Source organism: Bubalus kerabau, chromosome 15 (genome assembly GCF_029407905.1).
Source record: "Bubalus kerabau isolate K-KA32 ecotype Philippines breed swamp buffalo chromosome 15, PCC_UOA_SB_1v2, whole genome shotgun sequence".
NCBI classification, from domain to species: Eukaryota; Metazoa; Chordata; class Mammalia; order Artiodactyla; family Bovidae; genus Bubalus; species Bubalus kerabau.
In genome coordinates, this window is record NC_073638.1 from 6,461,728 (window position 1) to 6,735,541 (window position 273,814).

Consider the following 273,814-nt stretch of genomic DNA (forward strand, 5'->3'; position numbering starts at 1 on the left):
AGCTTGTGTTTCTTCCAGTCCAGCATTTCTCATGATGTACTCTGCATAGAAGTTAAATAAACAGGGTGACAATATGCAGCCCTGACATACTCCTTTTCCTATTTGGAACCAGTCAGTTGTTCCATGTCCAGTTCTAACTGTTGCTTCCTGACCTGCATAGAGGTTTCTCAAGAGGCAGGTCAGGTGGTCTGGTATTCCCATCTCTTTCAGAATTTTCCACAGTTTATTTTGATCCACACAGTCAAAGGCTTTGGCATAGTCAAGAAAGCAGAAATAGATGTTTTTCTGAACTCTCTTGCTTTTTCCATGATCCAGCGGATGTTGGCAATTTGATCCCTGGTTCCTCTGTCTTTTCAAAAACCAGCTTGCACATCTGGAAGTTCATGGTTCACATATTGCTGAAGCCTGGCTTGGAGAATTTTGAGCATTACTTACTAGCATGTGAGATGAGTGCAATTGTGCAGTAGTTTGAGCATTCTTTGGCCTTGCCTTTCTTTGGGATTGGAATGAAAACTGACCTTTTCCAGTCCTGTGACCACTGCTGAGTTTTCCAAATTTGCTGGCATATTGAGTGCAGCACTCTCACAGCATCATCTTTTAGGATTTGAAATGGCTCAACTGGAATTCCATCACCTCCACTAGCTTTGTTCATAGTGATGCTTTCTAAGGCCCACTTGACTTTGTATTCCAGGATGTCTGGCTCTAGATGAGTAATCACACCATCGTGATTATCTGGGTCGTGAAGATCTTTTTTGTACAGTTCTTCTGTGTATTCTTGCCACCTCTTCTTAATATCTTCTGCTTCTGTTAGGTCCATACCATTTCTGTCCTTTATCGAGCCCATCTTTGCATGAAATGTTCCCTTGGTATCTCTAATTTTCTTGAAGAGATCTCTAGTTTTTCCATTCTGTTGTTTTCCCTATTTCTTTGTATTGATCGCTGAGGAAGGCTTTCTTATCTCTTCTTGCTAGTCTGTAGAACTCTGCATTCAGATGCTTATATCTTTCCTTTTCTCCTTTGCTTTTCGCTTCTCTTCTTTTCACAGCTATTTGTAAGGCCTCCCCAGACAGCCATTTTGCTTTTTTGTGTTTCTTTTCCATGAGATGGTCTTGATCCCTGTCTCCTGTACAATGTCATGAACCTCCGTCCATAGTTCATCAGGCACTCTATCAGGTCTAGTCCCTTAAATCTATTTCTCACTTCTACTGTATAATCATAAGGAATTTGATTTAGGTCATACCTGAATGGTCTAGTGGTTTTCCCTACTTTCTTTTATTTAAGTCTGAATTTGGCAACAAGGAGTTCATGATCTGAGCCACAGTCAGCTCTCAGTCTTGTTTTTACTGACTGTGTAGAGCTTCTCTATCTTTAGCTGCAAAGAATATAATCAATCTGATTTTGGTGTTGACCATCTGGTGATGTCCATGTATAAAGTCTTCTCTTGTGTTGTTGGAAGAGTGTGTTTGCTATGACCAGTGCGTTTTCTTGGCAAAACTCTATTAGCTTTGCCCTACTTCATTCTGTATTCCAAGGCCAAATTCGCCTGTTATTCCAGGTGTTTCTTGACTTCCTACTTTTGCATTCCAGTCCCCTATAATGAAAAGGACATTTTTTTTGGGGGGGGGAGTTAGTTCTAAAAGGTCTTGGAGGTCTTCATAGAACTGTTCAACTTCAGCTTCTTCAGCGTTACTGGTTGGGGCATAGACTTGGATTACTGTGATAGTGAATGATTTGTCTTGGAAACAAATAGAGATCATTCTGTCATTGTTGAGATTGCATCCAAGTACTGCATTTCGGACTCTTTTGTTGACCATGATGGCTAGTCCATTTCTTCTAAGGGAGTCCTGCCCACAGTAGTAGATATAATGGTCATCTGAGTTAAATTCACCCATTCCAGTCCATTTTAGTTCACTGACTCCTAGAATGTCAACATTCACTCTTGCCATCTCCTGTTTGACCACTTCCACTTTGCCTTGATTCATGGACCTGACATTCCAGGTTCCTATGCAATATTGCTCTTTAGAGCATCGGACCTTGCTTCTATCATGAGTCACATTCACAACTGGGTATTGCCGCCCCTCCTCTATGTTGGGAAGGGTTAAATCATACTAAAAATGATCAACCTGGAAATTATGAGACAAGGCTGGGTGCTTTATGAACTATGTCTATTAGTACCCTTAGAAAGAGTGATTGGTATGTAACTCAGTGGATTTTTGGCACTAATTTATGGCCTTCACATCTACAGGGATGGATACGAAGGTGTAGCCTGGGATTCCCATGAATTTAAAGTCATACTTGTTAACAAATTAGAGGTAACCACAACCAATCTACAGTTGGTGTGATCCCAGTGGGTCAAGGATCTGTGTTCTACTGGTATGATCACGCGCGCGCGCGCGCGCGTGTGTGTGTGTGTTTGCACACGCACACCTTCAGTGGGTTCAGAGAATATAATAGGCCATATCGAAGGCTTACCAACTTTCATAAGCTTTAAATGATAGTAACTGGGCCGTTAGCCTATTGAATTCTGAGATCTCTATGATGAGAAAGGCAGTGCTACACAACTGCAAGGCCCTTGACACCTCACAGCACCTCAGGAGATTTCTGTGCTATAATTCAAAGTGAACGCTATATTTTCATACCTGATAAATCCTTTAATGTAACACATTTGATGAACTACATGAAAAATCAGATTTCTGCTTTAAGTGACCCATTGCCTAGTCTTGATGATCTTTAAAAAACAAACAAACAAACAAACAAAAAAACAAAACTGGTTTTGTGTGGGAGGCTCATGGCTAAAATATTTACTTTTAATTCCAATAATGTTATTAACTATACCATTTATATTTTGCTTGTTTCACAAGATTATTATTTCTTGTATTACCAAGTGTATGACTGAGCCTCCAATGAAAATGATGATTAGATTTGAAGCAGTTGATCAAATGCATAGTTCGATATATAATCAATGATTGTAATAGTGTAACTCTAGATATCAGAAGATACAACAAAAGGAAATACTTTCCTGGACCATAACTAGAAGACAGGTGTCCAGAGATCTTTGACTATTAAGACCTAGTCCAGTAATAGCACACTGAGTGCCCCAACAACAAAAACCTTTTCATAACTGGGAACAAGCCTTCCCAGCAATGTTGGACAAAATGGTCATGAAGTGCCCCCCAAAGTATGGTCGGATTTATGACTACAAGGGGGCCATATCAATTACAAATTGGCACTTACCAAGCGTATTGCCAACGACTGAACAACAAAGGCATTTGCCATCTGTCTGTATGGAGATTGAACCCCATTCTGCTATAGCTGTTGACCTTCAATAACCCCTGAGGGCATTCAGGGTGGAGTGAGGCACTCTGTGCTCCAGATAGTTGGATGATTTTAGGAATTTTAAGAGGAGGTGGCAAGAATACCCGAAGAATTACACAAAAAAGATCTTCATGAAGCAACTGACAAAGAATTAATCTCAAAAAACATACAAGCAGCTCCTGCAGCTCAATTCCAGAGAAATAAATGACCCAATAAAAAAACTGGCTAAAGAACTAAACAGACATTTCTCCAAAGAAGACATACAGATGGCTAACAAACACATGAAAAGATGCTCAACATCACTCATTATCAAGGAAATGCAAATCAAAACCACGACGAGGTACCATCTCACACCAGTCAGAATGGCTGCTATCAAAAAGTCTACAAACAATAAATGCTGGAGAGGGTGCGGAGAAAAGTCAACTCTTACACTATTGGTGGGAATGCAAACTAGTACAGCCACTATGGAGAACAGTGTGGAGATTCCTTAAAAAACTGGGAATAGAACTCCCATATGACCCTGCAATCCCACTGCTGGGCATACATACTGAGGAAACTGGAATTGAAAGAGACACATGTACCCCAATGTTCATTGCAGCACTGTTTACAATAGCTAGGACATGGAAGCAACCTAGATGTCCATCAGCAGATGAATGGATAAGAAAGCTGTGGTACATATACACAATGGAATATTACTCAGCTATTAAAAAGAATGCATTTGAATCAGTTCTAATGAGGTGGATGAAACTGGAGCCTATTATACAGAGTGAAGTAAGTCAGAAAGAAAAACACCAATACAGTATATTAATACATATATACATGGAATTTAGAAAGGTGGTAACGATGACCCTATATGCGAGACAGCAAAAGAGACACAGATATAAAGAACAGACTTTTGGACTCTGTGGGAGAAGGCGAGGGTAGGGTGATTTGAGAGAAACATGTATATTACCATATGTGTAATAGATCACCAGTTCAGGTTCAATGCATGAAACAGGGTTCTCAGGGCTGGTGCACTGGGATGACCCAGAGGGGTGGGATAGGGAGGGAGGTGGGAGGGGGGTTCAGGATGGGGAACACATGTCCACCCATGGCTTATTCATGTCAATGTATGGCAAAAACCACTACAATATTGTAAAGTAATTAGCCTCCAATTAAAATAAATAAATTAATTTTTTAAAAGGATAATCATGATGGTGTGATCACTCATCTAGAGCCAGACATCCTGGAAGACAAAGTCAAGTGGGCCTTAGGAAGCATCACTACAAACAAAGCTAGTGTAGGTGATGGAATTCCAGTTGAGCCATTTCAAATCCTAAAAGATGATACTGTGAAAGTGCTGCACTCAATATGCCAGCAAATTTGGAAAACTCAGCAGTGGTCACAGGACTGGAAAAGGTCAGTTTTCATCCTAGTGTCAAAGAAAGGCAATGCCAAAGAATGCTCAAACTACTGCACAATTGCACTCATCTCACATGCTAGTAAAGTAATGCTCAAAATTCTCCAAGTCAGACTTCCACAGTATGTGCAACGTGAACTCCCAGATGTTCAAGCTGGATTTAGAAAAGGCAGAGGAACCAGAGATCAAATTACCAACTTCCACTGGATCATGGAAAAAGCAACAGAGTTCCAGAAGAACATCTATTTCTGCTTTCTTGACTATGCCAAAGCCTTTGACTGTGTGGATCACAATAAACTGTGGGAAATTCTAAAAGAGATGGGAATACCAGACCACCTGACCTGCCTCTTGAGAAACCTATATGCAGGTCAGGAAGCAACAGTTAGAACTGGACATGGAACAACAGACTGGTTCCAAATTGGGAAAGGAGTACATCAAGGCTGTATATTGTCACCCTGCTTATTTAACTTATATGCAGAGTACATCATGAGAAATGCTGGACTGGAAGAAACACAAGCTGGAATCAAGATTTCCAGGAGAAATATCAATAACCTCAGATATGCAGATGACACCACCCTTTTGGCAGAAAGCAAAGAGCTAAGGAGCTTCTTGATGAAATGAAAGAGGAGAGTGAAAATTTTGGCTTAAAACTCAGCATTCAGAAAACTAAGATCTTGGCATCCAGTCCCATCACTTCATGACAAATAGATGGGGAAACAGTGGAAATAGTGAGAGATTTTATTTTCTTGGGCTCCAGAATCACTGCAGATGGTGACTACAGCCATGAAATTAAAAGACGCTTGCTCCTTGGAAGAAAAGTTATGACCAACCTAGACAGCATATTAAACAGCAGAGACATTACTTTGCCAACAAAGGTCCACCTAGTCAAACCTATGGTTTTTGCAGTGGTCATGTATGGATGTGAGAGTTGGATCATAAAGAAAGCTGAGCACCAAAGAACTGATGCTTTTGAACTGTGGTGTTGGAGAAGACTCTTGAGAGTCCCTTGGACTGCAAGGAGATCCAACCAGTCCATTCTAAAGGAGATCAGCCCTGGGTGTTCATTGGAAGGAATGATGCTAAAGCTGAAACTCCAATACTTTGGCCACCTCATGTGAAGAGCTGACTCATTGGAAAAGACCCTGATGCTGGAAAAGATTGAAGGCGGGAGGAGAAGGGAACGACAGGCTGAGTGGTTGGATGACATCACTGACTCAACGGACATAAGTTTGATTAAGCTCTGGGAGTTGATGATGGACAGGGAGTGCTGGCGTGCTGCAGTCCATCAGGTTGCAAAGAGTGAGACACGACTGAGCGACTGAACTGAACTGATTTTAGGAACAGATTTTATGATCTCAATCCTTGCATCTCCTCATATCTAGAGAAGCACTAAATCCCTTCATGGTGACATCAGACCCTCATGACTGACAAAAAACCTTTTGTAAAATGAGTGCTTCATGTTACTGAATTCTCCTTTCACCAAAACATTATATATTGACTTTCCCCCACTGCCACTTTGGAGCAGTCTCTCAGAGCTATCTGAGATGCTGCCTCCGGGTCTGCAGTCCTCATTTTGCCCCAAATAAAACTTAACTCGCAACTCTCAAGTTGTACATCTCTTTTTTTAGTCATCAATCCCATCTCTCTCTAACTGTAGCCTCTTTTCCCTTCTCAGCCCTTTTTGCTTGGCCAGCGCCTTCTGATTTTTTTGTCCCCAGTCAGAAGCTTCCCCTGACATCTTGAAACTGGCTTAGGCGCATTTCTCCGGTGCTCCCGGACCGCCCGGCCATCCTGCCATCACTGCATTCCCCACGGCCCTTTCACTTGTTTTCGTCACTGACCAAATTTCTGGAGGGTTATTCTCATTACACCCCCAGTGCCTGAAAACTAGTAGCCCTTCGGTAGATTTTTAATGTGGAAAGAAAACTTAAGAGTGAAAAGTACCTACCAATGCTAGGCACGGAAGTGATTTAGACGCTTTTTTTCTTATAATCTGGAGAAGGAAATGGCAACCCACTCCAGTACTCTTGCCTGGAGAATCCCGTGGACAGAGGAACCTAGCAGGCTACAGTCCATGGGGTCGCAAAGAATTGGACACGACTGAGCGACTTCACTTTCTTTGCGACCAGGGCTGTACCCTGCCAGGGTCCTCTGTCCATGGGATTTTTCGGGCAAGAATACTGGAGTGGGTGGCCATTTCCTCCTCCAGTGGTGGTGGGGGGTGGGGGGGCGGTCTTCCTGACCCAGGCATCGAACCCGTGTCTCCTGAGTGACGGGCAAGTCAGGTAGGAAGGAGCACAGAGTCTGTCGTCTAGGGCTAGGACGCTCGCTTCCCAAGCGGTGTGGCTCTGCTCCCTGCCTGCCTAAAGCGCTGGTGGCGGTAACCCCGCTTCCGGGGCTGAACCCACATCCCGCCCCCAGCGCCAGCAGGTATTAGTGCGCAGGCCCGGCCCACCCCTCCTGCCTGGGGCCCCGCCCCTGCCCGGATGCCCCGCCTACCCCGTGCCTGGCAGGGGACGGGGCCGAGGGGCGGGCGGGACCCTGCTGGATTTACTCTGCGAAAATGCGGTGGAAAAAGGCAACGCTGCAGTTCCAGGTGGCCTGGGGGCGTGGCCGGTGTTCCCCGAAAAGGAGTCGCTAGCCAATTTGAGACCCCGGCTCCTCTGTCAGCCTCATACAGGGACGCACATAGGGCCGCCGGAAAGCCGTCAGGTAGCCGGCTGACGAGTTTGGAAGCTCCTCAGATTCGCCTCTCGTGAAGTCCGAGGGTGGTTATAAACCCCAACTGTCACGACAAGTTTGTTTTTCCGACAAGATTCCGACTCCGCCAGGCTGTAAACAATGACTTTGCCTTAGAAGTGGCAGTTGCCTAGGAAGAACTTGGAAAAGCCGTTTGAGTTGAACTGCCAAGTCCGAGCGTTTGAAGCTCCTCAGAAGTTTACTTGAACTGCGGCCCAAACTGTATCTTTTCCACAAGGGCTGGACATGTTTCAGGAATCTGGTGCTTCCTTGGAGAATGTTTTCCTCGGCCTGAACTGGAAGCTGCTCTCCATATTCTGCATTTCTTGTTCTCATGCATTGAAACTGACCTTGTCCCAGTCTCTGAGAGCCCACCGTGTGTGAAGCAAGCCCACCGTGGCGCAGTAGTCAAGGCCACACACACCCTGCCCCTTCTGATGCCGACTCGACGTCTCATCAGGAAGTTCGCCGGGCATTTTGGAACCTGAGGCCTCCGTTCTGTGTCTGCTCTGCATTTCCTTCTTAAGCACCTACTATTGGGTCTGTGCCACAACACCCTGTACACCACCTCAGGGAGAGGACTCACATTTTCAGTTTACCTAAGTAGATGTTTTTTGATCTATCTCCCCCATGAGGCTGGGAAACCTTAGGCCAGAAACATTCTGTTGTTCCTTTGTCGGCACAGTCCCTGGCACTGAGAAGTATGGTTGTGGAAAGAAGTTCCTTCAGTAGTCAGGAAGGAAAGCGTCTTCATCGTGTGGATTGTTTCCTTGACTGTGGAGAACAGGTCAGACAGGAAGATGCATTCAGATAAAGTATGAGGCATTGGAAACAAGGGGACAACACTTCCTTAATTTGATCTTTTATATTTTGAAGTCTCTCAGGATAGATGTTTGAGCCAAATAACTGTCAGTTATTGCATTTTACATCTACCATTCTTTCCTCTCCACCTTTAACCCACACTTACATCGAGCAGTTTTTCTGGGAATTCTGGAACTGTTAAATTATTTGTATTCAGTTAAGAGATTTTTATCTTTAACATTCCTTCCTTCTCCACATATTTCCATGCAGTACTCCATACATATTGGGTACTATAGGGATATGAATTTTGGGTGGTAGACTTTTAATGACCATGGAGGGCTAAGTGTTGAGTTTTCATTTCTCAAAGAAAGGAATCATGTTTACCTTCATCTCTAACAGTTAGCTATAGATGATTTTTAACTTAAATATTCAAATAATGTTGCCGAACGTTGTATGCCTATTTAACAATGCTGTCTGTCATTTCTCAAAACGTTTTTGGACATGTTTTAAGCCATAAGAAAAGTAGACTTGCTTCTTTATAGTAACTCCTCAAATACCCCAGAACTCTAAAGGCAAAATGAGCAGGCATGGCAAATGCAGTTAGAGTCCCCACTCTTCCTCCAAATTTCTTAAATTCACAATTAGTGTTCTTTCAACATGAGAAGACTAAAATATCTTCGTTTTCTGAAACAAAGGAACATAATAATTTACTGACCTTATTTAACCAGAGGAAACACATGGTGTCATTTAACACTAACTCCAGATTTGGATCAAATTTTGAGAGTCTGTGATTGAACTAAGCATCTCCTGCTGGAAAGGAGTCATGCAAAGCTTGGTTTGTTCAACTGAGAACAGAGCAGGCCAAAGCTTACAATTATATTCCCTGGGTTTCTACAGGTTATTAAAATATTTGGCTAAATGGTTGAATACACTTAACTGAATATCACAATATTTTCAGATACAACATTTGAAATCGAGCTAATTGCTCTTCATCTGCTTCTCACATGGATAATGTGGCCCTCTCAGAGATTCCCTTGGCAATGGGCTATGGGCTTTGCAAAATCATAGACTAATGGGACACAATTTCTGGGAGAATTGATTTTGCTAAATGGTCTTTAACTTAAATATTTTATATTAAAATATACAGTATGTATAGAATGCAACATTTGTACAAATTTTTAGGATAAAACAGAGCATTTCAAAGAAAATTTTGCTTGCAGTGCTGGCATTGTCTCTCCAGTTGCCAAAGATATGTGTTCACTTTTGTTTTCCTTGAGATTGTTTGGGAGAAATTTAAGATGCTCTAACCTAATATGTTAATCTCAGTCAGAGCTCACTAAATGACCTTTAGAAAATCTAACCAACCTTGACATTGTGTCTGGTCCTTATCATTCTTTCTCCAACAACAAAAGGAGCTCATCTAAAGTTTATACTACCTTTATGCACTGAGAGAAGAGTGCCAAGTTATTATGAACTTTCTCTTTTTTCTTTCTTTTTTTCCCCTCCTAATTGTCTATAAACACCTATGTATTGTATATGAGGCTCATGGTTTCAGACCATGCTGGTTATCTCACACTGGTTGTCCCTTTCCCAAGAGTGCCAGTTCCCACACATACACACCAGCTTTGCATGATCCTTACCTCTGACTTAGAACTGTTCACATTAAGTCTACTCCCTCTGTAGTACCCTTAGTTTCTCCTTCCAGCTTCTTTCTAGAAATTTATGACTGCTTCTTCGGCTAGCCTATAGAGATAAGAGGTTAAAACATGTGATAGTTTCTGCTAAAATCTGAGATGCCATTTCTGCATTTCCCAAGCTGGCTAAAGGTAAACATAGTTTATGATGCCATTTTATATAATTTTTAAGCCTGATATTTTCTTTAATTTTTTCAATTATTTCAACTCCTCCAGGTTTTGCACAAAGCCTGATAAAATCTGTTAGAGAAACTTTCTATAATCGAAAAAATAAAGGAACATGATATAAAAGTACTTAGAATATGAATAGAGATCAGAGTCTGAATTATGGATTTATTTTAAAAATACTGTCAAAATACCCTAACAAACGACCCTACTCTCCCTAACATAAGCCTGAGTAAGAGCAGGAAGGAAATGAACAGCCCACTGAGAGAAGAAAGACACTTACTCAACAGACTTCTCATTATACTCCAGGGAATCAAAAGGTAACGTCCAGGAAGAGAGTGGAACAGGGTGGAGAGACCCATCGTGGGACAGATTTATGGTCCCTTCATCCGCTGAAGATGTTATTTACGAGAGACATGCAGTCAGGTCAGTGAAGAGTACAGAGAATGCATGACTCTGGACTTAACTCTAAACCTCATCATTAACTATGGCACAAATCATGTTTCCCATCCAAGCACACAGTAACTTAATGCTGGGTCTCAAGAGGTGTGCAATTAAGTCGTACCAGCACTAGTCAGAAGTTTTAAATTAAACAGACATGATGTATATTAATGGCCTAATGTGACATCAAAAGAGCAGTTTGGGATTATTTTCTTTCTTTCTCCAAATGGGCTTTGATCTGGCTCTCTCTCATATTGCCAGGATTAGTATGATGTCTAGAGGCTCAGTGTTAGAAATGGGTTGCCACTTAAGGACTCGTTGTGTGGCTGCAGCTGCCTCTCACTAAATCCAATTTCCTGCATAAAGACAGGACCATCATCAGTTCTGCTTGAAACAAAGCAAAGCACACTCAGGAAGGCTTAGGATATTGTACTAAAAAATAACAAAAATAAAGAGTGTGTTTCTATTATTTTATGACTCTGCTGTTTTTCAACTATTTTAACATAGAAGAAATAAAAAAGAATTGAAATTAACCTGTATAAAATATAATACTTGAAAATGGCATGAAGTGAAGTGAAGTGAAGTCGCTCAGTCGTGTCAGACTCTTTGTGACCCCATGGACTGTAGCCTGCCAGTCTCCTCCACCCATGGGATTTTCCAGGCAAGAGTACTGGAGTGGGTTGCCATTTCCTTCTCCAGGGGATCTTCCTGACCCAGGGATTAAACCCAGGCCTACCCACATTGTAAGCAGATACTTTAGTGTCTGAGCCACCAGGGAAGATCCCGAAAATGGCATAGGTTCAGTATATCAGTAAAGCACAAAAACCGAACGAAATATAATCATTTGATTTCAAAATAATCCTCTTACTCCTACTGTCCTGCTGCTGCTGCTGCTAAGTTGCTTCAGGCGTGTCCGACTCTGTGCGACCCCATAGACAGCAGCCCACCAGGCTCCACCGTCCCTGGGATTCTCCAGGCAAGAACACTGTCCTACTCAGTGCAAATAAGGAAAGATGAATAAAAAATACACTGTAGGTCAGTAAATAAAATGGAGACCTTGAATGCCCTTTCTACTGCTGTGGAATTTGAGAGAGATATTTCTTTTTGTAAATGTCAATTGATCTCATGAGCTTAATTCATCATTTGTCATTCTTTTTCATGTCCCAGCATCCAAGCACTATTTCTTATATTTGCAAACCCCCATCACCAGTACAGAAGCTGAAAATGCTGGATATTTCCTTTTCTAGTAGGACAGTCTTCCATTTAGAGTGGAGGACTCAAGATCCTCCCTATTAGATACCTCTTTCCAGGACTTTGCGTCGGAAACTAGTGATACAAAGCTGTAGAGATCACACTGCCTCTGTTCCGGCACAGGTAGACACAATGGTGGTTTCGGAAACCACTTCCCAGAGGCAGCAAAGACACATTTTTTGTCCTTGTTCAAGACTTGATGTTGGGGCTTCCCCAGTGGTTCAGTTCAGTTCAGTCATTTAGTCGTGTCTCTTTGCGACCCCATGGACTGCAGCACTCCAGGCCTCCATGTCCATCACCAACTCCTGGAGCTTACTCAAACTCATGTCCATTGAGTCGGCGATGGCATCCAACTATCTCATCCTCTGTCATCCCCTTCTCCTCCCACCTTCAATCTTTCCCAGCAGCAGGATCTTTTCAAATGAGTTAGCTCTTAGTATCAGGTGGCCAAAGTATTGGAGTTTCAGCTTCAACATCAGTCCTTCCAATGAATATTCAGGACTGTGGCTCGATGGTAAAGAATTCGCCTGTAATGCAGGAGCCACAGGAGACATGGGTTTGGTTCCTGGGTTGGAAGGATCTCCTGGAGGAGGAAATGGCAACTCACTACAGGTTTCTTGCCTGGAGACTCCCAGAGGAGCCTAGTGGGCTACAGTCCATGGGGTCAGGAAGAACTGGATATGAATGAAGCAACTTGGCATGCATGCAAGACTTGATGTTAGTGGTACAAGTTGCAATTTGTGTGCCCAGCAGATTCTCTCTGTAGCATTATTATGGGCATGGGTCCCAGCTCATCTGCAACCCTTAAATATTATGATTCTTTTTTTGAGGGGGAAGAAACAATTTTATTTTTTAATTTCATGCTTCGAATTCATGTATGTACATTAAGTACTATATAAAATTTGTTTTTAGGATAACATCATTTGACTTGGACAACACTATCTCACCTCAATTTATTTGGAGAAACAATTTAGCCATTCTGCTTAAAAGTATAAAAAAAGCTGCCAAATTAGAAAATAGATCCCCCCACCCCATACACACACTTTACTTTTACTACTGGGATGGCTGTTTTAATTAGCATGTTTAAAGTAAGCAAAACATATTATCAGGGTATTATGCAAGAAATTACATCTTTTGCAATAAGTTGCTCTCCTGGGTTGCACCTGTTGACAAGAAAAAAAAATACAGTGATGTTGTACACTAGACTCATAGGTTACACAAGCTGCTGAAAGCCAAAAGGAATCTTTAAGGTAGGAGGGACTGCTTAATAGTTAATCTTTGGGTTTAAGGAAAAAAAAATAACCCCACACAAGTTGTTGAAAGCCAAAAGGAATCTTTAAGGTTGGAGGGACTGCTTAATAGTTAATCTTTGGGTTTAAGGGAAAAAAATAACCCCATCTTTGGGTTTAAGGAAAAAAAATAACCCCATACTCTCAAAAATAGCAAGTGTTTTAGCAGCTTAAAAACTTTCAGTTATATAAAACTTCTTACACTAGGATTTACTTTGAAATATAGTTTACAGCAAGATCAATTATAACATACATACACTGGCACTTCAGCACAAGGGCAAAATTGAAAAACAGGTTGGTTGGTTGGTTTTTTTGACCTTTAAAATTAGGCCATAGTATAAGAGAGTCCATGTCTTACATTCAGCAAATTCATACTAAAGTATTATATTTTTGTAGGATAAATGCCAACAAAACTTTACATATGCTACAATTTTATTACATATATTTACATGGCTCTTTCCTAGGTATGCAGAACTTTCACATTATAAAGCTCCCAACTTTAAAAAGCCTTTGCAGGGATGATTTGAAGCTGTATCACTGTCAGAATAGCTTGTGCAGTGCCATCATACAAAAATGTATTTTGAAAGCTACTCTGAACACCAAATACTGTTTCTATAAAAAATGGTTTTGGTGCATTTGTTGGCAGACACCCATCCACTGCACATAACAGGGCCAATGGGGTATACTTGTTTCATTCTAAATAGCCCCTAGTGCCCTTTCCACATTCACCACCATGCTACTGCTAAGTCACTTCAGTCGTGTCCGACTGTGCGACCCCATAGAGGGCAGCCCGCCAGGCTCCCCCGTCCCTGGGATTCTCCAGGCAAGAACACTGGAGTGGGTTGTCAATTCACCACCATACAGTTCATTAAAATACAACTATTCTCTAAAAAAAAAAAAAAATTCACATTTTCTTTAGGCAGTGCATCAGGTTGTTGTCATACTACTGGTTTAGGTGTACTGACTTAGGTGTCTCTAGGACAATAACGTCTCAAAGATTCAAATAGTTTTCAACCCTTGTATGTCTTTAACTGGATGCTTATAATCAGATTTACCATATCTTAACAAGTCAATCTGCTGACCCATGAAATGATAATCTTTAGTATCTTCTCCCAACAAGCAATATAAAAAGTTGATTCCTTTAAATTCCCCAAATCTAAACTTGAATGGTTTCACTTGTATGGTTACTCAATTGAGAACACTAGTAAAGAGATCAAATACAATTATCCATAATTCAGTTGTTTTAAACTGTACTGATTCTACCATCACAGTGCACATAAAACAATTAAGATGAAGTCTAATTATATTTTCTACGTTAATCAGTTTTACAGATTAATTCCCTAGTGAATTTGGTCTGAAACAATTGCCAGTTATCCTTAAATATGACTAAGTTTAAATGTTAGTACTTTATCTCATTTTATACCTGTACTTTAAGTAAGGTTTTAGGTTGAAATGTCATTATTTCTTTATCAGAAGGATTAAAGGAAACAGGAACCCAGTGGCTTGCTGGTTTAGGAAGAACACTTGGTCGTGGTGGCTCACTAAATTTGGCCCTGGCATAGTTCTGATTAGTTTGAGACTTAAAAAGTATGGTGGGACTTGATAAGCTAGAGTTCCAGTTTTGATTGGAAAATTTTTGTTCTTCCCCCCATTTGCATGGCCTGCCATGCAGCTGATGATGAATTATAAGTATGTCCTCTTTCCTTTTTCTTGTGAACAATCTTCATCTGGGAATTCTGATCCTTGGTCTTCTGTCTACTAAGCTGTTGTTGGTTCTTACTAACATTTCTAGTTTGAGGGGCTGGAATGTTATACCTCTCTCCACCACCCATCTTCAGCTTCTTTGTCACCTTTAAGTCGCTTTTCCGATTGCAGGATTTCCACTACCTGTCCTCTTCCTTGCTGCCACGCCCAGGATAATAGATGTTGCTTTCTGACAGATCCTTTCCTTTGTCTCAATACAGAAGTTTTCATGGGCTGATCTGCTGAGCTCAGCCTAGGAGCTGAGGCCAACATCTGAGTCTCCTCAGCACACAAGTTTGAGAGAAGTCTTAGCGATTTCAAGCCCGGGGCTACGGTGGTGGCGGCTTCTGCTCGGCTTCAAAGCCCCGCTCCCCTTCCAGGGAGAGACGAGGCATGGAACGGGCGAAGCCCATGAGCACCCACGAGCTAGCTGCTGGCCACCTCAACGTCTCAACTGACCTCCCCTAAATATGATTCTCTGGCTTCTGCAGAGTCTATGATCTACTCAGTGCATTTTTTTTTTTTTAATAAAAAATACTAGTTTCTGCTTAAAATAGTTTGAATTTGTTTCTGTTGCTTATAACAAGAACCTTAATTCATATAGAAACCAATGACAGGAGCAACTTCAGGCCAAAGCCTCTCAGGAAGCAATCATCATTTGGATGCTCTGTGTGACAGCAAGAAAAATCCTTCAAGTATTAAAGGGCAGAACGCTGGGTACCCATGCCGTACAGTGGCAAACTTCTAACCAGAATGGTATCTGAAAGCGCTCACTAAAGGTAAGACTTCAGAGAAACAAGTGGCAACGGACATAAAATGATATGAAAGCCACAAGGAATTGAAGAAATCTACAAGTGGGTGGTTATTGCTGGATAGTTTAAAGAAAGAGAATGTCCAGCTCAGAGTCCTAAATTGCTGGCCAAGGATCAGCTGAAAACAAAAAACTTTCTATGATGGTACTTAAAAAAAACTTGTCTTTTGCAGCTACTGGACTAAGGTAGATAAAGCCAAACCAAAAGTTGGATCTTACTGATTGCCAAACTATATTAGTTGAATTCACAGATTCCCCAGTTCTAAAAGTGAAAATTGGAACTCTGTCTGGAAAAGAACATTACCCCCAGATTGAAACAGATTGTGTATCGAATCTCTAGCATATTCTGAGCCTCCCTTACTAAAGAAAGTTGCCCTGCTTCTCTTCTTATGAATCTATCTTGCCTTACTTGAAGCTCCTACAACAATTTACTTGCAAGAGTAAGTCAGTTCTTCACTTGCTCTCTGCCCTCTGTTGTTTGTAAAAATACAACTATAATCAGAACCACTTATAAACTCAGAGATTTTTGCTAATTTCTATTATGGAAAAAATAAGATGGAATACCCAAGTGATATTCTGATGGTGCTGGATCAAATAGGAAAGATTAAATTCTAGATTAGGGCGAAATTTTCGATGTGGGTGAAATTACCAGAGATTCTGACATTACTTGGCTAGGGGAAATTTTACCTATATGCTCCGTTTTTATATTAAAAGCTGGTCCACTGAAGCCAGCAGAGGCAATCTGGTGTTCAGACCTGCTACAATAAATCTTCAAGTAGGCCTGATGATGCAGAAAGCCACAAAAGCAGAAGGAACCAGATTACGTACCTGCAGTTGACTAAGAAATTTCCTTCATGGAAGTAAGTGGGCCCCTGAATGATGGCATGGGCTTTCCTGAATTGATATGAAAGATAGTCAGCCATGTTTCTAAACTCTGTTGACCTGAAGAATTCATGATTCTGTGAGGTCTGCTGAGACCACCAAACTTAAGGTATACCTCTGTGGTTAACAATGGGGATCCTTAGGTGTTTGACTGCTCACACCAGGCATGTATCATTAATCATTCTGTATATTTTGCAGCGATTGTAAAACAAAGTGAGAGAAGTCTTAGCCAAGTCAGAGTAGTCATTCTCATCAATGTACAAATATGGACTCACTTTTGTGGACTGCCTAGGGAACACAGCCTCTCCTATCAACAGAAAATTGGATTAAAGATTTACTGAGCATGGTCCCACCCATTAGAGCAAGTCTCAGATTCCCCCATAGCCAGTCTCTCCCATCATAAAGTTTCGACAAGCCTCTTATCCTTAGCCATCAGAGGGCAGATAGAATGAAAACCATAGTCACAGAAAACTAACCAAAGTGATCACACAGATCACAGCCTTGTCTAACTAAGAGAAACTATGAGCCATGCCATGTAGGGCCACCCAAGACAGACGGGTCACGGTGGAGAGGTCTGACAAAATGTGGTCCACTGGAGAAGGGAATGGCAAACCACTTCAGTATTCTTGCCTTGAGAACCCCATGAACAGTATGAAAAGGCAAAAAGATAGAACACTGAAAGATGAACTCCCCAGGTTGGTAAGTGCCGAATATGCTACTGGAGAAGAGTGGAGAAATAACTACAGAAAGAATGAAGAGACGGAGCCAAAGCGAAAACAATGCTCAGTTGTGGATGTGACTGGTGATGGAAGTAAAGTCCGATGCTGTAAAGAACATTACATCGGAACCTGGAATGTCAGGTCCATGAATTAAGGCAAATTGGAAGTGGTCAAACAGGAGAAGGCAAGAGTGAACATTTTAGGAATCAGTGAACTAAAATGGACTGTAATGGGTTTAATTTAATTTAATTCATATGGCCATTATATCTACTACTGTGGGCAAGAATTCCTTAAAGAAATGGAGTAGCCATCATAAGTCCACAAAAGAGTCTGAAATGCAGTACTTGAGTGCAATCTCAAAAATGACAGAATGATCTCTGTTCGTTTTCAAGGCAAACCATTCAATGTTACAGTAATCTAAGTCTATGCCCCAACCACTAATACTGAAGAAGCTGAACAGTTCTCTGATGACCTACAAGACCTTCTAGAACTAACATCCAAAAAAGATGTCCTTTTCATCATAGGGGACTGGAATGCAAAAGTAGGAAGTCAAGCAATAACTGGAGTAACAGGCAAGTTTGGCCTTGGAGCACAAAACAAAGCAGGGCAAAGGCTAACAGAGTTTTGCCAAGAGAACACACTGGTCTCTTCCAATACACTGAACCCTCTTCCAACAACACAAGACATGATTCTACACGTGGACATCACCAGATGGTCAATACTGAAATCAGATTGATTATATTCTTTGTAGCTTAAGATGAAGAAACTGTCTACAGTCAGCAAAAACAAGACCGGAGCTGACTGTGGCTCAGATCATGAACTCCTTATTTCCAAATTCAGACTTAAATTGAAGAAAGTAGGGAAAAACCATTAGGCCATTCAGATATGACCTGAATCAAATCACAAATAGAGTTAAGGGATTAGATCTGATAGAGTGTCTGAAGAACTATGGATGGTGGTTCATGACATTGTACAGGAGGCAGTGATCAAGACAATGCCCAAGAAAAAGAAATGCAAAAAGGCAAAATGGTTGTCTGAGGAGTCCTTACAAATAGCTGAGAAAAGAAGAGAAGCTAAAGGCAAAGGAGAAAAGGAAAGATATACCCATTTGAATGTAGAGTTCCAAAGAATAGCACAGAGAGATAAGAAAGCTTTCCCCAGTGATCAATGCAAAGAAATAGAGGAAGACAATAGAATGGGAACGACTAGAGATCTCTTCAAGAAAATTAGAGATAACAAGCCAACATTTCATGCAAAGGTGGGCACACAAAAGGACAGAAATGGTATGGACCTAACAGAAGCAGAAGATATTAAGAAGAGGTGGCAAGAATACACAGAAGAACTATACACAAAAGATCTCCATGACCAAGATAATCACAATGGTGTGATCACTCACCTAGAGCCAGACATCCTGGACTGTGAAGTCAAGTGGGCCTTAGGAAGAATCACTATGAACAAAAGATGCTCATTTTGACTTACAATAAGTGACATGTAATTGAAAACTAGAGAGAAATCATTTCCTACCAATGAAATTGGCAAAATGCCAAAAGCAGGACATCCCAATCTATTGGTAAAGTTGTGGGAAAACTAGCAGTCTCATAAACTACTGGCTGGAGTACAAAAATGGAACGGCCTCTATGCTCTAAAATAATGTCTGTATTCATTCATCTGATTACAAATGCATGTACCCTTTAATTCAGCATTCTTATTTCTAGGCCTCTAGCCTAAAGATATATGTGTGTATACAAAATGATGCATGTACCAGGAGATTTATTGCAGCATTCTTTGAAATGGAAAAGATTGGAAATAATATGTGTTCACTCTTCACTAAAAGGAAGCTATCACTTTACGTTATATCCACACAACCCAATTCTGTGTGACTGTGAAAAAATTGTGAGCTTCATCCATTTACATAGAAGATATGTAGGATATATTAAGTGAAAAGCAAGGTACAGAACAGTGTGGATAATATGCTGCTGCTGTGAGAAAGGTGAGGGGGAGTAAGAGTATTTGTTGCTGTTGCTTATAAGCCCTCTTACCTGACAGAGTGAGAGTATATCTGTATCTACATATTTACACATACTTATAAATATTTTAATACATAATCAATTGTATCTAAATTAAACTAAATATGAGTTGATACCAAGATCTCTAATTCTCATCTGTTACCACATGGATCATTTTAACCTTCTCCCCTTGCTTTTCAGTACCTCCAACAATGAAAAACCTAACTCTCAGGGGCCCTCATCCATTTAGTTAACTATTCAGTTTCAACAGACATTCATGGAGGTATCAGAATTGTTAACACATATTCCTGTGGGAAACAACTTTATCAATCAGACTACAAGGTTTATGTGCAAGGTTCCGTTTTCCTTTAGTCTTACAGACTGCATTCATTTCCAAGGTTACTTAGGTCAGCAACTTTTCCCCACTCCTTTTGGTGAGGCTGTTTTATAGACTTGTAACACATTTAGATTCTTTTGTCATTTTCTGTATTCCATCCTGGGATACCCTTACCTCCTAAATGATCTTGTAAATACTTGCATACATTAAGGGTAACTCTTTGTCTTGTAAAGTTATAAGGGTTTTGACTAACACAGTGTCATGTATGCACCATTCCAGTATCATAAAGAATTCATACCTTAAAAAATCTGAACATTTTTAAAAACAGTTTTATGAGATATAAACCTTACACGTAGTAACTGTACTTACTTAAAGCAAGTGATGAGCAGTTTCAGATTGGAGATGCATCACTTTACAGGGCCTTCAGAAATATAAATCCCCTGAAGGAATATTATCTACTCAAAGACAGATATAGAAATAAGTCACAAATCTAAAGGTTTTTTTTATTTTTTAACTCAACAAAAGAAATACACACTCATTGTAGAAAAATGATCACTGCAGGAGGCATGAGTTTGATCTCTAGTCAGGGAACTTAGATGCCACAAGCTATGCAGTGCAGCCCCCCAAAATAGGTAAAAATTTTTAAAAAAAGAAAAATGACCAGAGATAAACAAAAAGGACTAAAAATCAGGTATCATCCTGCCACTCAGAGGTAATCTCTGTAATCACTTTAATGTCTATAATTCTCTTTAAAAAATGTATTTATCTAGTTTTTCAATAAAAATAGAGATAAATGTTTAACATTACTGCTTTGCTTCTCAATAGTGTTTTGTGTTAGTCATGAGGTTGGTCCTAAGAATATAATTTTATTACCTGTCTTTTTATCAGAGTATTCAATATTGTCAACATTTTTTCATATCAATCAATATAATTTTTTAGCATCATTCCTGATAGTTGGTTGCATAGTATTTTATTTTATGGATATAACAATTCATGTAACAAAACTCTGTTTTGGAAAACCAAGTTATTCCCAGACTTTTTGCTTAGTTTGCTAAATTCTTGCATACATCCTCAATTCTTTTCTTGGGATAAGGTCTTAGAAGTGGAAACTACAGGGCAGTCTTGTCAGATGACTTCAAATCAGATCTCCCATCTTTGCTTGTTGGGCCCCTGGGCTACTGAATTCCCTGCGGTGATGCAGATCAAGGGCCAGCTCACTCTGACCACTGCCTCAGAGAAGAAGAAGGTCTGCGCGGCCCACGACTCACCTCCAGGCAGGACTGAAGGTCACTTACAGTAAGGCTGGGGTGTTTCATCCATTGTCATTGTGGGTAGTTTGCTTTCAAAATATTCAAAATGTACCGACAGAAAGAAAGCCTGAAAATTGTAAAGTTTTAATTTGCAAAATGTTTTCATGTAAAATTTTAACCAGCATCCTGCTCCCATTTTGTTCCATATGTTAAACAATTTAATGTATGGCACATTTGAGCGACTAAACTGACAGACATTGATGCAGTTAGGCCAAATATTGATTTTAAAATATAATATTTTACATTTTAATTAATATCTGATTAATGTCTCAGATTGTAATGTATACCATACAGACTCAATTTCCATAGTGGGAACATATTCCAAGAATTCTTTACCAGTTGTTTAGAGCTAGAATGAATTTACCTATTGAAAGCGATGTTATGAATTAGTTGTCAATACCTCAATTCTCACATAAAATCCATCTGACTTCTAGCGTAGCTGCAATATTAATCAGGAGTTCCGTGGTCAAGCTACAACTCCTACCCTAAGGATTATGCTGGATTATGGAGAGTTATGCCAAGAAGGCTTCCCTCATAGCACACTGGGTAAAGAATCTTCCTGCAATGCAGGAGACCTGGGTTCATCCCTGGGTCAGGAAGATCCCTTGGGGAAGGAAATGGCAACCCACTCCAATATTCTTGCCTGGAGAATCCCATGGACAGAGGAACGTGGCGGGCTACAGTCTATGGGGTTGCAAGAGTCGGACACAACTTAGCAACTAAACCACCACATGCCAAGAAGGGAAGTTCCTCAAACAAGCCGGCCCCCTGCTCCCTGATGCCCAGTCCCATGCAGTCCCTTCTGGGGACAGACGCTCTGCTGCTGAACTGCAGATCCAGGCAGAAAATAGGCACCTCCTGTTGGGTGTGACTTCGTGAAGGTAAGGGAAACTCTTACCTTCACAAGTGCTGGTTGGACCTTAACTGGCTCAGGCTTTTCCAAAGTTTCCATCTGGGACAGGACCACCTGGGTAGCTGTGAGTCAAAGCAGCGTGATGGGAACAGACTCCCCTTGGACACACCTTGGTGAGACAGGCCTGAAGTGATGCTCCCTCACATTTCACTTTCTCTGCGGACCTCCTCCTGACTCTTGCTATCTGTGGGCTCCCCGAGCACATAGGATGACGCAGACCGTGGTGCACTCACCTGTCACTGCCGTTTACACGTCTGTGTGCTTCGCCTTGGCTCAGTGGGGCCCAATCCTGGCTGCACTTTCCAATCATCCAGAGAGCCTCAAACACTCCTGGTACCCAGGCTCCACCCCTGTCCAACGAAAGCACCACCTCTGAAGGGGGAGCCCACACATCAAGGTGTTCTCAATCTCCCCAAGGGATTCTAATATTCAACCAGGATTCAGAGCCACTTCCCTAAAGGAGTTCTTGGAAAGCAGGCACATGCTGATTCATCGTTTGTGTTAGATGAGCTAATAAATCTCTTAGCAGAGTGCTGGCCTACACTCAGCTCTGGACAGCTGGGTGGTTAGTAGTAGTAGAGTAGTAGCAGCAGAAGTAGGAACTCCCCACTGGCCAAGCAGGCTTTCTGACATACAGTAGCCACCTTCCCACCCACTGAACTCGCATAAAACTATATATTCTGAAGACACAGAGAAGCGAGCACAAGAAAAATAACCCTTTAGAAGGTGATTACATGGACCCCTCCACTCTATAAGCCTAGGTACCAGAGAAGTCTTGCAACTGGCAACCTGGATCTGCCTTACCTTCTGTAAGTCTTAGTCCTATGGGCCTGCTTTTCACAGTGTGAGCATCTTGCCGTCCTGTATACAGGCAATTTGAAGAGTTTTTGAGTCTATGCGATTTTTACCAATTTAGTAACAGGATAAATTCACTGCAAGTCTGAAGTCTAAGGTTCTGTCCCTGGCTCTGCCTCTTACTAGCTGGATGGCTCTGAGCAGGTTCCTCCAGCCTTCAGGGCCGTGTTCATCTCTGAGTCTCTCTTCTCTGATTTGGAAACCTGGGTGAACCCTGTCTTGCACCATCTTGTCTGCTCCTGTGAGTCTGCTGGATCAGGCTCGCAGTCAGGACTGTGCTGACCTCATTCCTGGCCACCTGGCCCACCTGCTCAGCGAGGCTCTCTCCCCACCAATGCCCCAGGAGGCCTCCCCATGCCTGGGGTTGTCAAGGGAGGCTGTTAGTATCAGTCCGAAATTGTTCAACAGCCACGTGTGTTGAATAGTCTTGTAAACCAGTTGCCACTTAAACGTTTAGCCCAAAGGAAAAATACTCTGCTGTGGCCAAGGGGAAAGGGTAGTGCCATAAACAAATAAATCTCTTCTTTGCTAGATGCTGGTTCGGGGGAATAAAGAGAACTCTAGGATCCAGCTCAGGCTTTGGGGCATTTCTTTACAAAAACAAAACAAAAACAGGACCATGTGATGTTTCAGCCAGCTTGGCCTTTGCCCTACTTGTCCTAATCAAGGGAGGTTTCTCAGCCTGGTGCGCTTCAGAACAGCTGGATAGATGCCAAAAACAGCCCCCCAACCCACCCATTCTGGTCAATTTTAAAATTCACAAAATCAGTTGGAGAAATAAGGTCAATTCTAGTTAGGGATAAAATAACAGAATTGCCAACATTCTCTTGTTGTATTAAGTGAGACTCTTTGGGTAGGACCATGGAATTCTTGCTTTAACCATAAACAGGCATGTTCTAATGAAATTTGACCTGCATTTAAAAATTGGGAAGTGACAAAGCTTTTAAACCCACGTTGTACGTTTGGAACTGCTATATGTTAGTTTGGGTTTCTTTTGGTTTTGCTCTTGATTTTAAAGGGGTTGTGGACTGATCTTGTTTTTAATGGTTTCCTGAGTCTCAAGTTGGTTTAATGAGATCAAATACACTCTAGAGTTGTCCATTAAATTCATCATCTAAATAAATTTGTTCTTCATGACAAAACAGGATTAACAGAGTTAGCAACCTCTATTTTTTATCCACTTGGCCAACACATCTCTCTTGGCTCCCAGACTCTTATGGTTAACAGTGATTACAATTGTAGATGGCTGTGAAGTATTTCAGGTCAGCCTCCCCCTTGAGATTGCCAGCTCCACTTGGGCAGGGATGCGGTCCTGTTCATCACGGTGACTCTACACCCACCCAGCAGAATACCTTCCACCCGGGAGGTGCTCTCTGATATTGACAGAATAAGTAGTTTCTCCTTTGTGGGTGGCTTCCTCTTTGGCACTTGTTTTACTCTACAAATTCATTAATCTTTTTCCTGGACATGATTCAGTCTCCTCTTGAATGGAGAGGCCAGAGACAATTCCCCCAAAACTCACTCCTCTCTGGAGGAGTGAACTGTGAGGGGTACTAAGAACTTGTCTGAGTCACGGAGGTCTTGTGAACCGTGCCCACCCCCCAACCCCCCCCCCGCCCCCCCCCCCCCCCCCGGCCCCACCGCCCTTCTAGCCACCTTCAAGAGCTTCTGGAGCTACTTGTCTTACTTCCACATACCCATCTCTGGGGGCACAGCTGCACAGGTCTGTTGCCTCTGGTCTCTAAGGAGCCACACAGAAGCCAGGTTAAACTGAGATCCTTTTCGAGTGCCCCCTCTGCTCATACCAGCTTGTGATTACTGCCCCTCAGCTGGAATGCGGGCGCTGTCAGTGTGCATTCCCAGCATCACGTCTCAGCTCATGGTAGTCCAGTCCAAAGGGTGCAGACTGGATGTGTGGTTTAGCACATATGAAGTACTGCTGCCTCTTGCTGATGCTGTCTGTGACTTCAGTTTTCTGCTGGTGGTTTACTCGGCCCGTTTCTGTTCAATGACACTCCCCTCCCCCACTCCAGTGGTTCATGGCCTTTTGGCCTGTAACTGCTCTTGGTGGACTCACAAGATTAGATTTTCCAGTTTTTCTTTGCTTGAGGTAAGTTTCACAAGTTAGGAATCTGCTCAGACACCAGTTTTCCTAATTTCTCTCTCTGTGTGAGAAATACAATCTATTGTCTTCATTGTCTGAGCAGACAAATCTGATTATACCATTGGGGAAACATCAGTTGCCTTTGAAACGATGTTCCCTCTTGTCTTCCATTTGCTATGTGGAAAAAGTACTCTGAGTTCACCGGTAGTATCTGGGGATGTGTATGCAGCTATCTACATTTTTTCCCCTGTGTATCCAGCCGATTTTGTTAACCTTTGTGCAAGTTCAATCATTTCCTTAAAATGAACGGCGAGCCTGTACTTGAAATACAAATGTTGTGTGAACTCTGCTAGTTTTCTTACCTGCAAAACTAGGATAGGACGTACCTCAGTGGGCTGTTGCCGGGATTGAATGAATTAATACATGAAAAGTGCTTGGCCTACAGTGCACACTCGATACATACTATTATCTGGTCCTGGCCCTGGAGTGTAGTAACCTCTGTGAGGGCAGAGATTTGTATTTGCTTTGATCTTTGCTGTATTCCAGAGTCGGAGAAGGCAATGGCAACCCACTCCAGTACTCTTGCCTGGAGAATCCCATGGACGGAGGAGCCTTGTAGGCTGCAGTCCGTGGGGCTGCTAGGAGTCGGACATGACTGAGTGACTTCACTTTCACTTTTCTGCACTGGAGAAGGAAATGGTAACCCACTCCAGTGTTCTTGACTGGAGAATCCCAGGGACGGGGGAGCCTGGTGGGCTGCCGTCTATGGGGTTGCACAGAGTCGGACATGACTGAAGCGACTTAGCAGTAGCAGCAGCAGCAGAGTCAGGAATAAGGCCTGGCACATACCAAATGTACTGAGTCAATCCATCATATTACAGTTTACAGACCAAAGGAAATACTCCCATTCCCACAATCCTCCTGCTTTGTGCTCTCTCCTCTGCTTATAACACCATTTCTGCTGGTTAAATCATAACCCCTCAATGCTCAATTTAAATACCACCAGTATGAGGCCGTTCTTAGTCATCCCAGGAGGAAGTCTTTCCTTAGACTACACTCATGGTACACTGTGTGAACAACTCTTCAGCACTTAGCAGTTTTCTCTCTTCTATTTTGGGAACAACTTGAGGAAGTTACCATACCACTCACTACTCAAGACTAGAATATTACCTGACAGCATTGTTTCTTGAATCTATGTATACATGATTCTCAAAAACGGAACATTAGCCTCGATAACCAAGAGCACTGCAATGCTGTGGCAGTCTTTGCTAGGATTAGCTCTGTATGAAGGCACAGTCCCACCTGCAGTGGGGCCAGGGATAGACATGGAAGAGGCCCCATGAGTAGAGTTTGCCTGTGTGCACAAGTTCTCCAGTTACGGGCCATGCCCTTAACTTTTACCAGTCACGTCACATAGGGTGGGATTTGGACCTCGGTTTAAGGCACTTAGGAGAAGCAGTAATAATACCTTAAAGGACTTGGTCTTACTTGATCAAGTAAGGTTCTGCTGTTGTTTTTCAGTTGCTAAGTCATGTCCAAATCTTGGGGCTCTTATGTTCCGCAGCACCCTAGGCTTCCCTGTCCTTCACTATCTCTCAGAGTTAGATCAAATTCATGCTCATCAAGTCGGTCATGCTATCTAACCATCTCATCCTCTGCCGCCCTCTTCTCCTTTTGCCTTCAATCTTTCCCAGCATCAGGGTCTTTTCCAATGAGTTGGCTCTTTGCATCAGGTGGCCAGAGTACTGGAGCTTCAGCTTCATCATCAGTCCTTCCAATGCATATTCAGGGTTGATTTCCTATAGGACTGGTTTGATCTCCCTGCAGTCCAAGGGACTCTTTTTCCAGCGCTACAAATCAAAAGCATCCATTCTTTGGTGCTCAGCATTCTTTATCTCCCATCTCTACAAGCCTACTGGAAAAATCATAGCTGTGACTACACTTTTGTTATTAAAGTGATGTCTTTGCTTTTTAATGTGCTGTCTAGGTTTGTCATAGCTTTCCTTCCAAAGAGCAAGAGTCTTTGAATTTCATGGCTGCGGTTACTGTCCACAGCGATTTTGGAGCCCAAGAAATCAAGTCTGTCACTGCTTCTACTTTTTCCCTACTGTTTGCCATGAAGTGATGGGACTGGATGCCATAATCTTAGTGTTTTGAATGCTGAGTTTTAAGCCAGCTTTTCACTCTCCTCTTTCACCCTCATCAAGAGGCTCTTTAGTTCCTCTTCACTTTCTGCCATTCGAGTGGTATCATCTGCATATCCGAGGTTTTTGATACTTCTGGCAATCTTGATTCCAGCTTGTGCTTCATCCAGCCTGTCATTTCAAATGATGTACTCTCTGCATGTAAGTTGAATAACAGGGTGACAATATACAGCCTTGTCATACTCCTTTCCCCATTTGGAACCAGTCAGTTGTTCCATGTTGCTTGGTTCTAATTGTTCCTTCTTGACTTGCATACGTGTTTCTCAGGAGACAGGTAAGGTGGTCTGGTATTCCCACCTCTTGAAGAATTTTCCAATTTGCTGTGATCCACATAGTCAAAGGCTTTAGCATCATCAATGAAGCAGATGTAGATGTTTTTCTGGAATTCCCTTGCTTTCTCTATGATCCAATGAATGTTGGCAACTTGATCCCTAGTTCCTCTGCTTTTTCTAAACCCAGCATGTACATCTGGAAGTTCTTGGTTCACATACTGCTGAAGCCTAACTTCAGCTTAGGGAAGGATTTTGAGCATAATCTTACTTGCATGTTAAATGAGCACAATTGTCTGGTAGCTGGAACATTCTTTGACACTGCCCTTCTTTGGGACTGGTATGAAAACTGACCTCCAGTCCTGTGGCCACTGCTGAGTTTTCCAAATAAGGTAACATGTATAAACATTTTGATAATTATTATAGAATATTACTCATTGCTGTTGGAAAAAAGTATCAAAGCATATTTAGATAAAAATGGGAGGGGTAGGTCACTTGGAGTGCATACTAATGAGAGCAAGCCGACTCATGTAACTATGCAAGTACCCTGAGTAGACCAACTCAAGTTTGAAGGATCATTCTGAACTATTCATTAACAATGTAAAGATGAGAAAGATCATACTCATGTTGAAAAACGTTGCTTTTAAAGAATGTCAGTAACTTACCAGTTATTCCTATATTTCGTTTTGGTCCTTATAAACCAGTGTCAGAGATTGGACAAATTATAATATTTTCACTTGACCCTTGATAGAAGTTCCAGTCTTCCACTCCCATAGTGATGGCAGTGGGATGTAATCTTGATGGGGAAGAATCTGCTTTTGAACTCTGCAGTATTTAGCACGGTACAACACTGAAAACTGTTGGAAATGTTCAGGCCTTGAAAAATTTGCTTTAATGATTTTAGAAAACTGATTGGGATTTGGTCAATAGTTAGTTAATCAATGTTAAATTCCCAGAACAACATTCCAGATTCAGCCAGGGCTTCCTGCTCCATTTTAGATCAATGATGCACCCTCAGAGGGAGTCTTGGGACTTCTCTGGCAGTCCAGTGGTTAAGGCTGTGCTTCCAATGCTGGGGGCATGGGTGCGATCCCTGGCCAGGGAACTAAAATCCCAGGTGCCCTGTGGTGCGGCTAAAAAAATAAAGGGGGGATGTGTGTAGTTCTGAGGTGTTTATAAAATAATGTATTTCCTGTAAGGCATCAGCCATTTTTTGACTGGACAATACATGGGCATATGCTATTTAAGATTTAGATTGTAAGTGACAACGAAATCTCAAGCCCACATTCTACTCTGGCCAGTCTTACTGAGGTTATTTTATAGGGCTCAAGAGATTTCTTAATGTCTGGAGAAAATACTTCAGCAAATGGCCTTCTTCAGTAGGTAGTGCACAAGTAGCTTTGCAGTGTGACTTCAAGTTACTCAGCAGCCTGACGCTTCATGAATGAGACTCTTCGTATCTTTCATAAAATCTAAGGTCCTAATTCATGGTCACCCCAGTGATTGGACTCTCATACAGCTGTGATATTCTGACCATTATTCAGATCCTCATCACTGAGCCAATGAGATGCCTCTGTTGAACCACAGCTGTAGATAAATACAAGTTGCTATAAAGCTCAATCAAGGAGAAATGATCTTCAATTTCCTAGTCCATTTATCACTGTTGGCTTCAGTAGTTCAGGGAGACAGCACTCATTCAACAGTGCTTTTGCCTCAAGTTCTGCCACTTAATCTACAACTTAAAGAAAATGAATTTCTCTTCTAATTGGCCATCATTTCTAATATACCATCATTTTAACCCTGGGTAAATTCACTATACACAAGAACTTGATTGGTAACTCACAAATATATGCTTAAATGGAACTGAGATGTGACTTCTGGAATGTTACAATGCAAATTATACCCAAAAGGTGATGTTTAACTCATAGACTACTTTGTATGGACTCTGTGAGGTCCACATGTGAAGCCCTATGTGAAGGTCATAGGGGCTATAGTCTCAGAAGAGACTTGAGACATAAGGCAACATGGGTAAAATTGTGTCCTAAGCCTAAGAAATAATTTAAGTCATGCTAATAGGATACCCTCCTGATTTAGATGCTTTTTTTTGTTTGTTTTTCGGAGAGGTTTCTTTTAGTAAGAATCAAGCACTGTCCTGCGCGCTGTAGTCCGTGGGGTGGCAAAGAGTCGGACACGACTGAGTGACTGAACAAGAAATTGTCCATTCACTGACTTTGCAATACAAACCAGTATCAACGTCACAAAGTTATAGTAATTCTAGTATTTAATATTTTCACTTAGGAAAAAAAAAAGAAATCCAAGTGCCAGATTAGCTGTTTAGGAATTTTACAGAAATAGGCTCTTCACTCAGATATCTCCAATTAGCAACACACAGACCCAGTTTTGTCTCATTTAGTTTTCAACTGCTAACAGAGTCCTCTCAGTTCAGATGTCAAGTCACCTGATTCAGGAGTTTTGCTTGTGGTTAAAATATGACAGATTAAAAAATTCAGAGTATCTTTTAAACATCATCTTATTTTGCTAGTGCCTTGATTCTACAACTGTTTTCATTTGTGATACTATTACGTTTGCCAGTTTAAAGCTACGTTTATGGTTAGAAAATTATTAATTTCACTTGTATCAGAGCTTTTTGTATCCAGATGATATGGCAAAAAACATTCCATGTTTGATTTAGAAAAACTGCAGCACTATGTCACAGAATTCTCATCTGGTATTAACTCAGCAAATTTTTAATTGGAGAGGATTGTTTATGAAAGTTTTCAGGACTATTTAAATAAAGAAATTAAATGGCAACAGTTTAAAGCAGGACAGGGACAAGTCGCCCTGCCAGAGATAAGGTTGATTCCAGAAGCAGCAGTGTGCGTGCAACCCTGGAGCCCGAGAGAGCAGTACATGGATTTACACTAAATACCAAGCAAAGCCAGATTTTCAGTCTAAGTGATGGCCGCCAGGACTAGGGACGGCCAAGCTGTCATTACAGAAGGAAAGAACGTGACGGGGTCCTTGACGCTGCTCTTCCTTTACAACCTCTGCCGACAGGATGGAAGTCAAGGGATAACTCTCTGGGCTGCTCACCACTTCCCATTACTAGTCCTTTACAATTCTGGTTCACAGACTCCAGAAGGACTGCAAGCCATCCAGTGTAAAGCGTACCGTCTCTTAAGAGTAGCTCCCTAGTAAGAGAGGCAATGTCTATAGACACACAGTATGGTTTTGCGTTAAAATGTACAACCAGTAGTGGTTGTACATTTTACAGAAGGGGAACAATCAATTTCAAGTTCCACAAAATGTTTTACTATCATAAAGAAATTATACATAATAAAACAGTTTTCAGACTTGCCTCACCAAAAACATGTCAATAATTAAGATATTATATACACACAGAAATAAACGATTTTCAAAGACAATCAAATCTACTTCTTCAAAGTTCAGAGCCTACCACTTAAATTTGTGAGTGTTTTAATTTATAAAATAATATCTAATAATTTCCCTAAGTATTATAGGGCTTCCCAGGTAGCGCTAGTGATAAAGAACCCACCTACCAATGCAGGAAACAAGAATTGTGGGTTTGATCCCTGGGTTGCAAAGATCCCCTGAAGGACGGCACAGCAATCCACTCTAGTATTCTTGCCTGGAGATTCCCACGGACAGAGGAGCCTGGTGGGCTATGGTCCACAGGGTTGCAAAGAGTTCGACAAGACTGAAGTGACTTAGCATAGCACATTAAGTATTCTATTTTGGAGATATAAAACCGAAGGCTATTTCAAAAGAAACACTATTTTCTTCTGTGCTGCTATTAACACATGTAGTAAAATCATTTAAGACTGAAGGGGATACAGTTCTGCTTATACACTTTTATCAATGAGGATGGTTTACAGGAAGAGTACAGAACATAAAGTTCAAAGAATTATATCCACACTACAAAAGTTCCAAGTGCCAAACCGACCTTAAGTTTAACCTGCCAGTTACCACTATAATCACCTTTTATTACTTGCACTTGTTCTACTGGAAGACCCATTAAGAAGCCAAAAAAGTTTTAAATACATTAACTGTTAAAAACAACAAAGAAGCGTTTAAAGAAAGAATATATTTGAACCATATAAACAAACAAAAAGGTATTACATAAGAAAAATAATGTAACAATTTATGTAAGTACCTAACATATGAGCATGCTCTTACATCTAAAACAAAAAATAAAAAGGTAACATTGGTACTATATATATATATTTGACAAGTGTGCATTAAAGAATTCTCTAATATAAAACATTTAAAATGTGGAGAATATTTTGCCAAGACACAGAAAACAACTGTTAAGATAGGCACACCCACAATTCTTATAAAAACGTGCTTATGGAAGATAAAATTGATCCGAGCATTCATTTCTCAGTTGTGAAGAAGTTATGAAACTGTAAATCACTGGATATTGCCTCCCACTTTCGCACTGTTTGAGTTTCAACACTGATTAGTATAAATTATGAATTACACAATTAGTTTTATTTTTAAAATTTTAGTGTTTCTGCCAAGGTTCCATATAAAATGCATCTATTTAGTATGAATACTTAAAACAGCAACATCATTTGTATAAAAGTTACTTTCTAATTTTTTTTAAAGCACTGTTGTTTAGAAAATAGTTATTATAACAAATAGTGCTCTGGAAAATCTGAAACTACAAATCAATACGCTCCATCAACCGTAAGTAGATCTAATAAGCCCTAACTAAAAAGAACACAAATGTAAAAAGCTGATAAATTTAAAGATTATAAAATTGGTTTATTGTAAAAGCAATTCAAGAATACCCAGTTAAAATCTTATTCCAATGCCACCCAATACAACCAGGAAGCAGTTAAACACTTTTACATTAGGAACAAGGACAAAAAACAAGAAAGACCACATCAAGGCTGTGATTCAAATTCATGAAGAGAAAGGCTTAGGTCTCCTTCAGGTCAGTACAACGGGTACGGTTAGGTCAAAGCGCCGTGTCCTTCAGGCACCACGGTGCTGCCACAACACTGAGGTATAACTGGGTAAATCCAAGTTGTCGGGGAATGAAGAACTCCATGTTTTTGTTTTGTGGGTGTACTTAAGTGATTGAAATTTTAGGAACAACTGCCTTTAATGACAGCAATATGCAAGACAAGTTTTTATTGAAGAAAAAGAAGCTTATAAAGTTCTCTATCAAGGTCCCACTAAATCTTTACAGCCCCCCTCCCATTTTCCCACCCTCTCCCCTAATCTAAAGCTACTCTGCTGATATATAAGATGAGATCTTAATTTGTGGCTAATGGCAAATTGTAGGCACTCCTTCTAAGTAGCTTTGATCTTCTGCATATAAAAAAGCCAACATGCTGTATCATCCATCCATAAACTCAATTATGCATTCTAGGCAGAATTTCATTTTTCCTCTAAAAAAAAAAAAGAAAAATCAATACATCTATCTGCACAGTGGCCATTTCCCCCCAGACGTAATTCAAGATTTAATCTTTCTGCTGTTTTAATAATAGCCTTAGAGTCAATTATTACGAATGATCGACCTATGAATCAATATATATAACACAACGACTGCATTTTGAGCACTGAAATTACCTAATATAAAACTTTACTTCCAACTTTTGCAATCCTCTAAACTGAAGGGTCAAAATACTTATATTTTGTAATCAGAAAAAAAACCCCACCTATTTTCCGAAGTTGAGGCTTTTCATAGCAGTTTTAGCCAGAAAAAGAGAGATTTTATGTCTTATAAACCCTTGAAAATAAGGGCTTACTCTATAAACACTGAAAGACCCTTAATCGTAGAGGTGCTGCTAGCTGATGCCACTATAATTCACAAGCAAGTATTACTTCATAGCTTATATTGAAGGGTTGATTCATGCTCATTTTGTTCCTTTAAAAATACTCTTTGGAAAACATTATTATTCCTGTAGACACATACTCTAGTTATATCTCTTCCAGTAAAAATAAAAGTATAATCATGATTACCTCTATCTCTTTGCTAAAATCAACTAGTAATATACATTAATCTGATCACTTTACCAGCTAACTTATGACCTTACAGTATCCCATATACTATCCAGGGTAAATTCTCAGCATATAAAAGTAGGAGCAAGTCTTATAAGTAAAAACAATTTTGTAGGCAATATTTCAATGTAGTTTTTAATGTGTTCATTATAAAAGAGAACTAAACTACTAGATTTTACTCCAAAACTAAGGCGAAGGTAATCTTCCAAAGCTAAAGGGGATAATAAAGCCATTTCTTGTTAACTTCTTTCAAATTCAGCAGATAATATCCACTGTGTGCCCAGAGGTCATACAAGACTCCTCGAGGCACTATCCTTAAGAATAGCCCTTTCTAGAACACTAAACCACCACCACCTGCACACTACCCCAACCGGATTTAGACTACTTGTGAAATATAAACTACTAGTCTTGTATTCTAAATGCATACATTCATAGCTACCATTTTAAAATAAATTGGAAAGTAGGGAAAACTCAAAAAAAAAAAAAAAAAGATACATTCTGCTATCACACTATTATAAACATTATAAGTGTGTGTGTGGGTATATATAAAGAGAGCTGATTACCAAGATTTAAATAAGATGGTAAAAAAAACCAGGACTTGTAGATTTACCAAAGGAACTATAATAACTGTCCCAAGCTACAAGTATAAACAGATGCACTACAATGGTAATTTGCCTTAGATTCTGAGGAAAAAAGAAAAAAAAAGAAAAACCCCTAAGACAATAAAAATCCCAATGAAGACCAAAAAAAAAAAAAAAGAAAACAAACAAACAAAAAAACCCCACAATAAAACCCACCAAAATCTATACTAGAGTATGTGGCAATAATTAATATATTTCTATGGAAATTATCTCAAGCCTTATAAGCTCCTAAAATAAAATCAAGGTCACTATGTGACTAATGATAGCACTAGGAGGAAAAAACCCACTGAAAGTAAAACAGTCTTCAGCCTTGGTTTCAGCTAGCTCTTCAAATCAGTCTAAGTACTAAACGTCAGATACAACATTTTTGGCTTGTTAGACCAGTAAGTCATGTTTTTCCACTGGCCAAAGGCAGCTGAAGAACAATTGCTTGAACAAACTAAATGCCGTGACATGAAGCATTTGACTTCCAAGTCTGAGTATTTAGTTAAAATGATTGGTGAACATCTAACTGGGCAAAAGGAATGGCATCCATCATCCAAACAGGCTCACTTCCCCCAGCCCCCAAAACAAACAGTAGTTACAATAGCAAAAGAAACAAAAAAGTTTTTTTTTTTGATTCCTTAGAGCCAACTATGGAAGAGGTCAGCAATATATTAACAGCAGCAATGGACAAGGAAGAGCAAAATAGTGGATGAAAGAATCCTGCTGGACGTTTGTTCATCTTTTTCTGTATTAGCCAGAAGACTGCCCCTGGCTTAACTGGAAATTTCAGGTATAGGTCTTATCTCCTTAGATCCTTCACAGATTTAGAATTCAGTCTACCTGAGGGCTCTATAACCATGTAAGAAAGCTTTCTTTATCTAGCTTGGTGGCGGCCAAAACAGACTCCATGTCGTTGAGGATGTCGGAGCTCAACGCTTCTTGCAGGCTCGGCATCAGCTCCTCCCCTTCTATGTTCATCCCATCTCCCTCCAGGGTTCCGAGGTCCACGTTTGTCCCAGGAATGGCTTCAAGATAGTCTGGGAAACGGTTCTGCTGGGAGGGCAGGGTGCTTTGGTTGATAGTGTCACCTAGATGGACCAGAGAGAGAAAGAAAACAGGTCCTTTTCGAAATGCTGACATCATGACACGCACAGGGAAAGAAACACATTCCTGACAGACTTCCTCCACTGATGCCCACAGTTTACTTTAGGCCAAACAACCCACAGACAGCAAAGTAACGACGCCAAGTGTCCTTCTGCTTCATGTGTTCAGATACTGAACAAGTCTGACTGCTGATTACTGCATGGTCAGCATTGAAGAGGGTCCTGGAAAGAAATTCGCTGAAACATTATATACTCACGAGACAGAGCAGGTACGACACAAGAGTGTCAGTACCTGACTGCTCCAGGCGTGCGCCGCCACCGTAAGGCAAAACAAAGATGAATGGGTGTATCTGTCTTTCTCTAAGTACACACTGGGAACAGAATACAATAAAAAGGCTGCATGAACCTCTATCCCACTCTCAGGAGATTCACATTCACAACAGCAAAACCACGCCTCCCAGAAGTCCTTAGAAAAGTAAGTCTTCCTAGCTTTGCTAACAGGTCTCCCAAACTTACCTGGCCAAGAAACCTTTTTTGCTCATGATGATGTTAACATTCATGAACACTTCAATGGATATGCTTTCAGAAAAACTAACATAAACCATTAATTGTTATAAAAGTTTAGAAAGAAGGGAGAAACGGGGGAGACAGGAGTAAGGAAAGGTGTTACGAGTGAGATGGGTTTGAGGTGACTCGTACGGATGATTTAAGATCCAGATGACGAGATGGTGGTGTGGATTCCCAGGGACACCGACGCCATGGGCTGGATGCACACCATCCCCGCCAAACGCTCCCAGAAGCGGCCAGCTGAGGGGCCAGCTGGAGCCGTTTCAGTGCCCAGCCAGCTCGTGCCCCTGCCAGCTGCCAAGTCCAGGTCAAGGGTGAGCCACAGGAGCAAGGGCTCTATCACCACTTCCGTGGGGCAGCTTTCAAGCTCCTGCAACTCTTCTAAGGAAGGAGGTAAGGCCACCGCCTAACCTTTCCAACCTGCTAACGTGAGGCCCGCATCACCTAAGTTGGACAAAAGACCCTCACAAAAAGAGGGAAGCAGACAAAGAATCACATACACAGAGACATATAAATCAAATACAGAGCTCTTGCTCTGAAGTTAAGAATAAATATCCATATAACAGAGACTTCTAATATGGTCCTCAACTGCCCTGCCCATTAACTCAATATTTTAAATGCTAAGTCATGTCAAATAGAGATAAGACATCCATGACATTTAAAAACTCGGAAAAGACTTCAATTACAAGATGTTATTAAAAAAAAAGAAAAACAAAAAAACAAAAAAACAAAAAAAACAAAGCAGGGCTCAATTAAGTTTACAGGATCTTACCTGGTTTTCTTCTGAATACTCTTGGCTCACTATAGTTTATCAGACCCAGCAATAAAATGACTGTATCTGACTGAAAGCTAGATGACCGAGAGGAACAAAAAGTACCAACCTGTATCCATCTCATCAACACTGTTCAGGAAGTCGTCAGGGGTCCGAGGGACGCTGTAGCTGCTCATGCTGAGTCCGCTGTCTGTGCTCTCATCGCGAGAGTGATAGGTGCCACTGTGAAGAATGAGGGTCACAGACCAACGCAACACACGTAAGAAAAGATTCCAAGGTGAACACATAAACACTTGCTCAGTACCAACGTGATTCCCGGAGGATGAGCGAAGACTACTGCCCTGCAGCATCTGAAACAAGCGCCTTCCTTCAGGGCTGGTACCAAGCTCCTGTGCTATGAAGCAAAATGGACAAGTTGATCCTAATTCAGACTGGCAACCTCAGGGGGTCAAAATTTCTCCTAAGGTTCTGTGGTCATAGGGAAAAGCAAGATACACCCAGCTTTCCTGAGTGACAGGAAACTCTCGGTGTAATGCCGTTTGAATCGGGGGGCTCCACACAGCTTATCTGTCTCAAGGTCTCTGTGCCCTGAGCGGCAGTGGTCACAGGCATGGGTCAAAACACAGCTTCTAGGTGGTACTAAGACAGGCCTGCACTAGCTTCCTGCTGAATTCCTCGGCTCATGCAGAGTTTAAGCCAGAAAAATGAACCCTAAATAAAGAACCAGAATTTCTTTTTGGACTGGGCCAAAACAGATGAGTCACTGCTGATAAGAACAGAACTCACTAGCTTGATCTCCTTGCTTCTGTTTGGGAAAGTGGGGGGAACCCCAAACAAATACCTCAGCATGAAATAGGAGTCCTGAGAGTTCCAGTGGAAGGAACTGATTAAAAACAAAAACCAAAACAGCCCTGCAAGGCACATAGCTTGAGAAAAACAGAACCAAGACAGATTTTTACTTTAGGCTGAATGAAAAGTATCACAGATTTACATACAAGTATGGTAAATATTGTAAAAAAAATCTGGAAAAGGTCAGTTTTCATTCCAATCCCAAAGAAAGGCAACGCCAAAGAATGCTCAAACTACTGCACAATTGCACTCATCTCACACGCTAGTAAAGTAATGCTCAAAATTCTCCAAGCCAGGCTTCAGCAATATATGAACCGTGAACTTCCTGATGTTCAAGCTGGTTTTAGAAAAGGCAGAGGAACCAGAGATCAAATTGCCAACATCCGCTGGATCATGGAAAAAGCAAGAGAGTTCCAGAAAAACATCTATTTCTGCTTTATTGACTATGCCAAAGCCCTTGACTGTGTGGATCACAGTAAACTGTGGAAAATTCTTAAAGAGATGAGAATACCAGACCACCTGACCTGCCTCTTGAGAAACCTCTATGCAGGTCAGGAAGCAACAGTTAGAACTGGACATGGAACAACAGACTGGTTCCAAATAGGAAAAGGAGTACATCAAGGCTGTATACTGTCACCCTGCTTATTTAACTTATATGCAGAGTACATCATGAGAAATGCTGGACTGGAAGAAACACAAGCTGGAATCAAGATTGCCAGGAGAAATATCAATAACCTCAGATATGCAGATGACACCACCCCTATGGCAGAAAGTGAAGAGGAACTCAAAAGCCTCTTGATGAAGGTGAAAGTGGAGAGTGAAAAAGTTGGCTTAAAGCTCAACATTCAGAAAACGAAGATCATGGCATCCGGTCCCATCACTTCATGGGAAATAGATAGGGAAACAGTGGAAACAGTGTCAGACTTTAGTTTTCTGGGCTCCAAAATCACTGCAGATGGTGACTGCAGCCATGAAATTAAAAGACGCTTACTCCTTGGAAGGAAAGTTATGACCAACCTAGATAGCATATTCAAAAGCAGAGACATTACTTTGCCAACAAAGGTCCGTCTAGTCAAGGCTATGGTTTTTCCAGTGGTCATGTATGGATGTGAGAGTTGGACTGTGAAGAAGGCTGAGCACCGAAGAATTGATGCTTTTGAACTGTGGTGTTGGAGAAGACTCTTGAGAGTCCCTTGGACTGCAAGGAGATCCAACCAGTCCATTCTGAAGGAGATCAGCCCTGGGATTTCTTTGGAAGGAATGATGCTGAAGCTGAAACTCCAATATTTTGGCCACCTCATGCGAAGAGTTGACTCATTGGAAAAGACTCTGATGCTGGGAGGGATTGGGGGCAGGAGGAGAAGGGGACGACAGAGGATGAGATGGCTGGATGGCATCACTGACTCGATGGACGTGAGTCTGAATGAACTCCGGGAGTTGGTGATGGACAGGGAGGCCTGGCGTGCTGCGATTCATGGGGTCGCAAAGAGTCGGACACGACTGAGCGACTGATCTGATCTGATGGTAAATATCCTCAGAACATTACTTTCATAAACAGAAGACTTCCCTAAACCTAGTAGCACGGAGACACCAGGTGGCATCGACAGTAAAGTCAGGGGTTCTACTAATTCTAGAAAATCTTACAGCACAGTGTGAAATAAAGGCAACTGTAATTCTTAACAGTCACTGACTACAGAGGGAACTTAACTTTCCTCACAGCTTGGATGTCTGAAGAGCTGTTCAGTTTACACAAAAATTAAATAAAAAATAACTAAGCTTTAAAACCAAGCTTTCACAGTTGCTCAAGGTTGAGAGCCCAAGCCCTTAAACTTCTTCCCTACATTACTCAATGCACTTGCCTTGTTCCCTCTTTCACACTGTATATTGCAACCACTAGTTCAACGCTTCTGTCAGATTTTGGCAAGATTCGAAAGCCTCACACAGATCCAAGAAAACACAAATTTGCCTCTGAGACCATTTGTACACAATGCAAGCACTTCGGAGAAGCCCTCAGGATGTGGTTTGTTTTTATTTTGCCTGACTCCATCTGGGACAAGGGCCTGGTCCTAGTCATCGCTCTACTCCCACTGCTCACCACGGGGCACATATCAAGACACTCAAGACTCTGTTACAGAATGGCTGAATTTACACAGTTGTTCAGAGTTCTTTCCAGGCCTCAGGGGAAGCACATGGGCATTCCTGAGGACAGAGTTCACAAGGCCATTTCCCTGATTAGGAACTGCTCCCTGCAGCCCCCATCTCCCTCCAGTGACACGCACTGAGCATCTGCTACTATGTGACAGGGATGAGACAAGGCTGAGCAATCGGAGGTTAACAACAACAGCCTGCAACTGATGCTTTCTGAGAGGCTCACAACTTCAGGGAGGGAGGGGAACAAATACACATACAAGGGCTACGTGAACGAAGTGCTTTCAGAAGAGAAAACTTTCAAAGTACAGGGGAAAGGTTTAATGGAGCGGAATGCCAGAGCTGGCCTTGAAACATCTGAGTAAAAAGGAGACGAGTGAATGTACCACCATCACCAGAGTCAACTCCATGGCAAGTTAGGGGAACAAGTGCTTAGAGTTTAAGGAATATCATAAATTAAATACAGGCAGTGGGGGAAACCATCCAACGTTTCTGAAAAGAAAAATGCTAGAGTTAGATGTGTGTTTTAGAAACTGGGGTACTACAGACAGGAGACATGGGATTCTGCCCTGAGACTAGCAACTTTGGGGATGATTCACTCTGTTCTTTACCAGAAAATAGAATCTTAAACTGTAGCTCAGCTTTTATCAAAAGTTCTAAGAATCTGCACAAACGACTACCAGGAGGCTATGCGGTCTCCATCCCTCTCTTCCAGATGGTCTCATTTTATCCCTGGACCAATAAACACAAGCCTTCAGTGACATGGGTACTGGAATTACATTGATCTGAAATTTCCTCTGTGGGGGCAAAAAGGTCTGTGGCTATGACTTTTCTGGCTATTAACCTCAGAATTATAATCTTCTATAAATACACTCAATTATTGGCAGGACTTTTAAACTGCATGTATCAGAGAGTAAATACAAAACTTAAATACATTTTAGATGGCCTTTAAGTTGTCCTGTTTTCAATGTCATTTGTTTCCAGGAGTTTTTCATTTCCCTTTTGATTTCTTCTTAGATGGCCTTTGAAATCAAACCAGTCAATCAGGCCACCAGCACTAATCTTAAGAGAGAGCAAGTTTATTGTACTAAACATTTTGGCATGACAAGATATCTTATTTTTCTTAGGGTCTGGATGTTTTCAATTCAACTTGTGAGAACTGAAAGGGTAGCATAATAACCTTCCTAAATCAATATACCTTTCAACATTCTTAAAAGTGCACTGTCTAAAACTGATTACAAACAAAAGCAAAGACCAGAAAGCATTTGTTCCTTATTTTAAAAATCGAAACTGCATAAATATTTGACAATCTACAAGAAATAATTGTAGTCAAGTCTTAGTTTTAAGTGCCTTTCTAGGCAAAGATGATGATCTGTCTCAGCTTGCAGTTTTCAACACAGCACTACATATAATAACATCTTTGCAATATGCCCGAAATCCAAGATTTCTGGTAATTCACTAAAAATCATCCTTAACTGTGCTATTTTGGAATACTCTTTAATATTAACACATTATTTGAAAGACACACAACCTTACTTTTTATCTCCTTGACCTATAGCCCTTAAGAATATGAGACCTTACAGGGCTCCTGTAGTGAAACTTCTCAGGTTGAACACTTACGTGGAAAATTCCTTCCAAAGATTCTTATAATGCTGCCCTAAGCAGGTTTAAGATACCTCTTTTTTTTCCTGCTTTCATAGAAAGGCATTCACACGTCCCTTCACGATTCTGCAAGTAACTTAGTCAACAGCACAGGCACAAGCAAACACGTGACTCTGAGTAAGTATCCCCTCTACAAGTCTCAACAGCTCATTTCCTCTCATAGCAGCCAGCGTCTAATCCTCAAGCTTTATTGTACGAGCCATTTATGGAGAGATTCATTTACAGCCGTGGTTCTTGGCCCACACGGATGTTCAAACAGCTTATTATATATAAGAACTAAGGAGAACACCATAAGCTGTAATTTTTTTGAGATGTTGGCCAGTAGCAACTCTTACCAACCTGTTAAGAAAGGGATCTGAGCTATTGGTCGTCATGGTTCTCAATTCCTGAGACATCCCAGGAGAAGATACTGGATTTTGAGTCCCACCATCCTGCTCCAGTGTTGGTAACTGGCTACGGAGAGCTAATTCCTAAAAAAACAAAAACAAAAAACAATCAACACAAACAAACAGAATCAATCCACTAATTAACAAATTTATCATTAGATTTAAAGTAATAACCCTGTACATATAAAGCTTAAGTATTAACATCTAAAAGTTATTGAGTTGACCAGTCAGAAGGGCCAAGTTCTTCTCTCCATTTCAAGTTACTGAACACTAAATTACATAAACTGAAAGTTTATCCAGGCTTATTAACCCCCCCAACATATACTTAACCAACTTAGCTACTTAGTTTTCTCTTGTTATTTTATTCTGGCAGACATGCCTAAATCCCTCCTTTAGAATAGGGTGGCAAGTCTGACCAACTCTCATACAGTTTCATATATTTGGCACCAGTAATAAAAATAAGGTCAAAAGAACAAAATTTGGTGATTTACCAAGACACCAACACTCCTCACTGCCCTTCTGCACTGTTTTACACTTTGGTATCAAGCGACTCAATCTGACTTCAGGTTTTTCAGTCTTGAGCTACTGATATCTTCAGGGGTATCCAACAGTTTCTCAGCAGGATACCACCTGGAAACTGAGCAAAAGCTGTGAGCCATTACTACTGACTGTTTCAGAAGGCCTGCCCCAACATGCTTTCAAACATTCTAGGTCTCAGCTTTTCAACTGCCCAGGGCTTCAAGGCTAGTTCACTTCTCTCTGGCCAAGTCCTACACCTTCATTACCAGCTTGTCCTTTTCCTCACCTTTTCATCCATTCACTGTACCCTTTTCTGAGGATTTCCACTGTGCCTCTCAAGCTCTCATCAACATCTTCTGCTAGAGATCAGCTTTCTCCTCCTTGACAGTTTTGGTCTGACTTGAAACGTGGCTTTCTATCACAAAGGACACTTCCCTACCTCTTGCAAGTGGGCAAGCCTGCTCACCAAGGCACACACCACCTCCAAGACCCTCACTCCCAGGGCACCACTGGGTCCAGAGGCTGTGGAGGTATTCTCTGAGCTCTGCACCAACATTTCTAGACTTTGCAACAACCACTTTTTACTCAGGTTTCTCCCTTCTAGATATACCATCCTTTAAATGGTTTCTTAGCCAGAAAGTCATGACAGAATGCAGAGGGTCTGTGAACTTCGATGGAGAAAAAAAGCTACATCTTTATTTCATTAAACTGTAACTGAAATTTAGCATTTTCTTCAATTATGTTAGGCAACAAACAGTAGTATTTACTATACCTCCGATTTTTCATCAGTAGAAAACATTTTCATATCATACTCCAGTTGTTAAGTTTCTTAAAAATGTTCACTACTATTCCAATATTAGTCATAAGACATGCCATGATCTCTCATTACTTATACATTATGCAGATGATTTATTCAACATGTGAGCTCTGTAAATTTCTGGATTCCAATGATCTTTATCCCCACATACCTCAAAACCACCCATTTGTACAGCCAAGACCTTGCTACTTAAAACCAAACCTGCCTGTACAATCTTTACTCACGTTTGGGACAATGATCAGTGTTTCACTTTATTCAAACTGCACTTTACCACTAGGGAACTATCAACAGCCATGCACAAAATCTATATGGTAATCTAATGTTGAAGTTCCTGGATTTCTACATTGCAACAGTATCGTTCACTACTGTATTTCCATGAGCAGCTCCCTTGTCACATCCTGGACTGGTATACAAAGTTCTTTCCCAGAAATCTTACACATGCTCATCCTGCTTTCTGGGACTGTATTTTTTCTTTCCACCCAATAAGAGGTAGAACTCTTACTCTTCCAGGTTACTGGCTCTTTTCCCCTACAAGCTTGAACTCAGGCCTGATCATTTTATTTATTCCTTTAAACTTTGTTTTAACATGTATTTATTCCTGGCTGTGCTGGCTGGGTCTTCCCTGTCACGTGTGAGCTTTCTCTAGCTGCGCTGCGTGAGGGCGCCTGTTTCCTGAGGCTGCGGCCCCTCCCGCTGCAGAGCTCTGCTTGAGTGCGCAGGTGCGCGCCATGGGGCCCAGCCACCCTGAGACCTCCTTCCGAGTGAGGGGTTGAGTCTGTGCTCCCTGAACTGGCAGGTGGACCCCCAACCACTAAACCACCAGGGAAGCCCTGAGCAGATCATTGTAAATACACACAAGTACCTCTAAGATTCCTGATACACACACAAATTTTGTTTCAACACAGCAAATTCCAACAATGAATCAATACTAAAAATATGCTTGCTTCATTTCTATGCTGAGATTGCTAAGAAATGCTAAGAGAAAAACCATACAGCTATCCAGATTATCATAAATTAATTCTCTGGTCTTGGCTGGGCCTCTAGTATCACTTACTTTTTTTTTTTGGTGGTGGTGGTGGTTGGGGGTGGGGTGGTTCTTGGTTACTTTTTCTCACATTCTCATGATTCCTACTCCGAATCTGGCACACTCTCTCAAGCCCCCAGTCACTCACGTGCTCTCCCTTTCTCCAGCTCCCTCCCATTTAAATCAGGACACTACTGGTCATCAGCCACAATCATGGTTTTCTGGTTCCCCCTGTCACCCTGGGCTGCTCCCACAAAGCCATCTTCATTCATACTTACATCTTCTCTTCCAGGCTCAAAAAATGGATTCCCCACCGCCACCTCCTGTTCTAGGCCAACCCAGGCTCCTAGCAGGTTCTGGGGATCCCATTTACTGGTTTTCTCTGTATTTTCTATCTCTAACCTCACCCACACCCCACTTTCATCTTTCAAAGTAACAAGTGACTTTAAAACAAAGACAGTTTGCACTCCCCACAGACTGTAGGTCTATGATATGGCATGTTTTCCTCTGATACTATGTCTTTCATACACTCTTCTCTTGACTAAAAAAAAAACAATACTTCTATTTAAGATCCAGTTACCTTCTCTAGGTACTTCTCCAGAATGACCCCATCTCCATCTTTAGATTGAATTACACAGATGGACATTATGTCTTTAACACCCTGTTCAGTTCAGTTCAGTTGCTCAGTTGTGTCCAACTCTTTGCGACTCCATGGACTGCGGCACACCAGGCTTCCCTGTCCATCACCAACTCCCGGAGCTTGCTCACACACATGTCCATTGAGTCAGTGATGACATCCAACCATCTCATCCTGTCATCCCCTTCTCGTCCCGCCTTCAATCTTTCTCAGCATCAAGGTCTTTTCCAGTGAGTCAGTTCTCTGCATCAGGTGGCCCAAGTATCGCAGCTTCAGCTTCAGCATCAGTCCTTCCAATGAATATTCAGGACTGATTTCCTTTAGGATTATTAACTGGTTTGCTCATCTGCAAGTCCATGAACTGCAGCACACCAGGCTTCCCTGTCCATCACCAACTCCTGGAGCTTGCTCAAACACATATCCATAGAGTTGCTGATGAAATTCAACTGTCCAAGGGACTCTCAAGAGTCTTCTCTAATACCACAGTTCAAAACCATCAATTCTTCGGCGCTCAGCTTTCTTTATGGTCCGACTCTCACATTCACACGTAACTACTAGAAAAATCATAGCTTTAACTAGATGGGCTTTTGTTGATAAAGTAATGTCTCTGCTTTTTAGTGTGCTGTCTAGGTTTGTCATAGCTTTTCTTCCAAGGAGCAAGCGTCTTTTAATTTCATGGCTACAGTATCCATCTGCAGTGATTTTGCAGCCCAAGAAAATAAAATCTGTCACTGCTTCCCTATCTATTTTCCATGAAGTGATGGGACCAGATGCCCTGATCTTAAGTTTTTTCAATGCTGAGTTTTAAGCCAACATTTCCACTCTCCTTTCACCCTCATCAAGAAGCTCGTTAGTTCCTCTTTGCTTTCTGCCATAAGGGTGGTGTCTTCTGCATATCTGAGGTTATTGATATTTCTCCTGGCAATCTTGATTCCAGCTTGTGCTTCATCCAGCCCAGTGTTTCTCATGACGTATTCTGTATATAAGTTAAATAAGCAGGGTGACAATATTCAGCCTTGATGTACTCCTTTCCCAGTTTGGAACCAGTCTGCTGTTCCGTGTCCAATTGTAAATGTTTTTTCTCGATTTGCATACAGGTTTCTCAGGAGGCAGGTAAAGTGTCTGCTATACCCATCTCTAAGGATTTTCCACAGTTTGTTGTGATCCACACAAAGGCTTTAGTGTAGTCAATGAAACAGAAGTAGATGTTTTTCTGAAATTCTCTTGCTTTTTCTATGATCCAATGGATGTTGGCAATTTGATCTCTGGTTCCTCTGCCTTTTCTAAATCCAGTTTGAACATCTGGAAGTTCTTGGTTCACATACTGTTGGAGCCTAGCTTGGAGAATTTTGAGCGTTACTCCTCTAGTGTTTGAGATCAGTGCAATTGTGCGGTAGTTTGAACATTCTTTGGCATTGCCTTTCTTTGGGATTGGAATGAAAACTGACCTTTTCCAGTCCTGTGGACACTGCGGAGTTGTCCAAATTTGTTGCCATACTGAGTGCAGCATTTTCACAGCATCATCTTTTAGAATTTGAAATAGCTCAGCTGGAATTCCATCACCTCCACTAGGTCTGTTTGTAGTGATGCTTCCTAAGGCCCACTTGACTTCACATGCCAGGATGTTTGGCTGTAGGTGAGTGATCACACCATCATGGTTATCTGGATTATTAAGATCTTTTTTGTCTAGTTTCTCCTTGCATTCTTGCCACCTCTTCTTACAATCTTCTGCTTCTGTTAGGTTCATACCGTTTCTGTCCTTTATTGTGCCCATCTTGGAATGAAATGTTCCGTTGGTATCTCTAATTTTCTTGAAGAGATCTCTGGTTTTTCTCATTCTATTGTTTTCCTCTATTTCTTTGCATTGATCAATGCAAAGTTCAGTTCACTTCAGTCGCTCATTCGTGTCTGACTCTTTGCGACCCCATGGACTGCAGCACGTCAGGCTTCCCTGTCCATCACCAGCTCCCAGAGGTTGCCCAAACTCATGTCCATTGAGTCGGTAATGCCATCCAACCATCTCATCCTCTGTCATTCCTTTCTCCTCCCACCTTCAATCTTTCCCAGCAGCAGGTGACCAAAATATTGGAGTTTAAGCTTCAGCATCACTCTTTCCAATGAATATTCAGGACTGATTTCCTTTAGAATGGACTAGTTGGATCTCCTTGCAGTCCAAGGGACTCTCAAGAGTCTTCTCCAACACCACAGTTCAAAAGCATCAATTCTTCGGTGGTCAGCTTTCTTTACAGTCCAACTTTCACATCCATACATGATTACTGGAAAAACCACAGCTTTGACAAAAAGATCTTTGTTGGCAAAGTGATGTTTCTGCTTTTTAATATGCTGTCTAGGTTTGTCATAGCTGTTCTTCCAAGGAACAAGCGTCTTTTAATTTCGTGGCTGCAGTCACCATCTGCAGTGATTTTGGAGCCCTAAAAATAAAAGTCTCTCACTGTTTCCATTAAGGCTTTCTCTCTCCTAGAATTCTTTGGAACTCTGTAGTCAGATAGCTATACCTTTGCTTTGCTCCTTTTTCCTTCTGCTTCTCTTCTCAGCCTGACATATATATGTACTTAGCACTTAGTACACGCTTATCTCAGCATTTATCACAAGATATTGTAATCATTCCTTCACTATTTCTTCTCTGTCCCTAAAGGTACAAAGTGAATAAATTAATGGATGCTTTGGAGCATAAAAGAGCTTCTAAACACTTTGAAGAATTTATATTGCTATTAAAACATGAGGATGTTAAAAGCAATAAAGTTTAAAATGAGTAAAATTACAGGCTCCAGATGAGGTTGATGCCTCGGGAAGAGGCATTCTTTTGTTTTCTGTGTACCTAGTTTTGACTTCTTGCAACATGAAGCAAATAGATCATTACTGAAACAACTTAATAAACTGGCTATACTTTTCATATTGTCCTTCACAACTTTTTGTCTTACACTTTTTGATCATTTCTATTTTTTTAAGGTTTTATGAAGCCAAAGCTAATTGCCATGTGCAAAATCTCCATGTTCTCATTCTGCCACATTGCTTGTTTGAAGCTGACAGATTTTTACTTCTTGCTGTCTTTAACAACTGAATTTCTACTGTCAGTAGACACTGAAGAACCAACTATCCACATTTACAAAGAAAGGTAATTTAGAGATGTGAATAAGAAGGCCGATCTTTCTTATAAGTTGCTCAAGAAGATATCCAACCCCCCCGACAGGATACAGAAATATATACTTCTCATCAAATCTATTTTTGAGTCAAGACTAAGAGCAACTAACCTAGGGATTCACCTAAACTGAACTTGAAAGGAACAAGGGGAAAAAAATGCCACTTTATTTACTGGGAGTGGTGGCAGGAGGATGTTAGCATTAACAGTAGGGAATACGGCGTGAAAACAAATGTAATGTGGTAAGGCCAATAATACAAATAACATATACATAGATTATGGAACCCATACACATCAGGTATGAATATTCAGCCGAGGTTCGAAACTTCTAGTTATAGGAAAAATAAACAAAATCCCAAAACCAACCAGGGTTGATTAGAAGTACTTTTTGAAGTTTTATTGAGGTATAATTGATATATAATAGTTTATACATATATTATCCAAAGATGGGTATATTTTCACATAGCTCAGTATTTGCTAAAAACAAAACAACTTCAAGTAACTGAAGTTGACTTGGTAGCTCCCTCCCTAAAGCATTAATTCTTTTGTTAACATTTTAATCTGCTGTGAACATAATTTATTTCATGGACTTCAATAAGGAAGATCAACATTTTTGTTGATATTTTAAAGAAACTGTCAAGAGTTGGTGAGGAAAACCATATGTACTTATGTAAGAAAACAGGCCAACTTCTTCCCACTTCTTATATATAAGTTTGGAGTTCACATGAATATTAAAACAATAAGGCCCACTTCCACATAAACACACACACATCCATATAGAGATGGAAAATCTCAGAAGTGTCTGACTCTGTGCTTTGCCTCGTCAGGTTTTAAAGGAAAGTGAATGTGGAGTCAGGTTAACTGAGAGAGTTCCTCCCTAAAGCTGTCCTGCTGCCAGTGAGGAACAATTAGATCATGGGTTTTCACTGTGAGTAAGCTTTATATTTGTATTCTTAGCCAAGGACTGCAAATGTGAAAGTGAACACACTGCATAAAATTAACAATTTTATAGTAAAATATTCAAAATGTTTCAGAGTGTACAGAATTTTTGCTAGTGACTTTGTGAGCTTAGTTGCTCAGTTGTGTCCGATTTTTTGTGACCCCATGGACTGTATCCCCCCAGGCTCCTCTGTCCATAGGATTCTCCAGGCAAGAATGCTGGAGTGGGCTGCCACTCCCTTCTCCAGGGGATCTTCCCGATCCAGGATCGAACCAGGGTCTCCTGTATTGTAGGCAGATTCTTAAACGTCTGAGCCACCAGGAAAACCCAGTGCCTTTATAGAAAAATAATTACTTTAATATGGATAACTATGAAATGAAGTTACATAATCTGAATTTTTTAATCAAAAATATTTTATATAAACTTTCTTCATACTATCCATCTTAAAATAATGCCTGTATATATCTACATATACCTATGTAGAATACATCCATTCTATTGAAATTATTAAAGCATTTTGGATGAATATGAACATTATTTTGTAATTGAGTAAATCTGGCATAGCTGTTTTAAAAATCAGCCTTGGGACATATTTGGATTGTCTACAAAAACTGATTTCAGTTGAAACATTTCATGTTGAAAGTTACGTCTATCTCTAAAGAAGCTCTTTATCCCGAACAAATGTCTAAAATTAGAATACTGAGCTAAAAATACAAGTTCGTTAAGCTTCTCTTTTCCCAAAGGTAGTCAGAATAAATAGTATGACAGACTTTCAAAAATGGAGAACTAAGCAAGTTATACGAAATTCAGCCAAAATTTATCATGCTTCTGTATTTCAAAGGTCAAACAGTTCTTTTAGAGTATTTGACTTTTTCTAACGGAAGCAAGTATTTTTAGCTCATTTTCTTCTGTAATAATACAAAAATGTGGTGACTTTTCCCACTGAGCCTGTAAATCTTAGCTAATCTGGGATGCGTGTGGAGCCAGGGCTATCTGCACTGTAAGTAAAACTCATGGACCCAGTTTGGTCTGGAGGGAACTTTCCAGGATGGTTTATAAAGGAAAACAGGATGCGTCTGGTTCATATAGTGGACTTTTATGGACTCAAAATCTAGACATAAGCCATTGGTCCTTTTAAAATTTCCCTTCTCTTATTTAAATGGCAGTACCATTTCTCATAGGGTAAAAAAGATACTTAAAGATATTAAGTATTTTGGCCCCATAAAAAATTGATGCTTTGGTTCACATTATTTAGAAAAATAAGGAGAAAGGCAGTAGAAGAAGTCAGTAGTCCGGAAACACTTTGAACACTGCTAGATTATTAGCCCACTCCAGTGTTCTTGCCTGGAGAATCCCAGGGACGGGGGAGCCTGGTGGGCTGCCGTCTATGGGGTCGCACAGAGTTGGACATGACTGAAGCGACTTGGCAGCAGCAGGAGCAGATTATTAAATTCTTAAGAGTACCCAAATGGAGGCATATGTCTATACAAAATCAAAATTTAGAAACCAGTCAAATATCTATCAATAGGTGAACAGATAAACAACTGTAGCATATTCCTACAATGGAATACTAGCAATAAGAGGGAATGAACTATACATATAATATGAATGAATCTCAAAATAATCATGTTAAAGTGAAAAAGTTATGATCCCATTCATAGAAAATCCTATAAATTTAATGTCAACTTTACTTTCTTAAGGCAATTTTTTTCTTCAGCCAATACTATTTATGTCTCATTTCTGGATAATACATGGCACACAAATAAGTTTCCCCTTCTTGAACCCAATCAATTTATTTAAAGTAGGTTAGTTTAGTGAACTAGAAACAAAAATTTAGAAATGGAGAAAAACTCTAAAAATACACATCTTTTAAACAGTTTGTCTTAGTAATAGCAGTTACGTCAACAATTTTTAAAACACAAGGAAAAAAAGCCATTTCCTTCAACTATTCAAGATAGGTTCTTGTCATACCCCATTTTCCAACACAGTTTTAAACCACTATAGAATATTTAATTATGTCAAAAATTATTAAAACATTTAACCAATGTTGAGAATGCTTTTTGTTTTTTTAAATATTTGTGGCACTTACCAAAGTTGTCTTCAACTTCAGAACAACCTTTTTGACTAAAAAATGTGTATGGATTTGGGGATAGTTATGAGAACTGTATGATAATCTTAAATTCTTAAAAAGGGATAATAAAAATAGATTTGCAGTTTTATGTTCCCACAGCATGATCCTGAGATTCAACACTGATCGATTCAACAGATCTGATCTCTTCTGTAATTTATGCTACTTAACTGGTCTCAAAGTAATAAAGTTATTATAACATTGTTCAAATTACCATGACCTTAATGAATAAAACAAATGAGATAATCTATTAGAGTGCAGAGCGTGAGGCTGAATCTCCTCCCTTCTTATACAGTTTTCAATATGCCCATTAAAAATAAAATATTCACGGGAAAATACCAAAATGAATCTATGATTTACTCAATACTAAGACTTCAAAAAGGAGAGATAATCTTAGCTTTCCTAGTATCTGCTAACATAAAAGAGAGAGTCTGGAGGGAAAGAAAGCCAAAAATTTGCTATTATTAAATTCAGAAAAAAAAAAATTGCAGTGATTATTTTCACATGGCTCTGAAAAGAGGTATTATTTTGCTCTATTCGACTAAAACTATGGACATCTGAAATTCTTCACCATTTGGGGCTAAGAGTGTAGTACAATATGTTTGATATTAATACTACAATATTAATTTTTATTTATTTAAATTATTTTTTATTAATTTTTTTTATCCCTCAAAACCAGTAACTGACCCTGGTGTGTATTTATTACTATATACATGGAATGGCAACTACACAATATTCATTAGCTGCAAAATATTTTTTGCAATATAAATAATTTCTATGAAGCTATAATTTCTGTGACAAGTAAAGCAATTATTTGCTCAAAAATAAAGTTAATATATCTATACATAGCAGTCTTATTTCTATTTTCTGGGTTTTTCAAGAATTCTGATGAGGGCTCTTGGGGATGTGTTTTGACCTAGGCTTGATGAAAGAAATGGAGAATCTTAATTAGTAAAAGGGAAGGGCAAAAGGATTCCTCATGAGTGGGATCATGGCAACAAGACAGAAGAGTGCACTTAGCTGAAGGAAGGTAACTGGTTTAACCAGAACTGAGAGAAAGAAAGAAGACTACTGACCACAGACCATAAACTAGCCAGGCTGCAGCGTTTAGGCCTGATCTCACAGGTACTAAGGGAACCACAGGCAGTAAGAACCTCATTCTTAAGCCTAAAACAGGTAAAAACATTCACACTCAGGCGGGGGAACTATTTTTTCTCCAAGTTGAACATTACATGCATGCTCAATCTCACAGAGCAAAGACAATGCTTACAGTTTCAAAGTTTTGTTGTTTTTTCCTGAGACTAGAAACTGCTTTAGAAACATAAAAATAGCTAATCAGAATGAAATTAAACAATTTAAAGCTCTATGAGGACAAGTTTTTCCAAAATTCTGCCAACAAACCCTAACAAAGGGGATAATTTCCATTTTTAACTAAGAAGATATACTAATGCCTTTAAAGTTGTCTTAATTTTTCAGAATTTTGCATTACCCTCACCCATACTGACACTAGCTTACATGACCAGAGAATCCTAGAGTATAGAGAATGCTACAGTACAGACATGTCTTGTTAATCCTATGCAGAAGTACTTAGTAATCTGTAAACATTTCGAAGTCTGATACCTTCCCACAGTCCAGAGCAAATGAGCTATATAATTATAAAATAATGTCACTGATTTCATTGTGCTTGTTAACTCATCTGTACTAATTTCTATTAGAAAAGTAAAAACAAATAAAAACAAAGATATCTGACAACTTTGAACAAAAGTGCCTGGCACTCAAGTATTGAATGGATCCATTGCTTTTTGTTCATTATTCCTTTGTACAGTCTGTTCTTTGATATTGGAAAGTTTCTTCTTGCTTTCTTGATTATCTTGGTAACCTTATTTAAAGCCATCTTCACTTAAGACTGTTCTTTGTGAAAATTTTCCTGACATCTACGTTAAGGTAATCTAGAAAATAAGTAGGATGAGAAAAACACAAATACTTGCTTGATACAAATACCACCAGTTTCTATGTATTTGAGCAATTTCAAATTTAGCCCTACATTGGAATTTCATACATTTTCCCAATTGTGCCAGGTAAATACACTGACAACTGAAACTTATATAACAAGCTAATAATATTTTATTCTCCACACATGCGAAGCTAATTTAAAAAATAAAACTTTTAATAAAACCTATCTCTTTTAGGTTTCCAGCTCTGGCTTAGACAAATCTAAGGGATCAACACTGTAATCTTAATACCATACAAATTTATTGATAATAGAATTTTAATTTATAAGCCTTAACTTTTATAAAGCTTTACTACTAAAAGAAGTATCTAAAAACTCCTGATAATTTTAATGAGAGCAACTATTTAAACTTATACTGATCTATGAAATAAAGACCTGAAGGTAGTTCATTTATTTATCAGATTTAAAGTTTAAGATCTTAATAGGAAAAAATAAACAGGAGACAACTTCAAAACACTTTAACACGGAGGACTTTCTGCTTGATCCCAAATCTCATTTGAATTAATTTCTGCTCCTACGTTTCCACTTTATTTAAAGATCTAATGCTACAGTGCTCTTCCCAGTCAAATGTGAAATTAGTAGCCCTCACTGTAAGAATGTCTGCACTGCTTTAGCAAAGATGATGTTCATGGATTATTCCCTTACTTGATTTCTTGATTAAAGAAAGCATTTATGAGCGAGATAAAGAATAGAGATGTTCCTCTCACAAAGTTAGCTGGTCTCTGTGAGGATTCTATCTAGTATAGTTTCTAGACAGACAAGTTAACAGAATCTAATGTGAGTGGAGTTCTGACAATTCCTACTTTCACAGTTCATTCCAACACAATGCACCTGTCAGCCTAGTGCAGAAGAGCTACAGAGAATAAAATGAGGTATTTGATGGTCGCTTCTGCCCACCTGAAAAAAGTGCAATAATCCCTCAGCTCTTAATTCCTCCATAATCGGTGAACCCTAAACACAGAGATCTCTTTGGTTTTAAGAATGAGATTCTCTTCATGAGTCAGACAAGTGCCTATGTTATAGAAGGAAAAAGTGGCCACAACCTTTGCATCTAAATAAGATACCTTCACAAGCAGTGTTTCTTTGGGTTCACCAGGGAGAAATGCTGATAAAAGTCAACAAAGAAACCCAAAAGAGTACTCAGGTAGAGCACTGTTCACTTCTCTCTTCTGGTGATTTTGATATTCTTTCTTTGGAATGTCCACTAGAAAAAACTTCCCCTTTCCTAGTAGTATCATTATACTCTAATAAGATTTCCTAAAGTAGCCTACCTAAGTAAATAATCTGTGCCACCTTTGTTACTGTCTAAATTTTTAATTCCTATAAGTCACCGTAAGCACTCCTTTAGGCTACACAAATAAAAACCAGGCACACTTCAAGGCTGACAGGATGCGCACACTACCTATCAGTGGGGGCTGACGGGAGAGACCTCCGCGGAGGCAAAAGGACTACTGCTGTGGGAGGAGCAGATGGCGTCGACTTTCTGGGAACAGCAATGTTAACTCAAGTAGCTAGGTAGAAGAGGCCTCAAAGTTATTCTTCAGTGAGGACAGGCCCCCGGAGCACAAGTTTTTCTCTTTCCTAACAGCATATCTATTTTCAATGCTAAAACATCAGACAAGAGCCTACCTGACATTTTGGAGAATTGGCTGTGCTGGGATTGATATTCCGCATTGCCTAAGAGTGAAAAATAAGATGGATAAAAATTACTTTAAGCCACATGGTTTGGCTGTGTAGGCTGACTTACAAATTCCATCCAGACATATCACCATAGCACAGAATTCCCAAGCTAGCTCAAGAAGCAGCAGACTGGGGGAGACAGGAGCCAGTGGGGTCACCACGGAACAAACAGAAGCCTCAGCAGAGTTCACAGCGTTGAGGGCAGGACAGGAAGACTTCAGGTGTCAGGACTCAAACACAACCTGATATTGGTCAGGCAGGTTCTTTACTTCTGAGTATTAGATGAAGCAGGAAAAATATAATTTGATGTTTCAGTGATAAGAGGAAACTGTCAATGGAAGACGTTCACAGGAAGCCAAAAGACTTAAACTGAATTTATACTGACTGCTAAAAACAAACACCTTAAACAATAGCCCATTAGTGTAAGATTAGAGCAGGTCGGTCACTTCAACAGAAGAAAAGACAACACAGTAGGCAGTAAAGAGACAAAGAAGTCACCTGTAAAGGAAGCTATTCTGTCCGGGACCTTCACCCAGAGTAAGAGTGGGAATAAGGCTTAGGAAAATTCTAAATTCTTTATTCTAAAGAATTGTATAAGCAGCAGCATTCTGCCCACCGGGTGGGAAGGGGATGGGAGACAGCTCATCTACAGCAACAAAATGATGGATTTTAATCTTTCTTATTAATCAGTGTTTCTTGGTTTTGATGGTCTTCAAATCACATATGAAATTATACTTACTTACAACATCTAGTACTCAGTAACGACAAAATGAAAAGCAAGCAATGAAAACAGGCTGCGTAAAACGTACCCTGAAATTACTTTATTTCTCCCAATAGCTATATAATTATATTCTCGATGGTGCTACCTTGTTCCGGTGATAAAGTTTTCTTTAAATGAAAAATATCTTTCCTTTCTAGTAATATGTTAAGCCTGTCAGTGGTATAGTAAACTTGTTAACGTGCTTCCTTTTTCTACTTTCTGAAAGGCAGATGAGGAAATACTTCTTTCAAGGCCACTTCATGACACCATATACTGGCATTCTGTCTCTTACTCACTTTTGGGGCCAACCACACCAGGTCATACTGGCAGGTTACTGACAGCTCAGTTTACAAGTGTGGCCTGGAATCCTCATGGCTCAGTTTAATCCTTGGGTACCAGTTCTTCAAACCCCAAATCAGAGTTCGATCACTGTATCAAGTTCATCTATTTCCATTAACACTCAAGTGACACTATTAAAATATAACCCTCGTGAAGAAAACAGTACCTTGTTCAAATGTCTACATCCTGGAAGCAAAAATGTAGCATATAATGATATTTTTAATGCCTATCCTTAGTATGCTATGATTTAGGGCAGGGGCCATAGTATAGACACATGCATTTCATGTTTGTAAATAAAGAGAATGTCTGGGGCGGGGGTGAGGGGAAGTATAAGAAATTGTTAGCTATTTACATCCAGAAAAGAGAACTAGAGAAATGGAAAAGGAGATTTTATTTTCACTTATACCTTTTGTACACTTTCAAAATCACACTGTGTTTTTATTACCCAAAATATTTATATACAAATTTTAAAATATACTAAGATTATACCCCCAACATCTAAACTTTAGATTTTATCACTCTGAAATTGGAGATGAGGGATTGTATTCTTAAGGTACAGAAAAACCAGTATATCTGAACGAAAACCGACAGAAATGGCCCTAAAGGTTTCCAGCTCTCTAATGTTAGAACCTGCCCTTCCCAACGTGAAAAAACAACCACAAGCAGGTAATTTTAAGGCACTTGGGGATCTTCTAAACTCGGGATAGCCTGTGTTACATTTTAAATAAAACACATCTTAGATTCAGCAATAGTGAAACATAGCTGTCATTTGAGAGGTATCATACTGGTATATTCTCCTAGACAAATAATTTGTTTAAAGTAAAAGATGTTTCTCCCCAAGTGATGTTCCAGAGTTTCTCCCTTAGTGAAATCTTCAGATATTAAATAGTCTGCAATTCCCTGTACAGACATACCTCGTTTTATTGCACTTCACAGACACTGCATTTTTTTTAAAAACACATCGAAGGTTTGTGGCAATCCTGCGACTAGCAAGCCTATCAGAGCCATTTTTCTAAAAGCAATTGCTCACTTCACGCCTCGGTGTCACCTTTTGGTAATTCTCCCAATATTTTGGCCTTTTTCATTATTACTTTATTTATAATAGTGATCTGTGATGTTACTATTACAAAAAGATGACTCACTGAAAGCTCAGATGATGGCTGGCATTTTTTTCAGCAGTTAAATATTGAAAAATTAAGTACTTTTAAAAAATGTACACTGTTAAAAGACATAATGCTATTACACACTTAATAGACTATAGATTGGTATAAAGATTAACTTCTGTATGCACCAGCAAACCAAAAAACTCATGTGATTCACTTTACTGTAACACTCGCTTTTCTGCGGTGGTCTGGAACTGACGGCAATATCTCCGAGGTATGCCTGTGTGTTTGAGGAAAAGCGCCCTTGCTTCCTTTGCCTTCTGCTTGACTGCAGTGAACATGGCCCAGGCGCCTCCGTGTGACACAGGTTTACAAGTGACAGCCCACGCGCTCAGAGGCCAGCAAAGAAACTAAGGTGAGGACAGAGCTGGACAGAAGGTTTCTGTGTCACTCTAGTTGTAGAGAAACAACATTCCTCTGTAACCAACAAATGCCAAAATGAAACACACCCAGCTTCACGTAGGAAAACAAAGCCCCAAGAGTGGAAGGCTGGTCTCTAACCTGGGGCCTCACCTGCCGCAGCAGTTCTTGCTGCTTCAGTCGCAGTCTTTCTTTCTCCATCTGCAACTGCTGCAGCCGCATCTGTTGCTGCTGGTTGGAACTGCCACCGCCCAGGACTCCTCCCTGTGGGCTCTGGGGGGCCAGCGGGGGGGGCTGCTTCACTGGAGCACTTTGACTGATTCTCTGGTTCATGGCTGAAAGGAAACAGAAGATCTGTTCTAAAATACTAGCAAAGAAAAAGGATATTTTGTTATTCACAAGCACCATGGGGATATTCAACATAGCCTCTTCTGTAGTAAGACCAGAAATAACCTAAAAACCCACCAACAGTACAAAGGGAACATCAGTTTATTATTATTACAGGCATCCTTGTCATTAGTGTAGTATGTAAAGCGGCCGTAAGACGAGAGAAACAAGCAGCAGCTCTAACAGCCAATGCCACGGGGCAGTCTAAGGCACACGAAGTCAAAGGCATAACAGAGAACAGGAAAAGGGGAAGGAGGACTGTATTGATATATTACATGCATATCCAGAGAATCTGAATCAAGGACAGCTAAGGAGCAATTAACACCTGTTGGCTCTGTAGCTGGGGAACTAGGTGACTAAAGAACTGATGTTCAAGAAAGATATTTTTTGTAACTTTTCAAGTTTGAATAATGTGAATTCACTGCTTATTATAAAATATATATTCAATTAAAAATAAATCCCTTAAAGTAACTAAGAGAAAGCAATCTAAGCAGTAAAGATCAAGATTATTATTCTTTAAATATAATGCTAACTAACAAATCAAGTAGATTAGATGCATGCTCCAAATAAAGCCTACATCTGGATGGCACAGATTGGTCTCATTCAACACCACTGTATCCCTCACACAGCCAAGGCAGTCAGTTATTTTTTGAGTTGAACCTGTAATACACCATTTGACAATTAGATTGGATTCTTACACTAGTGAATTTCTGTCACTGATACAACATTGATCAAACTATGGATTGTGTTAGCCTCAGTAAGCAGATGGAAGTTTTATTACGTGAAAATGGCAATAAGAATGATATATTACCTTTTCAGACATCTATTCAACTTTTTAAGGTGAAATTTCAGGTCATTGTTTAATACATACTGACACTTGAAGAAATGACACTCATCTTTTACAACCTTTTGGAGAGAACAGCAAAGAAGGAAACTTCACAACGCTTTTGTGACCAGCATATCCCTAATACCTTACAAAGACATTAAAACGAAGAAAAATCATAGATGGCTCTCTCTCATCAACCTTGCTACCAAAATCCGAAATGATTCACTGATGGTGCTCATGACTTACTAGACCCTGCCAACAAAGAAAACTCCTTGTGATGATCTTCACATGTCCTCTGTTGGACCATAGGCACAGCTCTTGGAGGCCACTTGAACAAACTTCCCAGCCTTTCCCAGAGTCTGCCATGTACATTAAGAATCATCTTCTTTCAGGGCATTGCCTGGGACTTTGTCTACTGACATTTCTCACCTGACTGTAATTGTTTATTTACAAATTTATATCTTCTCTTCCCAGGGGGCACTAGTGGTAAAGAACCCTGCTGCCAATGCAGGAGACGTAAGAGACATGGGTTCAGTCCCTGGGTCAGGAAGATCCCCTGGAGGAGGGATCGGCAACCCACTCCAGTATTCTTGTCTGCAGAATCCCATGGATGGAAGCCTGGTGGACTACAGTCCACAGGGTCGCAAGCAGTAGGACATGACTGAAGCGACTGAGCACACACACATCTTCTCTTAGACAAGTGCCTCGGGAGTGCGGACAGAATCCCAACCACGCATATATTCTCAGTGCCCAGTCCAGCAGCTTGGCACAAAATCTGTGCTGGGAAAAAACACTGAAATGATTCTAAGTCCTTTCATTATGCACTGAGGCAGAAATTTAACTTTATAAAAGATATGGCAATATAGAAATCCTACCAATTTCCTCATAGACTACCAACTCTTCTATGTAGCAGTATAACATTGATTTGAAACCAAGGATATTAGAAAAAAGGAACACTACAGACCAATCCTCTCTGAGCATGCCTTGCTGCTGCTGCTGCTAAGTCGCTTCAGTCATGTCTGACTCTGTGTGACCCCACAGACGGCAGTCCACCAGGCCCCACCATCCCTGGGATTCTCCAGGCAAGAACACTGGAGTGGGTTGCCATTTCCTTCTCCCATGCATGAAAGTGAAAAGTGAAAGTGAAGTCGCTCAGTTGTGTCCGACTCTTAGCGACCCCATGGACTGCAGCCCACCAGGCTCCTCCGTCCATGGGATTTTCCAGGCAAGAGTACTGGAGTGGGGTGCCACTGAGCATGCCTTAGTTCAATTCAAATTACTGAGATATTAATATAAGGTGATAACATTTTTGTTCTTACTTTCCCCCTCTATTTTTCCTATATTTCTTCTTCTAACTTTTTAAAAAATTCAGCCATGCCAGATGGCATGTGGGATCTTAGCTCAATGCCCTGACCAGAGACTGAACCCATGCCTCCTGCTTTGGAAGCACGGGGTCGTAACCACTGCACTGCCAGGAACTCTTTTTCTAACTTTTTCAGTTGAACTCACTTAGCTTAAATCTTTTCTTAGAACATTTAAGTCAATAAATTTACCTGTAAGGACTGCTTTCCTGGCATGTCACACATTTGAAGTCGTACATATAATTCATGATTGTTCGATTTCAAATATCTGCAATTTCTATTTTGATTTCCATTTAACACATGAGTTATTTAGGAGTACAGTTTTATACTCTTAAGCATATATTTAAAATTTTGAAAAATAACTGCCACAGAGAAGAAGAAAAAAAATATATTATGAATCCTCATGTAGCCATCACCCAGCTTCCCAATGATCAACACACAACCGATTTTGTTTTACATCTGTTCTGACTTTTCCCTCAGTTACTTTCAAGCAAATAATATAGCCTTTCATCTGTAAATAACCTCAATGGGTATCATTTGGGAGTTTTGCTAAGATTCTTAGATTTTATAACTATTTTCTGCCTAATGCTGAAAAACTTGGTTCTAGTAACATTAATATGTATTATCCTTTTATACATACACAATTATTTCAAAATAACATTATGACTGAATATTAAAGTTATGATGAACAAAATGATAATTAAAAGGTTTGAATTCTTTGTCATTTTTTTTTTGTCCTTAAGATATTTCATTAAGTATATCCAGCCAAATCAGCTGAAGTGTTACCTGAAATAATTCTTCTTTATGTGACTCAGCCATCAGCTCAAATACGGGTTCACTTGTGACACTGTGCTTTTGAATTTTACACATTTGCTTTACTGACCACGCACCACCGCCCTGAGCAGACACAGACAGAGCAGGGTGCTGTTCAGCGCACTGCAGCAGGGTGTTGCTAGCACACTCTTAATACTTCACTTCACTCTGCCTTTTTGATAATAATATTCTTGAGACTACGCCAGAGTAGTATTAGAGTTTTTCTACCATTTTCTTTTAAAAATAACTGACCAGTATTTCATTCAACTAATTTCCTATCAGGTACCACAGTTTTAATTATAACCTGTATGTTTTAATAGCTGGTGGGGCAAGCCATATTTTTTTTTGAAGCCAACTTTTGATTATTGGGATCTAATTTTATTGCTTTGTGGTTAAAATAACCTGGTCTGTACACTGCTTTGTGAAATCTGTGACAGGTACCGGGGCAGTCCCTGCTTCTGCCCTGGGCCAGGGCCGGTCAGCGGCACCGTGCCTTTCCCCACCTGGCCTGCTTCACGCGTCTCTCTATGCTCTCAACACTCTGAGTTCCTGACATCCCGACAAGACGACTGGCCCCAGCCCTGTCTGTGCTCCCTGTTTCTTCTGTGGTTTTATTTTCTGACCGACAGAGACTTTTTTCTTCTAAATTTATGAATTAAGTCTTTTTGGTTATTTCTTTTTAATGTTCTGAAAGAGCAGAGAAGGGATGTCCAAAAAACATGACTCGCTGTTTCATATTCTTCAAAGTCTTATTAATCTTTCACATGGCAAAAAAGCCACATTTAAGAAATGACTTTTAAGAATAAATGGCTGGTCCTTTAATAATTATGGTTGACAGTATTTTACAGGGGAACGGACAGAAAAAAGGCAAACACTTAATAGCTAACATTTGCTCCATTGGTGGCTCAGATGGTAAAGAACCCGCTTGCAATGCAGGAGACCTGGTTCGATCCCTGGGTGGGGAAGATTCCCTGGAGGAGGGCATGGCAACCCACCCCGGTATTCTTGCCTGGAGAATCCCCAGGAAAGAGGAACCCATTGGGCTACAGTCTATGGGGTCGCAGTCAGTCAGACACAACTGGGTGATGAAGCACAGCACAGCAACCTCATTAATACAACTGCTTATATCTACCTGTCACAAACATCATTAGATTCACAACTGACAGGTATCATCAGTTCAGTTCAGTTCAGTCGCACAGTCACGTCTGATTCTTTGCGACCCCATGAATCACAGCCCAGCAGGCCTCCCTGTCCATCACCAACTCCCCGACTTCACTCAAACTCATTTACCATGGAGTTGGTGATGCCATCCAGCCATCTCATCCTCTGTCGTCCCCTTCTCCTATAGCCCCTAATCCCTCCCAGCATCAGAGTCTTTTCCAATGAGTCAACTCTTCGCATAAGGTGGCCAAAGTACTGGAGTTTCAGCCTCAGCATCAGTCCTTCCAATGAACACCTAGGACTGATCTCCTTTAGGATGGACTGCTTAGATCTCCTTGCAGTCCAAGGGACTCTCAAGAGTCTTCTCCAGCACCACAGTTCAAAAGCATCAATTCTTCGCCACTAAGCTTTCTTCACAGTCCAACTCTCACATCCATACATGACCACTGGAAAAACCATAGCCTTGACTAGACGGACCTTTGTTGGCAAAGTAATGTCTCTGCTTTTCAGTATGCTATCTAAGTTGGTCATAACTTTCCTTCCAAAGAGTAAGCATCTTTTAATTTCATGGCTGCAGTCACCATCTGCAGTGATTTTGGAGCCCAGAAAAATAAAGTCTGACACTGTTTCCACTGTTTCCCCATCTATTTTCCATGAAGTGATGGGACCAGATGCCATGATCTTCGTTTTCTCAATGCTGAGCTTTAAGCCAACTTTTTCACTCTCCTCTTTCACTTTCATCAAGAGGCTTTTTAGTTCTTCTTCACTTTCTGCCATAAGGGTGGTGTCATCTGCATATCTGAGGATATTGATATTTCTCCCGGCAATCTTGATACCAGCTTGTGCTTCTTCCAGCCCAGCGTTTCTCATGATGTACTCTGCATAGAAGTTAAATAAACAGGGTGATGATATACAGCCTTGACGAACTCCTTTTCCTATTTGGAACCAGGCTCTTGTTCCACGTCCAGTTCTAACTGTTGCTTCCTGACCTGCATATAGTTTTCTCAAGAGGCAGGTCAGGTGGTCTGGTATTCCCATCTCTTTCAGAATTTTCCACAGTTTATTGTGATCCACACAGTCAAAGGCTTTGGCATAGTCAAGAAAGCAGAAATAGATGTTTTTCTGGAACTCTCTTGCTTTTTCCATGATCCAGTGGATGTTGGAAATTTGATCTCTGGTTCCTCTGCCTTTTCTAAAACCAGCTTGAACATCTGGAAATTCATGGATCACTTATTGCTGAAGGCTGGCTTGGAGAATTTTGAGCATTACTTTACTAGCGTGTGAGATGAGTGCAACTGTGTTGTAGTTTGAGCATTCTTTGGCAGTGCCTTTCTTTGGGATTGGAATGAAAACTGACCTTTTCCAGTCCTGTGGCCACTGTTGAGTTTTCCAAATTTGCTGGCATATTGAGTGCAGCACTTTCACAGCATCATCTTTCAGGATTTGAAATAGCTCCACTGGAATTCCATCACCTCCACTAGCTTTGTTCGTAGTGATGCTTTCTAAGGCCCACTTGACTTTACATTCCAGGATGTCTGGCTCTAGGTGAGTGATCACACCATCATGACTTTCTGGGTCGTGAAGATCTTTTTTGTACAGTTTTTCTGTGTATTCTTGCCATCTCTTCTTAATATCTTCTGCTTCTGTTAGGTCCATACCATTTCTGTCCTTTATCAAGCCCATCTTTGGATGAAATGTTCCCTTAGTATCTCTAATTTTCTTGAAGAGATCTATAGTCTTTCCTATTCTGTTGTTTCATAGTATGATACAAAAAACATGGCCTTTCGAGTCAAACAAACCATGATTAGAGTTAGGCACATCAGTTCAGTACTTCATCTAATTCTCAGTTTTCTCAACTATACCTTGGGGATGGATCATTGTGGGTGTGTGTGCTCAGTCACTCAGTTGTGTCCAACGCTTTGCAACCCCATACACTGTAGCCCACCAGGATCCTCCATCAATGAAATCTGCCAAGCCAGAACACTGGAATGGCTTGCCATTTCCTCCTCTAGGGATCTTCCTGACAGGGACTGAGTGTGTCTCCTACATTGGCAGGAGGATTCTCTACCACTGAGCCAGGTGGAAGCCATTGTGGGGCTTATAAGTAAAATGGAAAGCCTCCGTTATATTCCTGGAAGACAATATGTGCTCCAAAAATGTTAGCCTCCTCCCCTCTCCAAACAGTTCTTTCTAAAACTTGAAGATTACTAGTTTTTTAGATAATCAGAAGGGGCCACAGGACTGGAAAAGGTCAGTTTTCATTCCAATCCCTAAGAAAGGCAATGCCAAAGAATGTTCAAACTACCACACAATTGCACTCATCTCACACAGCAAAGTAATGCTCAAAATTCTCCAAGCAAGGTTCAACAGTACATGAACCGTGAACTTCCAGATGTTCAAGCTAGATTTAGAAAACACAGAGGAACCAGAAATCAAATTGCAGACATCCACTGGGTCATACAAAAGGCAAGAGAGTTCCAGAAAAACATCTGTTTCTTGACTATGCCAAAGCCTTTGACTGTGTGGATCACAACAAAGTGGAAAATTCTTCAAGAGATGGGAATACCAGACCACCTGACCTGCCTCCTGAGAAATCTGTATGCAGGTCAGGAAGCAACAGTTAGAACCGGACATGGAACAACAGACTGGTTCCAAACAGGGAAAGGAGTACGTCAAGGCTATATACTGTCACCCTGCTTATTTAACTTCTATGCAGAGTACATCATGAGAAACGCTGGGCTGGATGAAGCACAAGCTGGAATCAAGATTGTCAGGAGAAATATGAATAACCTCAGATATGCAGATGACACCACCCTTCTGGCAGAAAGTGAAGAGGAACTAAAGAACCTCTTGATGAAAGTGAAAGAGGAGAACGAAACAGCTGGCTTAAAACTCAACATTCAAAAGACTAAGATCATGGCATCCAGTCCCATGACTTCTTGTCAAATAGATGGAGAAACAACGGAAACAGTGACAGACTTATTTTCTTGGGCTCCAAAATCACTGCAGATGGTGATTGCAGCCATGAAATTAAAAGACGCTTGGTCCTTAGAAGAAAAGCTATGACAAACCTAGACAGAATACTAAAAAGCAGACATTACTTTGCTGACAAACGTCCGTCCAGTCAAAGTTATGGTTTTTCTAGTAGTCATGTATGGATGTGAGAGTTGGACCATAAAGAAAGCTGAGTGCTGAAGAACTGATGCTTTTGAACTGTGGTGTTGGAGGAGACTCTTGAGAGTCCCTTGGACACCAAGGAGATCCAACCAGTCCATCCTAAATGAAATCAGTCCTGAATATTCATGGGAAGGACTGATGCTGATGCTCCAACACTCTGGCCACCTGATGCGAAAAACTGACTTTTCCAGTAAGACTCTGATGCTGGGAAAGACTGAAGGTAGGAGGAAAAGAGGATGACAGAGATGACAGATGATTAGATGGCATCACCGACTTGATGGACATGAGTTTGAGCAAATTCCAGGAGACGGTGATAGACAGGGAATCCTGGCGTGCTGCAGTCCAGGGGGTCGCAAAGAGTCAGACACAACTGAGCAACTGAACTGACATATAACCACCTTGGCTTGAATTCCCATACCTTCTCTCCCCCATCCCTCCACTCCATCATGCTTGTCACTGTTTCTAAGCATTTTATGATTCACAAAGATATGTATATTTATCTTTTCCTACAAGATCTAAACAGGAAAAAAATAGGTGGTGGAGTTTGAGCCTTAGCTCAGCCTCCTTAAGGATCCTTTTCTTTTGGTGAAAATGTTTCTGGCATTCCCAAAGGGCACTCAACATATTTTCTCAAAGAGATGTTTTCATACATTGTGCTATACCAGTTTTGAAAATATGAGTTAAATATGAACTGGGGACTGATCTGAGTATCTGTCATGTATGGTGAACCTCTAATTCTGAGGTCTAGAGCAAAAAACTACTGGGAAAAACATTTTCCATTCCAAGCAGTTAAATAAATTAAAAAAAAAAAAAAATGCTAGAAAATAACCCATAGGTAAGTTGAAAAGCGCTGAAATGATAAAATATGACTGATTTCAAAACAGATTCTAGGGTTATTAAGAAACATTAAAAAAAAAAAGCTTTTGAACTTTCCACATTGCATTTTTATTAATATTGCATATAACAAGTTAATGTAAATACATATTCTTGTGAAAACTGCCTGGACAATAACAATATTGTATGAAAATAAACATAACTATCCTGTGCTCCTCACCAGTTTCTCAGCATTAGATGCCATTAGCAGTAACCAGTAATGACAGCGACCACCGCTGATGGCACCCTGAACTGCTTGGTAAGGTCGTTTTCAAACCTAAGCTGACTGACTGCTAAAAACCACAGAAAGGGAAAAATGGGGTATCAAAAGACGGAGTAAAAACTCCAAAATTAAAAAGAAATCTGCACAAAATATGCAATAGATGCAGTTTCTCTGGCTAATAACGGTCAGTCTTATTTTGGTTGTTTACTTAAATGCTGTTTGTTACCTGTGGATACAAGCAGTCTGCAAGTTTCTGTACTAAGAGTTCACTTAAATGACCAATTCAAACAACCTTGTTTATCCACTGAAGCTGGGATTTCTCCTCTTCAGAAGCATCCCATTCTTTACCTTCTGACCATCTCAAGCATTTCAACAAAGCACAGAGCAGCGCACCCACATGGGGTGCACCAGAGACCTCACAAGCAGGCAGGAAACAAAACAGGCTTTGTTTCCTGGGGGAAGGGAGCAGGGCAGTTCAAAACAGAAAAGAACTGCATTACCGACTTCTTCCCCTAAGTGATCAACCACCAAAATCCAAATGTTTCCAGTTTTAAAGGTAAAGAGAAAATAAATCTCTAAAACAGGATAGAAGTTTTTAAAAAATATGCTATATTTAAAAATTCAGAGTCTGCTGCCTAATAGTAACTTTCAAGTTACTATTTCATAACTTGAACAAATCAGTCAGAAGCAAATCAGTCCTGACAGCTTTATGGTAGCAAATTATACAATCAGCAATTACTGAAGAAGAAGAAGAAGAAAAAAGACCACCTTCTCAAAAACAAAGGAGGTCGTCACCATGGGTTCTTTCCAAATGTCCTTCTGAACATACGAGTTTTCAAACTGCAGACAAATTTTAGGTTTGCATAATCGGTATCTTCAATCTTGTAATATTACAAAGTATTTCAGATCTGGTAATCAATTGTAGACTTTGATAATCAAGTCTATCCCAGTAATGCCATTAAGTGTAAATTTAAACTCAGAAACATTTTTTTGAACTTTTAAAACATTAACTCACATCAAACCTCCCACAACACAAGAAAGCACTTCTTTACTTTGTTTAATATTTTATCAAGTTTCAGACATTACATAATTACATGTTAGAATGGCTGTATTAGTTTGTTCATAACGTTTAGAAAGAAATTTTAGGTTTTTCCTATATTGATAAGATACTTAAGACTTCTGTAAAATAGTAGGCTTCTTAAAAGAAATTAAAGTTTTCGGAAAACAATCTAACAGGCCACCTGTCAGTCTTAAAACGGTAAAAACAAAACACAAAACACCCACTGCTAGCTCAGTATTTCAATATGACTGAGGGAACTGCACTGTCTACAAAGAGTTGTTACTAACTGGCACAATAATTTATGTATTTTAAATAAGGCTAGGGTCCTAATTTAATGACTGAATACCTTTTCATTATCCATATGCAAAAGATGTGTCCCAACAGTGTTAAGCTATACCTAAATGAAAAGTTATTCTGAGATACTTCACCCCTTTATCAGTAGTTTTAATAAAGACATAGGACTGTGTGTAACCATCACCACTGTCTACTTTCAGAACATTTTCATCATCCCCCAAAGAAGCCTTTATTCCTTTGTGAGTACACGTTCTGTTGCCCCTTCCCCAGTTGCTGATAATCATTAAACTACTTTCTGTCTCTTTGGAACTGCCTATTCTGAACAGGTCATATATGTGGAATCAATTTTGTGACTGGCTTGGTTCACTTAGTATGTTTTCTAGAGTCATCCACGTTATAGCATGTATCAGCATTTTACTCCTTTTTATCACCGAATAACTTTCCATTGTACAGATCTACATTTTGTTAGTTTGTTCATCAGTTGATGGAATATCTGTTATTTCCACCTTTTGGTTTTCAAGAATCATGTGGCTACAGACATTCAAGTTTGCAGGTTTTTGTACGGACATACGGTGCGCACTTTCGGGCATACGTATCTAGGGCATGGAATTGCTGGGTCGCACAGTGGATGCAACTTTCTGAGAAAGTGCAACAAAACGGCTTTCTCGAGTGGCTGCCTCCGTTTTCGATCACACAGACAATGGAGGAGGGTGCCAAGTGCTCCACGTGCTCGTCAGCACTTCCTGATGCCTGTCTCTCACTTCAGCATCTTACTGACAATCAAGTGCTACCTCACTGGGGCTTTGGTCTCTATGATGTGGTAACAGCTAACCTCCTCTAATAGTCATGCTAGCTCTTATCATAGGGACATTCTGTACTCTTCTCCCTTCCCAATTATCAACCTCCAGGGCCCCCAAACTGGGTTAAAGTATTTAAATCTTTATAAACTGTTCAAAAATATCAATAACATCTTTATTTGGATCACAATAAACTGTGGAAAATTCTGAGAGATGGGAATACCAGACCACCTGACCTGCCTCTTGAGAAACCTGTAATGCAGGTCAGGAAGCAGCAGTTAGAACCAGACATGGAACAACAGACTGGTTCCAAATTGGGAAAGGAGTACGTCAAGCTGTATATTGTCACCCTGCTTATTTAACTTCTATTCAGAGTACATCATGAGAAACGCTTGGCTGGAAGAAGCACAAGCTGGAATCAAGATTGCAGGCAGAAATATCAATAACCTCAGCTATGCAGATGACACCACCCTTATGGTGGAAAGTGAAGAGGAACCAAAAAGCCTCTTGATGAAAGTGAAAGAGGAGAGTGAAAAAGTTGGCTTAAAGCTCAACATTCAGAAAACTAAAATCATGGCATCTGGTCCCATCACTTCATGGCAAATAGATGGGGAAACAGTGTCAGACTTTATTTTTTGGGGGCTCCAAAATCACTACAGATGGTGACTGCAGCCATGAAATTTAAAAGACACTTACTCCTTGGAAGGAAAGTTGTGACCAACCTAGATAGCATATTCAAAAGCAAAGACATTACTTTGCCAACAAAGTCTAGTCAAGGCTATGGTTTTTCCAGTGGTCATGTATGGATGTGAGAGTTGGACCGTGAAGAAAGCTGAGCGCTGAAGAATTGATGCTTTTGAACTGTGGTGCTGGAGAAGACTCTTGAGAGTCCCTTGGACTGCAAGGAGATCCAACCAGTCCATTCTGAAGAGATCAGTCCTGGGTGTTCACTGGAAGGACTGATGCTGAGGCTGAAACTCAAATACTTTGGCCACCTTATGCAAAGAGTTGACTCATTGTAAAAGACCCTGACGCTGGGAGGGAGTGGGACAGGAGGAAAAGGGGACAACAGAGGATGAGATGGCTGGATGGCATCACCGACTCAATGCACATGAGTTTGGATGAACTCCGGGAGTTGGTGATGGACAGGGAGGTGCTACAATTCATGGGGTCACAAAGAGTCGGACATGACTGAGTGACTGAACTAACTAACTTAGGTCAATATTTGATATCGTCTTCCTTCAACCATCTATCAAAAGTCTGGCATGAAAATTCATTATAATGGTATTTTTCAAACAATACAATTGTGAATAGAGCTTAAAAAACATTCAACAGAACATTTTCTCCTCATCACCTCATTAAGCAGTTTGGGGCAGGACACAGGAGTTGCTAAATGAGGTGAGGAGGAGAAGGGAGAAAGTAGTCTTAACTAGCCTTCAGCTCTGTCTCCAGGACATAACTATATTTTTTCCCTCTACTATGAAAACAGTGTTTAAAGTACAAATAATGAAATGACTGGTCTATAAAGAGACAGGGAATAATGTTTTAAAATCTACCTGGCATCAAGAATTCATGTTAGATTAATGAGTAAATAGTCCCATTAACAATAGCTTTATTTCTAATTACATGTAATTTATTACTCCTTCACTAAGGGAATTTATAATTTAAAAGAGATGAATCTGAGTTTTGACTGCCAAGCACAAAAACTGGTCCTTTCATATAGTGTAGAGCCTGACTGGCTTCTCATCCTTTAATGTCCCTCTTTAAAAAAGTGTTCCTGACTACCTCACCGCATTCCCTTTTGGAGCACCTTATGAGAAAGCCCTTCATTGTATTTAACAGGTTTTGTGATGGTTTATTTACTCAGTAGCCTGAAACCTCCACCCCCCAGCTGTTAGCACAGTGCCTGGTACGTAACTGGCACTCATCTGCTGAATGAGTAAGTAAGTACGAAAAGTTTTTATCCCTGGTTAGTAGGATGCTATTAGAAATGCACAGGAGAATCTCCAAATTGAAGCGAGTCCAGAATGAATTCTCAAGTGACCTCAGCAACCAGGGTAGCAGAACAACATGAGCATAAAACAAAGAATACGAACCACTTCCCTTCTAAGTCACTCCAACTGATTTCAGCAGAAATCTATCTGGCTTTTCCCTCCGGAAGTCTATAATCTCTTTTTCTGTTTATCTGAATCTCTGGGTTGGCACAAAAAGTGACACCACCAAGTGGATCTCCTCTTCAGTGCATTTTATAAGACACTTGCTATTAATGCAGAGGTGATGCTGGAATCAAGATTGCCAGGAGAAATATCAATAACCTCAGATATGCAGATGACACCACCCTTATGGCAGAAAGTGAAGACGAACTCAAAAGCCTCTTGATGAAAGTGAAAGAGGAGAGTCAAAAAGTTGGCTTAAAGCTCAACATTCAGAAAACGAAGATCATGGCATCCGGTCCCATCACTTCATGGGAAATAGATGGGGAAACAGTGGAAACAGTGTCAGACTTTATTTTTTTGGGCTCCGAAATCACTGCAGATGGGGATTGCAGCCATGAAATTAAAAGATGCTTACTCCTTGGAAGGAAAGTTGTGACCAACCTAGATAGCATATTCAAAAGTAGAGACATTACTTTGCCAACAGAGGTTCGTCTAGTCAAGGCTATGGTTTTTCCAGTGGTCATGTATGGATGTGAGAGTTGGACTGTGAAGAAAGCTGAGCACCAAAGAATTGATGCTTTTGAGCTGTGGTGTTGGAGAAGACTCTTGAGAGTCCCTTGGACTGCAAGGAGATCCAACCAGTCCATCCTAAAGGAGATCAGCCCTGGCTGATCTTTGGAAGGATGATGCTAAAGCTGAAACTCCAGTACTTTGGCCACCTCACTGGAAAAGACCCTGATGCTGGGAGGGATTGGGGACAGGAGGAGAAGGGGACGAAAGAGGATGAGATGGCTGGATGGCATCACCGACTCGACAGACAAGAGTCTGGGTGGACTCCGGGAGTTGCTGATGGGCAGGGAGGCCTGGCGTGCTGCGATTCATGGGGTTGCAAAGAGTCGGACACGACTGCGTGACTGGTTGTGTCACTCAGAACTGAACTTGTGCATCAGAACTGAACTGATGCAAATGTAACTTGAAACACAGGTTTCTTTTAAAAATAAATTTTCTTAGGTCTGATGGGAGGAGTTTTAGTAACACAAGCCATTAATTTAAATTATCACTTGTTATACAAAGAAAATACTTCTTCACTATGTAATTATTTGTGTCACTGAACCATCATCAAATAGAAAACATGCATTAATTTCACCTCATTAATGTATGTGAGGAGGAGAGGGCGTCAGAGGATGAGATGGCTGAATGGCAACACCGATGCAATGGACAAGAACTTGGGCACTCGGGCGCTTCGGGAGATGGTGCGGACAGGGAGGCCTGGCGTGCTGCAGTCCATGGGGCTGCAGAGAGTTGGACACGACTGGGCGACCGAACAACAACAATGTATGTCTACTCACCCTCAGCAAATAGAAGAGATTGCATATATGAAAAATACACTATTTTGACACTATCCTACTGAATATAACATAAAGAAAAAAAAAAGACTAAAACTGCAAGCCTCAACTTTGAACTAACTTTGATATTCCACAACCTTACACATCCAAATGTTCATTTCAGTGTTTATTTTTTTTTTTTACTTAAAAAAAAAAAAGATAGTGAGGGCAACAATTTGTAACAATCGCTAACAGTGTGCTTTAAATTGGGCTTCACTGAGCACAGGGCCTGGAGTTATACTCCAATCAGCTTACGTCAGGCTTTCTATTTAAGCAACTTTAGGGAGGTTCTAAAGTTTAGAAACCGAGCACACCAAAACTGTATCCATCTTTAAGGCAGTAAAGCTGAACCCTACTAACACACACATGTTTAAATTCCTAGATGTGTCAGAGTTTGACAGTGTAGACAAAACTCAACTCTTCCATCCAGCACTGGCCATTCCCTGTCAGATGTTTGCCTGGGCATACTCTCCATGTGATAAGGCTTATCTTTAGATTAAGCCGAAAGATTTCCTAGTCCCCTCTTCACAAGTTATTTCCAGCTGTGACCAGAGGGCCAAAAGCTAAACTTAAATGGTGCAATAAATAGTTCAAAAGTATCTTTGAAACCTCAGGGCACTCAAATCCAGAAAGCTACCGAGAAGTAACCTTAAGCAAGGATCCAAAGCAGCCACTGAAGACTTCATACTCTAGCATATTCTATTAAATCACAATAATTAAGAAGGGGCTTCCCTGGGGGCGCAGACGGTAAGGAATCTGCCTGTAAGGCAGAAGACTCGGGTTCAGTCCCTGGGTCTGGAAGAGCCCCTGGAGAAGGGAACTGCAACCCACTCCAGTATTCCTGCCTAGAGAATCCTGTGGACAGAGGAGCTTGGAGAGCCCCAATTCATGGGGTTGCAAAGAGTAGGAGATGACAATAATTAAGGACTGGAAATATTCTTAAAAGCATCCAGCATATGAGTCCAAATAAGCTGAGAAGTCAGGTATCTTTCTGAATGAACTGGTTACATTGTGATACCAGAATAACTTGGGTCTCCTGATTTCTAACTGAGGAGGTACATTTTTCTACATCACAATTTAACTCATGTTGAATTTTTCTGCATCACAGTTTTATTCAAATTCATATTGAATGTATTATGCAACTACTATGGAGAAAAGAGGATGCTAGCTAATTTCTTTTAAAGGATTTTTCAAGGTCATATAAAATGCCAGGTCAGAGATGTGTTGTAATTGTTTTTCTCACTAGATAATGTGCATTTAAAAACTACACTGAGTGTTACCTTTAAAGAGGCACTAGTTAAATGAAAGGCATCCAGAAGAAGGGAATTAAACTAGTAAAGAACTCAGAAAAAAACTAGAGAAACCACAGTTAAAGGAGAATGTTCTCATATTAGGACTGTATTCACAAATTTGAAGGGAAGTAAATTTCTGAGTAATAAAGGAACACATACTTTCTGGTCATTAGAACTTTCCTTAAATAAAATGGACTGACTTGTAATATGGTAAGCTCCTAGTCAAGGGAAAGGTCAAAGGTGAAGTTGGAAGGTAATCTCTTAAGGATGTGGCAGAGGCGAGGCCGGATAATTCAACTGGATGGTTTTACTTCTGTAGCTGGAAACTCACTAGCTTGGTAATTTGCTCAAGATGCGTCACAATATGGAAGTCACAGTACATAAGTAAAGGCATTAACCATTGTCATCTTCCTCCCTCTGAAATTCCCATGTATCGGCACTGGTGACTTAGGTGTGTTTCTGAAAGATTAACTGCTAGCAATCTAGATTTCTTTAAAATTCTAGTGTCAAAAGATCAAGTCCAGATTTCAGTTCTGTCACTTAACTACGTAACTCGGTAAGTCACGATTTTCCTAGATCTCAGAGAAACTCGGACTTAGGGCAGTATTCCCTACCTCTCCCAGTATTTTTTTAAAATGGATGTTGGTGGGTTTGCAGTCAAAGGACTGGGTGGCTCAGCGGGCAGGAGTCAGGGCGCTAAACGCTCCTCAGTGCCCAGGGTACCCCCTCCCTCCTCCCCTGAGGAAAAGTGAAGAGAAGAGTCACAGGTTGCTTTTATGTGCTAAACTTGGTGAGATTTATCTCTTTTAAGACGCTGCAGTTAGCAACAGCTCTATTTACCTAAAACACAATGAAACAGCTTTTCCTCCCCACCCTAAGTAGTTAATAATATAGTTCACAACCCAAACTGACATTTTAGGACCGGGAGGCAATATTTAAAAGAGGGTAAGGAAAACAAAACAAAAAACAAAGGAAAAACTTGTTTTTAATGCATGGATATCAAGAGACTTGCTTCAGTAAAAGTTCAAATGAGCTGATGCTGGTATTCTAGCTACCCAAGACTCCATTAATGGAGTTACAGAATTAGTTCCCACAGCCTTCAGCGCTTTCCCTTCCTCTAGAACAGAGGGTAAGATATTTAGTTGGTCATTAGGTGCGTCTTCATTAAAAGGAAAATATTACTTTTAACAGCTATCGGAAATATTTGCTCTTAAAGGGAAAAGGTTAATGCATGTCTGAACACTTAAAAAATTTAACAGACCTTTAACTACTGATGCAAAATATTTAACTTTGATCAGAAAGGTGTGCTGAACAACTTTTGGTTTGAGACTGAAAAGCAAGTTTTGGAATACCTTGAAACCACGGACCAAAATTAACATCTAGGTTTTAATTACCTGTTACATTTCCATGCATAGAATGTCTACGCACAGAATTGCTGTTAGCGATTACAAAGGATATTGTGTTTTCAAAGGATATTGTGTTTTCGCCAACCTAGGTTATTTATTACCTCCTTTAAGACTCAAAAGATACACCTTTTAATCCACATCTCTAGTTCCAGTACTTTATTTACACCAAATGTGTTTTTAATCTCTGTGGTCCCATCAGCACTTATTTCCAGAAACACAGATTCTAACACTATTTAATATGTTCTTTCACATAAACAGGGATATTACATAAAAGATCAGTTCACTGACCATTAGTATTCTGGGGTAGATTTTTCATTCTGAAGAATGGGAATTTATTTGGTTTGCTTTCGTTAGGGCTTTCACTGGAAAATATTCACATGGCTATATTATATAAAATAAATAATCTTACGATGTACAAGAAAATGAGCCTTTTTATGTTTGCAAGTATAAAATCTGTAGGGGGAAAAAGTAAAAATATGAAATAATTTAATGACCTGTGTAATATTCAAGCATTAACTTACTTTAATAAGTGTAAAAACAGTCCTAGTACGATTCCTTAAAAACAGATAAAAGCCCTCCTTTTTTCACAGCCAGTAAATATCAGCTAGTTCTTGCTGCCACTGGATGTCACCTCATGATTTGTTACAAATTATCAATCAATGCTGAAAAATAATATAAATGTCAAAAATATACAGTTTTCATAGAAGGGCAAGAAAAGGGTATGAGATTAAGAGATACAAACTACTATGTATAAAAAATAACCAACAGGGAAAAATACAGTACAGGGAAACAGTCACTATTTTGTAATAACTTCAAATGGAGTATAATCTATAAAAATGTTGAATCACTAAGTGATACACCTAAAACTAATACTGTAAATCAACATAAAATAAAAACTTCAATAATTTTTTTTTAAAGATATAGTTTTTAAATCTTAAAGAACAAGAAAATAGGATAAAAAGGAACCAATACATAACAAATTACGAATTTCCTAAACTTATATTATATGGATAACTTATTAACTTCAAGGGGGATGTGAAGAACTGATTAAAAAAATTATTCTAAATATAATTATTCCAAAGCATCTGATAAAGAACAGAAAGGTAAAAGAGGCTGGTGTTTGAAGGTGATTAAGTGATAAAGTCAAGCTTATACAGAGGTCAAGTGTATTTTCCACTCTAAAATGTCAAAAGACATAGGTCAACTTAAGGTAAAAAATGGTAAATACTTTAATATAGATTTGGGAAATATAGGAAAGCAAAATTTCACAACCATGAAGGAAACAACCTATCATTTGTTGGTGTTTGCATGGTTCAAAGGGTCAGAAAGGGGATAGTTTATATTTTTGTGGCAGATAAAATGCAATCTAGCATAGAACTTTAGATTTCAAGGAAAACTCCTTCAAATTCAGCAGCTAACAGCTTGTCTCTATTTGCTGTCACTCTGGATCAGAGAAACCCACACGTTTTTTCTTCCCCTTTCCTGCTCCCCTTCAGTTACACTTGAGCTCTCTGACTGAAAAGGTCTGGAACAGATTAGAAGTCGGGCCACAAAATAAAAAGCTTTGGCAAGCTGTCAAGCCTGTCTGGAATACACATACAACAGTGGGCCCAGAAGGGGAAACTAAAAGCAGTAAGAATATTTTACTGAACCTTTTCTTGGCATACTTAATTGTACGCTGTGTGTACATATGTGTTGAGGTGGGAGGGAGATTATTATTTTTTTGGTACTTTTGCCCATTTAAAACAAAAGACCAAGCTGTGTGTGTAATTAATGGATCTACTTAAGCTCACAGCCAACTTGCTTTACTTCACTTTTTATTAACTGAAAATACTTAAAACAAAAACCTTTGTTCCAACTGCTGATTTCTATAGCTAGCTAAGAGTTAATCATCATTTTTCAGAACCTCATGTAGAGGGAAAGAAAAATCCCACAGTACCATTTTTTAAAATTACCAAATGCGGACAAGCTGAATTCATTTCATTAAAGATGAACTGAGGAAACATGGCTGTTATCGTTCTAGTCCATACAAACGGCAACATTTATTAAATTTTCTACCTTACTTGGGTTCCTGTTTCAACCACAAGGCCTTATTCAAGTATTAAATAGAATCTGAAGTTGCAAATTATTAACATGCCACATTACTTTTTTAACACCCAAAAGGTCTTGAAGCTCAAAAGGCTTGCATTTAAGCCAAACCGGGTATTTGTCAAAGCAATAGTCTCTGCCCTGATCCCACTCTGACTTTACCTGAATAGGGGTCAGTTCATAATGCTGACCAATCGGTGAGCTTGGGGCGGCAAACACAAATGTCGGGGTTTTTAAAAGGTATACATACGGACACAGAAGTGTTCGGAACATTCCTAACAGGGCAGTTATTTTACCCAGCCCTGGGTAGAGTTTTCTTTCTTCCCTTTTACCCCAGACTGTGTTCTGATGGCACTCAAGGAGTTAATTCCTCCTTCCCGGAAGGGCCCCGAAGTTGTTGTTAGGTCAACCCCTGCAAAGCTTCAAAGGTTCCGAGCTCCCGCAGTCTGACCTACTCAGTGATCTGCACATTGTTTTCATTTAGCTACATCCAGTCCAAGACGAAAGCTTTAAAACCACAATGATCTGCTCCTTTTTAGATTCATTTTTCCATGGCTTTGGAAAAATATCTCAGAAACCCAACTGAAGAAAAGGAAAACAGTGAAAAAATATGGATAAAAAGGCCCCAAAGAGCTTGTATACTATTATCAAGATATGCACATTTGGGAGGGGAGTATTTCTTTGTGCAAATGGTGATTTTTGTCATTTGATTTGAGGGAGAAATATGGCTTTACGTTTTGTTTCCTAAATGAAAAACAAAGAAAAAAAAACCTTAAAATATGGGTGTGGGGTGGGGGAGTGAGGGCAGAAAGGAAGAGAAGGGAAAAAGCGCTTCCACTCCCTATCTCTAGGTGACAGGGGTCCCCGCCCCAGCTGATGACAGAGAACATTTTAACACCAAGACACAGGATGGTAGTCACTGCTCTCTCAAGTTAAGCATAAGCAGAAGAATCTGCTATTTCAGGTTTTAGATGAAGCAACAGCCTGATTATTTCTATAGCTAAAAAGATCATTTTAAACAAGATCTCTGTGCTTCTCAAAAATGAGAAAGAAACAGTGAGTCTGGTTAGTAAACCACCACAACATTCCTCCAATCCCATCCAAAGAATCAAAGCTAGAAAGTTGATTTAGATCCAAATTTAAGTTTAAAGTGAAAGGCATAAAAATAGTAATAGATAAGTTGGCTAGGCAGTCATTTTTTAAAACTATAAAACAACCCAACTTAATTTAAATGTACCTTCCAAAATTCATATACCAAAAAACAGTTATCAAAAATATTTAAAAAGATTTTGAGATGAACCTTTACCAAAACGAGGGTCAAGCCTGGGGTCTAGCCAAGAGGTGGTCTTGTTCTTGTGGTTTATATAGTATATTTCTCCATCCTGAGTCATGGCTTGTTCCCATCCGTCAGGAAGAGGACCTATAAACAACGGGGGGAAAAAAAAAAATCACGGTTGGTTTTATTTGGTGCACCTAAAAATAAAAAAAAGTGGGAGAGGTGCTAATTTAAAAAGAAAACACATAAAACAACTCATTAAAGTAGAATTAAGCATGTGTTCAGAGAAGAAAGGTAAACCCCAATACTTGATTCTTCTCCACCAAGAAGAAATTATCCAATAATAAAATCTACATCCCCAGAGACACAGATGTAAACAAACTTCAGATTTTGGAAACACTCTCTGGCAGTCATGACCCAAGCCATTACCACTAGTGTTAATACAAGACATGGGGTGCTGCACATCGGGGACCGTCCCCGCACCCAGCCTGTTTCATGACAGTACGTTCCTAGAGACCCCACAGCTCTTAATAAGGAATCTGTGCAAGAGTTCTCACAGCACTATGGTATCATAAACATTCTGCTTAATATAGAGCACAGTTTAGCTTAGCCTGCCAACTGCCATTGATTTCCATTATTTATGTGACTGACACACACCAAGAACACTATAATAGAGAAAACGTGGTTGAAAAGAGCTGATTCTTAAGCAGCCCAGAAGTTGCTACAAGGTGGGGATGGGGCTGGAAGTTTCAGTCTGTCAGAGATGGTGTGTGGGGGGGTGGGGGGTGGGTGGCAGGGAGAGAGTAAGGACCAGGACTGCTGGGAGGCACGTTTCTCAGGAAGAAAAAGAAAAGAGGTACAAATTCCAAAACTACAGCGTGAGGAAGCAACACCTGGGAGATAGGGCTAAGAACACAGAAAGTTTAGGGATCATTCTAGGCTTCCCACCTAGCTCATTCAGGAAAGAATCTGCCTGCCATGCAGGAGACCCAGGTTTGATTCCTGGGTCAGGAAGATCCCCTGGAGACGGGAACAGCTACCTATTCCAGTATTCTGGCCTGGAGAATTCCATGGACTGTATAGTCCATGGGGTTGCAAAGAGTCAGAAGTGACTGAGCGACTTTCACTCTCACTTTTGGGCTTCCCTGGTAGCTCAGTTGGTTAAGAATCCACCTGCAATGCAGGAGACCCTGGTTCAATTCCTGGGTCAGGAAGATCTGCTGGAGAAGGCATAGGCTACTCACTCCAGTATTCTTGGGCTTCCCTTGTGGCTCAGCTGGTAAAGAACCCACCTGCAATGCGGGAGACCCAGGTTTGATCCCTGGGTGGGGAAGATCCCCTAGAGAAGGCAAAGGCTACCCATTCTAGTACTCTTGCCTGGAGAATTCCATGGACAGAGGAGCCTGGCAGGCTGCAGTCCATGCAGTCACAGAGAGATACGACTTAGTAACCAAACCACCACCAAGATGATGCTATCCTTATGAGGGAAGCGAGTTGCTTTTGAGAGGGAACGGTAATAAAATGAGACCCAGTGTAAGTGATCCAACCCAGGCACATTTCCTCCTTGTCTCCTCCACTTCCCACCCCTACGAGGATCAGGAGAGGCAAAGGGAAACGGACCAACAGGAACTGACTGCTCGCTGTGCACCAGGCACTGTGCCAAGTACACATGTTCATGGACTCATCTGGTGCAGACGATGACTGAGGACGCACGCTGCAGGACAATCTCCATTCTAACGGGAAACTGAGGCCACGCGGCTCAGCCACACATCACAGACGATGCTCAAACCCAGCAGCCTGATTTCTGAGCCAGTTTCCTCATAACACTTCTTTTCTTTCAAATTTTATCATTTTTAAACTTTAAGAAAACTTATTCTTCAGGGGAGGATAACTGCTTCACAATGTTGTGTTGGTTTCTGTCACACAAGAACGTGAGTCAACCGTAAGTACACACATGTCCCCTCCCTCTTGAACCTCCCTCTCACTCCCACAACTTTTTATTCATCTTCCACATCCAAGATTAGAGACTAAGTGTGTCTCCTGTGCAAAAATGGAACAAGTCCCTTTTCTCTAGGCAGTAAGTCCCCTGCATACGAACCTCCAAATTGTGAACTTGCAAACATGAAACGTGCACGCCCAACCCTGTTTATGTTCGCTCATGTGTCTGGTGCACACTGTCACATGCGTGCATCCCCTACAAGTGGTTGTGCTTTCGTGCATTTCACTGCACAGAATGCAGCAGTACAGCATGTACTTATTACTCAGCATCATCAGATCATTCTTTCAAGAAGGTGGACAGAACTGAATGCAGCAAGGAGCCTGTGCTCCCAGGGCCGGCATGAGGGAGACCAGCTTGCCCTCTGCCTCCCATCGCTGAGATCCTTCACTCGCCCATCCTCCACCTCTGCTCCCCGCTCCAGTCAGGAACCTGCCTGTTCACTTGATGCCAGTTTACACCAGCCATCGTACTCTACTACTGTCCTTTTCAAGGCACTATACTGTAAGATTAAAGCTTTTTCTGTGTATTTTTTAATGTATTATTTTTGAAAAAATATTATTAACCTATTACAGTACAATACTATATAGCCTAATTGTATTAGTTGGGTACCTAGGCTAACTCTGCTGAACTTATGAACAAGCTCTTGGAACAGAACTCATCGCGTGCAGGGGACTGACTATATTGGCAGTCCAAGACAGCCCTGTGAGTGGAGCTGCAAGAGGAACTCTGGCTAACAGACCCCTCGCACGGGCCCATGGCACCCAAGGCCCTAATTCTAGGCCGGTTTCATTTGTATCAAGAACAGACCGATTTGCTATTATACTATTATCAAAGATCTTCTTTGATGGGGTCAAAATCACGTTAGGGAATGCAGGCACGTGCAACTGGAGTGTTCTAGACTCCTACTAGACGCCACAGGGAAGCCCCTCCTCCAATCCTGAGTGTGAAGTTCTGTGTATGATGCCGTGTCCAGAGCTGGGACTCTGCTGCAGGTATCCTGTGTTTACTAAGAGGTGAATGGGAAGCAGACTTGGTAAACACGTATAAATAAAACCACTTCTCTCAGCAGCCTTCGGTGTCACTTTGGTCTCTGCTTCCCCACCAGGAAGTCAGAAACTTCAGAACTGTTGCTCTTTAGTCGCTCAGCTGTCCGACTCTTCTGCGACCCCACAGATTGTAGGCCACCAGGCTCCTCGGTCCATGGCATTTCCCAGGCGAGAATACTGGAGTGGGTTGCCACTGTCTTCTCCAGGGGATCTTGCAATCCAGGAATTGAGCCTGCAGGTGGATTCTCTACTACTGAGCCACCAGGGAAGCCCAAGGGTTTGTTACTAACTTTAATTGCGGAAAATGGCTCTTACCTGGTTAAGAAGAAGAGCTGGAAATTATTGATTGCTAAATTCTCACAGATGGATTGAAGCAGATCAGAGAGTGTGAGTGGACTCACATATTCTATTATAAACAGAGTATGTGAATGATCTGATATTAATCCAGTGCTTTTTGCTCCTTAAATGTTTTCATTTTTACAGCTCATTTGATATCTTAAAAAGTGTTTAAAATTTGTAGAACAGTAAAATGGAAAAGCGAAAGTTTATCGTAATCTATTCTCCAGGAGAAAAACCGAACTTTTGTTTTGTGATATATTCTGGATTTTTTTCCTGTGCACATTTTGTAATACACATGTATAACTATTGACGTCATGTTGTACCTGAGCCACACTTGCTTTTATTCACTTAATATACATTATGGGACTCTTTTCTTAACACAACATGTAAGCCTCTCTCATTCTTTTTAATGGCTTCACAGATCTTACTACACAGACGTACTAGAATTCATTTATCCCAGTGTTACATATCAGAGTTGTTTCCACATTTTGTCCTAAATTTGTTATGAACTGTACAAGGCACAGCACCCCCTGCAGCGATGGCACCAGCTCCATTACTACACTGCACACCCTGTACTTAACCCCCCCGTACTGAAGAAACACAGTGACATTCAGACAGATCACCTGCCCCAGGGAGACAGCAGAGTCAACTTTCCCAAGATACAGAGTTGAACCCAGGCAATCTGACATCAGAGATCCTGTTTAAATCATTAGCTATTTATCCTATATAAATCATATTTCTCAAGTATTTTTCATATATCATTAAGTATAATATTTAGTATTTCACTAAAAACAGTAGACTTCAAAAATTAAATTTAGCAAACTTGCCACCAGTTCTGCTCTTGCATACTATAAACAATCAAACACAAACCTCTACACAGCAGAGCTTGGCACAACATTGTAAATCAACTATACTCCAATTTAAGAACAAAAAATAAACCTCTAACTAATCTTAACTTTCTTTTCTTGGGCTCCAAAATCACTGCAGATGGTGACTGCAGCCATGAAATTAAATTAAAAGACACTTGCTCCTTGATACAAAAGCTATGACCAACCTAGACAGCATATTAAAAAGCAGAGACATCACTTTGCCCACAAAAGTCTGTCTAGTGAAAACTATGGTTTTTCCAGTAGCAGGTATAAATGTAAGAACTAGATCATAAAGGGGCTGAGAGCCAAGGAACTGATGCTTTCGAACTGTGGTGCTGGAGAAGACTCTTGAGCATCTCTTGGACTGCAAAGAGATCAAAATAGTCAATCCTAAAGGAAATCAACCCTGAATATTCATTGGAAGGACTGATGCTGAAGCTGAAGCTCCAATACTTTGGTCACCTGATGCGAAGAGCCAACTCATTGGAAAAGACCCAGATACTGGGAAAGACTGAAGGCAAGAGAAGTGGACGACAGAAGATGAGATGGTGGGATGGCATCACTGACTCAATGGACATGAGTTTGAGCAAACTCCCAGAGATAGTGAAGAACAGGGAAGCCTGGTGTGCTGCAGTCCATGGCGATGCAGAGCAAACACGACTGAGTGACTAAACTAAATTTTAGACATGATGATATGAAGGAGAGACAAGACTGGTACAAAAAAAGAACGTAGTGACTGTTGCCTATTTTCTCACCCATATTTCTAATTAAGAAGTAAATATGTACATTGGAAGTAGAATAATCACGGTAAAATTTTATAAGCATTCAGTTCAGTTCAGTTGCTCAGTTGTGTCCGACTCTTTGCGACCCCATTAATTGCAGCACGCCAGGCCTCCCTGTCCATCACCAACTCCCGGAGTTCACTCAAACTCATGTCCATCAAGTCAGTGATGCCATCCAGCCATCTCATCCTCTGTCATCCCCTTCTCCTCCTGCCCCCAATCCCTCTCAGCATCAGAGTTTTTTCCAATGAGTCAACTCTTCACATAAGGTGGCCAAAGTACTAGAGCTTCAGCTTTAGCATCAGTCCTTCCAATGAACACCCAGGACCGATCTCCTTTAGAATGGACTGCTTGGATCTCCTTGCAGTCCAAGGGACTCTCAAGAGTCTTCTCCAACACCACAGTTCAAAAGCATCAATTCTTCGGCACTCAGCTTTCTTCACAGTCCAACTCTCACATCCATACATGACCACTGGAAAAACCATAGCCTTGACTAGACGGACCTTTGTTGGCAAAATAATGTCTCTGCTTTTGAATAAGGTATCCAGGTTGGTCATAACTTTCCTACAAGGAGTAAGCGTCTTTTAATTTCATGGCTGCAATCACCATCTGCGGTGATTTTTGGAGCCCCAAAAAAATAAAGTCTGACACTGTTTCCCCATCTATTTGCCATGAAGTGATGGGACCAGATGCCATGATCTTCGTTTTCTGAATGTTGAGCTTTAAGCCAACTTTTTCACTCTCCTCTCTCACTTTCATCAAGAGGCTTTTTAGTTCTTCTTCACTTTCTGCCATAAGGGTGGTGTTATCTGCATACGTGAGGTTATTGATATTTCTCCTGGCAATCTTGATTCCAGCTTGTGCTTCTTCCAGCCCAGCATTTCTAATGATATACTCTGCATAGAAGTTAAATAAGCAGGGTGACAATATACAGCCTTGACAAACTCCTTTTCCTATTTGGAACCAGTCTGTTGTTCCATGTCCAGTTCTAACTGTTGCTTCCTGACCTGCATATAGGTTTCTCAAGAGGCAGGTCAGGTGGTCTGGTATACCCATCTCTTTCAGAATTTTCCACAATTTATTGTGATCCACACAGTCAAAGGCTTTGGCATAGTCGATAAAGCAGAAAATAGATGTTTTTCTGGAACTCTCTTGCTTTTTCCATGATCCAGAGGATGTTGGAAATTTGATCTCTGGCTCCTCTGCCTTTTCTAAAACCAGCTTGAACATCTGGAAGTCCATGGTTCACATATTGCTGAAGCCTGGCTTGGAGAATTTTGAGCATTACTTTACTAGCGTGTGAGATGAGTGCAATTGTGCAGTAGTTTGAGCATTCTTTGGCATTGCCTTTCTTTGGGATTGGAATGAAAACTGATATCAAATATATATACTAAACACAAAAGAATGCTTTTATGTTTAGGTTCATTTAACACTAGGTAAAAATTTAATGTGTGGAAAGAGACTGTCTAAAACAGGATGTCCTCTTTATAGAAAGAGCTACTGATCAAAGGCAAAGGAGTAGATAAAGAAACATTACCTTTAAATAGCTTTGCATCGCAATCGAATTCTAATAGAAAAAACAAGACTGAAAAGAAAAAAAATCTTCAACCTGAAATGTGAACTAAATAAACAATAACAGATCTGAGCTTTATTCACACACAAGAGAATTTTGATTTAAATGCTCTTGGGATGAAATTCAGTGACTTGATTATGCAGGTTTCTAAAACACTGTGTTAAACTAAGCTAACTGCTGAATAACCATAAGAAGCTGAGACAGCGAGAGTGACATATCTTCTGAATCATCAAGTGGCACAGGCTCCTGAAAGCTTGATTCAAGCATCTGGGCTAGAGTTGGAATGTAGTAAAGTCAGTAAGTCTGTGGGGGAATCTGGGCTTCTCACAAAACTAGATATACAAGAGGAGACTACAGGGATGGATCAAAATATATTCAGAAATTTTTCAGTTCAATTTACATCCTGATTTTAGCATCATAAATATTAAAACTTCTCCAATAGGGAGTACATAAAATAAGGCAAATGTAAGTAGCAATATTTTAATGACTTAGGATAAAACGCAAGCTGAGCCCCATCCCTAGAATTTCTGATTCAGCAGGTTTGCAGTTGGGCCTGAAAATGCCCAGATGACACTGATGCTGCTGGTCCAAGGAACACATTTTTGAGAAACAATGATATAAAAAATAACTACTTACAATTCTTTAGCTGGTATATAACAGTTACCTGAATTCATCTAACTATTACGAAACTACGGTTGTCCACTGTTAGGCATCGGGGCCGTTCAGAGCAAACTATCAAGCGCTGCATGTCTGGGGCAGCACGGTCACCTCTGCTAGAACAAGATGAGGCAAGTGGCTCACCCTCTATCAGGATAAGCAGCAGGGCAGCGCTTCTTTAAAAAACTGAAATGGCCCAAGCAACTATCATGGAGAAGCAGACCAGATACATTTCTTTTTGGCCTCTGGTCACCAGATGGTAACGAAGAGTAGGGACTATGGAGGCAAGTAAACTGGTGTGATCCATGGGAATTATTACTCTTAACTGAGCTTCAGACCATTTTTAGTTGAGAACTCTTCACTTTCTCAATTCAAATGAGGAGTCCTCTCTCTGTGCTAACAAAATATTTTCTTTATACCTAATGCCATAACACTCATCACACGGTACTGTCCATACGTGTTTTCTTCCAGGCGAGACTGAAACACCTGAACAGAGAAGCGTATATTATGCAGTTTTCTATTTTACTGTCGAGCTGAGTGCCTTCTACACAGAAAGGGCACAAATCCATGTTTGCTGACAGAAATGCAATCAAAACAAAGTCCAATTAAAATTCTTCATTTATGACTGTGAGAGAAACATATCCTGTTTTATCCTTTCCATGTTAAGTTCAATTTCTCCATTATTAAGTATCACTGAAATTAAAGGCACAAGGATGTAACAAACTTTTTTATTCAATAAGTATGTATTGAGCCCCTACTATATTCAAGTACTAATCCAGGCACTGGATATACAGCAATAAGCAAAACAGTTCCTGCTTCATGGATTATGGTCTAGCCAGGAAGACAGATAGGTATGTACAGTACAGGGCTGGCTCATGACAAGCGCAGTGAAAAAACCCCAAAAAGCCAAACCAAACGTGGAGATGGTCTTTCAGAAATGTGGACTAAGAAGGGGCTCACTGAGATGGTGACCTTAGGGCAGAGACTCAACCACAAAGCAAGCCAAGATGGGATGACCCGGATACGAGCGGCGCAGGCAGGGGCTGGGATGAGGGCAGAGGAAGGGAGGGCTGACACACCGTGCTGTCAGGACCCAGGCTCGATCAGCAGATCACCAAGCATTTTAACCGGCAAATGGTGGAGTGGGGAACACTACAGGGGATCACCAATCCTAAAGGATAGTAACAGCTTCTCCAAACTCATGGATCACCTCTAAATATGTACAAGTGGGCAACAAACATTTTCATCGCAGATAATGTGTGCATACATGAGACGCAGACCCTTAGACATGGGAAACGTGTGGGAGTTTTCCAAGGCTAGGCTATTAGGCTTAACCATTGCAGCAAAGTCTTTTAGGGATAAGGAGGAGGTAGAAAGTAGGCCCTGGATCATGAAGGTAAACAAAAAGAGGTCATCACTTTAACAAGATGTAAACAGGGTGAGAAATTTGAATTAGGAAAAACAAGAAAGAGTAGTAGCCTATAATTAATTAATAAATTAGAATTACTTATCTTTGGGAAAAATAAATTTTTATGTAGTATTTACTACTACTAGCTGAAAAACTACTATAACAAACACTAACTTCCTGTAATATTTTGAAAACAAACAAAATATCCTATGTCATAATACTGAAGGTGACTGAACGCCAACTTCCTGTTCTTGCCTAAGGACCCTCTTGCATCAGGAATGACTCAAACCATCTGCAACGTCTAATCAAACCAGAAAGTCTTGATTATGCCACAAGCCAGATGATCAGTCTCTCCCTCTCACCTGCCCCACAACTCAGGAATACAGATGTAACCCAGGATACTGAAAGTTTATTAAACAAAACTTAGTGGTTCAAAGTACAGGGCTATCAAGAAGTAAGAGCAGCTGGAAAAAGTAGATGCAATACATCTTTCAAAGGAATCTAATTTGGACCAATTTCAGTTTTGAAATTCTGGTCTCTGACATTTATGATGAATCACAAACTGCATTACTACATTGTTCTAAGCTCCTTACAAGCACATACTAAGCCAACTAACAGTCCCATGGTATAGCTCCTATTATTATCCTCACTTTACAGATGAGCAAACTAAACCCAGAAAAGTTGCCCCAGATTACTTAGCCCAGACTAGTAACTGGCAGAGGGTGGATCCAAACCCAGATAGTTCTAGCTTTCCAGAACTCATGCTCTTAAGTACTACGCTGCAATTATGACAAACATTAATCAAAAGGAGTGTTTTTAAAAATTTCTTCTCCTAGAACTTTCATGAAATCTCATTGCTTCAGTCATATTCACATAGATGGCTCTTATATCTTTAATACTTCTCACATGGACACCACCAGTCTTTCTCCTTCACCAACTCCACACTAACACTCCATAAAACATGTCCTCATATTTGAGTTGATTTTACTTTACAATACAATTGCCCTTGTTCCTCAGATAAAACTTAAATGTAGACTTCCGTATTTCCATGACTAAATTTTAGCAGTAACCAAGGACACATTTTATGTACCTTAAGAGCATCCTGCCTCACACCTCCTCTGAGGACGCAGCTCTATGACTCAGAGCTCCCTAAGGCCCTGGGAGCCTGGGCTTCACTGGGCTATCCAAGGCCCTCTGTCGCCGGCCATTACAGAGGACACTGAGGAGGGCCTAAAGTGTCGCCTCTACAGCTCACGCCCTCCTCACTCCGTAGTGGTTCAGACCTGCCAACTCCTCTCCCTTCTCCGAGGACCTCCCGCAGGGGCTCCTCTCCCGCCCGGCCTTGCTCAGTTGCTCAGCCAACTCTTCCTCTTCCCTCCCCAGTGTGGACACACCTTCCTCAAGAGGGCTTTGCCTACAAACACAAAGGTTCATTCCTCTCCTATGCATCATGCGCTTCTTTGGTGAGATGATTCTAGCGCATCAGTAACTTAGTAATCCACTCAAAGTGAGTCCTCCTGGCATGGCCTGTCTTTCCAGTACTCAGCACAGTCATGCACTTTTCACCTCCACACATACCCCCAATACACAAACCCCAGCCTGTCTCCTCCGAGCCTTCACGATTTTTAGCCATTGAAATCCTGCCCTATTTTCATGTTTTATCTTTGTGAAGCTTTTCTTAATTTCCATCCCACTACTAACATTCTTCCCCACCTGTGAATAGAAATTGCACTTGTTTTTCATTTTTTGGATGCTTATCTTGTATTTGTTCTTTAACAGTGAGTTTAACTCAGAATTTATCATTTTGCACTAGAATCGAAAAAAAAGAGTTCTCCATGTTTTTTGAGTAGTACGTTCAATTTCTGCTTCATTAACAAGGCTAAAACCTTTTGACCGTGTGGATCACAACAAACTGTGGAAAATTCTTAAAAGAGATGGGGATACCAGACCACAGTACCTGCCTCCTGAGAAACCTGTATGTCAACAAGCAACAATTAGAACTGGACATGGAATAACTGACTGGTTCAAAACTGGGACAGAAGTATGTCGAGGCTATATATCATCACTTTGCTTATTTAACTTGTATGCAGAATACATCATGAGAAATGCTGGGCTGCATGAAGCACAAGCTGGAATCAAGGTTGCAGGTGAAATATCAATAACCTCAGATACGCAGATGACACCACCCTCATGGCAGAAAGCGAAGAGAAACTAAAGAGCCTCTTGATGAAGGTGAAAGAGAAAAGTTAACAAAAAAACTGGCTTAAAGTTCAACATGAAAAAACTAAGATCATGGCATCCAGTCCCATCACTTGATTGCAAATAGGTGGGGAAACAATGGAAAAAGTAACGGATTTTATTTTTGGGGATCCAAAATCACTGTGGATGGTGACTGCAGCCATGAGATTAAAAGACGTTTGCTCCTTGGAAGAAAAGCTATGACAAACCTAAAGAGTATTAAAAAGGTGAGACATCACTCTGCTGACAAAAGTCTGTATAGTCAAAGCTATGGTTTTTCCAGTAGTCAGGTACAGATGTGAGAGTTGGATCATAAAGAAGGCTGAGAGCCAAAGAATTGATGCTTTCGAATTGTGGTGCTAGAGAAGATCCTTGAAAGTCCCTTAGATAGCAGAGAGATCAAACCAGTCAGTCCTAAGAGAAATCAACCCTGAATATTCAATGAAGGACTGATGCTGAAGCTGAAGCTCCAATACTTTGGCTCCCTGATGTTAAGAGCCGACTCATTACTCAATGGACATGACTTTGAGAAAACTCGGGCGGATAGTGAAGGACAGGAAAGCCTAGCATGCTGCAGTTCATGGGGTCGATAAGGTAAGATTAAACTCTAGCCCATAAGCAAAGAAGAACTAAAGAGCCTCTTGATTAAAGTGAAAGAGGAGAGTGAAAAAGTTGGCTTAAAGCTCAACATTCAGAAAACTAAGATCATGGCATCTGGTCCCATCACTTCATGGCAAATAGATGGGAAACAGTGACAGACTTCATTTTTTTGGGCTCCAAAATCACTGTGATGGGGACTGCAGCCATGAAATTAAAAGACGCTTACTCCTTGGAAGGAAAGTTGTAACCAACCTAGACAGCATATTAAAAAGCAGACACATTACTTTGCCAACAAAGGTCTGTCTAGTCAAAGTTATGGTTTTTCCAGTAGTCATGTATGGATGTGAGAGTTGGACCATAAAGAAAGCTGAGCGCTGAAGAACTGATGCTTTTGAACTGTGGTGTTGGAGAAGACTCTTGGAAGTCCCTTGGACGGCAAGGAGATCCAACCAGTCCATCCTAAAGGAAATCAGTCCTGAATATTCATTGGAAGGACTGATGCTAAAGCTGAAGCTCCAATACTTTGGTCACCTGATGCAAAGAACTGACTCATTGGGAAAGACCCTGATGCTGGGGAAGATTGAAGGTGGGAGGAGAAGGGGACAACAGAGGATGAGATGGTTGGATGGCATCACCAACTCAATGGACACGAGTTTGAGTAAGCTCCGGGAGTTGGTGATGGACAGGGAGGTCTGGTGTGCTACAGTCCAAAGAGTCAGACACGACTGAGCAACTGAAATGAACTGATATATTTTAAGGCTTAGATTGGAATTTCAACACTGTTACTTATTGTATTCTACTCACTACCGTAAACTGTGTCCCCGACCACTGTGCTCATGTCCCATTTTAGCAGATGCTTCAGTGAACTCCACTTATCTGCCTACATCCTGGCATGTCTTCCAGGAAGCTCTAAGTCTTAAAGAAGTACTTTGACTTTTTGGTTTTTATATCTCTTAGGGCTTAGCACTACCACCAAATACAACTGAAGTTTGTTGAGCTGATATGATTAAGAACTTACCTGTGAAAAGAATGATGGATTAATCTTGGTCAAGTCAGTCTCTCTATCCTCAGTTTGTGCTTTTATAGATCATAGACTTTTTTTTAATAAGTTGGTAACATTTTGCAGTGCTCTTATACTAAATGAGCTCTCATGTGAAATGGTGGAGTAATTCATATGTAATAGGTACTTAGGAAAGGTTTTTTTTGTTGTTGTTTTCTTACTGAAAATAGAAATAAAATAAGAATAGGAATAACAAAGTGGATCTTTAATAACATTTCTATGGTTTTACGTTCACCATTCTAGAGTCGTCTATCTGCGTAGCTCATGAACCAGCTGTCTGGCATCTCCTGGAAACTTGTTAGAAATACAGAATTTCAGGTCCTACACATGACCTACAGAATCAGAATCTGCATTAAAAAAATATATATATTCCCAGGAGATTCCTTTATACATTTACAAATTGAGAACCACTGATTTACAATACTATGAACTGTGGTGTTGTGCTCTTGAGAGTCCCTTGGACTTCAAGGACATCAAACCAGTCCATCCTAAAAGAAATCAGTCCTGAATATTCATTGGAAGGACTGATGCTGAAGCTCAAACTCCAACACTTTGGCCACCTGATGCAAAGAACTGACTCACTGGAAAAGACTCTGATGCTAGGAAAGGCTGAAGGCAGGAGGAGACAGGGACGACAGAGAACAGGAGGGTTGGCTGTCATCTCCGACTCGATGGACATGAGTTTGAGCAAGCTCCGCGAGTTGGTGATGGACAGGGAAGCCTGGAATGCTGCAGTCCAAAGCGGGTTGCAAAGAATTGGACACAACTGAGGGACTGAATTGAACTGATTTATAATTCAGAAAACTAATATGGCTTGCTTGGTTTTTTTCATGCATTATAAATGAAATTAAACTTAAGAGACAGCACACTTTAAAGAAAACTATGAAAGGTTTAAACTCAAGACAGATCTGGGTTCAAATTCTGAATTCAATATTTATAATTATTTATACTAGTAATTATATTAATATAAATAATATTTATAATTATTAGCCTTCTAACCTTGAGCAAATTCCTGATCTGCTTGATGCTCACTTTCCTCACAAAAATGGAGATAAGTACTTCTTCAACTAATTGCTAAAAGGATTTAAAGGAGAAAGTGCTTGACAGAGACCCAGGCTTATAAAAGATACTTTTAGAAAAAGTCATTCCAACCCTTTCTTGGAAGTTCTGCCATTTTGTGCTAACAATATACATACTTCAACAAAAATTGTATATAAGATCAAGATAAGCTTATGATAAAATAAACCTGGTCTCGAAATGACTGGATAATTAAAACAGGAAACCCATAGGTTTTCCCTTCTATAGGAGAAGAACCCTAGAAAGGAGTAATTTTTAAGTCTCCCAAATCTTTCAGGACCCAGCCTTCTTAACTGTCTTTAGCCTCGCTTCCTCACCGTTCTATCACAAGTCATATGGGGCTGGGGGTTTGAGGCTCAGTGATCTCTCACAAAATGCTTCCTTTACCTTCTCCCTTCTTCCGCAAACTTAAGTCCCACTCAACTACTAAAGGCAATGGCAACCCACTCCAGTACTCTTGCCTGGAGAATCCTAGGGACAGGGGAGCCTTGTGGGCTGCTGTCTATGGGGTCGCACAGAGTCGGACATGACTGAAGTGACTTAGCAGCAGCAGCACCAACTACTAAAATTTAGGTTTTGAGTTCAGTCACTTCTTACCACTTCCCTTCAAACACTCTGGTCCATTGTTTCCCCTGAATTATTGCAATTGCCCAGTAACTAATCTTCCTTCTTTTTAAAAACTTACTCAAGATCATGTCCCTGCTCTGTTCAAAACCTACAAACCCCTATATAATATGGCTTCCATGCTCCTTTTCACCGCTCTGTTCCAGCTGCAATGGCCTTCCTGCTGTTCTTCCAATGTGCCTCAGCCCCTCTGACCTGGCTGTTGCGATAGGCACGGAACATTCCCTTCCCCAGCTATCTGCATGGCTCTTCAGTTCATTTGGATCTTTGCTCAAAAATCACTGATTACAGAGGACTATCCTGGAGAAGCTATTTAAAAATGATCATCTCCCTCCATCCCCAGTCAATCCCTCTCTGATGCTTAACTATTTTTCCCTTTCCATTTTTAACTGATGACACTGTGTATTTGTTTCTGTTCTATATTCTTATAGAACATTTAGAGTCGTGCTCTGCACACGTTCAATATTCAGCATTTGTTGCGGGAGTGAGCCAACCTTAAAGATGTCTGCTCTGCCCTCTGCAGCTCTATCTACCTGTTCTCCCGGCTTTCTCGGCTCAGTGTTTGTCTCCCATAGCATTTACTGTTGCATGGGGAAAAATTATTTTACCTTGACTTCATAATCCAAGTGGCCATTACAATGTCTAGTATAGAGTAACAGATACTTGTTGAATGAGTAATTTAGAAAGGGAACAATTCAATTGTTTCAAGGTTGAATAAGAAGACTTTTAAATCCCTTAGTCTGTTACAGCCAGATGAACTTCCCACAGGAAAAGGCCAAGTGCCAGCTCAGAGAACTTTCCAACATGAAACTCTTCAGGCTTTCTTAAGTGTAACTTGAGTCTTAAGATTGTAACTTTATAGCTTTAGTATGTAAATTTATAAAAGATTAGCTTTCTACAAGCTTACTTAGACCTCAGAAATGTTCCAATAAAGTAATGACCGTTGGTAAAATTTTAACCTAAAGTTTTATCACCTCTTTACCTTTTTAACTCCAAAGAAAATTATTATTTTGAAAAACTCTACTGTTGCAAGATTTTTTTCATTTCACTGATGCTGGCTATATATGGTAGTCTATGGATATCATTTTAAAAGAATTAGCATCTTAATCTTTCACACAAATATTCCTCTTGTGAGTCATAAAATTATTACAGCAAAGAATAGCCAGGATTTAGAAATCAGTAGGAAAGGCAGAAGTAATACTGCAATGCTTATCAAAAGAAGACACGAAAACAGGCATTTATTTAGTTCTTAAATGTAAATAATTTAATCTTTTTTATCCTTTCTACTCCAAAGCTGAGCAAAGTCTCCAAAATTCTACAAATAATCACTGTGGAAAAGTTGAACATGGACACATGTATTTTAAAACACTACTTCCTAATAACTCATTTTACTAAGAGCTGGTAGCAAAGGTATGCATCAATTTTTTCCTGTATATTCTTTAACAATATCTTCATACTCTTCTAAGTTAGTCTGTTAAAGTAACCAAAATAAGCTTATATCCTTTTTTTCATTAGGCTCAGTATTTACAATAAATTCTTAGTAACTTTCAGAATTCAAGTGAACTTAACTTTCCCAAATGATTACTCAAGAGGCTTTTAATAACATTTTAAAAAATATTTGTTATTCATGCCCTAAGATCACATCAAGGGACCTCAGCAATCTTGAGCTTCTATATGTCTCCCCTTGCTTTCGAAGATAACCTCTAAAGTAAAGAAGACAGAAAAGAATTAACTTGTATGAAATAATGGGCATATAACTAAATATATGAATGCAGTTCAATCCCTGGGTCGAGAAGATCCCCTGGAGTAGGAAATGGCACCCTGCTCCAGTATTCTTGCCTGGAGAATTCAATGGACAGAGCAGCATAGCAGGCTACAGTCCGTGGGGTTGCAAAGAATCGAACAACATATATTGTACATGCCAATATGTTAAGTAATATATAAACACATGCCCTGATTCCAGAATAACTGAATTTAAAGTTCCACTGATACATTTGGTGTGGAGGGAGTCTGAAAGTCATTTCAGAAATGTAACTAAGTAAATTCAGAATAAAGCTAACACCTTGCTTCATTTGCCAAATGCTGCTGCCTTGCTCAGGTATTCTGAGCTTTAATATTATTTAGAAAATACTTTTCAGTTAAAAATCATGAATGGAATTAGTCAATATCAAGAGTGATTCCCACTGCAGAAGGAGTGAGAAGCTCTCACCACCAGAGTAACATACAGGCCATTAGCTGCCCTGACATGAGTGCCATGTTTCATCAGCAGCAATGTCATGAAACCATCAAGATTAAAAAGTGCCAACCCAGTCCAGTATTCTTGCCTGGAGAATCCCATGGACAGAGGAGCCTGGTGGGCTACAGTCCACGGGGTCGCAGAGTCAGACATGATTGAGCGACTAACACTAACTCGGAAGAACTAAATACTGAAGATATAATTGCAAGCTATTGTCATCTGCAACTCGTTTGGAGATTCTAATTGGATTATTTTTTCTATTTCACAAATAAATATTTTTACCATCATAATCCCTATATATTGTTTACTGATAACTTTAATTAACATGAAATGGACTGGTCCATATTTTTAAATTAAAAAAGTAGTTCTTGCTTCCATAGTATTAACCATTTTTTTAGGAACTTAATTAACAAATAAATCAAGACACTGAATAAAACAAACTGAGTCTCTTAAGGATTATATTCATTTGGAATTATTATGTTTTTTGCTTTTTACTCTTTTCTCTTTTCCTGTGGTCATCTTTCTTAATTTACCAAAATTAGCAGATGAGAAAAAAGCACTAATTTTGGTTTAAAAAAGATTATTTGGGATACACTGCCTCTGTCCTGTATTTCACTGCTTCGATGTTGGGCTTTATTATAGTTTTATTCCCATTTGGTATACTTTAGTATAGTCTTGTTCCCTATATTACAACTTCAGGTTGGCAGATTATTTCCACCTTACAATAACCAAAAACTTTAAAAATCAGGAAAAAGTCTGACCCATGAGAAGAAAACGATATTTACATTTAACACTCTTACAACTTCTATACCAAATGGGCAATCTATGTGACTCTAAAAGTCAGCAGATAACACATGAGTTGAATAAGAACTAATGATGTATATTTGGTGTTAAAAAGCTTGTAAACATAGCCCTAAAGATAGTGTGGTAAAAGATTATAACAAACTTATTTAAAATGAAGTTAACAGTAATTGGACTGCAAGGAGATGCAACCAGTCCATCCTAAAGGAGATCAGTCCTAGGTGTTCATTGGAAGGTCTGATGCTGAGGCTGAAACTCCAATACTTTGGCCACCTGATGAGAAGAGTCGACTCACTGGAAAAAACCCTGATGCTGGGAAAGATTGAAGGCGACAGGAGAAGAGGATGACAGAGGATGAGACAGTTGGATGGCATCACTGATGGTGGACTTGAGTCTGAGTAAGCCCCGGGAGTTGGTGATGGACAAGGAGGCCTGGCGTGCTGCAGTCCATGGGGCTGCAAACAGTCGGACATGACTGAGTGACTGAACTGAACTGAACAGTAATTACCAGGTAATGTAAACTGATTAAACTGTAAAATATCATATGAAATCACATTTACTTTATTATTCAGTATATTATATCAAGCACTGTATTTTGTTAATAATAATTTCTATGTATCCACTTTGTATAAAGATTGTATCATTTAATCTTCACCACAGCCCTACAAATTCAGTGTTATTATTTTTATTGTCACTCCATTTTCCAAGTGAAGAAATGAGGCACAAGTAAATATACTCCTTTATCCAAGATCTTATAGTCAATTAAGAGACAGAGCTGGGATTCAAACCTGTGACCACCTGACCCAGAGCCCTTGATCTCTAACCCTAACCCTTATTCTAAACTCCTCCTGAGTTCACTCCAAAGGTGAAAAGCAGAACTTAAACGCTTGCGAACTACAACACATGAAGTAGGAATCAGCAACTCCTAAACTCTGAGGTCAGCTTTGTACTTTTCATACATCCTTAGCTCTTCTGTGTTTTTTAAAGTTAAAAATCTCACTATCAACCTTTTACCTGTTATTGTTACATTTCACATCTGCTCTATGTCGTATTTTCCTTGGTAACAATCTTTTTCCCATCTGAAATTTGGTCCTCTGAGAGATTACACAAAGCAGAAGTAATACAACAGGCAAATATCAAGGCACCTCCAAACGACCCACTATGCCTGCTTCTCAATGTTTCCCCCACAGCAATGGAGGTGCTGAGCAAATTCCTTCAACATGCATCATCTTCCACGATCAAGACGGCATTTTCTCCACCCATCTTGACAGATTTCCTAGGAATTCCATGCAGGTTTTCATAACAGGGAAATCAGAAAGTGCTGTATTGGCAGATTCAGGCATTAGTCAAATAAATGCCAGACTTAAACCATGAAAATAATGAATTCCTTAAAATGTACCTGTAACAAGACATTTGATTTTATCAAATTGTTATCAAAGGTAGATTTTTAAAAAAGCAGACAACAGAGGGTTCACTGACATTGCATCATTTAAATCAAGGCTTATGCCATTTTTAATAATCCTAAATAGTCACCTGTCCTTTGGCACCAAGTTATTTCTGGATTATCACAGGATATATTTTCTTTATACTGCAGCTTTAAGATTCAGCAATCTTGTGAATCATTGGTGACAAGCTACTAATAAAAAGCTTCATATAAATGGAGCTCTCACACACTCTGTCTCACATACATACATGACTACTGGAAAAACCACAGCTTTGACTATGCAAACCTTTGTCACCTCTTTTTAATACGCTGTTTACATTTGTCATAGCTTTTCTTCTAAGGAGCATAAAAGGAGAGTTGGATCATAAAGAAGCCTGAGCACCAAAGAATTGATGCTTTTGAACTGTGCTGTTGGAGTAGACTCTTGAGAGTCCCTTGGACAACAAGGAGATCAAACCAGTCAATCCTAAAGGAAATCAGTCCTGAATATTCATTGGAAGGACTGATGCTGAAGTTGAAACTCCAATACTTTGGCCACCTGATGCAAAGAGCTGACTCACTGGAAAAGACCCTGATGATGGGAAAGACTGAGAGCAGGAAGAGAAGGGGACGACAGGATGAGATGTTTGAATGGCATCACCGACTCAATGGACATGAGTTTGAGCTAACTCTGGGAGCTGGTTATGGACACGGAGGCCTGGCGTGCTGCAGTGGGTCAGAGACAACTGAGCAACAACAATGTGCCATAAACATAATACATTTAATGTAACTTGTAAGGGGCAATCATCGATTTAATAGAATACGGTTTGTGTATACTTTTATATATGTATATATTATATATTTAATGTAAAGAAAAGTAGAATTATTTTACTTATTATTCAAATTTCCTCCTATTTTGTAATTTTCCTTTCCTCACATTTCAAATTCCTTTTTACTAAGTTCACTGTCTTGGTTAATTCAGTCATTTCAGTTCAGTTGCTCAGTCGTGTCCGATTCTTTGCGACCCCATGAACTGTAGTACACCAGGCTTCCCTGTCCATCACCAACTCCCAGAGTTCACTCAAACTCATGCCCATTGAGTCAGTGATGCCATCTAGCCATCTCATCCTCTGTCGTCCCCTTCTCCTTCTGCCCCCAATCCCTCCCAGCATCAGAGTCTTTTCCAATGAGTCAACTCTTCGCATGAGGTGCCCAAAAAATTGGAGTTTCAGCTTTAGCATCAGTCCTTCCAATGAACACCCAGGACCGATCTCCTTTAGAATGGACTGATTGGATCTCCTTGCAGTCCAAGGGACTCTCAAGAGTCTTCTCCAACACCACAGTTCAAAAGCATCAATTCTTCGGCGCTCAGCTTTCTTCACAGTCCAACTCTCACATCCATACATGACCACTGGAAAAACCACAGGCTTGACTAGACGGGCCTTTGTTGGCAAAATAATGTCTCTGCTTTTGAATAAGGTATCCAGGTTGGTCATAACTTTCCTTCCAAGGAGTAAGCGTCTTTTAATTTCATGGCTGCAATCACCATCTGCGGTGATTTGTGGAGCCCCCGAAAATAAAGTCTGACACTGTCTTGCTAATTAAATGGCCAGTTAAAAGAATATAAATTTCTTCATAGGATCAAATAAGTCTTGCCTCTAGAACCCTTTCCAGGTGTATCTTTAAGTGATTTCTCAGTGGCTCAGAGGTGAAGAATCTGCCTGCAATGCAGGAGACCTGGGTTTGATCCCTGGGTTGGGAAGATCCCCTGGAGAAGGGAAATGGCAACCCACTCCAGTATCCTTGCCTGGAAAAATCTCATGGACAGAGGAGCCTGGTGGGCTACGGTCGCAGAGAGTCAGACATGACTGAGCGACTAATACTAACAGAAATTTAGCCAATTATAAATCACATACCTCCAGTCTAGCAATAAAACTCATCATTTCAACCTCATATTGTGAAAAAGACACAAAATGCAAAAGTAAAGTCATCATTTCTGCTAAACCAAATTCCAGTGAAAGAAACTGGATTTCATAACATCTTAGAACTGGAGAAAATCTAAAAATATAGTTCCATTAAAACCTATGCAGAAACCTAGAGAGTCTAGAGAAAATATAGGAAAGTGATCTGATTAGAAATAATGAGAACAGAACACAAAGCTGGACTCAAATATTTGGATGAGGCGAGTTCTTTTTTATAAAAGATTAACAATAGGAAGTTCCAGTTAAAATAATTAATGACAAAAAATGTAAATCTAGCTGCATTTAGCTTGATTAACTCAGTAAAGGGTTTCAAAACAGCTGTGTATCCTCTTTTATACAAAGGCTTCAGATTAGCAGGTTCAGAGGGAATTGTCTTCAAGGTGAAAACTGTCTGCAGATACCTTGCTTAACTGGAAATAGGCTAGCAACTTTGTCAATACCCTGAAAATTTATTTAAATATCCTCACAATTCTTGCTCACAGGCGCCAGGCTTTGAAAACTTAAAAGAGTATTTTCCAAGCACAGAGGAGTATCACTTTTGCTGCTGTACTCTAGGAGAAATCCTTGACTGAGAGATAAGATCATTTTCTCTTAAAGCTATTTGAGAAATCATGCTCTGTACCTCAGTGGAGAATGCAGTCACCAAACACAGTAAGTTCGGTTCAGACGGAGAAGGGGAAGCCCCTGAGTTGAACCCTTATTAACATGACATTATGGCTGTAACTGTACATGAACATGAGGTTATCAAGATTACAGTTCCCATGGCATTCATTCCAAAGCATCGCAACAACACAAAGTCTTCTATTTTTAAATAGCCTCTCAAGGTTTCTCAAATGTGAAGTGAGCCTAATAACAGCACCTAATTTAATGACCATTATGGGGATTGTACAAATGACCTTAGCAGGAAGCCTGGCATGTAAACAGGGCTTCCTGTTATTATTTAACACCTTGGTGGCTCAGATGGTAAAGAATCCGCCTGCATGCAGGAGACCTGGGTTCGATCCCTGGGTTGGGAAGATCCCCCGGAGGAGGGCAAGGGAACCCACTCCAGTATTCTTGCCTGGAGAATCCCATGGACAGAGGAGCCTGGGGACTACTTGCAAAGAGTTGGACACGACCGAGCGACTAAGCAGAGAACAGCACACACCACACCACCACTTCAGCATGCCCAGGTCTCTGAGGGGTGGCTTTTCCCATTTCAGGTCCTGCCTTCAACTCTCCACATCTAAGCCTCTCTTCATACAACTCCCAGCCCCTCCCCACAAAAACACACCAACCCACTACAATTGTGCCTCCTGCCACTTTACTCAAACCATTCCTCCCTAAGTCACCTCTTTAATTAACACAGCAGCAAGCATGTCTAGTCATTTTTATGTAGTACAGAAAAACACATTTCATATTTTACAAAACACAGAGCTGAAATAAAAATATACACAAATATTCTAAAATCCATTAATACCAATTTGATACATACTTTTGGTTTTAAACATAAACTTGATTCCAATTATTTTCATTTCCTTAGACCATTACTGTTAGAAAATTTAATAGGAAAAACATAAACAAACCAATGTTCTAAAAGTATAATAGTCAATCTTACAGAAGCAAAATGCTTGATCTTCCAAGATAAAAGTTAAATTAATGAATTATTTTTTACTAATTTCCCAGGTATAGTTTTAGTTGGATGATGACAAAATGAAAAACGAGCATCATCATCTTTGAACTATAAATACAAAGCAGCTTATACAACTTTTATTTGGATATTTGATAATTAAAAAAATAGCTGTCAAGCAAAAATATTAGTCAATAAATACTTGCATAATATTTGGCCTTTGAAAAAAGTTTAACTTCAATGTCACATATAAAACATATTCTGAGGATAAGTAAAGGTGCTGACATTAAAATAAGCGCAGATAAAATGGAAACTTTATGACAAGAAAAGCTCAGTCACAAATCTTGCCTTGATTTTCATTTTCTTGAATTCTTTCAAGTGTTCAACACATCGAAGGCAAGAATAGTTATGGAACAGCAGAACGTTCTAACACACTGTCATCATCCCTAGGGGCAGAAGGACACTTTAAGTTTCATGAGCTTTCCCACAAGGAATTGTACCCCTCTCTCCACCTCTACCAGTCCCTTTCCAAAGGCTGCTGTTTAAGAAAATCTACAGTGCAGCTTCCAACAGCACGGTGCCCATCGGTCTGCTGGGTAGCGCCGTGAGGGGGAAGGCCATCACGGGCACTGCTGCTGCCGTCTGTGCCCCGACCCAGGACTTCAGCGAGGGGGGTAAAGCACGGGGGCAGGGGCGTGGTCAGAGGCCCAGCCCACAGGCTCCAAGCCCCGAACCCAGGCTTGGGGGGCATCTTCCCCGAGGAGGGGGCAGGGATGACTGCTAAGTCGCTTCAGCTGTGTCCGACTGACTCTTTGTGACCCCATGGACTATAGCCCACTAGGCTCCTCTGTCCATGAGGATTCTCCAGGCAAGAATACTGGAGTGGGTTTCTGTGCCCTCCTCCAGGGGATCTTCCCGGCCCAAGGACTGAACCTGTGTCTCTCAGTCTCCTGCGTTGGCAGGAGGTTCTTTACCCACTAATGCAAGAAGCCCTTTTCCTACCATGCACAAAGATGCATAATGGGTAGCTATGGTCTTGGGCCTATGTAACAAAGAAGAAAGAAGCCATCCAAAATCTAACTGACATAGGGAATAAGGAACTAAACCTTTACTTAGTACCCACTCCGTAGTAGAAGTGTAATATAAAAGCTTTATATGTATATTATTTCCTTTACTGTCTTCCTCTCTATAATAAGGGGCACTGTTACTCCCAATTACACAGATGAGAAAAACAGCAAATTTAAGTAAACTGCCAAATAGGAGACAGAAAAAAATGTACACTCAGGTTTATCTTCTATGAAAAAAGGTGGCAATGTGTTAAATAACATGTACCAGCCCTAAGAAAGGTGCTTTGGGGTTTTGTAAGTTACTCCCTTCCCGTTATTCTCAAAGTAGAACAAACATTCACGCTAAGAGGTGGCTTCCCATCCAAACCACAAAAGGAAGAGGGAAACTTCAACTCTAAGGTCTCACACACAAGAAAGCGGTAGAATAAAGCATGAGCATGTCAAAATTAACCAAACTAGGAATTTGAGACACTCACTTCAGAAATGAAACTTGGAAAACTCCTGGCTTTCAATCACCAAGTCCCATATGTATTCATGATTAAACAAGGGTTTGGTATAGTCGGCTATTTGAAATAAAGTAAATTTCTCTTATGAAAGAGGATAGAAAGTAACCATCAGCCATGTTGCAGTTCCCTTGAAAGAATAACTACTGTCTTCCACAGAAAGTTTCACCAAAGCACTACCTGGCGTGCCCTCAGGACAGCACCGCACTCACCCGAGGCCGAATTCATCACGTTCTGCTGCACCGGTGGGCTGGTCGGGGTGCTGACGTTCATCTGGGAGAGCATGGCCTTCCTGGGGTCCTGCCAGGTTGTTGTCTGATCTATGTGACTGAGACAAAAACATCCCCTGCGTTAGATAACACAGACGAGGCCCTACAAACAGCAGCCTCGCTTCTCAAAACAGGCTAGCTGTGTGAACTAGCAGGCAGGACTCTAAGTGAGCTCTGTGAAAGCAGTCTTACCACCGCACTGCCCTCACCCTTCCTCTGCAAACTTTCCTCATCCTTCTATCACTGAACTTTCTGTTCTGAGCTTTTAGAAGTGCAAAATCTGAAAGTTATGTCGGAAATTTTAAGCGAAGGGAAATCATTTTCACCTAGTAGACAATTATCTGCCATAATTTAAAGTTGAAATGTGATCTATAAATCATCTGTAACAGGAGTCATGTAAGTTAAACCCAAAATTGATTAGGGAAATCACCCACTTTTTTTCCTCCCAAAGCTATAAATGCCAATTAACCATATAATTTGAAGACCTAAAACCCTTTACACTGAACAAAGCACAAAAAGATTAAACATTCTTATTATATTACATACTTCAAAGCCAAAACAGAAATACAAGCTAAGTTTTGATTGTCTTCTATTGATTATTGAAGGACTTTTTCAGGTAAACATTTTCTATGTACTATTAACTTACTACAAAATGTCTAATACATATGCTATGGACATCTTCATCTAAAAAACTGGGGATTAAAAATAGCTAAAAATTACATGAATATGAAACTACAAGGCATCTTGCACAGTATTTGGTTTACAAGCATGCAAAAAAATACTAGTTTTCATCTTCCAGCAAAGTGCAATTATTTCAGTGAAAGAAAAAAAAATTTAAACCCATGAAACTACCTGAACTTTATCGTTCTCTTCTGTTTAATTTATAAAAGCCAGATAACATCTAATGAAAGGCACTAATTAAATATTGCTACATATGATGTAACTGTACTGCAGCTATTGAAAATACTTTAGAATAATATTTAATAGCATAGAAAATATTAATAATACAGATTATAGCACAGCATACAGATTATTAGTTTCTATGCTATTAAATATTATTCTAAAATATTTTCAATATATAGTACATCATATGTAACAATATTTAACTAGTCCCTTTCATTAGATGTTATCTTTCAATTTTTGGGCTTCCCTGATAGCTCAGATAGATCTGATAGAGTACCTGACGAACTATGGAATGAGGTTTGTGACATTGTACAGGAGACAGGGATCAAGACCATCCCCATGGAAAAGAAATGCAAAAAAGCAAAATGGCTGTCTGGGGAGGCCTTACAAATAGCTGTGAAAAGAAGCGAAAAGCAAAGGAGAAAAGGAAAGATATAAACATCTGAATGCAGAGTTCCAAAGAATAGCAAGACGAGATAAGAAAGCCTTTCTCAGTGATCAATGCAAAGAAATAGAGGAAAACAACAGAATGGGAAAGACTAGAGAGCTCAAGAAAATCAGAGATACCAAAGGAACATTTCATGCAAAGATGGGCTCGATAAAGGACAGAAATGCTATGGACCTAACAGAAGCTGAAGATATTAAGAAGAGATGGCAAGAATACACAGAAGAACTGTACAAAAAAGATCTTCATGACCCAGATAATCATGATGGTGTGATCACTCATCTAGAGCCATACATCCTGGAATGTGAAGTCAAGTGGGCCTTAGAAAGCATCACTATGAACAAAGCTAGTGGAGGTGATGGAATTCCAGTGGAGCTATTCCAAATCCTGAAAGATGATGCTGTGAAAGTGCTGCACTCAATATGCCAGCAAATTTGGAAAACTCAGCAGTGGCCACAGGACTGGAAAAGGTCAGTTTTCATTCCAATCCCAAAGAAAGGCAATGCCAAAGAATGTTCAAACTACCGCACAATTGCACTCATCTCACACACTAGTAAAATAATGCTCAAAATTCTCCAAGCCAGGCTTCAGCAATATGTGAACCATGAACTTCCTGATGTTCAAGCTGGTTTTAGAAAAGGCAGAGGAACCAGAGATCAAATTTCCAACATCCACTGGATCATGGAAAAAGCAAGAGAGTTCCAGAAAAACATCTATTTCTGCTTTATTGACAATGCCAAAGCCTTTGACTGTGTGGATCACAATAAACTGTGGAAAATTCTGAAAGAGATGGGAATACCAGACCACCTGATCTGCCTCTTGAGAAATCTGTATGAAGGTCAGGAAGCAAGTTAGAACTGGACATGGAACAACAGAATGGTTCCAAATAGGAAAAGGAGTTCGCCAAGGCTGTATATTGTCACCCTGTTTATTTAACTTCTATGCAGAGTACATCATGAGAAACGCTGGACTGGAAGAAACACAAGCTGGAATCAAGACTGCCGGGAGATATATCAATAACCTTAGATATGCAGATGACACCACCCTTATGGCAGAAAGTGAAGAGGAACTCAAAAGCCTCTTGATGAAAGTGAAAGTGGAGAGTGAAAAAGTTGGCTTAAAGCTCAACATTCAGAAAACGAAGATCACGGCATCCGGTCCCACCACTTCATGGGAAATAGATGGGGAAACAGTGGAAACAGTGTTAGACTTTATTTTTCTGGGCTCCAAAATCACTACAGATGGTGACTGCAGCCATGAAATTAAAAGACGCTTACTCTTTGGAAGGAAAGTTATGACCAACCTAGATAGCATATTCAAAAGCAGAGACATTACTTTGCCAACAAAGGTTCGCCTAGTCAAGGCTATGGTTTTTCCTGTGGTCATGTATGGATGTGAGAGTTGGACTGTGAAGAAGGCTGAGCGTGGAAGAATTGATGCTTTTGAACTGTGGTGTTGGAAAAGACTCTTGAGAGTCCCTTGGACTGCAAGGAGATCCAACCAGTCCATTCTGAAGGAGATCAGCCCTGGGATTTCTTTGGAAGGAATGATGCTAAAGCTGAAACTCCAGTACTTTGGCCACCTCATGTGAAGAGTTGACTCATTGGAAAAGACTCTGATGCTGGGAGGGATTGGGGGCAGGAGGAGAAGGGGAAGACAGAGGATGAGATGACTGGATGGCATCACTGACTCGATGAGTCTCAGTGAACTCCAGGAGTTGGTGATGGACAGGGAGGCCTGACGTGCTGTGATCCATGGGGTCGCAAAGAGTCGGGACACGACTGAGCGACTGATCTGATCTGATCTGATAGCTCAGCTGGTGAAGAACCCGCCTGCAGTTCAGGAGACCCCGGTTCAATTCCTGGGTGAGGAAGATCTGCTAGAGAAGGGATAAGCTACCGTTCTAGTACTCTGCCCTGGAGAATTCCAAGGCAGAGTATATATAGTTCATAGGGTTGCAAACAGTCAGATATAACTGAGTGACTTTCAATCACTCATAGCTTTTTAAAGTAGAGTGTAAAACAGTATGTACAGCATGGAGCTAATTGTTTAAACCTGTGTGCTGAAAGCACATGGGAAGGATACACATCAAAAGGTTTCTTTTTAATGAATTTTTACTGGCGTATATCTGCTTTATAATATTGTATTAGTTTCTTCCATAGAGCAAAGTGAATCAGCTATACATTCCAACATTAGAATGTTTTAACAGTGTTTCTCTCTAGATAGCAAAATTACAGAACTTTGCTTAATAATAGGAAAAGCTAAAGACAGTCATGAACTCACTATCTTTGAAAACGGTGTGGAAGGGCATTAGAAATAAGGGTTATTTCTTTAAAAACTCAAAATCATTTTTTCTATGGCTGTTTAAATTTCAAATCTGATTTCTCTCTTCTTGAATCATCCCCATGATACTCATGTAAATGGTAAGGAAATGACATCCTGTGATTAATTTTCTTGAAACCCGAATGCTCTCGTCAATAATGTCATTTCATCAATAACACAGGGATCTAGGCTCTGACTAGTTCTGTGCTGTGATCAGTTGCTCAGTCCTGTCCGAATCTTTGTGACCCCACAGACTGAAGCCCGCCAGGCTCCTCTGTCCATGGGATTCTCCGGCCAAGAACACTGGGGTGGCTTGCCATGTGCTCAGGCTAGAACAGACCTTAAATATTATCTCCTGGAGATGGGACAATCCTTATTCCTAGGGAAGGAGAAAGAAGAGGAAAACAGAGGGGGTACAAATGCGAAAAATTTGTACACTTGGGAATAACAATGAAACCTGACAACTGAATGCTCTTACAGAGCAACTAACAATGCTGAGAGAAAACATTTAACTGAGTCCACAGTCTCTCAAATACTGCCTGAGCAGCACTTCTTCCCCAGTCGCAGGCGGTCTTCGGCAGTTGCACTAGCGTTGCTCAGGTCCAGACAGCACACGTAAAACCTGCTCAAGTCTGGATATGTAAACACCTCGCTCCAAGAGACCACCTTCCTGGCAAGCCCAGCAACGGCTCTTTTTCCATCCTTCACAAACCACCATAAAATGTTTTCTAGATAGTCTCGTGCTTATAAAGCAGTACACATGACAATTAATACAGTCATACTGAAGGAGAGAAACGTGAAACCTGGAAGACAACCAAAAGGTAGGGAAAGGCTGTTTCTCACTGCCTGTTATAATGTTAAGAAACCAGGAAAAGTGGCCAGCGATTCATTATTACTACCTCTTAAATTTTAATGAAATCGTGTGCCACCTGTCTACTCCTTGTCTGCAGTACTTCTGAAAATCTGTTACATTTGTGAGGGGTGAAAGAGAAGAGGATGGCAGGTTCAGGATTTTAACTGCTGAAGGTTTTCTAATATCTAACAGCTGGTTTCTCTGAAAACTAACCAATGACATAAATCACATTAATCCTTCATAACTAGATTGAAGTCCACCTGAGGGTTTAGGAAGACCCTATTCTGATGACTAATGGAACAACAAATCTTCCCAGATAGAGGAGGCAATCCATAAATCTGTCCCTACGGTTTTCATCTCCTTTAAACAAATTAGGCTTTTAAATATAATGCAGAGAATGTATAGCTTCACTGCTCTTAAGAGTGACTATTTTGCTGAAATGCTACTAAGTGTACAAATGCTAAAATTTCTTCTCCTAAAAAGGTTTCTGTTGAACCTCAGTAAGCTAGTTGAGAGAGGTACAGAGCTATCCTGTTACTTCAGCAAAGGTTTCACTTACTCAAAAAAAGATCTACTTTTCTTTAAGGAATAAATATGCCATCATCTAAATTGTCCCAAACATAAAAGTATTAAGTGCCCGAAGAACTATGGACAGAGGTTCGTGACACTGTACAGGAGGCAGTGATTAAAACCATGCCCAAGAAAAAGAAATGCAAAAAGGCAAACTAGCTGTCTGAGGAGGCCTTACAAATAGCTGGGAAAAGAAGAGAAGTGACAGGCAAAGGAGAAAAGGAAAGATATACCCACTTGAATGCAGAGTTCCAAATAGCAAGGAGAGATAAGAAAGCCTTCCTCAGAGATCAATGCAAGGAAATAAAGGAAAACAATAGAATGGGAAAGACTAGAGATCTCTTCAAGAAAATTAGAGGTATCAAGGGAACATTTCATGCAAAGATGGGCTCAATAAAGGACAGAAATGGTATGGACCTAACAGAAGCAGAAGATATTAAGAAGAGGTGGCAAGAATACACAGAAGAACTATACAAAAAAGATTTTCGATCCAGATAATCACGATGGTGTGATCACTCACCTAAAGCCAGACATCTTGCAGCATGAAGTCAAGTGGGCCTTAGGAAGCATCAGTATGAACAAAGCTAGTGGAGGTGATGGAATTCCAGCTGAGCCATTTCAAATCCTAAAAGACGATGCTGTTAAGGTGCTACATTCAATATTTCAGCAAATTTGGAAAACTCAGTAGTGGCCACAAAACTGGAAAATGTCAGTTTTCATTCCAATCCCAAAGAAGGGCAATGCCAAAGAATGTTCAAACTACTGCAAAACTGCACTCATTTCATGATAGCAAAGTAATGGTCAAAATTCTCCAAGTCAGGCTTCAACAGTACATGAACCAAGAACTTCCAGATGCTCAAGCTGGATTTAGAAAAGACAGAGGAACCAGAGATCAAATTGTCAACATCCACTGGATCATAGAAAAAGCAAGAGAATTCCAGAAAAACATCTGCTTCATTGACTACGCTAAAGCCTTTGACTGTGTGGATCACAATAAACTGTGGAAAATTTTTTTAAGAGATGAAAATACCAGACCACTTTACCTGCTTCCTGAGAAATCTGTATGCAGGTAAAGAACCAACAGTTAGACCCGGACATGGAACAATGGACTGGTTCAAAACTGGGAAAGGAGTATGTCAAGGATATATATTGTCATTCTGTTTATTTAACTTATATGCAGAGTACATCATGTGAAATGCCAGACTGGATGAAGCACACACTCGAATCAAGACTTCCAGGAAAAATATCAATAACTTCTGATTTGCAAATGACACCACCCTTATGGCAGAAAGCGAAGAGGAACTAGAGAACCTCTTGATGAAAGTGAAAGAGGAGAGTGAAAAGCTGGCTTAAAACTGCTTTAAACTCAATATTCAAAAAACTAAGATCAGGGCATCCAGTCCTATCACTTAATGGCAAACAGATGGGGTAACAATGGAAACAGTGACAGACTTTATTTTCTTGGGTTCCAAAATCACTGCAGATGGTGACTGCAGCCACAAAAATAAAAGACACTTGTTTCTTGGAAGAAAAGCTACAACAAACCTAGACAGTGTATTAAAAAGCAGACACGTTACCTTGCCAACAAAGGTCCATCTAGTCAAAGTTATGGTTTTTCCAATAGTCATGTATGGATGTGCGAGTTGGACCATAAAGAAGACTGAATGCTGAAGAATTGATGCTTCTGAACTGTGGTGTTGGAGAAGACTCTTGAGTCCCTTGGACTGCAAGGAGATCCAACCAGTCAACCCTAAAAGAAATCAATCCTGAATATTCATTGGAAGGACTGATGCTAAAGCTGAAGCTCCAATATTTTGGCCATCTGATGCGAAGAGCCGATTCATTAGAAAAGACCCTGATGATGGGAAAGATTGAAGGCAGGAGGAGAAAGAGATGACAGAGGATGAGATGGTTGGATGTCATTGCTGACTTGATGGACATGAGTTTGAGTGAACTCCAGGAGACGGTGAAGGACAGGGAGGCCTGGGCTGCAGTCCACAGGTTGCAAAGAGACAGGACTGAGAAACTGAACAACAACGATAGCAAACTGTCCCAACTATAAAAGCATGTAACCATTTAGATATCAAAAGGAATATGAAACAAGATTAACTTTAGAATTTTTGTCTTCACTTATTCTATAAGGATAATGAATATTGTTTTATCCTAAAGTCAATTTGTAGCAGTACATCTAAAAATATCTAGTTTCCTTTTTACCACAAGAATAAGAATCTTTATAAAAACATTTCATAAAACAAAGAAGTATTTTTTGTTAAGAAATTTTGCCAGGCCTACTCCTCCACCAGATTATCTGCACGGGACTTTCCTTCATCTCCTCTGGTCTTTGCTCAAATGGCTTATCCCCAGTGAGGATTTCTGTAGTCATGGCATTTAAAATCCACTCTATTTAAACTCTACTCCTTCTTCGCTTTATTTTTGATTATCTTTTATCGTTATCTGACACATAATATACTTATTGTATTCATCTATTTTCTCCAATAAGCTCCAGAGGAAAAGGCACTTTTACTTATTTTGTTAACTACCGTATCTTTAATGATTTAGTAGAGTGCTTGATAAATATTTGTCAATGAATTAATGAAAAGTTTTTCCTTTCTGACCTAAGGACATCAAACCATCTCCCAAAGTCCTTGCAGCCTTAAGGACTAACCTTATCAACACCCATCTTCTTTTCCAAAAATGCAATCACAGGCAAACACTACAGACCCACTAGAAACAGCAATAAGGAGATTACTGGTGACACTGGCAAGAGCAGCTTCAGGGGCGTGATGAGGGTCGAGTCAATAGGAGGGAAGGAAAACCACCAATGAATGGGTATGGAATTTTGTTTTTTCAGGAGGAAGAAACTCAAGCATTTAAATGTGATTGAAAACAGAGCAGCTGAAGATGTGCTCAGGGAGCAGTTGAAGAGTTCCAGCCACCCATCAGAGCACGAGAAGGGCAGGTGTAGACATGGCGTCCACTGCACCAGGAGGTGGGGGAGAAGGGGCGAGGCAGGGGCAAATGAGTTCACGGTTGGTCAGCTCATCACATTCCAGTGTGATGGCTTCTATTCACTCTCTTATTGAAAGATCTATCATTATGAGGATTAACGAGGGTGTACCTCCACTATGCAAATAGAAAACTGAGGGACTGAGGACTTCCTTGGAGCTCTAGTGGTTAAGAATCTGCCTGGCAATGCAGGGGACACGGGTTCAATCCCTGACTGGGGAACTAGGATCCCGCATGCCCCACCCAACTGCAACCCGTGCAAACTGGAGCCTGTACACAACAATGGGAGCCTGTGCACGCCACTGAAGGTCCGAGCCTGACTCAGGAGGTCCAGAGGGCAGCAAGCAAGACCTGACCCAGCCAAGTCAGTCAACAAACGCTAAAACAAGACCTGAGGCACGCGCACGACGCTGCACAGCCAGTCCACAGCAGGACCGCGTGGTGTCCAGGAATTCTGAAAGCAGTTTCTGTACCGGAAATACACACGAAAAGGACAATACTTAAAAATATAAATCTTTGCAATATACACTGAAAAACAAATATACTACATAAATGCTGAAGAGGGAATATAATGGCATGGTATTGAAGACTTAATAAAAGATGACAAAATATTAAGAAACACAATCTCTATTCCTACTGGAATATAAACTTACTGATAAAGTGCGCCTGGGAGAGTGCCTGGTATACAGTAGGGCTCAGTGAACATGCAAACGGCATAAATATTAAAGCAGTGTGCGCTATTTAAGAATGTAGGTACGTAAGAGTTCACATAAATACTCATCTGAGAAAAGGGTTGAAAAGAATTTTCGCTTAAACTGAAGATTCTAAAAATTGCCAAATTATAAATAACAGAACCAAAATATACAAACCAAGGAGACAAAATTAAGAAAAACCCATAAAACAATATTTTCAGAGTTAAATGTATGGGTAGTTATATATAACATAGAAAATATTTTTAAATTTAGTTCATCTTGTTCCTAAGAATAGTCTAGCTGCTACACCTACTGTGAAAGTGAAAGTCACTCAGTCGTGTCTGGCTCTTTGTGACCCCATGGACTGGAATATAGTCCATGGAATTCTCCAGGACAGAATACTGGAGTGAGTAGCCTTTGCCTTCTCCAGGGGATCTTCCCAACCCAGGGCTCGAACCCAGGTCTCCCACATTGCAGGTGGATTCTTTACCAGCTGAGCCACAAGGGATGCCCAAGAATACTGGAGTGGGTAGCCTATCCCTTCTCCAGTGGATCTTCCTGACCCAGGAATCAAACCCAGGTCTTCTACACTGCAGGCAGATTCTTTACCAGCTGAGCCACACAGGAAGCTTGTGTAGCCTATTCCTTTTCTAGAGGATCTTCCCAACCCAGGAATCGAACCAGGGTGGCCTGCATTGCAGGCGGATTCTTCACCATTTGAGCTACCAGGGAATCCCTACTATAGGAAAATTATGTGTGACATTCTCTAGCCCCTTCAAGGTATGTAAATAAATTAGCTTTTGCTATTATTCTGGAAAAGGAAAGGTGACTGAATTTATGACCAAGATATGACCTTACTCTAGAGCAGTTATAGCTGGGAAACAGTGACCCTCTCAAAAGTTTAGACTGCTGAAACATAAGCAGCTGTACTTTTTGACCAAGGTCCGATCTCTCCTCTGTATACAGAGCCACTCTCCTATTGGCTTCTGTCTTTTACTTTATATTGCAGAATTTGGCCTTATGTATTGGATGACTTAGTAGAATGCATGTAGACCACAAAACGGGCAGAAATCCAAAGTGAATTATTAGTACCATTGACTTTTTGCATAATCCCACAAAAGTTAATTGAGGCTACAGTATGCAGAAATATTTGAAGAGCTTTATATCCTCCTGTGAGATGTAAACCTTATGAAGCTGAAGCGTGGGCAAGGAACGTAAGGAATTCTGACCTTATAAAGAAGAACATTACCATCACGTCTTCAAATTCGAAGCAGGAAAACTGTAATAACCTGAAATGCTGCCGGAAGCTACAGTGGGGAGACCCAAAGATCCCATCTCCCCAGGATGGTGTTCAACAGCAAAGATGATACTGGGCCACTGTTCTATGAGTCTCTCACAAAGGCTGAACAAGATAATCATTTCCTAGTGTATTAAGATTAAGTGATATGCCCAAGGACAGCCGACTAGTATGCAGTAGAAATGGGATTTAAACTCAGGAATGAATTGATACAAAAATCTGTACTCTTTGAACTATTATTAGAATTTTCTTCTGCTGTGCGAGTATTATCAGTGTTGTTTAGATTTCTTAAAACTAACCTCTACATCACCAACCTTCCCTCCTCCAAGCCCTGTAATAATTAAGTACAAGGAGACAAAAACCTCTGCAACAACACCCAGTAGACCAAACACCCAACCACACAAAGCCAGGGTTAAAATAAATGTTTTTTAGCTTCTAGCTCAGTGTTCTTTTCACTTGAGCGTACTGATCACTAAATAGGAAAAGATTTTCTAAAATGATAATCTGACACTCGACAGAATAAAATCTTTTCAGGGAATGTAATTGAAGAGAATCAGAATTCTTTTAATAGTTGATGAACTGAAAATCAGGAAGCATGTAAGACTATCCCAGAGGACTTCCCTGGTGATCTGGTGGTTAAGATTCTGCCTTCCAATGCAGGGAGTGCGGGTTTGATCCCTGGCCTGGGAACTAAGATCCCACGGTCCACGGGGCAATTAAGCCACAACTACTGAGCCCATGCACCACAACTAGAAAGTCCACACGCTCCAACGAAGACCCAGGGCAGCCCCAGAAAAAAGACTAGTCCAGGACAAGCAGATGAGCTCTGCAGTCGGAACCAAAGTCGTCTTTTATAAAATGCAGTCATTAGAGAGGTTAGTGATCGGTTAACTGATAGCACTGGTAAAGAGATAAAGTGGTTATGGAGTACTATGCCTCCAGTTCTAATCTTTTAATCTGGTGGTTTGTAGCTCTGAAGTGACACTGGTTTTTCTCTCTCTTACTTTGTTTCCTACTTTGGAAACAAGATTCTTGGCACTGGTATAAATTAAGTTACAGGTATGATAACCTGCAAGTCGCTTCCCTATCTAGACATTGTCCTCTAACATAGGGTCTAATCTCCTGAGAAAGTACTTCTTTCTCAGGTTTTAAAGACTTCTGCTAAATCATTCTGTAAAATCTACTGAAAGTAATTGTCCCTATTATTTACTTCAACAGATACTGTCACAATGGCACATAAACAACTGTTTTAAGAAAACAGTGAACCAATTTTGGAAGTGGTTCATGGAGAGATGGCTTAGACAGCATGTGTTACTTTATAAAAATCCCCTTTGCAAATCAAGTGTTATCAACTTTATATAATCAAGAGCCATATAAGCTTCTTCATCTTTGACTACACAGAATATAATCAGTCTAATTTAAGAATGACCATCTGGTGATGCCCACGAATGAATACAGTTGTATCCTGTGAGTGTTTGCTAGGATCAACATATTCTCCTGATAGCTAATAGCACAAAACTATTAGCCTTTTCCCCACTTTGTTTTGTACTCCAAGGTCAAACTTGCCTGTTACACCAGGACTCTCTTGACTTCCTACTTTTGCATCAGTCCCTTATGATGAAAAGGACATCTTTTTTTGGTATTCGTTCTAGAAGGTCTTTTAGATCTTCTTTGGCATTAGTGGTTGGGGCACAGACTTGGATTACTGGGATGTTGAGCGTTTGCCTTGGAAACGAACTGAGATCATTCTATCATTATTGAGATTACACCCAAGTACTGCATTTCGGACTCTTCGTTGGCTCTGAGGGCTACTCCATTTCATCTAAGGGATTCTTGCCCACGGTAGTGGACATAATGCTCATTTGAATTAAATTCACCCATCCTGGTCCATTTTAGTTCACTGATTCCTAAGATGTCGAAGTTCACTCTTGCCATCTCCTTGACCACGTAAAATTTACCTTGATTCATGGATCTAACATTCCAGGTTCCTATGCAATATTGTTCTTTGCAGGGTCAGACTTCCTCAGAATCTACTAAAAGTAACTGTCCCTATTATTTACTTCAACAGATACTGTCACAATGGCACATAAACCACCCCCACCAGACACATCACCATTGAATGTTGTTTCTGCTTTGGCCCGGCCTCGTCATTTTCTCTGGAGCTATTTCTCCCCTCTTTCCCGGTACCATATTGAACAGCTACCAACCTGGAGGGCTCATCTTCTGCTATCGTATCTTGTTGCTTTTCATATTGTTCATGGGGTTCTTGAAGCAAGAATACTGAAGTGGTTTGCCATTCCCTTCTCCAGTGGACCACGTTTTGTCAGAACTCTTGACCATGACCCAGCTGTCCTGGGAGGCCCAGAGTGGCAGGGCTCATAGTTTCACTGAGCTACACAAGGCTGCAGTCCATGTGGTCGCTGTGGTTAGCTCTGTGCAAGCTTCCTGATGGGAGGAGCTGGCTGTGGGGAATACATCCACTTCTGCTTTACTGACTATGTTAAAGCCTTTGACTGTGTGGATCCCAAATTTGTGGAAAGTTCATACAGAGATGGGAATACCAGACAACCTTACCTATCTCCTAAGAAACCTGTGTGCAGGTCAAGAAGCAATAGTTAGAACCGGACATGGAACAAAGGACTGGTTTAAAACTGGGAAAGAGGTAGGTCAAGGCTGTATATTCTCACCTTGTTTATTTAACTTATATGCAGAGTACATCATGTGAAATGCTAGGCTGGATGAATCACAAGATGGAACCAAGATTGTAATATCAACAGCCTCAGATATTCATGAAGGTAAAAAAAAAGAATGAAAAAGCTGGCTTAAAACTCAACATCCAAAAAATGAAGATCATGGTATCCAGTCCCATCCCTTCCTGGCAAATAGATGAGGAAACAGTGGAAACAGTGACAGATTTTATTTCCTTGGGCTCCAAATCACTGCAGACGGTGACTGCAGCCTTGAAATTAAAAGATGCTTACTCCTTGGAAGAAAAGCTAAGACAAACCTAAACAGCGTATCATAAAGCATAAACATCATTTTGCTAGCAAAGTGCTATATCATTATATCACATAGTCAAAGCTACGGTTTTTCCAATAGTCATGAAGAGATGTGAGAACTGGACTATAAAGAAGTCAGAGCGCCGAAGAACTTGATGCTTTCAAACTGTGGTGCTGGAGAAGACTCTTGAGAATTCCTGGAACAGCAAGGAGATCAAACCAGTTAATCCTAAAGGAAATCAACTCTGAATATTCACTGGAAGGATTGATGCTGAAACTCTAATACTTTGGCCACTTGATGCAAAGAACTGACTCACTGGAAAAGACCCTGATGCTGGCAAAGATTGAAGGCGGGAGGAGATGGGGACGACAGGATGAGATGGTTGGACGGCATCATTGACTCAACAGACATGAGTCTGAGCAAACTTTGGAAGATACTGAAGGACAGGGAGGCCTGGCGTGCTGCAGTCCATGGGGTCGCAAAGAGTCGGACATGACTGAGCGACTGAACAACAACAGGCTATCAGTCAGGTCCCCTCACTTGCAGTCCATGAGGTCGCAGAGTCAGACACAAGTTAGTGACTGAACAACAATATAAACTTAATATAAACATCTGTTTCTTTTCAGACATCTGCTGTTATTTCTTGAGACTACTGTTCTTCCTCTGGTAATTTTTTCCCCAACTGGCCCACAAAATACTTTATTTCCACCTAACCTTCTCAATACCCAAATCCTTCATTTCAGAATTCTCCTCTATGGAATAGTAAGAAAAAGCAGACATGGATTCAAATCCCAGTTTCAAATTTGCCAATGACAAACTGGGTTGTACAGGCAGGTCGTTTTATCAAATGGATTCATCTTCATTAAAATAAGACTGATATATTTACTTACTTCTCATGGTTTTGAGGATTAAATTTAGTCGCATATAAAAAAAGCAGCTAGTATTGTGGTTCCTGGTATACAAAAAGCCCTCAAATATTTTTTCTGATTTCAGTCAGTTCAGTCGCTCAGTCATGTCTGACTCTTTACAACCCCATGGACTGCAGCACGCCAGGCTTCCCTGTCCTTCACCATCTCTCAGAGAAGGCTCAAACTCATCTCCATCAAGTCGGTGATGCCATCCAACCAACTCATCCTCTGTCGTCCGGTTCTCCTCCTGTATTCAATCTATCCCATCATCAGGGTCTTTTCAAATGAGTCAGATCTTCGCCATCAGGTGGCCAAACTATTGGAGCTTCAGCTTCAGCATTAGTCTTTCCAATGAATATTCAGGACTGTTTTCCTTTAGGATTGACTGGTTTGATCTCCTTGCTGTCCAAGGGACTCTGAAGAGTCTTCTCCAACACCACAGTTCAAAAGCATCAAAAGTATTTCTGACTTCATTTCTGTGCTAGTTCAAAACAGGAAAAACTTCACAGTAGACGGGTAAAGTCAAGAGAATATTTAAGAATGAGATGAGTTTGGTTAAATGAGAAGGACAGATTCAGGGCTTTCAGAACTCTGAAAAAGAGTTTAGTTTTCCTCTGATGGGTAATAAAGAGATGTAGTAGATAGACACAGGTTCTGGGGCAGAAAACAAAATGCCTCTGGACCATAAGTTCAGTCTGCACAGATTTATCTGCTCAGAATAAGAATGAACTAGAAAAGGAACCGTGCAAGTGCAATTATACTGGCTCTGAGGGAAGAGAAGCTAAGTAATTTGAAAGTAAAAGAAAAATGCCACCCATATAAGCAAGTATCTTGAAATATTGTTAAAAAGGACTCCAATTCTTTTTACCTTAAGTCATAAGGTGGTCAATTCTATCCACCTGAACCAAAGGCAAAGAAAATGCTACATTTCTTATGAATGAGGCAAAGCCCATCCCAACAAATTCTAAGGTGCTCTTCAAATCCGTTCTTGTACATTTTATCTATCAAATACTAAATACATAACCTTTACTTAAGGAATACTTAGTAACATTATGGGAAATGAGTTTTATAGTGATAGAAAAATACTGATGACTTTTCTTATCTCTATCCTAAAAACCTTATGTTATGCATTAATGAAAAGTATTAGAGAACTAAGCTAACGTAGTTTAGTAAAATAATTTTAGTGATTAACATTAATACTGATTAAGTTCGGACACCTCAAGGCATGGATATCTAAGAACTTCTCATGGCCCTGCTCCGTAAGAGCGTGGGCCTTGAGGGCTGTCCTGGTGGCCAGTGGTTGAGACTCTGGGCTTCCACGGCAGGGGGCACAGGTCCATCCCTGCCCAGGGAACTAAGATACTGCACGCCACGCGGCGTGGCCAAGAAAATGAAGAAAACAGAGTGCAGGCCTCGAGCCAGCAGAATTGACGAAACTTTGGCAGGAAGCCTCAGGCTCTGTCCAACCCACTGATTAAGAATCTGTGGGCTAACAAGATCCAGAGGAGATCTGTGTGCTCATTATAGTTTGAGAAACACTGCCTTAGACACTACTTTGAGACTGGATCACCTAAGCTGTGTTTTAAGGATGTAATGCCTGGAGGGTAAATATTTTGTATAAATGAAGAGCTATATAGTGTAGATGTTACAGTTAAAGCAAAACCAATAACCTGTGGTAAAAATTCAAACTTCAATCTGCACCATTACTGCAGAAGGGTACACTGAAACCCACCAGTTACTGATTGCGACACAGTGAGGACACCACTTACGCCACAAGGAAAGAGCAGCCCCGCTGTGCTACAGCTCTGGCCGCGCTGTGAGTTTTTTCTACCCCTTCATGCCTACTCTTAATTCAAAACAAAACAAAGTGCTGCAGCTTTTCCAAAACTGATTTGGTACTGTATGACACATTTTTATTTAAAGCAACAGTTCTCGATTTAGAAACTGGGGAAAGGGGATTTTTGGTTATCACAGTCATAAGCATCCAATGGGGAGAGAGTACTGGATGCTACGTTTCCTGTAATGCAGCAGATGGTCTCCCACCACTTCTGAATGTCATGCCAGACATTCATGTATATAAAAATCCAAATTTTACACAAACCTTCATTTTATACACAAAGTACGTTTTGCACAATTTTAGTTATATACAAAATTTTTCTGGAAGGCAATCAATTATACTTAGTTTTGTTTGGAAATCTGTTAATAGTGTATTCTTTTTGGATAATCACATCATCACAGCAATGCCCCCTTGGTATTTCAGTTACCAACTCAGCACAATTGGTCTTTATTCAAAACTGCCATGTTCATGGCAATTTTAGATACAGATGCAGGCACCTGATGACTTTATTAGAGCTTCGAATATATTAGAAGGCCCAAGCATTTATAGGGCTTCCCTGGTGGCTCAGATGGTAAAGAATCTGCTTGCAATGCAGGAGACCTGGGTTTGATCCCTAGGTTGGGAAGATCCCCTGGAGAATGGAATGGTTACCCACTCTAGTATTCTTGTCTGGAGAATTCCATGGACAGAAGAGCCTGGTGGGCTACAGTCCATGGGGTCACAAAGAGTTGGACGTGATTGAGCGACTGACACAGACAAAAATCTCTAAGTTAATATCTGCATTGTTTGATCATAAATTACTTTGTTTCTCCTCCATACTGCATACATTTGATATAATGTTGACTTTAAAAAATTATGTATGTAGTTACATAAAAATTTTACTTTAGGATGATAATAAACACTTTCTGAAATATTTCTTACTAAAAGAGGCTGATGGGATTGATAGAGATAAGAACCATTGCATTTAGAGACCATAAACTATAAACAGCATTTTTAGCTTAAGCCTAAGATGTCTTTTCCATCAGATCATGAATTTCTGGAGGGTAAATGATCTCACTCTCCTTCCCATTCTACATTTCAATGAACACAGTGCTCTGCATAAATGCTCTGCATAAATAACTCCTCTGATGAATTTAAAGCTTATTCTACTGGGTTATTTTTTAACCACCAAGTAATACCGTGACCTAAACCCTAAATGGGTTCAATTGCAATGAGGGTGTGGCACATTTGTGAGAAATAAATAAGTTAGATGTTGAGAATAAAGACAAAATCCTGCCCCGAAGACTCTAAGTAATGAGAAATAAACACCAATATTTCAAGATAAGGCGTTAAGTGTAACAATGTAGTTATACACAGTAAGAACAAAATGGTGGTTTATAACATCCTGGATTTTAGGTGGAGAAAAGATGGCAGAGAAGGAGTTCAGTTTCCTTGCAAGCCCCCAGTAAAATACTTGCAATCTCGGTTAAAATCTAGAACTAATACCAGTAAAATGAAGCTGCCATAAACTTATAAACTTGAGACTAACTATATAATTTGTACGCTTTACTACCTTTTCATAATCCACTTTTGAAAAAGCTTTCTTCTAATCTATAAAACCTCTTTTTCACAAAATCCCAGCAGTGTAGTCCTAAATTGTCTGTACCTTATAGCTACCTAACAAATTGGTTCTTTTCAACTTTGCCAAGATTCTGTGACATTGCTGCTAAGTCACCTCAGTCGTGTCCGACTCTGTGTGAGCCCACAGACGCCAGCCCACCAGGCTCCCCCGTCCCTGGGATTCTCCAGGCAAGAACACTGGAGTGGGTTGCCATTTCCTTCTCAATGCAGGAAAGTGAAAAGTGAAAGGGAAGTCGCTCAGTCGTGTCCGACCCTCAGCGACCCCATGGACTGTAGCCTTCCAGGCTCCTTCATCCATGGGATTTTCCAGGCAAGAGTACTGGAGTGGGGTGCCATTGCCATTAGATGGCACAAATTGGTCATAAGAATTTAACAATATAATTTACAAACTAAACCAATAGAAACTTAAAAAAATTACATCTGACAGATGCTTAATCTCCTAACACACCTTTCAGGCCTTGTGTTGCAACAGGGGAAAACAAAACAAAAAAGGGGGGCTTTTTGGGCAATAGTGACTTGCTCCAATAGATCCTTTGATAAAAGGCGTCTTTGTGAATTTATCTTTTGTTGCTTGGGCTTATAAATCAAGGACATTGTGGGAACTGTTGGAAGTTCCTACTTATTTCCAACAAAGGTAAACAAAGATGAAATGAGACAAGTGCGCTTGTTTTCATGCTTATAGACATCTGGGCCACCAAACCATCACCATTCTTTAAGAAAGTAAGAAAATTTGTATTTAAAAGTATATGCAAGACCACAAAACCTAAGTATCTAATGAGAAGACAAGTGACCAAACCAAAGGTTTCTTTTTGTCCAGCAAAGCTGACTTTTGAGAAACAACAAAAAATAAGAATAAAACTGGATAACCAGGAATAACACAAAGTAGATGTGAAAAATGTTTTCATTTAAAAATTGTTACTGCTGTCAGGCCCTCGAAATACTATGATGGCAGGACTGGTTCTAAAATTCAGAAGAGCGGGCAGTCAGCCCAGATTTATTGCTCACTTATCAAGCCCATGTTTGTTGTGCAAGTGTTATTTATAGAGTCACATGCTAGAGGCTGTTCCCAAGCTAGCTAAACCTACACGCCTAATTGACCCTAGGAACAATGATACATTGTTCAACCTAATCCTTCTATGAGCTACAGTTTCTAAGCCACAACCATATGCTTTTTATATTTGTACATATCTACCACAAACTATTTTTAGAATCTTCAAAAATTCAGAGATAGGCATATACTATCATTTCTTGATAAGGATGAGAAAACTTACAGACTTCACTTATGCTACATAGTATTTACAATTAATGGAAATTAATATCTTATATTTAACTTTAACTGGACTATCACTAAAGGCTTAAAAATGAGTTAAAATTATGAACAATGTGGGCAGAAACACATAAAAGCAAATGTGACAACTGATTATATTCCACTCTACAAATTGTATAACCACAGTGCAATCTGACCCTATAGCCTCAGGTTGAATAAACTGAGTATTTGATCACAAGTAGGATGGAGGAGGAAATGGCAACCCACTCCAGGATTCTTGCCTGGAAAACTCCATGGACAGAGGAGCCTAGCGAGCTATAGTCCACGGGGTCACAAAGAGTCGAACACGACTGAGCATGCATGCACGTACAAATATGAAACCAACTGAAACACAAACTTAACCATGTTGTCGTATAAAAGTGACACGCCCATATACATCTCCCTTGGAAATGGTTATTCCTAAAGCAGGCGTGGGATGGAGCAGTTATAAGAATAATGCCAAAGCTCTAGTGGAGGCTTCTTAAAACACACAGTTCTCTCAAACTTGATTCCAGATGGCTTTTATCTGTAGTTAGGTTCAGCAACATTCTTTCAATAATGACTGAGAACATTCTCAGCAAAAGTTCAAAAAAAAAGTGTTTGTCCTTATTCCATGTTATAGAAAAAGTCAGATGTCATCACAGCATGAATTGAGGCTCATAATTTTGTTAACAGAGGACCAGAGTTCAAGTCTCTTGATTCTCAATTATAAGGTCTACCTAGATTCTTTCATAAGAGTCATCTTAAAGAAAAAAGAAATGGCTGAATGACAGAATTATGATGAAAAAAATTTTTTTAGAGTTCTGAGAAATATTAAGACACAGAAAATATATAAACATTATTCAAAATATGGTCCTTAAACCACCTGTATCACAATTACCTGGAAAGCTTATTAGCTCCTCAGTATTTTAAAACAGGATAAGACTGAAGAATAATTTATCAATTCTTTTTACATATTTTTTCATAATCTGAGATCATTACATACAAGAATAAGACATTCATTTACCAGAGGAGCTAAATGAGGAATACAATACAACCACTCTAAAGGCGGCTGATGATTTTCTCAAATTCCCTGGCAATCCTTAGAGTGATATTCCTTAGCAAATACTATTTTAAATGAAACTACTAGATGTCAGATTGTCAAAATGAAGTGAACTTTCTTATATATGTTAGATCTTGGCAGTATCATCCTTTCATTTTAAAACTGCCAGTCTAGGTTTAAACAACAACAAGCCCTGTGAAGGTAAGGAAACAAATGTGTTGAGTACCAACTCTGACCTCATTTGCCATGACATGACTTAGGCCTGAGGCCCTCAGCCAGGCACCAAGGAAGGCAGGTTTAGGCAGTCAAGCAAAGCTACAATCAGCCTTCTGCGTCTCATCAAACACCAGCTGGCTTCCAAATAAGGATGTGTTCAGGCTGTTGGCTCTTGTGTCTACTGTGAAGAAATCACATTAAATTACAAACCTGGAGCCATATTCATTGCATATTTATGGCAACATTCAAGTTTTCAACTTATCAACAGAACATGCCTTAAGTCACCCAAAATATTAACACCTGAGGAGTCAAACAGCCTAGAAAACATTTCCCAAATGGTAAATCACCAGGAAGGCACTATGAACACCTTTAAGCAAGGTAGGCAAATGGCCCTACTTTTAATACCACCACCATTTTGATGAAAGCGATACAATAAAAGAATCTTATATATATATATATTTCATTCTTATATGTATTTTTATTTAATTCACAACTTGCTTTAAACAATAACTGGATAACAGTGTAGAACATCTTTAACCATCTAAAATGAGTCTTACTGAAATTAGCAAAATAACTTGGGGAAGGACCCCAAAATCTCAATTGAGTGTATATTGCATACTGAGTGTATATGGCTGCACTCAGTATGTCAGCAAATTTGGAAAACTCAGCAGTGGCCACAGGACAGGAAAAGGTCAGTTTTCATTCCCATCCAAAGGAAGGACAATGCCAAAGAATGTTGAAGCTACCATAAAACTGCATTCAGTTCACATGCTAGCAAGCTAATGCTCAAAATTCTTCAAGGTAGGCTTCAACAGTACCTGAACCGAGAACTTCTAGATATACAAGCTGGATTCAGAAAAGGCAGAGGAACCAGAGATCAAATTGCCAACATCTGTTGGATCACAAAGAAAGCAAGGGAATTCCAGAAAAACATCTACTTCTGCTTCACTGACTAGCTAAAGCCTTTGACTGTGTGGATCACAACAAACTGTGGAAAATTCTTCAAGAGATGGGAACGCCAGACCACCTGCCTCCTGAGAAATCTGTACACAGGCCAAGCAGCAACAGTTAGAAGAGGACATGGAACAAGACTGGTTCCAAATCGGGAAAAGAACACATCAAGGCTGAATACTGTCAACCTGCTTATTTAACTTCTATGCAGAGTACATCGTGAGAAATGCCGGGCTGGATGAATCACAAGCTGGAATCAAGACTGCTGGGAGAAACAGCAACAACCTCAGATAAGCAGAGGATACTACTAGAATGGCAGAAAGCAAAGAGGAACTGAACAGCCTCTTAATGAGGGTGAAAGAAGAGAGTTTTCAAGCTGGCTTAAAATGCAACACTCAAAAAACATGGCAAATAGATGAGGAAAAAATGGAAACAGTGGCAGATTTTATTTTCTTGGGCTCCAAAATCACTGTGGACAGTGACTGCAGCCATGAACTTTAAAGACACCTGCTCCTTAGAAGAAAAGCTATGACGAACCTATTATAAAGCAAAGATATTACTTTGCCGACAAAGGAACATATAGTCAAAGCTAAGGTTTTTCCAGTAGTCATATACAGATGTGCGAGTTGGACCATAAAGAAAGCTCAGTGCCAAAAACTTGACGCTTTCAAACTGTGGTGCTGGAGGAGACTCTTGAGAGTCCCTTGGACTGCAAAGAGATCAAACCAGTCAATCCTAAAGGAAATCAGTCCTGAATATTCACTGGAAGGACTGATGCTGAAGCTCCAATATTTTGGTTACCTGATGCGAAGAGCTGACACACTGGAAAAGACCCTGACGCTGGGAAAGACTAAAGGCAAAAGGCGAAAAGTCAACAGAGGCTGAGATGGTTGGACAGAATCACCAACTCAACGCACTTGAGTTTGCGAAAACTTCGGGAGACAGTGAAGGACAGGGAAGCCTGGCGTGCTGCAGTCCATGGTGTCGCAAAGAGTTGTACACCACTTAGTGACAAAGACATCACATTTTCAGAATAAATATATATAGTGCACGTTGAACAATGAGAGGTGATTTCTCTACAAGAGTATTCAGAGTCTTATTCAGCCTTAACTGCATTTCATTAAATCTCATATAAAAAACCTTTTTTTATTTGATATCTCATTATGTAATAGTTAGATGTCATTTTAGGGGTGCTGCTTGCTCAGATAACTGAAAATTAGTAATGTCTTCAGGGGTTTCACAAGGGGTTTCTCAGAAGACAAAGCAGGAAACTAGTGGAAATGTGCTACGTTTATTTACTTAAGTTGAGACTCACGGTACACAATCTTAGTCAAGTCATTCAACTTTTCTGGACCTCATCTTCAGTAGCTGTGATAGGCCTCCATTTATTGATAAGAACCAATACTTCATTTCTTGAACACCTACTGTACAAAAAAACGAAGCATTTTATCCATAGAGCTATTTTCAAAGTAAATAAGAATCTGATGGAAACATTTGGAAAAATTATTTTGAATGGACTGATAGAACCACTTAGCTAAATTAAGGTTAACAATTTATACTGGTAACAACTAATAATAAATAAATGAATAGATTTCATGTGTAGGGCTTTTGCAGGAACTAATAAGGTGGTTTGCTAGGCCTGCGTAAAATGTGCCAAAGGGGAGTAGGATTCTTTTATTCGTGGCCAAGCAGTCATTCACCTTTCTTCTATCCAGTAAGTTTTCTTTATATGGTCATGCCATGCTATTTTTTTTTTTAATCAAAGAAAATAAATGCCAGATAGTCATCCAATCCAGGTTTACCTTTTTAGGTAGTGTTGACTTACAGGAATACTTAGTAGTCTATCAACACTAATTATAAATACAAATTAAATGTCTTCTTTCTGCCTCCTCTAGGCTTACTATGTTCATTAAAAAGGAGAACAAAAATCACTTTATGATTTTTGAGCTTCTGCTCAGGTTGAAGACTAGGACTCAACCTGGTTTTCCTAAGTCACAGCTGAAATGTGACACTGCAACTGAGACGTCAGTGGAAACAGTTCTCTTCTGTGAAACTTTCAAGTTAATTGACTATGAAATGCAATCACACTATAAAATATATTAACACCCTTCTGAAGGGGATTTTTATGGATATTGATAGAAAATGTTACCGTTATCCTCATTAAAAGGAAATTAACAAAAAGGGTATACTGTAAATACTAAGTAACATGATCACTTAGGGACTGTCTCAGTTTTTGAACCACGCTTGTTGGTTCAACCCTCAATTTTACACGAGACACTGCCCAAAGAGGTATCTAGCTTTTAGATTGTAATTTTTTTCTTTGAGAACTCCGACATACTCTCTCTACTCTGATTAAAATGGCAAATACCCACAAGCTTATGAAAACAAATCCAAATTCTAGGAATCTAAATAACTGATTCTTTAGAATAATATCAGAACATACCATTGGATTTTTTTAACATAAATTTATTTTAATTGGAGGTTAACTACTAAGGTAAAACTAAAATACCTGAATTATAAAATAAGTATTTCTTTGTATCTGGAAGAAAAAAAAGCCCATCTCTGTACAAGAGTTTGCATGAAATATTTTTGTTGGCTGCAACTTTGGGAAGGAGTGGTAGCTGAGTGGTAGAATGGGCTATAATGCCTGCTGATCATGAATCACTTATATCTGTGAAATTGTGGAAAGTTTTTGTCACTGTTGCTCAAGACCGACAAAATGGAGCTTTGGACAAAGACAAACTATTAAAATCGCTTGAGGGATGAAACAGACGAGGCCTATTTGGAATGCTTCAGTCTATAAAGATGAAGTCCAAGTGGAGATGTGATTAAAATCACAAATGGAAAGGAAAATTCTGAAGTTCTTAAAATATGAAAAACACGTCACGTCTGAAGGAAAATTTCTACCATCAGCCATCGTTTCCTGCCTCCACGCCTCTGCTCACACAGGGCCCCAGGCTTGGTGTCTTTCCCCTCATGTCAGCAGCTCTGAGCTGGCTCCAATGCCCACTGCTGGGCTTCCTGAGCTCTCCCCACCTCACTCGACCCTGTAACAGGTCTAACTGTCCTCTTCTGCCTTCATGGAGGTTTCTTTAGAGTTACTTTTAACACTACACAGGTCAGAGGGCTATTATGCATACATGTTCTTCAATTCCCACTGTAATATACATTTATTAATGTTTTACGGAACAAAAGGGACATAACATGGAATCTTGTAGATTTAAGAAGTTCTATGGAAGTGTGAGGCATTATTTTTTAATAAAGTACTATTCCATCATAGGGAGAAGGCAATGGCAACCCACTCCAGTACTCTTGCCTGGAAAATCCTATGGACGGAGGAGCCTGGTGGGCTGCAGTCCATGGGGTCACGAAGAGTCGGACACGACTGAGAGACTTCACTTTCACTTTTCACTTTCATGCATTGGAGAAGGAAATGGCAACCCACTCCAGTGTTCTTGCCTGGAGAATCCCAGGGACGGGGGAGCCCAGCAGGCTGCCGTCTATGGGGTCACAGAGTCAGACACAACTGAAGCGACTTAGCAGCAGCAGCATTCCACCATAACAAATATTAAGGCAAAAAAAACATCTAAAGGTCTTAGTTTCAATAGTATTGGGCCAAACTCTCATTCTATTATATGAATCATCTCAGATGCATAAAGTGAAAACACACCTGTATCAAGAGTTTTGATGTGATCAGCCAAGTGGCATCAGGGAGAAGACCTAGTATTTGCTTAGAGGAGCTCCTTGAGATCCCAGAATTACTTAATCCAACATACTCATGTTACAGATGAGGAAAATGGCAAACGAAAGATAAAAAATAAACAAAAATATGCTGCTAGCTTATGCAATTTGGAGAAGGAAATGGCAACCCACTCAAGTGTTCTTGCCTGGAGAATCCCAGGGATGGGGAGCCTAGTGGGCTGCAGTCCATGGGGTCGCACAGAGTCGGACATGACTGAGGCGACTTAGCAGCAGCAGCAGCAGCTTATGCAATCTTCAAAAACCATGTAAAAGCCTTACAAAAACCATCAACTTTAGGCAGCTTAAAAGATCTAAAATCTGCAAAGCAAAAGAAACAAGCAACAAAATGAAAAGATACCCATGGAATTGGGGGAAAAAAGTGCAAACCATATATATTTGGTAAGGGGTTACTATCCAAAATATTAAATTCAATCTCAAAAAGCCCCTACATAATCCCAATAAAAATGGGTGAAGGACCTGAAAAGACATTTGTTCAAAGAAGATACACAAAGGCACATGAAAAGATGCTCAGATCACTAAACATCAGAGACATGCAAATGAAAACCATGATGAAGTATCACTGCCAGGCTGTGAGAATGGCAAGCATTAAAAAGAAGAGACAGCAAATGCTGCAGGGAGCAAGGAGGACAGGGAACCCTAGCACGCTACTGGTGGCCCTGCAAACTGGTGCAGCCGCTGTGGAAAACAGTACAGAGGGTCCTCAAAACTAAAAACACGCTACCATACGATCCAGCTTGGGGGTCTGTATCCAAAGACAGCAAAGACACTAACTCAAAAGGATAATGGACTCCCATATTCATAGCAGCATTATTTACAATAAACAAAACACGGAAACAGTCTAAGTGTCCATTGATGAGCGAACAGATAAAGAAGGTGTGTGTGTGGGGCGGGGGTACCATTCAGCCAAAAAAAAACAAGGAAATCTTGCCATTTGAGACAATATGGATGAACCTTAAGAGCATAATGCTAAGTGAAGTAAGTTAGAGGGAAAATGACCAATATTGTATGATCTCACTTATATGCGGAAATTTAAGGGGGTAGAAAAGCTCATAGAAAACGCCATCAGACTCGTGGTTATTAGAGGTGGGCAGGGAGGGCAGGGGTAGCGGGAACTGGATGAAGTTGGTCAAAAGGTACAAACATGCAGTTGTAAGACAAATACTAGGGACACAACGCACAATAAGTTGACGACAGTTAGCACTGCTGTATGACACATGGATGCTACAAGAGTAAATTCAAAGGGTTCTCATCATTAGGAAAAACCATCCATTTTTTCCTTTTTCCATTATTTTTGTATCTATATAAGATGATGGACGTCAAGTAAACTTATTATGGTAATTATCTCACAATATATACAAGTCAAATCATTATGTTTACAAGTTAAACTTACACAGTGCTGCCTGTCAACTCTAGCTCAGTAAATCTGGGGAGGAAAATCCCAAATCTTTTTGTTCTTTCAATAAACTGTTTAGGTCTGCTTTGTCTCATAAAACCTTAATTACTTCAGCCCCTAGTGATATTTTCTTTTCCAAAATTATCATGGTATAGTGTATTACTTATCATCCAATCATTTAAACATTCATTTTCTTAACTCTAAGCATGGTAGTAGGTGCAGGGGAAACAAAAATGAAATTGTTTCCTGGTTCTGAGGGATTCGACATCTACTGCAGGACGTCTGTCTGGTATGGTTTAGCTCACCAACTAGATTATAAACAAAATGTCTATAATTATTTGCTTATTGTTCATACACAAACATTTATATTCCTTTCCTGTATACCATGTCAAGGCACAGAATAACAAACTCAAGTTAATGACTGGTAGGAAAAAAACTCAGAATATACATTATATATATATATATATATGTATGTATATATGTATGTGTATATATATATATTCCAAGATGAACTGTCAAAAATTTCATTTTAATCACCCAAAGACAGTACAACTTACTTCTACTAACTTAAGCAAGTCCTGAATTATATTTAGATCATTCAGTTATTTCTAGGCATAACCTGAATCTTTTGAATCACTAAACTGGTGTAAGTCAATAAAATTAAACAACTGCTGAAATTAAATGGCAAACTTACATAGAATAGTATAATGTTAGAACTGAAAGGAAACTTGAGGACCAACAGACCAATCGTTTAACTTTACAGACGGGGAAATGGACAGATAAGCGAGGATTGTAACTCCATGCTTGCAGCGGCATTGTAACCGATTTCTGACTCGCAGAGTAGCACAGTTTCCGCAGGCAACACCCAGCCTGATCTCCTAAACCAAGTAGCTTGGCCAAGAGAGGCCAGAGTGAAAGGTGCATGGGCACCGCCTCACCTGTCCAACACCTGCTAATATCAAGGTCACTGGCAGAAGCATCTGCAACTGCTTTGATGCCTATGACTCAGAGGATGAACAACAACTCACAACAAAGCCATGTCATCAGCGTCTTACTTCATTAGCCAGGCGCTTACTGAAGACTGCATGTGAACCAGGTCACTAACAAAGGAGAAGAGTGTACCCCAGAAGTTCTTTTACAGAGAAGTGCAAGGACCTCTTCATTGGACTCTCAGTTTTTGGTATTAATTTACTATTAACTACTCTTTATTTGGAGAAGGCAATGGCACCCCACTGCAGTACTCTTGCCTGGAAAATCCCATGGATGGAGGAGCCTGGTAGGCTTCAGTCCATGGGGTCACAAAGAGTCAGACATGACTGAGAGACTTCACTTTCACTTTTCACTTTCCTGCATTGGAGAAGGAAATGGCAACCCACTCCAGTGTTCTTGCCTGGAGAATCCCAGGGACGGGGGAGCCTGGTGGGCTGCCATCTATGGGGTCGCATTGAGTCGGACACGACTGAAGTGACTTAGCATAGTCCCCTATCTTAAATTATAGGGAAAATGCCTGGAGTTACACTAAGACCTCTTCTCTTTCCTCCTGGACACATAGCGGTCTGGCCTCTGGTCCAATGGGCTGTGCCACACTGCCTACAGGTGGAGCATTCTTGATCTTCCAAGTCCAATCCTCTCTCACCTTGTAAATGGCAAAACTGAGACCATGATGGTCACTCAAGCACCTACCTGAGATCATGACACTAAGTGGGTGGTAAAGGCAGAACTAAAATCCCAGTCTCCCGTCAGTCAACTTTTCTCTTCCCCCAGCCCTCTCCCATGCCACACACACAAAAGGAAGAAAACAGAAACAAAAATAAATCTACACCCAAGCCGAACAATATTACAAAACAGAATTATCTGGACTACAGTTCATTTGAAACACTTACTGAACACTGCTAAGTGCAAGGTACTACTGACATCAAAAGGAGTCAGACACGGTTCCTGACCTGGAAATGTTTCCTTTTAGTGGGAAACATCCACTAAGATAAAGTTTTAATTGAAATGATACAGTGAGGCTCGTGTTGTTTATGGAAAGGTTCTTGGTCCCACCTAGGTATACAGAGGACACACAGAGAAGATAACCTCTGACCCAAGTGCTCAAAAATCTATACAATTAGCTCACTGATGAGGCTGGAAAAGCATTCCACAAAGGGAGAAACACAGGCTAAGTCACAGAAGTGTGGCTTCTGTTCACTTAAATGAAAGGGCTGGAGTAGATTTCAATTAAACCACTGTGACTGAAAAAGATTTAACATCATTCTAACAAACAAGTATGTCTCCAGACATTACTAAATGCTCCCTGGGAGGGGGCAAAACCAATCCTGTTGGAGAAATACTACTCTAGACTTGAGAATAAAAATCATGTTATTCAACTATGCACCTCTAGTTCCTGAAAGTCCCTTATATGTTCTATAATGTTGATTGAACTAAGCTATCTTTCTTGTGAACCTAACATGCTATATTAAAATGTTACCCTTTAGGACCGCTCTGGTAGTACAGTGGATAGGAACCTGCCTGCCAACGCAGAGGACGCAGGTTTGATCCCTGGTCTGGGAAGACTGCACACGCCACAGGACAGCTAACCCGCTGAGCCCTCAGGTTACTGCTACTGCGGCCCGCACCCTGCGACCAAGGAGCCCCTGCTCGCCGCAACTAAGGAAGCTCCCAGTAGCAGCGAAGGCCCAGTGCAGCCAAAAGCATCTTGTGAATGAGCAACAAAGCACTGACACCGAGAGCGTTTGGATCACGTGTTACCCAGCATCACTTCCCTGTCCCAGGACAAAACACCAAAAGGCGCGGCTAGTGTCAGACGCATGTCCCCTCAGATGCTTGAGACATGCGAGCACCTACCTCCTGAAGAGTCTTTTGCTGCTAAATTCACCTATCACACACAAAAATGTAGAATTTTCACTATAAACACTATCTTTATTTTAAAAGATAAGCACACGAATAGACATTTCTCCAAGGAAAACATACAAATGGTCAACAAGGACACAAAAGATGTTCAACAACACCATTATCAGAATCATTAAGGCAAGAGAAACCAAGACCAAATGAAGTACAACCCATTTGATGCCTATCATCAAGAAAAGGGCTTCCCTGGTGCTCGGTGGTCAAGAATTTGCCTACCAATGCAAGGGATGCGGGTTGGATCCTTGGGTCGGGAAGATGCCCTGGAGAAGGAAAGAGCAACCCACTCCAGTAATCTTGTCTGGGAAATCTCAGAGGACCCTGGCAGGCTATACTCCACAGGGTCACAAAAGAATCAGACACGACTTAGCAACTAAACAACAACAATTTATCAAGAAAAACAAAAAAGGACTATTGGCAGGGAAGGAGAACACTTAGGAACTCTTGGGCATTGATGATATGAATGAAAATTGCTGCAGCCATTGTGAAAACATTTCACAGTTCTTAAAAAAAAATTAAATATTAAATTACCATATGATCCAATACTTTCACTTCTAGATATATACTCAAACCAAGTGCTCAAGCAGATGTGTACATCAGTGTTCAAAAGTAGCATTATTCACAAAAGCTAAAAGGTAGAAACAACCAAGCGTCTGTCAACACACGGATGGATAAACAAAATGTGACACAGACATACAGAATGTTATTTAGCCGTGACATTTACTAAAAATTGACAAATACTGCATGATAAAGGGCTTCCTTCATGGCTCAGATGTTTAAAAAAACAAAAAACAAATCTGCCTGCAACGTATGAGACCTGGGTTCCATCCCTGGGTTGGGACGATCCCCTGGAGGAGGGCATGGCAACCCACTCCGGTATTCTTGCCTGGAGAATCCCATGGACAGAGGAGCCTGGCAGGCTACAGTCCATGGGGTCACAAAGAGTTGGACAGGACTGAGTGACTAACACACACTTTTAAGAAGGACCTAAAACAGGCAAATTCATAGACACAAGAGTGCAGACTAAAGCCCCAACTCCTACCCCACACCAGGGACTGGGGGAACAGGGAGAATGGAGAGCTACTATTGAACATTATGGGTACAGGGTATCTATTTCAGATGATGAACAAATTCTGGAAATGGATATTGATGACGGTTATGTAACATTATGAATGCACTTAGATGCCACCGAATTGTGTATTTAAACATTGTTAAAGTGGTAAATTTTATGGTATATGTTATATACCACAATTAAAAGAAATTTTTTTTAAGTAAAAAAGTTAATCATGCAGACTATATGCTGTTTTCTTTTTCCTTCATAACCTAATGCCTGGTGAAATTCTTCTAAACGCAGTACTGAACCACATTCCCAGTACAGTCTAAGAACTGCCTCAGAGGAAGTTCAGTGAACCTGTGCAGGAAAAAATTTAGTGAAAATCAAGATCTCTGTGCAGTACCTGTTGACTTCACAAATCCACCTAATACCACTGGCTGTGGCAGCCTTTGATAGCTACAGTATGGTAAGCAAGCAAGGTGCCAGAAATTCCTGAAAAACTAAAGCAGAACTATAAACAATAAGCTCCAGCTACAAAACTAGAAAGGCGGATAGATACAGAACTAGAAAGACCAGTCTTGTGTGCAATCAACAATGAGATGTACTCACGTCAGGTAAAGGTTTCAGGCTCGTTTCATACTCAAGAGGCAGTACTTTAACTGACTGTGAGAATACTGGATTTTGGCAAAATATTAAGTAGAATATTAAGCTGTGTATGGTGAAAGACTGGGTACATAGTTCTGTGACACTCCCACACAATCATCAAAAACAAGTAAGCATCTCTCAATGAAATCCACAGCCTAAATCCTAAAGTGACCAACATAAAGACACCATGTAGTTTGAAAAATGGTCTGATAATTTCATCAAAACAAAGAAAATGAAATTTCAAACTGTAACTACTGCTTAGATATGTATTTTCATAAAGAAGTGTAGACAAAAATATGTGTATGTAAGAATTTTTCATCCGCATATGCAAATGATACCACCCTACGGGCAGAAAGTGAAGAACTAAAGAACCTCTTCATGAGGTTGAAGGAGGAGAATGAAACAGTTGGCTTGAATCTCAGCATTAAGAAGACTAAGATCGTGGTCACATCACTTCGTGGCAAAGAGAAGAGGAAAAAGTGGAAGCAATGACAGATTTTTTTTCTTGGGCTCCAAAATCACTGAAGTCGGCGACTGCAGCCATGACATTCAAGGACGCTTGCTCCTTGGAAGGAAAGCTACGACAAACCTAAACACAGTATTAAAAGCAGAGATATCACTTTGCCGACAAAGGACACATAAAGCTATGGATTTTCCAGTAGTCATGTATGGACGTGAGAGCTGGATCATAAAAGAAAGCTGAGCGCTGAAGAACTGATGCTTTCAAACTGTGGTGTTGGTGATGACTCTTGAGAGTCCCTTGGACTGCAAGGAGATCCAACCAGTCCATCCTAAAGGAGATCAGTCCTCTATATTCTTTGGAAGGACTGATGCTGAAGCTGAAACTCCAATACTTTGGCCATCTGATGCGAAGAGTTGACTTATTGGAAAAGACCCTGATGCTGGGAAAGATTGAGGGCAGGAGGAGAAGGGGACGACAGAGGATGAGATGGTTGGATAGCATCACCGACTCAATGGACATGAGTCCGAGCAAACTCCAAGAGACAGTGGAGGACAGAGCAGTCTGGTGTACTCTGGGTCCATGGGGCTGCAAAGAGTTAGACACGACTTAGCAACTGAATAATAACAAGAATTTTTCAAGAATTAACACATACATCAGACTAGTATACAGGTATTTTTTAATTACTGTAGGCCATGCATAACTATAGACATTGTGGAAACTACAAAATAAATACAAGATAGAACCCTTCCTTTCTTTCAAGGAAGAAAGAGAGTTGGATGAAACTATTACATAACCAAATATATCGTTTAACTATGGCTTAACTTGTTAACTAAAGCTATTTCTCATGAGACTTTATATCTCAACAATTTGCCACACAAGATAATTGAGCACTAAACCCATCATTTTTAAAGCTCCCAAAATACTGCTTGACAATACTTCAACTGGCCAACAATCAAAGCATCCTGAGACTCATGTCTGACAAACAAGAGATGCTAAAATAACACTTTCTCTGGAAAGAAGTGTGCAAACTGCTTGCAATCCCTTTCTGAGCAAATTAACAGCAGCAGAGTTAAAAAAACGGAAATGTAAAGAGAGTGAGTTTTCTTTTCTCTCCTCCAAGTCTAAGCACCGTGTCGAGATTTCAGAGTTCTCTCTGGCAAAGATCCGCGGGCCCCATGGCTGTCTTCTCACTTCATCGCTGACAGCTCTTCCTTTTTGTCCAGCCTGGAGAAGACGGACGCAGACAGGACCCTGTCTCCATACAGGACGGCCCTGGTGCCGCAGCATCCCTCAGTAAGGCACGTCCCTTCATCTGTGCAACCAGATGAGGAAGGTGCCTAAGCACCAACCGTGGGCAAAGCCCCCATGGAGGGGTGATGCGGGGAATAGAAGGGAGATCCAGTCCCCAACCAGAGCCCCAAGATTCCTCAGAGCAAGGATTAGAAAGGAAATAAGTTTAATATTTTATATAAATGCAATCAAAAGCTATCATTTTAACTTTCCCAAATTCTTTCCATCTTTGCACAATCACGAAAGCAGTATTAAATATTCACGTGCCCCTGCCCCCATTTTTAACTACCTACACTCAGCAATACGAGTTTGGCCAATCATTTCATATCCATCCTGTTTAAAGGACTGAGACTTGACTCCCTGCCTCACAGGCCACCTTCCACACCAGCTGCTAGGCCAGCTTCCCTTAAACACAATTCCTATCTGTTCTCTCCCCTTCCTTCACAACAGTAAATCTGGCTTCCTCTATCATCATCCCCGGCTTAACACTTCATCTGACCTCCACCCCCACCCCCATATCTTATCAGCCTTTCCCTCCTTCAGATATACTGTTAATTTTTTATCCAGCACAGAGGTCATGCTCATCTTATTCCATCTCCTGGACAAACCATGCCTCTTCTATTATCCGATAGGGCCTTCAAATTCTTACTCCAAAACAGCTCCATTACCTGTGCAATAAAAAATGTAACTTGTTTTTAAAAGTGGATTGATACAATGATCAGCTGGCAGATGAGTGGACATTTCAGATATCGTCCTGCTTTACAGAGAACAGTAAACTAGTATTTATAAGGCATTCATGCTTCGTGCTTAGTCGCTCAGTCGAGTCTGACTCTTTGCAACCCCGTGGACTATAACCCACCAGGCTCCTCTGTCCACAGAGTTTCTTCCAGGTAATACTGGAGTGGGCTGCCTTTCCTCCTCTAGAGAATCTTCTCAACCCAGGGATCAATCCCGTGTCTCCAGGGCCTCTTATATTACAGGTGGATTCTTTACCACTGAGCCATTGGGAAGCCCATTTATAAAGCACATCAAATACTAACTACTCTAAGAGTTCCAGTGTTGACAGCTACCCCAAAACTGACACCAACGCTGAGCAGCATCATTACCTCTTGTGGGATCCTTAAACCCGGCACATTAATGCCTTCCAGAATCACCTGTGTGTGCACACAGGACTTACTGAACTGAATGAAAAAAGGAGTTAGTCACTCAGTCGTGTCCGACTCTGTGCGACCCCACAGACTGTAGCCCACCAGGCTCCTCTGTCCATGGGATCTTCCCAACCCAGGGACTGAAGCTGGGTCTCCTGCATTGCAGACAGATTCACTGAACTGAATAAACCACTGCTGAACTATGTCTTAGTTGCAAGTCTCTTTTTTTTCCCTCTCAGTTTTTTTCTATTACACAAGATCTTTCAGACACAGAAATTAATCCAAGCCTGCTTTCCTTTTGCAGAAACACAGGCTGTCCTATATGTACACTCAGCTTTGAAACCAATGGTCTTTTAGGCTCCCGGAAAGCCCTGAAACCAGGTATTTATAGATAAGCCAGACATTTACTTCCAGTTTAGAGACCAACGTTGCATTCTTACGAGGCAACTAAGAAATACCATGGCATCCGGTCCCATTACTTCATGGCAAACAGAAGGGGAAAAGTGGAAGCAGTGACAGACTTTATTTTCTTGGGCTCCAAAATCACTGCAGATGGTGACTGCGGTCATGAAATTCAAAGAAGCCTGTTCCTTGGAAGGCAAACTATGACAAGCCTAGACAGCATATTAGAAAACAGTGACATCACTTTGCTGACAAAGGTCCACATACTCAAAGCTATAGTTTTCCCAGTAGTCATGTACGGTTGTAAGAGTTGGACCACAAAGAAGGCTGAGCGCCAAAGAATTGATGCTTTTGAACTGTGGTGTTGGAGAAGACTCTTGAGAGTCCCTTGGACTGCAAGGAGATCCAACCAGTCCATCCTAAAGGAAATCAACCCTGAATAGTCATTGGAAGGACGGATGATGAAACTCCAACATTTTGGCCAGCTGATGCGAAGAACTGACTCACTGGAAAAGGCTGATGGGAAAAGGAGAATGCGGCAGCAGAGGATGAGGTGGTGAGACAGCATCACCACTCAAAGGACATGAGTCTGAGCAAACTCTGGGAGACACTGGAGGACAGAGGAGCCTGGCGTGCTGCAGTCCCTGCGGTCGTGAAGAACAGGACAGGACTTCACAACTGAACAACAAGAAATCCCAAGTTTCCCAAGGTAAAGTATGCTCTAGTCATTTCAGATGTTATGAAACGGTTAGATTTTAAAACACACTACTTTAAAAATTCTTTTTTTCCTAATACAGACTAAACTTTAATTATTTTAAATAATCAAGGGTAGCCAAAGTTAGCATAGACTTAGAAAATTCACAAGAACACTTTTAAAGGTTTTAAAAGACTTTTCTAAAGCTTTATTTTGCCAAAAGGAATTTCAGCAATATACTAAAATAATTTTTAAAACATAAACAGTAAACATTTCCTTCTGCTTTTCATGACTATCGCTCTAAATTGCTTTTTAATAATCAGTTTTTAAAGTCCATCATATGGCTGGTAGAGGCACCATGTGGCTAAAATAGTAAATACAGGTTAAAAAATTTTGATAATAGCTGTTGAGTTTTAGGATTGTGGAGAAAAAAGTCTTAAAAACCAGAAAAATAAAATAACACCACAGTGGTTCTGCCTGTTTAGAAGTCATTCTCGAGGCAGAGGTCCAGTGCTAAAATTGAACTCTGTATTTCTTATTCAATAGTTAATCTCTTTGAACCTAGTTTCTTCGATTGTAAAACAGGAATGATGTCCATCTTATGTGTAGAAAGTGGTCAATTGTAGCTCATTTCCTTTAAGTCTGGATTTATTTCAGCAATTTAATAATTTCAAAAGATAGAAGAAGCCTAGAGAAATCATTTTATTAACCTCAATACTCCAGTATGTGCATGTAACAGTAAGAAATCCCTTATTCTTAACCCTTTATAGGGCTAAAATAGGGACTAGAATTTATAGAGATGACTAGATGGAGTATTCTGTTATATGACATTATAAATTTTCACAGTCCTGTGTTAAGAGATATAGGAGAAATGCAGTTAGAACATATAGTGGATCACTAAATATTCATTTAATTCAAAACAGGAAAAGAAGTACGTCAAGGCTGTATATTGTAACCCTGCTTATTTAACTTATATACAGAGTACATCATGAGAAACGCTGGGCTGGAGGAAGCACAAGCTGGAATCAAGATTGCCGGGAGAAATACCAATAACCTCAGATATGCAGATGACACCACCCTTATGGCAGAAAGTGAAGAACTATAGGGCCTCTCTTGATGAAAGTGAAAAGTGGAGAGTGAAAAAGTTGGCTTAAAGCTCAACATTCAGAAAACTAAGATCATGGCATCCAGTCCCATCACTTCATGGGAAATAGATGGGGAAACGAAACAGTGGCTGACTTTATTTTTCTGGGCTCCAAAATCACTGCAGATGGTGATTGCAGCCATGAAATTAACAGACGCTTACTCCTTGGAAGGAAAGTTATGACCAACCTAGACAGCATATTGAAAAGCAGAGACATTACTTTGCCAACAAAGGTCCGTCTAGTCAAGGCTATGGTTTTTCCAGTGGTCATATATGGATGTGAGAGTTGGACTATAAAGAAAGCTGAGTGCCAAATAACTGATGCTTTTGAACTGTAGTGTTGGAGAAGACTCTTGAGAGTCAAGAGACTCTTGCAAGGAGATCCAACCAGTCCATCCTAAAGCAGATCTGTCCTGGGTGTTCATTAGAAGGACTGATGTTGAAGCTGAAACTCCAATACTTTGGCCACCTAATGCAAAGAGCTGACTCATTGGAAAAGACCCTGATGCTGGGCAAGATTGAGAACAGGAGGAGAAGGGGACGACAGAGGATGAGATGGCTGGATGGCATCACCAACTCAATGGACATGGGTTTGGGTGGACTCTGGGAGTCGGTAATGGATAGGGAGGCCTGGCATGCTGTGGATCATGGGGTCGCAAAGAGTTGGACATGACTGAGTGACTCAAATGAACTGAAATATTCGATTATGTTTCAGTCTAGTGCAGTGGTTAAGAGTATGGACTTAGGTGTCAGACTGACAAAGCCAGGAAGGTGATATAGCCACTACCGATATACTCTTGCTTGAAGTGTGCCTTAGCTTCCTCATCAATAAAATGGGAATAATAAGACTTTTTGTGAGAATTCATTGAATTACTTCTTATAAAAGACTTAAATCAGTGCTTGGCCTCTAATAGTGTTAGTTGTTCAGTTGTGTCCAAGTCTTTGCGAATCCACGGATTGTAGCCTGCCAGTTCCTTTGTCCATGAACTCTCCAGGCAAAAGTACTGGGGTGGGTTGCAATTCCCTTCTCCAGGGGATCCTCCAACCCAGGGATTGAACCCAGGTCTCCTGCACTGCAGGCAGATCCTTCACTGTCTGAGCCATTATAGCTTGGCCTACAATAAGCACTCAAGAAATACTAGTTGTTATTGTTACTATTGCTGATACAGTTTAGAACAAACCATGTCCTTGTAACCCACCTAAATATATTAATAGCCAAATGAATAATAAATTCAATCTTATACAACAATGCCTGAGCATAAACTACTGGGTATTGAAGAGAAATTAAAGTTACAGCCCCAACAATCAGTACAAGTTTCAAAAGGTATGTGACCACAGAAACTCAATTCTCTGTAATACGTAGCAGAAGAGAGGTACTTTACTTATTAATCAAATCTAAGATCCCATGAAATGTTAAGAAGCACTCTAATTTCAGAGTGAAATTATGTTAGAATTGAATGTTATTCAAATTATGTTAGATTTTCTTCAATGTTAGAACTGAAGAAATGCTACCGGAATAAAAATGAGTGAACTTCATGCTACCAAAGTTGAGATAGGAAGGTTCAAATACTGTCAATGCAAGCTATGTAAACAAGATCTGTGCTGGCATCTAGGCTGGAGCTGCTTCTTAAATGATAAAATAAAAATTAGGAGAAGCTGAGGGGACCAGAAGGGTAAGCAGCCCAAACAGAGGGAACCTGCCATGCAGAGTAACACATGCATGAACAAGCACGGTCTCTGCAGCGTGGTCTCTGCAGTGTGCGGTGTGCAGGGCGAGCAGGCGGGGGAGACAGAGAGGAGGCTGGAAAGGAGACTTGGGCCAGCGGTGAACTGTAACCTCTAGGCAAGCTGCTCCACTGGCTTGTACGCAAGCAATCCTTATATGTGACTTAACTAATTTAACTACCAACTAATTTACTGACATACCTCTCAACTAACTTATCCTAAGTGAATCTGGATTAAGTGCCCTGTCTTAACTGCCCAGGGTCAGGGCAAAGGGCTTCTCTTCTGTGTCTCTGGTGGACCATGGCTTTGGACAACCCCTTTGGTCCTGAAAGACTCACAAATAATCAGGCATCAAAACACCACAAATTCTGAAAAGCATAAAAAACAAGAGGAGTACGCAAAGGACAGGAAAAGTAGAAATACATATAAGGCAACATGGATATGAGAACAAGAATCCTGAATGTGGAAGTTATTATTAATCCTGTCTACTCCTTGGAAGGAAAGTTATGACCAACCCAGACAGCATATTCAAAAGCAGAGACATTACTTTGCCAACAAAGGTCCGTCTAGTCAAGGCTATGGTTTTTCCAGTGGTCATGTATGGATGAGAGAATTGGACTGTGAGGAAAGCTGAGCACCGAAGAACTGATGCTTTTGAACCGTGGTGTTGGAGAAGACTCTTGAGAGTCCCTTGGACGGCAAGGAGATCCAACCAGTCCATTCTGAAGGAGATCAGCCCTGGAATTTCTTTGGAAGGAATGATGCTAAAGCTGAGCTGAAACTCCAGTACTTTGGCCACCTCATGTGAAGAGTTGACTCATTGGAAAAGACTCTGATGCTGGGAGGGATTGGGGGCAAGAGGAGAAGGGGACGACAGAGGATGAGATGGCTGGATGGCATCACCGACTCAATGGACATGGGTTTGGGTGGACTCTGGGAGTCGGTAATGGATAGGGAGGCCTGGCATGCTGTGGTTCACGGTGTTGCAGAGTCGGACACGACTGAGCGACTGAACTGAACTGAACCAAGTGAAGACCTGTAAGGCTTGCTGTGTTTTGATTTTGAACAGTTCAAACTAATACGGTCAACATTTTACAGATATTTCAAGATGAACCTATTTACTTACGCTTCCTAATAATCTTTCTCTACCTTCAATTTTTTTTTTCCCTCAGTTCAACGTTTATAGTTTCTAGGGCTTAACTTTCCAAGGATGCAGACTTCGATGATACACTTATTACATTTCTTTTCAAGTTGGTTACATGTAACATAAAAATGGCCACTTCTCTCCACATCTGAAGACAACCTCTGTGGTCCCAGCAGAGAAAGGCCTTAGGCAGCAGTGGTATTTCCGGTATTCTAGAACTCCATCCCAAACCCTGAAGAAATTATTCCCATTTTCCTTCTCCTCCTCCCTACAAAGAAATACCTGCCTGTCCACTGAAAAGGCATTCAAAACTAACATGTGTATCTGTGATTCTGACCAAGTATAGGAAAACACCATAAGCACTGAATCGAACTCCAATCATTAAGCAGAGAACTTCTATTCTTAGGGAACAGCAGGGTTTGGTTCGGTTGGCAACACTCCTGGCCTCTGGATCAAGAGGTCACAGTCTCACGTTTCAAGTAAAAACTCCAGTTTACAATTCTTACAAACACTCCTGCAGAATAATTCAAGAGGCATTAAATGACAGTTCCATCAAAAGCCAAGTACCCAGTAAAATTTCAAATCTAGAAATATGGAAATAAATTGCACAAACTAATCCTTTTAAGCAAAAGACTGTGACTTAAAAATGGTAGAAAGGCAGAGGGAGAAGAAGAGGGAGTGTGAGTGTGTGTGTATTTTGGCTAAAGGCAGGCTAAATGAATTATATTTCATAACTTATATCGACACTTGCCTTTAACACTGCCCTGTTCCAAAACAGGTAGGGCAAAATCTGCAATAAAGATTTTATTAAAAGTAAGCTTCTGGTCTTTAAATATTTCCTATAAATAATTTATATTTATACTACAGTGATGGGCTAAAAATATAAAAAAAAAGTTCTGCAAAAATGAAAGGCTGCATCAAGTGATTTCATGTAGACAATCCACAAGCACACAACTCAGACACGGTGGCACCAAGTGATTAACAGCCCTTTACAAAAATAGATAAATAATGTTGCAATACAGGAGCTCTCATTTGAAACACTAGAATGTATTCCTGAAAGCAGAAACTTATTCTGTACTTTAAAAATAGGCATCCCACGAAAATCAATAAGACTTACTTAAAATTCACACACCAGGTGTCCTAAAGATTAGAGGTCCTAATATGCTACAAGGTAAATTTCCTAAATAAAACTTTTTTCCCTACTTAAAATTACTTACTCCCAGGGAAATAATTCAGCCTTACAATAAAAACTATGCAACCTGAACTGACTTTGTACATAGTTGGGAAAAAATTATGTGTGTGAGTTGTAAATAGTCTTTTTATAATGTCATGAATTTTCAGTTTTCATTTAAAACCGGTTTGTCTGGTATTATTATTTTCAGCATTCAAACAGCTTTTAGTTATGAATTTTTTCTTTAAAAATTAAAAAAAAAAAATTTTGGGGGGGGCCACATCTTAATCCTCTAGCCAGGGATCGAACCCTTGCCCCCTGCAGTGGAAGCATGGAGTGTTAGCCAATGGACCACTGGGAAAGTCCCTAGTTATGAACTCTTATCACAGGTCTAGAGCCAGAAGGCATCCATGAGGGCATCCTGCCTCTTCTCACGTTGGACTGCCAATGCTCCAGTGCCCTCTATCACACACCTGCTTGCTCTTTAAACATCTTTATAACGAAGGCCACTTTACCTTAACCAGGTACTATAAGAAAAATCATTCCTATTGCTTAATATTCCTAGAATTGGGAAATTCCAACTAGGACAATTCCATTAAGAAAGTTATACTAGGACTTCCCTGGTGGCTCCGTGGGCAGGAATCTGCCCGCCAACACAGCGGACACGGGTTCAATCCCTTGTCCGGGAAGATTTCACATGCCGCGAGGCAACTCAGTTCATGCGCCACAACTCCGGAGCCTAGTGCAGCAACTGGGGAAGCCCACAGGCCGAGGGCCGCTCGTGCAGCTGCTGAAGCCGGAGCGCCTCGAGCCTGCGCTCCCAACCAGAAAGCACTGCTCTCAACAAGAGGGGCCTCCGCTCGCCATCAGAGGGAGCCTGCAAGCAGCACTAAGACCCAGGGCGACCAACGACAAAAATTAATCAGAAAAAAGAAAGTTGTAATCAATGAGTGGCAATTTGAATTTGCTGTTTTCACAGTTATGTGAAGGCAGAGCAGCATGACGCTAAATCAAATCCTCATTAAATTCTAATCCAGTGGGTAAGTACTAACAAGTAATTCGCTGAACTAAAACACAGAAAGCAAGGTGCTCTGGGTAACCTCTTCTTCCTTAGCGTCTACACTATGTAGCCTGCTCTTAGCAATACACAAAGCCAGGTAACAAAAGACAACATTGATATAGTCCTTTACAGTTTATGAAATAGTCTTGCATACATTACCACAAATGTATAAAACAGTAAAGGGACCTTAAATCAGCAGTAGCTGGGCGGGAGGCACGCCAGCTGACCTCCACACGTGTCAAACGAAGATCCCTTCATTCCACAGCTTGATCCATTTAATGACACCAGAGTACAGCCTCCCGCGGAATCCTGAGGGCTGGTTCCAGAACCCCCTCAGACACCAAAATCCGAGGGTGCTCAAGTCCCTCATTTAAAATGGCGTCCTATTCACATATAACCTCCACACATCCTCCTGTATCTTTAAATCCTTTCTAGATTACTTATTAATAACAAACACAATGTAAATGCTATGTAAATAGTTGCTGATGCATGGAAAATTCAAGTTTTGATTTTTGTAACTTTCTGGAAAACTTTTTTTCCTGAAAATTTTCATTCCTTGAATGGTGGAACCCATGGATATGAAGGGTCAACTGTATGTACAGAAGCATATGTTCAGTCTTAAGTCCTTTCAATTAATTCAACAACTTCTAAGTAAAATCATATCAGAATTACTCTGGAAGCTTTTGAAAGAGTAGATAATTCAGCCTTACTGGTATCATTTAAGGAACCTGGTAAAGAAATTAAAACATCCTAGTTTAATCCAACAAGTGTTTACTGATCACCAAATGAGTATACAATTACTAAATGAAACTCTACAATAAATACAGTGTAGATTCAGCTCAAAGTGAAGCGAAGTGAACTCGCTCAGTCATGTCCGACTCTTTGCGACCCCATGGATTGTAGCCTACCAGGCTCCTCAATCCAAGGAATTCTCCAGGCAAGAATACTCAGTCTACCAAAAAAAAAAAAAAAAACAAACTTACAGGACAAAAACAAAGTTTATAATTGTAAAGAGATTTAATAGGAAGAGCTCACGCTATGAATGACACAGCCCAGGATAGGTGAATCTGTAGAAGTTACTTCACCTCTTCAAGGCAGAGGGGCCCAATCTATATAATGGGAAATACCTACAGGACTATGGAGAGGACTAAATAAGACAGTATGGTAAGCATTCATGGTTAAGTATCCACACAGCAGTATTCAAGGCATGGTTACTCTAACTTTAAAGCAGTAGTATATAAAATAATTCTGCATATTCAAAAGCAAGTTTCTTTAAATGTTTTTCTTTGAAATTAAATATAAATCACTATCTGACTCACAAAATACCAACATTCTTCCATACACTGGAATGAATAAAGCAATGTAAATAATCATCAGCAATTTGCACTACCACTGAAAATGGGCTAAAAAAAAATTCTAAGTTGTATCTGACAATCAAAACAGTCCAAAGTTACAGCTACTATAAAGACCAGACGCTGCACATACGGAAGGTGTCTGGGACTGCGATGCAGCGGCTCTGACAGATAAAGTGCTCTTCTTCAGAAGGCTGAAGAAGCCTTTTGTGGGGCTCTCGGGGACAGTGACTGCCTTTAGTTTCTGTGCCAACAGAGGAGCTACAGATGCGAGAGAGCTCCAAGTCTGAATCTCAAGTTGCTTCTTTCCAATATTTATTTACAGCTTAATAGATAATAAACAATTAGTGATATGTTAGTATTTTCTCAAACAAAATATTTCTTAAAATCAGCCTGGCGTGCTGCAGTCCATCGGGTCGCAGAGTCAGACACGACCGAGCGAGCAACTGAACTCAAGTCTTGGTAAAACCACACCCCAGAACTAATCACTGATTCTTTATCTATATGTATAGCCAGCCTCTCTTTTCGAACTCTTTCATCTCTAACTATCAATTTCATCTTAAATTTCTACCTATATTCCTAGTGTCACTGTTAGAGCTCTTTTACTTTTCATTTTCCTTTACACTTAAGTCACAATAAGAAAAATCCCTCCTTTGGACATTAGTAATCCCCCTTCTATTGCCAACATTGCTAAGAGATTTTGCTTAATGGTGGTATTTACACATTAAACTTAGTATTCTTTGTGTAAAATGTAAAGCACTGCAAATACAACATCACATCAAAAAGTTATTTTGATACTTATATATAGACTTGGAATTCACGTGAATTTTTTTCATTGATTTTCACAGCATTTCAGAGCTAGCAAAGTTCTTAGAAATCATATATTCTAATCCACTAATTTCACAGATGGGGAAATCAAGGTTCCCAAGTAAGCAATCAGCCAGTCAGACATATTACTAAACATTTATTAAATGCCAGACGCTATGGTAAGTGCCAAAGACGTAATGGTGAACTGAATGTGGGCTTTGTAATAGCCAATGGAGAAGACAAGCAACAGGTAACTCAAGTTCAAGTAAGAAGGAAATTTTTTCTTACTAGATACAGAATTTTACTAAAATCACATAATGTCAAGTTACAAAACCACTCACAAATTAAGCAGAATCAACAAAAGGACTCAACATTCAGTAAAGAATAAAATCCTCTTCCATCGAATCCTGTTCTTCCTTTAAATACAACCAAAAACCAAACTCTTGCCTAAATCTCTGATGACTTGGCACAATGATCTTGTTCTTTTCCAGGTTACTACCTAAGACTGACTGCATTGCTTAGCAGTCAACTGGACATATTCTTGGACCATTTCTATTTCACATACCTTGACTACTAACTGAGAAAGGGATCACAAGGTTCTTAATGTTTTACACCTCGGGCAAGCACGGCGCTAACGCTTTCTGAAGACATCAAAACAGACGAACATAACTCAGTGCCTCCATAATGACTGAGAACAACACTTAGAAACAACTCTCAACACTTTTTTGGTGAGAAATTATTATGTGGTGGCACTGTACTAGGTGCAGGGAGATATGATATCAACAGCTTTCAAGTGAAAATGTACTCCTGATGTAGAAATGTTCATGACAGGCTCGAAGCGGGAACTTCAAGGCAGACTTGAGGCTAGAAAAAATCCAAGAAGACAATCCAGGGGAATTAACATTTGAGCTGCATCTTGAAGGAATCTGTATTTCATTTAAACAGTTCCCTGATGAAGGGTAGGGATCTGAGGGTGAAGAAAGCTACCATTTAATAAAATACAGAAATGTCCTAAATCTCAGCTTAGGTCACAGAACTAGGAAGTTTCCTTCAATTATAACTGCCACAATTAAGAAACTCACTATTTCACTCAATCAAACTGTGAAATTTAAGAGGATTATTCAGGGATTTGTTGTTTGGGTGCCACTCTTTCAAAAAACTCTATTTATTTTTGGCTGTGTTGGGTCTTAGCTGCTGCACACAGGCTTTCTCTAGCTGCAGCGACCAGGAGCTCCTCTTCGGGGCAGTGTACAAGCTTCTGGCTGAGCTGGCTTCCTCTGCTGCGGGCACAGGTGTTAGGCTCTGCAGCTGTGGCTTGCTGGCCCTAGAGCACACAGGCTTCAGTAGTGGCAGGGCATGGGCTTAGTTACTCATGGAACCTTCCTGGACCAGGGATGGAACCTGTGACCCCCACACTGGTTGGCAGATTCTTATCCACTGTACCACCATGGGAGTCCAAGGGCGCCTCTTTGGAAAGGCCTAGTAACTTGGGGGTCAGCCTATAAGGATACTCTTCTCTTTTTCCTTTTAGTCTATGCTGTTGACTATCATGAGGTTTTTTTTGTGGGGGTGGGGGGGCGGTGAGGGGAATTATAGAGACACAGTAAGTTAGGAAATAACTCACCTTTTACAGATAATGTTCATGACTAGAAAATCACTTCAAATATCCTAGATTATTACAGTTCCAAATGCACTTTCAAAGAATTTGAATTAAAAGCACATTTCAATTCTTATAACATAATTCCCAATTGTATCAATTGATGCTTTCCTAAAATTAAAATTGTAGGTATGCCTAAAAACCACTTTTCTCAATCCTTTAAAATTTCCCTGAAATTGAATCCAGAACAGTGGAGAAAACAGATTTTATTTTTTTAGGATGGAGAAAATCATTGATTAATGCCCCAGTTTTTTAGGACAACAGACTATAACATAGAAGCTACTAAGTTTTAAAAGTTTGACACCAAAGAGTCGGAAGTTTGTCAAATTCACATATAGGAACTGTCCTATTTAAAATAAAATGGCTACTAATTTTACCGAGTGGACTGAAGATCCCTGGTTTTCAATTAATCATTTGTTGTAATTAACAATTCCTAACCACATTCACCGGAGAAGGCGATGGCACCCCACTCCAGTACTCTTGCCTGGAAAATCCTATGGACGGAGGAGCCTGGTGGGCCGCAGTCCATGGGGTCGCTAAGAGTCGGACACGACTGAGCGACTCCCCTTTCACTTTTCACTTTCATGCATTGGAGAAGGAAATGGCAACCCACTCCAGTGTTCTTGCCTGGAGAATCCCAGGGACGGGGGAGCCTGGTGGGCTGCCGTCTATGGGGTCGCACAGAGTCAGACACGACTGAAGCGACTTAGCAGCAGCAACCACAATCACATAACCCAATTTCATCCCTTGATGACAAAAAAAAAAAAAAAAAAAACTACAAATGAGACCATTTTCTTTCCTAACACTATTTAAAAAAGAAAAACTCTATAGAGAAATGATGTTTCCATAGGTAGAAAACAAAGTAATTTAAACTTTGAAAATCAAACTCCTCCCAATCACGGACTCCGATCTAAAGGACATACATGTTAAGCTGCAATTCCTGTGACAGACAACTCCTGTCATCTGTTTTTGTGAGCTTAAGCAAAACTGCTGGACAAGTTCTGCATTTGATAAGGTGACCTGATTTTAACTAACTAAAAGGGAGTTGGGGTGGGGTGGGGGGGTGGCAGTGGAGGGAATCACTGTTCTTGCTGAACTATTCCCTGAAAACTTAAAAGCTAGCTTCTATTCTATACCCACTTAATAATCTAACTGTTTGGAATGCCTGAAACCTTCCTGCTCTTTAAAAAGTAACGACTGACAGGAACTGAAGAGGGCAAATTCTGCAGAGCAGGGTTACTGAGCTCCTACCCCACACAGGCTGCAGGGTGGGGGCCTCAGTGACTGCGGGCGTGTAATCACTGACTTGCTCAGCAACTTTGCTGTAATGGCTTCAAATTGCAGGCCTGAGGAAATGCTCCATAAATAGCAGCTCTTTTTTCTTGTAAAGCCTCTTCGTAGACCCAACAGAACTGCACTACCAAAAATGGAGGAGTCACCATGGACCTTTAAAAAAAAAAAAAAAAAAGGTCAAGAGAACAAGGAGGAATATCCTGCTAACCAGGTTACTCATTTTGGGGGAATGAATCACAGTACTGAAATCTGACCCACTGTTTGCATTCAACTTTTAGGTAACAAAAATTACAAGGGATTAAGTCAGTTTTTGTAATCATGCAATTTCATGAAAAGGAAAAAGAACTGTTGTTTTTATAGGCCTTTAGAAAAAGGGATGTATACTAAGTTTGAAATTAAATGTTTGACAATGTCTTCTTATGGAGCAGGGCGCCTTCGGTGTCCATTCATAAGCCACCTGCAAGCCAAGACATGTGGTGTGGTCACAGAATACACTCTGGGGAAGCAGGAACCACATATATACCAAGGCTCTAAGGTCACCGTTAGCACTCACTCCTCCTGCACTCCTTATGTTCGTGTGTATTTATATATATGCATGTAACTTGATCATTCAGATAACTTACTGTAAATTAACAAAAACTCACTGAACAGCCACTTTAAGTCGAATATATTTGCAGTAACAGTGAAGATTTTTCTTAGCTGAATTCAGGCAGGGAAAGAAAGCAGCAATGCATTTAAATCAAACACAGATAGGGACTAAGAAATTCAGGTTCCATGTCACTCCAGTTTTCCACGTGAGTTCATGCCTAAGTTAATCTACAACAAATAAGGCAGTTTTTAAAAACAAAATACGAGAGTCAAATTTTACAGGACAGGTACCATTAGTTGTCAATTAGAATTCATGGTTTTAAACATAAATGATGACTTGCAATCAAAAAGCCCGTATTCTAACTTACTAAATGGTTCAGAAACAACCTAATCGGATAGCACCTCAATTCAGATTACATTATTCACCAACAATTAGCCTTTACATTTTAACAGTATAAACTGGTTTCCTGTGACATTATGCTTTACCCTGAGTTTTTTAGGCCTCAGGTGAAATTCAACTATCCTGAACATTACTTTTAAAAAACTTCCATCCAAGTATGGAAGGCTGAAAAACATGGCCATAATATTTTGCAGTTCCTCCCAGGAACAAAGAGTCTACTTTTCAAACCTTTCAATCTGAGCTGACAGAATGCAGTAACAAGTGACATTATGGAACAGCCTCAGAAGGCTTTGCAGTGTCTGTCTTTATCCCCCAGAAGGCTCCCACCAACGCGGAAGAAGACCTCTGTGCCCCACCTGGCAGCCACCTACAAGCCAGGAGAACAAGCCTCAGGATGCTAAGACTCCAGAGCTGTGAGAAACACTAGGTGGTAGTTTAGGCCACCCAATCCATGTTGCTTTTGTTGTTTCTGTTATGGTAGCCCAGTTTGGTAAGTCAACCAGTAAGAGCAAATAACCTCCATGTGGCTTGCTACAAAACAGCTGGAAGTCTTCATGACCTAATGTGCTGCTATCGGCCATAAGCATGTCTTAATTACCAGCATTCCTGAAACTCCTAACTTCCGTCCAAAACCATGTTAATGAGTTTAGTGTAAAAAGAATTTTGACTGCTCTGTGTCCCACAAAAGTTTTATTAGTAAATTTAAATCTGATTGTTTTAACTGTTACTGGGTGTTTTAACAGTAACTTATAATGGTGATAGGCAGAATATTAGATTTGTTTTACAATTTATTTTAATAGAGTTGATTAATAAATATGCACTCAAATGTTTATTTGGTGTTGGTAATGTAAAATAGACTCTAAACTACCTGATTTTGCTTGTCTATCACTCTAAAGTTTAAAGAATTCTTTAAATCTCTGAAAGAAAACAGTTCTGTTATTAGCAGCTTTCCTACCAACTTTAAAATGTAAAGATTGTAACTTTTTAACAGCATATTTTATTAGTAATTCAATTTGTCCAACAATAATATCAATGAATGAAAGGGCTTACATTCATTTTGTAAAATTATAATAAAGTTTACTTGGTAAATAAACATCAAGCTAAACTTAAAACAGTACCAGAAAGTTGAAAACAATCCCTTTTAACTAGCATTTCCTACAAATAATAGTTAAAAAGTAGCCAAAAAACAAAAAAACTTAAATAGCCTGTAACACTAAGACTTAAAAAAACACATATAGGATACAAATGCATTTGACAATATTCATGAAATGGATGGTCTGTAATAGATAGTCTTCACTTGTAAAACTGTTTTTTTTCCCCCAAGCAGTGAATAAAACCATGCTACTTAGTGGTTTTTCAAGTGTTTTGCTATAAGAATTGTTTTTTTTTTTTTAATGCCCAAGGTCAGAGTGCAGATGTAACCACAATTAATAGCTTCCTTTTGATGAAGGGAGGAATCTCTTAAGATGCAAATAGAATTCAGGATGGGCAGGGCAAGCTCTTTGGCTGTTACCAGAAAATCTCTTTGCAGTTGTCTTAGTCTCCCCACTTCCTATGCCCCCACATTCAATGAATTGAAAATACTAATTGTACAAGCTTCCCTGGTGGCTCAGATGGTAAAGAATCCGCCTGCAATGTGGAAGACCTGGGTTCGATCCCTGGGTTGGGAAGATTCCCTGGAGGAGGAAATGGCAACCCACTCCAGTATTCTTGCCTGGGGAATCCCACGGACAGAGGAGCCTGGTGGGCTGCAGACCACGGGGTTGCAGAGTTGGATGGGACTGAGCAGAGCAGAGCCTGTGTAGCTTGAACACTGTCTCTTCAAAGTCCCACTGCCATCACCTCATTCATTTTCCCCTGAACTCTCATAGTACTCTACTCACCGTATGTAATGCTTTAACAACATAATTTCATTTCTTATTCATTTAGTTCTAAAGCAGTCATATATTCCCTGTCCATGGAACCCTAGATTATTCATTTATAACCCCAAATAAGTGTCTTTCTTTAATAGTTCTAGCTATTAGAGTTTAAGAATAATCTCAAATTTATAAACTTTAGAATACACAAGTAAGTACTCTTAGCATCTTTTTAGCATGGAATTAATAACAATAACTAAGTAGGGGCTACAGGCATTAATCAGGGTGACTATCAACCAATGGACTGAAATAAATCAGCAGCCTAAGGGACACCAGGGGATTCTCTGGTGGCTCAGTGGTAAAGAATCTACCTGCCAATGCAGGAGATGAGGGTGGGGAAGACCCACTGGAGAAGGAAATGGCAACCCACTCCAGGATCCTTGCTGGGAGAATCCCATGGACAGAGAAGCCTGGTGGGCTACAGTCCATGGGGTAGCAAAAGAGCTGGACATGACAGCCACTAAATAACAACAAAGGGACATCATCCACCAATAAACACATCAAGAGCTACACACAACGTGCCGAACAAAGATCTATCTTCACTGAGTCCATGATGACCTAGCCTCCACAGCTTCTCTCACTGAGAGATAATTAGCAACGAAAAGGCAAACCTGCAATAAATGTGTCCTGAGGCCTGTCTGGTCTATCAAGACTGATATATCATTAATTTTGCCCCAACTCCACAGAGGGGATCCCAGCAAACCCTTAAAACAATGCCTTCTACATAAAACCAAGAGGTAAGGACCTATGAAATGAAGAGACCACTAAGCACATGTAGTGAATCCAAATAAGGTAATTAAGAAGAGGAGAGTGAAAGAAATCATAGACATATCAATGCAAGTGATCCAACATGCACCATCCAAAACCAAGTGGGTCTTTTTTAAGAAAAATCACCCTGTATTTGAGGGAGAAGAGGGAGCTGTGCAAATCCCTATCTGTAGTGACGGGCACTAACTGAAAACCGAAAAACAGACGGGGATATGGGGGACAGTTATCTTCAAGCACAGAGGACAACGATACTAACTTTATCTATCACTGTGCAGAAACAGCGATTACTGCGTGACCCATAAGAAGAGATTTGTACCAGTCCTAACAGGAAAGTCTGCATACCCCTACAACTGGGAGGGGTCAACAGTGATCTATTACATCAGCTGGCGACCATCCAGACTACACAATTTCGGAAATATAACCTGTATCAGTCTGAACATGTGTAGAGGAAAAACAGAAACATCTGTATCTTGGCCAACTCTTCCCCAGAGTTATTTTTTTTGTTTGTTTTTAAAATGAAAAAAAAAAAAAAAAGTTATCCAGGAAAGCTGGGTAAGTTTTAACTGTGACCCTATCACTGGTAACGATTAGTTCCAGGCATTCTCAGAAAGCTGATTTAGCTCATTTCTAACATTAGTACTTTTGTCATTTTAACACACCACCTTACATATTTAACTAAGATGTATTGATTCTGTTCCATTCCTCTACCCCATTCAATATTTTAATACCTTTTACTACCCCAAAGTATCCACCTTTTCAGTATCATTTAGCACTCTTCTCTAATGCTAGCGTGTTCTGGTCTGGTTTTGCGTTGGTCACGTAAGGTTTTATGCAGTTTTTAAAAGGTTTGCTTCTTCTTTTTCTCTTACGAATTCCCAACTTTTTAAACTACTCAAGGAAGAGACTGCTGAAAAAGTGGATCTGAAGAAATTCAACTTGCTACCAACAAAGGGTCCTAACACATCTCTGTTACTACCTAAGGTGAATCCATTTTAACCTAAACCCAGTTTTCATAAAATTCTAACTTTTTACACATCCATGGCTTTTTTATATGTAAACAATACTCTCTTAATATCACTGTATGACATCTACAATGGCCTGTCGAAGGCAGCACAGGTCACTTTTCCGAGCCATCAAGAGAGCACTTGTTAGAGAGCAACCAGCTAAACTGAGGTGGGGTCACGCTGCGTGCTTCTGGGGACTAGCCCACACAAGGACACTAGTAACTGTTTAATGACTTTAGACATGCATACACGTTTTCTTTAACATCTATGTTGATAAAAACCAGGTGAAAGGAAAAGAATGAAAGAAAATATATTTGCTGATTTCATAAGGCTATTTTACTTTTAAGCCCTACTTTTTAAAGCGGTGGATACTAGACAGAAAACTTGAAAATGACATGAAAAACAGGATCAGCTCCATTATTATATGTACAGATAGGAATTAAGTCTCCAGGCTCCGTGCCCCTTCACACTTTTCAGGATCCAAATCCTCTGAACAAACTGATACACTGCCTAAAGCCAACGTCCCTGCTATCAGAGCACACAGTTCCTGCCTTTAGCGAAATCTAATATGATGACTGAAAGCAGCAAAATCGTGCTTAAAGAGACCAAAGACACTGAATTAATCACTTGCCTGGTAAAAGCACTTATTTAAGTACTGATTTAAAAGCTATCCTGTAATATTTAAGTCAAATCATATGAATTTGTCAGTGGTTACTGTTTGGAGCTTAGAAAACTGGCAACTTTATATAGTCAACTTAATAACTGCAAAATTGAAATCACAAAAATTAAGCCTATATTCAACTTTTTAAAACCTACTGCACACACTCCCTTCCCTGGTCTAGGCAGAAAATGCGAAATTTATGTTCCAGAGAAGTGGACTTAGAGGGTCTGGATTCACGTACCTGGCACAGCCAAGAGCAAGGATGAAGCCCCACACTTTCACCCCCAAACACTAGCTGCCAGTCTTAACATGCATTCCACGGCCAGAGCTCTAGCGAGGGGGCTGGCAGATTTTATCTGGAGAAACTGGCCACTACAAGAGAGCTACTGACATTTAAGGCTTCCCACAACTTCAGGGCCTGGTTGGTTCCTGTTACATCACTCTCCAGTGAAGCCCACTTAAGACACCGAAAGCAGAAGAAAATTTAAGAAGAAACACCCACTGTAGTGTCCTTAAAGAGCTATGGCATTACTACATCCATGAAATAAGAACAGTATGCTATTAAAAAATAACAAAGGAACAATGAGCTCAGAAAAGAGTCCCTGGAAATTAAGCATGATAAATATCTTTCTGCTAAGTCGTTTCAGTCGTGTCCGACTCTGTGCGACCCCATAGACGGCAGCCCACCAGGCCCTGCAGTCCCTGGAATTCTCTAGGCAAGAACACTGGAGTGGGTTGCCATTTCCTCCTCCAGTGTATGAAAGTGAAAAGTAAAAGTGAAGTCGCTCAGTCGTGTCCGACTCTTAGCGACCCCATGGACTGCAGCCTACCAGGCTCCTCCGTCCATGGGATTTTCCAGGCAAGAATACTGGAGTGGAATATCTTTCTGGAAAAACAAAAAAACAATTGTAAGTTGAGTTGAAAGAATCTCCCAGAAAGCGTAACAAAAGGCTAAGAGAAGGAAAAATAGGAAGGAAAGGTTAAGAAAATTCAAGAGCTATTCTGACTGGCAGGAATTCCAAAAACAGAGAAGACATGAAAAAGACTGGAAGAAATTATCCAGGAAATAATAAAAGACCCCAGGAGTAAAGTACAGGGAAACTACACTGCAAAATTTTGAAGGGCACCATTCACACTGAGGATTGAGTTTCCAAACAACACGATTTTTACAATGAATTTTTAAAGTGCATGCCAAAGCATACTATGAAATTCAAGATGTCCCCCACCAACCAAAACTAAAGGGGGGAATAAACCTAAATTCACCACAGAAAGCAAACAGGGTTTAACTGTTCAATAAGAAGATAGCACAAAATGGAGTATTACCTTCTAAACTCTAATGGAAAATAGCTTGAGTTCTACAACCAAACTGCCATCAGATAAAGATACTTTTAGACATCAGATCAGATCAGATCAGTCGCTCAGTCGTGTCTGACTCTTTGCGACCCCATGAATCGCAGCACGCCAGGCCTCCCTGTCCATCACCAACTCCCGGAGTTCACTGAGACTCACATCCATCGAGTCAGTGATGCCATCCACACATCTCATCCTCTGTCGTCCCCTTCTCCTCCTGCCCCCAATCCCTCCCAGCATCAGAGTCTTTTCTAATGAGTCAACTCTTCACATGAGGTGGCCAAAGTACTGGAGTTTCAGCTTTAGCATCATTCCTTCCAAAGAAATCCCAGGGCTGATCTCCTTCAGAATGGACTGGTTGGATCTCCCTGCAGTCCAAGGGACTCTCAAGAGTCTTCTCCAACACCACAGTTCAAAAGCATCAATTCTTCGGTGCTCAGCCTTCTTCACAGTCCAACTCTCACATCCATACATGACCACAGGAAAAACCACAGCCCTGACTAGACGAACCTTTGTTGGCAAAGTAATGTCTCTGCTTTTCAATATGCTGTCTAGGTTGGTCATAACTTTCCTTCCAAGGAGTAAGCATCTTTTATTTCATGGCTGCAGTCACCATCTGTAGTGATTTTGGAGCCCAGAAAAATAAAGTCTGACACTGTTTCCCCACCTATTTCCCATGAAGTGGTGGGACCGGATGCCGTGATCTTCGTTTTCTGAATGTTGAGCTTTAAGTTCAACATTTTCACTCTCCACTTTCACTTTCATCAAGAGGTTTTTTAGTTCCTCTTCACCTTCTGCCATAAGGGTGGTGTCATCTGCATATCTGAAGTTATTGATATTTCTCCCGGCAATCTTGATTCCAGCTTGCGTTTCTTCCAGCCCAGCGTTTCTCATGATGTACTCTGCATAGAAGTTAAATAAACAGGGTGACAATATACAGCCTTGATGAACTCCTTTTCCTATTTGGAACCAGTCTGTTGTTTCATGTCCAGTTCTAACTGTTGCTTCCTGACCTGCATACACATTTCTCAAGAGGCAGATCAGGTGGTCTGGTATTCCCATCTCTTTCAGAATTTTCCACAGTTTATTGTGATCCACACAGTCAAGGGCTTTGGCATTGTCAATAAAGCAGAAATAGATGTTTTTCTGGAACTCTCTTGCTTTTTCCATGATCCAGCGGATGTTGGCAATTTGATCTCTGGTTCCTCTGCCTTTTCTAAAACCAGCTTGAACATCAGGAAGTTCACGGTTCACATATTGCTGAAGCCTGGCTTGGAGAATTTTGAGCATTACTTTACTAGCGTGTGAGATGAGTGCAATTGTGCGGTAGTTGGAGCATTCTTTGGCATTGCCTTTCTTTGGGATTGAAATGAAAACTGACCTTTTCCAGTCCTGTGGCCACTGCTGAGTTTTCCAAATTTGCTGGCATACTGAGTGCAGCACTTTCACAGCATCATCTTTCAGGATTTGGAATAGCTCAACTGGAATTCCATCACTATACTAGCTTTGTTCGTAGTGATGCTTTCTATGATTATACAGTGGAAGTGAGAAATAGATTTAAGGGCCTAGATCTGATAGAGTGCCTGATGACTATGGAATGAGGTTCGTGACACTGTATAGGAGACAGGGATCAAGACCATTCCCATAGAAAAGAAATGCAAAAAAGCAAAATGGCCGTCTGGGGAGGCCTTACAAATAGCTGTGAAAAGAAGAGAAGTGAAAAGCAAAGGAGAAAAGGAAAGATATAAACATCTGAATGCAGAGTTCCAAAGAACAGCAAGAAGAGATAAGAAAGCCTTCTTCAGCGATCAATGCAAAGAAATAGAGGAAAACAACAGAATGGGAAAGACTAGGGATCTCTTCAAGAAAATCAGAGATACCAAAGGAACATTTCATGCAAAGATGAGCTCGATAAAGGACAGAAATGGTATAGACCTAACAGAAGCAGAAGATATTAAGAGGAGATGGCAAGAATACACAGAAGAACTGTACAAAAAAAAGATCTTCACGACCCAGATAATCACGATGGTGTGATCACTTTTAGACATAAAAGATCTCAAGTTAGCTACCTACAACCTTTTTCTCAGCAAATGCCTGAGAAAGTTCATCTCTAAGAGTGAGTAAATTAAGAAAGAGAAAAATAGTAAACAGGGTATCAAACCAAGAAGAGTGATACAGGAACTTGCCAGGCTGAGAGTGAAGCAAAGTCCCAGTAAGATGACTCTGAAGCAAGCTGAAAGCAACCCATCTAGTGCAGGGCAGGAAGACAAAAGGTTCAGGGATGTCCCCAAGGGGCCAAAAGAGCAACAGGAATACAAATGAGAAAAATGAGACACTTAACAATTCCAAGAGAATATCCAAGTTGTTCAGAAAATCACATTACATTATACAACTCGGCTGTACACAAACCCTAGAGTCTTAACAATACTAGTAAGAATACTAGCAAAATAGTTTTAGCAATTATAGTGGCAAGGTAAAGGAAAGGGGAATTTTAGAGGGTGCAGAAAAAATTGTAAATGGTAGTATAGCATATTTTATAAATACATAATTTTTTAAAAGGGGGAAAATCTCAGAAGAACTGGAAGTGTTTGCCTCTGGAGAATGTAAGTCAGAGATAAAGAAAAGTTCTGTTAAAACTGCTCTTTTCTTTATGACCCTTATAGCAGCAAGGGATTTTCTCAATCTATGTATATGTTACTCCCCTAAAATTAAATTTCAAAATATATATTTACAGATGATTCTATATAAACATGAATGAATCTTCAATCACCTTTCTCTGGCAGAAATCTAGTGCTTCCTAACATTATTCTTTCCTGAATTTTCCAATTCTCTCTAATGAACATGTGTTACTTTCATAATTTAAAAAATACACTTTCATTAAAAGTCCACAAAATCAGATACATGGGAGAAGAAGCAAAGGAAGGAAGGACAGTTTTATAAATATAAAACAAAGGAACCCCACATTCATGATTCTACAGAAAAAAAAAAAAAAAATCCACCTCTTACCCCTACCTCCTAGATGACAGGATTTACTAAGTTCTTTCCTCAAACCTTACTTCATAGTATAGTCACCTCAGGATATGTGAGAAGTTAAAATTTCAGGCAACTTTCTAAATACACAATCAACTGTGTGAAGGCTCAAAGTAGCACTCTGAAGAAAGACACTTTCACTCTAAAGCCCAGATCAACTAGTCTACAGCAAGTCTTCATGCATGTATGAAAAAGCTCATTCTCTAAACCTATTTATTGGTTCAACAAAGACCTTACTTTAAGTCTCCTCACTCTAGGTTAAGTAAGAAATTGCCAGAGCAGAGAAGGAGCATCTAACAAACTGTACCCTCACCACCGTTAAAGCAAAATTTTGTTGAAAAATTTGCTAAGTCCATTGAGTAACACTATCCTGTGCAGAGAAAAAGCCCACTAAAGTGAAAATAAGTAGGTAATAGTACTAACCACAAACAAAACACTGAAAATATTTGGTAGAAGGAAACAGTAATATTTTAAATAGACAGCTCTATTCATTTTGCTAATTTCCAACACTATTCAGAGAAACATCATCTTATTACTTGATGTGTTAAAGACTGTGATTCTTCTCATGCTAAGCGCCAAATAAGGATTAAACTACCGACCACTTTTTCTTGTCAAAAATATTAAAGGGAAGGGGGAAGAAAAAGGCCATTGTGATTTATACCAAACTTCTTTTGTTTGCTTTCAGAAGGGGTCAAGCCCTGTGCAAATAGAAGTGCTTCCACGGGGCAGCAGTGTTCCCAGGGAACTTGGTGCTACAGTACTTGAGCATCCAGAACCATGAAGCAATTCTTCTTCATAAAAACAGAGATGTCCTTTTCATGGCTTGAAGTTCTGATTAATCCGCGAATCAGAAGCCCTTTTCGTAAAAACTGCATCACTTAGGAACCATAGTTATAGAATCACACAGCTCTTTAAGACTTTCTTTTATACGTGCTACTCAACTATTATTAAACTTTCAAGTCATAATTAATGGCTAAAGTATACTATCAGTTAAGGTAGCAAATTAAGTTTGAATAATCTTAACCCTTAACAATGGATTTTTAAAACAACTTCACTTTGATTTGCCCTAAGTCCAAACTTCACAAATATTTTGACCAATAGATTACATTTAAAGCTTACATCTTCCCCAAAATCTGAAGGTAAAATGAAAGTCAGAGTCATACTAGCATTACTATCTTAAGATGCTATTTTCCCAACTACAATGTATAACATACTTTTCTATATTACTAATGAGGACTGATCTCAGGGTTTCAAAAAGTTTTTAAAGTTTCAACTATTTGACTATCACCCAGGCTTTTTTCTACAGTTAACATGAAGCTTCGGGGGAGAAATACTCTAACGTTACTTTTTAAAGAAAATTTGCCTACCATCTTGCAGCTAACTGAGTTTGCTGCAATTAAACTTCTAGTTAATAAAGGTCAAGTACCTGTCTTAGTTCACACTGACAATACTCATTATTTTTAGGAAAGTAAGTTCTATGTTCTATTTATTGTCACACTCACCATCTTCCAACTGTTTTCCCCTACCACCACGTTCAACACTTTCGCCGGTGTTTTCCTGCCTAAATCTGTGGCACGGCAGGCCATTCTTCCCGGGGTGCCCACCCACTGAGCAGAAGGAAGCATTTTTCCCGAGAGCTGAGGGTGTGCTTTCATCTCTCTCCACTCAGTCTCAATCAGCGAGACAGGAGGGTAGGTTGGCCATCCCCTCAGACAGGGAAGTAACTCTGTGGGGATTTTTAAAACTAAAGTACAATTGACTTACAATATTATATTAGGGAATATTTTGTGACTGCAATTTCCACTGTTTGTGGGCTTAAACCCCCCGCTTTTCTGGGTTTTGTTTTTTTTGCAGCTTAATCAACAGTTAAGGGCAATATCACAGGCTTTTCATTTTTAAAGGGAAATCATTTGATATAGCAAGAAACCAAAGGAGCAGATTAGCCTCTCAATAAAACTGTTCCTTTTAAAAATGCCTAATATTTATTACAGTAGCAATACACATTATATGTGTTCATACTCTTCTAAGTGTTTGGGACAAGATGCAAGATCAAATTATTATAACAAGAAACAATTTAATTGATAATATGTCTCCTTAATTGATGCATGTTTGAAGTAGCTTTACTTAGGGTTAGAGGAACATTCATTTCGAAAACAAGGTAAGGGTCAAAAAAAAAAGACTCCAATCACTTACAACAATTAATAACACCTAGAAGGCAACTTCATTTAATGTTGGAATACGGGCTAATTTCTATGCTGTGGAATGTCAAAAATCTCTGAAAAGATACCTTTTAAAACTGTGAATCAAGATACTCAATATACTTGTTAATAAAATCACAGCCACAAGAAACCTTGAATCTTCAAGGTTTAAAAACAGAGTCCCATTATTTAGAAAATGATAAAAAAAACAGAAATGAAACAAAATGACCTCTTAAAAATTAGAAGATTATTAAAACAATGAAAATCTACACATTTTTAAAATCACTGGATGAGACTTCTTAAATCAAATTATAAGTTCCTATATGCTACATTTTACATAAGAAGTTCTTTGTATGTCATAACAGTTACAGAGCATCAGAGTCAATAAAACAAATTGGAGAAGTAAGAACACTCTTGTAACCAGAGATATAGAATTCTAATTCAGGAAGTTATTCAGCAGCTTATAAAGAAATAGGAAGTTGTTAACCAACTACTTGAAGAACTATTTCCTGTAGGAAAACTGTAAGACAGATGAAGAAAGCAGTAATTCTCAAAGCAATAAAAGAATTCTCTTAAAGCTCAATACACAATTTTGAAGGAATTAGTTTTAAACAGAAAACTCAGTAGAACAAATATTATACCTAATATGCAGACTAAACTTAAAATACTTCATTATCATACCAGAACCTGAGTATGTGTCACTGATAAATAGCTAGGACCATACTTCCACCTTATCACTTGCCAACCTAAGGCATGAGTCTTCTCCAGGAAATCTCACTGATGGAGGCAGGGCTTTAAAAGTCCCAACAGCTGCCTGCCTGTAATCCTTCCATGCTGCCTTGAAACAACAGGATGGGCCAACTAACTTCAAAGTCATTTATCTAATGTCACAAGACAATAATCAGTTGCTTCCAAAGTAAATGTTTCTAAGTTTTAAATTATATCATCTTGCAAATTTAGACCATTTATGGTCAGATTTCTCCATGCCAAGTGTGTATTTCAACATATTATATACTTTGTAACTTAAAATTAGGGCCAACAAGTATCTTAAAAAATGTATAGTAAGGTGCAGCTTTCACTGTTGAAATGAGTGTGAAGTCTCTAATTTAAATCTTCATTCTACATCTAGCCAGCAATAAGAATCTTCTTTAGACACAAGAGGAAAGTGCTGCTGATTGCAAAGAGAGCTTGACTTTAAAATATCAAACCCAGAATAAAAATGAACTTTGACAATTAACAACCCTGCTCCAAAAACTTCATTTATTACCTTCAACTCTAAGTCAAGGCAGATACTAATCTCATTTCCTGTGCAACATACAAAAATAAGTTGTTTAGGACAACTCACATGCCCCACGACATCATGGAAATAGCTACCAACTGGATGTGAACTAATCTTTCTATAACTCTTCTCCAACTTCCACACTGCTCATAAAGCAGATCCTTTAGAAGATACTACATTTCTAAGTCCACATCCAATTTCCACAGCCAGTGCTTAGGGGCTCTCTCTGTAATTCCTGATGTGTACCAACTAACCCATGATTTTGCTGACTTTTACTGACCGAGATCCATCCATAAGGGGACACCTTTTTATTTCTGAAGGTTTGATGCGAGCCAAATATTCCATGGAGTCAAAAATTTTCACGATTCTTATCACATAATAAACCTAATTTTACTTCCAGTGAGAATCTCTCAAAAATCTTGAAAAACATTCATGCTAATATATCTTCTTTCCAGTTTTTCTTTTCCATGGTAACCACTACCCATATGGCATAATTTTCAGATCATTTTGTCCTGGTTTACCTTCGCCAGAGGCTCACTTGAGTGGGGTGTTTGGGGTGGGGGGTGTACGTGTGTGTATCCTTTGTTAATCCACCTCTGAGAGAAACACTTTCTCAAAGAAAGCAGCACTGGAAACTTTAAAAAATAAAATACAGAACATTTCAGGTCAAAACAAAAAGATCATTAAATGTACATACATAAAAATGTAGGCAGATGTCACCTCGAAGCAATTATTACAAGATACAAAAGACGAAAAGGGGAGCATAAATGTTGCTCTTTAATCACAGACTTTCAGCTATAACATCAACCAAAGAAGAGAGGCAAGCCGGCTATTAAACTGTTTAAAAATCTCCCCAGGTCAGCATGCGACCCAGCAGGGAGAGCTTCAGAAAAGTACAGCCTTTCTTTTTCCTAACAACCTGGTTTGTTTCCACTCCTTTTCCCTTCAAGACACATCCCTCACAGCGAGCAACTCTTTCAATCATTTACTGTGGATGTCTGCTTCAGAACAAATGATCTTGCTCATGCAGATGAGTTTGCCAGACTTGTGTGTACCTTCCAGTCTCAGGCTCTTTATTGTTCTGGTTGAAACCTGACCCTCTGAAATGGATACCGGGACACCAGAAAACGATTTAAAAAAGAAAAAAGTTGCAAGAAAGGGGGGCAAAAAACTGCAGAAACTTTTCAAGATCAAACTTTTCCCTTTGCTTTTCTCCTAAATAAGCTTGTCACAAAACTGTATCTTACACTGAAAAGTTAACAACCTGCCCTGAAAGGCAGTATAAAATATTAAGATATACAACAAAACAGTATTATTATTGTATTATCTGATCTAATGAATAAATGTTACATTTGCCTTGGGAGTAGACTGTCAAAGACAGATGTCAATCAAAACTTGGAGAGTTTTAATTTTATTATCTCAACATGATTGAACAGAACTTAGCAACTTTTTGAAAATATCAATTTCAGTCTATAATTACTTATAGGAAACATTCTGTACTTATACCAAAGAAGCCAAATAAAAATATTAAAGTCTTATCTATAATTTCAAAGTGAGAGGAGACAAAATTCTACTTTGATCTTTTCAGCTTCAATGAAAATTTGCCAATTTGTTAAACACACAAAAAATAAGGCTGAGAAAAACAAATAACCCAATAGCCTTGTTTTTGTTTACCCTGAGAAGAGGGATTCTATTTTGAAGACCTGCTGGCTCAAAAGAAGTTTGCCACTGAACTGCTGCATATCAAATATGAAAATGCATATTTCTCTTTGCTTTTTGAGGGAGAAAATGATAATACACATCAAACTGCAGCTAAAGGGTCCGTCATCTCACACCTAAAATACTGTAAAATCAGACTTCCAGGGAAGTCCTACTTATTTTTATAGTTCTTTTCTACCAGTAAAATGTTTAAAAAGGTAAGTTGTGCCCTACGTACTTCATAAAACTATGCCAGCCTCCTAATTCTCACAATTTGAAATTCTTCATGGGATCCTTTCAGTTTAGAGCTAGGCTAATTAACAGGTTTGGCACAAACTCAAAATGAGAACATCCTAACTGCCACAAAAAAAAGTTTAGTAAGAGGCTATGAGCCAGGAATCCATAAAGCCTTCAAAATATTACCCAAAGAAGGTATTTAGGTCATACTATCCTGGAAAAAAAAATAATTATGGAAGAGATCACTGAGCTTGACATAAATATTAAGGAAAATATAAAAATAAATCGTATCTTGGTGCCAGAAAATATTCCCCCACCCTTTTTCCACTTACTTTAAGAAGTACCTCTGACCAGAAGATGTCTTCGCCATCTCCCAGCCGGCTGGCAGAGGCACATCGTCAGGGATCTCAAAGGAAGACTGTCGAAGGTGCTGAGCAGCCGGTGCGGCTGCCGGGCCGGAGACCACTCCCGTGGGGGTCAGCGTCCCCGGAGACACGGCTCCCAGTTGCAGGGACGCGGGGGACGAGTGAGCCCGCACGTGCTGCGGAGTCAGCGCCCCGGCGGTGCCTGCATCGGTACTGGCCTATCGGGAAGGTGAAAACAAAGACTTCTTAAAATACGTTCTCAAAGACAGTCCTTGCAAACTTCTCCAATAGAGATTTGGTCGCCATGAAATTCTAAATACCAAAGGTAAATTTCAACATCTAACACAGAGGAATACAGGTTGCAGATGGATACTTTTAAAAGCCGAGGTAAACGCCAAGGTCGTGTGGGTGTTTTTCCCAAGTTCTAAACTGTTTTAGGTATAAACAAAACCCAAAGAATCAAATGACTATGGACTCCCCACCTTTTTTCAAAACTAAGTTTTACGTAATTGTTTTCAAGCCCTAAACACAAGACAGGTGTCATTTTTTTCTCACCATGGACAAATGTCATCAATACAGCAACCATCAAAATTTATACAACATTTAAGAACTGCAGAAGATCCAGAAACATCCAAAGATTCTTTAAAAGCCACCTAATGAATGAAATATAAAGCCAGCCATACGTTTGTACCTAGATGATAAAGATGTCAACAATGTAACTACAACGGTAACTTACGAATTACATATGTAAATATGTAACATACTTACATATTTACAACTGTGTAGCAGCACAAAAACTCCTGAACTCAGACCCTAAAGATATGGGTTTCAGTCCAACTTGGCTAGTGTGACACATTGGACAATATCTTCCTCTCTGAGCCTCAAGTTTTCTCATTTGTAATAGCTTTTTTTTCCCCCCACGATGGAAAAATGAGGCAATAAATGAACTTATATTTAAATATTCAATAATTTGTGAACAACAGTATTTACAACCCATATTCATACTATTCATAAGCAAATATAGTTATTTAAATTCCTTAATTAGAGTTAGGGTTTGATTATCAAAAAGTTAAACTTTCCTAGATTCATATAACCAAGGAAGAGAGACTGGAAGCAATCAGCAAGGGCACCTATGCCTTGATGTTAAATCATATATATTCTGAGTTTCCAATCAGAATAAATTGGAATTTAGGACTCATTAGCAGAAATAAAAGTCAAACTTACAGATGCACACTTGGTCAACAAACGCATTAAAACAAATAAAACTGTAGTAAATTGTGAATATTATGAATCCATAAACTGCTGATACAAACTTTCATGCAATCATTTACTAGAAGAATAGGTACAATTTTCGATGGCAATTCTTTTCGGCTTATAGATGCCACAAAATGGGGAATTCAATATTCTATGGGTATTATGCTTTCGAAACATATTAACCAGCAGCATAGCTGTGCAGACGGTGGGGTGCAATGCCAACACACATTTTTACCCACGAGTCCGGAAACTCATTTCCAGGGGTAAGAGAAAGCAGCACACCTAAGTCTACTTCTTACAAACTGAAATATTTAGGGCAAGCAGCTAAATTGTTTTTCCTTCCTCTCCCTTAACCCAGGTTTTTGTCAGCAGGTTAAGTGAGTTTTTCTGAGTTCCCAAACCCCTTGGTCTGAGGGAGGAGAACTTATCACAGGCCTGCAAATAGGAGGGGCGATGGGAGTGGGGGCGATAAGTGTTCTTTCCGCTCAAGTTACAGTCGAGTGGACTAACTTCATCGCAGTTATTTGGAAAACCAATTAACTTTTGGGCAAATTTCCTATGCTGAAGTTTAGCCTGAAGCAAGTTCTTTTTTAAAAAGGAAGGAGAGAAAGAAAAATCTCCCCTAAACAAATCTTCTGGGACCGATCGGAATGTTAACACTTTCATGATATAAGTTGCACTTCAACGCTGGATCACGTTGACAAAATAATCGAACGCTGTGTATGTGGGACAGCCATGTTCATATCCTCAGTAAGAATTAAAGAGCAATGGCGAGCCTCGAATTAGTCATCGCTTCCCAAACATTAACTTCTAATCACAGCTGAACTAGGCAGGACTCGGCCTGTGAGTCAACCTGCGGAGCGTTATCAAAGAGTTGTGTTAAACCCCAGGCACGGTGCAACCCAGCCCAGGGCCCGCGCGCCGTGCAGATGTGGCCCATTTAAAAGCATTTCAGCGGACTGTAAATAATCGTACGCCGTGGGGAAGCCAGCACGTGAGCCCACTGCGTTTCGGGGAGAGTGAGCCTGCGCGAGTTGCAGAGCGCAAGGGGGAAGGGCCGGGGTGAGAGCGCCCAACTCCATAAACAACTTCCAGGAAAGTCTGGATCCTGTGCTCTGCGAGAGCCGGGGCCGCGAGGAGAAGTGCTCCCGGGAGGGGGAGGGGGACAAAGAGCCCGGGACCGCCCGGGCCGGTTCGAGCCCCGGCCCTGCTCCACGCTGGCCAACGAGGGCACGACTCCGTGCCTCCCGGGGAGACCAGGGGACCCGGGGAACCCCGGAGGAGAGGGGGCTCGGGGCGCGACTCCGCCCGCGGAAGCCAGGGCTGCCCCCGCTCGCGGCCCAGCGGCGGGAGCGGAGGTGCGGGGCGCGCGCGCATTGTGCGAGCCCCCCGCCGCCCGGCCGCCTCGCCCGCCCCTGCCTTGCCCCCCCACTCCGCCGGGAGCCCGCGGGGAAGGAATGAAGGGAGCAGGCGAAGCGCGCCCCCGGGGGCTGCAGCCGCCGAGACGGACTCCCGGGGGCGGGAGGTGGGGGGGGGTGGGGTACAAATCTCGGCCTCGGACTCCAGAGGAGCGCGGAGCCCCGACCGGCCCGCCCCTGCGCGCGCCCATCCCCGCCCCGCTGGCGCCCCCGGAGCCCGCACCCCCCGAGCGCCCCCGCCGGAGCCCCCAGAGCCCCTGAGCCGGGGGCCCGCCCGGCGGGGAAACGGGGAGACGGGCGGCGCGGTTACCTGTCGGGAGTGGGATTTGGGCTCGGGCGGCTTGAAGAAGGAGTCGGGCAGCTTCCGGAGCCTCATGGGCACGGTCTGCGGCACGTTGGCCGTCTTGGGGTTCATGACGGCGTTGAAGAGCGCCTCCAGGTCGGTCTCCGAGTCCCCCCGGACGTGCACGATCTGGTGGCCGGCGGGGGGGGCCTGCGGCGCCGCCGGAGGCCCCGGAGGCGCGGGCTGCCCGGGCGCGGACGGCGGGCCCTGGCCCTGGGGGGCCTGCGCGGGCGGCGGCCCCTGGCCCTGGGGGGCTGGCTGCGGCGGGGGCGGCCCGGGATCCATGGCTCCTGCCTCGCCCGGCGGGCGCGGGCTCCGCCCGGACGGCCCGGCTCGACGGGCCGCGGCGGGGGAAGCGGCGGGCGCGGCGCTGGCCTCGCGCTCAGGGCCGGGGGCTGCGCCGCGGCCCCGCAGCCCCCGCCCCGCGCCCGCCTCCGCGGGCCTGCGGCGCGTCGGGAGAGGCCGCCGGAGACCGGGGCCCGCGGCGCCCGCGCTCGCTCCCTCGGCCCGGGCTGCGGCCGCACGGCCCGCGCCGCTCCCCTCCCCCTCGCCCGGTTTCCTCTCCTTGTTCCTTCCTTCCTCCCTTTCTCTCCCCCGGCGGCGGCCGCTCCCGACTGAGACGCAAACTCGCCTCGGACGCCAAAACTAAAGTTGGGAGACGCGCCCGCCCGAGCGGCCGCGGCCCCGCCTCCTCGCGGCGCTTCCTTCCTCTGCGCGCCCGCCCGCGCCAGATGCTCAGGGAAACTTTCCCCGGCGAGGGCGCCGCATTCCTGCGGACTCCGGCCGCCGCCGCCCCGCCCGCCCGCGTGCCCGCCCGCCCGGCCTCCGCGGGGCCTCGCGGAGCCGCGGCCGCGGCCGGGAGCGTGCTTGGCGCCCCGCGCCCGGGGAGCCGCCGGCCCGACGACGCGCGTAGGGCGGGTCCAGGTCGGAGCCCTGGCTCCGCTGGGAGCGCGGCCGCCCTGGTCGCAGGGGGTCCGCCCGCCCGCCCGGCCTGGCCGCCTCCCCCTCGCCCTCGGGAGCGTCTTCGAGGCGCCCCTCGCCCCTCGTTGCCGGACAGCTAAGGCAGAAAGAGTCGGGCGGGGACGGCGGAGTCCACAGACGCCCACCCCGCGTCTGCCCGACCGCACCGACGGGAGTGCTTATGTGGGCTCACGGCGAGGGTGGACCTAAAATGGTACCCGTAACACACATTGACTTAATAAGGATCCATTTTTTAAAAAAAAAACATGAACTTGATACTTTTCACTTCTTAAACATGCAAAACCCACTTGAAAGACATAAACCAGTTTTGGGATTTGAAGCTTAAAGACTAAATCTGTGACTCAGTCTAATTTACTAAGTAACCAAAAAATTGCCTGTTTAAAGTGAAAACATTTTTTTAGTACTCAGATTTGCAACATAGTCGTGAAAACTTCAACGGGGAAGAAGTCCACGCTTAACTTCAAGTTTCAAGTATTGTTGTGTGTACCTGTCTTATCCTTGACGGGATGGGAGCCTACTTTCTTTGTTACCCCTGTGCCTGGGACCTTAACTTTCACTTTGTGATAGTTGACCGAATAAGAAGTAAATGGGTGAGGAACTCACACCACGCACCTGGTTCTCTTTGTGGCGGTATCATACATGCAAGGAGTCCTCTTGAAATCACTGAAAAGCCATGAAAATGTGTTGGGGTTTTTTGTTTGACCGCGCTGCTTGCGAACTTGTGCCTCCAGAAGCAGGGAGTCCACTGGAGTGCCAGGGAATTCTCCAAAATTTGTTTCTTGTTTCATACAGTCTGATTTTTTTAAAAAGCTGCTTTACTGAGATATCCCATTCCATAAAATGTGTCCATTCAAGCAATCCAGTATTTTTCGTATATTCACGGGGTTATGCAACATCACTCTGATTTTAAATCCACTAGTTCATTATAAAGAAAAACTAGCTTCCTGTTTTAATGATTGTGTCTGCAATGCTAGTGAAACAGATGTGTAAATAGGATTAAACAAGAAAAGGTTCCCTGAGCAAAAAAAAACCAACAAACCACCTCTTCCTCCAGCCAGACCAGTCTGTTCAGTTCAGTCGCTCAGTCGTGTCCAACTCTTTTAGACCCCGTGGACTGCAGCATGCCAGGCTTCCCTGTCCTTCACCAACTCCCGAAGTTTACTCAAACTCAAGTCCATTGAGTCGGTGATACCATCCAATCATCTCATCCTCTGTTGTCCCCTTCTCTTCCTGCCTTCAGTCTTCCCCAGCATCAGGGTTTTTTCCAGTGAGTCAGTTCTTCGCATCAGATGGCCAAAGTATTGGAGTTTCAGCTTCAATATCAGTCCTTCCAATGAATATTCAGGCCGGATTTCCTTTAGGATTGACTGGTTGGATCTCCTTGCAGTCCAAGGGACTCTCAAGAGTCTTCTCCAACGCCACAGTTCAGAGGGAGCTGTATCACTTGGTGTGGAAGGGTGGGCCAGGGAAAGAGGCCTCAGCCCCTCAAGATTTTAATCAACTGCTCTGGATTCCACTTTCATGTGAAGAATGAGATCTGCCTTCATGATGCTCATGCCTGCTTTTCTAAGAATCTCCACCCCATCCCCCAATGAAGCCTCCCAGGGGGTGTTAATGGTAAAGAACCCACCTGCAATGCAGGAGGCATAATAGACATGGGTTCAATTTCTGGGTCAGGAAGATCTCCTGGAGGAAGGCATGGTAAACCACTCCACTATTCTTGCCTGGAGAATCCATGAACAGAGGAGCTTGGAGGCTACAATCCATAGAGTCGAAAAGAGTCAGACACAACTGAGTGACTTGTAATGCACATCTCCAAATGTCAAGTGCATTTAACCACAAATTTATAAGTTCTGGAGTTACAGATATTTGAATTCAGATCCCAGATCCACCATTTACTATCTCTGTGACATTGGACAAGTGACTTATTTCCTAGTCTTTAATTTCTTTAATGTTGGGGTCAGGTAATGACACCTACTGCATATGTTGAGACAAGGAGTCAATGGACATGAAGTAAGTATTAATACTTAGCCCAGCTTTTGGCATGGGGTGAGATATGCATAAGTGTGAGCTCTCATCGTCCTGTGTTCACAGACTACTTCTCCCGGCCTCTCCTTTGCCACAGCGCTCCTTGGGGACACTGCCGGCAGCCCCTTCCTCTCACATCTGATAATCCACACAAACGAAGCCTTTGCGCACAAACTATGCATTAAGTTTTTCAACTAAAAAAACAAAAGAAAAAAACCTTTTTAAGAATGAAAGTGATTGAAAACCTGGGATTGTAATGCAAGTTGTCCCTTCACTAGAGTATTTATTACTATGAACACTGTAATTAAAGGGCTTAGGGTACAGCTGAGGTTGCTTTGTTCAGTATTGTTTCACCTGCCGTTCAGTTGAGAACAAAATTACTTTGATAAGTGGATTTAAAGGCTCTCTGGAGTGATGTTATGTTCTGTAAGCACCTCAGTAACATCAACCAACATTTTGTAATTGACCATTCCTCATCTATAAACTTCAGTCACAGGTCAGCAAGGGATAAAGATAACATGAATTCAATCCTTTGTCCCCTCTGTTCCTCTCCAGCTCCACTTTTAGAGCAATAATTAACCCAAGGCTCTTTGAGACAGGGAGTTGCCTTCTTCATACACAGACCCACGGTATCGCGGATCACTTTCCACATCCATGTAGATCACTCTCTGAGAACACTAGTCTTGCTATGACTTGCCCTCTCAGCTACAGGGGACCGTCTTCTCCACTTCACTTTAGCCATCTGCACCTATGTCCACATCCCACCATCATCCAGAAATACTCTAATTGTGAAATCAAGCTGTATTATACTATTCCCTTAATGATTTATACCTCATTTAAACTATTAACCTCTGTCTTTTCTACCAACCTATCACTCCTGTTTTCACTTCTTTCCCAATTCAGTTTAGAAATTGTAACTCATTGCTTCAGCCTCTGTTATCATCTGTGTCCTCAAGTTGATTGTATTTCAATAAGCTGGATCTATTAAACTGGATTAATCCAGTCATCTGTCTTTTCTATTCTAATACCTGAGGCTGATAGGGGGCCTGGGCCCCACATTCATTAAAAGCCTCGAATGAGACTTGTCACAGTTACAGCGAGCAGAATGGCCGTCATCAAAAATTCCACCAACAGTAAATGCTGGAGAGGGTGTGGAGAAAAGAGAACCCTCTTGCACAGTTTGCTGAGATGTAAATTGATACAGCCACTATGGAAGACAGTATGGAGATTTCCTTAAAAAAAAAAACAAAAACTAGGACTAATACCACCATTTGACCCAGCAATCCCACTACTAGGCATAAACCCTGAGGAAATGTAAACATGTGACAGTTTGTCCAAATGAAGTTATCCTGTCATCCCACAGATATCCCTATGCAAGTACAAGAAAGCATTCACTGGAAACTTAAACTTTGTCCTTTTATTAAATGACACCATCTGTACTGCATTATGAATTAATATTTTAAGTAAATTCTGTAATTATGGAATGAATAGCACAATTTTATTGTGTAGTAATGATTGTCAGTTATTAATTTGCGAAGTATAAGGATTTGAAACATACTCTGATTTTGTAACTCTTGGCATTTCAACATGCTCAAATACACAGAGGGGCTTGAAAAGAGGAAGTGTCCAGCCCTCTCCCACTCAGCCTCCAGAAAGCCTGGCTGACACCCTGGTTCTTGGGAACAGCTGGAGGTAATCTCACAGGCAGGTGGATTGGTTCCCCTCCACATTTATAGTCCCTAACCATGTTTCCGGAGAAGGCAATGGCACCCCACTCCAGTACTCTTGCCTGGAAAATCCCATGGACGGAGGAGCCTGGTAGGCTGCAGTCCATGGGGTCGCTAAGAGTCAGACAGACTTCACATTCACTTTTCACTTTCATGCATTGGAGAAGGAAATGGCAACCCACTCCAGTGTTCTTGCCTGGAGAATCCCAGGGACGGTGGAGCCTGGTGGGCTGCCCTCTCTGAGGTCGCACAGAGTCGGACACAACTGAAGCGACTTAGCAGCAGCAGCAGCAGCAACCATGTTGCCTGCTATCCACAGTCAGCTTCTCACTCATGTGATATTCTAAACTTTGCCGCTCTCCTCATGTTTATTTATCATCCCCCCCTGCCTTTCAGAAAATCACATCACCTCCAGCTGCTCAGGGAACAGGAGACCACCATACACAAAAGACCTAGAAGTCTTCCCCTGAACCTCAGATACGCAGATGACAACACCCTTATGGCAGAAAGCAAAGAGGAACTAAAGAGCCTCTTGATGAAAGTGAAAGAGGGGAATGAAAAAGCTGGCTTAAAACTCAACATTTAGAAAACTAAGATCATGGCATCCAGTCTCATCGCTTCATGAGAAATAGATGGGAAAACAATGGAAACAGTGACAAACGGTTTTCCTGGGCTCCAAAATCACTGCAGATGGTGATGGCAGCCATGAAATTAAAAGACTCTTGCTCCTTGGAAGAAAAGCTACGACCAACCTAGACAGTATATTAAAAAGCAGAGACATTGCTTTGCCAACAAAGTCCGTCTAGTCTAAGCTGTGGTTTTTCCTGTAGTCATGTCTGCATGTGAAAGTAGGGCCATAAAGAAAGCTGAGCGCCAAAGAATTGATGCTTTTCAACTGTGGAGAAGACTCTTGAGAGTCCCTTGGACAGCAAGAAGATCCAACCAGTCCATCCTAAAGGAGATCAGTCCTGAATATTCATTGGAAGGACTGATGCTGAAGCTGAAACTCCCAATACTTTGGCCACCTGATGCAAAGAACTGACTCACTGGAAAAGTCCCTGATGCTGGGGAAGACTGAAGGCAAGGAGGAGAAGGGGACGACAGAGGATGAGATGGTTGGATGGCAACACTGACTTGATGGACATGAATTTGAGTAAGCTCTGGGAGTTGATGATGGACAGGGAAGCCTAGCGTGCTGCAGTCCATGGGGTCACAAAGAGTTGGGCATGACAGAGCGACTGAACTGAACTGAACCTTCAGAAACATGTATACAACTGCACAAGCCCTTCTCTCCACAGGTACATTTTTGGGACAAGCAGTCTACATGCCTGTTCTTCACTTCCTCACCTTTTGATCATTTACCCTTTGACTCAACCCATCTGAAACTGAACTCCTTACCCTTACTGTCATCCACCTTATACCACACACACACCCTCCCAAGCCACATCCTTCTTCTGATTCACCGTCTCAGTTAATGGCATCAGGATCCACCCACTTGTTCAAACCAGAAAATTGAGTGTCCTCTTAATCACCTCCCTGTCACCATCCAACCAGTTAATACATGTGGTGATTTTCTTTCACATCTTTGAAAGTCTACTGCCCAACTCCAGGTCTATTTCCACTTGGACTTCACTTCCCATCACTTTCTGCAGAGCTTCCCAGATCGTGTCCCTGCTTCTAGTTTTGCATGGTTGCATCAGACATCTATTCTGACTCTAGTCACTCCATCAGAGTGACTTTTCCAATGTGCAGGTCTGATCATGGTGTGATATCATTCGAGACAAATTCAGCTCCCTTGGCATAGTATGCAAGACCTTTGCTTCTGTCCTCCACTGAACTCTTAAGACTCACTTATATAAGTTCTGTTTTCCAGGCTTACTGAACCACTTATGGTTCCTTGAATAAGCCATTTGCACTCTCAGCTTTGGCCTCTGCAGGTGCTACTGTTGCAGTTTGGAAACTTTTACTGCCTTTTCACCTGGTTTCCCTTGGTACTTGAATTGTTTCCCTTGGTACTTTCAATTGGTAGTTGAAAGCTTCTCAGTGGGAAGTCCTCCTGGGCTCTGCCCTTCTCACAGGCCTCCACCCCACAGCAGCTGAGAGGCCGCTCCTCTGGGCTCTCACAGAAGCCACCCACCACTTCCATCATGGCTTTATTCATAGTCATAATGTTTGTATGTTTCTGTGTCCCCAACACCACTCTGAGAGCTTCTACAACAATATCTCCCATCTTTTATTTTATGCCAGTAAATGCTTAACAATAGACACTCAATAAAAAGAAAAGAAGGAAGGGAGAGAGGTAGGGAGGGATCCCAGAGCTCCAGAGTAAAGATTTGGGTTTGCTGCCATGACTCTGATTGTGAAAATTCAGTCTCCACAGAACAGACAGATGTTTCTATATCATGTACCTCTAGGACTTACAACATTTAATAAATGCTAGTGAACTTGCCTGACTTTTCAAATGTTCTTGATGGAATGAAAGGAACAGTTAACATTATGCCAGACACTGTGCTAAGTCATTTAATCCTTATAACAACTCTTTAAAATTAAAAATTCAAATTAAAAGAAACCTATTATAGATGAGGAAATAGAGGCAGAGACAAGCTTGCCAAAGTTGTACTGCTAGTAGATGGTAGAGCTGAGTTTGAATCTGCAGTTTTAAGTCCAGAATTCAAACTTCCCATAAGGTGTATTACATTTAATTTCAGAGAATTCAAAAGGGTTATTGACAAATTTATACAGATAGAAAGATAAGAGGGTATAGGAACCCTGTCATCTAAGAAATATTTTATTTATTTCTGTTGACTAATTAGTGCTAGTTTAGGGTTATAAAGTCTTAGAGTTAAATGTCAAGGACAATCTGGATTGATATTGGAGAAGTCCAACTGAAAGTGTAAAAAGACACAATCTTTTGTCCCAAAGGAGATGCTTGGAAACATTTTACTCTACAATATAATTTTAGGGCTTTTCATACCACGAGGGACATAGATTACCTCAGTTCATGAGACTCTAAGAGTTCACAGGAAGGAGAAGGAAATAGTTCTAGTGCCTGGAGTCAGACATCATGGAGCATTACACCTTGCTCAGGATTCTTTGTAGCCCTAACCTTATGGTATGTGTGGGGAGAGGGGATGGGGACTCTAAATCTTGCAGAATCCATCACTGTCTATTTGTAAATTCTCTATCACAGTGACCCGTACTCAGCTTCTCTTTGGTCTAAAGCTGGAGAATTCTTCCATCTTTTCCTCATGATTTCTCTTCACTCATAGCTTCAATAGCTTCAAAGCTTCTGCTTATTCCCTTCTATTTTTGGATCTTCCTAATGGTGTGCTAACTATAGGAGTGGATGAAATTAAGATGAAACATTTGTATAAGTACTTGTAGAGTGCTAACTTTGTGCCAGGCATTGGTAGCAATTGGTATAATGATGCCTATTTCATAGGGTAGTAAAAAAATTAAATAGGAAGTATGAATGAGTTTTTATTATTGCATCATGAGGATGATGCAATAATAAAAGAAGTGCCAAGATTTAGTTGACTTGGGATAATTCAGTACAGTTCAGTCACTCAGTCATGTCCAACTCTTTGTGATCCCAGGGACTGCAGCACACCAGGCTTCCTTATCCATCACCAACTCCTGGAGCTTGCTCAGACTCATGTCCATTGAGTCAGTGATGCCATCCAACCATCTCATCCTCTATCAATCCCTTCACCTCTTGCCTTCAAAATTTCCCAGCATCAGGGTCTTTTCTTATGAGTCAGATCTTCCCATCAGGTGGCTAAAGTACTGGAGCTTCAACATCAGTCCTTTCAATTAATATTCAGGACTGATTTCCTTTAGGATGGACTAGTTGGATCTCCTTGCAGTCCAAGGGACTCTCAAGAGTCTTCTCCAACACCACCGTTGAAAAGCATCAGTTCTTCTGCACTCAGCTTTCTTTATGATCCAACTCTCATATGCATATATGACTACTGGAAAAACTATAGCCTTGACTAGACGGACCTTTGTCAGCAAAGTAATGTTTCTGCTTTTCAATATGCTGTCTAGGTTGGTCATAGGTTTTCTTCCAAGGAGCAAGTGTCTTTTAACTTCATGGCTGCAGTCACCATCTGCAGTGATTTTGGAGCCCCCCCAAATAAAGTCTGTCACTGTTTCCTTTGTTTTCCCATCTATTTGCCATGGCACCAGATGCCATGATCTTAGTTTTTTGAATGTTGAGTTTTAAGCCACCTTTTTCACTCTCCTCTTTCACTTTCATCAAGAGGCTCTTTAGTTCCTCTTCACTTTCTGCCATAAGGATGGTGTCATCTGCATATTTGAGGTCATGGATATTTCTCCCAGCAATCTTGATTCCAGCTTGTGCTTCATCTAGCCAGGCATTTTGCATGATGTACTCTGCATATACAGCCTTGTCATACTCCTTTCCCAGTTTGGAACCAGTCCATTGTTCCATGTCCAGTTCTAAGTGTTGCTTCTTGACCTGCATACAGATTTCTCAGGAGGCAGGTAAGGTGGTCTGGTATTCCCATCTCTTGAAGAATTTTCCACAGTTTGTTGTGATCAGTTTGGGTAGTCAATAAACCAGAAGTAGACATTTTTTGGGAACTTTTTTCTTTTTCTGTGATCCAGTGAATGTTGACAATTTGATCTCTACTTTCTCTTCCTTTTAAATCCAGCTTCAACATCTGTAAGTTCAGTTCATGTATTGTTAAAGCCTAGCTTGGAGAATTTTGAGTGTTACTTTGCTACTGTGTGAGATGAGAACAATTGTGCAGTAGTTTGAACATTCTTCGGCATTGCCTTTCTTTGGGATTGGAATAAAAATGACCTTTTCCAGTCCTGTGGCCACTGCTGAGTTTTCCAAATTTGCTGGGATATTGAATGCAGCACTTGCATAGCATCATCTTTTAGGATTTTCAGTAGCTCAGCTGGAATTCCATCACCTCCACTAGCTTTGTTCGGCCCACCTGACTTCACATTTCATGATGTCTGGCTCTAGGTGAATGATCACACCATCGTGGTTATCTGGGTCATGATAATCTTTTTTGTATAGTTCTTTGGTGTATGCTTGTCATTTCTTCTTACCATCTTCTGCTTCTGTTAGGTCCATACTGTTTCTGTCCTTTATTGTGCCCATCTTTGCATGAAATGCTCCCTTGGTATCTCTTAATTTTCTTCAAGAGATCTCTAGTCTTTCCCAGTCTATTGTTTTCCTCTATTTCTTTACATTGATCACTTATGAAGGCTTCCTTATCTCTCCTTGCTGTTCTTTGGAACTCTGCACTCAGTGGGTATGTCTTTCCTTTTCTCCTTTGCCTTTCGCTTCTCTTCTTTTCTCAGCTATTTCTAAGTCCTCCTCTGACAACCATTTTGCCTTTTTGCATTTCTTTTTCTTGGGGATGGTCTTGATCCCTGCCTCCTGTACAATGTCATGAACCTCTGTCCATAGTTCTTAAGGCACTCTATCAGATCTAATGCCTTGAATGTATTTGTCACTTTGACTGTATAATTGTATGGGATTTGATTTAGGTCATACATGAATGATCTAGTGGTTTTCCCTGCTTTCTTCAATTTTAAATCTGAATTTGGCAATAAGGAGTTCATGATCTGAGCCACAGTCAGCTCCCAGTCTTGTTTTTGCTGACTGTATAGAGCTTCTCCATCTCTGGCTGCAAAGAATATAATCAATCTGATTTTAGTATTGACCATTTGGTGATGTCTATGTGTAGAGTCTTTTCTTGTGTTGTTGGAAGAGGGTGTTTGCTATGACCAGTGCATTCTCTTGGCAGAACTCTGTTAGCCTTTGCCCTGCTTCATTCTGTACTCCAAGGCTGAACTTGCCTGTTACTCCAGATGTTTTTTGACTTCCTACTTTTGCATTCCAGTCCCCTTTGATGAAAAGAGCATCTTTTTTGGGTGTTAGTTCTAGAAGGTCTTATAAGTCTTCATAGAACTGTTCAACTTCAGCTTATTCAGTGTTACTTGTTGGGGCATAGACTTGGATTATGATGATATTGAATGGTATAAACAGAGTTCATTCTGTTGTTTTTGAGATTGCATCCAAGTACTGCATTTCAGACTCTTTTGTTGACTGTGAGGGCTATTCCTTTTTTCTAAGGGATTCTTGCCCAAAGTAGTAGACATAATGGTCATCTAAATTAAATTTGCCCATTCCAGTCCATTTTAGTTCCTTGATTCCTAAAATGTAGATGTTCACTCTTCTCATCTTCTGTTTGACCACTTCCAATTTACCTTGATTCATGGACCAAACATTCCATGTTCTTATGTAGTATTGTTCTTTATAGCATCAGACTTTACTTCCATCACCAGTCACATTCGTAACTGGGTGTGTTTTCGCTTTGGCTCTGTCTCTTCATTCTTTCTGGAGTTATTTCTCCACTCTTCTCCAGTAGCATATTGGGCACCTACCAACCTGGGGAGTTCATCTTTCAGTGTCATATCTTTTTGCCTTTTCATACTGTTCATGGGGTTCTCAAGGCAAGAATACTGAAGTGGTTTGCCATTCCCTTCTCAAGTGGACCACGTTTTGTCAGAACTCTCCACCATGACCCGTCCGTCTTAGGTGGCCCTACGCTGCATGGCTCATAGTTTCACTGAGTTAGACCAGGCTGTGAACCATGTGATCAGTTTGGTTAGTTTTCTGTGGTTTTCAGTCTGTCTGCCCTCTGATGGATGAGGATAAGAGGCTTGTGAAAGGTTTTTGATGGGAGGGATTGGCTGTGGGGGAATCTGGGTCTTATTCTGCTGGGCAGGGCCATGCTCAGTAAATCTTTAATCCAGATGGCAGAGTAGAGGGATGTGTGCTCATCTTCTCCTGTGAGAACTCCAAATTTGCAACTCACTGCTGAACACCATCAATAGGAGAATGTTGGATTCCACCAAAAAAAGATAGCCCATGTCCAAGGCCAAAGGAGAAGCCCCAACAAGACAATAGGAGGGGAGAAATCACATTTAGAATCAAACCCCATACCAGCCAGAAACGCTTGGAGAGCTCAAAGAAAACCTTGCTTGCACCAGGACCAAGAGACCCCACAAAGACTGAGCCAGACCTCCCATTGCGTGTTTGAGTGTCTGCGGAGGCAGGGGTCAGCAATGGCCTGCCATGGGGACAGGGGCTAAGGCTGCAGCAGACTTGGGAGGCAAGGTGTGAGAGCCCCACCATCGAGCCACTGAACAAATAACCCACAAACTGGAGAACAATTACACTAAAGAAGTTCTTTCACTGTTACAAAAGTTCTAGCACCCACAGCAGATTTCCCAACCTGGGGATCTGGGAAAGGGACTGAGAACCCCCTGGGAATTTGACTTTGGGGGCCAGTGGGATTTGATTACAGAACTTCTACAGGACTGGGGAAAAACAGACTCTTGGCGGGCACAAACAAAACCTTGTGTGCACCAGGACCTAGGAGAAAGGAGCAGTGACCCCACAAGAGACTGAGCCAGACTTGCCTGTGAGCGTCCAGGAGTCTCTGGCAGAGGCAGAGGTCGACAGTGGCCTGCCTCGGGGTCGGGGGCACTGAATACAACAGTCCTGGCACAAGCCCTTCTGAAGGAGGCCACCATTCCTGCCATTACCCCTAACATAGTTTGGCCTCAGGCCAAACAACAGGGAGGGAACACAGCCTCACCCACCAACAGAAAATTGATATAATTGCATGAGAAGAAATTAAGGAACAGCTTTCAGGAGAAATTTCTACTTGACCTGATGTTGTTGGGATTGTTATTCAGTTGCTAAGTTTTGTCTGACTGTTTACAACCCATGGACTGTAGAACGCCAGTCTCCTCTGTCCTCCACTATCTCCTGAGTTTGCTCAAATTTGTATCCATTGAGTCAGATGTGCTGACTAATCATCTCATCTTCTGCCACCCTCTTCTCTTCCTGCCTTCAATCTTTCCCAATATCAGGGTCTTTTCCAATGAATCGTCTCTTCGCATCAGGTGGCCAAAGTATTGGAACTTCAGCTTCAGCATCAGTCCTTCCAGTGAATATTAAGGGTTGATATTCTTTAGGATTGACTGGTTTGATCTCCTTGCTGTCCAAGGGACTCTCCAGAGTCTCCTTCAACACCACAGTTTGAAAGCATTGATTCTTTGGTGCTCAGCCTTCTTTATGCTTCAACTTTCACATCCGTACATGACTACTGGAAAACCCATAGCTCTGACGATAGAGACCTTTGTCAGAAAAGTGATGTTTCTCCTTTTTAATCTGCTGTCTAGATTTGTCACAGTTTTCCTTCCAAGGAGCAAGCGTCTTCTAATTTCATGGCTGCAGTCATTGTCTGTAGGAGCCCAACGAAACAGAATCTGTCACCGCTTCTACTTTTTCCCCCTTCTCTTTGCCATGAAGTGATGGGAACAGGTGCTGTGATCTTAGTTTTTTGAATGTTGAGTTTCAAGTCAGATTTTTCACTCTCTTCTTTCACCTTCAGCAGGAGGCTCTTTAGTTCTCCTTCACTTTCTGCAATTAGAGTGGTATCTTCTGCATATCTGAAGCTGTTGATATTTCTCCTGGCAATCTTTACTCCACCTTGTGATTCATCCAGTCCAGCATTTCTCATGATGTACTCTGCATAGAAAATCGCTCAGTTGTGTCTGACTCTTCACGACTCCATGGAATTCTCCAGGCCAGAATACTGGAGTGAGTAGCATTTCCCTTCTCCAGGGGATCTTCCCAACACAGGGATTGAACCCAGGTCTCCCACATTGCAGGTGGATTCTTTACCAACTAAGCTATCAGGTAAACCCGAGGCAAGCCATTTAATATCAAAGCAATCCAAGACTATGTCCCAGTCAGTAACGCTGCAGAAGCTGACATTGAATGGTTCTATAAAGACCTACAAGACCTTCTAGAACTAACACCCAAAAAAGATGTTCTTTTCATCATAGGGGACTGAAATGCAAAAGTAAGAAGTCAAGAGATATCTGGCTGCTGCTGCTGTTGCTTCTAAGTCGCTTTAGTCGTGTCCAACTCTGTGCGACCCCATGGATGGCAGCCCACCAGGCTTCCCTGTCCCTGGGATTCTCCAGGCAAGAACACTGCAGTGGGTTGCCATTTCCTTCTCCAATGCATGAAAGTGAAAAGTGAAAGTGAAGTCGTTCAGTTGTGTCCGACCCTCAGCGACCCCATGGACTGCAGCCTACCAGGCTCCTCCATCCATGGGATTTTCCAGGCAAGAGTTCTGGAGTGGGGTGCCATTGCCGTCTCCGAGAGATATCTGGAATAACAGGCAAATTTGGCCTTGGAGTACAGAATGAAGCAGGGCAAAGGCTAACAGAATTTTGCCAAAAGAATGCAATGGTCATAGCAAACACCCTCTTCCAACAACACAAGAGGAGCCTCTACACATGGACGTCACCAGATGGTCAATACCAAAATCAGATTGATTATACTCTTTGCAAGCGAAGATAGAGAGACTCTATACAGTCAGCAAAAACAAGAACAGGAACTGACTGTGGCTCAGATCATGAACTCTGTATTGCCAAATTCAGGCTCAAATTGAAGACAGTAGGGAAAACCACTAGACCATTCAGGTATGACCTAAATCAAATCCCTTGCAATTATACAGTGGAAGTGACAAATAGATTCAAAGGATTACATCTGATAGACAAAGTGCCTTAAGAACGAAGGATGGAAGTTCATGACATTGTACAGGAGGAAGTGATGAAGACCATCCCCAAGAAAAAGAAATGCAAAAAGGCAAAATGGTTGTCAGAGGAGGACTTAGAAATAGCTGAGAAAAGAAGAGAAGCGAAAGGCAAAGGAGAAAATGAAAGATACACCCATTTGAGTGCAGAGTTTCAAAGAATAGCAAGGAGAGATAAGAAAGCCTTCCTCAGTGATCAATGCAAAGAAATAGAGGAAAACAATAGAATGGGAAAGACTAAAGATCGCTTCAAGAAAATTAGAGATACCAAGGGAATATTTCATGCAAAGATGGGCACAATAAAGGACAGAAATGGTATGGACCTAACAGAAGCAGAAGATATTAAAAAAAGGTGGCAAGAATACACAGAAGAACTATACAAGAAAGATCTTCACTACCCAGATAACCACGATGGTGTGATCACTCACCTAGAGCCTGACATCCTGGAATGCGAAGTCAATTGGGCCTTGGGAAGCATCACTACGAACAAAGCTAGTGGAGGTAATGGAATTCCAGCTGAGCTATTTCAGATCCTGAAAGATGATGCTGGGCAAGTGCTGCACTCAATATGCCAGCAAATTTGGAAAACTCAGCAGTGGCCACAGGACTGGAAAAGGTCATTTTCATTCCAATCCCAAAGAAAGGTAATGTCAAAAATGCTCAAACTACCGCACAATTGCACTCGTCTCACACAGTAGCAAAGTAATGTTCAAATTTTTCCAAGCCAGGCTTCACCAGTACATGAACTGTAAACTTCCAGATGTTGAAGCTGGATTTAGAAAACACAGAGGAACTGGAGATCAGATCGCCAACATCGACTGGATCATAGAAAAAGTAAGGGAGTTAAAAAAAAAAATCTGCCTCTACTTCACTGACTATGCTAAAGCCTTTGACTGTGTGGATCACAACAAACTGTGGAAAATTCTTCAAGAGATGGAAATACCAGACCACTGACCTGCCTCTTGAGAAATCTGTGTGCAGGTGGAAGCAACAGTTAGAACTGGACATGGAACAACAGACTGGTTCCAATTTGGGAAAGGTGTGCATCAAGGCTGTATATTGTCACCCTGCTTATTTAACTTCTGTGTAGAGTGCATCATGCGAAATGCCTGGTTGGATTAAGCACAAGCTGGAATCCAGATTGCCAGGAAAAATATCAATAATCTCAGATACTCAGATGACACCATCCTTATGGCAGAAAGTGAAGAGGAACTAAAGAGTCTCTTGATGAAAGTGAAAGAGGAGAGTGAAAAACGTGGCTTAAAGCTCAACATTCAAAAAACTAAGATCATGGCATCTGGTCCCATCAGATCAGATCAGATCAGATCAGTCGCTCAGTTGTGTCCGACTCTTTGCGACCCCATGAATCGCAGCACGCCAGGCCTCCCTGTCCATCACCAACTCCCGGAGTTCACTGAGACTCACGTCCATCGAGTCAGTGATGCCATCCAGCCATCTCATCCTCTGTCGTCCCCTTCTCCTCCTGCCCCCAATCCCTCCCAGCATCAGAGTCTTTTCCAATGAGTCAACTCTTCACATGAGGTGGCCAAAGTACTGGAGTTTCAGCTTTAGCATCATTCCTTCCAAAGAAATCCCAGGGCTGATCTCTTTCAGAATGGACTGGTTGGATCTCCTTGCAGTCCAAGGGACTCTTCAAGAGTCTTCTCCAACACCACAGTTCAAAAGCATCAATTCTTCGGTGCTCAGCTTTCTTCACAGTCCAACTCTCACATCCATACATGACCACAGGAAAAACCATAGCCTTGACTAGATGAACCTTTGTTGGCAAAGTAATGTCTCTGCTTTTGAATATGCTATCTAGGTTGGTCATAACTTTCCTTCCAAGGAGTAAGCATCTTTTAATTTCATGGCTGCAGTCACCATCTGCAGTGATTTTGGAGCCCATAAAAATAAAGTCTGACACTGTTTCCACTGTTTCCCCGTCTATTTCCCATGAAGTGATGGGACCGGATGCCATGATCTTCGTTTTCTGAATGTTGAGCTTTAAGCCAACTTTTTCACTCTCCACTTTCACTTTCATCAAGAGGCTTTTTAGTTCCTCTTCACTTTCTGCCATAAGGGTGGTGTCATCTGCATATCTAAGGTTATTGATATTTCTCCCGGCAATCTTGATTCCAGCTTGTGCTTCCTCCAGCCCAGCATTTCTCATGATGTACTCTGCATATAAGTTAAATAAGCAGGGTGACAATATACAGCCTTGATGAACTCCTTTTCCAATTTGGAACCAGTCTGTTGTTCCATGTCCAGTTCTAACTGTTGCTTCCTGACCTGCATATAGGTTTCTCAAGAGGCAGGTCAGGTGTTCTGGTATTCCCATCTCTTTCAGAATTTTCCACAGTTTATTGTGATCCACACGGTCAAAGGTCCCATTACTTCATGGCCAATAGATGGCGAAACAATGGAAACAGTGTCAGACTTTATTTTTGGGGACTCCAAAATCACTGCAGATGGTAACTGCAGCCATGAAATTAAAAGACGCTTGCTCTTTGGAAGAAAAGCTACGACCAACCTAGACAGCATATTAAAAAGCAGAGACATTACTTTGCTAACAAATGTCTGTCTAGTCAAAAGTACGGTTTTTCCAGTAGTCATGTATGGATATGAGAGTTGGACCATAAAGAAAGCTGAGCACTGAAGAATTGATGCTTTTGAACTGTGGTGTTGGAGAAGACTCTTGTGAGTCCCTTGGACTGCAAGGAGATCCAACCAGTCCATCCTAAAGGAAATCAACCCTGAAGATTCATCGGAAGGACTGATACTGAAGCTGAAACTCCAATACTCTGGCCACCTGATGCAAAGAGCTGACTCATTTGAAAAGACCCTGATGCTGGGAACTTTTGAAGGCAGGAGGAGAAGGGGAAAACAGAGGATGAGATGTTTGGATGGCATCACTAACCCAATGGACATGCGTTTCAGCAAGCTCCAGGAGTTTGTGATAGACAGGGAAGCCTGGCATGCTGCAGACCATGGGGTGACAAAGAGTCAGACACGACTGAAGGACTGAACTGACTCTGCATTGAGGTTAAATAAGCAGGGAGACAGTACACAGCCTTGTTGTCCTCCTTTCCCAATTTTGAACCAGTCCATTTATCCATGTCATGTTCTTTTTTAAAAATTTTATTTATTTTAATTGAAGGATGATTACTTGAGAATATTTTGATGGCTCTTCCCATACATTGACATGAATCAGCCATGGGTACTTATGTTTCCCTCCATCCTGAACCCCCCTCTTACCTCCCTCCCAACCCCATCCCTCTGGGTTATTCTGCGTTGTTTCGTGCATCGATCTTGCACTGGCTATCTATTTCACATATGGTGGTATACATGTTTCAGTGCTATTCTCTCAAATCATCCCACCCTCGCCTTCTCCCACAGAGTCTAAAAGTCTGTTCTTTACATCTGTGTCTCCTCTGCTTCCCTGCATGTAGGATCATCTTTACTGTTTATCTAAATTCCGTATATATGGGCTAATATACAGTATTTGTTTTTTTTTTTTTTTTTACTTAGTTCACTCTGTATAATAGACACATTTCTTCCACCTCGTTAGAACTGACTCAGATGCACTCCTTTTTATAGCTGAGTAATATTCCATTGTGTATATATGTTCCACAACTTTCTTATCCATTCATCTGCCAGTTGACATCTAGGTTGCTTCCATGTCCTGGCTATGGTAAACAGTGCTGCAATGAACATTGGGGTGCATGTGTCTCTTTCAATTCTGGTTTCCTCAGTGTGTGTGCCCAGCAATGGGATTGCTGGGTTGTATGGCAGTTCTGTTCCCAGTTTTTTAAGGAATCTCCACACTGTTCTCCATAGTGGCTGTACTAGTTTGCATTCCCCACCAACAGTGTAAGAGGGTTCTCTTTTCTCCACACCCTCTCCAGCATTTATTTGTAGAATTTTTGGTGGTGACTATTCTGACCGTCATGAGATGGTACCTCATTATGGTTTTGATTTGCATTTCTCTGATAATGAGCGATGTTGAACATCTTTTCATGTGTTTATCAGCCATCTGTATGTCTTCTTTGGAGAAAAGTTTGTTTAGTTCTTTTGCCCACTTTTTGATTGGGTTGTCCATTTTTCTGGTATTGAGCTGCATGAACTGCGTGCATATTTTGGAGATTAATTCTTTGTCAGTTGTTTCATTTGCTATTATTTTGTCCCATTCTGAAGGCTGTCTTTTCACCTTGCTTATAATTTCCTTCATTGTGCAAAAGCTTTTAAGTTTAATTAGGTCCCCCTTGTTTATTTTTGTTTTTATTTCCATTACTCTGGGAGGTGGGTCATAGAGGATGTTGCAGTGATTTATGTCAGAGGGTGTTCTGCCTGTGTTTTCCTCTAAGAGTTTTATAGTTTCTGGTCTTACGTTGAGATCTTTAATCCATTTTGAGCTTATTTTTCTGTATGGTGTTAGAAAGTGCTCTAGTTTCATTCTTTTACACATGGTTGCAGTGCCGGTTCTAGTTTTTGCTTCCGGACGTGCATACAGGTTCGTCAGGAGTACCTCCTTATTTAACTCAAAGACATTAGTTTCAGAGTTCTCCATTTTAATAATTTAGAAGATATTTTGTGTGCATTTGTGAGCTAAAATAGTCCTGAAATTATTCTTTTATTCTAATTCATGTTCTAAATACTGAAATATAAATGTTTATCACCACAGCCTTTACTGATTGTTATGCATGTTCCATATTAGACACTAATCAATAATTATAAAAGTCTATGGTTTGAAGGAGATTCTTCTATAATAGCAAAAAACAACTGTGAATTGTTTAAAGTGCTTTAAAGAGGGACATCCATATGTAAATAATTATTTTAAAAATCCAAACCACGTTCACCCCTGTTAAGTTACACAGTATGAATGGGGGTAGGGAGCTGGATTAGAAAAGACATAAGCTAGAGTATGTAAACAGTACTTCTTTGTAAAAAGTTATAATGTAAGCTTTTCACTGACTTCAATAGGCTTTTCTGACAGTTACGTGGACACTTTCCCTGAGAGCATAAAAAATATTTATAAGTAACTCTCCTCAGGTAAAGAAACTGTCTGCAATGCAGGAGACCTGGGTTTGATCCCTAGGTCAGGAAGATCCCCTGGTGAAGGAAATGGCAACCCACTCCAGTATTCTTGCCTGGAGAATCCCATGGACAGATTGCCTGGCAGGCTACAGTCCATGGAGTCGCACAACTTAGTGACTAAATCACCAGAAACCACCACTACTCAGGTTGCTACCTGGATGATCTAGTTGCCTAAACTAATAAACAATACACCAAGGTATAATTGCTTTCCAGAAAAGGTTGGGGGCATGAGTAAACTGTTCAATCTTGTTCTTCTGTGTTAGAGGACATGTCAGGCCTATTACAGAAGGATCACTTTCAAATACATACATATAAAATATATAGTTTTAGCACTCTAATGCATTTTGGTTAATAAGCTTCTTTTTTCAATGTAATATATATAACACAGTAAAAAAATCATTAAAAATCAAATGTCTTTCTCTCCTAAAATCTAGCTGGTTATCCATATGGGAGAAATTAAAGTTTATTCTGAGAGTGGGATGTGAAGAAATTTGGAGTATGAAGACTTAGGGTAGAACTTAAGTGGAACATGTAATCGAGTCCCCAAAGAGCCTCTTTAGTGCTATACACAATATAGGTTGTCAAATTCAGGCTTGTGCTTTCCATATTCAGGCTTGAAAGGAAAGGTCACTAGTCTCAGCCTTTACTATACTTTTCTAAATTATACTAAAAATGGAAAAGTGTCTTCTAAAAATATTAAATTTATTATATTCTCTATCAATTGTTCTCAAGGTGTGGTCCCCAAACCAGCAGCATTAGCATTGCTAAAAACTTGTTAGAAATGTAAATGTTCAGACCATAACCCAGACCTACTGAATCAGAAACCCTGGAGATAGCAATCTGGACCTTATCAATAAATATTACACATCATGCTTTGTAAACATTATGCTTCACTGTTCTATAGATAAGTATCCCTTTCATGTCATCATTTATTCTAGAAATAAAGTGATCTCCTTTGCCTTTTAGTTCTAAAATGCTGTCATTCTAATCCAGCATAAAAAATTCATGTTCATATAAGAGTTCAATTTTTGACTTCCTAAAACTGTATTTCCAAATAATAAATTATACACTTTTACATATACAAAGTATGTAAATAATGACCTTCACCAACTTAAATGTGTATAAATGATGTTTTGGACACTATATAGCATATATTGTGACTTAATAGCTGGAAAAAATATATGTATATTTATGTATTTGATAATTGAAAAATGTATGTTTTGTAACATATTAATGTTGTAAAGGATCTCAAAGAGTAATGTCTTGAATATTACCTAAAAGTTGACAACTAATTCTATTTTAAAAGATCTAGAAACCAACACAACATTGTAAAGCAATTTTCCTCCAATTAAAAAGTAAATTTAAAAAAGATCTATTAAGCAGTGATTCCAATTTGTTTGTAGTGCTAATGTCCTGTGATTATTATTTTGAAATGTGCATATCTTCCACATGACACGTGGCACAAAAATGGTTTAAAACCGTTAAATTAAAATCTGAGTTTTTTTTTCAGGATTTAATATACCAAACTCTGAAAGTAGGACAATATAACTTATTTCCTCTTTAACTTAATTTGAGTTTGAGCAAACTCTAGGAGATGAGTAAAGGATAGGGAAGCCTAGTGTGCTGCAATTCATGGGGTTGCAGAGAGTTGGACATGACTTATCAACTGAACAACAACAATAATGGAGAATATCTAATAACCCTTCATAAGTACTTGAATATATTTTCTCCCATCAGTCTTTTTTTTCCTAAATGATTCTGGTTTCTTACCCTTTATTCAATGTCTTGTTTCTCAACTCTTTAATTCTCCTCTTGCAGTCCTCTGACTCTTCTCCAAGTACCCCTTATTTTCTCCAGCTATTAAGTCACAATATATGCTATATAGTGTCCAAAACATCATTTATACACATTTAAGTTGGTGAAGGTCATTATTTACATACTTTGTATATGTAAAAGTGTATAATTTATTATTTGGAAATACAGTTTTAGGAAGTCAAAAATTGAACTCTTATATGAACATGAATTTTTTATGCTGGATTAGAATGACAGCATTTTAGGACTAAAAGGCAAAGGAGATCACTTAGCTCAGCTCCCACCTTTTACACAAGAAGAACTTAAGGTCTTGAGAAGTTATTCTGCACTGTCCAATATGGTAGCCACTAATCACATATTAAATAGAAAGTTCAGTTCCCTTAGTCACACAAGCCACGTTTTAAGTGCTCAGTAGCTATGTGTGTGGTTAGCAGCTCCAGTATTAAGAAGAGATATAGAACACTCCCCTTACACCAGAAAGTTCTATTGGATAGCACTGGGTAAATGACTTGCCCATACAGCTTTTGTGTGACAGAACCAGAGCATCCAGTTCCTGGTCCAGAGGTATCTCACCATATTTATTTTAAAATAATAATACCACCTTAAAAAAAAAGGCAAAATAGAATAGATTACTTATCTACAACATTTATTAAGTTTTATAAAAAGCAGTGTGGAAGGCACGGATCCTGACCCCAAAAAGCTTTGATGAAAATTACGTTAGGTGGGCTTGCTGCCTATTTAAAACAATAGCAGGAAGTTTAGTTACATCTCCCTAGTGGCCTCCAGCTATTTAATGTCTATAGCTGACTCTTGTACAGTGTGTGGGCTGGGGCTCCAACCCTCCCCACAGTCCAAAAGTCTGCAGATAAAATTACACTTCTCCCTTGATTTTACATCTGAGGATTCAACCCACTCAGATCGTATGGTACCATGGTGTGTATTTAGTGAATGATAGCTGGGTGTGAGCTGTTGAAACCTGTGTTGTTCAAGGGTCCATTGTAAATGTATGCAAATGTGTATTCACTGAATGCACCAAATGTTTACTGAAGTGTATTCAGTCCCTTTGATTTTCCCTGACCTATCAGACACTTCTCAGTTCACACCTCAGTTCTTGCAGCCCACTCCTGGCTGGTCTCCTAGGCTCCATCTGGCCTTTCCCGCTTCAGTCAATTTTCTATAGTTCAAAATCCATTTCCCTCAAGTACCATTTTCACCCTTGATCTTCTGTTCAAAACTGTAGTAGATTCCTAGTGTGTACATAAACTAACAAATATGATACAGTCAACGACTTGCATTTGCAATATAAAAACTTCTCCACACATTACTCCATTTATTTCCATTTTTCTCCCCAGATTTCAAGGGCTTCAATTAACTGTTGCCCTTTTATTTCACAAGATTGCTTCTTGCTAAATATTTTAAATAGACTTTTTCTAAAAGTTCAAAAACTGGGAACTTGAGAGTCAGCCTCGACTTGTTCAGTTCCCACTTCCCAACTCCCAGTTCAGTCCATCAGAAAGTACTGTTGGTTTGGTTCTGGGTCCAGAAAAACATCTGGAACATATCCACTTCCCTCCATGTATTAGTTTGCTAGGGCTTCCATAACAAGTATCCCAGACTGTACGGTCTAAACAACAGCAATTTACTTTCCCACAGTTCTGGAGACCAGAAGTCCAACATCAAGGTGTGATCAGGGTTGGTTTCTTCTCAGGTTTCTCTCCTTGGCTTATAGATGGCTGTCCTCTTCCAGAATCTTCACAGAGTCTTCGCTTGGTGTCTGTGTCCTAATCTCCTCTTCTTATAAGGATGCTACTCATATAGGATTCAGTTCAGTTTAGATCAGTTCAGTCACTCAGTCGTGTCCGACTCTTTGAGACCCCATGAATTGCAGCACGCCAGGCCTCCCTGTCCATCACCAACTCCCAGAGTTCACTCAAACTTACATCCATCGAGTTGGTGATGCCATCCAGCCATCTCATTCTCTGTTGTCCCCTTCTCCTCCTGCTCTCAATCCCTCTGAGCATCAGAGTCTTTTCCAATGAGTCAACTCTTCACATGAGGTGGCCAAAGTATTGGAGTTTCAGCTTTAGCATTCAGTTCAGTTCAGTTCAGTCGCTCAGTCGTGTCTGACTCTTTGCAACCCCATGAATTGCAGCACGCCAGGCCTCCCTGTCCATCACCAACTCCCGGAGTTCACTCAAACTCATGTCCATCGAGTTGGTAATGGCATCCAGCCATCTCATCCTCTGTCGTCCCCTTCTCCTCCTGCCCCCAATCCCTCCCAGCATCAGAGTCTTTTCCAATGAGTCAATGGGCCCATCAATGTGACCCCATTTTACTTTTTGTTGTTCAGTCACTAAGTCGTGTCCCACTCTTTGCAACCCCATGCTTGGCACCATGCCAAGCTACCCTGTCCTCCACTGTCTCTTGGAGTTGTCTCAAATTCAGGTCCATTGAGTCAGTGTTGCTATCTAACCATCTCATCCTCTGTCATCCCCTTCTCCTCCTGCCTTCAGTCTTTCCCAGCATCAGGGTCTTTTCCAGTGAGTCAGCTCTTTGCATCAGGTGGCCAAAGTATTGGAGTTTCAGCTTCAGCATCAGTCCTTTCAATGAATATTCGGGTTGATTTCCTTTAGGATGGACTGGCTGGATCTCCTCACAGTTTAAGGGACTCGCAAAGAGTCTTCTCCAGTATCACAATTTGAAAGCATCAATTTTTTAGCACTCAGCCTTTATTTATGCTCCGACTCTCACATCTGTACGTGACTACTGGAAAAACCATAGCTTTGACTATGACAAACCATCACTTTGTTGGCAAAGTGATGTCTCTGCTTTTTAATATGCTGTTTAGGTTTGTCATAGCTTTTCTTCCAAGGAGCAAGCATCTTTTAATTTTATGGCTGCAGTCACCATCTACAGTGATTTTGGAGCCTAAGATAATAAAATCTGTCACTGCTTCCACTTTTTTCTCTTCTATTTGCCATGAAGTGATGGGACCAGATGCCATGATCTTAGTTATTTGAATGTTGGGTTTCAAGTCAGCTTTTTCACTCTCTGCTTTCACCCTCATCAAGAGGATCTTTAGTTCCTCTTCACTTTCTGCCATTAAGAGTGGTATCATCTGCATATCTGAGGTTGTTAATACTTCTCCTGGTAACCTTGATTCCAGCTTGTGATTCATCTAGCTTGGTATTTCACATGATGTACTCTGCATATAAATTAAATAAGCAGAGTGACAGTAGAGGGCCTTTTCATACTCTTTTCCCCATTTTACCTTAACTACCTCTTTAAAGCCCTTATCTCCAAATACAGTCATATTCCGAGGTACTGAGTATGAGGACATCAACGTAGGAGCTTTGGGGAGGACACACAATTCAGCCAGTAACATTCTATCTTCAACAAAACCATCCTAGCCCAAACTGTCTTCATTTCACATTGGACTATGGTAATAGTTTCTCCATGTCTTCTCAAAGCCATTTACAACTGAACAGCCATGGTGACCTTTTGATCTTCTGAAAATGTACATCACTCCCTTGCTTCAAAACTTACAGCAGTTTCCCACTGCACTACCATTAAATTCCAAACTCATTTTATTGGTGAGACATGAGTGATCTTTCTGTTTCCCAGTTTCAACTCATGTCACTCTTGTCTGTTATGCTCTGTTCACAATGACTTCTGTCAGTTGCTAGAACACACTAAACTCATGTCCCTCCCAGGGCCTTCACATATGCTGTATTTTTCCTGAGAACATTCTGAGACTGACTATCATTGATTTATTTCCTAGAAAACTCATACTTTATAATTACTTTATGTATTTTATAGTATTTTTTGTCACTAGATTGTAGTGTTTTGGAAGCTATGATTTTTGGGTTTCGTTTACCATTGTGTTCCCAGGGTTAGCATTGTGCCTGGCACTCAGTGGACATTAGATGAATGATCTATTTTTCTAAGCGTATCTACTGCTCTATTCAGTTCAGTTCAGGTGCTCAGTCATATCCAACTCTTTTCGACCCCATGGACTGCAGCATGCTATGCTTCCCTGTCTATCACCAACTCCAGGAGCTTACTCAAACTCATGTCCATTGAGTCAGTGATGCCATCCAGCCATTTCTCATCAAGTGGCCAAAATATTGGAGCTTCAGCTTCAGCATCAGTCCTTCCAATGAATATTCAGGACTGATCTCCTTTAGGACTGACTGGTTGGATCTCTTTGCAGTCCAAAGGACTCTCAAGAGTCTACTCCAACACTACAGTTCAAAAGTATCAATTCTTTGGCGATCAGTTTTCTTTATAGCCCAACTGCTCTATTCAAGGAAGTTCATAATCCTACATGTTCTTTCTACCTCTATACCATAGCCTGAAACATTTTATCTGCCTAAAAATCTTTCCCCCCAAGCTAATCCATAACTATCCTTTCTTTTAAAATGTCCCTCAATTCCCTTCTCAAGGAGTCCTTTCATTATGAATCATCCCTGACTCTGATCTTTCTAGACTTCCTTAGAATTTCAGTGATAAGTTTTATATTTTATATGTAGGAAGTAAGCAGTTGCTTTATATGGAGGAAGTAAGTAGTTTTAAGCAAAATAAGCATTTTATTTTACAATGTGTTGAGGATAAAAGGTAATACCTGATAAAAAATTTGGTTGAATGAAAGTTAATTTATATTGTCATAGGTGGTTTCTATTTTACTACTACTTTCACATATATTTCTAGTAACAAAAAAGATAAGAAAAATAATTTACACATTCTATTTGTTAAAGCTCAGTAACTTAGTTTTTTCTTTCTAAAAAAAAAAATAATAAACAGGAATGATAAGTTTCCTTGTCATTGATAAGACCAAGACCACCTTGGTCTTCCCTGGTGGCTCAGATGGCAAGGAATCTGCCTGCAGTGCAGGAGACCTGGGTTGGGAAGATGCCCTGGAGGAGGGCATAGCAACCCACTCCAGTATTCTTGCCTGGAAAATCGCATGGACAGAGGAGCCTGGTGGGTTACAATATATGGGGTCACAAAGAGTCAGACATGACTGAGCGACTAAGCACACAAGTTTCAACCTTACTGAAATCCAGTTCAGCCTGCCTATCCCAATCCACTTTAACACGTGTGCCAAGTCTCCTGACTTAAAGACTTACATTAGAGGGTATCCGGTATACCAGCTTCTTGATCCCTGTCTCCTGTACAATGTCACGAACCTCAGTCCATAGTTCATCAGGCACTCTATCTATCAGATCTAGGCCCTTAAATCTATTTCTCACTTCCACTGTATAATCATAAGGGATTTGATTTAGATCATACCTGAATGGTCTAGTGGTTTTCCCTACTTTCTTCCATTTAAGTCTGAATTTGGTAATAAGGAGTTCATGATCTGAGCCATAGTCAGCTCCTGGTCTTGTTTTTGTTGACTGTAAAGAGCTTCTCCATCTTTGGCTGCAAAGAATATAATCAATCTGATTTCGGTATTGACCATCTGGTGATGTCCATGTGTAGAGTCTTCTCTTGTGTTGTTGGAAGAGGGTGTTTGCTATGACCAGTGCGTTTTCTTGGCAAAACTCTATTAGTCTTTGCCCTGCTTCATTCCATATTCCAAGGCCAAATTTGCCTGTTACTCCAGGTGTTTCTTGACTTCCTACTTTTGCATTCCAGTCCCCTATAATGAAAAGGACATCTTTTTGGGTTGTTAGTTCTAAAAGGTCTTGTAGGTCTTCATAGAACTGTTCAACTTCAGCTTCTTCAGCATTACTGGTTGGGGGATAGACTTGGATTACTGTGATATTGAATGGTTTGCCTTGGAAATGAACAGAGATCATTCTGTTGTTTTTGAGATTGCATCCAAGTACTAGACAGGGATCAAGACCAACCCCATGGAAAAGAAATGCAAAAAAAGCAAAATGGCTGTCTAGGGAGGCTTTACAAATAGCTGTGAAAAGAAGAGAAGCGAAAAGCAAAGGAGAAAAGGAAAGATATAAGCATCTGAATGCAGAGTTCTAAAGAATAGCAAGGAGAGATAAGAAAGCCTTCCTCAGCGATCAATGCAAAGAAATAGAGGAAAACAACAGAATGGGAAAGACTAGAGGTTGCTTCAAGAAAATTAGAGATACCAAGGGAACATTTCATGCAAAGATGGGCTCGATAAAGGACAGAAATGGTATGAACCTAACAGAAGCAGAAGATATTAAGAAGAGGTGGCAAGAATACACAGAAGAACTGTACAAAAAAGATCTTCATGACCTAGATAATCACGATGGTGTGATCACTCATCTAGAGCCAGACATTCTGGAATGTGAAGTCAAGTGGGCCTAGAAAGCATCACTATGAAAAAAGCTAGTGGAGGTGATAGAATTCCAGTTGAGCTATTTCAAATCCTGAAAGATGATGCTGTGAAAGTGCTGCACTCAATATGCCAGCAAATTTGGAAAACTCAGCAGTGGCCACAGGACTGGAAAAGGTTAGTTTTCATTCTAATCCCAAAGAAAGGCAATGCCAAAGAATGCTTAAACTACCACACAATGGCACTCATCTCACACGCTAATAAAGTAATGCTCAAAATTCTCCAAGCCAGGCTTCAGCAATACGTGAACTGTGAACTTCCTGATGTTCAAGCTGGTTTTAGAAAAGGCAGAGGAACCAGAGATCAAATTGCCAACATCTGCTGGATCATGGAAAAAGCAAGAGAGTTCCAGAAAAATGTCTATTTCTGCTTTCTTGACTATGCCAAAGCCTTTGACTGTGTGGATCACAATAAACTGTGGGAAATTCTGAAAGAGATGGGAATACCAGACCACCTGACCTGCCTCTTGAGAAATCTGTATGCAGGTCAGGAAGCAACAGTTAGAACTGGACATGGAACAACAGACTGGTTCCAAATAGGAAAAGGAGTACATCAAGGCTGTGTATTGTCACCCTGCTTATTTATCTTCTATGCAGAGTACATCATGAGAAACGCTGGGCTGGAAGAAACACAAGCTGGAATCAAGATTGCCGGGAGAAATATCAATAACCTCAGATATGCAGATGACATCACCCTTATGGCAGAAAGTGAAGAGGAACTCAAAAGCCTCTTGATGAAAGTGAAAGTGGAGAGTGAAAAAGTTGGCTTAAAGCTCAACATTCAGAAAACTAAAATCATGACATCCGGTCCCATCACTTCATGGCAAATAGATGGGGAAACAGTGGAAACAGTGTCAGACTTTATTTTTTTGGGCTCCAAAATCACTGCAGATGGTGACTGCAGCCAGGAAATTAAAAGATGCTTACTCCTTGGAAGGAAAGTTATGACCAACCTAGATAGCATATTCAAAAGCAGAGACATTACTTTGCCAACAAAGGTCCGTCTAGTCAAGGCTATGGTTTTTTCTGTGGTCATGTATGGATGTGAGAGTTGGACTGTGAAGAAGGCTGAGCACTGAAGAATTGATGCTTTTGAACTGTGGTGTTGGAGAAGACTCTTGAAGAGTCCCTTGGACTGCAAGGAGATCCAACCAGTCCATTCTGAAAGAGATCAGCCCTGGGATTTCTTTGAAAGGAATGATGCTAAAGCTGAAACTCCAGTACTTTGGCCACCTCATGCGAAGAGTTGACTCATTGGAAAAGACTCTGATGCTGGGAGGGATTGGGGGCAGGAGGAGAAGGGGACGAGAGGATGAGATGGCTGGATGGCATCACTGACTCGATGGATGTGAGTCTGAGTGAACTCCGGGAGTTCTTGATGGACAGCGAAGCCTGGCGTGCTGCGATTCATGGGGTCGCAAAGAGTCGGACATGACTGAGCGACTGAACTGAACTGAATGCAGCTTTTACTGTAAAAGACACATACTTCTCTGTCTTTAATTCTTTCATGTATTCTTTTTTTTTTAAACTAGAGAAGTAGAGAGCAGTTGCCCAGCCATGGATTTGCCCACCAGAATGAATATATATTATCAAGGAAATATACATAACTCAATGTTCCACCTCATAAAAAAAGTCAGAACAATTAAAATAATAATTAACATTTCATACAGATTGAAAATAATAAAAATTATGTGTGTCATTTCTCCAACAAAACTTTAAGCCTTTTGAGAGTAACTGGGTATTTCTCTCATTGCTCCTCACAAATGTTATGGGTTCTAGAATGTAAACTCACCAGTATAGACATTTTTGTCTTTTTTGCTTATCGCTCTATCTGTAGTACCTAGAAGGGCCCATCCGGTGCATAGTAAGTAACCAATAAATATTTGTGAAAGAATGAAGGATATTAGTTCTTAACAAACATTTGCTGATTGACTGGATGACTGAAAAGCCTTCAGTCAGTTTTCAGCAACTTCAGACCTAGGTTTTTAAAGTTGTAAGGAGCAAAGTTGGTTGAGCATGGGCTGGGGCAGGCAGAATGAGCGATTTCCCCTCTCTGACTATAGCTTCCTGACACAGTTCCCACTTCCCAGTTCTTAGTGCTTCAACTACCCAACACTTCATAATTCACTCAGGGGCTAAGTTTTAGGGCCCATGGTTAATTTTTCCTAATGAGCTACTCTATTGTCATGTACTTTATGACACTCAGAAAGGTCTCTATTGTTATTAACTCAGATCACTCAATTTTGTGTTTCAACAATTATTATAATCTTCTATTTAACCTTTGGACATTGAACTTTCTTCATGCCAATTTATAACTGACGGACTAATCTTTCCAGAGTACCACTTTCATAATCCTACTACCCTGCTCAAAGGTCTTTCATGACTTCTATACATCACCTACTTAAAAGATTTAAATTTCTTAGCTTTGTACCCATAGCCTTCAGTGACCAGGACCCCATTCCCTTGTCTTCCCTGTGTTATTACCCAGAACTCCTGGACAGAACTCCTCAGTCCCAGTTAGTCCAGATGTACTTACGTCCTCTTCAAATCACCTTGTTTTTCTATGTCTCTTTATTTATTTGCTTGCTCATGGGTCTTAAGAGTCCCAAGTTCTCTGTTTTTCAGCCTAGGGTCCTTTTTTGAACATCCAAATTATAATTCTGTGAGCCTTCTCTCTTTAAGTTACTTTCAGAATTTCTGAAGAATGCTCTCAAATTCTGGAAAACCATTCTGTTGTTGCTTGCCACTATGGTTTTTTTTTTCACCCCAGAAAAATCCTCCACCCTCAGCTGATCACAGTTGACTCTTTCAAAGCTGGCTTTCACAGGCTGTTACTGTTCTCCAGGGACAATTTTGTCCCCGGCATGTTCCCAGGCTGCATATCTAATCCCACACAGTACAGCTAAATCCAAATTATAGTAGTTTGCAAAATCTTACAAAAGGCTTGGGAACAGTGAGAGGAAATACTGCATTATTGATACTCCTGGTCCTTACTCGCCCACCCTTCGCCCCCTCACACCACACCTGCAGTCACACTTCAAGAGCCAGCTTCTCTCCAGCAAGTGGACTCAATCAGGAAACAGATATTGAGTGTCAGTTAAGTACCAGGCAGTGTGCTACACGTTGGGGATGAACCAGATAGACACAGTTCCTGTTTTCAAGACAGATAGTAAATAAATTATTACAAATAATTGGGAAAATAATTCTAAGTATGCAAAATGCTGCCAAAGAAATACCTGGAGTACAATTTTAAGTCCTCTACATTCTCCAGGGGCCCCGGGGTAGGGGGGCCAAATTAGTAATGGTATAATCTGTAGAAAAGCAATTCTGACCTTAAGGAAGATAGTATTTTACATTATGCAGACAATTTAGTGCCTAGTTTTTTTTATTTCCTCCATGGAGAATGAAAAGAGCCAAAATGCAAGAACACTTAAACTATGTTCTTGGTACCATTCTAAGCCCAATATATATTAATTAATATAATTTTGACAATAACCAATGAAGGGAGTCCTACTCTTTTCCCCATTTCCCAGATAAGACAACTAAGGCACAGAAAGATTGTAACTAGCTCAAAGTCACACAGCAGGTAATGGCAGAATTAAGAATCCAGGCAATCCGACTGCCAGCCCAAATTCTTTATTAGTGGGCTATTACACCTCTCAATACAGAGAATTTGCATAATCTTTTCTCAACAGTGCATTCCTGTCTTCTGCCTCTGAATGTGCCCCCCAGGGCCAGGCTTAGAGCGCCCCGCCACATCACGCTTCTCCACCAACTGCACTGTTTCTCCTAGTTGCTGACAGCCCACGAGTTCCTCTAGAGAAGCCAGAGGAGACCCTTCCTAGGTCTAGTTCACAGGGCTCACTCATCTCTGAATTCGTGTACAATCACTGTGCACAGATACACTCTTACAGATTATGTTCTCTACTAGGTTTACAGCAAGTGTATGTTTCCCCAAAGTAAAGAGCACAGTGCCCTGTACAGAACTGGTACTCAGAAATATTAAGAGAGGGTCCCTGGGTTGTAGGGGTCTGTATGATAGGCAGCAAAGTCAGTGGCAAATGGACAGTTTAGTTCTTGATTTTATGTTTTTTATGTTTTTACAAAAGTCTATGGATATTAAGACCATACCTGGAAAATACTCTTTCAATAAACATTTAACATACCAAAGCATTGTGCCAAGTATTAGAAGTAAAACTGACTTTTTTTCCTGAACTGTATACCTAAATTGCCAGCTGCCTTCCAGGTACAACCACAGGTTCAAATCCAAGACTATTATCCTGATCCCTGCAACTCAGAAACACATATTCCAAATGGCTCTTCCAAGGTTTCAGCACTTCTTGCAGGCTCTCCATCATCATCTTTGGGGTACATGTCAATCATTAAAAAGATCAAAGTTATATATTCATTGTATGATGGTAATGAGGGGCTTCCCTAATAGCTCTAGTTGGTAAAGAATCAGCCTGCAATGCAGGACACCCTGGTTCAATTCCTGGGTCAGGAAGATCTGCTGGAGAAGAGCTAGGCTACCCACTCCGTTCTTCTTGGGTTTCCCTGGTGTCTCAGCTGGTAAAGAATCTGCCTGCAATGTGGGATACCTAGGTTCAATCCCTGAGTTGGGAAGATCCCCTGGAGAAGGGAAAGGGTATCCACTCCTGTATTCTGGCCTGGAGAAGTCCATGGACTTTATATAGTTCATGGGGTCACAAAGAGTTGGGCATGACTGAGCAACTTTCACTTTCAATGAGGGGACAGTACTAGACACCCTGTACTTTACTCATCTGCCAACTTAATAATACCATGAGGGCAACTCTCTTTGTTTATACAGCTCTTGAATTAGTGGTGGGGCAGCTCCAATTTTATTACATAATAAAAGAGTTTTCAATTATGCTCAGAACATTATTTTTTTTATTGAGAATTTAAGTGGGACAAATGAAACACAGGAATTGTTATGCTTTTCACAGTTCCAGAAACAAATCTTCATGCAATGAAGAAACATAATTAAATGAAACTTAAATTTTAAAAGCTAACGATTCACTTTAATGATTCATGGTTAGACATGTTTAGTTTTCCCCCACAATTTCAATCCAGAATTAATTGGCTTCTAAAATAAAATACATGGAATATTGAAGACTCACTTGAAACTTAATGCAACAAATATGAACAAGATTTTTAGTTCTTTGTGACTTTCTGTAAAAATTCCATAACTGTATTGGTGTAGATTACATTAGAGATAAAATTTGGTTCCTGTGTTGGTATTCTACAAAAATTTAAAGAAAGGCATCTTGGTATTTGTTTTCTTCTGCTCTGCACAGGTTCTTTACATTTTACTTGAATTAACTTGCAGGGTAAATGTTTATCTGTAAATCAGTGTTAAAATAAAAAATTGGTAAAGAAAAAACAGTAAGTATAGATAACCTGAAAAAATATTAAGACACTTCCCCCACGCCATAACAGTGATATAAAACATGAACATGACGCTTGATAGGATCCACAATGAAGTAAGAAAATGTCTGTTCATGACTCTTTGTTGAAGGGTAGCACACACCAACAGAGTCCTGAAAAAGATAAACTTATTTAATATACAGCTACATTTAAATAATAATCAATACATTTAGCTATTATGTATTTTCTATTAAAATATCATGAAACACATATCAAATCTTTGACAATCAGTTGGACAGCACAGTCTACTATGCCAACAATACATATATACTATACACACATGCGTACTTGACCTTAAGGAATTTATAATCCAGAGGAAACTCTATCTTTTAAAAAAGTGCTAATATAGAAAAAATAGTTTTGTATTTTTCTTCTATCTTTGCTTTTGTTAGAACATAGTCTGTACATACTATTTGGGCTGGGACTATGTTTCTTTTGTTTAACCCTGGACCCTAGCCCAGCACAGTAGCTGATGCACAGTAGGAATTTTAAAAATAATTATTCAGTGATTGAATAGTTACAAATTGCTTCATATGTATAATAATATTTTGTGCAATGCTAAAATTCAAGTATCAGATTCTGTGATATAAAAACATTTATGTCATTCTTACTTATTTGTCCTATAAATTATGGTTTGACAAGTTTAAGGAACTGTGTTCTACCTCATCTGAGCTACAGATTTAGCTCTAAAAGAAGTAACTATTATTAGGCATGGATAACAGAAAAGCTGGGGGGAAAAGTTCATCCCGTTCTCCAAATAAAGCATAGCTCATCAACTTTTAATTTAAGAGAAAACTATTAAGTTTATGTTAACTATGTTCTGTGCATACATGTATGAAGTAAAAAAGTAAAAGTGTTAAGCCATTCAGTCACGTCCAGCTCTTTGGAAGACCCCATGGACTGTAGCCCACCAAGCTCCTCTGCCCATGGAATTCTCCTGGCAAGAATACTGGAGTAGGTAGCCATTCCCTTCTCTAGGAGATGTTCCCAATCCAGGGACTGAACCTGGGTCTCCTGCATTGCAGGCTTATTCTTTACTGCCTTAGCCACCAAGGAAGTGTATACATGTATATGTTCTATTAACCATGTCTCTCCTAGTTGCTAACTCCAGTTACAACAATCCTTTTAATAACAAGTAATTAAATTGGCTGCAAATTTCCCCCTCAACACTTACATATGCTGTAACTTTAAAAATAGAAGAGGTAATTTGTATTTTCTTGGTTTGAGGATTCTTCCGAACACTAAAATAGGGGGGAAAAGGGAACATTTTAAAATTCAGCAAACACTAGCAAAATATATTTAAGATACTGATCCCTTTTAGTACTTGGGTGTCCTCGTTCACATATAACATGGCAATATAAAATATCTAATTAAGTAGTTTGAAAAGGACAGCATCTGTGGTTTCAGCAAGGTTGACCGAATTGAAATTGCAGAAAATGGAATTTTTCAGTTAGAGGGTTTGAGGTCAGTTTGAGACTCAGATGATAAAAGCAGTCTCAGGCCAGAGACAATTATTGACAAACAAGAATAGGTTAAAGTTAGACTCAATGGTAAACAGCTGAAAGGGGTAGATAAAAGCATACTAAAGACTTAAACAGCCTGAACATAAATGCCAGTTCTGTCACCAATTTGTTATCCTACTTTAAGCAAGATTAACCTTTTTGAACATCAGTTTCCTCATATGTGAACTCATGATATAGTTCCTTTTAGGATTATATGAAAATTAGGTGGCATAATATCTATGAAAACTATTTGTTAAATCATGTATTGCTAAATTAAAATCACTTTCTCTCCTAGCTCTCTTTCACTTATTCTCCCCACAAAAGATAATCGTTAGTAACATGTAGTATGGAAGCAAACTGAGGATTGGGGAAATAAATGACTTAAAATATATATAAATAAATACACATTAAATTTATAATGCTTTACAATCTGCAAAAAACCTTTTTATACCTTACTTCACATAAAGATCACACAACTCAGTGAGGTAGGCATCATTTTGCCAATTTAATAGACAATAGAACTAGAGAAGTTAAATGATATATTTAAGACATTCCAACTAAAAGTGACATTTCTGGAAATAGAATGTAGGTGATAAGGAGTCCAGTTTTCTTTCTCTACATTTCACCTGTTTATCCTATACTTATGCTATAAATTCATATGCATCAAAGGTATTGTTCATGTGTTATGTGTGTAGTTTAAATTTAAAGGAAGGGAACCCTCTTCACTTTGTCAGGTGAGATTACTGCTTTCCCTTCACTATGTATGTAAAAAAAATGGGGGAAAAGAGAGACGAGCAGGAAGAAGGGGGACTCTGGGGGACGGTATGCATGTACATGTGTGTTTGAGCTTGGGTACCTGTTGGAGGTGGCCCCACATAGATCATTTCAGGGTTTAGGGTTCAAGATTCTTAGGGAGTTATCATCTCAAAAACATTTCACTAAGATTTAAACCCAGGAATCATGCAATTATATTGATTTCTATCTATTTCTATAACATGAATTGAGGTCATCTTCTTTCATTTCTTTTTTTTTTTTCTTCTTTTTTCTTTCATTTCTAATGCCTAAGATACACTGCTTGAAAGTTGGAGACTACATTTAAAACTTCTTGCTTATCATAGGGAAGACTATAACCACTACATATAAAACATTTATATATACCTATATGAACACCCAGATTAAAATACAGAACCTATCTATAGTTATATCTAATTTTAAATCTTGATCTGGAGGTGGTTATTTGGGTATAAACATATATAAAAATTCACTGAGCTTATGTGTACTATGATTTGTTGAGATTACTGTATGCAAATTACTCCTTAATTTAGAAAAGTCTAAAAAAAAAAGAACCCTTGTAAATGTTTGTGCTTATCAGATGAACTCGGAGGGAAATTTAGTATTTGATACCACCTATATAATCACTTAACACCTACAAACACGTACCATAGATGTCTTACTTTTAAAAAGAAACTGCATTGGTACATTAATAAAAGTTGGTTCTTAATAGATATATTATTCCACTTTACTACCTCTGATCCTGTATTACTGTTACTTTAAAATATCTCTAAGACAATTTGTCTAATTTTTTATAAATCAAGCAAAGTACAGTATTATCTGTCCTATATCTCATAAGAAAAAAAGAAAAGGAAATGTAAAGTGATATTCATTTGTGCCCTGGGGTGTTCTACTAACAATTGCATTGTATCAGATTTTTAGCACTCACTAAGTCACTCTCCAAAAACTGGTTCCAAATCGGGAAAGGAGTACGTCAAGGTTGTATATTGTCACTCTGCTTATTTAACTTATATACAGAGTATATCATGAGAAACGCTGGGCTGGATGAATCATAAGCTGGGATCAAGACTGCCGGGGGAAATATCAATAACCTCAGATATGCAGATGACACCACCCTTATGGCAGAAAGTGAAGAAGAACTAAAGAGCCTCTTGATAAAAGTGAAAGAGGAGAGTGAAAAAGTTGGCTTAAAGCTCAATGGTGTGCTCACTCACCTAGAGCCAGACATTCTGGAATGTGAAGTCAAGTGGGCATTAGAAAGCATCACTACGAACAAAGCTAGTGGAGGTGATGGAATTTCAGTTGAGCTATTTCAAATCCTGAAAGATGATGCTGTGAAAGCACTGCACTCAATATGCCAGCAAATTTGGAAATCTCAGCAGTGGCCACAGGACTGGAAAAGGTCAGTTTTCATTCCAATCCCAAAGAATGCTCAAACTACCACACACGCTAGTAAAGTAATGCTCAAAATTCTCCAGGCCAGGCTTCAGCAATTTGTGAACTGTGAACTGCCAGCTGTTCAAGCTGGTTTTAGAAAAGGCAGAGGAACCAGAGATCAAATTGCCAACATCCGCTGGATCATGGAAAAAGCAAGCGAGTTCCAGAAAAACATCTATTTCTGCTTTCTTGACTATGCCAAAGCCTTTGACTGTGTGGATCACAATCAACGTGGGAAATTCTGAAAGAGATGGGAATACCAGACCACCTGACCTGCCTCTTGAGAAACCTATATGCAGGTCAGGAAGCAACAGTTAGAACTGGACATGGAACAACAGACTGGTTCCAAACAGGAAAAGGAGTAGTATGTCAAGGCTGTATATTGTCACCCTGCTTATTTAACTTATATGCAGAGTACATCATGAGAAATGCTGGACTGGAAGAAACACAAGCTGGAATCAAGATTGCTGGGAGAAATATCAATAACCTCAGATATGCAGATGACACCACCCTTATGACAGAAAGTGAAGAGGAACTAAAAAGCCTCTTGAGGAAAGTGAAAGAGGAGAGTGAAAAAGTTGGCTTAAAGCTCAACATTCAGAAAACTAAAATCATGGCATCTGGTCCCATCACTTAATGGCAAATAGAATAGATGGGGAAAGAGTGGAAACAGTGTCAGACTTTATTTTTTGGAGCTCCAAAATCACTGCAGATGGTTACTGCAGCCAGGAAATTAAAAGATGCTTACTCCTTGGAAGGAAAGTTATGACCAACCTAGATAGCATATTCAAAAGCAGAGACATTACTTTGCCAACAAAGGTTCGTCTAGTCAAGGCTATGGTTTTTCCAGTGGTCATGTACGGATGTGAGAGTTGGACTGTGAAGAAAGCTGAGCGCCGAAGAATTGATGCTTTTGAACTGTGGTGCTGGAGAAGACTCTTGAGAGTCCCTTGGACTGCAAGGAGATCCAACCAGTCCATTCTGAAAGAGATCAGTCCTGGGTGTTCATTGGAAGGACTGATGTTGAAGCTGAAACTCTAATATTCTGGTGACCTGATGTGAAGAACTGACTCATTTGTACAGACCCTGATGCTGGGAAAGATTGAAGGTGGAAGGAGAAGGGGACAACAGAGGATGAGATGGTTGGATGGCATCACCAACTGGATGGACGAGTTTGGGTACACTCCAGGAGTTGGTGAGTGACAGGGAAGCCTGGTGTGCTGCAGTCCACGGGGTTGCAAAGAGTCGGATCTGACTGAGCAACTGGACTGAACTGAAGTCACTCTCCAGGTACCATGGTTTTTAAGGATATTGGAACATAATTTCCACATAGTTCTTTTAAAAAATATGATTAGGTAATTCCCTCATGATCCAGTGGTTAAAACTTGGCACTTTCACTGCCAGGGCTCCTTGTTGGATCCTTGGCTGGGGAACTAAGCTCCTGCAACCCTCATAGCACAGCCAAAAAAAAAATTGGATGTTAACAGTATGATTATATTAATGGTTTAGAAATAAAATAATATGATTGATTTCTTATCAATATCATTTGTGCTAATTTCTAAGGATTTGTCCCATATTGATTCTAAATGTCATGGTGTACAGACCATTCTAGCTAACTCTGCTCCTTTTAAGAAACAATAATCCTATTGCTTAATAAGCATCAGAAGGCCATAATCTAAGCTGCTGCTGCTGCTGCTAAGTCGCTTCAGTCGTGTCCGACTCTATGAGACCCCATAGATGGCAGTCCACCAGGCTCCCCCGTCCCTGGGATTCTCTAGGCAAGAACACTGGAGTGGGTTGCCATTTCCTTCTCCAATGCATGAAAGTGAAAAGTGAAAGTGAAGTCGCTCAGTCGTGTCTGACTCTTAGCGACCCCATGGAGTGCAGCCCCCCAGGCTCCTCTGTCCATGGGATTTCCCAGGAAAGAGTACTGAGTGGAGTGCCATTGCCTTCTCCTAAACCAGTTCAAATCATAAATCTGGGGGAGATATATAGTTGGGGAACCTCTCCAAAAAATCTGACAAGAGTGTGTTTAATGTCTAAAATAGTAAAGACAGAGGCACTGTTAGTGCGTATAGAATTATTTCTAAGACATTTTTGAAATGTAATGAAACAATTGATCATTTACTCTGATAAAATGATTCTAAAGTATTGCCTATGTGATTTAAAGAAGCCATAATCCTTGAAAATAAGGCATTTCCCAAAACATTTAAAAGATGTCTATTATAGGATTTATATTAATAATTAATATAACTATGGATGAGGGATAAAATACCTTAAGAATGTTTTTATCTTGATGTAGGTATGTGCATGCTGCTTCTGAAACTGTTTCTGTAATTTCTAATAATCTTTATGAATTGACACAATAAGTGTTTCATAAAAATCAGAAACAGATTATAGAAATATTTTTGTTTTTAAAACTGTATCAGAAATAAACTCAGTAGAGTAACTGAGCCCTGCAGTTTGTTGTACAGCTGTATGACACGTGTAATGGTTATGAGAATCAAGATGTTGAGGATAGTAAAGTAATAAGAGTCTAATAGGAGGCTAGTTCTACTGTTTGCCTATTAAAGTAAAAATCTGCAACCAAACTCTGGGAACCTTTGCTTTTACTTTTTCCTATCCTGTTTGCCTATGAACATGATCCAATATCTTCATCATTGAAAAACCCAACCATAGAATGTTCACTCAAATTAAAATAAATCAAAGTTCTTATCCTCACATGATCTTCAAAAGGAAAAAAAGCCCTAGTCCAATACCAAAAACAAACCTAGGATTAATTTTGAAAAGATAAACACCTTGGTGAAAATTCTTCCCCCTTCCTTAGAACAAAGGTAATTTTTTTACTATTATTTATTAGTAATAGTCAAGCAAATTCAAACATCCTGAGGGATCTCATGTCTCCTTGAGATTTAAAAGGAGGCCTGGGGGGAAAAGGGAGACCTGGAAGACAGCAGTTGCCAGTAAGGGATAGAGTGAGTGACAGGCCTGGCTGAGGAAAGGTCAAGAGGCAGAAGACAGAACTGAGGACCAAAACAGGGTCAGGGAGATGAAATGTTCTAGTTTGGAAGTGAAGAAGGAGGCTCTGAGGAGAGAGCCAGAGAAGTGCTATTTTTGTTCACTTTGGTTATTAATAGATCCACAAATGGAGGCTGGGTAATCTCACCAGAGTTAAACAATTTCCTCTGCTCTTCAGAGATTTACATATTGTAACAGAGCAACATTACCTCACTAGATCCTTATAGATAAGCTTTGTTGTTTCCAGATATGGATTAATTACATCTTCATATTGACAAAGGGCTCCACCAAGGCAAAGATGCTTGAAAAGACAAAACAGGAACTCTTCTCTCTCTGGTTGGCTGAATACTTCATATTTTTGTGAGTCTTCCACTAGCAAAACCTATATAAGATGATAAAATTCATCTTAATGTAACATAATTCGAGGTTCTAATTTTTATGCTTTCAAAAGTTTCAATTTATATGTTTAAAAGTGATTTTAGACCTATTTTAAGAACCAATCCCGAGGCCATGGAGAAGGAGATCTGTAAGACCTATGCTTATTTCCCCTCCATTAGGTAATAACACTCAGTGAAAGGAATAAATCTAAACCTAAGCCTTCTCTTCTGTTGCTTTGTTCTAGTTTAATCTTGAGTAATTTCGCGCTACTGCAATTTTAGTCTTGAGTCACTGTGAATCTCATTTGGAAACAATGGGAGTATAAATAAATGGAGAAACTTCTCCATCATAGTTTTTGCTTTCACCAAGAAACTAAACAAAAATGTTCATTTTCTAAGCCCTCTCATGGTGTTTGGATTACTACTTTCCTTATGCCTGCAGTTACTCCATTTTGAACTATTCTGGTAGCTGGAGCCTCATAATCACCTCTCTTTTTTTCCTGCTCTCCTCTAATAATATCACCTTACACATCACCAACCTACATGGACTCTTGCTCTCTTGAGCCCTTGCTACCTCTTTCGGAAAACAGTTGGCTAGCTCTGATGTGGAGGATTTTCTTACACCTTTGTGCATTACCGACGTTGCTTAATTTGTTGACTGCGGTGGATATAAACAGGTGATGAATGTACACTATAAAATATATTCCTTTTTATTGAATTGCTTATACACCACTTACTTGAAAAAAAGAATGTGAACTAAGCTAACAATAAAATATATATACACTAAGATAAAAATAATAAGAAACAAAAGAATGTAACCAAGACATAAATTGGGAAGAGAAAATAAATACATAGAAGGAACTCTAGATGGAGAAAAGCTATAAAAATTGTGTGTAACATTTAATACTGCGATACAGGTAAAGGGAGGGACAAATGAGTCATATAACAATCACAGTCTAGCAGTAAGAAGCACATTTTTATTAGGAAAATTGATTAAACTTAACCATTTTATTTACCTTAATCTCAAATGAAAATCGCTCCAAGGTCATTACATAAAGAGGCATTTAAAAGTAATAAACTTTATGGTACTGTCTGTATATAATTTACTTATAATGACTTGATGAAAGCCAAAGTATATAGAGTAAAAGATAGGTGAGGGCTTCCCCGATGGCTCAGTGGTGAAGAATCCACCTGCCAATGCAGGAGACATGAGTTTGATCCCTGGTCTGGGACGGTCCCACATGCTGCAGAGCGACTAAGCCCGCGCGCCACATCTACTGAGCCTGTGTTCTAGAGCCCAGGAGCCACAACCACAACTAGCTGCTGCAAATACTGAGGCCCACACACCCTAGAACCCACGCTCCACCACAAGAGAAAGCCTACATACTGCACCCAGAGAGTAGCCCCTGCTTGCTGCAAGTAGAGAAAAGCCCACCCCGCAACGAAGATGCAGCACAGCTATTAAAAATAATAATATTAATAATAATAAAAAAAGATAGTTGAGAGGAAGTGGGCCACAGTTTATTATTCTGTGTGCTTCATGTAACACTTGCACATCTCCCCTCCATCTCTTCCTCCCTCTCAATAAGGAAATGATGTGATACTAAAACTCAGGTTTGCAGCTCCTTAAAGCTCTGGCCCTTAAAGAACAGTTCATACATTTCTAACCCAAGGACTCTCATATACTGAACTGATTAGGCTGTGCAATTAAAAGACTGCAATAGAAAAATTTTGTAGTGAATGTTAAAACAATAATGCTTTATGTCTGAGCTCCCTGTTCACATACAGATCTGTTCAGTTGTGTAGCCCTCCAAGAGTAGATATGCAATAGTTAATAAGTCCAACTTCTGAGCCCCAGTCAGGAAGGATACTATGATCAGTTCTTACCTGAGAGCTGGCCTACAGAATCTGTATTGCTACACAGTGGGAGGGACCTTTCCAGTTCAGGCTAAAGCTAGAAGCAATTTTGGCACCCCACTCCAGTACTCCTGCCTGGAAAATCTCATGGACGGAGGAGCCTGGTAGGCTGCAGTCCATGGGGTCGCTAAGAGTCGGACATGACTGAGCGACTTCACTTTTACTTTTCACTTTCATACACTGGAGGAGGAAATGGCAACCCACTCCAGTGTTCTTGCCTGGAGAATCCCAGGGACAGGGGAGCCTGGTGGGCTGCCATCTATGGGGTTGCGCAGAGTCGGACACGACTGAAGCGACTTAGCAGCAGCAGCATTTATATATATATTTTTAGCCAGAAAGCAACAAAGTTAAATAAAGCCTTCTCTGTTGCCACAGAATGGCAAAGAACACAAGAGCAAAACATAGAGGCAAGCAGCAAAAAACATGGAGCCCCAATACTTCCTGAATAGAGGCGCTATTCACCACAATAAATAAAACAGGCAGCAACAGGTGGTTTTGCAGAGTATTCTGTTGAAAACTAAACCCTTTTAAAAAGTCCATTGCTGAGGCTCTCTCTATAGAGGTGAGGGCATAGGAGTGAGAGTTCTTTTAGGTACTGTTCTAGTGAAGATCAATATATAGACTGGTGGGATGCCCTCTGGTCTCCTTCAGATAAGCTTTCTGTGTCCAGAATGGTATAGGAGTGGCTTCCCTAGTTCATTTTTATCTGGATTTGTAATATATTAGATTTGTACATCTCTCTTAATGTAGAATAATAATAATAATTAGTAGTAGTAGTAGTTAATATTATTGAAAGATTACTAAGCGCTGGGCATTGTACAAAGCATTTTAAATGCATTATCTAACAAAATTCTTACATTATTCTGATTTCATATAAGAAATTGAAGCTTAGAGAGGTTAAGTATGACCAGGATTAAGTGGCACAGCCTGAATTGGAACCTACATCTATTTGATAGCCCTAAATTTTTACCACCTTTAAATAATAATAATTCATTTCAACAGGATTTCATAAAATGCTTTCTCAACTCACTTTCTCAACAATTTTAGGAAGAGAGTAGAATGGGCATTTTAATTTCCATAGTGTATAGATAAGATCTTGAGGCTCAAGATACAGAATGACTTGCCTAAGGTTATTATTCTCTTGTAAATAAATCAGGAATTAGGTGAATAATCCATGTCTTCTGATGTCAAGTTTAGTACACCTCTCATTAAAACAAAAATTAGCTTGGTTAATCAAATAGCTTTTTGATCTCAGCAATGAGACTGACAGATTATTTCACTCCAGGGATGTTTTTAAATACTCATTTCATATGTTAAGGGAAAATTTGAAAGAAAAATAGTCATCAATTTAATAGGTCAGTGTTTCTTGAGCTCAGGGTTTACTGACATTATGGGCCAGATAACTTTGTTTTGGGGACTGTCCTGTGCATTGGTTAATGTTTAACATCATCCCTGGTCTCTACCCGTTAGATATCAGTAAAACCCCACTGAGAACTAATGAAATATACAAATGAACAAGTTGATAAGAAAAGTGCCATTCAATAAGACACCTATGTGCAATGATTATTACTGATCATTATTCATTGATAAGAGGTATTTTATGGGTTTTAGGCAGGCAGAAGTTTTTGACATTAAGCATTTCCTGAGATGAAATTCTATCGTGAAAATTTTAAATTCTGTACTTACTTTTCGTAACTCATCAGAAATAAGGAAGGGATCACAAAAAGAATCTAGACATTTAACAATATATCCATTGTCTCGTACAATAGCTTCATCATATAACCGATTAAAAAATGACATTGAAAGCTGTGTGCAAGGAACGTTTATAGCTTCAACTTTTTTCACTTCAGTTCCTGAATAAAGAGATATAAAATTAATATAGTATTCTCAATTACTTCCAAAACAAATATCACTATGCAGAGATTCTAAGAATTAATAAAAAATGACATATGTTTTGATATATTTAAAAGACACATTAGTTTAGGGGTTTTATTAAATTCTTATTTTGCAGGTTATTTTTATTAATTATTAAAAATTTATAACAAAATTTCACCATTTCAGGCCTAGATGAAGAATATGTAAATTAGAAAATATCAGTACTTGAAAATGAAATACATTTATTGAGTAGTAGGAGGTTCTTAGATCACTTTTAATGAATGATATCAGAACTACCTGTAAAAACATAGAAATTGCTTCATATGATTTTGGATTTGTATTATGTTTAATGCTTTATAATTCATAATACGAAAATTTCAATCAATGTAACAAGTGTGTTTCTAAAGTCATTGAGGGTGTTTTGAAAATATTTCTCTCCATTAAAAAATTTCCTCCTCTGATCTCACTGATATTGTTTATTACAAAAAAAGTTTTCTCCAAGCCAAGGTAAATTTTGAACCAGGTCCTACTCAAGTTATTACAAGTATGGAATTAGAGAAATTTGAAATCTATTGATCTAATCTGGTATTCTATTTTTCTCTTTCAGCTCTAGTTCTTCCCCCTTCCAAACCTGCACTCCCTCCCTGACATTTCCAGAATGTGTCTTTCAGGAATGTATTTTCTGTTAGTAGAGGTTCTATTAAGTGATAGAAAGATATAAAGATTAAGGTGAATACTTTTATTATTGCCTCAGTGAATCACTCAGTCAGTTTCTCTCTTTTGCGCACCTACATATGAACACGCACTCACTCAGATATAAAGGGATGGGGTTCTCCTTCTGCAAAGTTCTAGGAAGACTGCAGACAGACGTGGTATGTCCTCTCCCCAATACCTTTGCTGGATCTCTGATCTGAGAAGCAGTTTGAGCTTGAGAAGAGTAATATTGGTGATTATTTGCAATTTCTCTCTCTTGTCCACCCAGAGTCCTGGCTAGGCACTATTGCTCTCGTTCTGATCCTGAGCTGGGCTAGTGTGGAGGAAAGAAGACTGTCTGGAGCCAAGAACTTGTGTGTGAGTCATTCAGCTGTGTCTGACTCTTTGTGACCCCATGGACACAAGGCTTCTCCAGTGGCTCAGATGGTAAAAAACTGGGTTTGCCTCAGTTATTTCAAAAGCTATGCTGCTAAGAAAAGCTCCTTTTGTTTCAGAGGCAAAATTCTCTGGGGGATTAAAGTGAAAAGAAGATCCTGGAAAGTGATAAAGTAGGTCTGAGCAATATTGGAAAACCAAAGAACAAGAGCAGTATAAAACCAGACAATCTTTGAGCATGAGTCGGTGGCCAGAGGATGAGGGACTGATACTGGGCAACTTGCCACTTTAATAAACCTACCCTGGATCTGATGTGAGGAGTGGCAGGAGGGTATGGATGGTGAGAGAATGTAATTAAATTCAAACCACTTAGTCTGAGACACAGAAATAGCATTTGCTATGGACTGAATTGTGTCCCTCCAAAACTCATAATGTTAAAACCCTGTCCCCAAAAGTGATGGTAGTTTAAGATGGAGCCTTTGGAGAAAGTAATGAGGTCACGGTGGGTTAGGAGGACCTCAACATATGAAGTTTGAAGGGACACATTTCAGTCCATAGGCTTCTGCCCTTGTCCCCCTCCCAAATTTATTTTATCCTGACAACCTCAAAAGTCTCAATTCATTCCGGCATCAACTAAAAAGTTTAAAGTCCAAAGTGCCATCTAAATATCATCTAAATCAGATATGGGTTGAGACTCGAGGTATAATTTGTCCTGAGGCAAAATTCCGCTCCAGCTATGAACCTGTGAGAGGAGACGTTACAGGCTTCCAGAATACAATGGTGAGACAGGCATAGGACAGACATTTGTAGTCCAAAAGGGAGAAATAGGGAAGAAGAAAAAGGTGATGCTCCCAAGCCAGTCTAAAACTTGACAAGGCAAATTTCACTGGACCAGAGAGGATTACTCTTGAGGAAAAGCCTCAAGAGTAATCCTCTCTGGTCCAATGCTCTGCCTGCCAGACCTACTGGATGGGGGGTGGCCCCGTGTTTCTCCCTCTGAGGGAGTGTGTCATTGAAACTGAGGGGTGGCCCTGATGATTTCTGAATTGCCTTCTCAGTCCTTCTTCTCTTTGCTTGCAGCTATGGGCTGCCCCAAATAAGATTTCACCCAAGCACCCTCGTGTTAGTGGACTCTTACCTGACCCTCTTCCCTTGGGTGGAATTGACCACTCCCCTCCTTTTGCTCCCATTGCTATGGGATATACCAGAGATATATTACTGCATATATCTTCAAACATATCAATGAGTTCCTTGAGTACAGGTTTTCTCTTATTCTAATTTCTCTTATTTCTCATTCCCTGCATCTGTCAGAGTTCATGGATGGTGCACAATAAATACTTTCCAAATGAATGTAAAGAGAGAAAAATTGCTCTTATGTGCTAAGCCAGGATATGTATAGTGGACCCTTTGGGGGAAGATGTATGGCAGGCCTGGCACAGACGATTATTTTGACCTTGATGTTATCAAACGTGAGTCACTATTCATAATTTGTATTTTAATAATGAAAATTCCTGAAGTGAAATTTTGTTATAATAGTAAAACAGTAATATGAAGAGATGAAAATAAATTTTGTTTACCTAATGTAAGCCACTCTCCAGAATATTCTGAAAGTAATTTCAAATTGGGAATAACATTTGGATCTTTGAAAAAGGCCTAAAATACAAATTTGAGGGGAACAAAGTTAGTTACATTATTATCAACAATAATAAGAATTAACTTTTAATAACTATAGTAGAATCTTATTTAAGTTGGGGAAGGGAAATCTTTAATTGGTAAAATATCTAAGTAATTAATGTGTCATAAAGAAATGAAGTTTTGTTACCTTCACTTTAGAACAGTATTAACAATAATGTCCAAGTAGCTACTTTTGGAACTTAATAAATAGAAAGTTATGATTTATAGTGAAAAATAGGAAGTTAAATAATGTTTGGAAATTTTGTTTTCTTTTAACCTCGTTCTCTCAATTAACTGACTTAGTAATCATTACTCCCACTCTCCCTACCTCCCAAATCTAAAAAGTAAAGCGAAAGTGAAAGTTGCTTAGTCATGTCCAACTCTTTGTGACCCATAGACTGTAGCCTGCCAGGCTCCACTGTAGCCTGCCAGGCTCCTCTGTAGCCTGCCAGGCTCATCTGTCCATGGAATTCTCCCGACAAGAATACTGGAGTGGGTAGCCATTGGCTTCCCTGGTGGCTCAGACAATAAAAAATCTGCCTGCAATGCAGGAGACTAGGGTTTGATCTTGGTGTCAGGAGAAAGGAATGGCTACCTACTCCAGTATTCTTGCCTGGAGAATTCCATGGACAGAGGAGCCTGGCAAGCTACACAGTTCACGTGGTCACAAAGAGTTGGACTTGACTGAGAGACTAACTAAATCTAAACCTAATTGTCAATTTAATTCTATCCAAGGGGCACACAGAAAAGTGACAGATTTTGCTTTTTAAAAATGAAAACTTTCTGTATAGCAAAAGAAGGAAAAGTAGCCATGAGTTTTATTTTTAGGCACTTAGCAGCTGACTCTGGGCAAAAAGATCTGAAGAGAAACTTGTTACAAGTATCTCAGGCAGTCCACATAATTTTCAGGAGATACAGAGAATCAGGCTAAGGAACTGGGAATAATACAGAATCATATGTAGAGCAGCCCTGATGAGGAAACAGTCTCCCTTGCTACAGCCTCGCCAAGCACTAAAAAATGCTATCATGATCCCTTCCTCACCAAGGCCACTGCTGTGCCAGGACTGCCCTGCCTGAAAGCTGGATGCCTCGGCCACCAACCCTTAGGGTTCTGTGTACAGAATCTTTCCTGAAGTTGCTCACTTTTTTTTGGTAGTAAATTTATTTATTTTAATTGGAGGCTAATTACTTTACAATATTGTAGCGGTTTTGCCATACATTAACATGAATCCACCACGGGTGTACATGTGTTCCCCATCCTGAACCCCCCTCCCACCTCCCTCAGTTGCTCACTTTTGAAAAACTGGTTTTGTACTGATGAGTCATTAGTAACACTAGATCCTAGGTTTGCACTTGGAGTGCAAAAAGAGGCAAGTATTACAAAATGAAATAAACCATCAACAAAATGAAAAGGCAACCCATTGAAAGGGAGAAGATATTTGCAAGTCATACACCTGATAAGGGGTTAATCCAAACTATATAAGGAACTCAGTTCAAATAATTAAAACTCATAACTCAATAACAAAAAAACTAAAAATATGATTTAAAAAATGGGCCGAAAGTCTGAATAGACATTTTTCCAAACAAGACATGAAAAGATGCCCAAACTAATGATCAGGGAAATGCAAATCAACCCACAATGAGGTATCACTTCACATCTATTGGAAGTGCTATCAACAGTAAGACAAGAAATAACTAGCATTAGCAAAGATGTGAAGAAAAGGGAATCCTCACGCACTGCTGGTGGGGATGTGAATTGATGCAGCCATTATGGAGAATAGTATGGAGTTTCCTCAAAACACAAGAAGTAGAATTAACATATTACCCAGCAACTCCACCTCTGAGTATTTATTCAAAGAATATGAAAGCTCTAATTCAAAAAGCTATATGCACCCTATGTTCACTGGAGCATTATTTACCAAGAATCAAGATATGGAAACAACCTAAATAACTTACATGTCCATATATGGATGGATGGATAAAGCAGCCATGTTTATATATATATATATATATATATATATATATATATATATATATATGATGGAATATCAGTCATAAAAAGATTGAAATCTTGCCATTTGTGATTACGTGGAAGGACCTTGAAGCTATTACACTAAATTAGTGTAATAAGTCAGACAGAGAAAGACAAATACTCTATGGTTTCACTTATATGTGGAATCTAAAAAACAGAATAAATGAACAAACCAAACCAAGAAAGTGAGCTTCCCAGATGGCTCATTGGTAAAGAATCAGCCTGCAATGCAGGAGACATAGGAGACAGGGGTTCGATCCCTAGGTCAGGAAAATACCCTAGAGGAGGAAATGGCAACCCACTCCAGTATTCTTGCCTAGAATATCCATGGACAGAGGAGCCTGGTGGGTTACAGACCAAAGGGGCACAAAGAGTCTGACATGAGTCACTGACTGAGTGAGTGAATACAAACCAAACCAACAGATACAGAGAACACATTGGTTGTTGCCACAGAGAAGGGCTGCGAGGTAGATGAAATGGGTGAAGGAGGTGAACAGGTACAAATTTCCCATTATAAGATAAGTTAGTTATAGGGTATGCAATGAATAGCACAGTGACTATAATTAATGTATTGCATATTTGAAAGTTCTAAGTGAATAAATCTTAAAAGTTCTCATCACAAGAAAAAAGAAATGTAACTCTGCATGGTGACAAAAGATAATTAGCCTTACTATGGTGACCATTTTGCAGTATGTGAATTGCAGTATATTATACACCTGAAACTAGTATCGTATGTCAGTTAGGCACAATCACTCACTCAGTTGTGTCTGACTTTTTGTGACCCCATGGACTGTAGCCCTCCAGGCTCCTCTGTTCATGGACTTTTCCAGCAAAGAATACTGGAGCATGTTGCTAGTTCCTTCTCCAGGGGATCTTCCTGACCCATGGATCGAATGCATGTCTCTTGAATCTCCTGCCTTGAGAGGCAGATTCTTTACCACTAAGCCACCTGGGAAGCCCATGACAATTATACCTAAAAAAAAAAAAAAAAAAAAAAAAAAAAAGCAAATGTTTTGGATTCTGCTTTGGACTTCCTAAAAAATGAAGGGTGAAAATCACTCCAAATCACATGTATGTTCAAAAAATATTGGGCAGTCAGAAAACATAATGATGCCCAGGATGAGCAATAAAAGAAAAACAACAGATTGGTAAGAAATATTTGCAACAAATATGATTTTTAAAGAGAGGGAGACTGATATCCCTACTGGCTTAAAAAAGCCCAACATTTATGATAAGAAAAACTGACAACCTGATTTAAACACAGCCAAAAGATAACAAAAAGCCATGTAAAAAAATACAAATAGCCAACAAACTTATGAAAAGATGCTCAACTTTAAGAGCAGTGAGAAAAATAAAAACAAAAGCCAGAAGATATCATTTTTACCTACTATATTGGCAAGATTTAAAAAGACTAGTAACTTTTGGTAGGAGTACCAGAAAATATGCACTCTTACATACTGCTGGTAGAAGTGTGAATCTTTTACATGTTTCAATGCCATTCTCCCAAATCTTCCCACCCTCTCCCTCTCCCACAGTGTCCATAAGACTGTTCTATACATCAGTGTCTCTTTTGCTGTCTCGTACACAGGGTTAATATCATATATGAAACGAGTTGCCAGTCCAGGTTCGATGCACGATACTGGATGCTTGGGGCTAGTGCACTGGGACGACCCAGAGGGATGGTATGGGGAGGGAGGAGGGAGGAGGGTTCAGGGTGGGGAACACATGTATACCTGTGGCGGATTCATTTTGATATTTGGCAAAACTAATACAATTATGTAAAGTTTAAAAATAAAATAAAATTAAAAAAAAAAAAAGAAGTGTGAATCTTTATAACTTTATATCCAAGGAGAATTGGATATTATCTTTAACATTAAAAACATGTAACTTATGACCCAACAAATTCAACTTTTGGGTATGTTATACAAAAATTAAACCATCAGTAGGTAAAATTTATGTACACGGAATTTTTTAATAGTATTATCTGTAGTGTTAATACCTGAAAATTTCAATGCCCATCAGTAGATTGATTGAATAAAATGGCTGAACAATAATAAAATAAAACGGCTGAATACAGCTACACCAGATGGCATGCAGTTATTGAAAAGAAAGTAACAGAATAGAATGTAAGCTCCAGAAGCTTGTTTTTCTTATTCACTGTTACATTGCCAGGACCTGGCATATAGCAGTTACTCAATTTACTGTTTTGACTTTGGAAGAAAGCTGTTAAGTATTTTGAGTAAAAAGAGTAGTTTAAGAGTAATATATATGAAAAAACCAAAAATCTTTACACAAACATAAAGAAAAGTATGGAAGAATATATACCAAACCGTTGCCAATAGTCACCTAAGAAGTGATAGTTGTAGGCTTGTGGGAAGAGACGGGTTGAGAGGGTTGGATTTGATTGGGGTATTAGATTGCTGACTCTGTGAATTGTTCTTTGCTGTTCAGATTATTTCAATAAACATTTCTCTTATTGCGACACTTTCTTTAAGCTAGTGCTCTATTTTCTTAAGTAGTTTCTTGAAAGAGGAGTCTATCTTGTTTCACTTCTCTGTCTTCCAGTTATTCTTCTATATCTGGCTCCTGCTCCTAACACTCAACTGAAAGTATCCTAATTCCCAAAATCAAATGGACATAGTCCCACCCTCACAGAATCAACAGACTGAAAGGAGAGATGTTAAGATATTAATGCAGCATGAATGTTATGAAAAAATACAGGGTGCTAATATTGAAGTATATAGTAAGCAGACAGACTCTAACAGCTGTGGGATGAAAGCTTAATGCAGAAAGAACATTTAGGTTCCGATCTAAAAGCTGAGTAGGAGTCAGCTGGAAAAAAGGTCTACTGGTAAATGCTTAATAACTGAAACCCCTTCCTCCCCACAAAGCCCTGATTTGTAGCATTTGATGATTTCCAGGGTGGATTTCAAATTGCCAACAGTTTAACAGCCAGCAAAGATTCCTGAACATTTAGCAGTTGAGCTGTCCTGAGCTGGTTCCAGCATGACACTGGAAAGACTATCTTTTTAAGGTGGAGAAAATGGCGAGTTTAAAATCTTTAAGGTGAGAATGGAGGGGACATCCCATTGAAGAAAAAGAATGAGGTTCATGGGACTTCTCTGGCAGTCCAGTCATTAGCCGAGCAGTGCTGCCAAAAAAAAAAAAAAAAGTAACAAGGTTCAGTGTGACCAGAGTCGATGGGCCAATGGGTCTGATGAAGTTGGGGAGTTAAACTGAACTTTGGAGGTCAAAAGTCAAAAATTTTTATCTTAATCTCACACTGCTCTCGATTGATCAGTATTTTGAGCTAAGGGCAGTTGGAAGACAATGAAGAGATTTAAACAAAGGAAAGATGTGATTCGAGTCATATTTTTAAAAGTTCATTCCTTCTGTGGTATGGAGAATGAAGTGAGGGGCTGTAAAGAGACTGGTTAAGAGAGACGGGACGGTACTGCTGTAATCCAGGAAGGTCTGATGTTCACATGTCAAAATGATAGCAAGTGGGGAGGGAGAGAAGTGGATGGAGTCCATGAATATTTAGAAGAAAGGGACAAGATGACTCCCCAAATTTTTGCATGAAAAATCAGGCAGAATGAATGTCATTTAATGAGAGGCAACAGTGGAGAGGACCAGGTATGTGGGTGAAGATTAGTACAACATTCAGCAAGTACTCATGAATAATGTCTACATTATGCCAAGCAAGACAAAGTCCCTGGTCCCATGGTGTTTACATTCAAATGGTGGAAATTAAAGACAAACAACTTACAGGTATCATATATGTCTAACTACAAAAATATCTTACTCAGAAAAAAGGAAGTTACCTTATAACTTTAAAAAGTCAAATAAGGAGTATTTGTGCAACTGTTTTAATTCATATAACACACATTTTAAAAAGACATGTAAGCTGGAATCAATCCCAATTAATACTGGTTTTGAATGCTTTTTAGAAGTCTTCTGAAAGAATCACAAAAGGGGAAATTTAATTCAGATTTAGTAATTATACCTGGGGGGAATCCACTTACATTTTAAATGTCACTATGAATGGAAGTAGGTTAAGTGGCCTGCGGTGAATTGGCCTGGAGCCAATGGAAGTAAGTCTTCACAAAAGGTCCAGTGATAACAAAGATACTGATATAAATGCAGGAGGAGAAGGGGAACAACAGAGGACAAGATGGTTGCATGGTATCACCAACTCGATGAACATGAGTTTGAGCAAGCTCCAGGAGTTGGTGATGGACAGGGAAGCCTGGCATGCTGCAGTCCATGGGGTCACAGAGTTGGACACGACTGAGCAGCTGAACAACAACAATTACAAAAGGCCCCTCAAATAAAGCAATAGTTGTTATGGAAATTATAATTATACATCTGAAGAATGAATTTTCTTAAAAAACACAAGAACAGCCTGACTTAATAGGTACAAATGTTATTTTGGGTTTGTTATAGAATTTCCAGTGAGGCATTAGAAGGGATTCTCTGAATCTCGGATAGCTTTAAGAAAGCTGACATGTTTTGGAATTTTTTATTCCCAACTAGGAGTGATAACAAAGATACTGATATAAACAGTATGAACATGTATGAAAAGGCAATGAACCATGAACAGTATGAAAGGCAAAAAGATAGGCTACTGAAAGATAAACTCCCCAGGTTGGTAGGTATCCAATATGCTACTGGAGAAGAGTAAAGAAATAACTCTAAAAAGAATGAAAGGATGGAGCCAAAGCAAAAATAACACCCAGTTGTGGATATGACTGGTGATAGAAGTAAAGTTTGATGCTGTAAAGAGCAATACTGCATAGGAACCTGCAAGGTTAGATCCATGAATCAAGGCAAATGGGAAGTGGTTAAACAGGAGATGGCAAGAGAGAACATTGACATTTTAGGAATTAGTGAACTAAAATGAACTGGAATGGGCAAATTTAACTCAGATGACCATTATATCTACTACTGTGGGCAAGAATCCCTTAGAAGAAATGGAGTAGCCACCATAGTCAACAAGAGTCAGAAATGCAGTACTTGGATGCAATCTCAAAAACGACAGAATGACCTCTGTTTGTTTCCCAGGCAAACCAAGTCTATGCCTCAACCAGTAATGCTGAAGAAGCTGAAGTTGAACAGTTCTATGAAGACCTACAAGACCTTCTAACACCTACAAGACCTACAAGACCTAACTAACACCCAAAGATGTCCTTTTCATTTAGGGGACTGGATTGCAAAAGTAGGATGTCAAGAGAAACGTGGAGTAACAGGCAAATTTGGCCTTGGAGTGAAGAATGAAGCAGGGCAAAGGCTAATAGAGTTTTGCCAAAAGAACGTACTGGTCATAGCAAACACCTTCTTCCATCAACACAAGAGAAGACTCTACACATGGACATCACCAGATGGTCAATACCTAAATCAGATTGATTATATTCTTTGCAGCCAAACATGGAGAAGCTCTATACAGTCAGCAAAAACAAGACTGGGAGTTGACTGTGGCTCAGATCATGAACTCCTTATTGCCAAATTCAGACTTAAATTGAAAAAAGTAGGGAAAACCGCTAGACCATTCAGGTATGACCTAAATCAAATCCCTTATGATCATACAGTGGAAGTGACAAATAGATTCAAGGGATTAGATCTGATAGACAGAGTGCCTGAAGAACTATGATGGAGGTTTGTGACACTGTACAGGAGGAAGGGATCAAGACCATCCCCAAGAAAAAGAAATGCAAAAAGGCAAAATGGTTGTCTGAGGAAGCCTTACTCTTCTGTGAAAAGAAGAAAAGTGAAAGGCAAAGGAGAAAAGGAAAGATATACCCTTTGGATGTAGAGTTCCAAAGAATAGCAAGGAGAGATAAGAAAGGCTTCCTCAGTGATCAATGTAAAGAAATAGAGGAAAACAATAAAATGGGAAAGACTAGAGTTCTCTTCAAGAAAATTAGACATCAAGGGAACATTTCATGCAAAGGTGGGCTCAATAAAGGACAGAAATGATATGGACCTACCAGAAGCAGACGATATTAAGAAGAGGTGGCAAGAATACACAGAAGAACTATACAAAAAAGGTCTTCATGACCCAGATAATCACGAAAGTATGATCACTCACCTAGAGCCAGACATCCTGGAATGCAAAGTCAAGTGGGCTTTAGGAAGCATTGCTACAAACAAAGCTAGTGGAGGTGACTGAATTCCAGTTGAGCTATTTCAAATCCTAAAAGATGATGCTGTGCAAGTGCTGCACTCAGTATGCCAGCATATTTGGAAAACTCAGCAGTGGCCACAGGACCTGAAAAGGTCAGTTTTCATTCCAATCCCAAACAAGGCAATGCCAAAGAATGCTCAAACTACTGCACAATTTCACTCATCTCACACAGTAGGAAAGTAATGCTCAAAATTCTCCAAGCCAGGCTTTAACAGTACGTGAACCGTGAACTTCCAGATGTTCAAGCTGGATTTAGAAAAGGCAGAGGAACCAGAGAGCAAATTGCCAACATCCGCTAGATCATGGAAAAAGCAAGAGAGTTCCAGAAAAACATCTGCTTCATTCACTACACCAATGCCTTTGACTGTGTGGATCACAACAAACTGTGGAAAATTCTTCAAGAGATGAGAATACCAGACCACCTGACCTGCCTCTTGAGAAATCTGTATGCAGGTCAGGAAGCAACAGTTAGAACTGGACATGGAACAACAGACTGGTTTCAAATCAGGAAAGGAGTACGTCAAGGCTGTATATTGTCACCCTGCTTATTTAACTTATATGCAGAGTACATCATGAGAGAACTAAGATCATGGCATCTGGTCCCATCACTTCATGGCAAATAGATGGGGAAACAGTGACAGACTTTATTTTTTTAGGCTCCAAAATCACTGCAGATGGTGACTACAGCCATGCAATTAAAAGACGCTTGGTTCTTGGAAGAAAAGTTATGACCAACCTAGACAGCATATTAAAAAGCAAAGACATTACTTTGCCAACAAAGGTCCGTTTAGTCAAAGCTATGGTTTTTCCAGTAGTCATGTATGGATGTAAGAGTTGGACTAAAAATGTGAGAGTAGAAACATATTTCTAAATTAACATTTGATATAACAATGGTTTAAATGTATGTTTGTTAGATGACACACATTTGAAATATAAGTAGATGTCTGACTCAGTCATGTATCTGGCAGACTGCTGATTTCTGATCCAATATCATATCTCTCCTTCCTTAAGGAATCTCAATTTTATTTGAAACAGCAATGTGCTCAGCTAAACGTCTACAATTCCTAGCAATCTCTGTGGCAAGTGATCCTGAGATATATGCAGAGTCTGGTCATGAGATATAAGCAGAAGCTATGTGCAGACCTTCAGGAAGCTCTGTAAACTGAGGAGCTCCCCTGCAGTAAATTTGGAGGGTTCCTGTCATCTCTAATCCATGGTGAGAATGCCAGTATTATATTCTAAGCACAGAGCTCTCTTGAGACTCAGTGAGATCTTATATTCAACTATCTAGGATACTGCCACTTGGATACACCTCAAATTTAGGGTGCCTGAAACTGAAATCATTTTCGTTATTTATTCTTTTCCATTTTCTATACATTTAAATCTTCCACTCTAGTCAACCAAATAAAAAACTCGGTCATCCTCCATTTCATCCTTTGCCTGTCAGTTATCTTATCATTCCTTGAGTACTACCTGTCTCATAAACATCTCTTCAGGCAATCTCAGTGCTTCTGTCTTAATTCAGGGCACCACCATATACGGTCTGGAAGATAAGTTTCCAATTTAGTCTGTTTCCAGACTCAGTTCTAACAATCCACCCCCTATACTTCTGCCAGGTGATCTCATTACTTTAAATTTTACTGTTTTGCTGAAAACCTTTCAGCAGCTCTTCAGCTACATAAAGACCAAACTCCTTTGCATGGCACAGGAAGTCTTAAAAAGTATCGTCCCACCCACCTGTTTAACAATACCCCTCTCTGCCTACCTGACAAATTCCTATTCATCTTTCAGGCCAGAGTTCAAGTGCCCTGTCTTTTGGAAGGGCACTTTTTTAACCTCTTTTAAGGTTAACTTTTTAACCTTTTTAACCCTTGGGTTAAAAACCTTTTTAAACCATCCTTTAACCACCTCAGTCAAAAATGACCACTTTCTCTTTTGTGCCACCGCAGTACCTTGTGCATTTTATATTATACAGCTTCTCATTCTACAATGCACTTTTTGGTCTGTTTCCCTCTTTAACTGTGTCCTGCTCATCTGTACAGACTAAGGAACTAAAGAAATATTTGCTGGATGAATATTTCCTTCTTTCCATCCACTTACTACCTTACAAACTTTTGAAACCTAATTTGTTTCTAAATTTTAAGGGAAAATTCAAAATCTGGAATCCTACTTTAAGCAGCACTCTTTGCTCAGTTATGGGTTTTGTAGTCAAAATGACATGGAAGTTGGAGCCAAAAGGTCTAGGTTTTGCTATTTGCTGGGCAAGCTTGCACAAATTATTTAGCCATTCTGAGCTTCAGTTTCCTCATCTGTAAGCTGCTGCTGCTAAGTCACTTCAGTCGTGTCCGACTCTGTGCGACCCCATAGACGGCAGCCCACCAGCCTCCCCCTTCCCTGGGATTCTCCAGGCAAGAACACTGGAGTGGGCTGCCATCTCCTTCTCCAATGCATGAAAGTGAAAAGTGAGACTGAAGTGGCTCAGTCGTGTCTGACTCTTAGCGATCCCGTGGACTGCAGCCCACCAGGCTCCTCTGTCCATGGGATTTTCCAGGTAAGAGTACTGGAGTGGGGTGCCATTGCCTAAAGTGGGGGCCAAAACACCAAATCTACCAGATTGTTGTAAAGATTAGTGATAAATGGATAAAAAGTTCTGAAAGCTAAATCTGGCACATAGGAGTCATTACTGCTTTGGGAAAACATTTTGCAAAGTAGTATATAAATGTTAGTAACAATAACAGCACTTATTATGAGCCAGGCATTTTGCTAAATATTTTTATATTTCATTCAATCTTCGTAATAATCTCAATATATATTCAGCATTATTTTCATTTTCAGAAAGTACTTGTGTTAAGCACTGTGACAATTTTATAGGAAAGCGAAGGTTGAAGAACCTTAAATAACTTGCCCAATGTCATACAGCCAGTAAGCAGCAGAGTTGGACAGACAGCTATCTAGAGGTCAAATGAAGGGAGGATCCGGCTTCTGTAGTGTCTTAAGCATGTACAATTTTAGGGGTTCTAAGAATATACAAGGTCTTTCCTTGGGGCTCAGCTAGCAAAGACTCTGCCTGCAATGCGGGAGACCTAGGTTTGATCACTGGGTGGGGAAGATCCCCTGGACAAGGGAAAGGCTACTCACGGTTCTGGCCTGGAGAATTCCATGGGTCCATGGGGTTGCAAAGAGTCAGACACGACTGAGCGACCTTCACTAAGAACACAAAACATTTAATTTTGAAAAATTCCAAAAACATATGACCATGTGAGTATGCTGCTGGAGTAGCTCAGAGTTCCTTGGAAGGGGATTCTGAGTGAGGAGCTTGAGCTGGTGAGGGGCCTGAAGATTCAGTAGCTTCAGGGTAAATCCCCTTCTGGAGGCCATGCTCTCAGCCACAATGCTTTTTCTCCAAATTAGTTACATGAGTAAAATTAATGATTGTATGAATATACTTCTTTATATTAAAATATGAGAATACTGCCTACTCATCAGAAAAAAAAATTAGGATAAACATGAAGATATTGAAAATTAGTTTGAAAAAACTGCCTATTACAGAAATTTATTGTGCTTTATGGATTAATATTGATTCTGTTGAAGATTCTGTGTCTACTGAACAAAGCAAATTAATTCTACACTCTATGAAATTTTTCTGATACCAATGCCCCTCCATTGAGTGATCTTTTTCCTTGTGCCTAGGGCACCTTATACAGCCTCCAATATAGCAATTATTTTGTCTTGTAGAGAATTTTCTACACTTCTAGCTTCCAAACCTATACACATGACTTACAAGCTGGGATCAAATCTCTTTTTGTCTTTTTAACACCTCCCACCAGGGATACAGTAAGTATTCGAAAAATATTTGTTGAATAAATTACTTATATTAAAATTTTTACAGCACTCTAAAATTCAGTTAATTAAAATCCCGATGATCTTAAAAAAAAATTCGTTTGAGAGCCAGTCCTGGCATAAATGAAACACATCAAAAACTATAAAAATCTAGCTGATCAACTCCAGAAAAATAAATGACCCAATCAAAAAATGGGCCAAAGAACTAAATAGACATTTCTCCAAAGAAGACATACAGATGGCTAACAAACACATGAAAAGATGCTCAGCATCACTCATTATCAGAGAAATGCAAATCAAAACCACTATGAGGTACCATTTCACACCAGTCAGAATGGCTGCGATCCAAAAGTCTACAAGTAATAAATGCTGGAGAGGGTGTGGAGAAAAGGGAACCCTCTTACACTGTTGGTGGGAATGCAAACTAGTACAGCCACTATGGAGAACAGTGTGGAGATTCCTTAAAAAACTGGAAATAGACATGCCTTATGATCCAGCAATCCCACTGCTGGGCATACACACTGAGAAAACCAGAAGGGAAAGAGACACGAGTACCCCAATGTTCATCGCAGCACTGTTTATAATAGCCAGGACATGGAAGCAACCTAGATGTCCATCAGCAGATGAATGGATAAGAAAGCTGTGGTACATATACACAATGGAGTATTATTCAGCCATTAAAAAGAATACATTTGAATCAGTTCTAATGAGGTGGATGAAACTGGAGCCTATTATACAGAGTGAAGTAAGCCAGAAAGAAAAACACCAATACAGTATACTAACGCATATATATGGAATTTAGAAAGATGGTAACAATAACCCTGTGTACGAGACAGCAAAAGAGACACTGATGTATAGAACAGTCTTATGGACTCTGTGGGAGAGGGAGAGGGTGGGAAGATTTGGGAGAATGGCATTGAAACATGTAAAATATCATGTATGAAATGAGTTGCCAGTCCAGGTTCGATGCACGATACTGGATGCTTGGGGCTGGTGCACTGGGACGACCCAGAGGGATGGAATGGGGAGGGAGGAGGGAGGAGGGTTCAGGATGGGGAACACATGTAAACCTGTGGCGGATTCATTTTGATATTTGGCAAATCTAATACAGTTATGTAAAGTTTAAAAATAAAATAAAATTAAAAAAAAAAAAAAAAAAAAATCTAGCTGAATGAGAAATGTCATTAATATTATAATCAGTAGCATATTAACATTATAACAATCTGAGGTAAAGAGAAATAGACTTTAAATAATCTACCCTCATTTTAGAGTTGAATAGTATTCCCTCAGCCTCCTGCCCAAAATTCACGTCCTTGGGGCCTTGGAAAGTGACCTTAGTTGGAAACAGGGTTGTTGTGGATACAATTAGTTAAAATGAGATTATACTGGAATAAGGTGGGCCCTTAATTCAATATGGCTGGTGTTCTTTTAAAAGAAGCGACACAGCTAGGAGGGAGATAAGGAAGGAGAGCTAAGGGACTTTGACAGGAGTAGAGATTCATGTTTTGGAGCTGCAAGCCAAAGAATGCCAAGGATTGCTGGCAACCATGAGAAGCTAGGAAAAAGATGAGGAAGGATTCCTCTCTACAGATTTCAGGGAGAGCAAAACCCTGTTAAGCACTTGGTTTTGGATCTCCACCCTCCAAAACTGTAAGATAATACATTTCTCTTGTTTTAAGCCACCCAGTTTGTGGTACTTCCCTACAGCATCCCTTGAAAACTAATACACCCTCATAGTAAATATTTTGGTTTATTAATTAGATTAGTATTTTGTTCACTGCACTATCACTCTGTATGAGATGATCTGATTTTTTTAATGTACTGGCAGTCTTGCCAGGAGTCGGTAAGATCCTTGAAAGCCAGGGTCCTGTCTTCTTCCTTCTGGCATACCCACTACTTGACAGAATTTCTAGCACACGGTAGGCCCTGAGGAAGTGTTTATGAATGAGTGAATAAACTGTTCCAACTATACACTACAGTCAATGCCTGAGGACATGAACGGCAAAGATAATATCACAAACAATAAAAGTATTTTTCCATTTAACTGAGGACTAAAAAACCCCTAGGATTTTAAATAACGTGAATGAAATACAGTGAACGCACCAGAATCTGTACTTTGAAATACGTTTTTCCCCCTTTCAAAGCAGCCACCTCTACCAGCTAAAGATTTATTTCAATAACTTAGTCACTGCTTAAAACTTTTTCTGGAATTCTTCATGTGGAACTGCTAATAGAGCCTCTTCTCACAGGGTAGATTTAATTTTGAGAAACTACCAAAAGTAATTTGAAGCTAAGCCTAGTAAATAAAGCTGGTGATAAAGCTGGATAAGATTTAAAAATGAGGTGTGCCTACTAAAAAAGAGACCGATTTTCCAGGGAGAGACGAACTTTCCAAAATTGAAAAGTTCTTTATGGCGGCATACTGAAGAGCTAATTTATGGTGATGGAAAACATAAAAGTTCCTGTGAAACAATAGATTGAACCGTTTTATTATTCTCAAACTTCAAGAAAACGTCGTCACAGAATAATGCAGTGTTCACCAGAATCTATGCCAAAGTAGAAAAAAAAAATGTAACATCAGCAGTGGTTCAAGGAACGCTCCGACTTCCATACCAACCATAACGAAATCATCCTTGCGGTAAGTCTGAAACGTCTGGTCAAACCCGAACGCCTGCGCCTCGATTCTACCCAGCATAGACCTGGGGCAGAGAAGAGAAGGACGGTCAGCTCGGGGTGGTACCCTCTGGGCAGCACGTTCATCCGTCCCACCCACGGAGCCCGCCCTTCTCGAGGGTAACGCTGCCTCCGGGTTTCACTCAGGACGGGGCCGCCTCGACGCCCGATCCGCGCCTCCACAGCCGAGAAGGCCAAGGGGCATGGAGAAGAGCCCCTCGGCCTCTCACCACTGGCGGAGCCGGCTGGTAGTCTGCGGGGTGCTCAGAGACTGGAAGGTTTTCTGAGGCAGGAATCGGAAGCTATAGACGCCCAAATCACTCGGCTCCCCGGCCGCCATCTTGGTCCTCACTGCGAGGAGTTGGGGCCGTTTCCAAGGCGACGCGGCGGCCTCGGGTGGACGACGCTGCGGGGGCGGGGCGGGGCCACAGCGGGGCGGGGCTACGGCTCTACTGCGATCAAGGAGTCCGCGGAGCCGGCGGAGGAGGAAACTAGGGGTCTGCGGCACAGAATTAGCGCCAGTACACACTTGTTGGCTTTAACCGTTAATAATAATTACTCCGCGTGGGTTAATTTCTTAGTTTCAAACCTCTAATCTTAGATTTATAGCCGTCTAAGTTTAGTGACTCAACCATTTGTGAAGAAAAAGTTATTCTGAACTAATTATTTTCAAGAGAGATGTCTGTATAATTACTTGGGAAACTGTTTCACCCTCTGGCTTTTTTTTCCTTTGAACGTTACATCTTAAGGCTAAAAAAATTTTTCCAAATACACTACAGTACGACGTGCTGTTTAATAGAGACATATATTTCTGATTTTGTATTGACAATTGCGTTTCGTATGTGTAGTTTTGTTGTCGTTTTGTTTTGTCTAATAGTTGTGTATCAGAAGGAGCTGAGAAATGGCAGGATGTCGTTCTTTGCCACCTCTTTTCTAACTCCCTTTCCTTTTCCCTTAGTCTTCCATAATCTTGATTATTCCGTTTTCAGCCAACAGCAGTAGGAGAGAGAGGGAAGGAAACGCGCGCACACACACACTATTCGTCTTCATTGTTGACTTTATTGTTTTCATTAACCGTCTTCTTCTAAATATTTATATTAGTCCTTATGTCTTGAACATGGTTGAGTTTAAGACTACCATCTTATGTATTATGTTTGTTGTTATGTATTTCTGTTCTTTTTCTCCTTTAATCCAAGAAAGAAGAAATAATATTATTTCATTTTTCTCCTTTTTAGGTTTTTAATTATGTTTAGTGTAGCTTTTAATGATTACTCTAGAGATAAAATATGACTACTTGATTTATTTCATTCCATCTTAAGTCATCAATCACTTTAACCATGTTTCAAACAAGAACCTTTCAACAGGTAAAAATCTATTCACTTTTTACCTTTTGTTTGTTGCGGGGGATCAATATTTTACTTCTACAAAATGTCCAAAACACATTATTTTGTTACTGTTATTTTAAGCAGTGGATATAATTTCATACTTACTAGTATATTTAGCGGAGAAGGCAATGGCACCCCACTCCAGTACTCTTGCCTGGAAAATCCCATGGGCGGAGGAGCCTGGTAGGCTGCAGTCCATGGGGTCGCTGAGGCTCGGACATGACTGAGCGACTTCACTTTCCACTTTCATGCCCTGCAGAAGGAAATGGCAACCCACTCCAGGGTGCTTGCCTGGAGAATCCCAGGGACGGGGGAGCCTGGTGGGCTGCCGTCTATGGGGTCACACAGAGTCGGACACGACTGAAGTGACTTAGCAGTAGCAGTAGCAGTATATTTACCCTTTGCATTTGTCTTATTCCTTCTAGCAGTTCTGAATTTATAATATGGGATTTTCATTGAAATTGAACATCTTCCTTTAGTATTTCTTTTAATTCAAGTCTTCTGATAAGTAAATTTCTCAGTTTGTTGTCTGAAAGTGTCCTTATCTTTGTGTTTTAGTGATATCTTACATCAGGCTGCGCAGAATTCTAAGTTGACAATTATTTTTCTCAGCACTTTAAATATGTATTCTATTGCCTTCTGGATTCCAAATTTTTGTTGTAAAGTCAACCATTTGCTCCTTTCAAAGCCACGTGTCTTTTTTTTTGCCTTTAATTTCAGCAGTTTGGCTATTCCCTCTCTCTTTGTGTGTGTGTGTGTGTGTGTGTATCTTGTATATATGTGTTTTTGTGTATGTCTTGTGTTTTCATCCTGTTTGGGATGAGCTTCTTGAATTCTTTCAGTGATCTCTTTTAATCAGTTTTCACCAACTCAGCCGTTCTCTCTTCAAATATTCTACTTTGTCCTTTTCTTTTGGACTCCAATTACATGAATATTAGAACTTTTAACTATTTCCTGTATTTCTCTGTTACATCTTTTCAATTCTTTGTCTCGTCTTGTGCTTCATCTTTTTTACTCTTTATTGATCTGCCTTTGAATTCACTAATCTTTCCTGCTTAATTCTCAAGTTTAGATATTTTATTTTTTATTTCTCAAATGTCCATCTTAATCTTGTTTATTCTATTTAAGTCTTCATTTTTCAGTCATTTAGTACACATTTTTCTTAACAGATTAATTGAAGTTATTTTTAAACCTTTGAGTGCTTCAATAGAAGAATTATTTTTGGATCTACTTCCTCTGCCTGCTTTATTTCTTGAATATAAATCATGTTTCTTTGCCTTCTCACACATTTAACAACTTTTTGTTTTAGATACAACACTGTGTATTTGAAAAGCATAAGAGATTCAGAAGACGTATCTTCCACCAGAAAGTGTTCACTATTTGCTTTAGCCAATAACTTTAATATAATCAGGGATTCGGTGGGTCAAAGCTGAGTTTTAGACTGAACTGCAGTCTTGTCTATTTTGTTTCTATACCTTGAGCAGGGCTGATTGAAATTCTAATAGATCCTTATCTTCTGTGCCCCCCAAAATGAGAACATTCACGTCTTCTTTTCAGAGGTATTGAACTTGCATTTCAGCTTCCTACATTCTTGAGCGCTGAAATCTAGCCAATGTCTTGACGGGGATACTGAATGTGTGTTTGAGACAGGCCCCAGCTCTTCACTAAGACTTTGTTTTCTAAGCACCAGGAAATTATGGAAAATCTCACTGTGCTTTAAAAGTTTCTGCAGAGCAACTCCACATCCTACACAATAGTGCCCAAACTCAGCAAATTTACTTTGGGAGTATAGCCATGTTCAACCCTTAAAATTTCCTTGCATGACTACCAAAAGTCATTCAGTCTTAACTTTGCATCAGTCAGTCAGTGAGTCAGTTCAGTCACTCAGTCATGTCCGACTCTTTGCAACCCCATGAACCACAGCATGCCAGGCCTCCCTGTCTATCACCAACTCCTGGAGTCCACCCAAACCCATTTCCATTGAGTTGGTGATGCCATCCAACCATCTTATCCTCTGTCTTCCCCTTCTCCTCCTGCCCTTAATCTTTGCATATCAGTCACTAAATGAGACTTTTGAAAACCTCAACTCAACTTGGAAGGGTTTTCTAGGGGAGGTATCAGAATGCAGATTCCTTGATTTCACCACCAGAGACTGAGATTCCTCAACTATTGGATGGTGCGTAGGAATTTTATTTTTAATATGCACTTTGGATAAATTTTATGCAGATTTTCCATACTATTCAATGAGAAAAGCTTTCCAACACATTCTTTAAAATCTATATTACATATCATCTCATGAAGAAATTTAATACTTCTGTCTGACTTTGTATAGATTTGGTTCTTTCTAGACAATCAAGTTCAACTGGAATTCCATCACCTCCAACAACTTTGTTCATAGTGATGCTTTCTAAGGCCCACTTGACTTCACATTCCAGGATGTCTGGCTCTAGGTCAGTGATCACACCATCGTGATTATCTGGGTCATGAAGATCTTTTTTGTACAGTTCTTCTGTGTATTCTTGCCACCTCTTCTTAATATCTTCTGCTTCTGTTAGGTCCATAACATTTCTGTTCTTTATTGAGCCCATCTTTGCATGAAGTGTTCCCTTGGTATCTCCTAATTTTCTTGAAAAGATCGCTAGTCTTTCCCATTCTGTTATTTTCCTCTATTTCTTTGCATTGATCGCTGAGGAAGGCTTTCTTATCTCTTCTTGCTATTCTTTGGAACTCTGCATTCAGATGCTTATATCTTTCCTTTTCTCCTTTGCTTTTCGTTTCTCTTCTTTTCACAGCTATTTGTAAGGCCTCCCCAGACAACCATTTTGCTTTTTTGCATTTCTTTTCCATGGGGATGGTCTTGATGCCTGTCTCCTGTACAATATCATGAACCTCAGTCCATAGTTCATCAGGCACTCTGTCTATCAGATCTAGGCCCTTAAATCTATTTCTCACTTCCACTGTATAATCATAAGGGATTTGATTTAGGTCATACCTGAATGGTCTAGTGGTTTTCCCTACTTTCTTCAATTTAAGTCTAATTTGGCAATAAGGAGTTCATGATCTGAGCCACAGTCAGCTCCCAGTCTTGTTTTTGCTAACTGTATAGAGCTTCTCCGTGTTTGGCTGCAAAGAATATAATCAATCTGATTTCGGTGTTGACCATCTGGTGATGTCCATGTGTAGAGTCTTCTCTTGTGTTGTTGGAAGAGGGTGTTTATTATGATCAGTGTGTTCTCTTGGCAAAACTCTATTAGCCTTTGCCCCACTTCATTCCGTATTCCAAGACCAAAGTTGCCTGTTACTCCAGGTGTTTTTTGACTTCCTACTTTTGCATTCCAGTCCCCCTATAATGAAAAGGACATCTTTTGGGGGTGTTAGTTCTAAAAGGTCTTGTAGGTCTTCATAGAACCATTCAGCTTCTTCAGCGTTACTGGTTGGGGCATAGACTTGGATTACTGTGATATTGAATGGCTTGCCTTGGAAACAAACAGAGATCATTCTGTCGTTTTTGAGATTGCATCCAAGTACTGCATTTTGGACTCTTTTGTTGACCATGATGGCTACTCCATTTCTTCTAAGGGATTCCTGCCCACAGTAGTAGATATAATGGTTATCTGAGTTAAATTCACCCATTCCAGTCCATTTTAGTTCACTGATTCCTAGAATGTCGATGTTCACTCTTGCCATCTCCTGTTGGACTACTTCCAATTTGCCTTGATTCATGGATCTAACGTTGGAGGTTCCTGTGCAATATTGCTCTTTACAGAATCAGATCTTGCTTCTATCACCAGTCACATCCACAGCTGGGTATTGTTTTTGCTTTGGCTCCATCTCTTCATTCTTTCTGGAGTTATTTCTCCACTGATCTCGAGTAGCATATTGGGCACCTACCGACCTGGGGAGTTCCTCTTTCAGTATCCTATCATTTTGCCTTTTCATACTGTTCATGGGGTTCTCAAGGCAAGAATACTGAAGTGGTTTGCCATTCCCTTCTCCAGTGGACCACATTCTGTCAGACCTCTCCACCATGACCTGCCTGTCTTGGGTGGTCCCACGGGCATGGCTTAGTTTCATTGAATTAGACAAGGCTGTGGTCTGCATGATTAGATTGTCTAGTTTTCTGTGATTATGGTTTGTGTATCTGCCCTCAGCAGTGGCCACAGGACTGGAAACGATCAGTTTTCATTCCAATCCCAAAGAAAGGCAATGCCAAAGAATGCTCAAACTACCACACAATTGCACTCATCTCACACGCTAGTAAAGTAATGCTCAAAATTCTCCAAGCCAGGCTTTAGAAATATGTGAACTGTGAACTTCCTGATGTTCAAGCTGGTTTTAGAAAAGGCAGAGGAACCAGAGATCAAATTGCCAACATCTGCTGGATCATGGAAAAAGCAAGAGAGTTCCAGAAAAACATCTATTTCTGCTTTCTTGACTATGCCAAAGCCTTTGACTGTGTGGATCACAATAAACTGTGGAAAATTCTGAAAGAGATGGGAATACCAGACCACCTGACCTGCCTCTTGAGAAACCTGTATGCAGGTCAGGAAGCAACAGTTAGAACTGGACATGGAACAACAGACTGGTTCCAAATAGGAAAAGGAGTTCATCAAGGCTGTATATTGTCACCCTGCTTATTTAACTTCTATGCAGAGTATATCATGAGATATGCTGGGCTGGAAGAAGCACAAGCTGGAATCAATATTGCCAGGAGAAATATCAATAACCTCAGATATGCAGATGACACCACCCTTATGGCAGAAAGTGAAGAGGAACTCAAAAGCCTCTTGATGAAAGTGAAAGTGGAGAGTGAAAAAGTTGGCTTAAAGCTCAACATTCAGAAAACGAAGATCATGGCATCCGGTCCCATCACTTCATGGGAAATAGATGGGGAAACAGTGGAAACAGTGTCAGACTTTATTTTTTGGGGCTCCAGAATCACTGCAGATGGTGACTGCAGCCATGAAATTAAAAGATGCTTACTCCTTGGAAGGAAAGTTATGACCAACCTAGATAGCATATTCAAAAGCAGAGACATTAGTTTGCCAACAAAGGTCTGTCTAGTCAAGGCTATGGTTTTTCCAGTGGTCATGTATGGATGTGAGAGTTGGACTGTGAAGAAGGCTGAGCACCGAAGAATTAATGCTTTTGAACTGTGGTGTTGGAGAAGACTCTTGAGAGTCCGTTGGACTGCAAGGAGATCCAACCAGTCCATTCTGAAGGAGATCAGTCCTGGGTGTTCATTGGAAAGACTGATGCTAAAGCTGAAACTCCAATATTTTGGCCACCTCATGCGAAGAGTTGACTCATTGGAAAAGACTCTGCTGCTGGGAGGATTGGGGACAGGAGGGGAAGGGGACGACAGAGGATGAGATGGCTGGATGACATCACCGACTCGATGGTCATGAGTTTGAGTGAATTCTGAGAGTTGGTGATGGACAGGGAGCCCTGGCGTGCTGCGATACATGAGGTCGCAAAGAGTCAGACAGAACTGAGAGACTGAACTGAGGCAATCAAGTATTTGATCATATACTATTTTGAATTTTTATGTTTCTGATTGTTTGGAAACTTGTTTCCCTAGAGATTCCATACTATTCAGTATGGAATTTGACATTTTATAGAAACATGTTCCATAGGACCTAAGCCTGTGTATTTGTTTAGTTAATTTTTTTCTAGATTTTTCTAGCTTCATTGAGGTATAACCAACTTATAAAGAACTGCACATGTTTAAAGTGTAAGATGTGATGAGATTTGATATATGTGATCTTGGTGTTTTTTAAAAAGCCCTCAAATAAAAGTAAAGATATACTTATTTTGAATTTAGGATACTAATTTAAAAACTTCTTTGCTTAGTTTTGTATTACTCAAAAGTAAATCATTTTTACTTGTGTTGTTGATGAAATTCATCCTCTTTTTTTCAACCCTGTAATCAGTGATTATACTTTGCCCGTATAGTCTTAAGTTCAGTATTTACTTGGAAATTGATAGTTTTCTAGTTGTTATTTGTTACTTAAATGTGCATGATTGGTGTATGTTCTATACAACCTTTATTAATTCAATCTTGAGAGTATTTTTTATTTTTATTTCCCCATCACCTGGTCTTCCGTGATGGCTCAGCAGGTTAAAAAAAAAATCTATCTGCAAGGCAAGAGACACTGGAGACTCAGGTTTGATTTTTGATGAAGATCAGGAAGGTCAGGAAGATCCTCTGGAGGAAGAAATGGCAACCCACTCCAGTATTCTTGCCTGGAGGAACTCTGACAGGCTAAGCACAAGCACAATCATCTTTAAGTTTTTTGTTTATTAAAAAATTACACAACATGTTTAACACAGGATAAAAACAAGTAAGCAAAAAGAACAGAAATATCCGTGATCCCAGAACTATAATTTTTCAAGTTCTTGGAGCAGTGAAAAACATTTTCCATAGGGAGATTTTCCAGAAAAAAAAAGATGTTTTCAGTCTGAATTTCTGTTTTCAGTTTTCAGTCTGACACACTAAGTAGGGAAAACCACTAGACCATTCAGGTATGACATAAATCAAATCCCTTATGATTATACAGTGGAAGTGAGAAATAGATTTAAGGGCCTAGATCTGATAGATAGATTGCCTGATGAACTATGGAATGAGGTTCATGACATTGTACAGGAGACAGGGATCAAGACCATCCCCATAGAAAAGAAATGCAAAAAAGAAAATGGCTGTCTGAGGAGGCCTTACAAATAGCTGTGAAAAGAAGAGAAGAGAAAAGCAAAGGAGAAAAGGAAAGATATAAGCATCTGAATGCAGAGTTCCAAAGAATAGCAAGAAGAGATAAGAAAGCCTTCTTCAGCGATCAATGCAAAGAAATAGAGGAAAATAACAGAATGGGAAAGACTAGAGATCTCTTCAAGAAAATCAGAGACACCAAAGGAATATTTCATGCAAAGATGGGCTCGATAAAGGACAGAAATGGTATGAACCTAACAGAAGTAGAAGATATTAAGAAGAGATGGCAAGAATACACAGAAGAACTGTACAAAAAAGATCTTCATGACCCAGATAATCACGATGGTGTGATCACTGACCTAGAGCCAGATATCCTGGAATGTGAAGTCAAGTGGGCCTTAGAAAGCATCACTACGAACAAAGCTAGTGGAGGTGATGGAATTCCAGTTGAGCTATTCCAAATCCTGAAAGATGATGCTGTGAAAGTGCTGCACTCAATATGCCAACAAATTTGGAAAATTCAGCAGTGGCCCCAGGACTGGAAAAGGTCAGTTTTCATTCCAATCCCAAAGAAAGGCAATGCCAAAGAATGCTCAAACTACCGCACAATTGCACTCATCTCACATGCTAGTAAAGTAATGCTCAAAATTCTCCAAGCCAGGCTTCAGCAATACGTGAACTGTGAACTTCCTGATGTTCAAGCTGGTTTTAGAAAAGGCAGAGGAACCAGAGATCAAATTGCCAACATCCGCTGGATCATGGAAAAAGCAAGAGAGTTCCAGAAAAACATCTATTTCTGCTTTCTTGACTATGCCAAAGCCTTTGACTGTGTGGATCACAATAAACTGTGGAAAATTCTGAAAGAGATGGCAATACCAGACCACCTGACCTGCCTCTTGAGAAATCTGTATGCAGGTCAGGAAGCAACAGTTAGAACTGGACATGGAACAACAGACTGGTTCCAAATAGGAAAAGGAGTTCATCAAGGCTGTATATTGTCACCCTGTTTATTCAACTTATATGCAGAGTACATCCTGAGAAACGCTGGACTGGAAGAAACACAAGCTGGAATCAATATTGCCAGGAGAAATATCAATAACCTCAGATATGCAGATGACACCACCCTTATGGCAGAAAGTGAAGAGGAACTCAAAAGCCTCTTGATGAAAGTGAAAATGGAGAGTGAAAAAGTTGGCTTAAAGCTCAACATTCAGAAAACGAAGATCATGGCATCCGGTCCCATCACTTCATGGGAAATAGATGGGGAAACAGTGGAAACAGTGTCAGACTTCAGTTTTCTGGGCTCCAAAATCACTGCAGATGGTGACTGCAGCCATGAAATTAAAAGATGCTTACTCCTTGGAAGGAAAGTTATGACCAACCTAGATAACATATTCAAAAGCAGAGACATTAGTTTGCCAACCAAGGTCCGTCTAGTCAAGGCTATGGTTTTTCCTGTGGTCATGTATGGATGTGAGAGTTGGACTATGAAGAAAGCTGAGCGCCGAAGAATTGATGCTTTTGAACTGTGGTGTTGGAGAAGACTCTTGAGAGTCCCTTGGACTGCAAGGAGATCCAACCAGTCTATTCTGAAGGAGATCAGCCCTGGGATTTCTTTGGAAGGAATGATGCTAAAGCTGAAACTCCAGTGTTCTTTGGCCACCTTATGCGAAGTGTTGATTCATTGGAAAAGACCGTGATGCTGGGAGGGTTTGAGGGCAGGAGGAGAAGGGGACGACAGAGGATGAGATGGCTGGATGGCATCGCTGACTCAATGGACGTGAGTCTGAGTGAACTCCGGGAGTTGGTGATGGACAGGGAGGCCTGGCGTGCTGCGATTCATGGGGTCGCAAAGAGTCGGACACGACTGAGTGACTGATCTGATCTGTTCTGAAGGCGCCTTGGCCAGACAAGTCTATGTATGAAAAAATCCCTCCCATATTTACAAAACAGTTCTCATATTTAATTTTATGTATGTTTATGGTTTGTTTTTTGTTTATTTTTATTATCAGTTTCGGTATTTTCAAAGTATTGTTACTGATCAGGGTCCCTGGACTCTTTAATCAAAAGAAATTGATAAGAGACCAGACAAGGAATTCAGACAAGGCTTTACTGGGACTCCTGCTGCAGCCCAAGGAGGTAAAAACAAGTAACAGTTTCTCTTGCTCACTCCCTGAGGGGCTGCTAGCTGGTCCCTGAAAAGTGGGGAGGGCGGAGCTGATGGGTTGTTTGGGCCAGAGGGGCTGCTTAGGTGGTCTGCCCACCCACTTGGTGGTGCTGCGTGCAAGGATCATTTACGGTGCCCGGCTTTTGCTCTCTGCACCTCAAAAGTGGAAGCTGGATTTTGGCCTTTTTGTATCTTGTTGTTCATAATATGCCCCAACTGGGACTAGGTGCAATTATATTTTCTTTGTATTCTGTTGTCTAGGAGATGCTTGTATGTGTAAACACTACGGCAAAGGGTCTCAGGCCCCAGGTCCCAACCTGTGTCAGTATAACTGTGTTTAATAGCATGGACAATGAAGTTAGATCAGAAATCTAACTCTAGCTCCGGTGTTTAGGTTTCTTCATCTATAAATTGAACTTTTTTTTTACTTTATGGTATCATCATGAGGATTAAATCAAGTAAGTTGCATGAAGTGCTTATCACAGTGACTGGCACTTAAAATCCCAGTGTGTGGTAGTTGTTAATATTAATGGCTATTTTCACATGGGCTTCTAAGAACAGAATATCAGTATATAGTTTGTATATATAGGAAATAAGATTTGAGTTGATATATTTCAGTTTGTGTCTCTCCCTTAGAGATTCATTGGATTTGTTGTTTTTGTTGTTCAGTCACTAAGTTGTGTATGACGGTTTGTGATCCCATGGACTGCAGCATGCCAGGCTCCATTGTCCTTCACTATCTCCAGAGTTTGCTCAAATTCATGTCCATTGAGTCGGTGATGCTATCTAACCATCTCATCCTCTGCCACCTCTTTCTCCTTTTGCTTTCAGTCTTTTCCAGCATCAGGGTCTTTTTCAATGAGTTGGCTTTTTGCATCAGGTGGTCAAAGTACTGGAGCTTCAGCATCAGTCCTTCCAATGAATATTCAGGGTTGATTTTCATTAGGATTGACTGGTTTGATCTCCTTGCCATCCAAGGGACTCTCAAGAGTATTCTCCAACACAATTCAAAAGCATCAATTCTTTGGCTCTCAGCCTTCTTTATGGTCCAGCTCTCATATCTGTACATGACTACTAGAAAAACCAAATTATTGTTTTTCTCTCCTTTAGCTGTTTATAGTTTTCCATCAATTGCTATGAATCTCAGTTTGCATCCTTAAAACATGAACTTTGCTTCATTGGATTGTAAATTGTTGCTAAAGTAGTTTAGTTGCTAAGTTTGTCCGACTCTCGTGACTCCATGGATTGTAGCCTGCCGGCTCCTCTGTCCTTGGGATTCTCTAGGCAAGAATGCTGGAGTGGGTTGCCATTTCCTTTTCCAGGAGATCTTCCTGACCCAGGGATCGAACCCAGGTCTCCTGCATTGCAAGCAGATTCCTTATGGACTGAGCTACAAGGGAAGCCTTATGAATGTGTAATTATTACTGCTGGCTCTCATGCATTCACGTAACTGTAAAAGATTGCTAAGTAAAACATTACCATTGTTCTGATATTTGGTCATTAAGTGAAGTCGCTCAGTCGTGTCTGACTCTTTGTGACCCCATGGACTGTAGCCTACCAGGCTCCTCTGCCCATGGGATTTTCCAGGCAAGAGTACTGGAGTGGGTTGCCATTTCCTTTTCCAGGGGATCTTCCCAAACCAGGGATCGAACCCTGGTCTCCCACATTGCAGGCAGACGCTTTAACCTCTGAGCTACCAGGGAAATTAGCTGTTATTATTTGGTCATTCAGTTCAGTTCAGTTCAGTCGCTCAGTTGTGTCTGACTCTTTGAAACACCATGAATCGCAGCATGCCAGGCCTCCCTGTCCATCACCAACTCCCGGAGTTCACTAAGACTCATGTCCATCGCGTCAGTGATGCCATCCAGCCATCTCATCCTCTGTCGTCTCCTTCCCCTCCTACCCCCAATCCCTCCCAGAATCAGAGTCTTTTCCAATGAGTCAACTCTTCGAATGAGGTGGCCAAAGTACTGGAGTTTCAGCTTTAGCGACATTCCTTCCAAAGAAATCCCAGGGCTGATCTGCTTCAGAATAGACTGGTTGGATCTCCTTGCCGTCCAAGGGACTCTCAAGAGTCTTCTCCAACACCACAGTTCAAAAGCATCAGTTCTTCGGCACTCAGCTTTCTTCATAGTCCAACTCTCACATCCATACATGACCACAGGAAAAACCTTAGACTTGACTAGACGGACCTTTGTTGGCAAAGTAATGTCTCTGCTTTTGAATATGCTATCTAGGTTGGTCATAACTTTCCTTCCAAAGAGTAAGCATCTTTTAATTTCATGGCTGCAGTCACCATCTGTAGTGATTCTGGAGCCCAGAAAACTAAAGTCTGACACTGTTTCCACTGTTTCCCTATCTATTTCCCATGAAGTGATGGGACCAGATGCCATGATCTTCGTTTTCTGAATGTTGAGCTTTAAGCTAACTTTTTCACTCTCCATTTGCACTTTCATCAAGAGGCTTTTGAGTTCCTCTTCACTTTCTGCCATAAGGGTGGTGTCATCTGCATATCTGAGGTTATTGATATTTCTCCCAGCAATTTTGATTCCAGCTTGTGTTTCTTCCAGTCCAGCGTTTCTCATGATGTACTCTGCATAGAAGTTAAATAAGCAGGGTGACAATATACAGCCTTGATGAACTCCTTTTCCTATTTGGAACCAGTCTGTTGTTCCATGTCCAGTTCTAACTGTTGCTTCCTGACCTGCATACAGATTTCTCAAGAGGCAGGTCAGGTGGTCTGGTATTCCCATCTCTTTCAGAATTTTCCACAGTTTATTGTGATCCACACAGTCAAAGGCTTTGGCATGGTCAAGAAAGCAGAAATAGATGTTTTTCTGGAACTCTCTTGCTTTTTCCATGATCCAGCGGATGTTGGCAATTTGATCTCTGGTTCCTCTGCCTTTTCTAAAACCAGCTTGAACATCAGGAAGTTCACAGTTTACATATTGCTGAAGCCTGGCTTGGTGAATGTTGAGCATTACTTTGCTGTGTGTGAGATGAGTGCAATTGTGCAGTAGTTTGAGCATTCTTTGGCATTGCCTTTCTTTGGGATTGGAATGAAAACTGACCTTTTCCAGTCCTGTGGCCACTGCTGAGTTTTCCAAATTTGTTGGCATATTGAATGCAGCACTTTCACAGCATCATCTTTCAGGATTTGAAATAGCTCAACTGGAATTCCATCACCTCCACTAGCTTTGTTCATAGTGATGCTTTCTAGGCCCACTTGACTTTACATTCCAGAATGTCTGGCTCTAGATGAGTGATCACACCATCATGATTATCTGGGTCATGAAGATCTTTTTTGTACAGTCCTTCTGTGTATTCTTGCCACCTCCTCTTAATATCTTCAGCTTCTGTTAGGTCCATACCATTTCTGTCCTTTATCGAGCCCATCTTTGCATGAAATATTCCCTTGGTATCTCTAATTTTTTTGAAGAGATCTCTAGTCTTTCCTATTCTGTTGTTTTCCTCTATTTCTTTGCATTGATCACTGAGGAAGGCTTTCTTATCTCTCCTTGCTATTCTTTGGAACTCTGCATTCTGATGCTTATATCTTTCCTTTTCTCCTTTGCTTTTCGCTTCTCTTCTTTTCACAGCTATTTGTAAGGCCTCCCCAGACAGCCATTTTCTTTTTTGCATTTCTTTTCTATGGAGATGGTCTTGATCCCTGTCTCCTGTACAATGTCACGAACCTCATACCATAGTTCATCAGGCACACTATCTATCAGATCTAAGCCCTTAAATCTATTTCTCACTTCCACTGTATAATCATAAGGGATCTGATTTAGGTCATACCTGAATGGTCTAGTGGTTTTGCCTACTTTCTTCAATTTAAGTCTGAATTTGGTAATAAGGAGTTCATGATCTGAGCCACAGTCAGCTCCTGGTCTTGTTTTTGCTGACTGTATAGAGCTTCTCCATCTTTGGCTGCAAAGAATATAATCAATCTGATTTTGGTGTTGACCGTCTGGTGATGTCCATGTGTAGCGTCTTCTCTTGTGTTGTTGGAAGAAGGTGTTTGCTATGACCAGTGCATTTTCTTGGCAAAAATATTAGTCTTTGCCCTGCTTCATTCTGTATTCCAAGGCCAAATTTGCCTGTTACTCCAGGTGTCTCCTGTCTTCCTACTTTTGCATTCCAGTCCCCTATAATGAAATGGACATCTTTTTTTGGGTGTTGGTTCTGAAAGATCTTGTAGGTCTTCATAGAACTGTTCAACTTCAGCTTCTTTAGCATTACTGATCATTAGCTGTTATTATTCTTTCAGGTTTTACATTCTTTCATTTGGCTAGTTTGCACATACCCTGCATATTACTAGGCACTATGAGAGTTCCAAGATATATGAAATATTGATTCTGCCTGCAAAGCTCTTACAAATTAGTTGAAAATTATAGAACAGTCCTTCTCATCTTGTATGCATGTTTAGTTGCTCTGTTATGTCTGACTCTGGAACCATGTGGACTGTAGCCTGCCAAACTCTTCTGTCCATGGGATTTTCCAGGCAAGAACACTGGAGTGGGTTGCCATTTCCTACTCCAGGGGATCTCCTGATCCAGGGATCAAACCCAGGCCTCCTGCATTGCCAGGACAATTTACCACTGAGTCACCTGGGAAGCCCATGTTATCTTGTCTTTCATGTCATAAACTCTGCTTAGTTCCTCTCATTCTTCTAAAATTCAATCTAATCTTCTCATTGATCATTTATCCTCTGTCACTGTTTAAGGTTGCCAAACTGCCAGCTTTTACCTGATAATTTACAATACACATCTATTTGACCTAAAATAAGTCTGACTTAAAAACATTCAATAAATTGAGGAGAGAGCTAATTCTAATATTGGCTTATATCAATGTGTCAAAATAGCACTTATGTTTTTTCTATAATTCTACGTGGTGTGAATTTTCTATGATTCTAATGATGTGAAAAAGATTTATGGAACACAGTTAGTAGCCAAGAATAATATTAAGTTGGTTTAGTGGTTGTGTGTTCCTAATAAATAAGAATAGAATTTTTACTTTGGAGGAATGAAATAGTAACTGTGATCACAACTATTTGAAATTTGAAAAATGTTGTTTATAAATAAGTTACTTTGCTTAGATTAGTGGCTATTCAAAGTCAGTTCATAATAATAAATTCATTTCATCTATGGCCAAATGAACAAACTAAGCATGATATACTTTTTCATAAAATTAAATCCCTTCATATTAAAGAAGACTCTTTATTTCTAAATTATGCTGTCTTTTTTTTTTTTTTGTAATTAAAATCTCCTTTCCTTAGGAAATGGGCTTCCCTGGTGGCTCAGTTGGTAAAGAATCCGCCTGCAATGCAGGAGTCCCCGGTTCGATTCCTGGGGCTGGAAGATCTGGTGGAGAAGGGATAGGCTACCCATTCCAGTATTCTTGGGTTTCCCTGGTGGCTCAGCTGGTGAAGAATCTGCCTGCAATACAGGAAACCTGGGTTCAATCCCTGGGTTGGGAAGATCCCCTGGAGAAGGGAAGGATGACCCACTTCAGTATCCTGGCCTGAAGAATCCCATGGACTCTCCATGGGGTTTCAAAGAGTTGGACACAACTGAGCGACTTCCACTTCCTTAGGAAATAGTGATATTAAATAAAATTTCATAACCCTATGTCTATTAGGTTGGTAGAATCTTGCTGCTCAAAGTGTGGTTGATGGTCAAACAGCATTGACATCATTTGTGAGCTTGTAGAAATGCAGTATCTCTGACCCCATCCCAGACCTATGGCATCAGATTCTGCAAGTGATTCATATACACATTAAATGAGAAATGCTGATCTAGAAATACACATCCATCGGCCCTATCCCCTTTTATTTTCAAGTTATTCTGTCCTTCGTCTACCCATTTGCTCAATTCAGAAACCTAGGCCTTATCTTTGACCCTACCTGTCTCACCCCTCCCCTATCCTCTCCCATATCAAGCTCATCATTAAATTTCATAATCTTCTAAATATAGAAGATATCCACTTCTCTCTAGTTTCCACTGTTGACACTTCAGTTTAAGCCACCACCATCTTTTTGATTGGATGATGATCAGCAAGGCTTCCTACCTCCTCTCCCTCTTTCACTTCTGCCATCCTGACCTCCATTCTGTACACAGCAGCCAGATTGAGCTTATGAAAATAATAAATCAGATTCTAAAACTTCACTGTTGAGAACCTTTAATGGGTTTCCATTCAGTTCAGTCTCTCAGTTATGTCCAACTCTTTGTGACCCCATGGACTTCAGCACGCTAGGCTTCCCTGTCCATCACCAACTCCTGGAGCTTGCTCAAACTCATGTCCATTGAGTTGGTGATGCCATCCAACTCTCTCATCCTCTGTCATCCCCTTGTCCTCCTGCCTTCAATCTTCCCCAGCAGCAGGGTCTTTTCCAACGAGTTGGCTCTTCGCATCAGGTGGCCAAAATATTGGATCTTCAGCTTCAGCATCAGTCCTTCCAATGAATATTCAGGATTGATTTCCTTTAGGATTGACTGGTTTGATCTCCTTGCAGTCCAAGGGACTCTCAAGAGTCTTCTCTGACACCACAGTTCTGTTGCTCTTAGGTAAAATCCAACTCCTGGTGGTCTATATTCTTCATTTTCAGCCTCATTACTCACCTTCCTCTTCGGCTCCCTACTCAGAGATCATTGGTCTAGAAAAAGCCAAGCTCTTTTCTTGCTCAGGGCCTGGTAAAAAGTATATCCTTTGCTTGGAACACTTTTCTTCCTTTTACTTTCAGCCTAACTACTTCCTATGCATCCTTCACATTTTGAATTATTAATTGCTTCCCTCAAGGGACCTTTCTGACAGCCTGGTTAATATTGGTTTTCCTGGTTATTCACTCATAACACATACTTGTCCCTCATAAGCTTTAAAACAGTGTACAATTATTCAAATATTTGTGTGCTTCCATGGTTAATGTTTGTCTTCCTCACTAGCCGTAAAAATTCAAGAGGTCAGAGACTGTTCAACACATGTTCTTGGTCACTGGCACACTGAAGGAAATTCCAAAAACATCCATTGAGTAAATGAGTCAGTGATTCTGATTTTACTGAGCTATTTCATGTTACATGGGCTTCCTTGGTGGCTCTGTGGTAAAGAATCCACTTGCCAATGAAGGAAATGGCAACCCCCTCCAGTATTCTTGCCTGGGAAATCCCATGGACAGAGGAGCCTGGACGTCTAAGGTCCGTAGGTTCACAACTTAGCAACTAAAGAACAACAGGAACACCACCATTTCCTATACAAATAAGACAAATAATTTGACTAAGTTGTGTTTTTGTTGTAAGCTTCCTGGATGGCTCAGTGGTAAAGAATCCGCCTGCAGTGCAGTTGACACAGGAGACGCAGGTTCAGTCCGTGGGTTGGGAAGATCCCTTGGAGGAAGAAATGACAACCCACTCCAGTGTTGTTGGCTGGAGAACCCCGTGGACAGAGGAGTTCATAGGGTCACAAAGAGTCTGACACGACAGAGCCTGAGCACACACGAAAGCATTAAGTTTAGCTCCAGGCAGATTTGCTGCCTTCTTCTATCTGTTTAATTTAAAACAATTTGAGCTCTTACGAATTAAGTCTATTTATAGATAACTTTTTTTAGATGTTTAATTTACAGGTAATTAGTACTGTGGGCTAAGCATAGATTTTTTTAGGTCAAGCTATCTGCTCTTTACTCTGCCACATACTCATCTCTAAGCCTCAGTTTCCTTGTCTGGGTTGTTGCAAGAATACACATGCTATCACAGTGCCTGTGTGTGCTGACTAAGGGAGCATTATCGTTATTTGCTTACTGGCTTTGACTGTGTTTAGCACAGCAGCAGCCTGTAGTTCATCAACTCATGTATCTGCAGCAGTTAAAAGGTCCTGTGGTAAAGGAAAGGGTTAAACCTGACGCCTCCTGTTTCTGGAAGATTTCTGCCTCCAGTAGTGTGGAGGGGGATGGGCAGGGCCCCAGGAAGAGATAAACAAGTTGGGGCTGGAACTTGTCTCTGCTCTGTGACAGGGCCGCTTACTGTCTTTGACGTTAAAGCTTTTCAGGACTGTCAAGAAAAGCAGTTCCTTTGCCTTTCTAATAGTTGGGTACAACTCTTGTTAGTCTTGTTTGGCTTCTATAAAAATATTTTTTATTGCAAAATCCTGGTTTTGGTTGACACTTGTTTAAACAAAATTTATGAAATGGTATATAGTAAGGGACCCTGATTTCTGACTCCAATCAGTCCACCATGCCTCCAGCCCTGCGAAAGGGGTAAGGCCCAGCGAGGGGTGTTACTCTTGCCTTCGATGGAGGAAAACACTAAGAACCGAAGCAGGAAACTGGTGCTCAGAAATGAAGGTTGAGGGGGAGGGGTTGCACTTGATTATTATTTACAGGTTTTTCTTTATGGGTACATCTGTAGATAAACCTCCACTTAGTCCAAGAACTGACTGTTCTGATTGCAGAAAGGGACGCTGAGCTGTTTCACACTAGTTTTGTATTGGGAATGGAATTCTGGTGAGAGATCCTCCATGTTAACCTGTTAACCATGACCACCCTTCACTCCCAACCATGTCCTCCCACCTCGATTGCCTTTCCTCACCTCCTGAGATGTTCTGGCTCAATGTGTTGTTTCCTATTTGGAGTTAGGAACATACTTGTGCGGCCCAGTCCATAGCTGTCCCTGTATGCTTCTTCCTGAGTGTAATATTTATCTAGCTTCTCACGCAGGCAGGCCCAGCTCCTCTTTCAAGGCTATAGGGAGTCTTTCATTTGTATGTTGCAAGGTCAGGGAGCTGCAGGAATGGGGTGGGGTGTCTCTCAATCAGAGCAGGTCTCTCTGCAGACCCAAGAAGACAAATTCTCAAGATGTAAAAGGTTATTATTACTATTATTATTTTTTACAAGAGATATGGACTATTGTTGATACTTTAAAGATTGTTGTGGTTTGTAAAACACGGCTCCTCAGAAAGCACAGTGATTTGTTAAGCCAGCTCATCATGTTCTTTTGACACATATTTAAATAATTATTAATGCAGATGATAAGATGAGGTCCTTGAGATGTGCTAGTGTGTACACCAGTCTTTCTTGGCTATAGGGTCACACTGTTTTCTTACCCATGCATTTCTTATCTTTGTAGATCACTGTGAATGCTTTTAAATGATTTGGTTTGAATAAGCTGTAAAGGCAAATGGAGCTGTACATGTGGCTTTTTGATGTTTTTTTTCCTCTGCAACTTCTCCTTCCCCTTACCTTGCACACAGAGTGATGTCTGTAGATTTTCAGGTGTGTCCAGGCCCCAGTGCTGCAAAGGAATAAACATACCTCCTCTCATTCATCCAGTCAACTGAGGTGGTGGATTGCAAGGATTAATGATTTAACACATGGAATGTGCTTAGACCAGTCTTCTGTGCACAGAAAGCTCTCAAGTGTTAGCCATTGTTATTATTTATTGGGTGCCCATTATTTACACAGGGGCTTTCCATGCTTCTTAGAGCCCAGTCTTCTGAAAGTTTACAATATAATAGGAGAGACAGGACATGTGCATAGCAGCTAGAGTTACTGCTTTAAAAAAAAATGTGATCATACCTTTTGTATAAAAATCTTCAAACTCTTATCAGGCCTCTAGTCGTCTGTCTGCTTGTACCTACCGACAGTCATATCTTGTACCAGTTTCTCCTTTGTTCTCTAAACTCTAGCTATATTGGATTATTTCACTTCCTGGAATGCAAACTCCATTAGGAGAAAGAATTTTCTTCTGTTTTTGTTTAGTGATGAAACTCCAGCACCTATGATGTAGTCTGGAACACAGGACGAGATCTATCTTCTATCATTTGTTATTGTTGTTGAAAAAATGTTAGTGTTAGCATTTGCGACTCTCTTGGCTCAGCGGGCAAAGAATCTGCCTGCAATGCAGGAGACAGCAGAGACTTGGGTTCATCTGGGTTGGGAAGATCACCTGGAGGAGGAAATGACAACCTGCTCCAGTATTCTTGTCTGAAGAATCCCATGGACAGAGGAGCCTCGTGGGCTACAGTCCACAGGGTTAAGAAGAGTCAGACATGCCTGAACGACTAAGCACAAGCACTTACTTGAATGCAACCCACTTATCCCCATCACCTTCTTTCACTGAGCTACTCTCTACTTATCCTTTTGGCCTGTGTTTAATATCTCTCCTTTGGAGAGTTGTTCCCTGACACCCTTGTTTGCATTAGATTTTGTGCTACATGCTCAAATTTAATTTTGTGCTACTGTGAACTTTAAAACTTCCAATTGTTTAAAGTATCGAGAGAATCATATCTGTTTTGCTCACTCTGTATCCCCAGGTCCTAGTTTATTGCCCGGGTCATTGAAAGTTCTTAATTATTCAAAGTGAAAATAGCTCTAATAGAAGGTTGTTGTTGTTTAGTTGCTAAGTCATGTCTGACTTTTTTGCAACCCCACAGACTGTGGCCCATGAGGGTCCTCTGTCTAGGCAAGAATACTAGAGTGGGTTGCCGTATCCTTCTCCAGGGGATCTTCCCAACCCAGGGACTGAACCCTCAACTCCTACATTGCAGGCAGATTCTTTACTACTGAGTCATCAGGGAAGCTCCTAATGGAAGGTAGACTAAGATAAATGCTATAGTGCCATAAGAGGAATATAGATAAAGTGCTTGAAATTTAGAGGAGAAAAATATTATTTACAATAATAAGAATCAGGGAATGCTCAATAGAGGGTGTAGTATTAGAGCTAGGCTTAATGAATGGGTAGGATTTGGAGGTGGTGAGAAATGTCCCCCTTGACCATAGCCTGAGCCAGTGTGTGAAATGGTGTAAACACTATGTGTACCACCCAGAGTCCCTTGTGGAACTGAGGCACTCATTGCCCCAAAGAATGGAATTATGATCTGAGTCTTTCTCCAGTAAAGGCCCATAGCCCAAGAGAGCTTCTCCACTCAAGTTTACTTCTCAGGGCAGTCACAATCCAATGCCTGGACAACATTGCCCCTTACTTCAATTTGGGACTTCTCATTTGAGTTTCAGAGGTCGTTCTAGTTTTTCCTGGAATCTCTGTTGTAACTGTTTCAGAGTTCTAACGTCTCTTTCTGTTTTCATCCTGCTTCCTTCACTCCTTTACAGGACAGAACTCCTCGATAAACCTTTTGTGCACAGATCTCTGCCTCAAAGTCTGTTTCCTGTGGACCTCAATCTAAATAAGCAGCAGACATTACAGGAGGATCTAGAAAATGGAAGGTTCCTGCCCACCCCCCCCACCCCCCCACCATTTAAAGCAGTTGAATCTCTTCAACAAAATTCTTGTCTGGAAACATCATCATGTAAATATGGTGAAAGGGGAGTTTCTGTACTTGAAGTGGGAGGGAGTCCTACTGTTTTTGCCTATTTTGGCTCCCTTATTCTGTGCCAAGATAATTCTCAGAGGGCTTTACACACCCACTAGGTCTCATCTAAGTACAGTTCAAACACCAGTAGGAAAATCACAGAATCCATGGAATAGAGTAGGCGAGAAAACAAGGTCAGGCTGTTGAGTCCTTTGAATGTCAGGACAGGAAATCTGAACATTATTCTGGAGGTGAGGGTAGAATACTGACAGTAGTAAATTCAGGGGCTAACGTGATCAGAACTGCATTGAGGCAAATGGATAAACATAAGGGAAATAAATGAAATCTCTTCCTCACATTATATAGCAATTTCCAGGTAGATTACATACATACATGTAATGAAGTCATAAAATTAGTATAAAATATATAAATGTGTACAGAGTCTTTGGGTTTTCCTTAAAAACATGATACCACAAGAGTTACCTGGGGGGGCATTCTTTTTAAACATGATATTCCAGAAAGAAAAAGATTGACAGATTTAGATGAAAAATTAGAAACATCTGCACATGTAAAACACCCTAATTAAAAACCCCAAATGATAATTGGAAAATATATTTTGAAATAGATTGAGAATTACTATCCTGAATACATAAAAGGCTCATGAAAATCAACTTAACAATAGAAAAATATGTACAAATAATTCACACACACACAAAAATGACCAAAATAAAAAAAATTCTAGTAATCAAAGAAATACATATAAATTGAAATAATGATGTCCCTTTTTTCACTCATCAAACTGGCAAAGTATGGCAGGTACTGTTCTTTGCTTACCCCAAAGCCACCTCCTAGTCTCTTCCTTGCTAACAGAATCATAGCTATGTTTTCAAATTGGGTAGCAGTTTACTGTTCTCAATGAAGGTGGTTCCAGTCCCTGGTTTAGGGGTAAATCTGAGGTCCATTTAGGCTGCTGAAATAGAAGAGTAAATCATCAACCCTGAATATTCATTGGAAGGACTGATGCTGCAGCTGAAGCTCCAATACTTTGGCCACCTGATCTGAAGAGCTTACTCATTGGAAAAGACCCTGATGCTGGGAAAGGAGAAGAAGGGGGTGACAGAGGATGAGATGCCTGGATGACATCACAGACTTGATGGACATGAGTTTGAGCAAGCTAGGGAGATAATGAAGAGCAGGGAAGTTGGGTGCGCTGCAGTCCATGCGGTTGCAAAGAGTCAGACACAACTGAGTGACTGAACAACAACAACTCCTGCATTAGCCTTTTAGCTCTACTTGTTTCTTTTTTTTTCTACTTGCTTCTTTACTTAATCATCCATACAAATATGCACCATTATCTTCCATCCTAAAAACAACATGAAAACAAACCTATAAAAACTTCTTTGGATTCCATATCCCCATCTGGTTCCCATCCCATTTCTTAGCTTCTCTTCACAGCAACACATCTTGAAAACTTGTCTTAGTCACTGTTTAACTTCACATTTTTTCCACCATCTGCTCCAGTTAATGAATCTGTATCAATTCATTAAGATTTATCATCCAGATCATTAGTGACATCCAATGTCTCTAAATCCTGTCTTCATTATTCTTTAAAAATATGAATGTATATCATATATGATACATATTATACATATATATATATATCATATGGGTTTCTCAGGTGGCACTAGTGGTAAAGAATCTGCCTGCCAATGCAGGGGATGTAAGAGACAGGGGTTCAATACTTGGATCGGGAAGATCCCCTGGACGAGGGCACAGCAACCCACTTAAGTATTCTTGCCTGGAGAATCCCATGGACAGAGAAGCCTGGTGGGCTACAGCCTGTAAGATCGAAAGGAGTTGGACACGACTGAAGAGATTTAGCATGTACACATATATATCATATAAATAAATATGTGATTTGGCTGCACTGGGTCTTAGTTGCAGCACAGACTTAGTTGTGGCATGTGGGATCTAGTTCCCTGGCTAGAACTAGAACCTGGGCTCCTTGCTTTGAGAACTTGGAATCTTAGCCACTGGACCATAAGGGAAGTCCCTCTTCTTTATTCTCTTACTTGACCTTTTAGTATCTGCTCACTCCTGATGTCTCTTTCTCTCCGTATGAAGACACCAGTGCTGTGGATTCCAGTTCCATGCTTATGACCTCATTTAACCATAATGACTCCCTTAGAGGGCTTCCCAGGGCTTCCCAGTGGCAAAGAACCCACCTGCCAATGCAGAAAATTTAGGAGACGTGGGTTCAATCCCTGATCAGAAAGCTCCCCTGGAAGAGGGCAAATTCTTGCCTGAAGAATCCCATGGACAGAGGAGCCTGGTTGGCTACAGCCCATAGGGTCGCAAAGAGTCAGACGTGACTGAAGCAACTTAGCACGCTCCATGCATTTCCTTAAAGGCTCTATGGCCAGTTACAATCACACCATGGGTTAGGGCTTCAACCTACGAAATTTGGAGTGGTAGAAACAGTCTTGTATAAAAAAAAAAAAAAAAAGAAAGAAAGTTTTGTACATAAGCAGTTATTTTAGTCTTAAATATCATGTCAACTTAGAATAAAACCCTGACTCTGACCTCTTTGAAATTCCAGACTTGTATCTCCAAATGCCTCCTTAACATCTTGCATGAATGTCTAACAAGCACCTAAATTTAACATGGCCTAAACATGAAGTGACTTAGCAGCAGCAGCAGCAAACGTACATCAAAGCTGTATATTGTCACCCAGCTTATTTAACTTATATGCAGGGTACATGTGAAATGCCGGGCTGAGTGAATCTCAAGCTGGAATCAAGATTGCCAGGAGAAAGACCAAAAACCTCAGATATGCAGATGATTCCACTTTAATGGCAGATAGTGAAGAGGAACTAAAGAGCCTCTTGGTGAAGGAGGAGAGTGAAAAAGCTGGCTTAAAACTCAACATTCAAAAAACGAAGATCATGGCATCCGGTCCTATCACTTCATGACAAATAGGTGGGAAAATGTGGAAACAGTGTCAGATTTCATTTTCTTGGACTCCAGAATCAATGTGGTTGGTAACTGCAGCCATGGAATTAAAAAATGCTTGCTTGGAAGAACAGCTATGACAAACCTAGACAGTGTATTTAAAAGCGGAGACATCACTTTGCCAACCAAGATTCATGTACTCAAAAGCTATGGTTTTTACAGTAGTCATGTACAGATGTGAGAGTTGGACCATAAAGAAGGCTGGTCCAAAGAATTGATGCCAATGAATTGATGCTTTCAAATTGTGGTATTGAAGATTCTTGAGAGTCCCTTGGACTACAAGGAGATCAAACCAGTCAATCCTAAAGGAAATCAACCCTGAATATTCATTGGAAGGACTGATGCTGAGGATAAAAGTCCAATACTTTGGCCACCTGATGCAAAGAACTGACACATTGGAAAAGACCCTGATGCTAGGAAAGATTGAAGGCAGGAGGAGAAGGGGTGATAGAGGATGAGATGGTTGGATGGCATCACTGACTCAGTGGACATAAGTTTGAGCAAACTTCAGGAAATAGTGAAGGACAGGGAAGCCTGGCATGCTATAGTTCATGGAGTTGCAAAGAGTCAGACACGACTTAGCGACAGAACAACAACAACAGAGATGCTTTCTCCACCACTTTCTAGTTTTTTCCATCCTATTCAACAACTTCTCCTTCTTTTTTGTAGTTTAAGCTCCCAATATAAGAATTCCTGTCTTTTCCCTATCTTTCACAGCATATCTACTAGGAGTTTCTATCAATTCTACTTGTAAAACATTCCAAATATGCCCATTTCTCTTCCTGTCTCCTATTCCCCTGCCAGTACAAGCTTACATTTTTTTCTCCCTTTGATAAAAGGTTCCTAATTGATCTGATTCTACTTTTGCTTCATAGTAATCCATTCTCATGGCACCTACGTGATCTTGTAAAAAGACCTTGCTACTCTTCTGCTTAAAATCCTCCAATGGATCATAGAACTAAATGTAAAAACAAAATAGACAAAAGATTTGAGTGGGCACTTCACGAAAGATGTTAAAATGAATGGCAAAGAAATGCTCAACATCATTAGATATTAAGGAAATGCCAGTGAAAACTACGATGAGATCTTGTCACTCTTTTACTTAAAACCCTGTAGCATTGGGCCTAAAGGTTAAACAGCAAAAACAAAAGAGCAACAACAGTAGGTCAAATGATTTAAATGGAGACTTCACTTAAGATGATAAAAGGCAAATAAGCTCTTGAAAAATGCTCAGCATCGTTAGTCATTAGGGAAATGAGAACCAAAACCAGAGTGAAATCTTGTCATTCCTGTTGCTCAAACCTAGGCCCAGCTTCCATCACTTCTCCCTTGTACTGTAGATAGTCTTCCAGCCGATGTATCTGCTTCCATTTTTGTGCCTCTTATTTCCCTTTATTGCACTTCAAAGATAATGCATTTTTTACAAATTGAAGGTTTGTGGTGACCGTCTGTCAAGTAAGTTTACCTGTGGTATTTTCCAGTGGCATTTGCTTTCTTCCTGTCTCTTTGTCACATTTTGTTAATTCTTACAATATTTCAACCTTTTTCTTATTCTGTATTTGTTATGGTGATTTGTGATCAGTGATCTCTGAAGTTCAGTTCAGTCACTCAGTCGTGTCCAATTCTTTGCGACCCCATGAATTGCAACACACCAGGCCTCCCTGACCATCACCAACTCCCAGAGTTCACTCAAACTCACGTCCATCGAGTTGGTGATGCCATCCAGCCATCTCATCCTCTGTCGTCCCCTTCTCCTCCTGCCCCCCAATCCCTCCCAGAATCAGAATCTTTTCCAATGAGTCAACTCTTCGCATGAGGTGGCCAAAGTACTGGAGTTTCAGCTTTAGCATCATTCCTTCCAATGAACACCCAGGGCTGATCTCCTTCAGAATGGACTGGTTGGATCTCCTTGCAGTCCAAGGGACTCTCAAGAGTCTCCTCCAACAACACAGTTCAAAAGCATCAATTCTTCGGCATTACTATTGTAATTATTTTGGAACACCATAAACCACACCCACCCAAGACCTCAAGCTTAACTGATAAACGTTGTGTGTGTCCTGACTGCTCCACTGACCAGCTGTTGTCTGTCTCTTTCCCTCTCCTCGGGCCTCTCTATTTCCTGAGATACAACAGTATTGAGATTAGGCCAATTAATAACGATGACCTCCAAGTGGTCAAGTGATAGGAAGAGTTGCATGTCTCTCAATTTAAATCAAAAGCTAGAAATGATTAAGCTTAGAGAGGAAGTGAAGTAAGTGAAAATTACTCAGTTGTGTCTGACTCTTTGTGACCCCATGCATTGTAGCTAGCCAGGCTCCTCTGTCCATGAATTCTCCAGGTGAGAATACTAGAGTGGGTAGCCTTTCCCTTCTCCAAGGGATCTTCCCAACCCAGGGATGGAACCCAGGTCTCCCATATTGCAGGTGTATTCTTTACCAGTTGAGCCACAAGGGAAGCCCAAGAACACTGGAAAGGGTAGCCTATCCCTTCTCCAGCAGATCTTCCTGACCCAGAAATCAACCCGGGTTCTCCTGCATTGTAGGTGGATTCTTGACCAACTGAGCTATCAGGGAAGCCCTTTAGAGAGGAAGGCATGTCAAAAGCAGAGACAGGCCCAAAGCTAGGCATCTAGCCAAGTTGTGAATGCAAAGGAAAAGTTCTTGAAGGAAATTAAAAGTGCTACTCCAGTGAACACAGGAATGATAAGAAAGCCAAACAACCTTATTGCTGATACGGGAAAAGTTTTAGTGGTCTGGACAGAAGATCAAACCAAACACAACATTCCTTTAAGCCAAAGTCTAATCCTCACTAAGGTTCTAACTCTCTTCAATTCTGTGAAGGCTGCGGAAGGTGAGGAAGCTGCAGAAGAAAAATTTGAAGCTAACAGAAGTTGTTGAGCCTTAAGAAGCCATCTCGATGACCTAAAAGTGCAAGGTGAAGCAGTATAGAACTTGCAGCAAGTTACTGACATCTAGCTAAGGTCGTTAATGAAAGTAGCACCACCAAACAATAGATTTTCAATGTAGACAAAGCAGCCTTATAATGGAAGAAGATGGCATCTTGGACTTTCATAACTAGAGAGGGGGAAATGCTGACTTCAAAAGCTCTGAAGAGCAGGCTGACTCACCTGTTAGGGTCAAATGCAGTTGGTGACTTTTAAGTTTGAAGTCAATGCTCCATTTACCATGCCAAAATCCTAGGGCCCTTAAGAATTATGGTAAATTTACTCTGCCTATTCTTTAGAAATGGAATAGCATAGCTTGAGTGTCAGCACATATGTTTACAACTACTTAATTCAATTTTTTAAGCCCACTCTGGAGACCTACAGCTCAGGTAAAAAAAAAAAAAAAAAGATTCCTTTCAAAATATAACTTCATTGACAATGCACCTGGTCACCCAAGAGCTCTGATGGACTTGTACAATGAGAATTTTTTTTTTTTTTCATGCCTGCTAACACAACATGCATCTTGCAACCCATGGATCAAGAAGTAATATTGAATTTCAAGTCTTGCTATTTAAAAAATACATTTCATAAGGCTACAGCCACCACACACAGTGATTTCTCTGAGGGGTCTGGGCAAAGTAAGCTGAAAACCTATTGGAAACCATTCTAGATGCCATTAAGAACATTTGTGAATTGTGAATGGGAAGAGGTCAAAATATCAACATTTACAGGAGTTGGAGAGAAGCTGAATCTAACCTTCATGGATGACTCTGAGGCGCTCAGAACTTCAGGGGAGTAAGTAACTGCAGATGTAATGCAAAAAGCTGAAATTAGAGGTGGAGTCTGAAGATGTGACTGAATTGCTACAGTGAAATGAAAGTGAAAGCTGCTCGGTCGTGTCCGACTCTTTGTGGCCCAATGGACTATACAGTCCATGGAATTCTCCAGGTCAGAATACTGGAGTGGGTAGCTGTTCCCTTCTCCAGATCCTGAGGGGATCTTCCCAACCCAGAGACTGAACCCAGGTCTCCTGCATTGCAGGCAGATTCTTCACCAGCCGAGCCACCTGGGAAGCCCTGAATTGCTACAATCTCATGATAAAACAGTGTTCTTGCCTGGAGAATCCAAGGGACGGCGGAGCCTGGTGGGCTGTCGTCTGTGGGGTCGCACAGAGTCGGACACGACTGAAGCGACTTAGCAGCAGCAGCAGCATAAAACTAGCGTGTGAGAAGTTTCTTATGGATGAACAAAATGGTTTATTTCTCTCTTTTTTATATTTATTTATTTAGTTTATTATTTTTGGCTGTGGTGGGTCTTTGTGGCGGTGCGTGGGCTTCTCGCTGCAGTGGCTCGTTGCATCGTGGGGCACAGGCTGTAGGAACGCGGCTTCAGTAGCTGTGGTCTGCACTCTAGAGCACCGCTTCAGCGGTTGTGGCACACGGGCTTAGTTGCTTCTTGACCCACATACAGGAAAGGAACTGACGACTGGCAAGTATCCTAGAAGTACTAATTTCAGTTAGCTGTTTCTCTCTCTCTCTCTCTTTTTTTTTGTTTTTTTTGCTGTTTTTTTAAAAATCAATTTATTTAAACTAAAAACAAAAAACCAGTTCACCCACTTCTTCTACCCCTTTTAACCCTCACATCTTACCAACAATTCTCTGCATCTATGAGCTTGGGGGTGGGGGGGGTTAGTATGCACATATATAGGAGATCATACTGTATTTGTCTTTCTCTAGTTTATTTCATTTAGCATATTGACTTCACTGAGATATATACGTGTGTATGTGTGTTTGTGTGTATTTATCACATATATACACACGTATATATCTCAGTGAAGTCAATATGCTAAATGAAACTTCTAGGATACTTGCCAGTCGTCAGTTCCTTTCCTGTATGTGGCTCAAGAAGCAACAGAACCAGACATGGAACAACTGGCTGGTTCAAAACTGGGAAAAGAGCACATCACGGCTGTATACTGTTACCCTGCTTATTTAACTTCTGTGCAGAGTATATCATGCAAAATGCTGACAGAGGATGAGATGGTTAGAGTGCATCACCGACTCAATTGACATAAATTTGGCAAACTCAGGGAGATAGCAGAGGAGCCTGGCATGCTACTGTCCATGAGGTCACAAAGAGTTGGATATGACTTAGCAACTGAACAACAATAACAAAGTTCCTTTCCTATAGCTAGAGAATAAATAAAGAATTTTGAATCATACATTGTACCACATAAAAATGTGCTTTAAATAGAGCATAGATTTAAATTTAAAATGGTGAAACTTCTGAAAAAAGTTGAGAAATCATCTTTGTTATCTTGGGTTAGGTAAATATTTGTTAGATTGGAGATAAAAAGTATGAATCATGAAAGAAAAAAGTTGATAATTTGGATTTCATTAAAATTAAAAGCTTCTCTTTAAAAGACCTTACACAAAGACTTGTATGTCAATGCTTATAGTAGTTTTATTCATAATAGCTCCAAACTGGAAATAGCACATATGTCTTTTCATTGGTAGGTAAATAACTTGTGGCATGTTCACGCAATGGAATACTACTCAGCAACAGAAAGGGAAAAACTACAGATCCAGGCAACAACATGAACGAATCATCACGCTAAGTAAAAGAAGCCAGATGCTAAAAACTGCATACTGTATGCAGGGCTGACTTTAGAGGTGCATGATGTTTGTAGCCACATGGGCTCCATGCTCAGAAGGACCTTGTGTTTGGTTTAATGCTATGTGTTTGCTGCCTTAAAATTCTTATTAATTTTGTAACAAGGGGTCCCACATTTAAATTTTTTTCTGGGCCCTGCAAACTATGTAATTGTTTTCACTGTGTGATTCCATTAGTATGAGATTTTAGGGAAGCTGAAATTCTGGTAACAACAAGTCAGTGGTTAGAAGAGAGGGTATTGATGGCAAAGAGGCAGAGAGAAGCTTTTTGGAGTGATGAAAATGTCTTATATCATAGATTGTGGTGTTCATTAAACAATTCTATGTATTTATTAGAACCAGTCAAATTGGAATTTAAAGCTGGGAGTTTTTATTGTTTATGAATTATACTTATTTACAATAACTAAACAACAACAGCACAATCAGTAAAGATCACACCCACAATTTCTATAAAGTAAACTCTGATGGCTTCCTTTCACATTTGGAACAGAACTCTGAACACTTTTCACTTCTGCTGGGAGATCAGGTCTTCCTAGCCTCTGTCACCTCACCTCCCTTCCCTACTACACTCAGTCACTTGGCCTTCTCTCTGTTTCTTACACAGACTGAGCTTCTTTCTACCTTAGGTCTCTGTACTAGTTTCCCATGTGACTGTGATTCCTTACCTTCATCTTTGCACGACTGGGTCTTGTCATTTGCTCTCAATGTAAGTCTTCTTCAATGAGGTCTCCTCTAACCATCCAATTGATAGTAGCCTCAGGGACTCAGTCACATCACCTCATTGAATTCTTTGCCTAGCTCCTATCAACCCCTGACATTCCCAGCTTATCATTTATTTATCTTCTCTGGTGGTTTAGTTCTGTCCCACTCTTGTGATCCCATGGACTGTAGCCCACCAGGCTCCTCTGTCCATGGGATTTTCCAGGCAAGCATACTGGAGTGGTTTGCTCTTTCCTTCTCCAGGGGATCTTCCCAGCCCAGGGACTGAACCCAGGTCTCCTTCATTACAGGCAGATTCTTTCCTGACTGAGCTACCAGAGAAGCCCATTAAGAAGACTGGGAACCTAATCTGTTGCAGTCACCACTCTATCGTTGGTGTCTAGGACAGCACCTGACATGTAGTGTGTGCTCAGAAATATTTGCTGAATGAGAGAGTTGATAAAACATGATATGATAATTTAATGATATTAAAAGGGCTTAAGGGCTTCTTATTACATATTTTCATACTGGTCATGGACAAGAATACTGAAGTGGTTTGCCATTGCCTTCTCCAGTGGACCACCTTTTGTCAGAACTCTCCATCATGACCTGTGCGTCTTGAGAGACCCTACATGACATGGCTCATAGTTTCATTGAGTTAGACAAGGCTGTGGTCCATGTGATCAGTTTAGTTAGTTTTCTGTGATTGTGGTTTTCATTCTGTCTACCCTCTGAGGAAAAAGGAAAAGAGGCTTATGGAAGCTTCCTGATGGGAGAAACTGACTGAGGGGGAAACTGGGTCTTGTTCTGATGGGCGGGGCCATGCTCTGTAAATCTGTAATCCAACTTTCTGTTGATGGGCAGGGCTGTGTTCCCTCCCTGTTGTTTGACCTGAGACCAAACTATGGTGGAGGTAATGAAGATAATGGCAACCTCCTTCAAAAGGTCACACGCATGCACTGCCATACTCAGTGCCCCCAACCCTCCAGCAGGCCACTGCTGACCTACGTTTCTGCCAGAGACTCCTGGATACTCATGGGCAAGTCTGGGTCAGTCTCTTGTCAGGTCACTGCTCCTTTCTCCTGGGTCCTTGTGCACACAAGGTTTTGTTTGTGCCCTCCAAGAGTCTGTTTCCCCATGTCACTTAAAGTTGTTACTCTCTTCAAATTAAAGTAAGCCAGTCAACTACAGGGAGGGACCTTGAGACCCAAAAAAAGAGGCAAAAAAGATCTTCATGACACAGATAACCACGATGGTGTGATCACCCACTTAGAGCCAGACATCCTGGAATGTGAAGTCAAGTGGACATTAGGAAGCATCACTATGAACAAACCTAGTGGAAGTGATGGAATTCCAGCTGAGCTATTGAAAATCCTAAAAGATGATGCTGTGAAAGTGCTACATCAATCTGTCAGCAAATTTGGAAAACTTAGCAGTGGCCACAGGACCAGAAAAGGTCAGTTTTCATTCCAATCCCAGGAAAGGCAATGCTAAAGAATATTCAAACTACCACACAGTTGCACTCATCTCACATGCTAGCAAAGTAATGCTCAAAATTCTCCAAGCCAGACTTCAAAGGTATGTGAACTGTGAACTTCCAGATGTTCAAGCTGGATTTAGAAAAAGCAGAGGAACCAGAGATCAAATTGCCAACATCCACTCGATCATTGAAAAAGCACAAGAGTTCCAGAAAAACATCTACTTCTGCTTTATTGACTATGCCAAAGACTGTGTGGATCACAACAAACTGTGGAAAATTCTTCAAGAGATGGAAATACCAGACCACCTGACCTGCCCCTTGAGAAATCCGTATGTAGGTCAAGAAGCAACAGTGAGAACAGGACATGGAAAAACAGACTGGTTCAAAATTGGGAAAGAAGTATAATCAAGGTTGTATATTGCCACCTAGCTGACTGAACTTCTATGCAGAGTACATCATGTGAAATGTTGGGCTGAATGAAGCATAAGCTGAAATCAAGAATGCCAGGAGAAATATCATTAACCTCAGATAGGCAGATGACACCACACTTATGGCACAAAGAAAAGACGAACTAAAGAGCCTCTTGATGAAAGTGAAAGAGGAGAGTGAAAAAGTTGGCTTAAAACTCAACATTCAGAAAACTATGATCATGGCATCTGGTCCCATCACTTCATGGCAAATAGACGGGGAAACAATGGAAACAGTGAGAGACTTTATTTTGGCGGACTCCAAAATCACTGTATATGGTGACTGCAGCCATGAAATTGAAGGATGCTTGCTCCTTGGAAGAAAGTTATGACCAACCTAGACAGCATATTAACAGCAGAGACATTACTTTGCCAACAAAGGTCCATCTAGTCAAAGCTATGGTTTTTCCAGTAGTCATGTATGGATGTGAGAGTAGGACTATAAAGAAAGCTGAGCACTGAAGAACTGATGCTTTTGAACTGTGGTGTTGGAGAAGACTCTTGAGAGCCCTTGTACAGCAGGGAGGTCCAACCGGTCCATCCTAAAGGAAATTGGTTCTGAATATTCATTGGAAAGACTGATGCTGAAGCTGAAACTCCAAAGAGATGGACACAATTGAATGAGTGAACTGAACTGATTACATATTTATGTAAAAAACAGGCAGCAAAGAGAAGTTGTGTAACAATGATCCCTTTATTTACAAAACACAAACATTGTTCAGTCACTCAGTGTGTCCAACTTTTTGAGACCCCATGGACTGCAGCACGCCAGGCCTCCCTGTCCATCACCAACTCCCAGAGCTTACTCAAACTCATGTCTGTTAATTCAGTGACACCATCCAATCTTATCTTCTGTTGCCCTGTTCTTGTCCTGCCTTCAATCTTTCCCAGCATTAGAGTCTTTTCTAATGAGTCAGCTCTTCTCATCTGGTGGCCAAAGTATCTGCATATCTGAGGTTATTGATATTTCTCCTGGCAATCTTGATTTCAGCTTGTGCTTCATTCAGCCCAGCATTTCACATGATGTACTCTGCATAGAAGTTCAATAAGCAGGGTGACAATATACAGCCTTGAAGTACTCCTTTCCTGATTTGGAACAGTATGTTGTTCCATGTTCGGTTCTAATTGTTGCTTTCTGACCTGCATACAGATTCTCAAGAGGCAGATCAGGTGGTCCGGTATTCCCATCTCTTGAAGAATTTTCCACAGTTTGTTGTGATCCACACAGTCTTTGGCATAGTCAATAAAGCAGAAGTAGATGTTTTTCTGGAACTCTTGTGCTTTTTCAATGATCCAATGGATAATGGCAATTTGATCTCTGGTTCCTCTGCCTTTTCTAAATCCAGCTTGAACATCTGGAAGTTCACAGTTCATGTACCTTTGAAGCCTCACTTGGAGAGTTTTGAACATTACTTTGCTAGTGTGTGAGATGAGTGCAATTGTGTGGTAGTTTGAGCATTCTTTGTTATTGCCCTTCTTTGGGACTGGATTGAAAACTGACCTTTTCTGGTCCTGTGGCCACTGCTGAGTTTTCCAAATTTGCTGACAGATTGAGTGTAGCACTTTCACAGCATCATCTTTTAGGATTTTCAATAGCTCAGCTAGAATTCCATCACTTCCGCTAGGTTTGTTCATAGTGATGCTTCCTAAGGCCCACTTGACTTTGCATTTCAGGATGTCTGGCTCTAGATGAGTGATCATACCTTCGTGATCATCTGGATCATGAAGATCTTTTTTGTACAGTTCTTCTGTGCATTCTTGCCACCTCTTTTTAATATCTTCTTCCTCTGCTAGATGGATACCACTTCTGTCCTTTATTGTGCCCATCTTTGCATGAAATATTCCCTTGGTAGATCTAATTTTCTTGAAGAGATCTGTAGTCTTTCCCATTCTGTTATTGTCCTCTATTTCTTTGCACTGATCACTGAGGAAGGTTTTCTTATCTCTCCTTGCTATTCTTTGCAACTCTATTCAAATGGATATATCTTCCCCTTTCTCCTCTGTCTTTCGCTTCTCCTCTTTTCTCAGATATTTGTAAGGCCTCCTCAGACAACCATTTTGCCTTTTTGCATTTCTTTTTCTTGGGGATGGTCTTGATCCCTGCCTCCTGTACAATGTCATGAATCTCCATCCATAGTTCTTCAGACACTCTGTCTATCAGATCTAATCCCTTGAAGCAGTTTCTCACTTCCACTGTAAGGGATTTGATTTAGGTCATACCTGAATGGTCTAGTGGTTTTCCCTACTTTCTTCAATTTAAGTCTGAATTTGGCAATAAGGAGTTCATGATCTGAGCCACAGTCAGCTCCCAGTCTTGTTTTTGCTGACCGTATAGAGATTCTCCATATTTGGCTGCAAAGATTATAATCAGTCTTATTTTGGTATTCACCATCTCATGATGTCCATGTGTAGAGTCTTCTCTTGTGTTGTTGGAAAAGGGTGTTTGCTGTGACCAGTGTGTTCTTTTGGCAAAACTCTATTAGCCTTTGCCCTGCTTCATTCTGTACTCCAAGGCTAAATTTGCCTGTTACTCCAGGTATTTCTTGACTTCCTACATGTTTACTGCAGTCATTGATGCTTGCTCCTTGGAAGGAAAGCTACGACAAACCCAGACAGCATTTTCAAAAGCAGAGACATCACTTTGCTGACAATGGTCCACATAGTCAAAGCTATGGTTTTTCCAATAGTCAAGTACAAATGTGAGAACTGGTCCATAAAGAAAGCTGAGCACTGAAGAATTGATGGTTTCAAATTGTGGTGCTGGAGAATACTCTTGAGAGTCCCTTGGACTGAAGGGAGATCAATCCAGTCAACTCTGAGTATTCACTGGAATGACTGTTGCTTAAGCTGAAACTACAATATTTTGGCCATCTGATGTGAAGAGTCCACTCACTGGAAAAGACCGTGATGCTGGAAAAGATTGAGAGCAGGAAGAGAAGGGGATGACAGAGGATGAGATGTTTGGATAGCATCATAGACTTTATGAATATGAGTTTGAGCAAACTCTGGGAGATAGTGAAGGACAGGGAAGCCTGGTGCGATGCAGTTCATGGAGTTGCAAAGACTTGGACATGACTTAGTGACTGAATAACAACAAGAAATAGTGGCTAAGTGGTTTCCCATGTTTCTCAGTAGTAAAGAATCCACTTGCAGTGCAGGGGACACTGGGGATGTGGGTTTGATCTCCATGTCACGAAAATACCCTGGAATAGGAAATGGCAACCCACTCCAGTATTCTTGCCTGAAGAACCCCACAGACAGAGGAGCCTGATGGGCTATAGTCCAAGGGGTGGCAAAGAGCTGGACACAACTGAGTGACTGAGCATGCACTCAGGCATAGTAGCTAAGAGTGTAGGTTCTGAGATCAGATAAGCTGTTGTAGAATCCACACATTCTGTGTGGCTTTGGGCAAGTTTCTTAACTTCTCTATGCTTCACTGTTTCATTTGTTAAAAGGGATAAAATTGTCCCAACCTCATCATAAGGTTTTGAGAGTATTAAATGAAATTATCATGTACTGTGTCTAGCAAAATGCCTGACACATTGTAAGTGTGCAATAAATTGTCCTTAAATTATATAGTCAATTTTAATTGATGTCAATCATAAGTGTCAAGAAATTATAGTATCAATATAGTAACTCATCCAAAAGTTGCCCTTTATGGCATACCACTGTTTATGTCTGAAAAATTATCTAGAGCATCTTAATTTTATGAGGGCTTGACATAAAGTGGGTCTTCAATAAAAGCTGACTGAAAATTTAGTTGGAGCTGTTGACTTAAGAAATACTTAAATTTGAGAGTTATGTATTATTCAGTGGAAATTTTTAGGACTTTAAGCCGGGCAGGCAGAAGTAAGTAACCCTGAGAAAACTGCTCTAAGGAAATGAAGTGAGGAACCAGGTTATGTAGAAATTTTGCAACAAAGGGTAGGTAATCTGGTCATCAAAAGATTATTGTTAATTAAAGGAAATCAGATATCCCAAGTTAAGGAATGTAGCGCTTTTCTGTGTATGGGAAAATGCAAGAGTCCAGACTCACTGAAATCATTCCTTTCATATGCATCTCAGCTGTCTGGGCCAGTATCCTTTGTGTTTCAGTCCGGAGCTTCCTTTCCTCAGGGCTCACTGTGGGCAGTGGCTGTTAGTCGGATGGCTGCTAGATCGCAGGTATTCGTCTTGTGTTCCTTTGGGGCTCACAGGGTCAGGTTGGAGGGCTGTAATTGCTGATGACATCCTTGTTTATTGACATGGCAGAAAATATTCCATTTCTGTTTCCTCCTCTTGGTCAGGAATTTGACCAATGTTTGGAGACATGTCATTTTTGTCCCATGGCACTGGGAGGCTCATCCCTGATCAGGCAATAATTTTCATTGATAACTCCAGGTGTTAATTCCTGGATTAGGCCCATTGATAAATCATAAAAGATTCTCTGGATCCTCTTTATTCTAACCTACTATGATCCACAAGATATTTCCCTTGTTGCTTCTTCCAGTGCCTAGAATCACACAAATACAGTTACTGATCACACACAGAACTATACATATGATCAACTGTTTCAAGCCACTGAATCATTGCTACATTTGTTGGAGGCCTGCTTACACATTGTGTGTGTTATACACAACAATCATATAAAATAGATATAAGCAATGTTGCTAGTAACATCGACAAAGTTATAGTGGAGCAGACACATGAAGCATAAACAATTTGAAAACAGAACAAATTAAAACAATGATCAGTGTAATTAGTTGTAATCCAGTTGCAATAAACCATCAATTCACAGGAGAGCCAGCTGGAGAAGCCAAATTCTGGCAGGATCAGGTAGAGAGAAAAAGATAAATGTTTTATCTTTGTTTACAAAGGTATACTTTGTCAGCTTGTAGGTCATAGCATAAGAGAAAAAGGTTTACTGGAAAACAGATTCAAACTAGTATATTTTCAGAAATCAAAGTTATAAATAATATTCAGCAGTTTATTCAGTAATTGATTCCTGTTGGTCTGCATGAGGTAATCAGGTTTTCCATTAGCGTTTGTCATTTGTTACCCAGTTCAGTGGTATTATATAAAGGCTATCAGAAACTTATATTTGTTTAAAAAGTTCTTTTTATGAGACTTCTTGAAAATTTTGTAAAGGCAGTGTAAAGTTATGATAGTCTATAAAGGACAAAACAAAATAACATGGTTAAAGATTTGAGTACAATGCAATTAGCAGGAAACTTGGATATTTCTGTAACATATAACATTTTAGGATAATGACAAATTATGACTGATAACATTGTATCAGGACATATCATATGTTAGGGATTCCATATAAATTTTCCTTCTCCAGGGGATCTTCCCTACCCAGGGATCAAACCCAGGTCTCCTGCATTGTGGGCAGATGCTTTATCCTCTAAGCCACCAGGGAAGCCCGTATCTGTATTAATGACATTTATCCATACTAGTGAAATTGTGTGGTGGGTCTGTGTGCTGCTTGTGAACTTAACTCCTCCAGAGTCATTTCAGCTCATCTTACGTGTCTTGGTTGCTCCCTTTGGCAGTTTAAGACCACCATGGGTGCTTGGATAAATGAATGATCAATTCTTATTTGCGACCTCCGGGTGAGCAAGTGTTTTAATTAATGAGTGGATTTCCCTATGGGACCACTGTGAAGTTCGAAGGGTCAACCTCCATCACTCCTGTAAATGTCTCAGTCAACTGAGAAATCCGTAACTGGCTGGGATTAGTCTTGGCCCTTTTTGTCAGAGCCTAGCTCTCATATAATATCTTCACTTTTGTCCTGACAATTCTATTAAGGAAGCCAAATTAAGGAAAAGTGTCAGATCAGGCTTTTACCTAACCACTCAGCCAAGACCACTCAGTCTCCTATAACTGAGCAAACCTTGGTGCCTTTCAACCAGCCCCTTTCCTCAATGTCTTTCAACTGTGTGGATATTTTATCTTACAACCAAGCCCCACCCAGTATTTTCTCCACTAGGTGAGTATTCTCTGGTATCTTTCAACTGCCTTTCCCCACACTGTCCTTGAGAGGGGCCATGTACCTGCCATACCCCACCAGATAAAACTCAGGATCATTAGTCAGTTCAGGAGACTCACTCAGATTCACGTGGACTCCTGAAGGAGGTGGATAGGTGCAGGAGGCCTCTGCTGCACCAAGGCTCCAGACCCTTGTAGAGTGCAGGTGGAGCACAGAAGTCCTTCTGGGTCCCTTCATCGTCTCCAAAACTGTCGACTTAAAAAAGGGTCACAGCCTTAAAGTTGAGCGTTATCTATTATTCAGTGGAAACTTTTAGACGTCAGGCCTGGGAGGCAGCATCTCAAGCAACCCTGAGGAAACTGCTCTGAGGCGGTGAGGGAGGAACCAGGTAATGGAGAAGTTTTGCAACAAAGGGCAGGTAGTCTGAACGTCAAAAGACTATTGTTAATGAAAGAAAATCAGATATCCCAAGTTAAGGAATGTAGCGCTTTTCTGTGTATGGGAAAATGCAAGAGTCTGGACTCACTGACATCGTTCCTTTCATATGCATCTTAGCTGTCGGGGCCAGTCTCCTGTGTTTTCAGTCCGGAACTTCCTTTCCTCAGGGCTCGCTGTGGGCAGTGGCTGTAGTCTGATGGCTGCTAGATCGAAGGTATTCATCTTCTTAGGTTCCTTTGAGTCTTACAGGCTCAGGTTGAAGGGCTGTAATTGCTGATGACTGCAACATCCTTATTTACTGATAGGGCAGGGAATATTCCATTTCTGAGAGCTTTCTTGCCTTTCTGTTTATGGGATATGTGATTCTATTTTCAGATCATATATGTTAAATGAACTGTCATTTGAATTATTTTTATTTTATTCCTTTAATCTTAAAAGAGGGCATATCAAAATATTTCAATAACAGAAAGTTTGAAATTTACCTTAAAATATAATTTATTCTGGAAATTGTGGGACAAAAAAGTAATCAGTATTTTTCATAATGAGAAAGTCTTAAAATAGCATACCTGAATATAAATATTTCAGATTATTTTAAGATTTTAATAGGAGCATGGTCATAATACATAGACTTTAATATTGCTATAGCGTTTTTCAGTCATAAGAATAAAAAATAGACTCATGGTCTTGACATATGTATTATCTAGGCTTATTCAGAAGTCTTACCACACTCTTGCCTTCCAAAGACAGGAAATGCTGTGCTTGTACCTTATTCCTTAAAATGATTCTGTTTTTTGTTATATTTTCTCTTAAATTTTTTTCAAAGTGTTTGTGTTTTATTTAATGTTTATTTAGGTACCCAAAATGAAAGGTGAGGTTCCATGAATTATTTAAGAAGTGATCTGACTGAAATAGAATATGTGTCAGTGAAACTCCACGTATGAGAAATACTGTAGCAGATGTTTCTGTCAGGAGATTATCTTCAGTTTATATCAAACTTACAAATATGCCTCAAAAGCTTAAAGAAAACTAATTTTGCCAATTAAACCCCATGAATTTTAGCTTGTTTGTCATGGAAATAAACTGGAAAGTGAGGATATGATCATACTGAAGAGGCTGATTTCATTCTCTCTCATGAAAATGATGCTTTTGGCTCATGATTCATTTGGATGCATGAATTCTTGGCTCCCTGTCCAAGCACTCTTTCCAGGTCTTTTCTTCTAATGCTCTGATAACATCTCTGGGTCTTTGATGGTATTTTTTGCCTTCCCAACTCATTTGGCAAAAAGCCAACTGAAAACTGTACTCACTTCAGGCAATATGCACACTTGAGAAGCAACCTCAGTATTTGCACTGGGGTAGTTCAGCTAGATTCTCCTAGAAATGTGGTATCTGCTTGCTAAATGTGTGACTTTAACAGTTTTTTTTCCCCCCCCCCCAATCCATTTGTTCTTTGCTTTTCTTCTCAGGTCAGGGAGAAAATAGTCTTCTCTTTGTTGATGAAATAGATTTTGTCATAAGTTTTTATTCTAATTCCTGGCCCTTAAAAATATTTAAAAAAATCTTGAACTATTTGAACATTCAGTTCAGTTCAGTTGCTTAGTTGTGTCCGACTCTTTGCGACCCCATGAATCGCAGCACGCCAGGCCTCCCTGTCCATCACCAACTCCCGGAGTTCACTGAGACTCACGTCCATCGAGTCAGTGATGCCATCCAGCCATCTCATCCTCTGTCGTCCCCTTCTCCTCCTGCTCCCAATCCCTCCCAGCATCAGAGTCTTTTCCAATGAGTCAACTCTTCTCATTAGGTGGCCAAAATTTGTGATAATCAATATGTAAAATAAAATATTTTGCATACAAAAATTACACATTCAAATGCATATTACTTATTTGAGACATAAATTTCCATGTGTGATACCATGAGTGAGGATCTTTATAATTTAACATTCATTTATTTAACCATGAAACACATTTGCTGGAATTGTGGCTTCCTGCTTTTCTTCTGTTTATTTTTCTTTCAGTTTTACTATTTTCTGCTGCAGATTTCTTTTCTCGTCTCTTTTTTTGGATTTTTTTTTTATGGTGGTTTTAATTTTACAACAGCTTTATTGAAATATATTCTCATACCATAATACTTGCCCTTATAAAGTATACAGTTCAGTGGTTTTTTAATACCTTCATAGAGTTGTGCAATCATCACCACTATCTAATTTCATAATATTTTCACAATTCCATAAAAAAACTCCATACCCATGAGCAAAAACTCCCTATTTCCTCCTCCACAAGTCTCTGGCAACCACTAAACTATTTTCTGCTTCTGTGGATTTGCCTGTTCTGGACATTTCATATAAATGAATCATACAATATGTGACATTTTTTGACTGACTTTTTTCATTTAGCATGTTTTCAAGATTCACTCATGTTGTAGCATGTGTCAGAACTTCCTTTTTAATCACTGAATAATATTCTACTACATGGATATATTGCATTTTATTGATCCACTCATCAGTTGCTGGACATTTGGGCCCATCAACTTTTTTTAGCTATTATGAATAAGTTGATATGAATATTCATGTACAAGTTTTTAATGTGGAAATATGCTTTCAATTCTCTTGGGTATAGATCTAGACATAAATTCATTACTGTTTTAAATTTTTTTTTTTAGGTTTTTCTTACTTTTTATTTTTATTTTATTTTTTAACTTTACAATATTGTATTGGTTTTGCCATATATCAACATGAATCCACCACAGGTATACACGTATTCCCCATCCTGAACCCTCCTCCCTCCTCCCTCCCCGTACCATCCCTCTGGGTCGTCCCAGTGCACCAGCTCCAAGCATCCAGTATCATGCATCGAACCTGGACTGGTGACTCGTTTCATATATGATATTATACATGTTTCAATGCCATTCTCCCAAATAATCCCACCCTCTCCCTCTCCCACAGAGTCCAAAAGACTGCTCTATACATCAGTGTCTCTTTTGCTGTCTCGTATACAGGGTTATTGTTACCATCTTTCTGAATTCCATATATATGCGTTAGTATACTGTATTGGTGTTTTACTTTCTGGCTTACTTCACTCTATATAATAGGCTCCAGTTTGCTGTCTCGTATACAGGGTTATTGTTACCATCTTTCTAAATTCCATATGTATGCATTAGTATACTGTATTGGTGTTTTACTTTCTGGCTTACTTCACTCTGTATCATAGGCTCCAGTTTCATCCACCTCATTAGAACTGATTCAAATGTATCCTTTTTAATGGCTGAGTAATACTCCATTGTGTATATATACCACAGCTTTCTTATCCATTCATCTGCTGATGGACATCTAGGTTGATTCCATGTCCTGGCTATTATAAACAGTGCTGCGATGAACATTGGGGTACACATGTCTCTTTCATTTCTGGTTTCCTCAGTGTGTATGCCCAACAGTGGGATTGCTGGATCATAAGGCAGTTCTATTTCCAGTTTTTTAAGGAATCTCCACACTGTTCTCCATAGTGGCTGTACTAGTTTGCATTCCCACCAACAGTGTAAGAGGGTTCCCTTTTCTCCACACCCTCTCCAGCATTTATTGCTTGCAGACATTTGGATCGCAGCCATTCTGACTGGCATGAAATGGTACTTCATAGTGGTTTTGATTTGCCTTTCTCTGATAATGAGTGATGTTGAGCATCTTTTCATGTGTTTGTTAGCCATCTGTATGTCTGCTTTGGAGAAAAGTCTATTTAGTTGTTTGGCCCATTTTTTGATTGGGTCATTTATTTTTCTGGAGTTGAGCTGTAGGTGTTGCTTGTATATTTTTGAGATTAGTTGTTTGTCTGTTGCTTCATTTGCTATTATTTTCTCCCATTCTGAAGGCTGTCTTTTCACCTTGCTTATAGTTTCCTTTGTTGTGCCGAAGCTTTTAAGTTTAATTAGGTCCCATTTGTTTATTTTTGCTTTCATTTCCAATATTCTGGGAGGTGGGTCATAGAGGATCCTGCTGTGATGTATGTCTGAGAGTGTTTTGTCTATGTTCTCCCCTAGGAATTTTATAGTTTCTGGTCTTACATTTAGATCTTTAATCCATTTTGAGTTTAATTAATTTAATTAGAAATAAAATGTTTTTATATTTAATTCATATTTTCAGTTTTTAATGAATTATTTGTTTATTCACATTGTTTATTTTTTATTAATTTCTAATAACTATATATTCTACATATGCAAATTGCTGATTTTTAATTATTATTTTTATTTTAAACTTTACCAAATGTACATATAGCTTAAAAATCTACAAGTGTTGGGGCTTCCCAGGTGGTCTAGTGGTTAAGAACCCACTTGCCAATGCAGAGGACATGTATGGGTTCAATCCCTGGTCCAGGAAGGTTCCACGTGATGTAGGGCAAGTTAGCCCATGAGCCATAACTACTGAGCCTATATGCAGCAAGTACTGAAGCCCACACCTAGAGCCACACTGCAACTACTGAGCTCACATCCTGTGAGAACTGAAGCCAGCATGCCTAGAGCCCATGCTCTATGACAAAAGAAGCCGCTGCAATGAGAAGCCCACACACTGCAACAAAGAGTAGCCCTTACCCGCTGCAACAAGAGAGAGCTATGTATACCAATGAAGACTCAGCACAGTCAAAAATAAATGACGAAAAAGTCTTAAAACATTACAAGCGTTATCATGAAATAATCACCAGCTGTATCTCCATTCTTTCTTCCCGGTGATGATCACTTTTAATTCTTTTAGTTTTTTTTCCTATTAATATTAGTATTTACCTCCATATTTCTGAGCAATGAGCTTATGCTGTCATTCTTGATAGTTCAGTTGTGTATGTGATACATTCACCTCCTACTGTAGTTCTTGGCCTTCCTTGTCCCTCAGACAGTAAAGAATCTGCCTGCAATGCGAAAGATGTGAGTTTGATCCCTGGGTTGGGAAGATCCCCTAGAGAAGGGAAAGGCTACCCACTCCAGTATTCTTGCCTGGAGATTTCCATGGGCAGAGGAGGCTGATGGGTTATATTCCATGGTGTCACAGAGTTGGATACAACTGAGTGACTAACACTTTAACTTTTTCACTTCATTGTAGTTCTTATAGCATTCTCTACCCTTTTCCGCATACCACATTTCCTTTCAACCTGTAAAATATTTACTAATATATTAAATTAATATTTAATAATTGACTATATAAGTAATGGGCTTCCCTTATATAAATAATGGGCTTCCGTTGTGGCTCAGCTGGTAAGGAATCCACCTGCAATGTGGGAGACCCGGGTTTTATCCCTGGGTTGGAAAGATCCCCTGGAGAAGGAAAAGACAACCCACTCCTGTATTCTGGCCTGGAGAATTCCATGGATTGTATAGTCCATGGGGTCACAAAGAGTCGGACATGACTGAGCGACTTTCACATAAATAATTTTTTGCTCTTGTCATATAGTGTCCTATGAACATATTTATTTCTTGTTCAACCTTTTGTTTTGGTTTTTACTAAGAAATCACGATTTTCTGTTTAGCTTTTAATTGCATTTCATGCTCTTCCAGATTGCAGAGTAATAAATAACATCAGAGTAGACTTTCTACCCTTTTAATGTTTTTTGTTGTTGATTTTTTTCCCAGCTGCACTACTTGTGGGGTCTTAGTTCACTGGCTATGAAAACGTGGAGTCCTAACCAGTGGACCTTCAGGGAATTCCCTCCTTTTTATGTTCTTACAGTCATCTCTTCTGCATCTGTCTAAACTATTGCTTTCTAGGCTTGGTGCTCAGCTGGAATCTTCCTTTATCATTATCCTGGGAATTTAAGAAAAAAAATCCTTTTCCTGTGTTGGCTTTGGGTCTTCTAAGAACTAAATGCCAAGATGTGGATAAATGAGCAAATAATGTATTAATGAAATGCCTCTGAATAGAAACAAGGATATTGGACAGGCTGAGGGAATCTATCAGATCAGAAGACAAGTCTGACCCTCAGGGATGGAGGATTCGATGGAAGGAAGGTTAAATAAGCTTTCGTGTGGCCCATGAGAAGAGTTCTGGGTCTCCCAGGAATAAGCCTTTCTGCGACCCCAAGGACCGTAGCCTACCAGGCTCTTCCTTCCATGGGATTTTCCAGGCAAGAATACTGGAGTGGGTTGCCATTTCCTTCTCCAAGTAATGGAATAATTTGCTGGGACCAGTGTGTGGAAAGCGCAGGCTGGGCTGGGTTTCTGAGCACAGCAGTTAGGACGCTTGGTCAATATTCTCCTATAGTTTGGAGGGTTGCCAGATGCATTCTCGTTGCCACTAAGGCCACCTTGTTTCTTAGTTTTCATATATTTTTTCCCCCTTAGTTTATTCCCTTGTTTTGGTAGATCATATCCTCTAGTTGCTTAAGATCATGGTGCACTAATATCCTGTGCAATATTCCTTAATATTTGGTTTATCCCCCTTTTCTCAGTGTTTATCCCCCTTTTCTCAGTGTTTATCCACTAAAACTGTCCCTCTAGGCAAGGACTGAGGGAATCTTTACAGTATATATTTGCTGGATGTATTGCAGGGTCCTTCTTCCTGGGAACCTAGCTATCTCTTCATTTGGTGGTTCCATACCTGAAAATGGGCTCAGGTCTGGGGACTGAGCAAGGCACTGTGACTCTTTGCTGGGATCACTGTCCTCAGACAGCTGCTCCTCCATTTCTACCTCTGATTGCAGATGTTAAGTCATACCTTTGAAGGGTGCCTGGGCATTTTGTCCCTAGAAACCTAAATTTCTATTAATTCTCTCTCTGCCAGCTAAGTTCTCTCAGCTGCTACTTTGGCCTTGCTGGTGGTTATGGTAACTGTGGTCCCTTGACTTCTGCAGTTAAGTGCTGCT

The 273,814-nt window shown here is 40.4% G+C and overlaps 2 protein-coding genes, 1 long non-coding RNA gene and 1 pseudogene across 15 annotated transcripts; all 4 read right to left on the bottom strand.

Annotated features, from left to right (window-relative positions):
* Nucleotides 1–14,327: 14,327 nt before the first annotated feature.
* Nucleotides 14,328–15,069, bottom strand: LOC129628301 (proline-rich nuclear receptor coactivator 2-like; annotated as a pseudogene).
* A 4,942-nt stretch (nt 15,070–20,011) lies between these two features.
* LOC129628641 (uncharacterized) lies at nt 20,012–22,997 on the bottom strand. 2 transcript variants are annotated; one of them, XR_008702840.1, is made up of 4 exons: nt 22,620–22,997; nt 21,801–22,165; nt 20,861–20,969; nt 20,012–20,047 (listed from the first exon to the last, which is right to left on the bottom strand). It is a non-coding gene; the product is annotated as an uncharacterized LOC129628641 (long non-coding RNA). The 2 variants fall into 2 exon arrangements; XR_008702839.1 differs by lacking the exon at nt 20,012–20,047 and having other exon boundaries at nt 20,564–20,969.
* An 8,102-nt stretch (nt 22,998–31,099) lies between these two features.
* YAP1 (Yes1 associated transcriptional regulator) lies at nt 31,100–166,944 on the bottom strand. Of its 12 annotated transcripts, none has more exons than XM_055547527.1 (9): nt 166,224–166,943; nt 163,209–163,459; nt 101,612–101,727; nt 77,531–77,650; nt 57,073–57,266; nt 54,259–54,306; nt 41,347–41,477; nt 36,458–36,570; nt 31,100–34,994 (listed from the first exon to the last, which is right to left on the bottom strand). In XM_055547527.1, exons 1-9 carry the CDS (start codon nt 166,539–166,541, stop codon nt 34,756–34,758), a joined length of 1,530 nt encoding a protein of 509 aa, XP_055403502.1. In that variant the 5' UTR covers nt 166,542–166,943; the 3' UTR covers nt 31,100–34,755. The 12 variants fall into 12 exon arrangements, with proteins under 12 accessions (XP_055403502.1, XP_055403503.1, XP_055403504.1 ...); XM_055547528.1 differs by having other exon boundaries at nt 77,537–77,650; nt 166,224–166,941; XM_055547529.1 differs by having other exon boundaries at nt 57,085–57,266; nt 166,224–166,940.
* Nucleotides 166,945–198,778: 31,834 nt separating this feature from the next.
* On the bottom strand, nt 198,779–228,163 carry CFAP300 (cilia and flagella associated protein 300). Its single transcript, XM_055547566.1, has 7 exons — nt 227,973–228,163; nt 227,687–227,768; nt 212,917–212,992; nt 210,062–210,228; nt 206,291–206,463; nt 200,507–200,573; nt 198,779–199,445 (listed from the first exon to the last, which is right to left on the bottom strand). Exons 1-7 carry the CDS (start codon nt 228,080–228,082, stop codon nt 199,317–199,319), a joined length of 804 nt encoding a protein of 267 aa, XP_055403541.1. The 5' UTR covers nt 228,083–228,163; the 3' UTR covers nt 198,779–199,316.
* Nucleotides 228,164–273,814: the final 45,651 nt, after the last annotated feature.

Coding starts and splice junctions, on each gene's coding strand:
- YAP1 (XM_055547527.1), bottom strand. CDS start 166,541: ATGGATCCCGGGCCGCCCCCGCCGCAGCCAGCCCCCCAGGGCCAGGGG. Junction 101,728..163,208: donor GGTCAGAGGTACTTCTTAAA/GTAAGTGGAAAA, acceptor TTTTTGTCTCAG/TCACATAGATCAGACAACAA. Junction 57,267..77,530: donor TGACCCTCGTTTTGGTAAAG/GTTCATCTCAAA, acceptor GTTTCCTTTCAG/CCATGAACCAGAGAATCAGT.
- CFAP300 (XM_055547566.1), bottom strand. CDS start 228,082: ATGGCGGCCGGGGAGCCGAGTGATTTGGGCGTCTATAGCTTCCGATTC. Junction 210,229..212,916: donor TGGAGAGTGGCTTACATTAG/GTAAACAAAATT, acceptor CTCTTTATTCAG/GAACTGAAGTGAAAAAAGTT. Junction 206,464..210,061: donor TTTCTGATGAGTTACGAAAA/GTAAGTACAGAA, acceptor CATCTTATATAG/GTTTTGCTAGTGGAAGACTC.